The sequence below is a fragment of the Ranitomeya variabilis genome, chromosome 8, assembly GCF_051348905.1.
Source record: "Ranitomeya variabilis isolate aRanVar5 chromosome 8, aRanVar5.hap1, whole genome shotgun sequence".
Lineage (NCBI taxonomy): Eukaryota > Metazoa > Chordata > Amphibia > Anura > Dendrobatidae > Ranitomeya > Ranitomeya variabilis.
Window position 1 is genome coordinate 170,188,043 of NC_135239.1, and position 288,358 is coordinate 170,476,400.

A 288,358-nucleotide genomic window follows, 5' to 3' on the forward strand; every position below is an offset into this window, starting at 1 on the left:
AGCACTGTGTGATATACCGGTGAACTGCTAGTTTGGTCATACATAGTGCCAAACAAGCCAGAATATTAGCTCTTAAATTTTTTTTTTTTTTGTGTGTGTGTGTGTGTGTGTGTGTAGACCATTCACTACTTCCACCTATCCCCGACCCCCTAAAGATGGCTGGACCTTCATTGTAAATACACACCTGTACTTTGCATCTCTCCCACCTCATTTTAGATTGCACGCTCACAAGCAGGGTCGTCTTATTTTGCTTTAATCATTCTATTATTGTTAACGCTGTTACTTATGACTGTTGTGTTTGAAACTGTTAAACTGTAAAGCGCTGCGGAATATGTTGGAGCTATATCAATAAAGATCATTATTATTATTACTTTTTTATTTTGCTTGTTTCTTCTAATATCACATTTTCTGAGGTTGGAAAGCCACAGTCTATGGATACGCCAATGTCTGTACTGGGAACAATGCTTTGAGTGAAATATTCTTCTGAAAAAGATGGCTGTAATTTGACACATTTAAATGGGTTATCCAACATAAAAACATTAGGAAGTGATGAAATAAAGACACGGCTCCCTGCCTCTGTCCCAGCACTGCTGCTGCAGTGGTACTCTCAGTGTAGTGTGAATGAGCATCTAGTTCCTTTAGCTTTGTGCCCCCCGTGATCCCTGCAATGCACCCCTGTGATACTTGTGCTCCCAGGTGATCTCTGTCCCCTCCAGCTATGTGCCCCTCTGTGATCTCTGTGCCCCCCAGCTATGAGCCCCGAGATCTTCGTGCCACCCCAGCGATGCCTGTCCCCCCAGTGCTGTATATCTCCCCTCCCCAGCGCTGTATGTGCCCCCAAGTGATGTGTATATTCCCCAGTGCTGCATTTACCTCGAGTGCTGTATATCCCCCCCCTTCCCCGAGTACTGTATATCCCACCTGTGCTGTATATAGCCCCCAGTGATGTATGTGACCCCACCGGTGATGCATATTCCCCCCAGTGCTGTCTGTGCTTCCTAGTGATGTATATAGCCCCTCAGTGACGGTTATTCCTGTCCTCTGCCTCCTACTACAGATCCTCTCTTCCTTTGGGGTCAAAGACCTTGCCCTATCTTGGTTCTCCTCATACCTTACCAACCGCACATTTAGCGTTTCCTACTCCCATACTACCTCTTCATCTCGCCCCCTCTCTGTTGATGTCCCTCAAGGCTGTCCTTGGGCCCTTACTCTTCTCAATCTATACACTCGGCCTGGGACAACTCATAAGGTCCTATGGCTTCCAGTACTATCTATATGCTGATGACACTCAGATCTACCTCTGTGGCCCAGATGTCACCTCTCTGCTCTCCAGAATCCCAGAGAGCCTATCAGCCATATCCTCCTTCTCCTCTCGCTTCCTCAAGCTCAATGTGGACAAATCTGAACTAATTATCTTTTCTTCATCTCGCATATCTTCCCTACCTGATCTATCAAAATAAGTGAAATCACACTTCCCCCGTCCCCAAAATCCGCTGCCTCGGAGTAACCGTGGACTCTGCCCTGTCCTTCAAACCGCACATCCAAGCTCTCGCCACCTCCAGCTCAAAAATATTTCCAGAATCCGTCCTTTCTTCAACCCTCAATCTACTAAAATGCTTGTGCATGCCCTAATCATTTCCCACCTCGACTACTGCAACATCCTCCTCTGTGGCCTACCTTCTAACACTCTCGCACCTCTCCAGTCCATCCTTAACTCTGCTGCCCGACTAATTAATCTCTCTCCTCGCTACACTCCTGCTTCCCCTCTTTGCAAATCCCTTCACTGGCTCCCAATTTCCCAGCGTATCCAGTTTAAACTACGAACACTGACCTACAAAGCCATCCATAATCTTTCTCCTCCGTATATTTCCAAACAAATCTCTCAATATCTTCCCTCACATAATCTCCGGTCCTCCCAAGACTTCCTTCACTCCTCCATGCTTATTCGCTCCTCACCCAATCGCCTCCAAGACTTCTCCCGAATATCCCCCATCCTCTGGAATTCTGTGCCCCAACACGTCCAGTTATCCACCACATTTGGATCCTTCAAAAGAAACCGGAAAACACATCTCTTCAAAGAAGCTTACAGCCTGTAATGACCACACGGCCACCTCAACACCATTGGAGCTACCGCAACCCTTGACCTACTGTCTCCTTCCCCATAATCTTATAGAATGCAAGCCAGTAAGGGCAGGGTCCTCTTCCCTCTGTATCAGTCTGTAATTGTTAGTTTATTTACTGTGATATTTGTATTTTGATGTAACCCCTTCTCATGTACAGCACCATGGAATTAATGATGCTATATAAATAATAATTCCCCCCAGCCCCTCCTTAATTTATATGACCCCATGGTCTCCTGTGATGCATATACATCAGTCTCAATGTTTCCTATGTTATGCTTGTACAGCAGTCCCAGCGTCTCCTGTGTGATGTATATACAACAGTCCCGGTGTCTCCTATGTGATGTATATACAGGAGTCTCAATGTTTCCTGTTATGTATGTACAGCAATCCCAGTGTCTCCTATGCGATGTATATACAGCATCCTCTGTGATATAGATACAGCGGTCTCAGCTTCTCCTATGTGATGTATATACAGTAGTCCCAGCGTCTTCTATGTGATGTATATGATTTATAAAACTTATGACAAAAAGTTGCCTGCTCTCCTGGCCGACAAACCTGGAAAAGCAGCTGTGAAAAGCAACATGATCAGTATCACCTAACAAAGCAAATAGTTTTTCTATATTTACTATGTATTGCTTTGTCTGACTTGAACGCTCCGCACTTCACCATGCTGTGATTTTAATTACATCCAAACACAGTTGGTTCTAAGCTCCTCTATAAATGCAGGCTTTACCATGTTATTAGCCATAGGTAAGTGTTCACACTAGGCAGACAGGTTAGTTACCCATCCGTTTTGAGATTACCTTGACGTTTGGTGGATGGGCTCACAACTTTTGGCCAAATCTTGTGCTAAAAATCTCATGTGTTTTTTCATAAATTTCACAAGCCATTATGCTGTTCACATTTCATTTATTGCACATTTCCTTGCCTTAGCACAATAAAATTGAGTGCAGCCATTATCTATTTGCTATGTAAGACTTTTTGGTTATGCACCAGTTCAGACTAGATGGCTGTTTAGTCAGTATCACCTAACAGCACAGCTGCATCAAAAAGCATCTCCAGCCATCACATTAAGGGTGAGTTACCGTAATTAATGGTTTGACTAAAAATACCGGGGTCATTTTCAAGGTGACCATTTTTGTGTGGTCCCCAAATGATGGTAGAAATTTCCAAATGGCAACCTGCCGGAAAAAGGTTTCCCACCCCTGATCTAGTATGTGACCGCTACATGAAATCAATGGTCGCCGCACGAGCACCACAGCTCAGCATAATAATGGCGGTAGTACATGTGAACAATGTTCTTGATGAACCAGGGCCACAGAGTTTAGTCGCCTATTTGTGCATAACACGTTCTATGAAGCGGGACCAATAAAGAGAAAATAGACAAATTTTAAAAGTTTAGAAATCACAAAACACATGAGATATGAGGGTCGGCCTGTGTATAATGTTTATTGGTTTCTGAGAATAGATCTTATCAGACATCGGTGATGGATCTCGCAGTAACTTGAGGAACTCGGACACATCCAGGCACTTAGCCTTCTTCTTCTGTAATGAGAAAAGGAGGAGTTAGAGGGGTCTCTCTGCAAGCACCAATCATATATAGAAGGCAAACAAGGGGGGGTGGGTGTATGTTATTCGGATTGTTTCTATGCTGGAAGAACAACTGAGCTTTTACTTCCTTTGTTAAAAATAAATAAATAGCAAATCGCCCCAAAACAGCCCCACTCTTCTCCATGGTCGGTGTGTGGTACTGCTAGTCGGATACATTCATTTGTGACTTAGCGGACGTACCAGATCATGGACGAGAGTGGAACCGTTACTTGGGATGAACATGTGAATATACCTTCAACTTCTTCCTCCTCTTCTTCGTCTTCATCATCTTCATCCTCATCAGAGCTAAATGTGCCGTCGGGCAGGCTGTATATCCGAATCACTTGCTGTAAAAGAATACAGAACGCTTATAGGTCTGGTGTAGACAGCCTAGGAATCCTCAGGGTGACTGCACTGGGTGCAAACTTGTGTGCAGAAAGTCCACAGTGTAATACAGGAGCAAGCGATATCCTAACAATCTCCTCTACTCGTTGCAAAAATCTGCCATGCGTGAATCGACCTGCAGTGTGGATTTTAAAATCCACAGCATGTCAATTCTTTCATTGTGGATTTCATACTTTACTACAAAACCTGCGTGTAACACGAACATTGGTGCGGTCCCTTTAAATCGGCATCAAATCTGTTAGGTGTGAATTACCCTCAGGCTAGGGCCAAACTGCAGATTGTGTTGAGACTTAAGTATATACTTGATTCTGGGCGTTGTGCACATAGAGCATGGATCCTAAGTGGGTGCACGTGGAGACCCTATGGCTCCATACTGTCATGTTCTAGGCACTCTGTAACCCAATATGGTGGATTTGTACAGCATCATACTATAGAGCGTTCGATAAAGATGCCATGACTTCCTCTTGCTGTTGAGTCCCTTATGAAACATGCCTGCCTCCACAAGATATCGGAGGCTCAATAGGACCATATTTACTATGGGCGGACATTACAGCTCTGGAGAGTATGCACAGCTGATTTGTGAGTTTAATAATTATAAAAGGATTTGGTCTACTATGATGTATTCCATTCTCTGCCTGTGAGTCCTGCTGGATGTGCTCAACAAGCAGATGTAAAAACCCACCGTCATGTCTGGCCTGTTCATACCTTGTTAGGGTCCTTCAGAATCAGGTATTTGCCTTCATCCAGCTTCATACAAATGTCAATCACACAGCGCAAAATGCCCCAGGCATTCTCCATGCTCAAGTTAATTTGGTTAGCAAATTCACTGGGTTTGAACTGTTGCGTGCCGAGGATAACGTGACGAGAAGAATCCTTTACATGGTACCGGGACACGTACCTTCAAAAGAAGAAATGTGAATCAGATTCTAGAAGAGGGAACCAAAGTGCCAGCAAGTTACACAAGATGACTATTGCCCCAAAACTACAACCCCATACTTACCCCAGTTTAAGATACTCTGAGCCGGCCAGCAGAGCACAGCACGTCCACCTGGCCAGTTTATAGCTGTTATTCTTCAGCTCAGTGGCAATCACAGCGCCTCTCTGAGAGTCCAGCTTTTGTCTCCAGTCCACACCATTGCAGTGCTGAAAATGACCGAACACATAAAACATCAGCAAGGCCCCAGCCAGCGCCAGCAAGGCCCCAGCCAGCGCCAGCAAGGCCCCAGCCAGCGCCAGCAAGGCCCCAGCCAGCGCCAGCAAGGCCCCAGCCAGCGCCAGCAAGGCCCCAGCCAGCGCCAGCAAGGCCCCAGCCAGCGCCAGCAAGGCCCCAGCCAGCGCCAGCAAGGCCCCAGCCAGCGCCAGCAAGGCCCCAGCCAGCGCCAGCAAGGCCCCAGCCAGCGCCAGCAAGGCCCCAGCCAGCGCCAGCAAGGCCCCAGCCAGCGCCAGCAAGGCCCCAGCCAGCGCCAGCAAGGCCCCAGCCAGCGCCAGCAAGGCCCCAGCCAGCGCCAGCAAGGTCCCAGCCAGCGCCAGCAAGGTCCCAGCCAGCGCCAGCAAGGCCCCAGCGAGCCATACAATTCACCTACTTACATGTCTCATCACTTACCCGGGAATCCCACTCGTTCAGGGTTTTGACATTGATGAATGAAACCTCAGCATTTGCACCGGTCATTACTCCGTCATGTTCACAACGCACCACCAGGTCAATATCATCTCCCAACTTCCATCTTCGATACCTGGCAGCAAAAAGACAAGGTTTTTTCACAAGTTTTTTTTTTGTGTGTTAAACTGACAATCGAAAAAAAACTAAAACAAAGCCCACTCACCTGTATGCTACAGAGGCTACCTCATTTTTGTCCACATCGTCTTCCATGAAGGGGTTAGAATTTGGAAATTTGTACCTTTCTTTGCCCTAAGGACACATGCAGTTATGAGTAGACTTATTACATAATAACGGCCCCCACTTATTACATAAAGTTAGGGAACAACAGACTGAGATAGGTCAATTAAAAGCGTAACAGATACTGTCCATATAGCAGCATTCATCCTGAACTCCTTTCACCCCCCCCCCCCCCCTCCCCAAGTTTTCGCCTTCCTGACCAAGCCAAATGTTACAATTCTGCCCAGTGTCATTTTATCAGGCTATAACTCTGGAACGCTTCTATGGACACCACTGATTCTGAGATGGTTTTTTGTAACATATTGTATTTCATGATGGTGGTATAATTTCTTCGATATGGCTTTTGTTTATTTGTGAAAAACACGGAAATTTGGTGAAAAATTTGAAACTAATACCGATTGCGCGCGCACCAGGGCTTGGAAGGAGCGCCATTTGACTTTTTGAACGCAAAATTTGCTAGAAACATTAGCAGTGGCCATGTCATATTTGTAAAGCCCCTAATGTGCCTAATGAGGGGAAACACCCCACAAGTGACCCCATTTTGGAAATTAGACCCCTCAAGAAACTTATCTACATGTTTGGTGAGCACCTTGAACCCCCCCCCCCCCCCAGGTGCTTCACAAGTTTATAACGTCGAGCCATGAAAATAAAATAAATATATGAATATATATATATATATATATATATATATATATATATATATATATATATATATATATATATATATATATATATATATATAAACAAGACACATTTTTCCCACAAAATATGGTTTGAGCCCCAAATTTTTGTTATTTTCACAAAGGTAACAGAAGAAAATGGACCCCACAATCTGTTGTGCAATTTCTTTTGAGTTTGCGGATACCTCATATGTGGTCGAAGACTACTATTTGGGCGGACGGCAGGGCTCTAGGGAGGCAAGGAACAATAGTGTTTTTAAAGAGCCCTTGAACTAAAAGTAATATGAAAGCCTCCTACATTTCCGTTAACAGGTGACACACCTGAGAGGGGACTTGCTTTTTGGGGGGATTGGGTTGAAGTTTTTGTAGTGAACATTTTCCATAACGTTTAGGATCACATTTATCCAGAGCTCTACGCTGAGCACTTACTTTGGGGTTTCCAATCTCTGGGTGATGTGTTTCAGATCAAACCCTTGAGGGATCCATTCACTATAGTGAGGCAGAACATTTACTCCGGACTCTGTGTGGCCTCTGTTCAGCGATGTCCTTTTCAGATGTGCACAAAACAGTGGTGGACCGTGCTTTAGTGCATGCCTAAGACAGACACTGCCGGATCACAGGTCCTATGGCGTCCACAGTGCCTCCATCTATCTGCCTCATTATATATAAATTTTCCGCCAGGGGTTCTGTATGAATCACGTATTTCAGAAATTTACACAGAAACCCCAGTGTAAGCGCTCAGCGCAGAGCACAGGATAAATGTGCACTGAGCCTTACGGCGATCTTTGGGAGGCCGAGTGAAAAAAAAATTAAATCAATAGCATGTGAAGAATTGGTTTTATTTATTTTTTACGCCGTTCCTTGTGTGGTATGAGTGATTAGGTGACTTTATTCTTTTGGTTGGTGCCTTTATGTTTGGCTGCTGTCACAGCTATAATTTTTCCATATTTCTGCCAACAGTTATGTGAGGGCTGACGAAACCTGACACAGATTCCACTGTGGATCTGTCAGGTTGTATGTAGCGAAATCCACATTAAAAAAAAGTTAGGCAATGGAGGTTAAATCCACACAGCTACACAGTTTACGCTGTTGATTTTTACAAGGTTTTGTAAACTCTCACCAAGCAGACTGATGATATAACACGCAGACGATTTTGCATTTGTATAACCAGCTTCGTATACGACCCCAGTAAACACACTCTAAAAAAGGTCCATATAGAAAACTACACTTTTTTTCCCTTTCATTTTATGAAATAAAGCAGAGTGCAAATCTGCCAGTCATGATACAGCCATCACGCTGCTCACCATCTGCAGACACTGCTGGGAGAAGTTGTGGTTGATGTATGTTGCCTCCATGGCCAGGTTTCTAGGAGAGTTGAAGGAATTCACTTCATCCTGAGGAGGTTCGTTGGCCGTTTCACTGACAGTCAGCAAATCTACATTCATGAAGATGAAGATAACCAGGGTTAGTAGGTCACATTCAGTTTAGAAAAGGGCAAGCAGAGGTGTTATATATAAAGGACCACCCAAAAATGCAGTGAAAAATGATTTTCCAAAGATCTCGTGTAGAAAAAGGAGCAGGTTTCACACATCTGTCCTTCACAGTGCGATTATGGACTGATGGTCTGGACCAGATGCTTCACCCAAACTCAACTGCCTCTTATGCAAATTATGACGCGTTGGGGAGGTCAGGAGACCCGCAGTCAGTCCGGACGTCATGTGCCATACTCAGATCATCAATGTCGGACGTGTGAAAGTCATCTAAGTCTGCAAAGGAGCTGAACGGTAAGTTGTTTCTAGTTGAAGGCTTCCCCCGTGCACATTAAAGAAAAGTCACCCAAACCGACCATGAAATGTGTATGGGACCTCTCAACTCTCCCTGACTGATTGTGTTGGCTTGCTCCCCTCTTCCCCCTGAAAACTCACAAACGCTTACCCAAATCTACATGTGTACAGTGGAGTTAATCTGATTGAGAATTCGCCTCCAGCTATTTATGGCCACATTAAGACTTATTAACAAGGTTCTTTCATTGGTGCAATTAGTATGAAGGAAAAATTAAAGTCACAACTCCACCCATTCATTAATTGTGCTTAGTACCAAAACTAAGATTCATGTCTCGTGGTTCCTTTATTCTACCAAACTCAGTAGTTGGACCCCCATAAGAAAGACACTGCATCCCCTCCAGCCACACAGGAAACCACTACCTGCAAGCAAGTGAGAAACCTACAACTAAAACTTCACCAAGAACTTATGATCCTCACCAAAGTCTGAGTTGTCTCTCTTGTCAAAGAAGATTTTGGATCCCACTCGCTGAACCACAATGTCCCAAGAGTTGACAGATCGGGTACAGCACATGAGGGTGGCGAGAATGGCATCGGTGGCAAAAACATTTCCCTGAGTCTTTGCCAGCTGTGGACAGAAAAGTATCACAGGCATTTATATGGCTTCCGTACAAGAACAAAGCTCACCAGCAAAACCGGGGTTAGAAAATAATGGAGCACCTTTCTGATGACTGGATCGTCGGTGGTTGTCACAGTATGGAAGATCCTCTTGATGCTCTTCAAAGATCTTTCATTTCTTGTGGTGATTCGATCGAATGCTTTATCGTAATATTCCAGGGCACCGCAGTACTCTCTAGTGTATGAAGCAGAGGTAAATATATCTGGCACTGTAAACCCAACTACAGTCCTACTAAAGGGGTTCTCAAATCACCTAAATGTGTACAAAATGGTCAGACTGGTGTAAAATAATCAGTAATAGTCACCCAACTGATCCTTCACAGGTAATGTTTGACGCTTCACTCCCCCTCATACTTACTGCTTTACTCAGATGGACATGTGAACACTGCAGCCAATCACTGCCTGCAGTGGTAACAAGGTTGCTCCAGAGTAAGCAGTCAAATGCACTAAAACATTAGCAAGGAGAGCGTAGCTATTATACGATGCAGTGAAATGAGTTGAAATGAATGGAATTAAAGGGAACCTGTCACCACGTTTTTGGAAGATGGGATAAAAATAGCGTTAAATAGGGGCAGAGGTGGGCGTTACATTAGTGTGTTTGTTATGCGTTTATTACCCACCTAAGTTGCCGAAATACCTTTGCAAAGTCTCCGTTTTCGCCTGTCAATCAGGCTGGTCTGGTCAAAAGGGCGTTGTCTTCCCCCAGATTTTGCGTAGTTTTCCGTTGGTGGCGTAGTGGTGTGCGCATGCCCAAGGTCCCGAATCCTCTGCCAGGGGATTTAAAAGAGCGCGCTGTTCGTTTTCATTGGTGATCGGTGGGCGCGGCCATCTTCCTTTGGCCGCGCGTGCGCAGAAGCGGCGCTCTGCTGGCCGCGGCTTCAGGAAAATGGCCGCCGCGATATCCATCTGCGCACGCGTGGCATCCCGTGGCCATTTTCCTGAAGCCGCGGCCAGCAGAGCGCCGCTTCTGCGCACGCGCGGCCAAAGGAAGATGGCCGCGCCCACCGATCACCAATGAAAACGAACAGCGCGCTCTTTTAAATCCCCTGGCAGAGGATTCAGGACTTTGGGCATGCGCACACCACTACGCCACCAACGGAAAACTACGCAAAATCTGGGGGAAGACAAGACGCCCTTTTGACCAGACCAGCCTGATTGACAGGCGAAAACGGAGACTTTGCAAAGGTATTTCGGCAACTTAGGTGGGTAATAAACGCATAACAAACACACTAATGTAATGCCCACCTCTGCCCCTATTTAACGCTATTTTTATCCCATCTTCCAAAAACGTGGTGACAGGTTCCCTTTAAAGGGTTTGTCCGCTGCTAGACCTCCTCTTTTATTGGGTTCAGGGAGGTTACATAAAAAAAACCGAAAAAAACAAACAACAATAAAGAAAAAACCACAGAAGAGAGATCAGCCTCCCAGAGCAGCTGGTCTCCTGTACAAAAGGTGAAAACTGGTACGCCAACATAATACCTCTAACACAATATTGCAAATTCGGGTGTCTGATGGTTCTTTAGTATCCTCTACTGAGGGAATACTTCAGAGCTTCTATGACTATTATACCTTGTTATATAAATCTAGCAGTGGCTCTGATATTGATGAATGTTTAAATTATTTATCGGATATAACATTCCCCTCACTGAGTCCATCTCAGCAAGCCCTTATGGAGGCTGAATTCACCCTGGAGGAGGTAGAACATGCTATTACAGATATGGCAACCGGGAAGGCCCCGGGACCTGATGGATTTCCCATTGAGTTTTATAGGAAGTATCGTGACAAACTGGCACCTATACTGCTAAAAGTCCTCAGGGGAATATGGGAGGGGGAGTCTGTACCCGAAACATTTTATGATGCTAATATTGTTGTACTCAGGAAGGAGGGGAAAGATCCTTTGGATTGTGGGTCATATAGACCAATCTCCCTGGTGAACGTAGATTATAAAATTTTCACTAAAATCCTAGCCACTAGATTGAATAAGATCATATTAGACCTCATACACCCGGATCAAACCGGTTTTATGCCTGGGAAAAATACTTCTATCAATATTAGACGGGTACAATCGATCATACAATATAGCTCTTTGGAACCAGATAATAAGTGGGCATTGGCTTCACTGGATGCGGCCAAGGCTTTTGACTCCCTCGAATGGCCCTTCTTGATTGCATGTTTACGGAAGTATGGGTTTGGGAATAAATTTTTGAGGGGGATGGGTACGCTATATGCAAAACCTAGAGCACGAATGGTGGTGAATGGCTCAATGTCTGCATCGTTTTCTTTGCACAGAGGAACTCGACAGGGGTGTCCCCTCTCCCCAGCTCTATTCGCCTTGGCGATAGAGGCCTTGGCAATACGAATGAGATCTTCCATGGACATTAAGGGGATACACATCTCTGATAGGGTAGATGTCATCGGTTTGTATGCTGACGACATGGTGGTGTTTATGGATCAAACGGAGGAAACATTACCGAAAGTCATAACGATGATAGATAGATTCAGCAAATTTTCTGGCCTTTATATAAATTGGGAAAAGTCTGCCCTGATGCCTCTCTCTCATGCTCCAATGTCCGGCCTTGAGACCCTCTCACTGCTACCCATTGTCTCCAAGTTTAAATATCTAGGAATATATATGTCCCAGAGTAGCCACTTAGACTTGCACCTTAATATATTTCCGTTACTAGATGTGGTTAAATCCAAATTTGCCACCTGGGACAAACTGCCATTATCTGTGGCTGGACGTATTAATCTTATAAAGATGATTTTGCTCCCAAAGTTGAGCTACTGTTTTCAACATAGTGCAGTTATAATTCCTAAATCTTTCTTCACAACCCTAAATTCCCTTACTACATCTTTCATATGGGGAAGGGCTAGGCCTAAACTTAAGTTATCCACCTTGCAAAGACCCAAACAGGGGGGTGGGGCGGCTCTGCCAGACTACTACCTATATTACCTTGCTGGTCAGGCTAAAATGTTGAGTATGTGGATGCCTGGGAAAATTCCTCCTAACTCTGAAAACCATATTCTGCACTCAGCTAAAATTGATTGTCCATTGGGATTTTTAGAGATGGAGAGAACTATTGTCCCTCATTTATTACCTCTGCTTCGGTTGGCGCGATCAATATGGAGGCAAATTAAAAAGGTAATGGGTTTTGCTGACATAGCAGCTGAGATGCCATTGTGGAATAATGGTTATTTTTCGGTATTACTGGGCCATCCATCCACCGAATTCTGGATATCATATGGTGTTCTTACGGTAAGAGATCTGCATAATCAGGGGATTTTTGTATCCTTCGAACAGTTACAGAATACTCACAACATACCAAAATCTCAATTTTTTCGTTACTTGCAACTAAGGTCAGCCTTCCAGTCACATATGCGGAGTGTAGGATCGGGTCGAGCTATCTCAGATTTACCGTTAATAGGTATCCTTAATTCGCAGGGTCCCCAGGGGCTTATTTCCTCTTTGTACACTTATCTGTTATCCATGGGTGAGGGGTCTACCATAGATTCAATTAAAGGGAAGTGGGGACGGCTGCTCCCAGACACACTGGGAGAGGAATGGGATGAAATCTTGGAATCCCCAACCAGGGTCTCCCCGTCAGTCAATAATAGAATGACTCAACTATATATTATATATCAATCCTATTTGACACCGACCCGTCTTTTCAAAATGGGTCGCCTGCACTCATCAGACTGCTTGAGATGCCATTCTAGCAATGCAGATTTTATCCACATGATATGGCAGTGTCCTATTGTCTTCCAATATTGGAATGAGGTAACGACGCTATTGACATCACTGGTGTCGATCCCTGTCCCACTAGAACCCCTGGTATGCTTATTTGGAGTATGGGAGGCAGGGACTTGGGATCATCATACGGGAATTTTTCTGAGGGAAACGTTGTTTTTGGCACGAAAGGTATTGGCTTTGAGATGGATGGGGGGTTCTTGCCCAACTCTCAGGGCATGGATAGACTTGGTGAATTCCATTGTTCCATATGAGCGGACGCTATACCAAAATAGAGGTAATCCAGCTAAATTTGAGAAGATATGGGAGAAGTGGAATTCCTCCTGTCACACTGTTTAGGTTAAATAATTCAACGAATATATAGGAAAACGGTGTAAGATGGCGGACATTATCTATCCACAGGGCAGAGTTTATTTAGAATTTCCCTTTAAGCGGCAGCATGTTAGTTTTAGAGGTTCTGTTAAGCAGTTAGTGTTGTTAAAGTTTGAACAGAATATAAACAAATGATTGACATGCATTGCTTGTAACTTTTACAACATTCCAGACACGATTATATGTAGTAATTTTATGTATCTAATGGAAAATAATGAATATAAGCAAGTGTATGTATAGTTCTTGTTGTAATCAATAAACGAATTTAAAAAAAAAAAAGGTGAAAACTGGAGAAGATCATCAGTCACCAAGGACTGGCTGCAGCGCTCATGTGATGCCACCACTGGATGTTGATCCCAACAGACCAGAGGGCACAGCACTGGCTATGGAGGAGTGTTACCACCTTGAGGAGAGTATGGCTTTTTTTAAGCAGTAGAGGACCACCCTTTTCAAGAAGCACTTGCATCAAAATTTTTACTCTTAAGATAATCATACTTCCATTTAATTAAAGGGAACTTGTCACCCCCCCTTTCCCCCCCCCCCCGGGCGTTTTTAAGTATAAGAGCCACCTTCACCAGCACTAAGGCTACATTCTGTGAAGGTGGCTCTTATGTTTCTGATCCCTAGTAACACTGACTTTTATAAATTGCGCCCCATACCTGTGCTGAGTCCCAGAGGTATGGTGTCTCCCCCGTTTCAGCCGCCTCCCAGCTGTCAATCATCCAGCTCTTGCGTCTGTGCGCCGCCTCCTGTGTTGCTGTTACATGCCCGGCGCCTGCCCCCATGGGGCGCAATTTATAAAAGTCAGTATTTCAGTGTTACTAGGGATCAGAAACATCTTTTACTTAAAAACGCCCTGGGGGGGGGAAAGAAGACAAGTTCCCTTTAAGCTCATGTAGAAACAGGGAGTCTCTTGTCCCTGCATTTATCATTTCCCTCCAACTCCTGACCCAGCTTCTTCCCCCTGCCATAGACACTTGCAGTGACTCATGAGTCATACATGGAAAATTGACCTCCAGTTTCTACATGGAGCTTAAAAGGAATCAGCTAGTCAGTGGTTAATGACATGATGTCATCGACCTAAAAGCAAAAGAGAAGAACTATCTGGGTAGAAAGACAAAATGAGCAAATGTAAGTACACAGCGCTGTATAATATGATGACTGCAATAAATTAATAGGATAAAAATGTTGATGCGAGGAGTATTGCTGCTTTAAAGGTTTTTTTCCAACCATACTCTGGAACTGAGGGAGACACGGTCCTAGATACACGTTCTGGCATCTTTGAGGTTAGGCGTTCATGAACCTAGCCTGCAGTATATGTTAGGAGCTTTTTGCCCTCCGTCTGGCAGGTATGCGCCTGCAAATTGTTTATTTACCCATATAGAAAAGAGTAGCAGACTGTGCCTTCCTATACAGAGGGCCACATGTGGTATACTTACTGTCATATGAATGGATGCTTCGGCATCCATCCTGACTGTGGCCACTATTGCTCCCTATAAGTGTATGCGTCAGACAGGTTTACGCCATTAACTGAAATGTTCTAACCTTTCAAGTATCTCTATCCTTAGTACTATACAGGAGATATAAACAAAAAAAATAAATAAATAAAATTTGCAAATCAGGATGAATCATGGCATGAGCAGCAAGTTCTGGATAAAACCCAGCAGAACGTCAAAGAGGACAATGCTCCAAACTTTCAAAAGCGTCCACTCCAAAATGGCTTTAGGGACGGTTTAAAGTCAGAATTACTCACATGTCTACTGGGTCCGCCACCTCAAGGTAACGCATCTTCATCAGCCTGGGGAAATCCATTTCTTCCTTAACCTCCCAGTCACTACGGACTTCCACAGAGGAATCTCTTGGTTTCAACTGAGCCTATAAGACCAGGAAAAGTCACATCCTACTACTTGCATTTTTATGGCAAACACTTTTTTCTTCTTTAAAGCACCACTCCAGTAGGTGGTTTTTTTTCAGCGCTGGAGTGGCGCTTTAATTGAAAGTCCCCTGCCTGCGGCGCCATCTTATGCCCATAACTCCTGACTGGCTGGAAGTCAGAATTCTGTCACAAAAGCTCAATGAAAGTCTATGAGAACCAGAAAGAAATTCCCATAAACATGTATTGAAAAGTGACCTCCGGCGCACTCCATGAGACACTGGAACTGCAGGCAGGTCATCTTTCAATGAAGATAGGTGATGGAAAACAATTAACGTGGCAGCAAGTGAATATGAGACAGGGGCAGCGGAATTACAATTAAAGCACCACGCTAGTGGCGCAATAAACAAACAAAAAAGCTTGAGTGGAGCTTTAAAGAAAAATGTTTCGTAAAGAAAGATTTTTTTTTTTTACACAACCGTTTACCTGAGATTTTTGGTCCCACTTCTGGCGAACACCAAACTGCTTTTGGAATTTCTTCTGGAGTCTCAAACGATCCCTGGAACAATATCAAACAGATCTTTACTAGAGAAGTAGTGCCATTACCCTGCACTAACACGAGCGCTGCCACCACCGCGCTAGACCCGCACAGTCCCGTGCCCTCCTCCTACCTCTCCTTCTGCTTGGCGCTCTTCGGTAACGTCTGCATGTTAAACTGCAGCATGTTCCTTCTATCTTTATCACGACGAAGATTTCTCTGCAGGGAAAACATAGTGGGGAAAACCTTTATTAACCCTCCATGCGCCACCAACAAGATCACCCCTGTCAATAAGCTTCCTCCAAACGCCTCCTTTACCTGAGCAAAGCGCAGCCGATTCCTCTGGTACGCGGTTTTCTGCATCTTGGTGGTGTCCACGAGCTGGAAGCTGGTCTCGTCTTCCTCATGGAAGTAGGCGTACTGACTGCCACCGCCAAACTGGGAAGAATATTTGTCTAAAAGAAAAAAATATAAAATATTAAAATAAATAAAGTAAGTAAATCTCAACCTCTATGAGTAATTGTAACATTCAATAACAACAACTCTCCTAATGTGGAAAATATAATCAAGTATTTCAGTTTGGGACGATATGGTCCTCTTTTGTGGTGTTTATGGCATTCGTGTACAGTGCGATTTTAAGACTTCCTGCAGGCGCCCTACTGATATAAAGGCGCTTTCATACTTACTGGTGTATCTCTTGTCCTGATAGGTGGCTCCGGTCCAGTCTGCAACCTTATCAATGAAAACAGAGAGGACACACCCCGTCAGACAGTGGGATACATTACTATGGAGCTCAAGTAGAGTTAAAAGCATCCAGACATCCTTCAGAGACAACTTACCGTACATATTTAAAAAGGTTCTTACCAAAAATTGCAAATGATCAATTTCTGACAGCGGCATTAATAGCACGTCAGCATACGGGCATCAGTCTACGCGTCCATTGCTGCGCCTGTTACGCGATCGTGGTTTGTTGATGGGTAACTGACAGCCGGGGGTCTAGTGAAGACCTCCAGTCATGTGATTACAGAACTCCCTTGAAACCCTTCCTGTGGCCGCTTCAAAGGAGACCGTGATTTTTTACTATATGCAGCAATACTGTTGCATCGATTTATATAGCACAATCGATCAGACTATCAATAAGTTAAGAAAAAAACAGGATTTTTGGTTGCTTACCGTAAAATCTGTTTCTCGGAGCCTTCATTGGGGGACACAGGAACCATGGGGGGGTGTATGCTGCTGCCACTAGGAGGCTGACACTATGCAAATAAAAAAGTTAGCTCCTCCTCTGCAGTGTACACCCCACCGACATTAAGTAGGATATTCAGTTAGTGAGAAAGCAGTAGGCGAAGCAACGTGTAAACGAGAAAGAATAATAATATTATAATAATAATAACAATCTTCATTTATACAGCGCCAACAAACTTAAGCAGCGCTTTACAGTCTAAAAGTTTCAAACACTCAAAGAGTGTTCAAAGAACACAAACGTTGACGTTGACAGTATAACACAATAAACAGAGCTGTTCAACTTGGGAGGGTGCTGTGTCCCCCAATGAAGGCTCCGAGAAACAGATTTTACGGTAAGCAACCAAAAATCCTGTTTTCTCTATCGCCTCTCATTGGGGGACACAGGAACCATGGGACATCCCAAAGCAGTCCCTGGGGTGGGAACAGCAGAAAAACTACATCCAGGACGGAGGAATCACCACTGCCGCCTGCAAGATCCTTCCGCCTAGGCTGGTAACTGTCGAAGCGCAGGTATGGAGCTTATAACCTTTGGGAAAAGAGGTAACGGAACACCAGGTTACCGCCCAGCAAAGTTGTAGGGCGGATGCCCCATGGTGTACTGCCCAGGATGCGCCCATTGCCCGGGGCAGAGTGAGTCTTAATACCAGGAGGAAGCACTCTGTTCTTGACCCAGTGAGCCTCCAGAATGGCAGATCTGATCCAGAGAACAAACGTAACCTTGGAGGCCAGCAGGCCTCTTGGCGTATCGTCTGGAACGTCAAAAAGACAGTCCATCTTCCTAAAGAAGGCGGTCCTAGACAAATAGATCCTCACTGCCATGACCAGGTCTAGCCTGTTCAGCGAACGCCCCAGAGCAGGACAAAGGTGGTGGGAAGGACGATCTTATTTAAGTAAAAGGAGGACACCGCCCTGGGAAGAAAAGGCGACGAAGGCTGTAAAAACTACCTTATCCTGGTGAAGAACCAAGAAATGGGAAGACAGGAGAGAGCCACCAACTCAGAGGCGCGCCTAATGGAGGTGAAAGTCACCAGAAACGCCACCTTGCGGGACAGAACAGACAGTGAGGCCTCATGGGGAGGTTCAAGGGGGGGGGAAACCCCACTGAGCCTCCAGAACAAGATTGAGGTCCCGGGGATCCGCAGAAGTCTGGAACGGGAGAGCCGCATGCGCCACTCCTTGAAGAAAGATCAGAACCTTAGAACGGGACGTATATAAATCTTTGTACCGTGAAAGCCAGTAGCTAAGGACCTCTGAAAGGGACTTCAGAAAAGGGATGGAAAGGGTTGCTATCTGACCCTTCAGAGAACTAAGGGCAAGACCAGCATCAAGTTCTGCCTAGAGAGAATAGCCAAAATGGAAGGTTTCAACAGCAAAGCTGTTAACTTGAGCTACCAAGAACTCTGCGGCAGATGGGTCCCTGGTACAGAAGATCTGACCAGACTGGGAGCCTCCAGTGAGAGTCCGTGAGGAGATGGACGATCTCAGCGAACCAGAACCTTCTGGACCAAGGTGGTGCGGTCAGAATGACCGGCACTCCCTCCACATTTCTTCCCAGGCTGTTGGAGAGCAAGGGAAGTGAGGAACAGAAAGGGAAGTACAAATTGCGACCCAGGAATGGTCAAAGAATCGGTATCCACAACAAGAGGATCGCAGACTTGGAAACAAACGGTGGAACTTTCCTAAGCAGTGGGGCCGCCAGGAGATCCGTGTCCGGAGTTCCTCATCAAAGGCAAATTTGAAGGAAGACCTCTTGAAGCAGGAACACCTGTAATGCCGCAAGGCCGTCATGGCCGAGAAAACACTGCGGCCTAGTAATCCACACCGGGGATATGCACTGCTGATAGTGCAGAAACCGTCACCTCTGCCCAGAGGAGGATATTGGATACCTCCGCCATTGCCAAGAGACTGATTCCCTCCCTGGCGATTGACATAAGCCACAGTTGAGGCATTGGACATCTGGATTCTGACTGGCAGACCTCTGAGAAGCCTTTCCCAGAGACTCAGGGATAGAAGAAAGGCCCCTATCTCAAGGGTATCGATTGGCGGAGAGGACTCTTGCTCCGACCAACGCCCCCTTCAATGACGGATGGTGAGAAAACGCCCCCAGCCGGGAAGGCTGGTGACCGTCGTCACCACCTGCCTTGGGAGGACCGGACCTGGGGAATGAGAGGGGATGACAGCCACCAGTTGAGAGGCTATTAGAATCAGTCGGATTGGAGGATCCAGAGACAGTACAGACGTGTCCAAATGAGGAATGGGCTGCTGAATTGGTCTCAAGTGGAACAGCGCAAAAGAGAACGCTTACGGAGCTGTCACCATGCATCACAGGAACGTCGTAGCTGAACGGAAGGGAGGCAGCCGAGGGCCCTGCAGAGAGCGAACTCCGTATGGAGAATTGCCCACTTCTCAAGAAGAAAAACCCCCGGCGGTGTCGAACAACATGCCTAAGAGGACGAGACGCTGACTCGGAACAAGACAAGACTTTGATCTGTTGGCCAGCCACCAGAAACGGGACCGGGAGTCGAGGACAATGGACAGACTCTTCTGGGCCTGAGGCTTGATAAGGAGGACTTCAAGGTATGGAATGAACACTAGGCCCCTGATCCTCAAGGAAAATCAGGACATGGAGCAAAGCATCTTGGCTATCCATGGAGCACAGGAATTCCTGTAGATCCATGGAAGCCAGGACTGAACAGAGGAACTTCATCCTGAAATGCCGCAGGCGGAGCCTTCTGTTGACTAACTTCAGAGACAGACTGGGTCGAACAGCGCCGCTCTTCTTCGGCACTACAACCAGGTTTGAATAGAAACCTGTGAAGCGTACCTGCTGTGGAACGGAAACAATAACCTCCAAACAAAGAAAGAAGCAATTCCGGGCCGCGAAGCGAACCGTATCTTGAATCTGGAGGATACCACCTCCCTGATCTAAGCGTCCTCCACCGAAGCCAGCCAAACATCCCTGAAAAAAGCAGGAGATGCCCGCCCAAACTGGAAGAAACACTGGGCCGTTGGCACTAGTTATGCCGAGGAAGAGCTGCCAGGTCTAGGCCTGGTGGACCAACCATGGGAGTTGCGGGAACGCCGGGAAGGGATAGGCGTAAAGGAAGCCTTTAATCTAGCCAGACGAGATCGCACACTGTGATAGCTAGAGGAATCTTCCGAAGCCACAAAACAGCGAAAGGACAAAGGGAACTCGTGCCTCCCGTGGCATCATTAATAATTTGTTCCAGCGTGTAGCCAAAGAGACGCCCCCTGGAAGGGGAGGCCAGTAAGCGACTTCTTGAAGACAAGTCCGCCTGCTGCGTCAGATGGCCACCATATTGCTGGACGTGTGAGCTGCACAAGCCGCGCATCTAAGGAGGCGGATACCAAATATATCCCTGCGTAGGAAATTTGGTCCGTCCGGACAGCTAGCTCCCCGGGAGGAGCTCCAACCAGGGTGCTCTTACAAGGCTGTTTAGTCCATCTATCTATGGTCCCTGAAACCCAGGTAGAGGCAATGGCCGGGGCACAAAGTAGAAGCAGCCGTTTCAAAGGCTAATTTATCCAGCGGATCTATAATTGTATCCTTTGAACCCATGCCAAGTTGGTAGACAGTCTGGGAACTGACGAGTCCAGAATTGCAGAGGAATCAGTCCAGTTAGCGATGAGCTCAGGAGAGGAGGAATATAGGATGCCGAGATGCTTCCCTGTCTGAAAGCATCTGGTATGGTTCGCATTTCCCCTGGTAAGTACCACTACAAATTCAGTGTGTGGGGCAAAGACCTTGGAAGGTGGTTAGACCGTCTAAACGAAAACCGCCTATGCCGCGGGTTCCGTAGAGGTATCCATGATGTTTAGGGTCTGGTTGATCGCATCTGAAACTTCCTCTGCAAACATGACCAAGGAAGCCCGTTTCTCTCTCGAGAGAGAGGAGGATCAGGAAGAGGGATCTCACTGCTCCAGACCAGAGGGCAAGATGGAGCGGGAAAGAAAGTTGTCAGACGTCCATGGGGCTGATGGTGGACGTCCTCGTCTCCTCCAACCGACAGGCTCTGGAGGGCGAGTGGGTGGGGAATGGAGCTGGGACCGAACCTCTAAGCACGCTTGTGTGCTAGGATCATGGTCCTGCTGTCAGAACAATGAGGATACGGGGTGGCGGTGCATGCCGTACTCATAGTCCATAATGTGGGATTACAGGTGTGACTGATCACCCTGTATCCCTTCTTGTGGCCTGAGTTGAACAAGGCTGGACGGAGAATCCTGTGACCCACTAGCAATTGCGGTCAGTCACGGACACGAAGTCGTGACATCCTGGTGAGGTCCGCCCCAGATTGAGACAGAAGGAAAGCCCACCCAGGGTAATCATGGGTCTCGGTCTCACCCTTGGTAGGGACTCCTGGACAGGGAGTTGCTGCAGCTGACAAGAGGAAGCAGGAGGACGGGGACGCTCTCCTTATAGGATAGGCCTGGGAGCAGACCCACTAAATGATGCCCGAAGGTTAGGGGAACAGGAGAGGGGAGTAATAGACTGCATAGCAGCGTTACTCACAGTAATAGTAGAGTCCTGTAGGCTGCTCCCTGCTGTAGCTGCGACCGGCATCAGGGCACCAGCGATGAGACGGCAACCTAAGGAGGATGCAGGGGACCCCGCCTGTGCTGGGAGAAAAAGGACCCGGCTGCAGTCTGGATGAATGACCGCTGAAAGGGCACTGGAACGTGCGCCCTGCTGCGATGTGGCGCCAAGCAGCGGCGTAGAAGTCATGGGCCCGGGAGCACCAAGATGGCGGCGGTGGGCGGGGAGTAACGAAATTGTCGGGCGGGAGAAAGCCCGCCCGAAAAAAATGGAAGTGGAGGAGCGCGGTACCGGAAGTAGGCCCCGGCAGAAGCCGGGACCTAAAATTAGAGGCCGGCGCCGCCGGAAAAGAGACCGCGGCCCCGAAGCAGTGCGCCGCAGAGCAGCGCGGCCGCCTGCCAGTCGCCAGAGGGAAAGGGTCGCGGTGCCGAAGTAGGCCCCGGCCGAAGCCGGGGCCTAAATTAGAGGTCGGCGCCGCCGGATAGAGGAGGAGACGCCGCCTCGCAGCGCCGAAGCCCGTAGGAAGTAGCGCGGCAACCTGCCAAGGCCGCTGCGCAGGCACAGGACGGCCGCCTGCCATGCATTGCAGCCGCAGGGGGAAGAGGTGCCCCTGCAATGGGTGACATTGCGGCCGCAGGGATGAAGGGGATAGGTAAGGGGGAAGCGCGGCCCTCCACCGCGCGGGATAAGCTCGTCTAGGCCCCTGGGATCCCTATTAAAATAAGATCAGCGCCGCCATAGAGGGTCGTGCAGCGCGCCTTTAGGAACTTCTATTCCCCCACACTGTGAGGGTGGGCAGGGAAAGATCTGGGGAATATAGGGAAAATACTCACCTAAACATCCCACGTCGTCCACTACTAACCTGAGGGGAATGAGACGTCCAGGAGCTGTGATGGACGTCCTCGTCTCCTCCAACCGACAGGCTCTGGTGGGCGAGTGGGTGGGGGACGGAGCCAGGACCGGACTTCTAAGCACGCTTGTGTGCTAGGCTCTTGGTCCTGGAGAGGGATCTATGAGGATACGGGGTGGCAGTACACGCCGTACTCATAGTCCGCCTTGTGGGACTACAGGTGTGACTGTTCACCCTGTATCCCTCCGGAAAATCTGAAAAGAAACGACGCACATTGAGGTAGATAAGGGTCTAGTGAAAGACCTGTGTCCACCTCCTACTGACACTTAAGGTACCGTCACACTAAACGATATCGCTAGCGATCCGTGACGTTGCAGCGTCCTGGCTAGCGATATCGTTTAGTTTGACACGCAGCAGCGATCAGGATCCTGCTGTGATATCGCTGGTCGTTGAACAAAGTTCAGAACTTTATTTGGTCGTCAGACCGGCGTGTATCGTTGTGTTTGACACCAAAAGCAACGATACCAGCGATGTTTTACACTGGTAACCAGGGTAAACATCGGGTTACTAAGCGCAGGGCCGCGCTTAGTAACCCGATGTTTACCCTGGTTACCAGTGCAAAATGTAAAAAAAAACAAAAAACAGTACATACTTACATTCACGTCCCCTGCCGTCTGCTTCCTGCACTGACTGAGCGCTGTAAAGTGAAAGTGAAAGTACAGCACAGCGGTGACGTCACCGCTGTGCTGTTAGGGCCGGCGCTCAGTCAGTCCAGGAAGCGGACGGCAGGGGACGTGAATGTAAGTATGTAGTGTTTGTTTTTTTTACATTTTACGCTGGTAACCAGGGTAAACATCGGGTTACTAAGCGCGGCCCTGCGCTTAGCAACCCGATGTTTACCCTGGTTACCCGGGGACCTCGGCATCGTTGGTCGCTGGAGAGCGGTCTGTGTGACAGCTCTCCAGCGATCAAACAGCGACGCTGCAGCGATCGGCATCGTTGTCGCTATCGCTGCAGCGTCGCTTAATGTGACGGTACCTTAAGCTAAACTGAATATCCTACTTCCTGTCGGTGGGGTGTACACTGCAGAGGAGGAGCTAACTTTTTTATTTGCATAGTGTCAGCCTCCTAGTGGCAGCAGCATACACCCATGGTTCCTGTGTCCCCCAATGAGAGGCGATAGAGAAAAAAGTTTGAACCCCCACCACCCTTTTCCCCACTACAAATAAAAGATTAAAAAAAAAAAAAAAACAACCTGGGCTTTATTTTATATGGAGAATGCAGCTATGTAGAAGGACGCACCTTTCCCAGGCGATCTCCTTTGCTGAAGGGCTGGTAGGGCATGTCCTTGAACTGGTCCGGTACGGCACAGGGCCCCCAGCCCAGGGGATTGTCATTTATCACTGGCGCATGGAATTTCGCCATTTTGGGAGGCCTGAAAAAAAAAATACTCATATCAGCTACATAATTTATACAAAGAAGTTTGAATTATTAACCATTGTTCTTGAGAATTGTAAGATCGCTTCAAAATTCTGTCTGACTTTGCACCTTACACAAAAGTTTGGGATGAACTTTATCTCTTTCTTCTCAAGAGCCTCACTTTCAGATTAAGTGATACCGCCAAACTGTAGAAACGCTATTTCTGGGAATCCTACAGAACTCAATGTAGAAAGCTGCTGCACACAGCATTGACTTCGGCCATTGGGGACATTGAAGCCCTCATCTGGATCCCCTGATCAACCCTTTTATCGTTAAGAAGGGGAAACGCGTCGGGAAAAGACTCATGGCTGAGGAGTACTCCGATTCTCTTGGTTTTCTCTAGCATGGCATTGTTATGAATTTGTGTTTGCTATTATACCCACATGATTTCCTGATGGGAACTGGAGGGAATTATTAATGGATACTAGGTGCCTGATTTATATGGGAGTACTATATGGTGATTCTGTTTAGTATCATTGCTAATATATATATGTACGTTCCTCGTTCCTGTTTTTTTCATTTAGGTAGATATTCATCTACATTTCTGGGAAAAGGGATTTGTGGGGAGTGTCCACAATATACCGTGGCTATTTAACTTGTAAAATGTGAGCCCTCGCAGGCAGGGTCCTCTCTCCTCCTGTACCAGTCGTGACTTCTATTGATTGAGATTATTGAAGTTGTTTTTATTATGTATACCCCTCCTCACATGTAAAGCGCCATGGAATAAATCGCGCTATAATAATATTTAACCATCCATTTATCTGGTAGATAGTCTGTGCTTTTTTAGGCACATCATAGAGGACAAGGATTGGGGTTCCTGTTATGTTAGTGTGGACTCTGGCTCTACCCCACAATAGTCACATACAGCACCTTCACACTCCAAGAGAACTTAGATCTAGCTCCCATCATATATATATATATAGTGCAGGGAAAGGAAACAGCCCCCCCCACCATTATATATATATAGTGCAGGGAGAGGAAACAGCCCCCACCATCATATATATAGTGCAGGGAGAGATAACAGCCCCCCCCACCATCATATATATAGTGCAGGGAGAGGGAACAGCCCCCCACCATCATATATATAGTGCAGGGAGAGGGAACAGCCCCCCACCATCATATATATAGTGCAGGGAGAGGGAACAGCCCCCCACCATCATATATATATAGTGCAGGGAAAGGAAACAGCCCCCCACCATCATATATATATATAGTGCAGGGAGAGATAACAGCCCCCCCACCATCATATACAGGTCCTTCTCAAAAAATTAGCATATAGTGTTAAATTTTATTATTTACCATAATGTAATGATTACAATTAAACTTTCATATATTATAGATTCATTATCCACCAACTGAAATTTGTCAGGTCTTTTATTGTTTTAATACTGATGATTTTGGCCTACAACTCCTGATAACCCAAAAAACCTGTCTCAATAAATTAGCATATCAAGAAAAGGTTCTCTAAACGACCTATTACCCTAATCTTCTGAATCAACTAATTAACTCTAAACACATGCAAAAGATACCTGAGGCTTTTAAAAACTCCCTGCCTGGTTCATTACTCAAAACCCCCATCATGGGTAAGACTAGCGACCTGACAGATGTCAAGAAGGCCATCATTGACACCCTCAAGCAAGAGGGTAAGACCCAGAAAGAAATTTCTCAACAAATAGGCTGTTCCCAGAGTGCTGTATCAAGGCACCTCAATGGTAAGTCTGTTGGAAGGAAACAATGTGGCAGAAAACGCTGTACAACGAGAAGAGGTGACCGGACCCTGAGGAAGATTGTGGAGAAGGACCGATTCCAGACCTTGGGGAACCTGAGGAAGCAGTGGACTGAGTCTGGTGTGGAAACATCCAGAGCCACCGTGCACAGGCGTGTGCAGGAAATGGGCTACAGGTGCCGCATTCCCCAGGTAAAGCCACTTTTGAACCATAAACAGCGGCAGAAGCGCCTGACCTGGGCTACAGAGAAGCAGCACTGGACTGTTGCTAAGTGGTCCCAAGTACTTTTTTCTGATGAAAGCAAATTTTGCATGTCATTCGGAAATCAAGGTGCCAGAGTCTGGAGGAAGACTGGGGAGAAGGAAATGCCAAAATGCCTGAAGTCCAGTGTCAAGTACCCACAGTCAGTGATGGTGTGGGGTGCCATGTCAGCTGCTGGTGTTGGTCCACTGTGTTTCATCAAGGGCAGGGTCAATGCAGCTAGCTATCAGGAGATTTTGGAGCACTTCATGCTTCCATCGGCTGAAATGCTTTATGGAGATGAAGATTTCATTTTTCAGCACGACCTGGCACCTGCTCACAGTGCCAAAACCACTGGTAAATGGTTTACTGACCATGGTATTACTGTGCTCAATTGGCCTGCCAACTCTCCTGACCTGAACCCCATAGAGAATCTGTGGGATATTGTGAAGAGAAAGTTGAGAGACGCAAGACCCAACACTCTGGATGAGCTTAAGGCCGCTATTGAAGCATCCTGGGCCTCCATAACATCTCAGCAGTGTCACAGGCTGATTGCCTCCATGCCACGCCGCATTGAAGCAGTCATTTCTGCCAAAGGATTCCCGACCAAGTATTGAGTGCATAACTGAACATTATTATTTGATGGTTTTTTTGTTTGTTATTAAAAAACACTTTTATTTGATTGGACGGGTGAAATATGCTAATTTATTGAGACAGGTTTTTTGGGTTATCAGGAGTTGTAGGCCAAAATTATCAGTATTAAAACAATAAAAGACCTGACAAATTTCAGTTGGTGGATAATGAATCTATAATATATGAAAGTTTAATTGTAATCATTACATTATGGTAAATAATGAAATTTAACACTATATGCTAATTTTTTGAGAAGGACCTGTATATAGTGCAGGGAGAGCGAACAGCCCCCCACCATCATATATATAGTGCAGGGAGAGATAACAGCCCCCCACCATCATATATATAGTGCAGGGAGAGATAACAGCCCCCCACCATCATATATATAGTGCAGGGAGAGATAACAGCCCCCCACCATCATATATATAGTGCAGGGAGAGATAACAGCCCCCCACCATCATATATATAGTGCAGGGAGAGATAACAGACCCCCACCATCATATATATAGTGCAGGGAGAGGGAACAGCCCCCCACCATCATATATATAGTGCAGGGAGAGGGAACAGCCCCCCACCATCATATATATAGTGCAGGGAGAGGGAACAACCCCCCACCATAATATATATAGTGCAGGGAGAGGAAACAGCCCCCCACCATCATATATATAGTGCAGGGAGAGGGAACAGCCCCCCACCATCATATATATAGTGCAGGGAGAGATAACAGCCCCCCACCATCATATATATAGTGCAGGGAGAGATAACAGACCCCCACCATCATATATATAGTGCAGGGAGAGGGAACAGCCCCCCACCATCATATATATAGTGCAGGGAGAGATAACAGACCCCCACCATCATATATATAGTGCAGGGAGAGATAACAGACCCCCACCATCATATATATAGTGCAGGGAGAGATAACAGACGCCCACCATCATATATATAGTGCAGGGAGAGGGAACAGCCCCCCACCATCATATATATAGTGCAGGGAGAGATAACAGCCCCCCCACCATCATATATATAGTGCAGGGAGAGATAACAGACCCCCACCATCATATATATAGTGCAGGGAGAGATAACAGCCCCCCACCATCATATATATAGTGCAGGGAGAGGGAACAGCCCCCCACCATATATATAGTGCAGGGAGAGGGAACAGCCCCCCACCATCATATATATAGTGCAGGGAGAGGGAACAACCCCCCACCATCATATATATAGTGCAGGGAGAGATAACAGCCCCCCACCATCATATATATAGTGCAGGGAGAGATAACAGCCCCCCACCATCATATATATAGTGCAGGGAGAGATAACAGCCCCCCACCATCATATATATATAGTGCAGGGAGAGATAACAGCCCCCCACCATCATATATATAGTGCAGGGAAAGGAAACAGCCCCCCACCATCATATATATAGTGCAGGGAGAGGGAACAGCCCCCCACCATCATATATATAGTGCAGGGAGAGGGAACAGCCCCCCACCATCATATATATAGTGCAGGGAGAGGGAACAGCCCCCCACCATCATATATATAGTGCAGGGAGAGATAACAGACCCCCACCATCATATATATAGTGCAGGGAGAGGGAACAGCCCCCCACCATCATATATATAGTGCAGGGAGAGGAAACAGCCCCCACACCATCATATATATAGTGCAGGGAGAGGGAACAGCCCCCCACCATCATATATATAGTGCAGGGAGAGGGAACAGCCCCCCACCATCATATATATAGTGCAGGGAGAGATAACAGCCCCCCACCATCATATATATAGTGCAGGGAGAGATAACAGCCCCCCCCCACCATCATATATATAGTGCAGGGAGAGATAACAGACCCCCACCATCATATATATAGTGCAGGGAGAGATAACAGACCCCCACCATCATATATATAGTGCAGGGAGAGATAAAAGCCCCCCCCCACCATCATATATATAGTGCAGGGAGAGATAACAGACCCCCACCATCATATATATATAGTGCAGGGAGAGATAAAAGCCCCCCCCCCACCATCATATATATAGTGCAGGGAGAGATAACAGACCCCCACCATCATATATATAGTGCAGGGAGAGATAAAAGCCCCCCCCACCATCATATATATAGTGCAGGGAGAGATAACAGACCCCCACCATCATATATATAGTGCAGGGAGAGATAAAAGCCCCCCCCACCATCATATATATAGTGCAGGGAGAGGGAACAGCCCCCCACCATCATATATATAGTGCAGGGAGAGGGAACAGCCCCCCACCATCATATATATAGTGCAGGGAGAGATAACAGACCCCCACCATCATATATATAGTGCAGGGAGAGGGAACAGCCCCCCACCATCATATATATAGTGCAGGGAGAGATAACAGACCCCCCACCATCATATATATAGTGCAGGGAGAGGGAACAGCCCCCCCCATCATATATATAGTGCAGGGAGAGGGAACAGCCCCCCCCCCCATCATATATATAGTGCAGGGAGAGATAACAGCCCCCCACCATCATATATATAGTGCAGGGAGAGATAACAGACCCCCACCATCATATATATAGTGCAGGGAGAGATAACAGACCCCCACCATCATATATATAGTGCAGGGAGAGGGAACAGCCCCCCACCATCATATATATAGTGCAGGGAGAGATAACAGACCCCCACCATCATATATATAGTGCAGGGAGAGATAACAGACCCCCACCATCATATATATAGTGCAGGGAGAGATAACAGACCCCCACCATCATATATATAGTGCAGGGAGAGGGAACAGCCCCCCACCATCATATATATAGTGCAGGGAGAGATAACAGCCCCCCCACCATCATATATATAGTGCAGGGAGAGATAACAGACCCCCACCATCATATATATAGTGCAGGGAGAGATAACAGACCCCCACCATGATATATATAGTGCAGGGAGAGGGAACAGCCCCCCACCATCATATATATAGTGCAGGGAGAGATAACAGCCCCCCACCATCATATATATAGTGCAGGGAGAGATAACAGCCCCCCACCATCATATATATAGTGCAGGGAGACGGAACAGCCCCCCACCATCATATATATAGTGCAGGGAGAGATAACAGCCCCCCCACCATCATATATATAGTGCAGGGAGAGATAACAGCCCCCCACCATCATATATATAGTGCAGGGAGAGATAACAGCCCCCCACCATCATATATATATAGTGCAGGGAGAGGGAACAGCCCCCCACCATCATATATATAGTGCAGGGAGAGATAACAGCCCCCCCACCATCATATATATAGTGCAGGGAGAGATAACAGCCCCCCCACCATCATATATATAGTGCAGGGAGAGATAACAGACCCCACCATCATATATATAGTGCAGGGAGAGATAACAGACCCCTCCATCATATATATAGTGCAGGGAGAGATAACAGACCCCCACCATCATATATATGGTGCAGGGAGAGGGAACAGCCCCCCACCATCATATATATAGTGCAGGGAGAGATAACAGACCCCCACCATCATATATATAGTGCAGGGAGAGATAACAGACCCCCACCATCATATATATAGTGCAGGGAGAGGGAACAGCCCCCCACCATCATATATATAGTGCAGGGAGAGATAACAGCCCCCCCACCATCATATATATAGTGCAGGGAGAGATAACAGACCCCCACCATCATATATATAGTGCAGGGAGAGATAACAGCCCCCCCACCATCATATATATAGTGCAGGGAGAGGGAACAGCCCCCCACCATCATATATATAGTGCAGGGAGAGATAACAGCCCCCCCACCATCATATATATAGTGCAGGGAGAGATAACAGCCCCCCACCATCATATATATAGTGCAGGGAGAGATAACAGCCCCCCACCATCATATATATAGTGCAGGGAGAGATAACAGCCCCCCACCATCATATATATAGTGCAGGGAGAGATAACAGACCCCCACCATCATATATATAGTGCAGGGAGAGGGAACAGCCCCCCACCATCATATATATAGTGCAGGGAGAGGGAACAGCCCCCCACCATCATATATATAGTGCAGGGAGAGATAACAGCCCCCCCACCATCATATATATAGTGCAGGGAGAGGGAACAGCCCCCCACCATCATATATATAGTGCAGGGAGAGGGAACAGCCCCCCACCATCATATATATAGTGCAGGGAGAGATAACAGCCCCCCCACCATCATATATATAGTGCAGGGAGAGATAACAGCCCCCCACCATCATATATATAGTGCAGGGAGAGGGAACAGCCCCCCACCATCATATATATAGTGCAGGGAGAGATAACAGCCCCCCACCATCATATATATAGTGCAGGGAGAGATAACAGACCCCCACCATCATATATATAGTGCAGGGAGAGATAACAGCCCCCCACCATCATATATATAGTGCAGGGAGAGATAACAGCCCCCCCACCATCATATATATAGTGCAGGGAGAGGGAACAGCCCCCCACCATCATATATATAGTGCAGGGAGAGGGAACAGCCCCCCACCATCATATATATAGTGCAGGGAGAGATAACAGCCCCCCACCATCATATATATAGTGCAGGGAGAGATAACAGCCCCCCCACCATCATATATATAGTGCAGGGAGAGATAACAGCCCCCCACCATCATATATATAGTGCAGGGAGAGGGAACAGCCCCCCCCACCATCATATATATAGTGCAGGGAGAGGGAACAGCCCCCCACCATCATATATATAGTGCAGGGAGAGATAACAGCCCCCACCATCATATATATAGTGCAGGGAGAGATAACAGACCCCCCACCATCATATATATAGTGCAGGGAGAGATAACAGACCCCCACCATCATATATATAGTGCAGGGAGAGATAACAGCCCCCCACCATCATATATATAGTGCAGGGAGAGGGAACAGCCCCCCACCATCATATATATAGTGCAGGGAGAGATAACAGCCCCCCCACCATCATATATATAGTGCAGGGAGAGATAACAGCCCCCCACCATCATATATATAGTGCAGGGAGAGATAACAGCCCCCCACCATCATATATATAGTGCAGGGAGAGATAACAGCCCCCCACCCTAAGCCGATTCCTCAGGGTCTGACACTAATGATGGGGCACAGGACTGCTGGCAGCCATGTAACACCAGCCGGACCCGGGCACCATCCCCCTCCCATACATCACATTTGGGGGTCTCCTGCTGGGACACAGGGGGGATACGTGCCCAAGTTTTCAGGAGGTAAATGCAGAGCCCCAGGGGTCTCTACTCCCTGCCCCATAAAGGAGCAGCCAGGCAGGCTGTAATCCCCCCGCCGCCCCTGTGATGAGCCATTACTACACGGGTAGATACCCCGCACCTCCCGGAGCCGCTCCGTCCTATATACACCACAAATACCCCGCTCGTCCCCGTCCCCACTGCCGCCACATCCTCACACGCCGTCCTCTTACCTGTTTTCACCGCTCTCTCAACCGGATGGCGGCGGATTACTCCTAAGGCGCCACCCCAACCTCTCTCAGGAACCGGCTCTAGTCAGAGGAAAGCCGGAAAGGAGCGCATTACCATGATCCGCCAGCACTGTCGCAAAACCACATCATCAGAACGTGCCAGGAGTGCCGTAAACCAAAACGTGATGACGATTGCGTGCGCACCATAGAGAAGGCAACCATCTCCCAGCGCGCCGCCAGTACGTGTCAGTGTGCAGGAGGACCGCAGCGCTGTGCTGGCTGTAGGTGTCATTGGCTGATGTAACAGCACAGGGTGGAATACTGGGGTACAGCTGTAATACTGGGGTACAGCTGTAATACTGGGGTACAGCTGTAATACTGGGGTACAGCTGTAATACTGGGGTACAGCTGTTATCTGCTGCTTGCACATTAACCCCTTCACATTGGAACCAATTTCTATTTTATTTTTTTTCTTCTAAGATCCCTTTTTGTTGTTTGTTTTTTTGCTCCGTCCACGTATGACGACTTGTTTTCTGCATAAATTTGAACGACACCATTCATTTTACCACAGAAAGTGCTGAAAAAAAACAAAATTCCAATTGACAAAACAACAAAACTAATTCCGCCAGTGTGTGTTTTGTTTTTTTTCCGGCATTCATTGTGCGGTAACAATGTCCCTGGAATGTGATTCCCGGGGTCACTATGGTGACACCAAACTTGTGTTTTTTTTATTATTATTTTAGTGGTGAAAAAAATTCTGAAATTTGTAAAAAAAAAATGTAATAAATGTAGTTTGTGTCGCTATTATCTGAGACCCAGAACTTTTTTATTTTTTCAGTGGATAGAGCTGTTTTTTTGTGTATTGGGCAGAGGGTTTTAATAATAATAATAATTATTAATTATGTATTTATATATTTTGTATAATTATTAATATGGTGCCATCTTGGTAACCTACACTGGTTATGTTTGATCACCTTTTATTGTATTTGCAGAAGAAGTGCGACAACCAAAACATTGCAAAATTTCAAATTTTTTTTTTATGGTGTTTACCTTATGGGTTTGATAACTTTATATTTTGATAGATCTGACTTTTCCAGATACCTTTATTAATGTTTTTATTTTTGGACCGGGAAAAGGAGGAGGATTTGAACATTTGTTTATTTTTTTATATTCCGAAAACCATTAATTATTGCACATTTTCTCTTTATTTTTTAGTCCCAATTAGTGATGAGCACAAGTGCTTGTTCCTCGAGTTTGCCCAGGGTGCTCAGGTATGCACCCAGTATCATGGGTGCTCAATTGACGTGTTTGAGTCCCCGCGGCTGCATGTTTTCTGGGTGTCTAAGCCTACGTTCACATTAGCGCTGTGCGGCGCAGCGTCGGGCGCAGCCGCGGCGACGCATGCGTCATATGCCCCTATATTTAACATGGGGGGCGCATGGACATGCGTTGTCTTGCGTTTTGTGATGCATGCGTCATTTTGGCGCAACTGTCAGGGCGCAGAGGACGCTGCATGATGCAGTTTTTTCTGCGCAAAAAATCATGCAAAAAATGAACGCATGCGTCACAAAACGCTGCGTTGTGCGTTGCGTCGCCGACGCTGCGCCGCACAACGCAAATCTGAAGGTAGCCTAACAGCTGCGAAACATGCGGCCGCGGGGTCTCGAACATGTCACCCGAGCACCAGCAGTACTCAGTGTATACCCGAGTACCCTGGGCAAACTCGAGTAAGGAGCACTTGTTCTCATCACTAGTCCTAATACAATATACAGTGAAAATCAGCCTCCTATAAAGCCCACAAAGGTACCAAGATGGAAGCAATGGTAGCCTTCATAATGTCCTGACTGCCAGAGCAACCCATCGTCCCCCCTGTGATAATGTTATGGGGGCAATTGGCGCCTGAACACCAGGATTGTGCATTAATGTGTTGATTGAAAATTATTTGTTGCTTAAATCAGGTTTTTTAGTTGCATGTATATTTAAAAAAAAAAAAAAAAGTAATTTTTTTTTCTTATCTCAACCTTTTTATACAAAATTAGCAATCTTGCAATTTTCACACTGGCCACCGGGGCTTTTTTTAGTCTCTTCCAGTCCTTTCAGGAAGAGTTTACAGCAGTTTCATTATCATACCATACCAACCATTGGCTCCCTGAGATCACACAGCTGGGAGCCGATGAAGTTACAGGGAGCCATCTCTTTCTGTTAAACCTCTTATATTCAATGGTTGCTTTTGACTGTGGCAAGTAAGGAGTTAATTGAGCAAACACTGGCAGTGATCAATCCCCTTTGATTTGTCTCTATTAGCAGGGGGGATATGATCACTGCTACCCAGCAGGAACATCAAGATTATTATCCTGGAGTGAAGATTTAATAGATTTTTACTTCCCAATGCAAAGCAGCATTAGTGCTGTGATGGGAAGAGGTTAACTGATCTGCTACCAACTTAATAAAAATAAACTGCATACATTATTAAATTTGAAAATCCATGTCAGAAAGGCTGTGGAATCCTTTAAAACTTAAAACTCAATCTCTACCCAGCCTGCCTGATTGAGAGCTCCTCAGTGTCCTCCTCCCTGCTGAGATCTCACCCTGCTCAGTACAATCTGTGGCCAGTCAGTTGTTAGTCAAGCTTAGTGGGCAGAGACTAAATTCACCTGGAGTTATGAGGTCTCTCAATCTATAGCTTGGACTTATAATGCTCATTTTAATATCAGAATTATACAGCTATTTTCACATGATTTTTAAGTAATTACACCAGTCTTATCGGGTCTAAGAGATCTTTTCAATAATTTATACAGTTTATAGCAAGAAATCTGGTGATACTACTTTAAGGTTTTGTCTGAGATGGACACAGTCTCTTGAAAACCTACTTCCTGCTATATCTGTGAAAGAGTCCAGACATATCCTGCCTAGGAGTTGAGTTGTGGGGTTGCACCAGCTACTTCTATAGGATACCATAGTGGTGTATGCAGCTGATAAGCCCATTTCTAGAATACACTTCCATTGTAACAGTAATGGTCCCTTGTTAACGTAGTTCATGTCCATAGTCAGTCCTCTATGCAGGACACTGTCTTTTTTAAAGAACAATTTAGTTCCCAGTTCACAATATAACTTGTTATTTCGGTATTTATAGAAGCGGACACAGACGGACGAAGGGCACTGTGCAAGGTACATCCGACACAGAGGGAGAATGATGGGGGAGGGAGCGGACAGCCCCCTCTTCCATCATTGCTTTCAACCCTATCAGCCGGCGTTCAGGATGTCGATACAGTTGAACGTGGAGTTCCAGCATCATTGGCCCATGGGCTAGAGTTTGACATGTACGTCCTAGACCAGAGTTTCTCAACTCCTCTCCTCAAGGCCTACCAACAGGTCATGTTTTCAGGATTTCCTCAGTATGGCCCAGGTGGTAATTCCACCACATGTGCAATGTGAATGGAAATCCTGAAAACATGACCTGTTGGTGGGCCTTGAGGAGAGGAGATGATTCTAGTGACCTCTTCTAGCTGAAGTATGGTTTACAGGAAGGTTGTTAATATTGTCATTAACTAACTCAGGACTGGTTACACCTTTAACACATTGGTTGACCAACTTCTAATCTTTGGGATGCTATTAAGAATGATGAAAAATATTTTTGGGCTGCCACATTGGTAATCCATGGTGGCCAACCAGAGCCCCGCGAACTTCCTTCTACCTGCCAGAATGACCAGCTCCTCTTCTGATTAGTTTGATGTGTCAGACAGGGGGTAACATGTATCTGGGGATACACGGGAAAGGGATCCCCATCAATCAAGAGGATAAGACCCGCAACTCCTTGTAGTGCTGAAGAATCGTTAATAGTGCAATATAGAGAATTAACGTTTCCGTCCACATTAGACCTTCATCAGAAAGATGGCCATAGTAGTTGTTTAGGGGAATCCAGTCTAGTGCTCTAGGGGAATCCAGTCTAGTGCTCTATGGGAAAAGAAGTTCTAAGATGCTGATGAGGAAGGCGCTCCATAGGGTTATATTATCTGCATAGTTAGGACCTATAGTCAGGACTCCTTATGGACACTATGCTCAAGTGTGAATGTGTCCTGGTGTGAAGCCAGTTTATTAGGGTCAGTTGACCGGATTGGATCATCTAGAAAAGAGAATTTGTTTTGTTAAACTTTTTCCTGGTTCTGCAGGATGGATCCCATCCAAGTAATGGCACTAACTATATGGCACAACCTTATTGCCTTTTGAATGGAGTCATACCTCTGTCCTAAAGAGTCTGTATTAGGGGTCGGTCACATAACCATATTTTCGATTTTCATAGAAAACAATTGAACTCCCTTGGACAGCATTCAGACCAATGTTATTCAAATGACCATTTTGTTTTACAAGGATCGAAAGACCACATTGAAAAAAATCAACATGCTCAAGTTTCTTCCATATTTTGGATGAAATTCGCCTATTCAAGTCTATGGGTGCATGACAAAAAAAATTGGATCCCATACATATTACATCCAAATTTTACGGATACATTGCAATCTTTAACATAGGAAAAATGTTTTTGTAAATTATTTTCACTGCTAATGTAGACAAAAGGGTGCAATACGGATGACAATATTGATGAAAAATCGTTGTTTTTTTTTCTGGATGGAAATTGGGAAAAAGTTGTACTTAGATCTATGGTAATGACATAGAAAAGGGAATATCGCAATTTCCACCGGGGGACGGAGTGTGGATAAGAAGAAGAAGCCCTGTGCAATGTGTGACCGGAAGGTAGCCCGATGAATGAGCCCATTCCTGATGCATCCATCCTGAAGAGTTGGGGTTAATAGACGCGCTCCTGCTGGACTGACACATACCATGAAAGTGCACGCACTGCTTCATCTTGACTTCAATCTGTGCCATCAGCAGACATGTTTGCTGTTAGTCATTAATCTAACATTTGGTTGTTTTGCCATCAATTTTCCAGAGCTGTCTTATTTAAAGTGAAGATCAGCTGTTCTCGCTGCAGCCCACCACCCCGCCATCCTGTCTTATTCCACCTCTGTGAAATATGTCTTTCTGGAGAAATGACTTTCCAGGGCTTTTTAACTTTCGATACATTTATCACTGTTGTGCAGCTACAAAGTTACATTATTTCTTGTTGGAACTGTCAGCATTTCTTCCACAAATTACATTTCCTGAAACTTCATGGGTTAATAGAACTGACTTTGGTTGCACTACTGAAGTCAGACATGATTCATACAACTCAGACTTCTTTGCTATTAAGACCATTCCTATAGTAGAGGAGAGTGTTAAATGCTGGACATTCAGATGACCCACACACAATGAGTGCATGAGAAAAAGAAAAACAGTGAATCTGCTTTGAAATCTGTTTCCTGAAGGCCAAAGTATGCTGCATCCTTCAGGAGTTAACCTATTGTCGCACGTGTGTTAGACCCTAAGGAGGTTACGGGCATATAAAGATGACCTCAGGGCTGCCATCAAGAGCATTACTGTCCTTACTGTTGTATGGGGCTGGGTGAGCACAATGGGGGGTACGGACCCAGACTGGGTCCGGGCCCCCCCTCTTGTGCTTTTGCTTACCAGGCCCCAGGGTATAATAACGTAGTGTGCGCTGGCACACCGCCATCAGCAGCACACATCTTGGCGCAGGGAGCCTTTATTGGCGCTCCACGGGACCTCTGTGAAGCTCTAAGGGACTCCTCCCTGAGCCTTCTCTGTGACACGCCAGTTCTAATTTATATATTTATTGGTTGAAGAAAGTGGCTATTTTTAGTTGGTGGAGGCACATTGGTGGATTAAAATCTATATTTTAAATGGTGTGTCGTAAGATAACTAATTATATATTAATGGTGAGTGCATGTCTGTATTCAGCTGTGTAATGTAGTCGTTAGGGAAAAAGTGAGGAATGTGCTGTGGAAGCGGTGCTCTAGATAACTATGTGTTATTTTATGCAGAGATGAGTCTTGGCTGGAAGAAGTGATGGCTGTCTGTGCTGGATGAAGAAGAAAAGCGAAGATGAAGGATTTCAACTAGAGACGTCACCGGTGAGTCAGTGTGTTACCTGTACACTGACACTGTACACTGTATACTATGTACAGAGCTCCTGTGTATAGTGGCACCGGTGATCACTGTTTTAACTGTACACAATATACTATATACAGAGCTCCTGTGTATAATGTCACTGGTTATAACTGTATTACCTGTACACTGACACTATATACAGAGCTCCTGTGTATAATGTCACTTGTTATCTCTGTATTATCTGTACACAGACTATATACAGAGCTCCTCTGTATAATGTCACCGGTGATCCCTGTATTATCTGTATACTATACACTATATACAGAGGTCCTATGTATAATGGCACTTATGGTAATATTAGTATTGTTTTTTTTATTAATGATCAGTATTGTAGTATTCAGTCACTATGTAGTAATAGCAACTAGGATGGTGAGCAGTCTGCAAAACATGTCCTACGAAGAACAATTAAAGGATCTGGTAATGTTTAGCTTGCAAAAAAGAAGGCTAAGAGGAGACTTAATAGCAATCTATAACTATCTGAAGTGATGTTACAATGTGGAGGAATCATCCTTATTCTCTTTTGCGCATAGAAACACGAGAAGCAATGGAATGAAACTTAAAAGGAGAAGATATAGGTTAGATATTAGGAAAAACATATTGACAATGAGGGTGATCGATGAGTGAGACAGGCTGCCACTAGAGGTGGTGAGTTCTCCTTCAATGGAGGTTGTCAAACAGAGGCTGGACAGACATCTGTCTTCAGGAGAGGGTTTAGTGAATCCTTCATTGAGCAGGGGGTTGGACATGATGACCCTGGAGGTCCCTTCCAACTCTAACATTCTATGATTCTATGTGGTCTGGTCATAATGTGGTGGTGTTTGTTCCTTGTATGTGGTATTATTAAGTTACTATCTGGTGATAATATGTGGTCCGGCCATGGTGAGGCGGTATTTGTTCCTTGTATGTGGCATTATTAAGTTACTATCTGGTGATAATATGTGGTCCGGCCATGGTGAGGCGGTATTTGTTCCTTGTATGTGGTATTTTTCGGTCATTACCTGGTAATATGTGGTCCAGCCATGGTGTGGTGGTATTTCTTCCCAGTATGTGGTATTATTCGGTCACTATGTGGTGGTAATATGTTGTCCGGCAATGGTGTGGCAGTATTTGTTCCTTGTATGTGGTATTATTTTTTAACTATGTGGTGATAATATGTGGTCTAGTCATGGTGTGGCGGTATCATCAAGACCGGCGTGAAAATCGCTGGTCTTAATATATCAGGACCCATGACTACTGTGAGGAACTTGCAACTTTAGTGTCTCTGGACTATCCAAAATGACAACGATCTCAAGCATACATCAAAGTCCACCAAGGCTTGGTTTTAAAAGAAGTCATGGAAGATTCAGAGTGACCACAGACGCCTGACTTGAACTCCACAGAAAATCTTTTGTGGGAATTGAAGAAGGTTGTTGCAGCATACAAACTCAAGAATATTAGTAAGCTGGAGGTCATTGCCTATGTTATGTGGAATGGGCTAAGATTCCTCAGGAGCACAGCCAGAAGCTGGCGTCTGGCTATTTATCATGTTTGCAGCAGGTAATAACAGCCAGAGGTGCTCCACTAAGTAATAAACAAGCTTGTCATGAAGGGGGTCATGAGACTGCACTAATTAATAGTGGCGACTTGGCCCTGATTTGTCAAAGTGTTTATGCCAGAATGCTGGTGTAAAACACTTTTGAAATGACACAAAACTTGGACATTTTCATACCAGGCAGTTCGGCCAAAATGGGTGGAGTTGGGATGGAGCATGGCTACGCCGAACCATCAAATTCTTCAAAACTGGTGGTGTTTCTTACTCCAGTAATGTTTCTCTAGTGTTAGACTGGAGTAATATTTCTGGTGAGGCGCATACCACTGATAAGATACACCAAATTCATTAAGTGTTGTGCGCCTCTTACTGAATTCAGTCTGGTGCACAAAACACCAGTAGTATTTGGGGTCTTTGAATTTGAAAAAGCCACTTTGTTATATTAGTAGAGTTCGGGTATGTCAAATGTTCTTTGTCTATTGGTTTATTGCAGACAGCAGAAAGTTTTGAAATTTTGCTGACAAACCTGATTTGCAATGGGGACTGAACAATTTGGAGTGCAACTGTAAGTACTGAAGACCCATTCTTAATCTTGGAATTATTTTAAGGTGTATGTAATATAGATAGTGATGTTAAAAATTAAAAAAAAAACTTCAAAAGATTTAAACAATAGGCCAGTTTCCCTTTAAGCCAGTACATTTTCAACGAATATAGTTAACTTTATTTTTTTATTAACTATTTTAGAGAGAATGCGGAAAAAACTGTTTTTTTTTCAAATAGAGGATTCTCCATTTAGTTCTATTCTCTATCCTCCACCCTCCATATTCTACCTCATCTTCATCCCTTCATCTTCCCTGACATCTTCCCTCATCTTACCAAAGTACTGTGAATAAAATATATTAAACTTCATCACTGCATTGTCCGTCCTGGATGTACCATGTGCAGCTGGTCAAGCACAGAAGTAGAGGATAGCGAGTAACACTATCTGCTATTGCTTGTACAGAGATCTGTGCTCGCATCCCTCAGACACATCTCACCTACTTACATCAGTGGCAAAATAGGAAAAATAATGAGATATATGTGTTTTGAAGTTTTAGTCTTTTGTACTATAAAAACTTGTTTAATGGCATAAATGTGTCATTTTCTTGTCTGCATTTTCAGAGAGTCCCTCCGTAGATACCTTGGTTAACCCCTTACCAACATGTCGCAAATTGTGTGGCTCAGGAGCTGAGCCTAGTTCATACACAGCTGGTGTTGGTGCTTATTTATAATAGCAGCAACCAGAGATGGCTGTTTAAACACTTGTGTGCCATTATGGGTTCCCATTCGTGTTCAAATTGCTCTCCAAAATGCAATCGCCAGGGTGCCAGTGAGTTACCTTTAGAGTTGAACAAAAGAATTCAGAGAACCCTAGTCCAGTGGCCATGTTTGTGCTCTGTGGTGACCTATCCAGAGTGATGTAAATTTCCTGCTATCATCCTGACCACCTCTTTTGATTAGTAAGTCCCCTCAGTGTCTTGATCATAGGGCAGTAGCTGTGGACGAGGTCCCTTTTCTGTAGGATCTTACTATCCACTCAGTCGTCTCTCTCTCTCTTTTGCCACAGGACACCCACTGCATGCAGTTCTGCTTCTCAGTCAGACCCCAGGTCTGCTACTGCTGCCCTCACTTAGCTCCCCCCCCTGGGCTAGTCCCACTTGTTAACCCCGTCTCTCCTTGTAAGTTAGTGTAACGGGCTGGGTGGTGGAACCACTGCGCCAAAGCCCTGGAGGGTTGTGACTAGGAGCCTCACCCAATCTGACCACGGACATGCAGCAGCTAACGACGCCGAGGTCTGTGGAGAGACAAGGGAGGGGATCCAGGTGCTACTCCAGGACTGACCTTGGGTAGATGGCAGCGGAACCCTAGGAATGGGTAACTAGGATGGCCCTGAGGAATGTCCAACAGATGCAGGCAGGCAGAGAAGATGACAGGAACCGCAGGTGCAGACTGGACAGTCCGACAGAGAGATAAGCACTGGTGGGTGCAGCTGGCTCGGCTGCCGTTGAGGTGAGCACTGGCGGGTGCAGCTGGCTCAGCTGCCATTGAGGAAAGCACTGGCAGGGGCGGGTGCAGCTGGCTCGATTGCCATGGAGGAAAGTACTGGCAGGTGCAGCAGACTCGTCTTCCGTTGGAGAAAGCACTAGCGGGTGCAGCAGACTCGTCTGCCATTGGACAAAGCACTAGCGAGTGCAGCAGGCTAAGATACAAATACTGGGACCTGAGCACTGGCAAGCTTATTAGGAACAAACTCGCAACATTGCACAGGCTCCTCCATGTTGGAGGAGGCGCTTTAAATAGTAAGTGACCTTCGCCTATTGGCTGGGGACACTTTAGAGGAATGCACGCTGCCCCTTTAAGAAAGTGGAAGTGTGTATGTGCACGCCCTAAGCACAGTGGCTGGAGACCTGCTAGGAGTGTGTGCACCCCAGGCAGCAGCAGACCCGGAAGGAGCAGGACGGGAGCCTTGGCGGTGAGTATGCTGGTGTCTCTGCAGGGAGAGAGGGACTGCAGGTAGAGATGTGGGCGCTTCAATTAGCTAGTGCTGGGCAGAACACCACTCCATCACCACCAGTATTTAGAGTTGAATATTTCCAAAAACATTATTTTACATATCTTCAAGGAGGAACGTGGGCGACACTTCCACCTCCTTACACTAGTTACAATGGTAGCTGGGGTCGCCATCGTTGCATCTTGGTACTCCTTAGCAGCCCACCCTGGGCTCTTAAATTTCACTGTATACTGCAATGCGAATGTCATAGGTTCAAGTCCCCTATGGGCAAGGTCGGTCTGGGGTGTCTGTGGCCCACCAGGCGAATGGACTCTAGGGGCCCACCCTACAGCTATATGCAAATATCTGTCAGTCATTATCCCCATTATAGTGGAGCATCGGCTGTAAAACACAGGCAGCTCCTGCACATCTACTGTGTGCCCCCATAACTGGGATGTATAATTACGGTAGTTTACATTAATGGGGTTCTTTGGTTAAAGCAAGTTATCACCGATCCATAGGCTCCATAGGATAGGTGATCGCTTAGGTCCAACCATTAGAAACTGCACCGATCGGAAGAATGAAGAAGTTTTATCATTGATAGGACACTTATCCCCATTTTAAAATGGAGAGGCAGGTGGGATATCTGACCGCAGCTCCATTCATTCTCTTTGGGCTTCTGGAAAAAAACAAGTGCAGCCACTGAGGGAATGAATATGCCACTCCAGTCTAATGGGGATAAAAAGTTCCTCATTTTGCTGAATGGGTCCAAGTAGTCAGACCCCCACCAATCAATACGTTATCACTTATCCTGTGGATAGATGATTACTTTTTTCCACAAGAAACTCGTGTAAGTGCATCTCTGCCGCTGTGTTCCAAGTATTTAATCTCTAATGGAAATAAAGAATCTTCTAATTAATATCAGAGATAATAAATGACCGCCATATACAACACAATCCCCTATACTAAGACAAATACCACCACATACAGGAAGAAATACAACCACACCATGACCAGACCACATAGTGACCGAATAATACTACATACAAGATAAAAATACCGTCACCTCATGACCAGACCACATATTACCAGCACATAGTGACTGAATAATATGACATATTACCAGCATATAGGGACCAAATAATACCACATACAAGGAGAAATACTGCCAGACCGTGATCAGACCACAGATTACCACCACATAGTGACCGAATACTACAATACTGATTATGAATACAAACCACAATAATAACAACACTGTTATTACCACCAGTGACATTATGCACAGGAGATCTGTATATAGTGTCAGTGTACAGGTAATACAGGTATCACCAGTGACATTATGCACAAGAGATCTGTATATAGTGTCAGTGTACAGGTAATACAGGGATCACCAGTGACATTATACACAGGAGATCTGTATATAGTGTCAGTGTACAGGTAATACAGTGATCACCGGTGATATTATACACAGGAGCTCTGTACACAGTATATAGTGTGTGTGTACATGTAATACACTGACTCACCAGTGATGTCTGTAATTGAAGTCCTTCATCTTCGCTTTTCTTCTTCAACCAGTACAGACCGCCATCACTTCTTCCAGCCAAGACTAGGTCTCTGCAAAAAATAACACAGTCATCAATAGCTGATCGCTTCCAGAGCACTTTCCCCACTTTTTCCCTGACTTCTACACTACGTCAGATGAAGAAGAAAAGCGACATAGTAACAGGACCTCCCTTTTGTTCCCTCCATGGAGAACCGTTTCCTAAAAAGTAAATTATATTACAGTAGTAATAATGTCCCTAATTGGACCCTAAAGAAATTATGATCCCCACTTGTTACCATAAACTAATTAAGCATGTTCCTCATTCTGGCCCCCAAACAGTAATAAGTCCCTCATCCTGGCCCCCTTTATTTAATAATCTCACCCGGGATGGCCCCCTATATTTTATAATATGCCCCAGCCTGGCCCCCTATGTCCCTTGTCCAGCCTGTCCCCCAGATATCCATCCCGCTTCCCCTGCTATACATACTGGCCCTCATGTCCCTTGTCCTGCCCCACCATATATCTCTCCTGGACCCCCATATATCCTTCCTAGTTCTTAACTTGGCTACCCCATATATATGCAACCTGCCCGCCCATATATATGCTTCCTGGTTTCTTGTACTGCCCCCCCATATATCTATCCTGGCCCCACATATATGCAACCTGCCCCCCATATTTATCCATCCTGCCCTCCCATATATATGCATCCTGGTCCCTTGTCCTGCCCCCTCCCCCATAAATCCATCTTGGCCCCCATATATATCCATCCTGGCTGTACCATATATATGCATCCTGGCACCCCATATATCCATCTTGGTTCCTTGTCCTGCCGCCCCATATATCCATCCTGGTACCCCATATATATGTAGGATGCTAGCAGGTGCGTAGGATGCAGTGACACACAGGAGGCAGAGCAAGGGTTAACAGGTATTTTATGTAAAACAATAGTAAGTCAAGCAGGGAATACTATTATAAAGGTAACAACTGTTCAACTTATCAGTCTCTGGGTGCTGGTGGAAGGTGGCTGGAAGATCCTCCAGTGGCGCCACAGGCGGCGCGAGATGTCTCCGATCTGGTCCCGCAGAAAGGCGATGCACTGTCTCCTTGCGGTGGTGAATCCTCCGGGTCCTTCAGCACGTGGTCTCCTGGTACGGGCATGAGATGTTATAGAGGTGTTTGTCTGCGGCACAGCGGACGTAGCAAACAGTCCAGCAGACAAGGCCGCAGAAGAAGTACACAGTCCAGTGGTCACTGCCACAAGAGCAGGCCAGTTCTCAGTGGGCACCGCAGGGATATGACTGAGCGGTGCCTCCGCGATGGTCAGTGGAACGATGCTATGCAGTCCGTGCTGGTCACTATACGGTGCGGAGGTCTCTCTGGGCTGTGGGTCGTGAGTCAAGATGGTTTTGCTAACCGGGTATGATGGCACAGATAGATGGCGTGGGTAAGTCGAGAGGGAGTCAACCGTCTCTGTGTTCACACGCTGGTTCCCTACCAAAAGTCCCGTCTTCCCACGCACACCGCTATTTAAGTCGGACCCGCCCCTGCCAGTCAGGTGTCATGGCCGGCTCCGGTCAGAAATCTCTCCCCCCCCCACTGGAATAGTGGTGACAATCCCGACAGTTCTGGCCCAAACACGCAGGAGGGACCGTTAGCCTGGTCCACCCCCCTACATATACATCCCCCATATATCCATTCTGGCACTCCATATTTTCATCCTGGCCCCCCATATGTATCTATCCTGGTCCCTTGTCTTACCCCTCATATATCCATCCTGGCCCCCCATATGTATCCATCCGGCCCCTTGTCCTGCCCCCCATAATTCCAACCTGGCCCCCTATATGTATCCATCCGGTCCCTTGTCCTGACCTTCCATATGTATCCATCCTGCCCCTTGTCCTGCCCCCATATGTATCCATCATGGCCCCCCCATGTGTATTCATCCTGGCCCCCCTATATGTATCCATCCGTCCTCTTGTCCTGCCCCTGGCCCCCTGTATGTGTATCCATCCTGGCCCCCTGTATGTGTATCCATCCTGGACCCCCATATGTGTATCCTTCCTGGCCTCCCATATGTATCCATCCGGCCCCTTGTCCTGCCCTTCCATATGTATCCATCCTGGCCCCCCGTATGTATCCGTCCTGGCCCCCATGTGTATCCATCTGGGCCTCTTGTCCTGGCCCCCCATGTGTATCCATCTGGCCCTCTTGTCCTACCCCTGGCCCCCCATATCTGTATCCATCCTGCCACCCATATGTGTATCCATCCTGGCCCCCTGTATGTGTATCCATCCTGGCCCCCCATATGTGTATCCATCCTGGCCCCCTTCCCCCCATATGTATATCCATCCTGGCCCCCTTCCCCCCATATGTATATCCATCCTTGCCCCCTTCCCCCCCGTATGTATATCCATCCTGCCCCCTTCCCCCGTATGTATATCCATCCTGGTCCCCTTCCCCCTGTATATATATATCCATCCTAGCCCCCTTCCCTTCTGTATGTATATCAATCCTAGCCCCCTTCCCCCCGTATGAGAGAAAAAAACTATTCCTCTCACCTGCCTGGGCTCCCGGCGGCGTCCTCGTCCTCTGTGCTCATAGTAAAATGCCCGCAGACATAGCAGAGGCCGGCGGTGAATGTGTGCTTGACACTGACGTCATACGCCGGTGACGCCGGGCGCACACTTGCCAGTATCCATCGGGACGCACACCGCAGCAGTTCAGGTAATGCACAAAACTGCAGACTTTGTTTTTCCCATCTCCTCCGCCTCTCCTTCCCACAGCCAAGGACCCACCGGGGATTTTCCCGACACCCCGCCAGGCCAGACCGACCCTGCCTACGGGAACTAAAAATATGTAAAAGTAGTTAAAAAATGTACACAAACCCCCTAAGTTTAAAGTGTAACTGTTGTTGGAGGAGAACAGTTGAATGTCTGTATCTGCCTTTAGCTCCTCTCACCTTCTCTCCATAGAATATTACTGGCTAACACGGTACAAAGATATTTATCTTTTCTGTATTAGAATATTATGAACATTCTCAGTAAAGGAAAAATCTGTCTTCACTGAAAAAAGATTTTAGCTATCAATCAAGAGTTAATGATCCATCCAGGAGGTTGAAGAAGCAGATACTTCTGATAAGATATATTACAAATTTTCTTATTTTCATGTGCACTATTGATTTATGAAAATTGATTTATGAAATTAAAATTGAAATGACATTTACTTTTTAAATCGCCCCCTTTTATTTCCAATCTGAAATAAAGTAATGTAATTGTTGTCACTGTATCTGTAAAAGTCACATCTGTCAAAGTCTAAAATGATTTAGCCATTTACCAAACCTTGACACAGGTCCTTCAAGGGTAAAAATAAAAAAGCTACTCATAAAATGGTGACACAAACCATTTTAATGTTTTAACAAAGTTCTTAATTTTTTAAAATCAGTCAAATTTTACTACTTTAACACAAGTTTTGTATCTCAGTAGTTATACTGGCGTGCAGAATCTTGTCGCCAGGTCATTCTAGCTGCACATTAAACGCCCTAAAAAAACTTGTTTTGGGGGGATTTACATTTTCTGGTAAAGTAAATGGTTTCTTCAACTCACCCATCAAAAAGCAAACCCTAGTGCGGTGTTGAGAAAAAAAAGCTATGGCTTATGGAAGAAAAAAATAAAACTGCAAAAACGAAAAATGGCTCTTACAGGAAAAGGTTAAGGAAAACATTTACTTGTCCTTTGCTGCATTTATTCCCTTTATTCAGCTAAACAAAATGCATTGAAAGCTGCAAATCCTACATCAAAACTGTAATGACCTTGTAAATATGTCCTTGACTTGTCTTTCTCTGCAAATTGTTCAAAATCCTATTAAACGATCCTATCCATTTCCAGGAAAGCAGGGTACCAAGATGGACAATGGCAAAGTGTCATGCTTCGACATTACGCTACAATAAGGAGCTGCAGTGGGCACTAACATTGTGCACACAATGCAGTTTTTATGCTTTTTTTTCCCATCTAGTTCCAATAGTTTAGGATCTTTTCCTTGTATTGAAATGGCCCCATGATGTGAACCTGGCAACAGGAATAATTGAGGACCCAATGCCGGACGTCTCAAGGAAGTAACAATAAGGATATCCAAAATCGGGATAAAGGTCGGTCCTGAAGGTCGTACCCCGCTCTGCGCTGTGTGACCTTCGTGGTGAATGATTTATATTGACACAAGATTGGCGGATTTATGTGAGCACGGTCTCCGCTTCCATTGCGCTTTTGGTCACGTTGTAATCAGAGGGCTTTAGCGTCCGTGCACTGTGGGCTTGTGTGTCTTATTGGCAGTAAGGGATTGAAGCTAATTGTAACAGACTAATAGGATAAGGGATCTGGCTGCTAGGCAGAATTGTAGCTGCCTAGCTTGCAGTTTTCTTCTGCAACCACCAGAAGGCAGCCTTATTGTTACATCCTTCACATCAAATCCTTCAGCCTTGTAAAGTGATGTGTGTGCAATAGCGGCACTGCTCGGCTGTTAGGGCCGCACAGACACAGACGTACACATGTAAACGGTACATGGATTAGATATGCCTGTGTACGTTCAATCACATGCACACCCATCTGTCTATCTAATTAAATGCAGATGCACGCAAGCTTTTTTTTCCCCCCCGTCTGCATTAGTCATGTAATTTACAGGCTGTACCTAAGATATGTCTCCATCATAGGAGCAGTAAATGAAGTCATCTGTCTGACCGGCCACGGCAATCTAATGGCTCACATTGTGACTTGGCTTCCAATATTTAGATCTTGCTTGTACAGAGGAGATAGAGACATCGGTCTTTTATCACCAGATCGGATCAAAGACGTGTGATTGAACATTAACCATTTCATGATTGGAAGTTTTCTGGGTCTCAAAGGCCAGGGCAAAATGTAATGTTTTTGCAGAGTTACATTCTTAACAGGGTGCGCTGTCAGTGGAAGGATGGCCGCTCTTACGGACAGGCATTCTGCAAGCCACTCCATTTAGCAGATGGAGCCTTCATTTTTTGACTTAGACAGGGGCCATTGGGTTGGGTCCACGAAGTGGCTGCTGGCCGATGGATCAGACTGGCAGAGAGTGGTCAGAAAACAGCATCAGTACCAGGAGGTCAGGGATAGGAATTGAATCGTCTGGCAGAAGGATAGTTTAAACATGGGCTGAGGTCAGAAAAGGGATTCTAGCAAGAGCTGAATAACAGGTGTGAACCAGAGTAAGTATAAACTGTAACTGGTAACTCCCAGCAGTATGGACAGCACACACACCTATGCTGCAAGACTAGTATCTCTGGTTGGACAAAGCTTCTGCCGCTAAGAGCTTCTGGCCAATACTTTTCCTCCAGCGCTGCCCACAGAATGATTACAGCATAGCCTGGTGACAGAAGGAGATGTAGCAGGAGCAGGTACAGGTGGAGATGTGACAATTCTATTGACTTAGAATTGGACTATGAGGTTTGCATTTTTGTTAACAAAAAGATGGATTGGACTAAGGTTGTCAAAAACAAATGCAAATCAGACAGAACAGGAGGTAAGGGATAGGAATAGAATCGTCTGGCAGAAGGATAGTCTAAACATCGGCTGAGGTCAGAAAAGGGATTCTAACAAGAGCTGAATAACAGGTGTGAACCAGAGTAAGTATAAACTATAACTGGTAACTCCCAGCAGTATGAGCAGCACACACACCTATGCTGCAAGACTAGTATCTCTGGTTGGACAAAGCTTCTGCCGCTAAGAGCTTCTGGTAAAAAAGGTTTCCTCCAGCGCTGCCCACAGAATGATTACAGCATAGCCTGGTGACAGAAGGAGACATCACCAGAGCAGGTACAGGTGGAGATGTGACAATTCTATTGTCTTAAAATCGGACTATTGAGTTTTCCATTTTTGTTATCAAAAAGAAGATGGATTGGACTAATGTTGTCAAAAAGAAATGGAAGTAAGCAGAAAGGGTTGTCTCCTTCAGGAGCTCATCGCTCCTAGGCTTCCTGCTTGCTGGGTTTGGCGGTGCGCTCCTGCTTGATTGACAATTCAGACTAGCGGCATCGGCATTGTCCCATTGCTAGCTTGAACTGTGCTCTACAGATGCTGCTACATGAGGCATTTTTGCTTTTGTAGCATCAGATTAGCACAGTGGTGTTGAAACTGGCCAGGGTAGAAAGTAGCCTGTAGGCACTGGGCATGTTTGCCATCGCAAAACCACAGTGGTGGCCGGTCTCGCAGGCAACTTATTGCAAACAGTAGAGATGATTTTCAATTTGCAAAGTTGCAGGAATTTTGCCATTTTACCTAATAATTAACATGAGAATAACCCCTTAAAGGTATGAATATCACCTTAAAGGGATTGTCCTATAAACAATATTACCTATTCACAGGATAGATGATAAATGTATTAAAGCTGCTAATCTCTCGACCGATCCGAAGAACAAGAGTTCTTTATGAGAATGGAGCTGTAGTGGGCACTTGAGACCACCATTCCTATTGATAGTGAATGCCGTGGTACATGCCCACTTGTGCTTAATTCCCACAGGGTACCCGTACAGTAGGTGGCCATATATCCAATGTGTCCAATGTGCAGGTCCTTTCTAAAGTGGATCTCTGCAACATAGCAGCAATTATGTTTAATAAAGGCAGGAATCCACTTGCATTCTTATAACCCACCCAAACATTGTTTTTGGGGTAGTAAGAGCTGACAGATTCAGTTTAATATTTTTTTAATGGTAAGGGAACAGGCATTATAAGGTCCATTCTCCCTTCCTATGAATTTATCTGCATAAATTAAAGTGTTTTACATATTTTGAAAGCTAAAATAATAAAGTTATTTCCAAGTTATGATGTGATGACTTATTGCTAGGATAAGTCATCGCTTCATGATCTATGGGAGTCTGATCTTCGGGACTCCTACAGATTCCAGGAATGAAGAGGAGGAAGCCATATGCCATAAATGTCTACGATGGGGCTAGCCAGACTTGCCAACTCTCTTATACTGGCTCCCAGAAACAGGAAGAACCTCCCCAAATCACAGAAGAGTTGCTAAACCATCCGAGCACTACTTACATCTCCTTAAACCTCCTGGAAAGCAGGTTTCTACAGGCTTGGCAGTGCCTAAACGTACACTCAGAGGGCCCACAAGAGGCTTGGGCAGAGAATATGGCTGTAAGAAAACACTTTTAGAGAGGCACTTGACACAAGTATTTGGACTCATTTTTTACCTGATAAACAGAGTGCAAAGATAGCCATAATTTAAAACTTAGCGGATATTGTGCGACGTCGTGGTCCCAAATTTCTCTTTTTATTAACGTGCACATCCATAGGGAAACTATATGTGATATAGGGTATGTCATCTGAAAACTATTTTCCTATGTCATCCATATAGAACGTCCGGCATATACAACCAAGCTTAAAGGAGTTGTCCGATTGAGTTCTTTTTCCAAAAGACAGCTGTACTTACTCCATTTTTGACTCTCCACCTCTGCCTCCGGTCATTTTTGATATGTCTGCAGCAGTGACATCACTTGACCACTGCAGCCAATCACTGGGCGCAGCGGTGATGCCAATGTAGACAGTACCAGACCCTTGAGCCCAGTTATTGGCTGCATTAGTCATGTAATATTGATGTGATGTCACGGCTGCAAGCATGTTATCTATGTGTACAAGAAGACAATGAAAAAAAAGTTCAACCCATTAAAAGGGTTTGTCTGCAATATGTTCTGTGAAGGAGATACATTTTTTTAGCGCCCTGCACATCTGGCTATTAGAAATGTGGCTGAAGTTTCTGCATACAACTGAGGATTATCTAAGGGTCTGTTTACAAGGGCCGACCTGGGGCCCTAAAAGACCACCAATCAGCTGTTTGTTTGCTGATCGGCAGTTGCTTACTAACCTTACAGAAGCCGACCAACTTCAGATGTGATGTGCCCTGAATGATCTGAAATAGAACAGGTACCATTGTTCTCGGCAGTGCGAGTCCTGTTTACGCTGAGAGATGTGCTGCCGAGAACAATGATTTTTTGTACAGCATAAAAGATCATTTCACCCAACAAATAAGCATTTAGCTTGCTCGTCGGGTGATCCACAGTCTGTTTTAGTGAAGCAAGTGTTTCTAGGAACACACGTTCACGATAAAATGTAAACACAGTGGCATGTAAAAGTTTAGGCACCCCTGGTCACAATTACTGCTATTGTGAACATTTAAGCAAGTTGAATATGAAATGATCTCTAAAAGGCCTATAGTTAAAGATTACAAATTTACTTTGTATTTTAGACAAAAAAAAATGTCATTTTTTACATTTTAAAAATTACAAAAGGGAAAATGGGCCAATGCAAAAGTTTGGGCACCCTTGGAGATTTGTGCGCTCAGATAACTTTGACCAAGGTTTCAGACCTTAAGTAGCCCGTTAGGGTTATGGCTTGTTCACTATCAACATTAGGAAAGGGCAGGTGATGCAAATTTCCCAGTTTTATAAAAACCCAGCCTCTTCTAACCTCGTGCCAAAAAAAAGCAGCCACGGGTTCTTCTAAGCAGCTGCCTAGCATTCTGAAAATCAAAATAGTAGAGGCCCACAAAGCAGGAGAAGGCTATATGAAGATAGCAAGTTTCAAGTTGCCCTTTTCTCAGTTTAAAATAATAATTAAGAAATGGCAGTTACCAGGAACAGTGGAGGTCAAGATAAGGTCTGGAAGACCAAGTAAAATTTCAGTGAGAGCAGATCGAAGGATTGCTAGAGAGGCAAATCAGAACCACCACTTGACTGCAAAAAAACCTTTAGAAAGATTTAGCAGAGTTTGGAGTTGTGGTACCTTTTACTACTGTTCAAAGACACCTGCACAAATATGGCCTTCGTGGAAGAGTTATCAGAAGAAAACCTCTCCTGCATCCTCACCATAAAATTCTGCGTCAGAAGTATGCAAAAGAACAGCTAAACAAGCCTGATACATTTTGCAAACAAGTCCTGTAGACCAATGAGATTACCGTATTTTTCACTTTATAAGATGCTCCGGATTATAAGACGTACCCCGAATTTTGAGGAGAAAAAGCGGAAAAAAACTTTTTTTTTAAAATAAAATGGTGGTGCTTCTTACAATCCATGTGTCTTATTGCTTACCGGGGTGGTTGCTGCGGTTAAGCGGGGGTCCCAGGATCGCTGGTGGAGGAGGCAAGAGTAGAGCATTGCCGCAGGCTGGGATGAGTGGGTGTTCCAAAGTGCGTCAGGCTGCTGCGGGTGTCCCGGTGACGGTGCTGCTCTGTGTTCCCAGTGGCGGTGCTGCGCTGTGTCAACTGTCCACGGTAGAGGTGCTGTGCTGTGTCCCCTGTGCTGGGGGGGCTCTGCCGACATTTTGTAAAAGGCCAGATCCCCCCGCAAGTTATTCCATCATTTCCTGACTCCTGTGCGGCGGTGGACTCTGGGAAAATGGCCGCTGGGAGGCGGCGCATGCGCAGATCGAGATCTCGTTGCCGAGATCTCAGGAGATGAGATCTCGGCACTGACCTCTTCTCCCAAGATCTCCGCACCGAAATCTCGATCTGCGCATGTGCCGCCTCCCGGCGGCCATTTTCCCGGAGTCCACCGCCTCACAGGAAACCATGGAAGAACTTGCATGAGGCTCTGGCCTTTCACAAAATGTCAGCAGAGCCTCCTGCAGCACCAGGGACACAGCGCAGCAATGCACCTCCACCGTGGACACAGCACAGCACCGCCACCGGGACACGGCGCAGCACCATCACCGGGACACCATTATAAGACGCACCCCCATTTTCCCCCCAAATTTTTTTGGGAAAAAGTGCGTCTTATAATCCGAAAAGTACGGTAAAATAGAACTCTTTGGCCACAACGATCAAAGGTATGTGTAGAAAAAAAAGGGCACAGAATTTCAGGAAAAGAATATCTCGCCTAAAGAAGTGGGAGATGGGGATTAAGGGGAGGGATTCCAGAATAGGTAAAGTTTGGATAAGTTTATTGTTTTGACAATAATGTCACATTGATCAGAATGGAAAAGACAACTTGACATGGATTCTATGACATGTTACTGGTTTGATATGTACTTTTTAAACTAATAAAAATTGTTTGAAAAAAAAAAGAACATCTCGCCAACCATGGAGGTGGATCAATTATTCTTTGGGGTTGTGTTGCAGTCAATGGCACAGGGAACATTTCACGAGTAGGGAGAAGAATGGATTCAATGAAATTTCAACCAATTCTTGATGTAAACATAACACCATCTGTAAAAAAGCTGAAGTTGAAAAGAGGATGGCTTCTACAAATGGATAATGAACCTAAACACACATCAGAACCAACAATAGACGACCTTAAAAGGCACAAGCTGAAGATTTTACAATGACCCTCACAGTCCACTGATCGGAATATTATTGAAAATCTGTGGCTAGACCTCAAAATAGCAGTGCATGCAAGACTGCCCAGGAATCTCACCGAACTGGAAGATTCTTTCAAGGAAGACTGGATGAAAATCCGTCAAACAAGAATTTAGAAACTCTTGTCTGGCTACAAAAAGTTTTGACAAACTGTGATACTTTCAAAAGGGGGTGCTGTTAGGTACTAACTATGCAGGGTGCCCCAACTTTTGCATCTGCCCATTTTCCTTTTTGTAATTTTTAAAATGAAATGAAATATATATACAGCTCTGACAAAAATTAAGAGACCATTGCAAACTTTTCAGTTTGTCTGATTTTTCTCTTTATATGTATATTTTTGAGTAAAATGCAAATTGTTCTTTTATTCTAGAAACTTTTGACATGTTTCCGAATTTCCAAGCAATAAATTTGGTATTTATTTTATGAAAATGAGAAATGATCAAAATAACAAAAAAATGCATTGCTTGCAGACCTCAAATAATGAAAAACAACAAAACAAGTTCCTAATCATTTAGAAACAACAATACTAATGTTTTAACTTAGGATGAGTTCAGAATCAATATTTTGTGGAATAACCATGATTGTTAATCACAGCTTTCATGCGTCTTGGCATGCTTTCCACCCGTCTTTCACACTGCTTCTGGGTGACCTTATGCCACTCCATCTTCTTCTTGATTACATTCCAGAGGTTTTCAGTGGGGTTCAGGTCTGGAGATTGGGCTGGCCATGGCAGGGATTTGATGTGGTGGTCCTTCATCCACACCTTGATTGACCTAGCTGTGTGGTATGGTACATTGTACTGCTGGAAAAAACAGTCCTCAGAGTTGGGGAACATTGCCTGAGCAGAAGGAATCAACTGTTTTTCCAGCATAACCTTGTATGCTGCTTGATTCATATGTCCTTCGCAAAGAACAACCTGCCCAATTCCAGCCTTGCTGAAGCATCCCCAGATCATCCCCGATCCTCCACCAAATTTCACAGTGTGTGCAAGACACTGTGGCTTGTACGCCTCTCCAGGTCTCTGTCTAACCATTAGACGACCAGGTGTTGGGCAAAGCTGAAAATTAGACTCATCGGAGAAGATTCCCTACTCCAGTCCTCTATGGTCCACTCCTTATGGTCTTTGGCAAACTTCAGCCTGGCTGTCCTTTGCTTCTCATTGATGAAAGGCTTTTTTCTAGCTTTACATGACTTGAGTCCTGCCTCTAGGAGCCTGTTACGAGGTGTTCTTGCCGTGCACTTCACCCCAGCTGCCATTTGCCATTCCTTTTGTAGGTCACTTGATGTCATCCTGCGGTTGCTGAGTGACATTCGAATAAGATGACGGTCATGCCGGTCAGTGGAGATTCGTTTTCACCCTCTGCCGGTCTGTAGCTTTGTTGTCCCCAATGTTTGCTGCTTGACGTTGTTGTAATGGACTGCCGTCTTAGAAATTTTAAGGATGGAGGCAACATGACGCTCACTGTGTCCCTCTGCTAGTAAAGCCAGAATTGAACCCTTCTTTTCCTCACTCAAGACTTTTTCTTGTCAACTCCTTTGGCATGGTTAAAAGTTATTTCTTCATTCCTACTACTTTTGGGCTATTCCTAGCACTTGTTTTGCCATCCAGCTTGTCCTATTGCAAGAGGATTGTGAACACCACAGCAGTGGTTTTTATGCTTTACTTCTTTAAATAAGATTTGGTTCAGGTGATCACCTAACCAGAAGCACGTTAAGTAGAATGAGGTGTACTCTGGTTGGAATTCAACTGACACTGGAATGGAAGCTGATTTTTATAAAACTGTGCAGTGGTCTCTTACTTTTTGCCAGAGCTGTATATTGCCTAAAATACAAAGAAAATGTGTCATCTTTACCTTTAGGCCTTTTAGTGATCATTTAATCTTCTACTTGCTTACCTGTTCACAATTACACTAATTTAGACCAGAGCATTAGTAATACCTGCTGTGGATGCAATCGTCCTCCTCCAGTTTCCAGACAGCTCCGCCACTCTGTCGACACTGGGGGCAAAGCTAGTGCGCACTTGGGTGGTGGGACTAAACATGGTGGTGCCTCTTTGTGTGGAAGTGGTGAGTGATGTGGGAACATTGAACACCGTGCTTCCCACTAGTTCAGCGGCCCAGGAGACATGGGACGCTGTGTCTACCCCGGTTGCCAGGCACAGGACATTGCCTTGCCTGGTGTTAGCCAATGGTGGGAATGTGTTCACCCTTCTGTTCAGGTGAGCAGGGAGTGGCTCCCTGGACATGTCTGGAAGGAATGCATCACCTGATTGTTATCCTTGGATTTGGGCTGGCAATATAAGGCCTGCTTCTAATCCCGTTCAGTGCTGTTTATTCAGTTGCCGTGCGTAGTGGTATGGTGAGAGCTTCCTGGTTGGGCTCTGGTTGCTTCTCAGTAGTTGCTAATGGTCATTATTGGTTCTATTTTATTAGCTTTTGTCCGGGTTTCCCTTTGGTTTTCATTTGGGTTTTTGCTAGCTTTGGATTTACTGTTGTACCTAACACTCCACATCGTCCGCATCACCAAACAGCAGGTACCCTGCGACAGTATTCTGGGAAGGGCTCCATAAAGGCCACCTACCCTTCGGGTGTGGGTGAAGACTATTCCGGGGCTTAAGGACTTTCCTAGCAGTGGTGGCTTGCGCAAAGTGGGTCTGTGACTGCGCTTTTGCTGGTGCGATGCAAGTCGCTACAGAGTAGCTATTCCTGCACATAACAGAGGGGTGCCCAAACTTTTACATTCCACTGTAGACCTTAAAAGGGTTGCCTAGGCTTGATGCTCAATCTGCAGTCATTCTTCTGTGAGTCCTCACAGTTCGCGCTGTCAGGATTACCCATAAGCGGGCAGTCATGGACTGCAAAGACGCAGTTTTCTTTTTTCCAGCCACATTCCGACTAGAAATGTCAGACCTCGCTCAATTCTTTTGTATTGAGCAAGGCCACACATATCTAGTCGGCACGTGACCACATGTATGCAAATCGCATACTTGTGGTCACACGCTTGGCCGCTCCCAGAACCTGATGGAATCTGATGGAAAGATTTGCAACAAGTGTCCAGCAAGCCTGTAAAACCACGAGATGAAGCATTGCATAATTCTCAATGAGTGTTGTATGATGCATGACTGTGCAGGCTAAAAAGAAGATTTAGGGGCAATGTAATCACTATGTGTTAGGGCTTCATCAGCTTTTCACGTACGAGTTCTCTCCGTACTCTTCACAGCTAGGACCAAAACCCATTATAGTCTATGGGGCTGTTCCCTTGGCTGTTTATTTTGCAGACCGAATGGTCCTCACCAAAACATAGAAACAAGTTCAAATTTGACCAACCCTTGGATCAAACTTACCAAATGCAAATCTATGGGTCCTTGAAAAAATCTGACAGCATTCGATTGCCATCCTTGTGCTCTCTAATTTTCATGATCGTTTGATTGGAGGAGCTGGAGAAAAGTTCTTGTATGCAAAAAAAAATGGTGAGACTATGATGATAAAAACTGATGCACTGACCAAACACCGATAAAAATCTGATCCAACATCAAATTTTGTATGTTTGAATAAGGCCAAAGAGCACTGAGACAACGAAACGCTCTTCTGCACCATGTTTATGGGTAAGCTAAAGTTAGGACGCTTATCCAGGGATTTATTCTAATATATTTGATGCTGGGAAGACATTTTTTGGCTATTATGAATCAATTAACATCTGCCTCTTGGGGAAGGGGGGGGGGGGGGTTGCCTTTCTCTGGATCAATACAAATTATAGGTTGGACTTTAAGGGTTTGTCCAGGCTTGGGGCTGATAGAGACAATGCTCTTTCCTGTAAATGTGTCATCAACTACATCAGTTTGTCATAATGCTTAAAGGGGTTGTAGAGGTATTCGATAAAATAACTAACCTTGACCCAACTGCTTTGCCCAGCTACCGCCCCATATCACTGCTCCCGTTTGCTTCAAAACTCCTTGAGCAGCATGTCCATGCTCAAATTTCCTCCCACCTCTCATATAACTCTCTCCTTGACAACCTCCAATCTGGCTTCCGCCCCCACCACTCCACCGAAACTGCCCTTACAAAAATTACTAATGACTTACTTACAGCCAAAGCTAACAGACAGTTTTCCATCCTCCTCCTTCTTGACCTGTCCTCTGCTTTCGACACAGTCAATCACTGCCTACTGCTACAGATTCTTTCTTCCCTTGGCATCAAAGACCTTGCCCTGTCCTGGATTGCCTCATACCTTTCCGACCGCACATTTAGCGTTTCCCACTCCCACACTACCTCATCATCCCATCTTCTCTCTGTTGGAGTCCCTCAAGGCTCTGTCCTAGGGCCCCTACTTTTTTCCATCTATACCCTTGGCCTAGGGCAACACATAAAGTCCCATGGCTTCCAGTACCACCTGTATGCGGACGACACTCAGATCTACCTCTCTGGCTCAGATGTCACCTCTCTTCTGTCCAGAATTCCAGAGTGTCTGTCAGCCATATCCTGCTTCTTCACCTCTCGCTTCCTAAAACTCAATGTAGAAAAAAACAAACTCATCATCTTTCCCCCATCTCACTATCCCCCCTACCTGATCTATCTATTATTGTAAACGGCATCACGTTCTCTCCCACACCTGAAATCCGCTGCCTCGGGGTAACTCTCGACTCTGCCTTGTCCTTCAAACCGCACGTCCAAACTCTTGCCACCTCCTGTCGCCTCAAACTCAAAAATATTGCCAGAACCCGTCCCTTCCTCACCCCACAATCTACTAAGACTCTTGTGCATGCTCTCATCATCTCCCGCCTCGACTACTGCAACACCCTCCTCTGTGGCCTCCCCCCTAACTCTCTTGCACCATTCCAGTCTGTCCTCAACTCAGCTGCCCGGCTAATCCACCTCTCTCCTCGCGACTCCCCTGCTTCTCCCCTCTGCAAATCCCTCCACTGGCTCCCAATTCCCCAACGAATCCAGTTCAAACTAACACTGATCTACAAAGCCATCCACAACCTGTCCCCTCCCTATATCTCTGAACTAATCTCCCGATATCTTCCCTCACGTAATCTCCGATCCTCCCAAGACCTCCTACTCTCCTCCACACTTATTCGTTCCTCACACAACCGCCTCCAAGATTTCTCCCGAATATCCCCCATCCTCTGGAATTCAGTGCCTCAACACGTCCGACTATCCACCACCCTCGGATCCTTCAGACGGAACCTGAAAACCCATCTCTTCAAGAAAGCCTACAGCCTGCAATAACCATTCTGCCGCCTCGCCATCGCCAGAGCAGCCGCCTCACCACCGCCAGAGCTGCAGCACCTCTGACCTTCTGTCTCTTGCCCACTATCCCATAGAATGTAAGCCCGCAAGGACAGGGTCCTCTCCCCTCTGTACCAGTCTGTCACTGTAAACTTGTTTATTGTATACGATATTTATAACCCTGTATATAACCCCTTTCTCATGTACAGCACCATAGAATTAATGGTGCTATATAAGTAAATAATAATAATAATAATAATAATAAAAGTCTGAAGTCACTTTATGTCACAGTGTGCGGTGTCATGATTCGTTGGCGCCGCGAGTAGGCGATTTCCATATCTCTGGACTGGTCACATTCCTACTAGTCGTGTTCAGCCTTGCTAAATTCGATTCTTTTAGTCGGAAGGCGACCGCATGTATGGAAAGCGCCGGCTCACTCCTGGCATTGGCACCAAAGAATTCTGACAGTGCGCTGCAAGGATTCACAAGTCTACTGTCACATAGAGTTAAGGCAAACTTGAGCCCCAGTCGTGGACCACCCCTTTAAAGGTTTATTCCTAAAATATCAGTTATCATAGCAAAGATAAGGGCTAGCTGGGGGTCTGACCACTGGGACTCCATGTGATCCTGAGAATGAGGACTGGAAACTGAAGAACAAGACTCAGCAGATCCTCACCTTGAATTGAGCGGTTTTGCGTATGCTCAACATCTCCATTTATTTATTGTCTATGGAACTGCTGGTGAAAAGCGAGTACAATGCTGTTTCTGGGAGTCCCTTAGATATGGACAGTGTGCTAGATCAGATTTTCATCCATTTCTGGGATTTTTTTTTACCACCAGTGTTACTTTTTTGCAAAAAAAGAATCTCCTTTAGATTAAAGGTAAAAAAAAAAACTGACTGCACCCTTGTGTTTTCTGTTTTTGCTTTTTTTTTTTTACGCATGTATCAACTTGAATGGTTAAAATGTTGATATATATGTATCTTGGATCGAAATCAGACATGTCTCCATTTTATTTAATTTTTTTAGAATAATAGGTCTGCAAAAACATGGACAGCATGGGTACATCTTCTATGTGTGAAAAACACTGATGGAACATGTCCAAGAAAAACCGACCATAGGAAGAAATAGAAAAGTGGTATACTGAGGGTGTGTAATGCACATGGCCTCTGAGGTTGCTACACATTAATTGTGCTGCATTACTTTATTTAGACCCTAAAAAAAATGCTGAAATACTGCAACATAATCACAGTTTTGATAATACAAATATTAATAATATATAGTGTACAAAAGGCCTAAGGCTGCGTATTGAATACGCTGCAATTCTATGGCAAAATAATAGCCCCGATATTCACAATGTGCATGTTCCATTTTCTGAGAGTATTACAAGCTGCCAAAGGCATGGACTCAATCACGGAGATCCGAGTAGACGTGCAGCTAGCAGACTTATTTAATAAAGTCTTCTTAGTGCAAATATGGTGCAAAACTATAAATGGAGGCTTCATCTTGTCAGCACTTTGCATCCTTTATTAAATAAAGCTAACTGATGCAATGATGTATTTGCCCTTAAGACAGACAAAAAAAAAAAGAAAAATCCTTTGATGTATCTACTGGGGCTACTCTATGCTTCATGGTGTGTATTACAATAAATGAATAGTCGCTTTGTACCTATAAACCATTACTTGCAGGCTGGTGATACAGGAAAGGATGTTACATAGTAATAGTTTGTGTATTTACAAATAAAGTAGCATGTTGCAGACACATTGTATCTGTGCGGTGTCTGTAAATGCAGCTGGGCTTAAAGTGACGGTATGTAGGGTGCTGAAGGCGTAGGACTAATGGCAGTGAATGCTGCAGGTGGGTGGACGCTGAGTTGCCCCCACACAGATCCTACTGCAGCCTGACATGAGATGCTAGGTGCAGAACATTTCTCACTGTGATAGTGGACTGCAGGGGATAAACAGGCCTGCAGTGCGGGAGTGCGAGGCAGAGCACAAGGAGAGAGGGAGGAGGGAGAAAAAGCAAGAAGGAGGGGGAAAGAGACAGAAAGGGAGGGAGAAAGAGAGAAAGGAAGGATGGAAACAGTGAAGGAAGAGAAAGGAGAGAGAAAGGACAGACAGAGGGGGCGACATCTCACAGTGGGGGACATAAGATTTCGAGGGGGTTAACCTCTTGTCTACGGATCATGTCTTATACATTGACCGGTTTTACTTAATATCCTACATCGAGCCTTATACGCTGCAATCATTTCCCAAGATTCCCCGAAAACGCCTTGTTTTCCAGACTTCGACACTTCTGCAGACAATGTTAAACTCACGCCGTGAATTATTGCGATTTTGTGCAACCATTAATAATCTATTCATTTTAATGATCCCTTGAACCAACATCTGTCTCAAAACTTCAGATCCTTTTGTTTTTGATCCCCATAGATGGCTGGTATTCTTGTTTGACACACACAAAAAAAGTTCTTATGTAAAAGTGAATAGTCATTTCTCAGGGCTGAGCCCTCATCGGATATTCCGCAATATTGTGAAGTGTACGGCTGACATAAATAGGAGCTGTCACCTCCCCTGACATGTCAGTTTTGTCGAATACTTATATTTCCCATTGGAATTTTTTATTTTTTTTAACAGAGGTGCATTGTGTCGTTCCTCTGTTATTCCTCCTAGAAATGTATAAAGGAAAAAAATTACCAAATATGTGATACCATTCACTTTATCAATGAGGTTTGTCCCTAACAATCTGATGGTGGAATCACCATCACCATAGTGGCCGTGATGGTGGCATTATTGGGCAGTGTTATATTGTGTAGGGACGTCACTAAAATGGTGACACTAAGATGTTAATTTATAATTTATTTATTCTAGGAGGAATAACAGAAGAATGGCACAACGCAGAAATCTAAGAAAAGATGATACAATTGTTATAGTGTGAGGAATATATGAATGTACTAAGGCACACGTGTCAGGAGAGCAGTGTCGTCTTTGAATTGGTTTTCTTGGATCAAACCTTGATGGCCTATCCTTTTCCCTGCAGCAGAGTGCCATTCAACTGAGCACAGCCACTTCCCAAAGTACAGAGCTGTGCCTGACAAACCTGGTAAATCCCTTTAAATACCCTTTACAACAATAATAAAATGCAGCATGTCCAATTCAATGACTATAATCTTGGTAATGGACAGTAACAACGCTGCCATTCCACCTCTTTTATCACACGTACATCATAATTCCATTACTACCGAGACATTCATCAACACACAAACTTATACATATAGAGCCAAAGAAAACAGACACACAACATGGCAGTAATATGGAGCACACAGCTTGCAACAATCAAGTCTGTTCTGGATGAGGAGGCTCCTCAGACAGAAAGTAGGCCTCTTCTGAGCCCCAGATACCAGCGCGCACTCCTGCATTACGATGCACCGTTAACCGCTGCGCCATTTATTTGGTGCAGACTAAACACTGTCTCTCTTGTAGCAGGGTTTTGTATATATTCCCGAAAATATGGAGCTATTTGATACATTTAAAGGTATTTTCCAGTCTACGAAAAAAAGTCTGCCAGCACTCTATGTGAATACAGACTGCCGAATCGCGACAGTGGGCAATGTGCATGCTGACACTTTTCCCTTTGTATTTGCTGTGCTTGTGAATGCATGTATATGATTTGCATGAGTCAACTAGATTATGATTCACTTCTCAATACAACACTGAAAGTACCTGAGAAACTAGTTGGCACTTCACCGCAAGTATGCAAATCCTGTATATGTGGTCACATAGGGAATCGTGACAGTGTGCACATTCCACAGTGTGACGAGCAGGGAAGAGTCACATGGCCGTATAACTCGAACAAGGATTGCAACGCAATGCTCAGATTGACCGGACGACTCTTCTAACCTGAGTGTAACAACGTGATGTATTTCTATGCAGCTGTCACGCTCATACCCCACGCTAGGCCCTCACAAGATAAAGCTTACACTCACTTCCCGTGCTGGCGCTATTCCCGCGGTGTCAGCAGTCTCCCGAGGCTCTTGTGCGGTATTGTAACATGTGACGCCAGTGCCAAATCAGCGCTGGCATCACTGTCCCCGCCTCCTGTCGAATTGAGCAGGAAGAGGAAGCCCAGGATCAGCTCCAGCCCGGACGGCCTTTTAATGTTCAGTTCATATGAAGGCAGGGACGGTGATGCCAGTGCTGAATGGGGGCCAACATCACGTGTCATAACACCAGGGAGAATGAGTGCTGACACAGTGGGAACGGCTGGCATGGAAGGTGAGTGTAGGCTGTTTTTATTTTATAAGGGGGAACATAGCAATTGAGAAGGGTTGTGTCACGACTCTGTTGTCCGGTGACCCGGGACCAGGGGCTCCTTCCCTGTCCCTAATTCTAGGTGCACCCTAGCTTGCCCTGTTCCCCCGATTACTTCTGATGGTGAAGACGCCAGGGCCACATACCTTGCCTTAGCTCCTGAATCCATCTTCAGTCTGTACACCCTCAGTGGAGTAGTAGTGTACTGTAATATACCAACCAGACTAACAAGGTAATACAAACAAGGATAAAGGAAAATACCAATCATACAAATATACTCACACAAACAACAGAGGTAAGAGCGCACAGTTTGCTAGTCCAAACTGTCAATCATCAGGAGTATCCCTCTCCCCAACAATCAGGAAGCGGGGATCTCAGAACAGTGGGACATGCCTAAAAAATGAAGTTTAGACAACCCTTATAAAGCGGTGATCCTCTCTCCCTATTTTTAGCCCAAAGGGTCAATGATATGTAAAATTACAAACCCTACCCTGGTCCAGTGATGCCTCTGGTGACGATATTGATGTCATATAAGTGATGCAGCCAATCAACAGAGACTGGGGCAGAGGTGGAGTGGAAGCACTGGACCTAGGTAAGGTAAACTCAGTATATTTTACCCATCACTGAAGTTATGGACAAAAAATAGGTGAAAGAAGACAAGCCATTAAGCAATGCAGATTACAATGGCTCCGTATAGTGCTACCCCCATAATCTGAAAAACAATCCCTTTAAATAGAAATAGCTTATCTTTTACAATAAATTAGTACTTATACAGTTGATCCATGTCTGTATAGTTACAAGATATCGTAGGTATATTTGTGGTTGTTCAGTGAATACCCAATTATGTGGCTATGATGGAGCCTTGTCTTTCTGCACACAGAAGGCTTGATCCAAATGTAACAAGGTAGCCAAAAATTGTGGATTCTGACTACTACTATCCATATTGTACAGATTCTGGTGATGTCACAGCAAAGTTTTTGATAAAATGTACAAAGCATCCACTGTACCCAATTCCTGATGGACTTCTAATATCAATCCCTCTGTGAAGATATTTCACCCACATTCTTAAAAGCATTTTGCACGTCAACCAGAGACCTTGATGAAAATGTGACCAATCAAACAGCGCAAATGGTGGACTGTCTGACAGGTACAAGATTGTGGTTTAATAATTTGCAGCAGATGATCGACTGGTACATTATCTGTCCCATTATTGGAAGAATAAATGAATGAAACAGGCTACAATAGTTGTGTGCACATATTCAATAATGGTGTATAGGTAGAAGAAGAAAGTATAAGGTCAGGAGTAGAAATAATTGTAGGGGCACAAGACTGTATTGAAGGGTTAGATAGGAAGAGATCTGGATTGCCCTCATTATCCAGCACTGGTTATCCTGCCGTTGTCTGCCTATTAAAGGAAATCTATCACCAAGTCTTTGCTACCTTATCTGAGCATAATGTAGGGGCAGAGACCCTGATTCCAACGATGTATCACTTTACTGTGTGAAACAGTTGTGACACAACCAGAGTTTTTAGATGTAGCAGAGCTCAGAAAGCTGACCCCGCCCACATCAGGCTCTCTATGTGCATTGTCTATTGACAGTGAGCTGCTATTCAGAGGAGGAGGCGTGGTCAGACCAGGGCTCACATGAGCTGTAGTCCAGGCAGTGATATTTTCCTGGTAATAAAACCTTTATTGTATTGAAACTACAGCACACAGCCTAATAAGTGACACATCTATGAAATCTGTGTCTCAATCCCTACCTGATGCAGTAGTCAGATTACATAGGGAAAAAAACCTACTGACATATTCCCTTTAACATGAAGGAAAACTTTGAAAGGTAGTTAACAAAATAAAGCTTAATTATTGAAAAATGAAAATACAATTTTCTACTATAATTTCTGTATCAGTTTCTCGTAGTTTTCAAGATCTTCCAATCACTCCTTTCATCAAGAACTTTTCTAGTTTACTTTCAGGTTATAAAATCTGGTCATGTTATAGACACTCGTGTTCGGCTCATTAGGAGACATAATGAGGAATGGATCAGATATATCCATTTTTTTGGGAATATTTTATATGTTTTGCCTTTTCTGAAAAGTAGCAATAGACGTGGTTGGTATTAAAGGGGATTTTCAGGACTTTGAGAGTTTGGAAAAGTTGTACTTGTTTAGCTTAGAGAAGAGATCCTTCAGAAAATGACCTGCTGTTTAAAGAGGACCTTTCACCCGATTTAGCATGCTAAACTGGCCACATCATGGAATAGTGACTGCAGAGTGGCGTTACATAAAATGTAGTTTTTATTTTTTAGTTTCTCATTTCTGCTGCAGAGATATTAGATTATAAAGTTTAGATTCTAATTTCTCATTCATCCAAGGGAGTGTTATCAGACATTCTTCTCTGGATGCGTTTATGTTTTCCCCTGCATGATGTTGTCCAATCACAAGCAGGAGGTGTCAAGGAGAGGAAAAAAAAGAACACGCCCCCAGAAATGGTCAGAACAGGTTTTTTGATGTGAGACATGTAATGATACAGAGTTCTTCTGTCCTTTGTGATCTCTCCTCCTATATGTAGAGCAGAAGTATGTATCATTACAAACACTTCTTGCAGTTTTAATCTCACGGCAGTCAGTCTGAGACGAGTGGGAGAAAAGCAGAGCTCACAGTGCTGAGATGAAAGCCGCAAAAGGTGTTTGTAGCGAAATATAGCTCTGCTCTCCTCCACTTTCCCCACACTGACCGCTGTGAGATAAAAGCTGCAGGAAGTGTTTGTAATGACATATAGCTCTGCTGTACTATACATAGTAGATGCGGAGATCATGGAGCAGAGCAGTGCTGATGACCCACACAGAGAAAGCCTGTTCTGACCTTCTTTGAGGGCATGTTATTTTTTTTTCTCTGAATGATGCCACTTGCTTATGATTGGGCAACTTCATACAGAGAAAAACTAACAGCTCCTTGGTTAAAAAGGAAGTTAATATGTAAACTTTACAAGCTAATATCTCTGCAATGGAGATGAAAAATTAAAAAAATATTAACTATGTTTCATTCAGCTCTATAGCCACTATTACATGATGTGGCAGGTTAACATCTTCAAATTGATTAAAAATCCTATTTAAATGAAGATGTTTTTTATGTTAAGGCTATGTGCACACGTCAGGATTTTCTTGCAGAAATTTCCTGAACAAAACCGGACATTTTCTGCAAGAAATCCGCATGTGTTTGTTTTGCGTTTTTTTTTTGCGTATTTTTTGCATTTTTTTCCAGAGGTTCCCAATGGAATAATATAGTGGGAAATCCGCAAAAAATCTGCAAAATTAATGAACATGCTGCGTTTTTTACGTGCAACATATGCACAAAAAAATTTTGTAAGCGTTTTTATTGCGTTTTTATAGCGAAAAAAAACGTGAAAAATCCTGAACGTGTGCACATAGCCTAAATGTGTGGGGTTTTTAGTTTTGGTAATATCCTATTTTTTATACAACAATCTGTATTAAAAAAAATCTTTCATTGATCAAACTGGCCACTAGACTCATAATTCCAATTGTTTCAGTAAATCCACCTACACATTAGCAGCAATAAACTGACCTTGACCTTATCTTTTGCATTGAAGCATCTATTAAGTGTGAGCAAAGGTCATTGTAAAGGGAGTGGGAGCAGCGTCAGCTAAAACATCTATTGTGGATCCTGTGTTATCAGATGTGTATAGAGGTGTTAGACAAAAGACATAGGAGAATCCTCAGCACGACCATTCGTTGATAAAACCCTATTCTTTATTGCTAAGGTTAAAAATAAGGTGGATCCATCAATACATTTAAAAACTGACGCGTTTCTGGCAACAAATCCTTAGCTTGTTGCCAGAAACGCGTTAGTTTTTTAATGTACTGAAGGATTCACCTTGTTTTTAACCTTACCAATAAAGAATAATATTTAGAATTGAGAGTCCTCAGTGGTTGATACCTTTTAATGGCTAACTGAAAAGACGGTACCAAGATATATATCTTTCCTATATACAATAAAGAATAGGATTTTATCACCGGATGGTCGTGCTGAGAATTCTCCTATGTCTTTCGCCTAGCAAGCTGTGAGCACCAGCGGCTCTGACACCCACCGGCTACAGCTTTCTCAGTAATGTGATCCTGGAGACGAGGTGAGCTCAAAACTATTTATATTTTCCTAACCAGTATAGAGGCGTTACTTGACGTTGTAATCCTGCCTGTGATGACAATGAGACTTCTGAAAAAACTTTTGTAACAAGCAGGAAGCATAACTGTAAACTAGCCCTGGTGACCAGTGTGAAAATTACAAGATTTAATTTTTTTTCGAGACAGATCTAAAAAAAATTGCTACATAAAAAAAAACCACCTAATTTAAACAATAAGTCATTTTCTGATTAATATGTTAATGGAAAAATGTTTACCCAGGAAGGGACAAGGCAACCATCAGTCCAGCAGATTTATTAAAATTTATGGAACAAATTTTAGAGCAAAATTTTAATTTTTGTCTTTGGAACAGGCCAAGATGTAATGTCTCTGTAAGTGTTTGGCCAGTGTATCCACTTACCTTAACATGTTAGGGTTTGTTGCTTCTCTTTGTTATACTTCATGTACCTGACACAATACCATAAGGTTCCAACATGGCAACGATCCAAAACACAAGGCCAAGTTGACCTGTCATTGGCTATAGCACAACAAAGTGAAGGTTCTGGAGTGGCCATCTCAGTCTCTAGACCTCAATATCATTGAGCCACTCTGGGGAGATCTCAAGCGCGCAGTTCATGCTAGACAGCCCAGGAATTTACAGGAACTGGAGGCTTTTTGCCAAGAACAATGGCCAGCTTTACTATCTGAGAAAATAAAAAACTTCATCCACAACTACCACAAAAGACTTATAGCTGTCATTGATGTTAGAGGGGGCAACACTCGGCATTAAGAAATGGGGTATGTGAACTTTTGATCAGGGTCATTTGGATGTTTTGGGTTGTCATTATGATTTAAAAAGAGAAAACACAGTAGTTTGACAATAAATGGATTCACCCGACCACTAACCATGAGTGGAGAAAACGTTTTGGTGCTATCATTCAGATTCTCTGAAAAAAAGGCCAAGAAAGCAAAAATTCTGCCGGGGTATGTAAACTTTTGAGCACAACTGTATGTATATATACAGTGTATATACACTCACCGGCCACTTTATTAGGTACACCTGTCCAACTTCTTGTTAACACTTAATTTCTAATCAGCCAATCACATGGCGGCAACTCAGTGCATTTAGGCATGTAGACATGGTCAAGACAATCTCCTGCAGTTCAAACCGAGCATCAGTATGGGGAAGAAAGGTGATTTGAGTGCCTTTGAACGTGGCATGGTTGTTGGTGCCAGAAGGGCTGGTCTGAGTATTTCAGAAACTGCTGATCTACTGGGATTTTCACGCACAACCATCTCTAGGGTTTACAGAGAATGGTCCGAAAAAGAAAAAAAATCCAGTGAGCGGCAGTTCTGTGGGCGGAAATGCCTTGTTGATGCCAGAGGTCAGAGGAGAATGGGCAGACTGGTTCGAGCTGATAGAAAGGCAACAGTGACTCAAATCGCCACCCGTTACAACCAAGGTAGGCCTAAGAGCATCTCTGAACGCACAGTGCGTCGAACTTTGAGGCAGATGGGCTACAGCAGCAGAAGACCACACCGGGCACCACTCCTTTCAGCTAAGAACAGGAAACTGAGGCTACAATTTGTACAAGCTCATCGAAATTGGACAGTAGAAGATTGGAAAAACGTTGCTTGGTCTGATGAGTCTCGATTTCTGCTGCGACATTCGGATGGTAGGGTCAGAATTTGGCGTAAACAACATGAAAGCATGGATCCATCCTGCCTTGTATGGAGCATCTTTGGGATGTGCAGCCGACAAATCTGCGGCAACTGTGTGATGCCATCATGTCAATATGGACCAAAATCTCTGAGGAATGCTTCCAGCACCTTGTTGAATCTATGCCACGAAGAATTGAGGCAGTTCTGAAGGCAAAAGGGGGTCCAACCCGTTACTAGCATGGTGTACCTAATAAAGTGGCCGGTGAGTGTATATGTACATATATATATATATATATATATATATATATATATATATATATATATATATATATATTATATACACCTTATAGACATGAAAAGAGTCCGGGGTACAAAATCGGTTCTCACTTTGCATTGTCACAATGAATAAACACAATTCAAGTATCAGAAATCTCCTTCTGCTCCACTCTCTCGCTCTCTCAGTCTATCTCTTTCTTGCAGACTCTCTCGCTCGCATGTTCTCTCTCAAGGACATTGCTATACCATGACAGATATACACATCACAGGCAACTTTTAAACTCATCTCTTGTTTGGATGTCACAGTGTTTAGCGGAGACAAAAAATAAAGAAATAACAATCATGTTATATCCCAAGATCCCGTAATGAAATAATTCACCATATCAATCTTCTCGTCAGGACGTCAGTTACATATTTACATTTATTTATATCTGAGTTTTTTGTTATTTTTATTATTTTTTTTATTAAAAAAAGAACCAAAATAAAATAATAAAAAATGACCTTTTCTTTAATTAGAAATTAAATTGTAGTTGGAAAAAATCCCTATTTTCTCCCCCAGGTTTTGAGGTGGGACTGTTGCCGTTTTTTTTTTTTTTTCAACACTCCTCCAACTGAGGTTTGCAGTCACATCTTAAGATTTAGAACGATACATATTGGACAGACGCTGCCAGGCCAGGCTTTTAGGACCACCTTATTTCAGCATAGTTATTATATAAATAAGAAAGCAAATAAATACAATGAATAATAATTTCAGACAGTTATACACATTCTGACTCATTTTCAATAAGTCTAAAGAATTTAGAAGCCCCAATGGATAAAAAAACAAATATCTGAGGCGCCGTAATAATGAGGGAGGTTTTAGTAGAAATGAGAATACAAAATATAAATATATTAACAAAATTGCACGAAAACACCCAAATTGGTTTCTAACCAATTATAATCCATGCATGATGTTATATAATTCATCCTATTGTTTCATACTCTGCTCTTTATAACTTATTACTCAATTTAAACATCTCTCTATAATCCTCTTATTATGCTACATAATCCGCAAATATAATTCCTCTTACTACTGTGCATAAATGCTCCCTATAACTTCTCCGTAAATGTCATAATCCTACATCTATTTGCAAACAATATTTGCGTCTCTGGGTTTAACCCCTTGCATTGATCGTCCCCGGATCTTTGGAAAGACGCAGCTATCTCTCAGTCTAAGCTGACCATTAAGATTAGATAATTGTCGTCCGGTCCTGCCAACGTTAGATGTTGATGAGACCAGAAGTCCATGCAATGTGCATCGAGGCCACCCAACTCTTCCCTAATGGCAGACGTTTGGGGCAACTTCCTGATCCTTTTGTTCTCCGGGTCATAGGCTACCGCCAGATGTGTTTGGCGGTGGCTTTTTTTTCTGTTTTCCTACCGAGACCACATGTATTGTCATCAGAGCCCAGTGTGCATGTATATAATAGGATTGGGTGGAGAGTTGAGCAAAAAGATATGCAGGACACTGGTCCGGCTCCCAAGTCGGTACTCCATGGACCAAGACAGTGCTAACTTCCTCTGCCGGCATGCTGGGTGTCTCTTCTGATTACTAGGCCTCTGTAATGCCATGATGTCACCAAGTAGTATTCACTAGGCCTCACATGACATCCTGACTTTCTAAGGCATCAGGATCCCGGCATTCTAGTGCCGGCAGAGGAAGAAGGTCGCACCGCCCTGATACGGCTCCCAATGGACTACCAACGTGGAAGTCAGATCAGGGTCCTGTGAATCTTTTTGCTCAATTCTAGCTATCTTTAGACATGACAAGTTTTCTTCCATCCTTGGTTTTCCCTGTTCCTTTCTATATATATAGTCAGCAATTATTAGAAAAGGAGCATGGCTTCATTAATTTAGCCGGCACTGCTCGTTTCCACATTGGACAGGAGAGATACCAATGACGCTACCCACGCACTTACCAATCATGAACGTGTTTCTGCCAGTCTGTGGGGAAGTAACGTCATATGCACCGATCAGTCCCATGCAGAAGAGAGCAGCGCTGGAAAACTCCTATGAAGAAACACTCCAGGAACAACTGATACACTGCGTGACATGTCTAGGGATAAAGAGGTGTCCTTTCTACGAATGGCATCAATGGCCTTGGCAGCAGGTAGACTACCGGATAGCCTGCTCCACAATAACCACAGCAATCTAATGATATTTCACTGACCATGCTGCCTCCAAACCGCAGCAAAGACTTTAAAGAAAGGCAAAGACAGAAATCTACGAGCCACCAAATGAGAACTAAACATTTAACCTCTTACTGTAGGTCGAGTAGCACCACGATCAATAATAACTAATGCTATTTATTCTGGTATGCTCATGAATCTAGTTAAAAAGATGGCCGCCTGTCTGATCTGATGGAAAACTAGCTGTCAGAGTGAAAAAATGAACACTACTGTATCTCCCCTCATGGATATGAAGGTAAATGGAAAAGTTAATTGTGAATGGTTTGCACAGTGTAATCACGTGTCTTGTTGGCTGCATCCGGCAAGTAATAGGTCGGAGACGTAATTGGGTCACTTGGTTTTGAGAGACGTAGGCCTGTCTGCTACATAAGAGAACAGCATGGGTAAATGCATAATTGTACAACGAGCAGGCTCCGCCACTGTATATAAATGAATGCATCTGAATTTATAGGATGAGCAACTAATATGAGCCGTAATGTGTTTCATTCCATCACTTTCCTTGAATATGGAGCCTGATTTAGTTGATTATTCCTGGCATGCATGTGCCCTGCCGCTCCATTCCAGTCCATGACACTGAAGATACCGAAAGATTGTGTCATAGTGTTATAGACATGGACAGCATGGTGGCTCAGTGGTTAGCACTATAGCTCTGTGGCTCTGTGGCCCTGGGTTCTAATCCCACCAAGGACAACATCTGTGAGGAGTTTGTATGTTCTCCCCGTGTTTGCCTGGGTTTCCTCCAGGTTCTCCAGTTTTCTCACACACTTCAAAGACATACTGATGTGGAACTTAGATTGTGAGCCCCAATGGGGACAGTGATGATGTAAAGTTTTGTAGAATTGATGGCGCTATATCAGGCTAGGGTCACACCAGCGTACACTCCCTAATTCGAGGAATTGGGTCGATCATAGTGTTCTAAATTTCTCGAATGTAGAGAAGATGGAGCAAAACATTACTCCATCTTCTCCATTGTGTCAGCCCGTGGAAATCAGACTGCCCTCAGATGCCTTCCGAGTGCATTCCAATGTTTTCCACAGACTCGTTGACTTGCATGGCCGAGTGCAATCAGAATATCGGTTCAAACTCGGGATGCAGTGATTTTTTCTCCCCGACCGCCTCAGTCCAAGGACAAAAATTGGACATTGGCATGGCCTCAAGGACTAACATTGGTCTGAGTGCGATCTCATGTTTTTGTGAAAACACAGCCATATGCACGAGCCCTTAATGAGTAATATAAAATAAATATTTAGTGTCACAGACTTGAATAGTGCAGCAATCTTGCAGCCAGGGGAGAACAAGAGGTACAAGTTCACCATTCTGGCCATCGGTGGGTGTCTCAGTGATGATACATCAATATAACACTTATCCAGTGGGGAGGTAATAACATGTACAGGCTTTCTAAGCTTCTGGGATAAACCTTTTGCCAGTGTTGCAGCCTAACTGCAGGCCAAGAGCTGTGCCGTGCTGAAACTTGCAGCCACCATATAGTCATAGAAATGTGCATTTGTGGCCTAGTACTGTAACCTGCAGCCACAGACACTGGTCTGAGTGCTTCTCCACGTGGACCTTGGTGTATCGGTGTAAGACTGTGCAACTCACAACTTAATACTCGAAGTGAATGGTCGATGAACCTCAGTACTCTGCAGTGGCCACTACACAATGCACAGAGCTGAGCTTTTCCACTAGGTACATCACTTGCATCCAGCTGGAGCCAATATCAGCTAGGTGTTGGACCCCACCAGTCTTTCTTTAATGGCCTAGCCTATGGGATAGCTGATCAATGTGATATATGTGACCGTACAGCACCGCTCTGGTGAACGGACCCTTAGACTATTTGAGCTGGTGCACCGCTCTGTGTGCCCAACTTATGCAAGATCGGCACACTTCAGAGTGAGAATTTGAACAATCGGTGACCCACGATCAGGAGTCCTTTGCAGCCCCTATGATATATAATTTATTTTCCCAACTTATTGTTATCTTTTAATGAACCTCTCAATCTTACAACTATGTACCTTGCCTTTATTTTATAATCCATATCTCATGGTCTAAGAGGCCCACAAACTACTCCACAGATACAAGCCCTCTTCCTGGCTTCTCAAACCAGATGCCTCCTTTAAAGGGAATCTATCAGCAGGTTTTTGCTATGTAATCTGAGGACAGCATGAGATAGGGGTTAAAACACAGATTTCAATGATGTGCCACATGTCAGGCTGTGTGCTGTTGTTTACTTACAGTGAAGGTTTCATCACTAGGAGATTATCATTGTTGTGACAATCTGGCTGAGTGAGCACTAATCTCACCCCGCCCCTTTTGTGATAAGCAGCTCACTGTCAATATACAATGCGGGCGGGGTTAGCTGTCTCAGCTCTGCTGCATTGCTAAATCTAAGAACTTTGATTGTGTAACAACAGCTGCACCCAGTAAATTAAGTGATACGTCGTTGGATTCAGGGTCTCTTTGCCTACATCATGCTGCTCTCAAATGAGTTAGCAAAAACCTAGTGATAGATTCCCTTTAATTACTTTTTTTTAAATACTTTTTGACCCTCTATATTAATTCCTTGCAAGTCTTCCTAATAAATGTGCTCATGCACCAAGGAGATCTGACTCTATCTGATCCCTTAGATCAAATTTGAGAATCATTAACTGTTTGCATGAGATCTATCCACAGATAATCGCTGCAGTTCCACAGCCCTGTATCACCTGCTGCTTCCTATCACATCCAATGTAGTCATCTGCCATCAACAACTGAACTGCCAAGTATTATAATATAATCTTTAATATTGTATATTTTACCATCTGCGGAGCGCTGCAACTGAAGAACATTATCAGGCCCCAAATAAATGTCTAACTATATAGTGCACTGGGAAAAAAAAAATTGGGTTCTAAGAGACCCCCGAGTTCACCATCATCTGGCTTCTCAGTCAGCTTCTTCTACAGGATGATGACGAGGGCTCTTTAAACGCCTTCCCATTTACAACAAAAAAATATAAATAAATATGTTTTTTTGTTTTTTTAAATGCTCCTTATATTCAAAAGAGTAAAAGGCTAAAAAGATACAATCCCTTTAAATTAAATATATTAACACTATATGACCGACATAGAAAAATAAATATATCTTTTACTCTGTATACACATACATATATATAGAGCGCTATAAATATATACACTGATATATAGATATAGTCATACCTATATATTTATATGTATGAACCTCTCTACGTATGTGTTTCAATCTGCTAGTCCTTAGGATTGTTGGAGTCACCGACGCAACATTTCGAAGCAAAAAAAAAATATTTTTCAGTACTTTTTGGAATATTATTTGTTTTTTTCAAGTCTGTAATGTGGCACTGACTTTTACAACAGTGCAAATATTAAGAGATGTGGACTAAAAACCTGGCTTGGCACTTTCTGCATTCAGTCCTATATTGGCCCTGCTGAAATTGCGTATTAGAAAAGAAAAGAATTGAAAAAGAAAACAGAAAGAAAATAAGCAAATCATAGTTCCCACCCATTTCTTCCCACCCCGCAATCCCAACATTTGTGTTCTTGAAAATCTCATCCCATTTTTGTTTTTTTGTTTTTTTCTCATCCCCTCCCACATTTGTTTAAACCCCAATATTCTCGTCCTTTTGCTTCTTTTTTTTTTTTTTTCCTTTTAGTTATTTAAATGAATCAGTAAAATGAACGGGTACATAGAGGGATTCATGCATTTTTTTTTCGTTTGGTTCATTCTATCCTTTTTCGGGAATTTTTTTTTTTAAATGTGTTTTGACTTTTTTTTTGTCTTTTTTAAAAGAAATTCTTCACTTATTTCAGTACTTTGTTCTTGGTAAGCTTGCTTGTTCTTTTTTCCTGTTTGGGTCTCTAGCCCTTTCAGTCTTTTGCGTACCAACATTACTTATTTAACCCCACGGTTACAAAGTGAACTCAATAGAGGAGTTAAATGGAACATGTTGCTTGTACAGGAAAAAAAAAATTGCAGCAAAATAGTGAGTCTCCTAGTCTTTTATTTAAAAAAATATTTCTAATTGAGTAATAATAAGTATCCTGCAGTATGTATGTATATATATATATATATATATATATATATATATATATATATATTTACATGTATATATATATATATTTATTTACATGTATATATATATTAATGTGTGTGTATATATATATATATATATATATATATATATATATATATATATATAAATATATACATTTAATATATTAATGTGTACATATATATATATACAGTAATATATAAATATGCATATATATATTTATATATATATATATATATATTTTACATGTATACATATACATATACATATATATATATATATATATATATATATTAGCTACATTGGATTATATGTGCTGATGTACATATTGTATGGTACTATGAGATGGTGAAATCGCTATACACTGGGAAATACGCTGTACATTTATGCAAAGTCGTTATATGTACATTTAATATAATATATTGTACACTATTATGTACAATTAATACAGTATGTCATTTAATGTGCCATGTATCATTACGTTTTATTTTTCCCCCCCAATTTTTAATATGCTATATTATATACCGTAATGTGTTTTAAATGGTTATTGTTGCAGGATACCCACTATTATTCATTAGTACAATATATTCTTATTTTATTTGATTTATTTTTTATTTTTTTTATTTCTACTTTGTTCTTCTCCTATACAAGCAACGCTGTTTTCAGCTTAGTCTGCATCCTCAATAAAATATCACCCCAAAATGAGATCTACTTACTGGAGGAGCCCCAAAACCATGATGCCATTTCACAGTGTTTAGAGGGTTAGGTAAATTGCAATGTGGTTCTAGACCATGAATGTCAGATTTAGCAGCCGGTTTAAGATTTCAGACAAACCATACAGGCCAGATAGAACAGATTTACATACTACTCATAACTAAAAATAAAAAATAAATTAAAAAAACAAAAACAAAGAAAACCCCAGTAAACCACTCTGGGGATATTTTCTCAAGGATGAAGACTTTTTTTTTTTTTTTTTTTTTTTTTACACATACAGATCTGTGTATCAGACTCAGGCGTCTGGTGTTTTGTTGTACAAATCCCATCATTTTGGCACCATGGCTATTTTCAGAATTTTTGAAAAAAATAAAAAAAAATAAAAATTTGTTCTGCAGTTTTCGTCATTTGCAATGCAGCATTTGGGCTCTGTACACGCGGACAAGTTTGTTCTGAGCTCATTTTTTTTCATGATTGTTCCATTTTCAGTTCTTTTTTTGTTGTTGTTGAATCATGAAAGCTATTAGATAACTTGAAATTTCTGCATTTAACATTTGTTGCCTTAATTCAGACAAAGAAAAAGAGTTTTGGAACTTATTTTTGAACCGAAATAGGCCATGTCCAAAGCTTGATACACAGATCCCTTTATCTAGACCAATTTCCTTTCTGACCCTCATTAATCTATCTGTCTGTGTCTTTCTTCTGTTCCTCCGTCTTGTTTCATACTGGGGTGGTCCTGCGATTGGCTGTGTTGGTGTGCGCAGAGTCCTTGTTATCTTTGGGTATACAGTTATGAACTTGGAGGAAGCTGTTATCCGAGTTATAAGTGGCTGTGGGGGTCCCGGCCGATTTGAGAGGGTCGCGGCTCAGCGTGTACATGGAGATTTCAGTGGAGGGGAGGGTGTTGAAGCCCTTGAGGCCCACAGGAGAGGCATCACGGGAGTGGGATGGCTCCGTGGACCGGGAGCTGGAGCGGCTGCGCCTCTGATAACGGTAGCGATAACTTGGAATGCGAGTGATTGCAGAGGACTGGAGGTAGTCCGTTGCCCGTGCTGTGGCTCTCAGCTGTTTGTGGCGGTCAATGAACATGTGAACAGCAAGCACCCCCACCATTTCAGCAATAATGAAGGAAAGGGCCCCAAAGTAAAAGGACCAGCCATATGAGTAGCTGTTTTTCTTTGAGTCGCTTTTTGAAGGATCACCAGCATTGGCAGATATGTACACAATGATCCCAATGATGTTGCTCAGGCCTGTGGATGGTAGAAAGAAAGAAAAAATAAAAACAGGAAAATGCCAATAAACTTCATACGGAATGTCTGGATTAAAAAAACAGTATATTCATATCTGACAAATTTATTAGTGACCTGAAATAGGCTCCTCTAGGGTGGGAACTATTTGCAACAAATACACCCTAGCGGTCCACATACATTGCATATCGAGTGTATTACACATTTAAGGGACTTACTGGTGAGTAAGACTTAGGTGAGGATCACACCATCTGAGAGAATCGGGCCGATTATGCTAATCACACTTTGATCAGACTTGGATCAGGGTATGATCATAGTGTGATCCCAATTTTTCGGATGATGAGAAGATAGAGAAAAAAATCCCCATCTTCTTCAGTCTATCGAGGCATGAAAACAGGACTTCAATCAGATGTCGTTGGAGTGTCTTCCGATGTTTTCCGCGGACTCGTTGACTTGCATGGTCGAGTGTGATCCGAATATTGGATGCAAATCTAGCAAACTGCAATTTTTTTTCCTCGGACAGAGTCACGACCCCATAGAATAACATTGGCCCAAATGCAATCCATTGTTTTGTCAATTTGTGGCTCTTACCCAACAATGTGAATTTGTCTTGTGGATTGGACTAGATGAAGGGCTATTTGGCACCCTAAGATTAAGTTCCCACGATGACTTTTTGACACTATATTTTTGCTGCACAAAAAGCCTCAGTTGTCTTAAAGTTCCAGTGAGAGTAGCCTGCAAGCATCTCAATAAATGAACATGTGTTGGATTAATCCACCCTCCTCCATTTTGTATAGCACCATAGGTGCCTTGCATGCTCACCCTATGCCCTTGGCCTTGGGTTACTAGTTTTAGAGGTCTGTCCCTGTAATTTTTTTTGCCCCAGGCATTATTACTGTTTGCCGGTATTAACCAGCTTTCTCCTTCATAATTATGTTCCTCATTTCCTGCACGTTAGATGATAATGACTCATCCCTCCTGCGGTCAGAGCAGTGGATCAATGGGCATTGCCTGGATGGAGTTGTATCAGAAGAGCAAAATGCATTCTCTCATTCCTACTACAACTCCACTAATATTGCTAATGATAGGGGTCGGATTACACCTAGTGAGGTTGGAGAATAAATATACAATGGAGACCAGAGTAATTCAGTATTGAACGCAGTGCGTTTTTCTCATATTCTGTGTATTTCAGTGTCAGTGTGCATTTTGTGGCACAAAATAGCAGAAAAATCTCCATACTTCAGTGGTACCAGTGAATTAAACAGTTTGTCCACTACTACTTTTACAGTGATGGGCTATCCTTAGGATAAGACATCAATGTTTGATCGGCTTGGGTCTGACACCCGGCACCCTGCCAATCAGCTGTCACCGGTGGTGGTGGCCGCCGGCCAAAAGTACTCATTTGCAGAGCTGGCTGTCTCCTTGTGGTGGCCGCAGCCAAGTACTGCACATTTGCCTCCTATTCAAATCAATATGGGGTAAATTGTGCAGAACCCTGTGGCGGCCACTGCAAGTAGACGGCCAGCTCCGCAAGTGAGTACTTACGGCCGTCGACACTGATAACAGCTGATTGGCGGGGGGTGCCGGGTGTTGGACACTGGCTGATAAGACATTGATGACCTATCCTTAGGATAGGCCATCAATGTAAAAGTAGTGGACAACCTGTTTAAGGATAAAAATCAGTATTTGGTCAATTTTTTACCTCAAAATTTGTCAGCCAAAATCAGGAGTGGGACAATCAGAGGAAAACGTATAATAGAAACATGTCACCACTTCTGTCTTTATCACCCTCTCCTGGTTTTGGCTTACAAATACTGAGGTAAAAACTCACCAAATACTGAATGTGTGAACGTTGCCTAAGGATGAGTATATGGTGAATTTTTGATGTTGCAGATTTTCTACACTTAGTTAAATCAGGTTATTTGCGTTTTTGTGTACTTTTTTCTTTATTTACTTGCATTTTTATCTCATTGTTTCAGCTATTATTTTTCTCTCGTGTTGGAATGTCATGTTTTAAATAAAGCTGCTTTGTTTTTGATATTTCCAAGTATTTGGCTTCGATAAACCTTAATTTTCAGTCATGCGTGGCTAACATATGTTTTTAGTCCATTTCTGCTGCAGCAGCACATTAAAAATGCATATGTGACTTTTACCAGCAGATTTTCCTCATCTCGTCCGTAAAATAAATGTGTTTTTACCGCAAAAGAAATTGACATGTTGCAAATTTGAAATACGCACCGCAGGTCGGTTTAGACTGAGTAAAAAAAAATACACAGTGGGCATGAGGTTTCTATAAATCCCATCCACTTTGCAGGAACTGTAATACGCTGTGTTTTTATTGTGTAACGAAAATACGCAGCATCAAAAACTCGCCAAGAACTCATCGTGGGCACTTGGCCTAAGAGCCACAATAAGGCCACGTTCACATGTTCAGTATTTGGTCAGTATTTTACCTCAGTATTTGTAAGAAAAAAACAGGAGTGCGTGATAAATACAGAAGTGGTGACATGTTTCTATTATACTTTTCCTCTGATTGACCCACTCCTGGCTTTGGTTTACAAATGCTGAGGTAAAATACTGAAAATGTGAATGTGGCCCAAATGTAAGCACTTTTCCCGATCATGAAGGACTTGTTCACATGGAGTATTTGTTACATGGATTTTACAGGAGATTTTGCTCCAAAATCCACATGAAAAAAAGCGCTTTTTCGAATAAGTGTCCTATCATTTTAAATAGGAAAATACGTCACGTACATTGAGCTTTTTCTTTCGACGTGGAAAAAGAATTAATTCAAGCAATAAATTCTTTGTGAACATATCCTACATTTAGATTTACTTTCATTTTTTTTAAGTAGTTTTTCGAGGAGTTTTTTTTAGAGATGATTTGCTCCAAAAAAACACCTAAAAAATCATTGAATACTATTCCTATTCATTCCTATTCGAAATCCAAATTTCTATTCATATCAGTAGTTTTTGGGGCATTTTGAAAACCGCCTGGTAGAAAAAAAAAAGAAATGTCAGGTCACTTTTCTGAAGTGGATTCTTCCTGGAATCCACTCCAAACCTGCCACATTTAGAAGAAATGGCTGCAAAAAAAACTTCTTAGGAAAGGTACAGTTCAAAAACCTCCTAAGACCATGTTCTCACAATGCGTTCACACTGCCCTTTTTGCCAGTACAAAATGCCATGTTTTCAGAAAACTGTGGCACAAAAAAACACATCGTGTGGCTACATATGAACATTTCAGGAAAAAAAAAAAAATCAAAAACTCCCCCAAAAAAGGAGCTTTTCCAGAAGTAATTTCCATTAGAAAAACCCTTCAGTTTTGTCCACCTTCACAAAACTATATCTGATCGTACGCTAAGACATGAGGAGTGGAGAAACACAGGTAACATATTGTGTGGCATAGGTGCAAAAGCAACAGCACAACTAAGGCCTCACCCACATGTGACTTTTAGCGTGTTCATGCCATTGTCACACCAGCTCCAACAAAGTGGGCAGAGCTGGGGCGGACACCTCCTCATAAAACCCATCGACCTCAATATTGTCTTTTAAATAGCTCCAAATGCTTCTCCTCTGATAATAGAGCTACATGATATAATGGCTGCTTGCAGCTACCACTAGGCAGAGTTTACTGTATGCAGATGTCCTTTGCAATGCAGTGTCTCTGTGGCATCCTGCAAGCATAGTTGTGCTCTGGGATGTGTCTAAAGCTGAGCTGGTCATAAATGTGAATGATGATGTCATGATAAGGGACGGATCCTCCCCCATTACAGTGCAGAGAGCTGATTCCAGAAAGCAGCAGTGTGCATGTATTCAGGTAACCAAGAAGAGAGATGTACTTCAGGATAGGGTTGTGTATAGAGTGACTGAGAGGAGAAATATGGTGCTTGATGGGTCTGAAAAGGGTGGTTTATTGAAAAATTATTCTGTGTAAAACGGGTGAAACGAGTGATATATTGCAGGGCAGGGCTGAAAGGAGTGATATACAGCAGGATGTAGGTCTGTATTGAGGGTCTGAAATGATCGATATACTGCATCATGGGGCTGTGTGCAGAGGAGCTCAGAGGAGAGATATACTGCAGGATGGGGCTGTGAATACAAGGGCTACAATTTGTTGCGCTGTGTTTGCCTGCTGCTGTGAAACCAGTGATGTAAAACTGCTCTGTTGATGCATATGATATAGGATTATCTTCTGCCATATGCATCAATAGAGCATTTGCAGTTTCACTAAACTGATTTTTCAGCAGCAGGAAACAAACACAACTCGCACTGCCAATGTGGAGGATTGCAAGAGAGTTTAGCCCTGAGGAAAAAAAACAGCAAACAATGTAAAATCTGACAGAAAGCTTTACTGATGTAGATGGCAGAATATAAAATTGGCCTTGCAGTGTACTGTTCATGTGCAGAGCATGTTTATAAGTATCAGATGAATTCTACACTTAGAATAGCTTGATGATAACTCAGAGAGGTGGGGCTATTCATGGGCACAGCGGAGAGGGGAGAGGGGCCTGCAGCACTGAGGAGAAGAAGATAGGACTAGGACTATCCATTCAGTCATGTAAAGCTCACATGCACAGATGGGTTGATTGTAATGAAAAAACGATGCAAAAGTTCAAAAAAGAAACATTATGCTGGGCTTAGTCTGTTTATGCCATAACTATGCATTTACTGTGCTTTGTGAAAAATAATGCGATTCTGGGAATAACCCTTTGACTCTTTGGCAAGACAGAGAATTTGGAGATCTGTATCGAGAAAAATGAGTACTGACCCTTGCACAGATAAATTATACAAATTAATCACATTTTCAGCTTCGAGAACAATGTCGGCTCAAAAGAATTATGTAAGTTGTTATTTAAACGAGCTCTATTCTTGTATAACACATTTTTCACGTTGAAGATTAACTTATTTTACCTGCAGACACAAAGAATATGCCAGCACTTAATATGATATTGTGTCGAGTTTTGTAGAACTCGCTGGCAGCAATGCACAGTCCTCCCATGAAGAGTAGGATCACACTGAGGATAGGGAATATACTGGAAGCCCTCACAGCCCCTGTAGAAAGAAAGTGACAGGATCACATAGAGAATAAATCTGTGTAAGCTTTAGACATCAGAAAGACATTGTGGCTATCTACTATCATGTCTTGAAGGGATATACTGTCACCCCCCAAATCTGAAATGAAACCAGCGCTGCCTGTATTGAATCCTCCGCAATCTACTGACATTGTAGGAGCTGAGAGCTCACAGAGAGTCAGTCCTTCTAAACGTCCGGTCCTGTCTGAAGCGGCCACTCGCTGCACACAGGATGGCACAGCAGCAGGTGGCCGATGATGACAGGAGAGGAGTGCGTGCGCACATGCTCATGCTCATGCAGTGTCAGAACGCACTCTCATCCCCCTCTCCTATGAGCATCTGCCACCCACTCCTGTGCGGTCCTGTGTGCAGCGAGCGGCCACTGCAGACAGGACAGGGATCAGAGAGAACGCTGCACACACTGATGTTGTGTGAGCCCTCGGCTCCTGCTATATTAGTACATGCATGGGCTGAGGATTTAATATAGAGAGCGCTCCTTGGGGCACGGTCAATCATCATAAGGGGAGGAGCGGAGGATGGCAATTGAGGCGGAAGAACAGTGCACCAAGCACTGGGCCACGCCAAGGGTGCGCCAAAGTTTTATTTATGTAATGAAGCTGTTTTTACAGAAAACAAAATAGGTCAAATCTGTACCATAAGTATGATTTTTATAGGGGCTAAGTCTCCTATCAGAATATATAAAGGGTTTAATTTCAGTTTTGGGGTGACATATTCTCTTTAAATAAAATATACATGTATAGTTTGTAGATTTGAGCCACATTTTCCTGTTTTTTCTTATTACTCTTTTGTAATGAATACTCAGGACATTTTAGAGCATGGATCGACTTTATGTACTTTTAATGCCTCAACAGTATCCTCTTATGTCATTCTCCACAAAAAGCATTATCTGTGCAATAAGTCTGTATACAGCTATTATAAAGATTCCTACTATCAACAGATGAAAAAGTCAAAGGTTTCATATTAAAATTTACTGTATCTGTTTATTTTCCAACAGCAAAAAGAAACATTAGTAATGATCACTGATCAGATCACGGTTTGTATCCAATTTATTCTTGAAATTCAATATCCATTTGATATTCATGTTTCAACTTAATTCAGTTTATTTAAAAATAATTATGGAGTAACAAGATGGATTACATTGTTTATGAAATCAATTCTAGGTGGCGTTACCTGAAACACAGAACAATTGGTTTGGACAAGAATCAATAGTTTAATTCCCATCTAAATGTTGGAGTGGCATCGCTAAGCCTCTCAGCACTTTTATAGCTTTTAGATTCTGCATATTCCTATACTACTGCATAGACATCCAACCATCGATGGTCCCTGCTCCTGATGGCACCATGCACAATAAATAACAGCGCCACTGTATTGACCTTGTGAAGGCACAATTATTGTGGACACCAAAACAAATAATTCCGGTGCCCATTGAATATGGCTGTAGAATTTGTTGGGGTGAGTTTCTTTACATAATTAATAAAAGTTTTAAAAGTGGGCATTTAAGGGAATGCTTCTACTGTGCCACCTTTTTATGTCAGCGATTGAGAAGATTGCAGCACTATGTGCTGTACAGTCCCAATGTTCAGGCTGTTTCTAACTTATCAGAGACCATTAATGTTGGTTTCCAATTAGTAACCCCTTAGATGCCGCGGTCAGTAGTGACCGCAACATCTAAAGTGTTTGACAGTTAAATAGCTCCCTCTCTCAGTCCATCGGCTCCCCACAATGCAGTAATGGAGAGCACATGATTTCCTATGGTCATGGCGGACCTGACAAAATACATGCTACGGCTCTTGAAATAAGAGTTGTAGTCACAGTCAGCAATTTTTTTTAGTGTAACAGGCCAAATCACATGTCTGTGAATGGCAAAAATATGTGACCCTTTAGGATTAAGAGATAATTTGAAGAGGAAACTAGAGTTTTGTGTTTTCAATCAATAGGATGACAATCAGGTATGAGTGGGCGACCTGTTTTATTTTAAGAACTGGGATCTATTATAGTATGATCTTCACAATACAGGTTTGTGGAAGTGTTTCATGGCATGATCAAAGGATATTTTTGAAGAATTGTTGATGCTCATTAGGCTGGAAAAAAGTTATAAAACCATCTCTAAAGAGTTTGGACAGCAAACACAGTCAGCCAGATTGTGTACAAATGGAAACAATTCAAGACCAGGTATTACTCTCTCTAGCAGTGATCGACCAGCTAAGATCTCTCCAAGAGCAAGGTGTATAATAGTTTGTGGGGTCACAATGGAACCCAGGATAAATTCTAAGCAACTAAAGGCCTCTCTCATTAGCTAATGTTAATATTCAGGAGGACACTGGACAACAATGGTGTGCATGATGGTAAGATTGCCATTGCTTTCCAAAAACAATATTGCTGCCTGTCTGCAGTTTGCAAACAATCACCTGAACAAGCCAGAAGACTGTTGGAAGAATGTTTGAGGAGGATTAAGCCGAAATGAAACTTTTTGGTTTAATCGAAAAGCGTTATGTTTGGAGAAAGGAAAACTGCATTACAGATAAACAGGGAGAGAGTGAGATCACATAAACATTCACATAATGCACATTACACTTTATCAAAGAAAACGCACCCGACGCATGTTTCGCATCAAGCTTTGTCAGGGTGGTAACACACTGGTAACTCCTTCCTTCATTTAAAATAATCTCTGAAGGCAGATTCTTAGGGAAATCTATGTCCGCCCAAGAATTAACAGCTCATTTACATATTAAGGAAAATATGGATTTTTCTGGAATAAGATATTGAATTACAGATATTAGGGTATCATTTTATTCAGCTTTCTATGACGTACGTGCATATACAGACGGTTTAAAAGGTTAGATTGTACTGACCGATTCCTTGTAAATGGAACCCGACATCTGATTCATGCTGCCCAATCTTCTTGCAGCATGTATCAGACACTGACTATGATTTCAGCCATGTATGCTTGAGAAAAACATACTTTAAAAGCCGCCGGGGACCAAGCTGCACGAAGGACTAGTTGAAAAGCTGGATCCTAGGCAGGTTCTCCCTCTTTGCTCCCCTAGAGTGACAGGTCTCTCCTGCCTGTCCGTCTAGTCTCCTGTGCGGTTTAGTCCCCAGCGGCTTTTAAAGTATGTTTTTCTCTGAAGTGCAGCAGTGTTTCAGCGACACAATCATGCAGCCAGTGCCTGATACATGCTGCTTGTGGATCGGGCAGCATGTATCGGCTGTCAGGTTCCCTTTAAACTGCCATAATCTGCGCTAGCATTGGTCACTGCAGATAGAGGAGGACGTCTGCACCTATAACTCAGCTGGCTGCCAAACTGAACGTGCGTTGGTTTTGTTGCGATGGAAGGGGAAGATGGCCTTAGGAATCTGTTCCTCTGGTGGGTCTGATGATGACTACGTAGAAGTCCTCTAATGATAACCTCCTGATGGTAAAACAGTGATTTTATCAAAACTGCAGCAAGTAGCCCAGTGATATATCTCTAGTATCAAGGTCTCTGTCCCTACATCATACGCCTCTCAGACGAAGTAGGAAAAATCTAATGATAGTCTCGTTAATAACAGTTATCCAAGACATATCATCGCTCTTTCGAAAATTATTGCAAAAATATTGATACTCTGCACAATCCAGGTGTGAGGATAAACATACGAACCCGGTTGTCATATTTGTTAAACGCCATTATGTGCCAGGGTGTGTAATGTACTGCTTGTACTCGGTCTGCTGTCAGAAGTGTGGGTTGTGTAACATTTAACAAATGGATTTGCACAGGTTTATATCACCTTGGAAAAACGTGCAATATTTCTATGTGTTGGTGAGATTTTTACTTTAACGTGACACCACTAAACTTGGTTGTCAGATTAGTGCCCTAAAAATGGAGAACTCGCACTAAATCCAGCAGGCTGCGTGCAAATATGATGCAAAGTCTTCTGATCACAGGACCTTATAGTAACGTACGGGTGTACCTAAACCCCAATCCCTTCACCCTTTCCATCTCTCGGCTGAACTTGATGGACATGTATCTTTTTTCATCCGTACTATGCAACTATGTAACGTGATCAGCAACATGCCCCAGGCTTTTTACATAACCATCTTATTGATTTTGGAGTGATTTTTTTGGTACCCAGAAGCTGCGCTATCAGTTCACAGCGATGATGGTGACATACATTTTTAATTACAGTCTTCCACTATATAGTCAGGTAGCATGTCACAAAATCACAATATGTGAAAGGTCCAGGTCAAAGCCAGAAGGGTTTATAGAAAAATCACCCCAGAAGGGTCATACAGAAATAGTCACTCATCCCGGCTGTTTTCAAGTACAATGAGTATTTTCTGCTGCATTTTTTTTTGCAAAATAGGCAATAGCAATCTGCTCTGATTATTGCTTTCTCCTACAATTTTTTTTATATATGTTTTGACCTTTCTTGATGCACGTTTGGTGCAGATTTAATATAACATTTTTTATGCAGTTTTAGTGCAGAAATGGAAGGATTCTGAATTTAGAAATGAAATAGCATTTATTACATGCTTTTTTTAACCCCTTGCCTCCCATAGAAGCCTATAACTGGCTCTAATTGATAAGATATGGCAGAAATTCGGGACCAAAAAAATGCAGCAAAACAAACAGGGTTGCAAATATGGTTAAAATATTTTTTCACTTAAAAGAGGTTCTCCGGTCTAAAGATGCAAGTCTGCAGTCAATGTATCTGCACACTGAGAATTCTCCTATGCTGGCACTAGGAACGATGGTCATGAGACCACAAATATGCAATATCCATACTCCCGGCCACATCCCGACTATATGCATCCTCCGAGCCACATCCCGACTATATGCATCCTCTGAGCCTCATCCCGACTATATGCATCCTCCAAGCCACATCCTGACTATATGCATCCTCCAAGCCACATCCTGACTATATGCATACTCCCAGACACATCCTGACTATATGCATACTCCCAGCTACATCCTGACTTTATGCATCCTCCGAGCCACATCCCGACTATATGCATACTCCCAGCCACATCCTGACTATATGCATCCTCCCAGCCACATCCCGACTGTATGCATCCTCCGAGGCCACATCCCGACTATATGCATCCTCCGAGCCACATCCCGACTATATGCATACTCCCAGCTACATCCTGACTGTATGCATCCTCCGAGCCACATCCCGACTATATACATACTCCCAGCCACATCCCGACTATATGCATACTCCCAGCCACATCCCGACTATATCCATACTCCAAGCTACATCCCAACTATATGCATACTCCCAGCCACATCCCGACTATATGCATACTCCCAGCCACATCCCGACTATATGCATCCTCCGAGCCATATCCCGACTATATGCATACTCCCAGCCACATCCCGACTATATGCATACTCCCAGCTACATCCCGACTGTATGCATACTCCAAGCTACATCCCAACTATTTGCATACTCCAAGCTACATCCCAACTATATGCATACTCCCACCCACATCCCGACTATGTGCATACTCCCAGCCACATCCCGACTATATACATACTCCCACCCACATCACAACTATATGCATACTCCCAGCCACATCCCGACTATATCCATACTCCAAGCTACATCCCAACTATATGCATACTCCCAGCCACATCCCGACTATATGCATACTCCCAGCCACATCCCGACTATATGCATCCTCCGAGCCATATCCCGACTATATGCATACTCCCAGCCACATCCTGACTATATGCATACTCCCAGCCACATCCCGACTATATGCATACTCCCAGCTACATCCTGACTGTATGCATACTCCAAGCTACATCCCAACTATATGCATACTCCAAGCTACATCCCAACTATATGCATACTCCCACCCACATCCCGACTATATGCATACTCCCAGTCACATCCCGACTATATACATACTCCCACCCACATCCCGACTATATGCATACTCCCAGCCACATCCCGACTATATACATACTCCCAGCTACACCCTGACTATATGCATACTCCCAGCCACATCCCGACTATATGCATCCTCCCAGCCACATCCCGACTATATACATACTCCCAGCCACATCCTGACTATATGCATACTCCCAGCCACATCCTGACTATATGCATACTCCCAGCCACATCCTGACTATATGCATACTCCCAGCCACATCCTGACTATATGCATACTGCCAGCCACATCCTGACTATATGCATACTGCCAGCCACATCCTGACTATATGCATACTCCCAGCCACATCCCGACTATATGCATACTCCCAGCCACATCCCGACTATATGCATACTCCCGGCCACATCCCGATTATATACATACTCCCAGCCACATCCCGACAATATGCATACTCCCGGCCACATCCCGACTATATACATACTCCCAGCCACATCCCGACTATATGCATACTGCCAGCCACATCCTGACTATATGCATACTCCCAGCCACATCCCGACTATATGCATACTGCCAGCCACATCCCAACTATATGCATATTCCCAGCCACATCCCGACTATATGCATACTGCCAGCCACATCCCGACTATATGCATACTCCCAGCCACATCCCTACTATATGCATACTCCCAGCTACATCCTGACTATATGCATTTTCCCAGCCACATCCTGACTATATGCATACTCCCAGCCACATCCTGACTATATGCATACTCCCAGCCACATCCCGACTATATGCATGCTCCGGGCCACATCCCGACTATATCCATACTCCCAGCTACATCCCGACTATATGCATACTCCCAGCTACATCCTGACTATATGCATATTCCCAGCCACATCCTGACTTTTTGCATGGTCCTAGCCACATCCCGATTATATGCATGGTCCCAGCCAGATCCCGAGTACACTATTTCCAGCATCAGTCAATACATCGGCATTGAGCAAGACGGCACCCGTCTAGTCGGAATGTGGCCGGGAATGAGAATAATACTTCTCTACACTGCAGATATAATGTGTACAACAACTCATTGATAGAACTGTTAGCACCATTTTCTTGCATATTGCATATCCAATGTCAGCATCAAAAGTTCTTTGATCTGGATGGTCAGACTGTGTCTTTAATTGGGGGAGAACAGATAACTATATCAACCAGGGATTTTAAAGACCCGAGCATGTTTCAGAAAGGGGGCATTCGAAGGGGGGACCATGCATTCAAATAGAACCATACCAAAGAAAGATACCTGATGGAACTATCTGAAGAACAAGGCGCCGTGTGGAGATAAAGACCTAAGAGTGTGAAGGGTTCTGGTTAAAGATGAGCTTTCACTACATTTTATATTTTAAACTATATAGCCAAATAAAAATGGCTGAAGGGCTAATTTTTTTTTCTTTTTGTCACTGCGTTGTGGACCTATAGCTTCCTGAAGTTCAAGGTTCTCAATATATAAAATTCCCATTCAACCAAGAGGGCGGTAACAGATCTAATTCTCTGAGTTTGTTTATTTTTTCTCCTCTATGCTGCTGCCCAATCATAACAAGGCAGTAACTTAGAGGGGATAAAAAAGCATACCCCCCAGGAAACATCAAAACAACCATTGTCAGCATGCTCTCTCCCTGTTATTGCTCCCCTCAGAGAGGAGAAGAGCTTCAGTTTAGGAGCATCTGGGGCAGTGAAGATCATTGTGGGATCAGCATTTGTCAGACACACTGATGGATGGTATGACCCGATACTTGCAGGAGGCCTAGCTGCTCCCGTGATAATTTTCAGTGTATTCTCATTATGGTAAGGCCTGTGGGACCTCAAAGATTCCTCACTACCCCTCAGGCCCTGCAAAGGTCCAAGATCTTACTCCTTTGGTAACAATGCAGTTCTTCAGGAGGGGGCTAGTCCAGCACAGGTTCCTACCACCCAAAAATCCATAAAATCACCTTGTTTGATTTGGCAAAATTTATTTTGCAAATTATGGTGAACTTTCAGCTCCCTCCAAAGGTTTTCTATGGGGTTGAGATCTGGAGACTGGCTAGGCCACTCCAGGACCTTCATATGCTTCTTATGAAGCCACTCCTTTGTTGCCCTTGCGGTATGCTTGGAATCATTATCATGCTGAAAGACCCATCTACATTTCATCTTCAATGCCCTTGCTGATGGAAGGAGGTTTGCACTTAAAATCTCACGATACATGGCCTCATTCATTCTTTTATGTACACGGGTCAGTCTTCCTGGTCCCTTTGCAGAGAAACAGCCCCAAAGCATGATGTTGCCACCCCCATGCTTCACAGTAGGTATGGTGTTCTTTGGATGCACCTCAGCATTCTGTCTCCTGCAATCACGACAAGTTTTGTTTGTACCAAACAGTTCTACTTTGGTTTCATCAGATCATATGACATTCTCCCAGTATTCTTCTGGATAATCTAAATGCTCTCTAGCAAACTTCGGACAGGCCCGGACATGTACTGGCTTAAGCAGGGGGACACGTCTGGCACTGCAGGATCTGAGTCCCTGGCGGCGTAATGTGTCACTAATGGTAGCCTTTGTTACGGTGGTCACAGCTCTATGCAGGTCATTCACTAGGTCCCCCCGTATGGTTCTGGGATTCTTGCTCACCATTCTTGTGATCATTTTGATCCCAAGAGGTAAGATCTTGCGTGGAGCCCCAGATCGAGGGAGATTATCAGTGGTCTTGTATGTCTTCCATTTTCTTATTATTGCTTCCACAGTTGATATCACACCAAACTGCTTGCCTACTGCAGATTCAGTCTTCCCAGCCTGGTGCAGGGCTACAATTTTGTTTCTTATGTCCTTGACAGCTCTTTGGCCTTCACCGTAGTGGAGTTTGGAGCATGACTGAGGTTGTGGACAGGTGTCTTTTATACTGATAACAAGTTCAAACAGGTGCCTTTACTACAGTTAATGAGTGGAGGACAGAGGAGCCTCTTAAAGAAGAAGTTACAGGTCTGTGAGCGCCAGAAATCTTGCATGCTTTTAGGTGACCAAATACTTACTTTCCACCATAATTTGCAAAATAAATCTTGCCAAATCAGACAAGGTGATTTCTGGATTTGTTTTCTCATTTTGACTCTCATAGTTGTGGTCTACCCATGATGTCAATTACAGGCCTCTCTCATCTTTTTAAGTGGGAGAACTTGCACAATACTTTTTTCCCCACTGTGTATGTATATATATATATATATATATATATATATATATATATATATATATATATATATATATATATATATATATATATACATACACTCACTGGCCACTTTATTAGGTACACCTGTCCAACTTCTTGTTAACACTTAATTTCTAATCAGCCAATCACATGGCGGCAACTCAGTGCATTTAGGCATGTAGACATGGTCAAGACAATCTCCTGCAGTTCAAACCGAGCATCAGTATGGGGAAGAAAGGTGATTTGAGTGCCTTTGAACGTGGCATGGTTGTTGGTGCCAGAAGGGCTGGTCTGAGTATTTCAGAAACTGCTGATCTACTGGGATTTTCACGCACAACCATCTCTAGGGTTTACAGAGAATGGTCCGAAAAAGAAAAAAAATCCAGTGAGCGGCAGTTCTGAGGGCGGAAATGCCTTGTTGATGCCAGAGGTCAGAGGAGAATGGGCAGACTGGTTCGAGCTGATTGAAAGGCAACAGTGACTCAAATCGCCACCCGTTACAACCAAGGTAGGCCTAAGAGCATCTCTGAATGCACAGTGCGTCGAACTTTGAGGCAGATGGGCTACAGCAGCAGAAGACCACACCGGGTACCACTCCTTTCAGCTAAGAACAGGAAACTGAGGCTACAATTTGTACAAGCTCATCGAAATTGGACAGTAGAAGATTGGAAAAACGTTGCTTGGTCTGATGAGTCTCGATTTCTGCTGCGACATTCGGATGGTAGGGTCAGAATTTGGCGTAAACAACATGAAAGCATGGATCCATCCTGCCTTGTATGGAGCATCTTTGGGATGTGCAGCCGACAAATCTGCGGCAACTGTGTGATGCCATCATGTCAATATGGACCAAAATCTCTGAGGAATGCTTCCAGCACCTTGTTGAATCTATGCCACGAAGAATTGAGGCAGTTCTGAAGGCAAAAGGGGTCCAACCCGTTACTAGCATGGTGTACCTAATAAAGTGGCCGGTGAGTGTATATACAGTATATATATATATATATATATATATATATATATATATATATATATATATATATATATATATATATGTATATATATATATATATATATGTATATATATAGTCTGATCAGCCTCTATGATATATATATATATATATATATATATATATATATATATATATATATTCTTGCATAATATGTATTTAGTATTGTATTCCTATAATGCAATACAACAATCAGGAGCTAATGTGAAGCCCTGCCTTTGATTAACATTGTCCCTATAATACATCTTCATTAACTTTTGTGCTGTTTTGTCTTATTTTTCAGTTTGTTTTTCCTCTTTGCAGGAAAAAAAAAGTGCTTCTATGTGGAAAACATCAACAAGCAAGCTAGCGGCTGCCGATGGATCTTATTGTGGCTGTATTCTATTCTAATTGTGACTTATGCGAATACTTAGGAAAGCTCAGCTCATTAACAGATGAATACAAGATGCTCATTAACACGTAAATATCCAAACTGTCTAATTAGCGTGTAAATATCTAATATTGGTGTTCAGTATACATTTGTTAAAGGGGTAATCCAGCACAAACATTTATTAACTATTTACTTAACAAGGGAAAGCTGGAGATTGGTCTGGAGACTACGTGGGCAGTGCCATGAAGAAGTCTTCACAAGGGAATATTACTCTGGTCCTACTCCTGGGATAATGTACTGTAGACGGACCCCTCTAATCTTCATTTTTGGTACACTAACATCTCGGCGTTTGGCAATGCCATTTTTCCAAAGTGTCCCAGGAGCAGTTTTTCAAGATGACAATCCAAGGCTACATGTTGCTCGTGCTACTATGAGCAGCCTGCATGGCCTTACCATGCTACCATGGCTAGCCTCATCTCCCGACTTGTCTCCCATCTTACACATCTGGGACGTCACTGATCGGCAACTACGCAGGGAGCTGCCTCCGTTGGGTTTTGATAATTTGCAAGAGCATTCATCATGGTAGAACATTCCTCAGAAAACCATTACTAACCTTATCTATAGCAGTCAAGACGTGTAAATGCGGGGGTTTCTGCGCATGGCGCTAATACTCCATACTGAATAAACCAAGGTGTTCTGAACATTTTGTTTCCATTTTTTCACGATTTGCATATCATTAACATGTCTATCCATCCTGTGGTATCTATCATTCAATGAGTTTTCCATCTTGGAGTTACAGTAAGTGATCCCAAACCTCCAACCTCCATACTATGCTCTTGTGAGTTTGCTGTAGTGCTCATCTAGGAGTCACTATAGTCACTGGTAATGCCCAGAGAACTCTTCTGAGAGATGCAAATGCCGGATTGTAACTTTACTTTCTCATTTATGCTGCTGCTACAACACTATTCAAAGGTAACATTAAACACCTCCATATGTCTCTTATTTAGAACTGTTAGCAGTATTTGCAGGGTGAAAAAAGCAATCTGTCAGCAGGTTTTTGTCAACAAATCTGAGAGCAGGATGATATAAAGACAGGAACCCTGATTCCAGCAATTGTGTCGCTTACTGAGCTGCTTGCTACAGTTTTTTCTTTTTCAGCAGTGGGAAATCACTAGAGGACTAGTAAACCTGCTGGCATGTAGTCCTCCATATTCATGAGCTCTGTATAACCCCGCCCACACCACTGATTGGCAGCTTTCTGTTCTGCATAATCACATTGTAAACAGAACGCTGCCAATCAGTGGTGTGGGCGGGGTTATACAAAGCTCAACATTCAGAGCACTGCTAGATCAAGGGATTTTATAAAAACTGCATCAAGCAGCCTAGTAAGAGACACAATACTGGAATTAGAGTCTCTGCTCCTACCCTACTTGATGCTGCTCTTAGATGGGGTAGAAAAAACTGGTGAAAGATTCCCTTTAAATGCTCAGGCTGTGCGCAGAGAACTGCAAGAATCAGTGGTTACAATGGACAATAGCTGTTGTGTTTGACGGGCTGGGGCTAGCTCAGCCATGTATGAGTGTCCAGGGCCTGTTCTGTTTAGTTATCGCCTGGACAAGGCTAGGGATTTATGTTTATGAGTTTGTTTTGGTGCTGTAATGGTGCAATTTGTGGAAAGTAATAAAAACTGCACGTGTTTGGATCAAAACTGCATTGTCTGTGTGAATGCTACCTAACGCTTAATGCCTACAGGAGAGAGGGACCCTTACAATCTATATAGTCATGGCTGAAAGTGTTGGCACCCTTGAAAATGTTTCAGAAAATGAAGTTTTTCTCACAGAAAATACACGTTTATTTCCTTTGTGTGCATTGGAACAACACAAAAAAATAAAATAAAAAAGACAAATTGGACGTAATTTCACACAAAGTGCCAAAAATGGTCTGAACAAAATTGCTGACACCCTCAACTTTTTATGTGGTTGGACACCCTTTGAAATACATAACTGCAATCAACTGTTTCCTATAACCATCAACAATCTTCTTAAACCACCCAACTGGAATGTTGGACCATTCTTCTTTGCAAAATTGATCCAGGTCTCTCATATGTGAAGGCGCCTTCTATCAACAGAAATTTTAAGATCTTTTCACAGGTGTTCAATGGGATTTAGATCCAGACTCATTGCTGCCACTTCAGAACTCTCCAGCAATGCAAAGATTGAGTCAACTTCTCCCCTTTTTATCTGGTTTCAGATGTGATTTTCACATGTGATTTTCTTCCAACTGTACCTTTAACCCAATCCCACCTCTACCCTCCCTTATCCTCCCCTCTTTTGAAGTCCACTCTGTCCGCATCTACTCCCCCTACAACCTACAAATGGCCGTCATATACCGACCTTCAGGCCCGACCACTGCCTTTATTGACCAATTCTCCACCTGGCTCCTTCACCTTCTGTCTGTTGACATTCCCACCATCATCATGGGTGACTTCAACATCCCCATTGACACCCACCAGTCAGCAGCCTCCAAACTCCTGTCCCTTACTTCATCCTTTGGACTTACTCAGTGGTCCTCCTCAGCCACCCACACAGATGGACACACATTAGACCTGGTCTTCACTCGTTTATGCTCCCTATCTAACTTCACAACCTCCCCTCTCCCTCTATCTGACCACCATCTACTCACTTTCTCATCCCTGTCCTCCTCACCTGTCACCCATGTCCAGCACCATGCGCACCCACGCAGGAACCTCACACACCTAGACACCCACACACTCTCTGACTCTATCTACCACTGTCCTCTATATTCTCACTCCACGACACAGACACTGCCACTGCTTTCTACAATGCCACTCTTGCATCAGCTATTGACACGGTCGCCCCTGTCATGCATAGCAGAGTGCGACGAACCAATAGACAACCCTGGCACAATAACATCACTAAAAAGCTTCGGCAAGTATCGAGATTTGCAGAACGGCATTGAAAGAAAACACATTCGCAAGATGATTTCACTGCACTCAAACAAGCAACACTGGCATTCAAATCAGCTCTCACCTCTGCTAAACAGGCGTACTTCACAACGCTCGTATCTTCCTTATCCCACAACCCCAAACAGTTGTTCAACACTTTTAACTCCCTCCTCCGCCCACCACTGCCCCCTCCGAGTTCCCCAATCGTTGCCGAGGACTTTGCCACACACTTCAAAAATAAGATAGACCAAACAAGGCAAGTCTTTGTTGTCCAACCACCACAACCCCTTTGTATGAGAGACCAATTCCCAAACCCCATAACTTCACTCTCCAAAATCTCTGAAGGGGAGCTTGCTCATCTCTCCAAATCACACCTCACCACTTGTGCACTTGACCCCATCCCATCCCACCTTCTTCCCAAACTTCACCACCACACTAATCCCATCCCTAACCCAACTCTTCAACCTTTCACTAACTTCTGGTACCTTCCCCTCTGCCTTCAAACATGCCACAATCACACCTATCCTCAAAAAGCCATCCTTTGACCCAAGCGGTATGTCCAGCTATCGCCCCATATCTTTGCTCCCATTTGCTTCCAAACTCCTTGAGCAGCACGTCCATGCTGAACTTTCCTCTCACTTTGCATCTAACTCTCTCTTTGACAACCTACAATCTGGCTTCCGTCCCCACCATTCCACTGAGACTGCCCTGACCAAAATTACTAACGACTTACTTACAGCCAAAGCTAACAGACAGTTCTCTATACTCCTCCTCCTAGACCTGTCCTCTGTCTTCGACACAGTTGACCACTGCCTCCTACTACAGATCCTCTCTTCCTTTGGGGTCAAAGACCTTGCCCTATCTTGGATCTCCTCATACCTTGCCAACCGCACATTTAGCGTTTCCTACTCCCATACTACCTCTTCATCTCGCCCCCTCTCTGTTGGAGTCCCCCAAGGCTCTGTCCTAGGACCCTTACTCTTCTCAATCTATACACTCGGCCTGGGACAACTCATAAGGTCCTATGGCTTCCAGTACCATCTATATGCCGATGACACTCAGATCTACCTCTCTGGCCCAGATGTCACCTCTCTGCTCTCCAGAATCCCAGAGTGTTTATCAGCCATATCCTCCTTCTTCTCCTCTCGCTTCCTCAAGCTCAATGTGGACAAATCTGAACTCATTATCTTTCCTCCATCACACATATCTTCCCTACCTGATCTATCTATCAAAATAAATGAAATCACACTTTCCCCTGTCCCCAAAATCCGCTGCCTCTGAGTAACCCGTGACTCTGCCCTGTCCTTCAAACCGCACATCCAAGCTCTCGCCACCTCCTATCGCCTCCAGCACAAAAATATTTCCAGAATCCGTCCTTTCCTCAACCCACACTCTACCAAAATGTTCGTGCATGCCCTAATCATTTCCCGCCTCGACTACTGCAACATACTCCTCTGTGGCCTACCTTCTAACACTCTCGCACCCCTCCAATCTATCCTTAACTCTGCTGCCCGACTAATTAATCTCTCTCCTCGCTACACTCCTGCTTCCCCTCTTTGCAAATCCCTTCACTGGCTCCCAATTTCCCAGCGTATCCAGTTTAAACTACTAACACTGACCTACAAAGCCATCCATAACCTTTCTCCTCTGTATATTTCCACACTAATCTCTCAATATCTTCCCTCACGTAATCTCCGGTCCTCTCAAGACCTCCTCCTCTCCTCCACCACCACGCTTATTCGCTCCTCACCCAATCGCCTCCAAGACTTCTCCCAAATATCCCCCATCCTCTGGAATTCTGTGCCCCAACACATCCGGTTATCCACTACTTTTGGATCCTTCAAAAGAAACCTGAAAACCCACCTCTTCAAAGAAGCTTACAGCCTGTAAAGACCACACGGCCACCTCAACACCATTGGAGCTACCGCAACCCTTGACCTACTGTGTCCTTCCCCATAATCCTGTAGAATGTAAGCCCGTAAAGGCAGGGTCCTCTTCCCTCCGTACCAGTCTGTCATTGTTAGTTTTGTTTACTGTAAGTGATATTTGTATTTTGATGTAACCCCTTCTCATGTACAGCACCATGGAATTAATGGTGCTATATAAATAAATAATAATAATAATATTACCCATACCTGTTACTTGCCACAGGTAAGTCTGAACGAGCATCACATGCTTGAGACAAAATTGATTACCCACAATTTTGGAAAGATGACAATTTTGTCCTGCCCATTTTTGTTTTTTATGTGTGAAATGATGTCCAATTTGCTTTTTTTCTCATTTTTTTTTGTGTTTTTCCAATACACACAAAGGAAATAAATGTGTCTATAACAAAACATGTGTAATTGCAATAATTTTCTAGGAGAAATATTTCATTTTCTATAATAATTACAAAGGTGCCAACACTTTTGGCCATGACTGTATACACTTCAGTTTCCAGAACATTAAGATTTTGATATCAGGGTTTAAATGGAACCTTACAGTTGATTAATGCCACCAAAACCACAGGCAGCATGAGTCAGTGATTGGCTCCTTTATTGCATCCATACATTACAGGAAAAATTATTTTGAATAGTGGCCGGGAAAAAGGTGATTAGAGCGACTAATCCTAAAGACAGGTCCCCGGCTGCTTCTCCCTGCTCCGATGCCCTAGACTTACTACCTATACACAGACATTGGGTTAAGGGAGCAGGTTGGGGAGAACCTAACAGGGACAGACCTCTGTGACTAGTCGTCCTAGTCACTTTATCCTCAGCCGGCTTTTATAGAAGTAGGTGTTCTCTGAAATGCTGCAGAGTGAAACGTACATGGATGCAATAATGGAGCCGGTCTCTGATTCATGCTGCCCATGGTTTCCGTCAGCGTGCATCAGCTGTCAAGTGCTATTTAACTAGTAAAAGGAAAACTAAAAGATGATAGTGTTATACTAGTGAGTAACTGTATCCACTGTGCCATTGTATTCACTCATTTATGCTGCTGCTACAACACTACATAAAAGCAACTTTAAACACCGCTATATGTCTCCTGTGTAGGACTGTTGGTAGTTTTGCAGGGTCAACACTGCCGTCAGACTCCCTTAAAAGTCATCTGTCACCAGGATTTTAACACCTAATCTGAGAGCAGCATAACAAGGAGCCAAACAAGAAAGTATCTGCTGGTTCTGTGGAGACAAGGGGTAAGGAGGAAGTCAGCATCTTGTAATCATGTAACACACATCACATCTTACCAAGCGGCATCCTGAGATGCATCACATCATCCTTTTCTGAGCTTTTTCAAGTGCGTAAAAAAAATGGATGTCTGAATGAGAGCTGAATGTATGTCCATATGGCGTCACTTAGACGCCAGAGCAGCCGCCAAGTTTTCAAAGCTGGAGTAACTTTAGGAAAATGCCGATGGGGGTTTTCCTTTCAAACCAATATGTGAAAAAAGGTTTGTAGTTCCAGCTCCTTTAAAATTTCCAATTCTTTATTTTTCCATTTAAAATGCAAAGTCCTTGTACAAAGTGGATATAGTTACAGTGGATACGGAAGAAAAAGCAACGCGTTTCGATCTGGTTGACGATGCGGCGACCAGCGTAGGACGCAGCTTGTAGCAATTTGTTTTTTTCTACGGATCGTCAAAACGACGCATGCGGAAGTATCCGCATACAGCGGCACGACCTGCGTACCTAATGTTAAAGATAGGTACGCAGGCCGCTTGCAGAAGTAGGCGGAGCTAGCGGCGGAGGTGCAGCCGAGGGCGGGGCTTCACGGAGGAAGTCCGCAGCCCTCCGCAGCTCCTCAAAACGCTAGTGTGAAACTAGCCTTAGATTTGGTGCAAAATCAATACAGACCTCAGATATACAGTAGCCATGTGAAAGCTGTCAGTGTGTGAAATCAAAAATGGGCTTATTTGGGTGAAAGCCTGAAATTGCTCAAAATGAAGATGTTTCGGTCATTCTGGTTGAATTTTTCGATAATAGCTAGTGAGATGAATTACAGTACTAATTAACAAGAAAAGGCAGCCAGACAAACACAGATGTAAAGACTTACGTAGGAAATATTCGGCAGTGTCTGCTTCATAGTCTGCATCTTCTGGAAAGTGGTCAATCTGTTTGCACACACCCTTAAAATTACCTAGGGAAAAATAAAAGACCGTCTCAGACTTGTCATTTCAGACTAATTACTCAATAAATGTTCCAGCGACATCTTGATCATTATTGTTCACGTGCAATAAGATTTCAACTGTATCAAATCCATTGGTTCATTTACAAAATTGAGTTTATTTCCTTTTTGTACATAGCCAGTACAGTATCTGAGGATCAATACTGGGTCCAGGCTCACAAATAATTATGGTTCCCAATGATTCAGGAGTAGTCAACATTCTTTGCAGTCACTTGTCACTAGGTTCTAATTCTTATCGGCTGATTCACAAAAATTTTGATCTTATTAATGTTAAACCCATTTCCGATTCTGCATATGGCATCTATGTGTAACATAACTTTGTGTGTGTGTGTGTGTGGGGGGGGGGAGGGATTGTCTGCTTAGTTCAGCAATCTGGATGCATCCTTTACCTAGGAGAAAGTGTACTGCGTCAATCTGTAATATGGAAAGGTTATTACAATTAATGGGAAAATGCAGTCACATGCCGACTAGACGTGCACAGTCTCTCTCAATGCAGATGTATTGAGCGAGGCCAGACACGTCTAGTTAGAAGTGGCTGACAGTATGCAAATTGCATACTTGTGGTCACATGACCGACAGCACCAGAGAATCCAGGCAGGGTGCACTTTGCAAGCTGTATGGCTTCACAAGTCTGCAGTTACAGACTTGATCCCAAGACTGAATAACCCCTTCAAGGGGCACGTAAAAGGAACCTGTCACCCCCAAAATCGAAGGTGAGCTAAGCCCACCAGCATCAGGGGCTTATCTACAGCATTCTGTAATGCTGTAGATAAGCCCCCGATGTATCCTGAAAGATGAGAAAAAGAGGTTAGATTATACTCACCCAGGGGCGGTCCCAGTACGATGGGCGTTGCGGTCCGGGGCCTCCCATCTTCTTACGATGACATCCTCTTTTTGTATTCACGCTCCGGCTCTGGCTGTTGAGGGCAGAGCAAAGTACTGCAGTGCGCCGGCGCTGGGCCTCTCTGACCTTTCCCGGTGCCTCAACAGGGCAGACAAAGTACGCCTGCGCCGGAGCTGCAGCGTGACTACAAGAAGAGCACGTCATCGTAAGAAGATGGGAGGCCCCGGATCATGACGCCTATTGGACCAGACCGCAGCGGGACCCCCCCGGGTGAGTATAATCTAACCTCTTTTTCTCATCTTTCAGGATACATCGGGGGCTTATCTACAGCATTACAGGACAGGGGACATTATTACGGGATGGGGACATTAATCCGGTAAGGGGCCATGGTGGGGAGCTTTATTACAGGATAGGGGCCAGGACTAAAGAAATTATTACATGGTGGGAACCAGGACAGAGGGCAATATTACAGGATAGGGCCAGGGTTGGGGACACTATTACAGAACGTAGCCAGGATGGGGGACATTATTAATAGATGGGAGCATTATTATAGAACTGGGGACATTATGACAAAAATAAGAACATTGTCACAGGATAGGGGTCAGGATGGGGGACATTATTACATGCATGATGGGGATATTGTTACAGGAGGGGTCCAAGACGGGGGACATTATTATAGGATGGGGGACATTATTACATGATAGGGGTCCAACATCATGGTTTCAAGGAACTTGCAATATAAGCCTACTTGATGTAGAATTGCACAATAAACAATGGTGAAGTGAGGAAATTACGTATAGCTGGGAAGTAACAAATCAAATTAAAATTACTTTTGAAGCCCAGACTCTCTGCAGTATCCAGGTTACTGAAAAAGGATATATAATATTTGTGGGGAAACAGCCATAGAGTCTAAGATTTGAAAGGAAGGGATGCGAATATCTAACACCTTTGGAAGTAACTATTGTTATCTCAGAGGAAACCTTACATCTGCAGCCAGTCGATTCAGTACCAATGGGAAGTTATGAATATTGGGGTTTGTATAGGTCTGATATTGATGGGACATATATTTTCAACCTCAGGAAAACTTGAGGAAGAACATGCATATTTTCTCATAACTGTGACATCTGCCTGTAAGTCCTAAATCAATAATTTGAATACTTTGAAGAACCTAGAATGTAAGACATAATTTCAGTTGTTTCACACTTTTTTGTTAAGTATATAATTCCACATGTGTTAATTCATAGTTTTGATGCCTTCAGTGTGAATGTACAATTTTCATAGTCATGAAAATACAGAACAATCTTTAAATGAGAAGGTGTGTCCAAACTCTTGGTCTGTACTGTATGATCAGATGATGTTCCTGCACGGTCAGATACAGCCATTACACAGTACACAGCAGGGGCACATTTATATGATTATCTCAGCACAGGAACATTTTATTTAAACACATCCAATTGTGGAAATTATTATTATTCCAAGATCTAGTGATTAAAATCAACTTTAAAATTAACTTTGTTTGTGGGAAAACCCCTTTAAGTTTTAAAAACAGATGAGAAAAAAAAGAAAAGAGATGCAACAAAATGGATGACACATGGGAGAATAATGATTAGTTTTTGACAGTCAAAAAATTGGAAACAGATGTGTGAAAGTGACCTAATGCTGCAGACCATATAAATAAATCGGCACAAAGTAATGGCAGTAACAGAATTGTGCCGACCGCAGTTGATCGCTCATTTAATAGTTCCGACCACTTAGCTATCCCAATCAATTTACATTATCAATAACATAGTGCAGATCCTGTCGGCAGCCACGTATGAGTGACCATACAAATTTACCACCTATATGTCACTGCCAGTGCAGGATTGGCAGACGTAACACTGCCAATACAAGATGAGCCATCCACATATACCCGTACACATATAATAGTACCGGTCATTCTACTTCCAAAGACATACTGATAGGGAATTTAAATTGTGAGTCTCAATGGAGACAGTGATGACAATATCTGTAAAGCAATGTGAAATTAATGGCGCTATATAAGAAAGCATAATAAATACTAATAATAATATCTATAATAATAAATACTACTCAAATGCACAATCCACATATTGTTAGCTATAAAATATCAGTGTGAATTGATTCACAGGACCCGATCCATTGACCACACGTGTAACGTGCTGTTGCTGTATGGGAGCATTATGAATCTCCTCCTACATGATGGCATCTGCGGTTCTTTCTTCGATTAGCCGCCTGGTGCGATTTCACACTTTTGTCAAGTAACAATGATGATGTTGCAACAGGCCAGCTAATCAAAAGAAGAGCTGTTGATGCCGTGAGATAGGAGGCAGTTCTCTGGGCTACGTCAGAAGGCCAATGGAGCAGGTACTGCAAATCGATTTGATCCCTCTGTACTTATTTGTCAATTGTCATTTATAAAATGAAAAAAATCCAGTTCACCATTTGATGCTTAGATGCAGTCTGGAGCACGGAGATTGTCACTGCCAGGACACCAGTAATGTAAAAGTAACAAAGGGAAATCTAGCTGCACGATCATAAAATCTTATTTAGGCTGGTTTTACACTTGCTGTGTTTTTTTGTATTTCTATGGGCCGCAAAAACGGCCTTCAAAAATTTGTAGGAGCGCCGTACGTCGTAAGGCCGTGAGGGCCGTATTTACGGCCCTGAAAAAATATCGAGCTTGTTCGATATATTTCAAGGCTTACGGACACGGGCCCCATTAAAAATCAATGTGGCCGCAACAACAACGGAAGCTTGTTTTTGCAGCGCACCGTTAATTCCGTTTCTGCAGATCGACGTTTTTTTTTTTACCCTACTTTTTCCCTACCATTGTAATCCAGAAAAACTTTGATCTGCAAGATTTTTGTGGCCTGTTTTTGAGGCAGACCAGGAAAATTACGACGATACGGCCCGCAAAAAAGGCCTGCAAAGATGGGCCGCAAAAAATGCGGCAAGTGTAAAAGAAGCCTTATTGAAGCATATTGAAAATCCTGATAACACCCAGAATAGGTTGGGAATTTCTGAAACCCCAAAGTGTTTCTGCTGCATCAAGCACCTTTAATCATGGCATCTAAAATGGCACTGTAAGAGTGGTGGACTGTACTGTCACGTTTCTAACCCTGAAACCACCAATCACGTTGTAAGACAGTGTGAATAAAGTTATTCGTCTTTTATATATATTGTGATATGGTAATGTGTAATGTATAGAGTGTGATAAGCAATGAAAGTGTAATATGCATAGTGTATAGTATTATAAAATGTGATAGAGTAAGGTATAGTATAAGTACTGTTAGTATAGCATTTTAATAGGGAAGCTCTGCCCAGCAACAGACAGTAGGGTAAGCAATATGTAAGAGTTAGGACTAGCCTACAATGGGAGGGGATACTGCCAGGGAAAGCGGACTGCTTCCTGATAGTTAGTGAGATAAGAGTTAGAGTTTGGAGAGTAACAAGCGTGCAGTGCTGCCAAGAGGCGATCCACAGCTAAGAAGAGACTGGAGCAAGGAATAGGGAGATCCTAAAGATAGAGTTACTGAAGAGACAGTGTGGCCTTCCACCTTTAAGTGGTCCTTGGATAGGATGACGTGTCATGAGAAACCCTGAGCCTGCTAAACACCGAAGGTAGCGGACCTAAACAGTACTGAGTGCATGGTACTAGTGGGGTTCCCGAGTGGTAGATTCAGGGCGTCCATAGTGAGAGGACGCAGAACCGCCGAGCAGGTAGAAAGACCTGCTGATAAGGACTGTGGAGACAAGGTAAATGTTTCTTACTGTATGTAGGAAACGTACTTAAGACTATGTACACCGGATACCGTTCTCTCCTGGTTCACCTCCTATCTCCTGACCGCTCCTTCACTGTATCTTTTGCTGGCTCTTCTTCCTCTTTCTGTTGGGGGCTCTTCAAGTATCAGTCCTAGGCCCCCTCCTCATCCTATTGGACAAATAATCAGTAGATTTGGTTTTCAGTACCATCTCTAAGCTGATGACACCCAATTATGCACCTCTACTCCTGACATCATGCCTGCATTGTTACAAAACACCAGTGATTATCTTTCTGCTGTCTCTAACATCATTTCTAACATAATTTCCTAACTGTATTTGAAACTTAACCTGTCAAAAACTGAACTTTTTGTGTTTCCTCCCTCCACTAACTTACCTATTCCAAATATTGCAATCTCCGTGTGTGGTTTCACCATTACTCCCCAGCAACAAGCCCGCTGTCTTGGGGTCATACTTGAATAAGATCTCGCCTTCACTTCCCACATCCGATCACTCACCCACTCCTGTTGTCTACACCTCAAAAACATCTCTAGAATTAGCCCCTTTCTTACCTTTGACTCTGCAAAAACTCTTACTGTTGCTCTTATTCATTCTCTTCTGGACTATTGCAACTCTTTACTAATCGGTCTCCCTCTTACTAAAACCTCCCCTTTCCAATCAATCCTGAATGCTGCGACCAGGATCATATTCCTCGCCAGCCGCTACACTGATGCCTCCACCCTGTGCCAGTCATTGCACTGGTTGCCCATCCGCTACAGAGTTCAATATAAACTCATCTCTCTCACCCACAAATCGCTCCGTGCTTCAGCACCATCATACATCTTCTCTCTCATCTCAGTCTACCACCCTAACCATGCCCTGTGTTCTGCTAATGATCTAAGACTAACATCCTCGATAATCCGGACCTCCCATTTCCATCTCCAAGACTTTTAGCAAGCAGCGCCAGTTCGCTGAAGTGCACTATCCAGGACACTTCAATTCCTTCCCAATACCCACAGTTTTAAGGAAGGCCTAAAAACACATTTCTTTAGACTAGCTTGTCGCCTCAACATACTTATCTAACTGTCCATGTTTTGTCCATAATATAATTTCTTCAAAGCCAAGTCCCTTGTATCATCTGTTCATACACACTACATGCATTTAATAGCCATCTGTGTCCGTACATATACTAGTTGGTGACCGGTTTATGCAGCATTACGTGAACACCCTACTTAATATTGATGGCTGGACCGTACAATACAAATAAGTGTTACCACCCACCTTTTGAGTCTCCCTTATTTCCTCCATAGATTGTAAGCTTGCTTCTCAGACCTTTTGGTATCTGTTTATGTGATTATTGTTATTCTGTAATGTCATTTATTGTCTGTACAAGCCCCCTCTAAAATGGAAAGTGCAGCGGAATATATTGGCGCTATAGAAATAAAATTATCATTATTACTTGCTATCCCTTCCACATAACCACTATCAAGTTCAGTAAAGTCTCCATGTATGAACGGAGGTCTCCTTTGTTAATCTGTGGGATTCTTGGACCTGGCCTGCCAACACTATCGGCTGAAGATAGCCTGCACGGGCATAAAGCCCTCATATTACCAACACCCCACCACGACCTATCGTTGTCCTCATATCACCAACACCACGCCAAGACCCATCGTTGCCCTCATATCTCCAACACCACACCAAGACCCATCATTGTCCTCATATTACCAACACCACACCAAGACCCATCGTTGTCCTCTTATCTCCCCAGCACCACGCCAAGACCCATCGTTGTCCTCATATCACCAACACCCCTCCAAGACCCATCGTTGTCCTCATATCACCAACACCACGCCAAGACCCATTGTTGTCCTCATATCACCAACACCGCTCTGAGACCCATCGTTGTCCTCATATCACCAACACCACGCCAAGACCCATCGTTGTCCTCATATCACCAACACCACGCCAAGACCCATATTTGTCCTCATATCACCAACACCACGCCAAGACCCATTGTTGTCCTCATATCACCAACACCACGCCAAGACCCATTGTTGTCCTCATATCACCAACACCCCTCCAAGACCCATCGTTGCCCTCATATCACCAACACCACGCCAAGACCCATCGTTGCCCTCATATCACCAACACCACGCCAAGACCCATCGTTGCCCTCATATCACCAACACCACGCCAAGACCCATCGTTGCCCTCATATCACCAACACCACGCCAAGACCCATCGTTGCCCTCATATCACCAACACCCCTCCAAGACCCATCATTGTCCTCATATCACCAACACCCCTCCAAGACCCATCGTTGCCCTCATATCACCAACACCACGCCAAGACCCATCGTTGCCCTCATATCACCAACACCACGCCAAGACCCGTCGTTGCCCTCATATCACCAACACCACGCCAAGACCCATCGTTGCCCTCATATCACCAACACCACGCCAAGACCCATCGTTGTCCTCATATCACCAACACCACACCAAGACCCATCGTTGTCCTCATATCACCAACACCACGCCAAGACCCATCATTTCCTGTAAAGTGACAGTATCACATGGTATCAGATATATCTGACACCATTTTAAATGCCATAATTAAAGGTGCTCAAAAAAAAAACTTTGATGTTTCAGAAATTCCCAGCCAATTTATCAGGATTTTAAATATGCTTCAATTAAGAAGATCAATTGTCACCTAAGACTCTGTCAATATAGTATTAGCAGTGCCAATGATTAATAACTGTGATGTTTTTGGCACATGCATTGACTATAACAGCCATACTCTGCTGGAGATGAGGTATACTAGTTACTACTTACTGATTTGTGTCTACATATTGTATGTGATACAAATTAATTCAGAAAATGGAAGGTAAATAACTAGGAGCTCTTATATTCTCCAAGTGTAGCATTGCTTTCATGCTTTGGTCTAAATAAAAGACATAATACACTGAAAACAGTGGTAGGATTGGATTCCCGTTGAGTGCCAGGTGCAATGTTGAAGCCAGCTCTTTACGGAAGTCAAATGAACAGTAAGAGCAAAAAGAATTAAGTAAAAAAGTGAATATATTCCCATGTATTTTATAGATTACATTGGTCTAAGTCATTGAAGTCAGATTCTACCGTGCACTGATTCTACCTTCCTGCATTAATTTAGCAAGACAAGAACTGATAACAGTAGCTTTGCTTGCTGGAAGATGTGTTATATTCCAAGTCAGTTGAGAATGGCATAGATCCAACATATAAGGCTGTATTGTAGGAACACTAACAAAACAAAAATGATGCCAGCAATTTTTTTTCCCTTAAAAGGGCCATCCAGGTTTAGTCACACTACATGCTGTGAGGATTCTCCAGTACCAGAACTAAGATGAGCAGTCCTGTGACCACAAGTATGTGATTTGTATTCTTCCAGCCACATTCCGACTAGACATGTCCAGCCACTTGTGATAAGCGAGACAGCACACGTCTAGTTGGAATGTGGTTGGGAGCTTTCATATCGCTTATTTGTAGAAACATGACTGCTTGGTCTCTGTTCGGAGAATCCAAACAACGTGCTATGTGAAGATGAATAAGTCTGCAGTGATGGAGGGAAACTGCAGACTTTTGTTAAAGATCTGGGTAACCCTTTTACTGTAATTGCCGTTTTTTATTTGATACATTGTCTCGTATTACAGTTAAAACTGAGAAATGTATAAAGAAATCTTCTCTGTGTATCTCAAGAGATCATTTATGTCTTCTTTGCCTTTTCCTCACTGTTCCGTGTATGGCTGTATAACTGGCTGCAGCAGAAGCCTCTCCCCTTTGCTCTATTTGAGATAGATCAAAAAATAGCTATGCTCAACCTCCTTGTCACCACTCAAAATAGAACTGATCAAATGGATATTAAACCCCTATGTTTTCTGCTTGATTTCTACAAGGCTGTCTATTCCAGGAAAATGCTACAGGCTAGCAAACAGTGAGGACAACTATATTTACTAAATATTAATTTCTAGCTTTAGTGATCCTTTAAGGATTAATATGGTACTATTAGGTTTTGCTATGGGTACTGTTCCAGATCTCCACCAAAGCTCAGGAGCTCAAGATATTAGAACTTGGGGCTACTGCAGACCTGGCCATTCCTCTATTTGATCATGCAAACAGGAAAATGCTTACAAAAAGTCTGGTTGATGTGGAGGTCAAAAGTAAGGCCTGAATTCATGAAGATTGGCTTTCTGTATGCAAGTCTTATAGAGTAAGTATTTACTGCAGTTTTAATTGCAAGAAGATTTTTGAGGGTCCCGATCCTACAGTTGCTATTAACTCCATACTCAGCTATATATGCATGCTCACAAAGGAGCTGGGAGCTCCTGTCTGCTGAGCTGCACATCTCTCTGTGTGGTTTTTGAACAATTTTTGGGGGTCTCAAGAACTGGAATTAAAATAGCAAGTGTCACAACACAGGTGTTGGGTGACCCGGGACCAGGGGCTCCTTCCCTGTTCCTGACACTAGCGGGCGCCTTAGCACGCCCTATTCCCCAGGATACGTCTGAAGGTGAAGATGCCGGGGCCTTCACCCTTGCCTTATTTCCTGAGTCAGCCCTCTGTCTGTTCTCTTCCTTCACCCAGGGAAGAGGGACGCTACTGTGCACCATAGTACACCAAACTGACAAACAAGGCAACACAGACAAGGGTTAACAGAAAACTCCAGGAATTCAAAATATCACTCACATATAACAGAGGAATGCATCGGGGTGTGGAGGTACGGGAATAAACCAAAATAGAGAAGGATAGGGAATTACCAAACATACTAACCAAGCAACAGTCACAGATAACTCCTCCAACTCTCCTCATATGAACACCTCTCCCTCCGTTTGCTATGCAACAAATGCTAGCTCTGACAAGCTTTTGCAACAGAGCCCAGATTATAAAGGGGAAAGGAGTGGCTAACTGAGCTCAGCTGTGAGCAAAGAGATTTCCAACATGGCCATTTAACCCCTGTTCTGCCAGAAATATTAAACACCATTAAAATGAAGTATAAATGCTTCTTCTCAGCACTGGAGTAGGAGCAATCAGACTCTGTAATCTTTTGGCTCCACACTGTCGCGGTAACCCATGACAGCATGCGTGTAAAATGTACAAAAAAGTTACAGTATAAAGGTTTACTTACTCTTTAAGGGAATCTGTTACCAAGTTTTTGATACCTAATCTGAGAGCAGTATAACGTAGAGACAAATACAGTGATTCCAGTGATGTGTCACTTACTAGAATACTTAGTGTATTATTTTACTTTTCATATAATAACTCTCTTATTAGCAGAAGATTACCCCTAGGGAACTACTTGGTAATCTAACCCCGCCCCCACCCCTGATTGGCTGTTTTCTGCCTATGCACAGTGTACACATAAAGCTGCCAATCAGTGATGTGGGTGTGGTTATACAGTGCTCAGCATTCAGAGAACTGCTAGATCTGCGTCAGAGAAAAGTTTTTAATCAAAACCGCAACAAGCAGTAAAGTAAGTGACGCATTCCTAGAATCAGAGTTTCTGCCCTACATCATGCTGCTCTCATATAGGGTAGGAAAAACCTGGTGACAGATGATCAGAGTGCTGGAGTAAGATGTGACAAATTAATTAAGATAGATGTGCCTCTTAAATAATTTGGTTCTTCTTACATCTGCTGTGCATCTCCACCAGAAATGTTACTCCAGTCAGGGGCTGGTGTAATTTATGCAAGTTTTGTGGCGTAAGTTATGATTAATTTGTCCAACTTGGTCATGTTGGAGATGTAGTCAGAGTGCAACTTGCCAAGGGTTAAAAGAATGCCTCGTTACATAGGCCTCTGGGATCATTGTGATTAGTATTGGTACTTATACAAACCTGTCTTTAATCTAAATGGAATATAATTATTTATTCATGAGCACGCAATTCATTTTGGCAAAGATTGATGTAATCGTTCAAAATAAAAGCTGTGACCAACCTTCACAAACCTCAATATGGATTGTCTTTATTACTAATGGGTTAAAAGCAATTAACCAGGAGCAGTGGAGACATAAATGAATAGGAAAAGATTGTGATATCCCCTCAAAGCTTCAGTGAAAGCTTTGTGCTGGCTTTCTAAGGTAGGCCTCATTCATGCGTCAGTGATTTTACTTTTGAGTCAGATCAAAATTGGACATGTCTCCGTGATTTTTTGTGGACCACTCAGTCCACAAAAATACGCAGACATAACAACAACCCCATAGACTATAATAGGTACAAGTTCACAGACAGAACACGCATGAAAAAAACTGACGTGTGAATGAGCCCATTTGATCCATGAATAAGTAGATTATTGGTAACCTAAATCGAAGAAATCAAAGAAACCTCCAGCTCCCAGGATTCATTAAAACCCAAAATGTCTTTGTTAAGAATTCCATAAAAATATGAGCAAGACATAAGTGATCCGAAACGCGTTGCTACACCAGTGTCTTGTTCATATGGTTATGGAACACTTGCTAAAGCCATCTTGATTTTATGAAGGATCAAAAGTGATGCAAAACACATTGTATCTCTACACCAGTGTCTTGTTCATATCTTTGTGGAACAAAAGTCATCTTGATTTTATGAAGAAGGATCATAGGTGATCTGAGACGCGTTGCATCTCTACACCAGTGTCTTGTTCATATCTTTGTGGAACAAAAAGCCATCTTGATTTTATGAAGAAGGATCATAGGTGATCTGAGATGCGTTGCATCTCTACACCAGTGTCTTGTTCATATCTTTGTGGAACAAAAGTCATCTTGATTTTATGAAGAAGGATCATAGGTGATCTGAGAAGCGTTGCATCTCTACACCAGTGTCTTGTTCATATCTTTGTGGAACAAAAGTCATCTTGATTTTATGAAGAAGGATCATAGGTGATCTGAAACGCATTGCATCTCTACACCAGTGTCTTGTTCATATCTTTGTGGAACAAAAGTCATCTTGATTTTATGAAGAAGGATCATAGGTGATCTGAAACGCGTTGCATCTCTACACCAGTGTCTTGTTCATATCTTTGTGGAACAAAAAGCCATCTTGATTTTATGAAGAAGGATCATAGGTGATCTGAAACGCGTTGCATCTTTACACCAGTGTCTTGTTCATATCTTTGTGGAACAAAAGCATCTTGATTTTATGAAGAAGGATCATAGGTGATCTGAAACGCGTTGCTTCTCTAAACCAGTGTCTTGTTCATATCTTTTTGGAATACTTAATAATGCCATCTCAATTTTAATGGATTCTGGGAGCTGGAAGTTTCTTCGATTTTCTTCCTACTACACACAGACCGTGTTATCCGTGCACATGGTGGTAAGTCAGCTGGACCTTTTATTTATTTATTTTTATTATTGGCAACCTACACCAAATTTTAAGATCAAATATAAATATGTATATATAGTACTTAGTACAAAGTAGTTTATGAGACCATACAAATCACATATTTTCATTTTACGAAGCAAATCCAGCCTAATCTATGCCAAACTTACAAAACCTGTAGAGGAATATTAGGAGTTTTTTGATGAAGTCCCGCAAGAAGGATCCAGGTCACACGAGAATTGAAATACTGGGGTTTTATTATCAAAGGGGTTCCTGGTTATATCCTGAAGGAGAAGTTTGATAACTTCGAAACGCGTCGATAATAAAACCTCAGCACTTTAATCCTTGTGTGTCATAGATCCTTCTTGCTGGAAAAACCACCTAATATTCCTCTACAGTTATCTCGTGGTTTTGCGACCCTTGGTTCTGCAGGAGCTGGTCTACTAATACTTTGATATTGTTGTGGGCCTCACAAGCTCATCAGGTGAACAAGCACTCCCTACGAACATATCTGTTGCTATAGATTAAGACCCTATTGCGCTTTCTTGCTCCTCAGCTCCTGTTGATAAGCTTACAAAAAGTGTCAGAAATAATTCTACAGTGCTGCAAGTATTAGGCCCTGTTCACACTGAGTTTCTGCAGTGTGTTCGGGGGTTCTGATTGAATCACACTAAAAACAGGATTCAGACTAATCTGTGACCTAGCCATAGAATGCAACAATGCAGACGGGGTTCAAGTGAACTCAGCACATGTTTTTTTAAAGTGTCCCTCTATACAGACGGGCACAAAAACATTTTCTGAAATGACGGACAATTAAAAAAAAAGAAAAAGAATTGAAGTTCACTTGAACTCCCTTTGTGTCTATAGCCTTGTATGGAGTTTGTATAAATCCCATTTTAGGAGGATTCAGGCAGAACTCCTGAATGCAGTGTGAACAGCACATTATCTTTCTAGAGCAAGGGTGGGCAATTAATTTTTACGGAGGGGCCACATGAGAGATCTTGACTGTTATGGAGGGCCGAACCAATAGGCTGAAATTAATTCTGCTCAACATTATTATTAACATATTATACTTATTTATATTAATATTAATTGTATAACTTAATATTAAAAATAATTAAGTATGCTGACATCCCCCTACATATCGTTTGAGCCCAGACACAGCCCCCTATATACCATAAGAGCCCCCACATAGTTTACTATGTATAGTAAAAGCCCCCAAGTAGCCTCCTATACATAGTATGATCCACCACATAGCCTCCAATATACAGTATGAGCCCCCACATAGCCTCCATATATAGTGTGAGCTTCACATAGCCTCTATATATACAGTATGAGTCCCCACATAGCCTCCAATATACAGTATGAGCCCAAACATAGCCTCCAATATACAGCATGAGCCCCCACATAGCCTCCATATACAGTGTGAGCTTCACATAGCCTCTATATATACAGTATGAGTCCCCACATAGCCTCCAATATACAGTATGAGCCCAAACATAGCCTCCAATATACAGCATGAGCCCCCACATAGCCTCCATATATAGTGTGAGCTCCACATAGCCTCCTATATACAGTGTGAGCCCCACATAGCCTCCTATATGCATACAAATATCCCATATACATGAAAACAACCAGCAACACATACCTCACTCCCATTCCCCCGGTGCTCTGCTCAGTGCAATGAAATGACGTAATTGCGCCTGTTATCTCACACTCTGATTGATGGAAGATGGAGCCAGCTGCCCCTCCCTCCACAAATGTATTCACCACTGTTTTTATCCAGAGAATGCAGACAGCAGTGACGGCGGGTGGACGGCAGGCGAGGAGGGGACGTTGTGGTCCGTGGGCCACTGTTTCAGCTCTTCAGCTGTCTCAGTCTGCAGTCCGGACTGGAACAGCCAGTCTCTTCAGATGAAAATGTAAGATTTAAAATTGACATATAATATTGTACATTAGGTAGATGGGTAGAAGATAGCCAGAGAGACCTGACAACACTCATGCACTACATTTTATAGTAATACTGTAATTTTCGGGACCTACACTATAATGGTTTTCCAATGTTTCCTCTGAATAATGCCTTTTTCATTAAGCAGAGTTGTATGCACTGAGCTTATACACCATAACATGGAGTCTCTTCTGTTTTGTACTATGGAGTCGTGTGTCTCTGTATTTGCAGTATGTTAAAGGGGTTCTTCAAGAATAGAAAAATAAATAACTAAATGTTCTTCCCCCTCCCTTTGTGTGTAAGAAAAAGTGCTCCCAATGGATATTGTAATCTAATACTGGAAAAACCAGGGGTTCTGAGGTAAGAAGAGGCTGCTCACACTGCTGTCCACCCTGTCTATCTGATCTAATACTGGAGATTGCAGGGTTCTGAGGTAAGAAGAGACTGCTCACACTGCTGTCCCCCTGGCTATCTGATCTAGTACTGGAGATTGCAGGGTTCTGAGGTAAGAAGAGACTGCTCACACTGCTGTCACCCTGTTTGTCTGATCTAATACTGGAGATAGCAGGGTTCTGAAGTAAGAAGAGGTTGCTCACACTGCTGCCCCCTGTCTATCTTATCTAACACTGAAGATACTGGGTTGCTGAGGTAAGAGCAGGCTGCTCCCACTGCTGTCCACCATGTCTATCTGATCTAATTGGATACCAAGGTAAGAAGAAGCTGCTCACACTGATGTCTACGCTACCTATCTGATATAATACTGGAGATACCAGGGGTGCTGAGGTAAGAAGAAGCTTCACACTGGTGTCCACCCTATCTATCTGATCTAATGCTGGAGATACCAAGGATGCTGATGTAAGAAGAAGCCGATCCTACTGCTGTCTACCTTGTCTGCCTAATGTAATACCGAAGATACCAAGAGTGTTGACATAAGTAGAGGTTGCTCACATGCTGTCCACAGTGTCATTTTATGTCCAGATCCCTGTATAGTGGTTAAAGGGTGAAGGCCAGAGCTACTCCTGCGACCTGGTAAACAGCTAAGTCTGTCCATGGAAGCAATTTTAACACTGCCAGACGACCACCAACAGACCCATGTTACAATTCACTGCTGATGTATAAAGCAGATTGCATACAGATGGCATACTTACAACAATAGAGATGAAAAATCATCACTTTTTTGGATGAAAACTGGACAAGTTATTTTCATATGGTCATGTGAACTTAGCCCTTAAAGTGTAGCTAAACTTTTTTTTTATTCAGTCATCCTCCAGCTACTGCAAAGTTATTTTTGTTTTAATGCTCAATTCATGTCCCTTTAGAAGCTCCTTTCAATTGTTGCTTGGCAAAATCCATACATTATTTTCTGGTAATGGGACTTTAGCTATCTGAGAAGGAGAATGCAGAGATGCTTCGACATGGAAAGTCCCATACTCTTGAGCATTTGAATACAACGTACAGATCTTGCGGAGCAACAATCGAAAGCATCTTCTAAAGGAGCATGGAATGGGCATTGAAATGGCAGAGTGTTTAGAAAAGAAGAAAGCAAAATAAGGTAATGAACTATATAGCCAAAATTTGCAATATCTAGAAGATAATTCAAAAAAGATTAATTAAACTTTTTTTTAAAGAAAAAAGCATATGGTCAACTTAAGTTAATTTTTTTTACTGGATGTCTGTCTCTAATGAATGCCATCCATCACCTATCATCATAGGCCCTCCATGAAAAAAAAAAAAAATAATACTAAAAAAAAAGTATTTTTTTTAACTGAATGGGATAAGATCATATTGAATTGGCATCAAGACAAATCGCAGACTGGACACATTTGTAGGTAGCAATGATATGGCAGTGTGAGACCCAAGAGTATGGGTTTGTTCATACATGGCAGATTTGTTACAGAAATTTCTGACTGTCCCTTATGGTTGAATGCAGATGTCGAATGCATTTCTTTTTCCATATGAAAGCTAATTGCATCTGTAATTAGGCACTTTTTTGGGTGCTTGTCTTGACTATTTCGACACCCTGTCCTCAAATGGGTGCTGTGCACCCATAATTACATTATACTGACTTAATTTGTTAATTAATGTTGCTCATCACTTACACATATCGTAAATGCCACAGATTAAAGGATTTAATCATAGGGTAAATAGACTAATACGATAATAAGGATCTGATTGGTTGACTCAGCCGCAGCACGAGTTGTGGTTCACTAACAGTGATTCACATTGATGTCCTGCTCATGATGCATCTGAAGGCGTTCGAGCCTGCTGGGAAAAGCTTCTTATTCTGGTGACATCAGGGAATGTCTAGTACGTTGTAAAGAAAGATGAAAGGGGGTAGTATATAGAATCGGGCTGATGTGCAGCATAAAAATACCATGTTTTCTAATTTGGTATACAGCCTTCAGAAACTGATGACCTCGCAAGTGATGCTCCCCTTGAAATGTTCCTATTTGGAGTATTTAAGGCCTCTGCATTACAGATCGACACTATACAATACCTATCGCCTTCTATGAATCCGAATTATACCTTCAACCATATACTGAGACATATAGATTTTCCCTTAGAAAAATGCAAAGCCTCGCAAAGTGAATGCGTGTGCCGTTATACAGAGGCTCCATAACGTGACAGAGGCCTTAGGGGGAGTGATAGAGAGGATGCTCTCTTCTGTGAATATGTCATTAATTAGATGAACTGACTGAATCCAGATGACTTCTGAATCCTCACAGCGAGCTCCCTGCACACTGTCAGGACTCTACGATGTTGCGGTTGAGAGTGGGGGATCACGTGAACCACAAGTATGTGATTTGCATGTATGTGGTCACGTCCCAACTAGATGTGTTTGGCTTCACCCAATACACTTGCATTGAGTGACGCCACTCACGTCTAGTTGGAATGTGGCAGGAGGTATGCAGATCGCATATTTGTGGCCACGTGATCACCCCACTCTCGCTGACAGTACTTGAGAATCCTGACAGTGTGTGATGCGCGAACAGTGAGGATTCAGAAGTCTTCAGTCAAAAACAGTGATTGGAGACTTTCATTCCAAACCTGGACAAACTTAAGGTAGTCAATTAATGTGCATCCATTGCCATCCTTTTTTTCACTACTTGCAGGTTGGTTGGAAACTGAGTTCTGAGACCTCCAAAGATTGCTCAAAAAATGTGCTCTGTAGAGTGTTGAGCTCCGGCATGAGCGCGCACAGAGCGTTACATGGGATGAATAGTAAGCCTTTGTGTTGTACAAACAGTAAAGAACGGACTCATAGATTCTCCATTGCGCTTGTACAATGCTCTGTGCATACGCTCATGTAGGAGCTTAGCGCTTCTTCCTCTAAAGCTGCGCTCTGCAGAGAAGAATCTTGACCAATCAGTGAGAGTCTCAGGACTCGGATCTTAAGGGATCCTGAGGGATGGACATATTAATGAGAAAAAAAATACATAGATACAACTTACACTTTCAAGAAGGATTATACAACCACTCTGACATAGATTATCAAAGAAACTACACCTGCTTAATCAGGTCTAAAGGATCTATTTAATAATGTTAGCAGTTTGTATTGTCAAATCTTGTGACAGATCTACTATAATAGGGTCACTTCTATCAAACTTCAGATCCAGTCAAATCTGTAATATGATCTCATGCCATTATCCATTCTCTACTGTTCAAAATACTGTTTCACCAAGACAGCCTCTTCCCATTATGTGGAGCTGGTCTAATGGTAACATGCTATGTATTAGCACTTTATTTTATTGGTTGCATTATTGTCCAGTTGGGAAAACATAAACATAAACTATACGAGAATTTTAAGTTAACATTGAGGGTCTTCAGTTTACGTCTGTATCGCTTGGCCAGAGAGGTGAGCAGATATGAAGGGCATCTCTCTCTCTGGAGAGCCTGTTCTTCACAATAGAGATAACCTATTATATAGGGCTCAATATACTGTAAGGAGCAATATATGGGGCCTATTATATATTGTACGGAGCAATATATAAGGTCCATTATTCTGTATGGCGCAATATATGGGGTCCATTATTCTGTATGGAGCAATATATGGGGCCACTATTCCATATGGAGCATTATATGGGCCTATTATTCTGTATGAAGCAAAATATAGGGCTCATTATACTGTATGGAGCAATATATTGGGCCTATTATATATTGTACGGAGCAATATATGGGGCTCATTATTCTGTATGAAGCATTATATGGGGCCTATTATTCTGTATGGAGCAATATATGTGGCTACTTATACTGTATGGAACATTATATGTGGCTCATTATACTGTATGGAGCATTATACGGGTTCATTATTCTGTATAGAGCAATATATGAGGCTCATTATTTTGTAGCAAATGGATCAATGGCTGCACTCAAAATTTACTGTGCTAAGGCAAGGAAATGTGCGATTTTGTATGCAGAACTATGTGGTGCCCATAATGCTGTATGGAGTAATATATGGGGCTCGTTATTTTGTATGGAGCACTATGTGGTGCCCATAATACTGTATGGAGCAATATATGGGGCTCATTATTCTGTATGGAGCATTATATGGGGTCCATTATACTGTAGGGAGCAATATATGGGGCTCATTATTCTGTGTAGAGCAATATATGAGGTTCATTATTCTGTATGGAGCAATATGTGATGCCCATAATATTGTATGGAGGTCTATACTGTCTGGTTTCTGAGCTATAGATATCACTCATGTAATGTAAGAAGTGAAATATTTGGCATTGTACTATACCTATATTTCTCTGCCGTATCTGTGCATCATGAATTGTAGTATGTGTTAAAGGGGCCACTGAGACTCTTTCACCCGGGGCCCTCAAAAACCTGGACAGCAAATGATAATGAATTGAAGGTGTGGGTGGGGGAGAGACAATAGACAAAAAGTGATTTTATGGACACCTTAAACTGTGGTGCAATTTTTGCAATATTTTAGTGGAAAATGGGACTTTTTGCTTTGTAAAAGGTCAGAAAACAGATTAAAAGACGGAAATCAAGAACATTTATTATTTTGAGCAAAATTCATGAAGATATTGGCACAAAAATGATCAGCAAATACCACAAGATCAAACTCATATGAACTCTAGTGTGGGAATCTTTCTGAATATTTTCCCACGCTAGAGTTCATATGAATTTATGCCACCAGAGGGGGCGCATCACCGCAAGTCTACGAAGCTACGTTCCCTTACATTCCATTCATTCCCCAGTTTTTACAGCCAGGGGCGGCTGCATTAGCAGCGCTCCTGGTTGTAAAATTATTTAACCCCTTCAGATGGATTTACATCGTGGGACATGACTGTACGGCGGACAGATATGGGATATTGTTGCTTTTTTATTTTCCCTTTTTTTCAGAAGACAAGGGTCGACAGTTGCATTGAGAGTACAATAAAGATGTTAAAACCCCATGCGTATTTATTTCATTAAAATACTTTATTGATAATGTATGTGTTTTTTTAACCATTTACTACTATTGGATTAATAATGGATAGGTGTCTTATTGACATCTCTCCATTATTAACCAGGCTTAATGTCACCTTACATTAGCAAGGTGATATTAACCCCTTATTACCCCATATCCCAACGCTACTCGGGAGCGGGAAGAGAGTGGCCAAGTGCCAGAATAGGCGCATCTTACAGTGTTTGGTGCGTGCGGCATATACAGTGTGTGTTTGCGTGTGTGTGGGGGCGTACAGCATATACAGTGTGTGTGTGTGTGTGTGGTACATATGGCGTATACAGTGTGTGTTTGTGTGTGTGGTGCGTACGGCGTATATAGTGTGTGTGTGTGTGTGTGGTGCGATGGTGTTCCGCTGGTGGTAGTGCACAAGAGGCTGGTACCACCAGCAGTTTCCATATTGAGACACCCATCACTTCGGTGTCCCAATATGGAGGTCAGTGAACTTCCGCCGCTTGGAATTCTGGGATCCGGACACATCTGGACGGAACAGGATGTGAAGACATTACAAGGTAAGGAAAGGCCGTACTGGGCCCCTGGCCCTCAAGGGAGGCCAGCATGATGGGGTCACGGGGAATGGCAGAGCCTCAGGGTAGGCAAGGGCAAGTCGGGGTTAAATAGTTTTCTTGGACTGTGTATTTTTGAATTGGACACAGGGGGGGGGCAGGGTTTGGATGAGGCAGGAAGGAGCAAGCAGGGGGAGCTTTCTGAGGGGGTGATCTGGAGAAAAAACTGCAAATTTCACCTCAGCAACTGTCACGTTCACCTACTGGTCCGGCGGTTGCTGAAATCCCCACCCACCCTCCCTTCTCTTTTTCGATTTTGTTTAATCGCGTTTATTTTTAAGGTTATGTTTTTGTTTAAGGGGAAGGAGTAATTTTTGTCATAGCAGTTAGGCGGGGGAGGGAGGTCCTCGAAGTTGGTGGAAAGAGGGGAATGGCGGATTGTAGGGGGGGGACCTCGAGTGGTCCTGGACTCCCCCGGAGTGGATTGCGAGTGGTTGTGGTAGATCAGCCCGTGGAGGGGCTGATTAAAGGATTTGGTAATCGGTTGGTTTGGCCGGGTTGGTCATTACCTGCCTCCGAGCTGGTGCTTAGCGGCTGGAGGCAAGACTAAGCCTGGAGGCCAAGGTACACAATTTGAATTTCTGCAAGGTTATTTTTTAGGCTTCGAGGACCACCACTCCCTGGGGGGGATATTGTTTACATGTTGTATTGTATGTTTAATAAAAGGCTGCTGTGGCCATTTAATCCAAATCTGGTGTAATGTCATTATTCAGGAGGGGACCTTATGATAAGGCAGTTTACGAGAGATCTGATGCAGTAAGTACCGTATTTTTCGGACTACAAGACGCACTTTTTGCCCCCCAAAAAAGGGGGGAAAATGGGGGGTGCGTCTAATAGTCGAAATGCAGGCTTACCCGTGGCGGCAGAGGTGCGGTGGCAGAGGTGCGGCGGCAGACGTGCGGAGATGAGGAGGCGCAGTGAGCGGGGTCCCTTTCCCTGGTGAGGTGATGCAGCAGCCCGGTAAGGAGCAGAGCCGGGTGAATCCTGTTGTCATCGGTGGTGGCGGCCATCTTACGGGGGCCGCGCGTGCGCAGATGAAGCGCTCTGCTTCCCGGGGCTTCAGGAAAATGGCCGCGGGATGCCGCGCGTGCGCAGATGGGGATCGCGGCGGCCATTTTTCTGAAGTTCTTAGCTTCAGAAAAATGGCCGCGCGATCTCCATCTGCGCACGCGCGGTGTCATGAATCCCCAATGGCTAGGGATAGCACAGGACAAGCAAAGTATAACAAATATCGGACGAGCTCTAGGGTGATGGAACCTGGGCTGACCGCTGCCCTACGCCTGACAAACGCAACTAGAGATAGCCAGGGAGCGTTCCTACGTTGGTTCTAGATGCCACGCACCAGCCTAAGAGCTAACTAGTACTGCAGAGAAAACAAGACCTCACTTGCCTCCAGAGGAATTAACCCCAAAGGTATAGTTGCCCCCCACATGTATTGACTGTGAAATGAGAGGAAGGCACACACATAGAGATGATGTATATAGCTTTAGCAAATAGAGGCCCGCTGAAAACTAGAAAGCAGAATGATACAAAAGGGGACTGAGCGGTCAGCAAAAAACCCTAATCAAAAAAACCATCCTGAGATTACAAGAACCCATGTGCCAACTCATGGCACATGGGGAGAACCTCAGTCCACTAGAGCAACCAGCTAGCATAGAGACATTCTAAGCAAGCTGGACCAAAAACCAAACAACTGAAAATCAGCACTTAGCTTATCCTGAAAGATCTGGGAGCAGGTAGGCAGGAACCAAACAGAGCACATCTGAACACATTGATAGCCGGCAAGGGAAATGACAGAAAGGCCAGGTAAAATAGGAAACACCCAGCCTCTGATGGACAGGTGGAAACCAAAGGCCGCAACCCACCAAAGTCACCCAGTACCAGCAGTAACCACCAGAGGGAGCCCACCAACAGAATCCACAACAGTACCCCCCCCTTGAGGAGGGGTCACCGAACCCTCACGAGAACCCCCAGGGCGATCAGGGTGAGCTCTATGGAAGGCGCGGACCAAATCAGTCGCGTGAACATCGGAGGCGACCACCCAGGAATTATCCTCCTGACCATAACCCTTCCACTTAACCAAATACTGGAGTTTGCGTCTGGAAACACGAGAATCCAAGATCTTTTCAACAACATACTCCAATTCTCCCTCCACCAGTACCGGAGCAGGAGGCTCGACTGAAGGAACAACGGGCACCTCATACCTCCGCAACAACGACCGATGGAACACATTATGAATAGCAAACGATGCTGGGAGATCCAAACGAAAAGATACAGGGTTAAGAATCTCCGAGATCCTATAAGGACCGATGAACCGAGGCTTGAACTTAGGAGAAGAGACCTTCATAGGGACAAAACGAGAAGACAACCACACCAAGTCCCCAACAAGAAGTCGGGGACCCACGCGGCGACGGCGATTAGCAAACTGCTGAGTCTTCTCCTGAGATAACTTCAAATTGTCCACCACCTGATTCCAAATCTGATGTAACCTGTCCACCACCACGTCCACTCCAGGACAATCCGAAGATTCCCCCTGACCAGAGGAAAAACGAGGATGAAACCCCGAATTACAAAAAAAAGGAGAGACCAACGTGGCAGAACTAGCCCGATTATTAAGAGCAAATTCGGCCAGTGGCAAAAAAGCAACCCAGTCATCCTGATCAGCAGAAACAAAACACCTCAAATAAGTTTCCAAGGTCTGATTAGTTCGCTCCGTCTGGCCATTCGTCTGAGGATGGAATGCAGACGAGAAAGACAAATCAATGCCCATCTTGGCACAAAACGTCCGCCAAAATCTAGACACAAACTGGGATCCCCTGTCAGAAACGATATTCTCCGGAATCCCATGCAAACGAACCACGTTCTGAAAAAACAAAGGAACCAACTCAGAGGAGGAGGGTAACTTAGGCAAGGGCACCAAATGAACCATCTTAGAAAAGCGGTCACACACAACCCAGATAACGGACATTTTCTGTGAAACCGGGAGATCAGAAATAAAATCCATGGAAATGTGCGTCCAAGGCCTCTTCGGGATGGGCAAAGATAACAACAACCCACTAACCCGTGAACAGCAAGGCTTAGCTCGAGCACACACTTCACAAGACTGCACAAAGGTACGCACATCCCTAGACAAGGAAGGCCACCAAAAAGACCTGGCCACCAAATCTCTTGTACCAAATATTCCAGGATGACCAGCCAACACAGAAGAATGGACCTCGGAGATGACTCTACTGGTCCAATCATCCGGAACAAACAGTCTTTCTGGTGGACATCGATCCGGTTTATCCACCTGAAACTCCTGCAATGCGCGTCGCAAGTCTGGGGATACGGCGGACAATATTACCCCATCCCTAAGGATACCAGCAGGCCCAGTGTCTCCAGGAGAATCAGGCACAAAACTCCTGGAAAGAGCATCTGCCTTCACATTCTTTGAACCTGGCAGGTATGAAACCACGAAATTGAAACGAGAAAAAAATAATGACCAACGAGCCTGTCTAGGATTCAAACGCCTGGCAGACTCAAGGTAAATGAGATTCTTGTGATCAGTCAAGACCACCACGCGATGTTTAGCACCCTCAAGCCAATGACGCCACTCCTCAAATGCCCACTTCATGGCCAAAAGCTCCCGATTACCCACATCATAATTGCGCTCGGCGGGCGAGAATTTTCTAGAGAAGAAAGCACATGGCTTCGTCACCGAGACATTAGAACTTCTCTGTGACAAAACCGCCCCCGCTCCAATCTCGGAAGCATCAACCTCCACCTGAAAAGGAAGTGAAACATCTGGTTGACACAACACAGGAGCAGAAGAAAACCGGCGCTTAAGTTCCCGAAAGGCCTCCACGGCCGCAGGAGACCAATCAGCAACATCAGCACCCTTTTTAGTCAAATCAGTCAAAGGTTTAACAATACTGGAAAAATTAGCAATGAACCGACGATAAAAATTAGCAAACCCCAAGAACTTCTGAAGGCTCTTAACAGATGTAGGTTGTGTCCAGTCACAAATAGCCTGAACCTTAACGGGATCCATCTCAATAGTAGAAGGAGAAAAAATGTACCCCAAAAAAGAAATCTTCTGGACTCCGAAGAGACACTTTGAGCCCTTCACAAACAGAGAATTGGCCCGCAAAACCTGAAACACCTTCCTGACCTGTAGAACATGAGACTCCCAGTCATCAGAAAACACCAAGATATCATCCAAATACACAATCATAAACTTATCCAGATATTCACGGAAAATATTGTGCATAAAGGACTGAAAGACTGACGGAGCATTGGAGAGTCCAAAAGGCATTACCAAATACTCAAAATGGCCCTCAGGCGTATTAAATGCGGTTTTCCACTCATCACCCTGTTTTATCCGCACCAGATTATACGCACCACGAAGATCTATTTTAGTGAACCACCTAGCCCCCTTAATGCGAGCAAACAAATCAGTAAATAATGGCAATGGATACTGGTATTTGACTGTAATCTTATTCAGAAGGCGATAATCTATACAAGGCCTCAGGGAACCATCTTTTTTTGCCACGAAAAAAAAACCTGCTCCCAGAGGGGACGAAGATGGACGAATATGTCCCTTTTCCAAGGACTCCTTAATATAATTCCGCATAGCAGTATGCTCTGGCAGTGACAGATTAAATAAACGACCCTTAGGGAACTTACTGCCAGGAATCAATTCTATAGCACAGTCACACTCTCTATGAGGAGGGAACGAATTGAGCTTAGGCTCCTCAAAAACATCCTTATAATCTGACAAAAACGCAGGGATCTCCGAAGGAGTCGATGAAGCGATAGAAATCGGAGGTGCATCATCATGAACCCCCTGACATCCCCAGCTTAGCACAGACATTGTTTTCCAGTCCAGGACAGGATTATGAGTTTGTAACCATGGCAGACCAAGCACTAGTACATCATGTAAATTATACAGTACAAGGAAGCGAATCACCTCCTGATGAACGGGAGTCATGCGCATGGTCACTTGTGTCCAATACTGCGGTTTATTCATAGCCAATGGTGTAGAATCAATTCCCTTCAGAGGAATAGGAACTTCCAGAGGCTCTAGACTAAAACCGCAGCGTTTAGCAAATGACCAATCCATAAGACTCAGGGCAGCGCCTGAATCCACATAGGCATCGACGGAAATGGAAGACAGTGAAAAAATCAGAGTCACAGACAAAATGAACTTAGACTGCAGAGTATCAATGGCAAAAGATTTATCAACCCTTTTTGTGCGTTTAGAGCATGCTGATATAACATGAGCTGAATCACCACAATAAAAACACAAACCATTTTTCCGCCTATAATTTTGCCGTTCACTTCTGGACTGAATTCTATCACATTGCATAGTCTCAGGTGCCTGTTCAGAAGACACCGCCAACTGGTGCACGGGTTTGCGCTCCCGTAAACGCCGATCAATCTGAATGGCCATAGCCATAGACTCATTCAGACCTGTAGGCGCAGGGAACCCCACCATAACATCCTTAATGGCCTCAGAAAGACCATTTCTGAAGTTTGCAGCCAGGGCGCACTCATTCCACTGAGTAAGCACCGACCATTTCCGAAATTTCTGACAATATATTTCCGCTTCATCATGCCCCTGAGAGAGGGCTAATAAAGCCTTTTCAGCCTGAATCTCTAGGTTAGGTTCCTCATAGAGCAATCCCAATGCCAGAAAAAACGCATCCACACTGAGCAACGCAGGATCCCCTGGTGCCAATGCAAATGCCCAATTCTGAGGGTCGCCCCGTAGGAACGATATAACAATCTTGACCTGTTGAGCAGGGTCTCCAGAGGAGCGAGATTTCAAAGAGAGAAACAATTTACAATTGTTCCTGAAATTCAGGAAGGTAGATCTATCTCCAGAAAAAAACTCTGGAATAGGAATTCTAGGTTCAGACATGAGAGTGTGAACAACGAAATCCTGTATGTTTTGAACCTTTGCCGCGAGATTACTCAGGCTGGAAGCCAAACTCTGGACATCCATGATAAACAGCTAAGATCAGAGCCATTCAAGGGTTAAGAGGAGGTAAGAAGCAGCTAGACAGCAATTAAGGGCTAGGCAGCAAAACTCTGAAGGAAAAAAAAAAAAAAATTTCCTTGAACACTTCTTTTCCTCCTGCTTCAGCCCAAACAATTAACACTTTGTGGGCCGGCTATACTGTCATGAATCCCCAATGGCTAGGGATAGCACAGGACAAGCAAAGTATAACAAATATCGGACGAGCTCTAGGGTGATGGAACCTGGGCTGACCGCTGCCCTACGCCTGACAAACGCAACTAGAGATAGCCAGGGAGCGTTCCTACGTTGGTTCTAGACGCCACGCACCAGCCTAAGAGCTAACTAGTACTGCAGAGAAAACAAGACCTCACTTGCCTCCAGAGGAATTAACCCCAAAGGTATAGTTGCCCCCCACATGTATTGACGGTGAAATGAGAGGAAGGCACACACATAGAGATGATGTATATAGCTTTAGCAAATAGAGGCCCGCTGAAAACTAGAAAGCAGAATGATACAAAAGGGGACTGAGCGGTCAGCAAAAAACCCTAATCAAAAAAACCATCCTGAGATTACAAGAACCCATGTGCCAACTCATGGCACATGGGGAGAACCTCAGTCCACTAGAGCAACCAGCTAGCATAGAGACATTCTAAGCAAGCTGGACCAAAAACCAAACAACTGAAAATCAGCACTTAGCTTATCCTGAAAGATCTGGGAGCAGGTAGGCAGGAACCAAACAGAGCACATCTGAACACATTGATAGCCGGCAAGGGAAATGACAGAAAGGCCAGGTAAAATAGGAAACACCCAGCCTCTGATGGACAGGTGGAAACCAAAGGCCGCAACCCACCAAAGTCACCCAGTACCAGCAGTAACCACCAGAGGGAGCCCACCAACAGAATCCACAACAGCGCGGCCTCCCGCGGCCATTTTCCTGAAGCCCAGGGAAGCAGAGCGCTTCATCTGCGCTCGCGCGGCCCCCGGAAGATGGCCGCCACCACCGATAACAACAGCATTCACCCGGCTCTGCTCCTTACCGGGCTGCTGCATCACCTCACCGGGGAAAGGGACCCTCTCACACCATACCTGTCACTGCGCCTCCTGATCCCAGCACCTCCTGATCCCTGCACCTCCTGATCCCAGCACCTCCTGATCGCAGCACCTCCTGATCGCAGCACCTCCTGATCACAGCACCTCCTGATCCCAGCACCTCCTGATCCCAGCACCTCCTGATCCCTGCACCTCCTGATCCCTGCACCTCCTCATCCCAGCACCTCCTCATCCCAGCACCTCCTCATCCCAGCACCTCTGCCGGTAACCAGTGCTGCAACCCTCCCATGGACACCAGGCCGTGGCGTCGCCCACCTAAGCAGGAAGGGACCCTGCTCAGGTGCACGCCGTACCGCATCACCCCACCTCTGCCGACACCATGCCTCCTGTGACCCTGCTCTGCCACCGCCAGCCTTCAGGTAAGATACTGTAAATTCGGACAATAAGACGGACCCCCATCTTATAAAAAATCTTTTTTTCTGCAATTTTCACCCCAAATTTGGGGTGTGCCTTATGGTCCGGTGCGTCTTATAGTCCACAAAATATAAGGTTAGGCAATTTAAGTCAGTAAAGGCGGTCATGAGTCACGTGTACCCCTTACGTCAAGTATATATTAAGATGAGGTTTAAAAATAGTTCCACACATTTCAGCAAAGTGGACCCCAAATGCCAGCAAGTATGTAAAAGGATAAAGCCAAGAGTTTGCTGGTTGTCAGCCTCCCCCATTCCCACGCCAGCTGTCTTTATGTTTTTGTTGCAGCTGTGACATCAAATCGACAGCATACATCATCGATGCCAACAATTCCTGCTCTCAATGGCCCGTGCCGTGTACATCGGCAAAGCCACTGAGCTCAGTGATTGGTTGCAGCGGTGATGTGCACTGTTGACGTAATGTCACTGCTGCAGTCAAAACACAGAGTCAAGAGTCTGAGTTGAAGCAGGGGAGGATTTGTATCAATTGGCTTTATCATTTTATATTCCTGCCAACATTTAGGGTCCACTTTTCCTGAAAGTGGAAAACCCCTTTAATTTTAAATGTTTCATGTGTATATTTATAATAAAAACATAATATTGTGATATGAAGAGCACGGTTGCATATAAACTGGTCAACAAAAATATAAGTGACAAATGCTATAACGGAAATAGCAGACTGAAACTGGGAAATGAGTAATAAAACCTGCAGATAACAAGGATAAGCAACCACTGAAATCATACAGCCAGTGCCTGATGCATGCTGCCCGTGGATCAGGCCACATGTATCCGCTGTCAGGTTCCCTTTAAGTGCCCAACTCATTATTGCATTTGCCCCCTTTTTTTTCCAGCCTTTGTTGATTTTAGCCTATTTTTGATTGGTCTCAAATTCTTTTAATTTGCACCTTTTTTTAAAGTCTACTTTATGTGTTCCTTTTTTTATGTTCGTCAATGTTGGTGTGATTTTTATTTCCCAGACGTTTATGTACGATTCATCAATTGAGACTTTTTTTTAATTTTGCGCAAAATTTATAAACCATTTTTGGTGTAAAATAAAATAATCAACCTATACCACAAAATTATATTTCACTTTTTTTATGGGTGTCGCATAAATTTTACCTTCCGTGGGAAACGGACCATTTTTTCTCATGTTTTTGTTTCAATAATTTTTATTGATTATTTATAGCTTTTAAGGGAAAGGAAAATAAGGAGGAAAGAAAAGATAGGAAAATTGGAAGGGAATATTTTCAGGAAGAAGGGGAAAACCAAGACAATAGGGTACAAAAACATAGGAGAACTTAAATTATATAGTCATGTTTGTTACATCTTTTAAAGCAAAAAATACAAATAAAGAAGAACAGATACAAATGAAAACAGTATTACATATAATACGGTAACGTAGAGCACAATAATAAGTGTGAGGCAGTGACCGGTGTCACATGTGAGGGTCGCTGTGTGTTCCCCCCAGGATGCGCACAGAGGCCTATTGAGGCCATGGGAGTGAATTGCAGTTACATGCGTAGCTGTGATTGCAATGCAGAATAAAAGTGAGTATAGGTCTTGGACAAGCTATTTGTCCAGGGCAGATTTAAGAAAACCTCCTGGGCTTTTATTTTTTAAATGGACTACAGGATGGTAGTGGGGCAGTCCGTTCCCTCTCCCGGCCTGGGTTTTCCATGTGGCCCAAGGCCACAGATTCCATTTAAAAAACCCTGCAGTAAAGGGTTTAGGTGTGTCAGGGTCAGTGTCTGTTGTTTGCGGGAGTGCAGATCAAAAGGCTCTGCAGAGCTCCACCTGTGTGAGGCAACACAGACAAGTGGAGCCAAACAGCCAAGGGAGCTGAAAGGCCTAGCACCCACAGCGTACACGGCGGTGCAGTCGCCCACAGCAACAGGTCTCAGAGGTGGACTGAGGTGTATATATATATATATATATATATATATATATATACACTAAGGGACTGTGCTATACATAACTGAGTACACTTTATACTAAGGGACTGTGTTAGACATAATAATCCATAAAGTCTTCCTCCACCCCCTGTTCCTAAATCCATTATAAATCCTCCATCCTCCCCTCCCAATCCCCCACACCCCTTATTGTCCTCCTCCCCCGCATCCCATTATTGCCATCTCCCCCACCCCTATGATTGCCCTCTTCACCACCTCCATTATTGCTTTCTCCCCATCACCCCATTATTGCCCATTCCACCACCTCCATCATTTCTTTCTCCCCGCCACCCCATCATTGTCCTTTCCACTGCCATCCTCATTTTCTTCTCCCCCTCCACCCCCATCATTACCTATTCCACGACCTCCATCATTTCCTCCTCCCCACCACCCCCATCATTACCCATTACACGACCTCCATCATTTCTTCCTCCCCCACCATCCCGATCATTGCCCTTTCAACCACCACCATCATTGTCTTTTCCCCCACCACCCCCATCATTGCCCATTACACCACCTCCATCATTTCCTCCTCCCCATTACCCCCATCATTGCCCTCTCTGTCAACTCAATCATTGCCTTCTGCCCCATCACCCCCATCATTGCCCTCTCCGTCAACCCAATCATTGCCTTCTGCCCCATCACCCCCTTCATTGCCCTCTCTGTCAACCCAATCATTGCCTTGTCAGAGGTGGGCTGGTGTTTAGTGACTGCAATCCAGAGGATATGTCCCGGCTGAAAAGCGGAGGTGGACTGTCCTGTTTGTTATTAGTTGAACATTAAAGAGACCTTTTGCTTTGAACTTTGCTGGGTCACTGCCTCATCATTGCACAGTGTGGATCCCGCTGCACTACATAAGGTAACAACATGAAAAATATAACTTATGGGAATACTTGAGTCCAGAGATACCATTTTTTATAAAATGTATTCACAATACCATATTTATATTCCTATGTTTGAGTAACAAAATGTCTCTATTATATCTAAGAATTTAGGAGGTGCAGGTGTTTTTCCAATGGGCTGCATTTTAATTTTTCACCACAAGGAATATATGAATTAGAAAGGATCTTAATGGAGGGACCAGATGTTCCATCTCGAGGGAAAGGAGAGCCATTTGGGGTGATAAAAGCAATTTTCCATTGGGCAGTTGGTTGATTAACAAAGATACCTGATTCCAGAGATTTTTTTATTTTTGAGCACTTCCAATAGATATGCAATGAGTCACTATCTTTTCCACATTCCCTTCAACATTTACGAGAGTAATTTGGTATTATTTTAGATAATCTAATTGGTGTGTAATACCATTTAGTTAAGATTTTATACTAAGCTTGTTGGAGAGACATGCAGATATTAGATGCATAGGTTACTTTTAAACCTTTCTCCCATTGATATGTTGAAAACATTTTTCTTCTAATTCTGATTCTCATTTTATCATATGGGAGTTTTTAACAAATGAGGTGTCCTTATTGAAGTAATCACATAAATTCCTAGTATTCCAAGTTAATTTATTGTTTGGGTTTCCCAATACTAGGTCAATTATTTCCAAAAGTGGAAATCTGCATCAGAAAGGTTTTGAATTGTTTCTGTAACAAGTGAATTTTTCTAATGTTTTATCCTTATTACCTATGTGTGGCATCCATTCTTTTAGCACCAATTTTTTTTCTCTGGAGGAATGTCAAGACCTGTAGAAAGCAACATGTAGAAAGTAACAAGTAACTCTACGCAAAAGCTCCTTGAGACACAGATTCAAAATGGAGGCAAATCGGAAGTCTTCCGTTTTGCATCTGTGTTTCAAGGATCTTTATAGACATGATTCAGAATAGGATCTGCTCAGAGTCTCCCACTCGGATCGCTGTTTTTCACACTCGGGTCTGTGTGTATAGATCCATGAAACTTTATGGTTCTTTGTGCTAAAAACGGACAGCACACGATCGTGCCAAGCGGCAATGTCTCAGCACTTAAGTGATTTGTATACTTCCGGCCACATTCCCACTAGCCGTGTTCGGCTTTAGCTTCTGGCCACATTCCAACTAGCTGTGTCCAGCTTAGCTCAATACACTTGCATTCAGTGAGACCTCGCACATCTAGTTAGCACATGATCACATGTATGCAAATGACATACTTGTGGTCATGTGCCTCCTGCTGCAGGCGCTAGAGTATCTTCACAGTGTGCAGTGTGCGCAATGAGAGGATCCAGAAGTCTGCAGTCACACAGAGTGACTTCTGACTTGAAGCCTAAAGCCGGACAATCCTTTTAAATATATGAAACACATAGACAATGCCAGAGTAAAGGTCCTATTAGTACCACAACACATGTGAAGTAAGTGGTAGACTAAGCCTGTTAGAGATCAGGTAATATATAACACAGGGAAGTCGTGCACATCTCTTCTTTCACCAAACACAGATATGTATTTCTCACCTTTAGAAAATACAGTGCTATCAGGAGAGAAACATTTCTCACACTTCTCAATAAACCGTGATAAATGAGACAAACTGATCACCTCCTAGTACACAAACCCAGATAAGTGTCAGTGTGAGCGGAGCCGCAAGAAAATTCACCGGTTATTGTACGAAGATAAGAAAGTATCAGTCTCATATGCCCCATTAGGTAGAAAGCTCATAATTCTTACTAACGAGATGTCCAAGAACATACCCCTCCACAAGGACCGAGCTATAGGGGGTGCAGCGGTCATGTCCAGCCCTGAAGGCCAGAGAAGACCCTAAGAGCCCTCTATCACATAGAAGGAGACCAGTACGACACACGATAGTTAGGGGGCCATGTTACCGATTTGTCATCGGGACCCAATAGCTTAAAGTTACACATCAGCCTCACTTCGCTTACAGAGCTGTAAATGGGGAGTAAATGGAGTGAAAAGAAGTTTACCCCCAACTATTTCATTTTCTAATAGCAAACTTATTATCTCAGACTCAGATCTCTGACTCAATTCTGCATGTGTCAGCAGGTCATGTGTGGTGCCCCAGGGTCCTGGTCGTCACAGTAGCATTGCTTTCCTCACGGGGAGATGATGTTACCTTTGGAAACGATGAAGGATATCTTTTATCAGGTAATCACCATACACACAACATGTTCACACTTCAGGCCACAAGGGGGAGCATTTGATGCTATTTCTGGGTGACTCCCGATATATATTGTGGTTTGGAGGGAAAGTTAGTGAGAAAGTGCCAGGAAGCAGACTGGAGCAGTCTGAGGCAGGAAGAACGTACGAAGGGGCCGTGTAGTCTGAAGTACTACAGCTCCTAAAGAAAGGGACATACAGAAAGCCGAACATTGTTCAGTGAGCGTGCAGGAGAGCAAAGCACAGGAGAGTGACACCAGGGGGAGGACAGCAGCGAACAGACTATCTCCCTGGCAAAGCGCAGATAACCGGTAGCTGGCAAACCGAGGTTGTAAGGGACTCTAAGACTTACATCAGAGACCGGCAGGACAGCTGAATTGCAAGTTACCTGTCCGCCAAACACACCTGAAGACACAGTAACACATAGAGCCCGGAGCGTGCTAGAGTTCCTGTAAAAAGGCTCGAGTTACCTGTCATACAGGTATTGTCCTATCCAGGGGACAGAAAGAAGAACTGTGAACTGAAGCCATAGGCAGTAAGGGACTACAACACCACTGCAATAGAGGAAGGCTTTTAACTCCACCTGGTAAAGGGGTCTCTGGATTCACTTCCAAGCCGGCCGGACCCTGCCTGCCCTGTGATCTGGTACCCTGGACTCTGGCTGCCTGAAGTCTTCAGTAAAGCAGGTAAAGAGACTGCAAACCTGTGTCCTCGTTCTTTACTGCGCCATTCACCATCTTGCATCTACACACCGGGAGCCCTGGGGATATACTTCACCTGTGGGAAGTTATACCATCTAGCTGCCGTAACATCACCCCAGAGGACCCCTTAAAGCAGCGTCGGTTCCCACTGACCGAATACCACAGGTGGCGTAACGAACATAAACTTTATTCAAAACCTCCCTTTTACATGGGCGCCCAGAGCCACGGACCAGGTCGCCACCGTGACATCCCCCTGTGAACACCGGACCCAGTACCGGGTACCCCACGGCCCTGGCGGGCAACTCACATGCACCATGCTTGAAAGGTTGTCTTGTTTTCTGGCAATTTTAATAATTGAAGGGCATCTAATTCACAGATGGACAGTGAATTCAGGCAGTTCTCCAGGGGCCAGGAATTGAGGACATGTGCATGATTATAAGGGGTGCTGTTACACCTGAAACCTGGAATCTAGAGGGGCCCAGAAGTTCTCGTTGGCCAATATGAGAAGACCAATACTATTAAAAGCCATATAATAGTTGGGGGCCCTGTTTGAGATTCTGCATTGGGTCCTACAAGTTTTGAGTCACGCGACCAATTGAGGTGAACCATAGGACTTTTCCATCGGGCAAAAATTTCAGAGCACATCTATAGACCCTAAAAGGTGTCACCTGAGTCTGCAACTAAATGTGCTATTAACAGTTTTTAAACAGGACTGATGGTATATTTCTAGGACATGTCATTAAGATCGGTGAAGGCCTGGACTCTGGAACCCACCATTGCACCTGGAGAGAAAGAGGCCAAGTGCTACTTTAGAGCTGCACCTCTACGACTCACCAGTAGGGTTGAGCGAAACGGATCGTTCATTTTCAAAAGTCGCCGACTTTTGGCAAAGTCGGGTTTCGTGAAACCCGACCCGACTCCAGCGTGGGATCGGCCACGAGGTCGGCGATCTTGGCGCCAAAGTCGCGTTTTGTATGACGCCTTCCCCGCCATTTTTTCAGCCAATTAAGGAGTGTGGGCAGCGTGATGACATAGGTTCCGGCCAGCGTCATAGAGCCATATTACCGTTTGGGCTGCAGTGATTTCCGCAGTCAAACACAACACATGCTTTGCACGGAGGGGAGAGAGAGAGAGAGCGAGAGAGAGAGCGAGCAAGAGAGAGAGAGAGAGAATAAAATACACATTGACTTGCATTGGATTGGGTTTCGTGTTCCGGTCCGGAACCCGACTTTACAGTAGAATCGGCCGATTTCACGCGATCCGACTTTCGAGAAGGTCGGGTTTCACAAAACCCAACTCGACCCTAAAAAAGCAAAAGTCGCTCAACCCTACTCACCAGTAGTGAATCTCCAGCAAGATCCCACGTGCCAGAACTGTGCTGGTAATCATCCTGTGGAAATATTAGAGCCTTATAGATGTCAGAAGCTCGAAAGCCTTTGCTACTTTTGCCCTCACTATAAACCAATCATAAAAAATCCAACCATAGAGAAGAACAATGTGCTGGCAAAATGTAACTCCCTCAAAGCTTCAAAGGTGGATGTGCTGCCAAATATATGGAACACAATAACGTAGACTTTCCCTACACTAGATGATCTTCCGCCTATGCCTTATCCTCTAAGTACAGAGGAGACCAATAACAGTCCTGGCCGACAACTTGATTAAACTCATATCGGTCACACTTCATCCTAGACGCTTCCTTGAAACTCCGCAATGGCAGCAACTTCCTTCCCAAGTGAGCCCCAATACTGCGCCCTCCAAGGAGGACGGGGTTCTGTATAAAATTTAAATAAACTATGAAATGGGTCCTGCTGACAAATGCATAAAAAAAAGTTACTTGTCACAATCTGCCCTAAAACTGAAAAAAACCCTCTTTCCTGACCCCTAATAGTGATTAGATTTGGTCAATAATCAAATGTGTATTAATGAATTCACATAACCCATTTCTGTTATTTTGTTATTAGAAGGCATTTAAAGAGAATCTGTTGCCAGGTTTTTTTGGCACCTACTCAGGGAGCAGCATAATGAACAAACAGAGACCCTGATTCCAGTGATGTGTCACTTAATGGGCTGCTTGCTGCATTTATAAAATCACAGTTTTATCAGCAGGAGATGGACATTAGAGGACTACTAAACCTGCCCCACACTATGATTAGCAGTTTTCTGCCTATGCACAGTATACACAGAAAGCTGCAGATCGGTGGTGTGGGCGGGGTTATACAGAGCTCAGCATTCCGAGAACTGGTAGTTCTGCAGCAGATAAAACAGGGATTCCATAAAATTGATAGCAAGGAGCACAGTGAGGGATAAATTGCTGGAATCAGGTCTCAGCCGCTATATCGTGCTGCTCTCAGAGGAGTAAAAAACAGCTGAGAGATTCCATTTTAATAAAACCTTATTTATGCTGCGAATCATTAGTGGAGCTTTTTCCTTCACCCCAGAGGCCCCTACTTGATGGTAACATGAAATAACCAATGAGTGCTTTACTCTGTACGTATTGTTTACTGATTACACAGACCCCCATCATGCAGACGGGAGGGAGCCTGCAGATTATCACTAGAGGACTAGTAACGCTGCTGTCTTGTAGTCCACCATATTCATGAACTCTGCATTACCCCGCCCACACCACTGATTGGCAGCTTTCTGCCTATGCACAGTGTACACAGAAAGCTGTCAATCAGTGGTGTGGGCGGGGTTATACAGAGCTAAGCATTCAGAGAACTGCTAGATCTGCAGCAGATAAAACTGTGATTTTACCAAAACTGTAACTAACAGACCATTAAGGCTAGTTTCACACTAGCGTTTGGCAGGGCTGTGGAGGAAAGCCTTCTTCCTCCGTGAAGCCTCACCCACTGCCGCACCTCTTTCTTCAGCTCCACGGAGGAACAAGGCTTTCGTCCGCAACCCTACCGAACGCTAGTGTGAAGCTAGCCTAAGTTATATATCGCTGGAATCAGGGCCTCTGCCCCTACATCATGCTGCTATCAGATGGGGTAGCAAAAACCTGGTGACAAATTCCCTTTAAGCTTTTCATAGGTTGAATATGTCACAGTTTCACAGCTCTTACAGTAAAGAATCCCTTTTCCTATTATAAATGAAGCAATAATTCCTCCAGTCAGAGGGGGTGCCTCATTGATCACAAACGTCTCCAAACTTGTTCAAACTAATTTGTTATTTCCTTATAAGTAACAATTTCCATGTCCTTTATTAGCTCTGCTGCTATTTTTTTTGCCCCCAACTATCATGGTTCTGTAATAGTATTGGTCTTCTAATATGGGCCCCTTAGGCAACCCAGGCCCAGGTGCCCCTGCAACCACTGCACCTATTATAGTTATGCCCCTGGTATATAAGGACTCTGAGACGTAGGGAGCATATAGGGGTGCAGGCTGACATGTTTTTGAGGACTATATATTGGCGTAGGGCTATGTGGGGTTTAGAGAGTCACAGGATGTCACCAGTCTATTGGTGGTATATAGGCACATACAGCCTCTGTTCTGGGTTCTCCATGTCGTCGTGTTAACATTACAATAATAATAATGCTGTTTCAACATATTTCGTAGCATTTTACATTTCAATAAATTCTGTAAATTGCAGCAGGAGTGAGGATCTGAAGATTTGTCAGCTGCAGTCACCAGAAGTCACCATGAAGGTCTGGGTTGGATGAAGAAGAAAAGTGAGTTATCAAAATTAAAAGGACTCTAGTAGGTAATCAGGTACTTCAAGATGGGGAAGTGTAAAACATTTTCAGTGACATCTGTTTCGCCTTTAGCTGGTGCTCCCTTGCTCTGAAATTTGTCTTTTATTCATATACAAATTAGTTTTGCAAGTGCACTAGTGGGCAGACCACGTCTTCTCTCCTCCTCATCTGACAATTGAGAAGTGTCAGGGGAGAAAGCATAGAAAAACTACAAACATGTCCAGCGAATTTCAGAGAAAGAGGGCACCAAAAAGCGGCGAAACAGGTACCCCTGGTAATGTTCTATACTGCCCTATCCTGCAGTAATTTGGATTGAAGTGAGACTGACAGATTCCCTGTGAAAAAAACAAAAAGCAAGTACCAATGGAATCCTAGACTACAAAAACAAACCAAACCACAAGGATTCCTAAAATATAACTTTTAATAAACAAAGTTAAAATACAAAGTTCTAAAATTGAGGACAATACAATGAAAATAAGTAACCAACAAGGGAACTAACTGACCCCTGTCAAATACCCTACTCCTGTCCACTACCTATTTGCGGGGGTAGGCACCCTAGATTTCTGCGGTTGGTGCCCCCGCTCCACGAAGACTGGCCCTGTTGGCCCTACAAATACTTTATAGTCCCTAAAAGGTAATGTCACAAATACCAATAAACCCAAAAACCAAAAATATTATAAAAAATTAGCAAAAATAGTATAAATAAATGAGAAAAAATTAGAAAAAACAAACTAAGCAAAAAAACTCAGAAAATAGTTTTATAGCCCAAGCTGAAGACCCTAAATAGGGTATTCACATATCATACATTTTTTCTTCTTTTATGGGGTATATAACAAGAGAGATATTAATATCGCCTTACACAGAACAACTCAAAAAAAGAGAGCCCCTCAGATCACAATGATACCATCATATCCCACTAACTACATAGAGTAGAAAACCCCAACCGCCACATCTGTAGTTACAATGGCCTGTTAGTTTAAGCAAAAGTATTATAAAAAATTAGCAAAAAACTGTATGAAAAACATAATAGAAAAAATAATCAAAAACAAACTAAACAAAAAAACTGAAAAGTAGTTTTGTAACCAACAGCTTGGATGCCCTAATAAGGTATATAAACAAAATATAGCTTTTTTTGGGCCGATAGAGAGGGAAAATATTAATGTCCCATTTATGCACAAAACTCAGTTATGGGAAACCACTCAAATGACAATAATGCCCATACGTGGTTCTCACACAATGGTGAAGTCAGCAAAAGCTAGATACAAAAAAGCCTCCTTAATACATCGGCTAGTTCCAAAAAGAGTCATTTCAAAGAGTGGAGACACCAGAGTATGATGCAGTAGTCCTATCCCAAAGAGATGTATATATAGTGTATCAAAAAAGTCATTCTGATGGCCATATCATATGCAGTTTGAACCAAATAAAGCGTTTTCACACAGAGAAGAAATGAGGATATGGCCCGTCCAATACATCGAGGTCCTTCAATCCCGTTGTAAATATGGGTCCAACAGTCATATAAATAGCCACATCTCATGCAGCAAAAAATAGTCATTAAGCCATATCAAGCACTGTGGATATCGGTGCAGAAATAGTTTAGATGGCCATATCATATGCAGCAAAAATAGTCATTAAGCCATATTAGGAGCTTTACTCATCTGATTCACAGGAATCCTTTCACCAGTGCTGCGGATATCGGTCCAGCCACCGACAGACATCTCCATAGAGTAGTCATAAGGCCATATCAAGCACTTTACTCATCTGATACAAAAGAGTCCTTCAGCAGCGCTGCAGATATCAGTCCAGCCATCGAAACATCTCCATACAGGATAACATCCCTTACAATACCCAACGCGTTTCCCCCCCGTGGGAATACCGGGGGTTCATCAGGGGGTAATAACCGTCCAAACGATGCAGAGATGGTAACACACCGCTCATTCACACTTCATATAAATAGCCTCTTACCGGCTACATTTCCACGTGGGACCAATCTCCACCCACCGGTATTGTGCGCCGCCGTCCATCTCTCTAGAACGCACGCTGCAGCCCACATAGATGACGTAAAAGCTGCCAGCGTTCATGTGGGACTAAACTCCACCCACCATTCTAAGCGCCGCCGTACCTCTAGCTGGAACGCAAATGCGCTCCAGCCCACAAAGATGACGTAAACGATCAATACTGTGCGAGGATACACCGGATAGCGCATGCGTGCGGGGGGAAACGCGTTGGGTATTGTAAGGGATGTTATCCTGTATGGAGATGTTTCGATGGCTGGACTGATATCTGCAGCGCTGCTGAAGGACTCTTTTGTATCAGATGAGTAAAGTGCTTGATATGGCCTTATGACTACTCTATGGAGATGTCTGTCGGTGGCTGGACCGATATCCGCAGCACTGGTGAAAGGATTCCTGTGAATCAGATGAGTAAAGCGCCTAATATGGCTTAATGACTATTTTTGCTGCATATTATATGGCCATCTAAACTATTTCTGCACCGATATCCACAGTGCTTGATATGGCTTAATGACTATTTTTTGCTGCATGAGATGTGGCTATTTATATGACTGTTGGACCCATATTTACAACGGGATTGAAGGACCTCGATGTATTGGACGGGCCATATCCTCATTTCTTCTCTGTGTGAAAACGCTTTATTTGGTTCAAACTGCATATGATATGGCCATCAGAATGACTTTTTTGATACACTATATATACATCTCTTTGGGATAGGACTACTGCATCATACTCTGGTGTCTCCACTCTTTGAAATGACTCTTTTTGGAACTAGCCGATGTATTAAAGAGGCTTTTTTGTATCTAGCTTTTGCTGACTTCACCATTGTGTGAGAACCACGTATGGGCATTATTGTCATTTGAGTGGTTTCCCATAACTGAGTTTTGTGCATAAATGGGACATTAATATTTTCCCTCTCTATCGGCCCCAAAAAAGCTATATTTTGTTTATATACCTTATTAGGGCATCCAAGCTGTTGGTTACAAAACTACTTTTCAGTTTTTTTGTTTAGTTTGTTTTTGATTATTTTTTCTATTATGTTTTTCATACAGTTTTTTGCTAATTTTTTATAATACTTTTGCTTAAACTAACAGGCCATTGTAACTACAGATGTGGCGGTTGGGGTTTTCTACTCTATGTAGTTAGTGGGATATGATGGTATCATTGTGATCTGAGGGGCTCTCTTTTTTTGAGTTGTTCTGTGTAAGGCGATATTAATATCTCTCTTGTTATATACCCCATAAAAGAAGAAAAAATGTATGATATGTGAATACCCTATTTAGGGTCTTCAGCTTGGGCTATAAAACTATTTTCTGAGTTTTTTTGCTTAGTTTGTTTTTTCTAATTTTTTCTCATTTATTTATACTATTTTTGCTAATTTTTTATAATATTTTTGGTTTTTGGGTTTATTGGTATTTGTGACATTACCTTTTAGGGACTATAGGGTATTTGTAGGGCCAACAGGGCCAGTCTTCGTGGAGCGGGGGCACCAACCGCAGAAATCTAGGGTGCCTACCCCCGCAAATAGGTAGTGGACAGGAGTAGGGTATTTGACAGGGGTCAGTTAGTTCCCTTGTTGGTTACTTATTTTCATTGTATTGTCCTCAATTTTAGAACTTTGTATTTTAACTTTGTTTATTAAAAGTTATATTTTAGGAATCCTTGTGGTTTGGTCAGATTCCCTGTGAGCAGATCTACTACAGGTGATTCTCACAACATTAGAATATCATCAAAAAGTTAATTTATATCAGTTCTTCAATACAAAAAGTGAAACTCATATATTATATAGAGTGATTACAGAGTGATCTATTTCAAGTGTTTATTTCTGTCAATGTTGATGATTATGGCTTATAGCCAATGAAAACCCAAAAGTCATTATGTCAGTAATTTAGAATACTTTATAACACCAGCTTGCAAAATTATTTTAAAATCCGAAATGTTGGCCTACTGAAATGTATGTTCAGTAAATGTACTCAATACTTGGTCGGGGCTCCTTTTGCATCAATTACTGTATCAATGTGGCGTGGCATGGAGGCGATCAGCCTGTGACACTGCTGAGGGGTTATGGAAGCCCAGGTTGCTTTGATAGCAGCCTTCAGCTCGTCTGCATTGTCGGGTCTGGTGTCTCATCTTCCTCTTTACAATATCCTATAGATTCTCTATGGGGTTAAGGTCAGGTGAGTTTGCTGCCAATCAAGCACAGTGATACTGTTGTTTGAAACCAGGTATTGGCACTTTTTGCAGTGTGGACAGGTGCCAAGTCCTGCTGGAGATTGAAATTTCCATCTCCAAATAGCTTGTCGGCAGAGGGAAGCATGAAGTGCTCTAAAATTTCCTGGTAGACGGCTGCGCTGACTTTGGTCTTGATAAAACACAGTGGGCCTACACCAGCAGATGACATGGCTCCTCAAACCATCACTGATTGTGGAAACTTCACACTAGACCTCCAGCAGCTTGGATTGTGGCCTCTCCACTCTTCCTCCAGACTCTGGGACCTTGATTTCTAAATGAAATGCAAAATTTACTTTCATCTGAAAACACCTTGGACCTCTGATCAACAGTCCAGTTCTTTTTCTTCTTGGCCCAGGTATAAAGCTTCTGGCGTTGTCTATTGGTCATGAGTGGCTGACACAAGGAATGCGACACTTGTAGCCCATGTCTTGGATACGTGTGTGTGGTGGCTCTTGAAGCAATGACTCCAGCAGCAGTACACTCCTTGTAAATCTCCCCCAAATTTTTGAATGGCCTTTTCATAACAATCCTTTCAAGGCTGCAGTTATCCTAGTTGCTTGTGCACCTTTTTCTACCACACTGTTTCCTTCCACTCAACTTCCCATTAATATGTTTGGATACAGCACGCTGTGAACAACCATCTTCTTTAGCAATGACCTTTTGTGGCTTACCCTCCTTGTGGAGCGTGTCAATGACTGCCTTCTGGACATCTGTCAAGTCTGCAGTCCTCCCCATGATTGTGGAGCCTACTGAAACAGACTAAGGGGCCTTTTTAAACACTTAGGAAGCCTTTACAGGTGTGTTTTTGTTAATTATTCTAATTTACTGAGATAATGACTTTTGGGTTTTCATTGGCTGTAAGCCATAATCATCAACGTAAACAGAAATAAACATTTGAAATAGATCACTCTGTAATGACTCTATAGAATATATGAGTTTCCCTTTTTGTATTGAAGAACTGAAATAAATTTACTTTTTGATGATATTCTAATTTTTTGAGAAGCACCTGTATATGGTCACTGAATAATGGGATCATACAATACCTTACCGCAGCCACCATTTATTTATCCACACCCTTTACAGACATATGTAACAGCTACTAGCTGATTTTTACACCCTCCAGGACACATGCTGCGTGCAGAATAAAATTACCAAGATGCATAACTTTACATTTATCCGCATTAAATCTCTTTCGCTAAGTGGATGCAGAAGCGCTTAGTTCGCCTTTCATTTTGGAACATCTTCCATGGACTGTATTACTTTTAGCTTTTCACATAGGAAGCTAATGAGTTAATCCACAGTGATGGATCCACAGATCCGCACACAGTCTTTTCATCATGTCAGTGCATGGACCAGTCAGTGACCAAAATTTGGATTTAAATCCCCGTAAAAAGCCCTCAGTTCCCAGATCTCATCCCCTTGTAATGCACATTAGAACATGACCCTCTCTAATTTGAAACAAACCATCATGCCTTTCACCACTTCCCCCTGCACAGCCATCCAAATATAGGTCACTAGGATGGCTTGAACACTGTCTATCATATTTGTAATCACAAAGAACATGAATACTTGTCTGCGTCATTTCCCATAATCATACAGACGGTGCTGTGTACAACTGGCAGGTATGGCGTGTATTACCTTACACTCCAGAATTACACTTAGTTTTTTGGGTTGCAATATACAGCAAAGTGTTTTTTTATGCTGTATGCATCTTATCTATCTGTGCAGTGGATTTGAGAAATTATATTTTAGGCTTGAATTTTTATTAACGGAAGGCAGCACTGCAGGCATTGAATAACCTTAATTCTTCCCGTTCTTCTGGCATCCTAGAAAGGCCAGTTAGTGTGTTTGATCTCAAGACCCACATATGAATAGATAGCAGCCTGAGCTTTCAAATCAATAATTACAATAAATGTAGCTGCTATTATAATAATTCCAGAGGGTGGTGATTAATTGCTCAGCGGTTCAGAGTCTCAGTCACAGTTCCCTGGTATCCCACTGGGGTCAGCAGCAGGAAAGGCTGGTAATACATAGAATTTAGCAGCAGGCTGATTGGGGGTTCTTCCAAAGTCATGGCGGAGGGAGAGAGAGAGAAAGATATCAAGGAAAGGAGCAACTACAGTAGATTATATATGTATATATATATATATATATATATATACTAGCTGTACTACCCGGCTTCGCCCGGGTTAATGACTGCTGTTAGCAAAATAGAATGTGTTAACAAAAATTTATTCTGCACACAAAAACCACAAAACAAATAGATAGAAATGTAATTATTAAAAGGCAAAAACTAAGCAAATAGAAGCATTTCACAACATATATTAGCTTTGTTATACTGAGAATGTCTTTGTTGCCTATATTAACCAATCAGAGCTCAGGTTAATTAACTGTAGCAAAATAGAAGCTGAGCTGTGATTGGTTGCTATTGGCAGCCTGATAAATCCCCAGCCAACAGGAAGCCCTCCCCCCTGGCAGTATATATTAGCTCACACATACACATAATAGACAGGTCATGTGACTGACAGCTGCCGTATTTCCTATATGGTACATTTGTTGCTCTTGTAGTTTGCTTATTAATCAGATTTTTATTTTTGAAGGACAATACCAGACTTGTGTGTGTTTTAGGGCGAGTTTTATGTGTCAAGTTGTGTGTGTTGAGTTGCGTGTGGCGACATGCATGTAGCGACTTTTGTGAGATGAGTTTTGTGTGGCGACATGCGTGTAGCAACATTTTGTGTGTTGAGTTGCATGTGACAGGTTAGTGTAGCAAGTTGTGTGCAGCAAGATTTGTGCATGGCGAGTTTTGCGCGTGGCGAGTTTTATGTGTGGTGCATTTTGAGTATGTGCAAGTTTTGTGTGAGGCAACTTTTGCATGTGGTGCAACTTTTGTACATGTGGCAATTTTTCTGTGTGTGCAAGTTTTGCATGAGGTGAGTTTTCCATGAGGTGAGTTTTGCACGTGTGGCGAGTTTTGCGTGAGCCTAGTTTTGCATATGGCGAGTTTTGCATGTAGCGAGTTTTGAGTGGTGACTTTTGTGTTTCGACTTTTATGTGGCGAGGTTGGTGTGTGTGTGTGGTGAAATGTGTGCTGAGGGTGGTATATGTGTTCAAGCACGTGGTAGTGTGTGGCGCATTTTGTGTTTGTGTTCATATCCCCGTGTGTGGTGAGTATCCCATGTCGGGGCCCCACCTTAGCAACTGTACGGTATATACTCTTTGTCGCCATCGCTCTCATTCTTTAAGTCCTCATTGTTCACATCTGGCAGCTGTCAATTTTCCTCCAACACTTTTCCCTTCACTTTTTCCCCATTATGTAGATAGGAGCAAAATTGTTTGGTGAATTGGAACGCGCGGGGTTAAAATTTCACCTCACAACATAGCCTATGACGCTCTCGGGGTCCAGACGTGTGACTGTGCAAAATTTTGTGGCTGTAGCTGCGACGGTACAGATGCCAATCCCGGACATACACACATACATACATACACACATTCAGCTTTATATATTAGATATACCTGTATGTAATCTCCTGTATATAGTATATACCTGTGTGTCATCTCACCTATATATAGTATATATCTGTGTGTCATCTCCTGTATATAGTATATACCTGTATGTCATCTCCTCCTATACATAGCATATACCTGTGTCATCTCCTCCTGTATATACTATATACCTGTAGGTAATCTGCTCCTGTATATAGTATATACCTGTGTGTCATCTCCTCCTGTATATAGTATATACCTGTATGTCATCTCCTCCTGTATGTAGTATGTACCTGTATGTCATCTCCTCCTCTATATAGTATATACCTGTGTGTCATCTCTCCTGTATATAGTATATATCTGTGTGTCATCTCCTCCTGTATATAGTATATACCTGTGTGTCATCTCCCCTGTAAATAGTATATACCTGTGTGTCATCTCCTGTATATAGTATATAGCTGTATGCCATCTCCTCCTGTATTAGCCCTCGTTCACACGTTATTTGGTCAGTATTTTTACCTCAGTATTTGTAAGCTAAAATGGCAGCCTGATAAATCCCCAGCCAACAGTAAGCCCACCCCCTGGCAGTATATATTAGCTCACACATACACATAATAGACTGGTCATGTGACTGACAGCTGCCGGATTCCTATATGGTACATTTGTTGCTCTTGTAGTTTGTCTGCTTATTAATCAGATTTTTATTTTTGAAGGATACCAGACTTGTGTGTGTTTTAGGGCGAGTTTCGTGTGTCAAGTTGTGTGTGTTGAGTTGCGTGTGGCGACATGCATGTAGGGACTTTTGTGAGATGAGTTTTGTGTGGCGACATGCGTGTAGCAACTTTTTGTGTGTCGAGTTGCATGTGACAGGTTAGTGTAGCAAGTTGTGTGCAGCAAGTTTTGCGCATGGCGAGTTTTGCGCGTGGCGAGTTTTATGTGTGGTGCCTTTTGAGTATGTGCAAGTTTTGTGTGAGGCAACTTTTGCATGTGTTGCAACTTTTGTGCATGTGGCAATTTTTCTGCGTGTGGCAATTTTTCTGCGTGTGCAAGTTTTGCGTGTGGCGAGTTTTGCACGTGTGGCGAGTTTTGCATGTGGAGAGTTTTGCGCGTGGCGAGTTTTGAGCGGCGACTTTTGTGTTTCTACTTTTATGTGGCGAGGTTGGTGTATGTGTGGTGAAATGTGCACTGAGGGTGGTATATGTGTTCGAGCACGTGGTAGTGTGTGGCGCATTTTGTGTGTGTGTTCATATCCCCGTGGTGGTGTGATTATCCCATGTTGGGGCCCCACCTTAGCAACTGTACAGTATATACTCTTTGGTGCCATCGCTGTCATTCTTTAAGTCCCCCTTGTTCACATCTGGCAGCTGTTAATTTGCCTCCAACACTTTTCCTTTCATTTTTTCCCCATTATGTAGATAGGGGCAAAATTGTTTGGTGACTTGGAAAGCGCGGGGTTAAAATTTCACCTCACAATATAGCTTTGACGCTCTCAGGGTCCAGACGTGTGACTGTGCAAAATTTTGTGCCTGTAGCTGCGACGCCTCCAACACTTTTCCTTTCACTTTTTCCCCATTATGTAGATAGGGGCAAAATTGTTTGGTGAATTGGAAAGCGCGGGGTTAAAATTTCACCTCACAACATAGCCTATGACGCTCTCGGGGTCCAGACGTGTGACTGTGCAAAATTTTGTGGCTGTAGCTGCTACGGTTCAGATGCCAATCCCGGACATACATACATACATACATACATACACACACACACACATTCAGCTTTATATATTAGATATATACATATATACACAGTATGTGTGTGTGTATATATATATATATATATATATATATATACATATATATCTATAATATAATGCTGGGAGCGTCACTCTGTCCGAAGCCTCTATAGACTGCGCAAGCGCAAGCGCCGGCGCAGTCTGGACCCCACAGAGTGACGCTCCCAGGAGATCGCGGTATGCGTAAGCGCTGAACGCACACCGCGATCTCCAACGGAGAAGCAGGGACGAGCCAGGAGGCGGAGGGTGAGTATATTTACCTGTCCCGTTCCACTGCTGCGCGCTGCTCCATCCTCCACCTGCGACGTTCAGTTCAGAGGGCGCGATGACGCGCTTAATGCGCGCCGCCCACTGACTGAACAGTCACAGCCAGAGGACCCGGAAGACAGAGAGGCGCATGGCGGTGGAACAGGGACAGGTGAATATCGCAAGTGCCGGGGGCCTGAGCTAGCAGCGACTCCGGCACCTGACCTCCACAGCGCGCCGGTGTCCCCGCCTGCTCAGGCCCCCAGCACTCGGCGCCTAGCACAGCCGCCCGCACTCTCAGCACCACCCCGCACAGCCACCCGCACTCACCACCGCCAGGCACAGCCGCCCGCACTCTCAGCACCACCACGCACAGCCGCCCGAACTCACCACCGCCACGCACAGCCGCCCGCACTCTCAGCACCGCCACGCACAGCCACCCGCACTCACCACCGCCACGCACAGCCGCCCGCACTCACCACCGCCACGCACAGCCGCCCGCACTCACCACCGCCACGCACAGCCGCCCGCACTCTCAGCACCACCCCGCACAGCCGCCTGCACTCACCACCGCCACGCACAGCCGCCCGCACTCTCAGCACCACCCCGCACAGCTGCCCGCACTCACCACCGCCAGGCACAGCCGCCCGCACTCTCAGCATCACCATGCACAGCCGTCCGAACTCACCACCGCCACGCACAGCCGCCCGCACTCACCACCGCCACGCACAGCCGCCCGCACTCTCAGCACCGCCACGCACAGCCGCCCGCACTCACCACCGCCACGCACAGCCGCCCGCACTCACCACCGCCACGCTCAGCCGCCCGCACTCACCACCGCCACGCACAGCCGCCCGCACACAGCACAGCCGCCCACACTCAGCACAGCCACGCACAGCCTCCCGCACTCAGCACAGCCACGCACAGCCGCCGGCACTCAGCGCAGCCGCCGGCACTCAGCACAGCCGCCAGCACTCACCACTGCCACGCACAGCCGCCCGCACTCTGACCACCACCACGCACAGCCGCCCGCACTCACCACCTTCCACGCAGAGCCGCCCGCACTCAGCACCGCCACGTACAGCCGCCTGCACTCAGCACCGCCACGCACAGCCGCCCGCACTCAGCACCGCCACGCACAGCCGCCCGCACTCAGCACCGCCCGCAGTCAGCACCGCCACGCACAGCCGCCCGCACTCAGCACCGCCACGCACAGCCGCCCGCACTCAGCACAGCCTCCCGCACTCAGCACAGCCGCCGGCACTCAGCACAGCCGCCGGCACTCAGCACAGCCGCCGGCACTCAGCACAGCCGCCTGCACTCAGCACAGCCGCCTGCACTCAGCACAGCTGCCTGCACTCAGCACCGCCACGCACAGCCGCCCGCACTCAGCACAGCCGCCCGCACTCAGCACAGCCACGCACAGCCGCCCGCACTCAGCACAGCCGCCCGCACTCAGCACCGCCACGCACAGCCGCCCGCACTCAGCACCGCCACGCACAGCCGCCCGCACTCAGCACAGCCACGCACAGCCTCCCGCACTCAGCACAGCCACGTACAGCCGCCGGCACTCAGCACAGCCACGCACAGCCGCCGGCACTCAGCACAGCCGCCGGCACTCAGCACAGCCGCCGGCACTCAGCACAGCCACGCACAGCCGCCCGCACTCAGCACAGCCACACACAGCCGCCCGCACTCAGCACCGCCACGCACAGCCGCCCGCACTCAGCACAGCCGCCCGCACTCAGCACAGCCACCCGCACTCAGCACAGCCACCCGCACTCAGCACAGCCGCACTCGGGCAGTAGAGCCGGAGAGAGAAAGATGAGAGCAACATATGGCAGAATGGAAACAGGAACAGGCAGAATGGGTGCAGCACATTACAACAGAATGGGGGCACAGGATGGGAGCAGCACATGACAGAATGGGGGCGCAGGATGGGAGCACCACATGACAGAATGGGGGCGCAGGATGGGAGCAGCACATGACAGAATGATTGCGCACGATGGCAGCAGCACATGACAGAATAGGGGAGCACACATGACAGGATGGGGGTGCAGGATGGGAGCACATGACAGAATGGGAGCAGCACATGACAGGATGGGGGCACAGGATGGGAGCAGCACATGACAGAATGGGGGCGCACACACATGACAGGATGGGGGTGTAGGATGGAGCAGCATATCACAGGATGGGGGCGCAGGATGGGAGCACATGACAGGATGGAGACGCAGGATGGAGCAGCACATAATAGGATGGGGGCGCAGGATGGGAGCACATGACAGGATGGGGATGCAGGATGGAGCACCACATGACAGGATGGGGGCGCAGGATGGGAGCAGCACATACCAGGATGGAGACCATATACCAATACAAATGCTCGCCACCCGGGCGTAGAACGGGTTCAATAGCTAGTATATATATACATACACAGTACATGCATGCACACACCCATATATATATATATATATATATATATATATATATATATATATATATATATATATATATATATATATACTGTATATATACACACACACATACAGTACACACATATACTGTATATACACACACACATAAATAAATTTATATATATTGTGGTAGATCGGCTCACTCAGCTGCTCAAAGAGGTAGTCACAGATTCCATTTCAATTTTCAACAGGTTTATTAAAAACACAAACTGCATAAACCAGGGCAAAATTTGGTAAACAAACACGGCTCTTCTGCCATAATGGGAAAAGCAAAATGGCATACAGTATAATCTGTGTGGCTGCGGAGATCTGCCCACTCAGGGGAACAAAAACAAGGTTCAGTTCTCTTTAACATGAGCACAACTCTGGAGATCTCATCTCCAGACACACTGAACACTGAAGTGGAGATATGGTGAACAGCCTACCACCCACTCACAAAAACTGAGTCCTTAATATGGGCGATTAACCCCTCTCAGCAATTAGTATGCTGGAGCATTTTTCCAGGTTCATATTACTGAGGCTAACATTCCGAGTGACACATATCTCCTCTCCAGTATTTTACCAGTGACATTCTCACATGTCCCCCCTCTGCCCAAAGCCAGTGGTTTTGGAACCTTCAGTCACTAAACAGGGAAGTCTAAACAAATCTGCATTATCGTGTAGTTTCCTGGGCCTATGCTCCACATGCAAGCTGAAGTCCTGGAGCGCTAGAAACCACCCATTCTCCCCTTTCCTTTTGCTCATCAATCTCAGGGAAGCATGGTCTGACACTAGCCTGAACTTTTGGCTTAGCAGATAACACCTCAGAGTGTCAATGGCCCACTTGATAGCCAAGTGTTCTTTCTCCATTATAGCATAATAATTTTCACAGGAGGAAAGTTTCCTACTTAGGAATAGGATTGGATGTTCCTCACCATATATTTCCCGGGACAACATGGCTCCCAGCCTGACCTCTGAAGCATCTGTCTTGACCACGAACTCCTTACTGAAGTCAGGTGGGACCATGACAGGCTGTTTATACAGGACAAGATTCAAGTCTTGGAACTCTCCGCTTCTGAAGACCACTTGACCATCGATGTCTTTGTGCCTTTAAGGAGGTTAGTTAGGGGTGTGGCTATGATGGCGAAATTTGGGATAAATCACCAACAGTATCCCACAATACCCATAAAAACCCTAACCTGTTTCTTGGAGATTGGTTGCGGCCAATCTTGGATTGCCTCTACTTTCTTCATTTGTAGCTTTATTTTGCCGCTTCCAAAATTATATCCTAAATATTTTGCTTCATCCTTCCCACACTTCTTTAGGTTTATGATAAACCCCTCCTTCCTCAGCGCATTCAGTATTGCCTATACCTTCTACAGATGACTTTCCCAATTTGAGCTGAAGATCACAATATCGTCCAGGTAAGCTGCGGAGTACTTCTTGTGAGGGGCTAGGATCCGGCTCATGGCCCTCTGGAAGGTGGCTGTGGCTCCTTTCAACCTGAAAGGCATTTTGGTGTATTGGAAGCAACTGTCAGGTGTAGAGAAGGCCATCCTCTTCTTGGCACTTTGGGACATGGGAATTTGCCAGTATCTTTTTGTTAAGTCAAAGGTGGTGATGTATCTGGCTGTTCCTAGCCTCTGAATGAGTTTATCAACATAGTTACATAGTTATTAAGGTTGAAGGAAGACTTTAAGTCCATCTAGTTCAACCCATAGCCTAACCTAACATGCCCTAACATGTTGATCCAGGGGAAGGCAAAAAAAACCCATGTGGTAAGAGTAAGACTATGTGATACATGCTCCTATGTCTGAACCCAAGATTCCTATACCTGAGTTCTTTTCTGGAGATAGATCTCGCTTTTTGAATTTTAAGCACAATTGTAAATTGTATCTTTCTCTGAGATCTCGTTCCGCTGGAGACCCCGCTCAGCAGGTTAAAATTGTTATTGCCTTGTTGCGGGGTGACCCCCAGAATTGGGCATTTGCATTGGCACCAGGGGATCCTGCGCTGCTCAATGTGGATGCGTTTTTTCTGGCACTGGGGTTGCTCTATGAGGAACCTAATTTGGAGATTCAGGCTGAAAAGGCCTTGCTAGCCCTCTCTCAAGGGCATGATGAAGCTGAAGTATATTGTCAAAAATTTCGAAAATGGTCTGTGCTTACTCAGTGGAATGAGTGCGCCCTGGCGGCGAATTTCAGAGAAGGTCTCTCTGACGCCATTAAAGATGTCATGGTGGGGTTTCCTACGCCCACAGGTCTGAATGAATCCATGCCTATGGCTATTCAGATTGATCGGCGTTTGCGAGAGCGCAAACCTGTGCACCATTTGGCGGTGTCTTTTGAGCAGGCACCGGAGATTATGCAATGTGATAGAATTCTGTCCAGAAGTGAACGGCAGAATTATAGGCGTAAAAATGGGTTGTGCTTCTACTGTGGTGATTCTGCTCATGTTATATCAGCATGCTCTAAACGCACAAAAAAGGTTGATAAGTCTTTTGCAATTGGCACCTTACAGTCTAAGTTTATTTTGTCTGTAACTTTGATCTGTTCATTATCAACTATTACTGTGGATGCCTATGTGGATTCTGGCGCTTCCTTGAGTCTTATGGATTGGTCCTTTGCCAGACGTTGTGGGTTTAGCCTAGAGCCTTTGGAAGTTCCTATCCCTCTGAAGGGTATCGACTCCACACCTTTGGCTAGGAATAAACCACAGTTCTGGACACAAGTGACTATGTGTATGACTCCTGACCATCGGGAGGTGATTCGCTTCCTTGTGTTGCATAACTTGCATGATGTCTTAGTGCTTGGATTGCCATGGTTGCAAACTCATAATCCAGTCCTTGACTGGAAAACAATGTCTGTGTTAAGCTGGGGATGTCAGGGGGCTCATGGGGAAGTACCTTTGGTTTCCATTGCTTCATCTACTCCCTCTGAAATTCCGGCATTTTTGTCTGATTATGGTGATGTTTTTGAGGAGCCTAAACTTAGTTCTCTCCCCCCTCACCGGGATTGCGATTGTGCTATAGACTTGATTCCGGGCAGCAAGTTTCCCAAGGGTCGTTTGTTCAATCTATCTGTGCCTGAGCATGCTGCTATGCGAGAGTATATTAAGGAGTCCTTGAAAAAGGGACATATCCGTCCATCCTCATCCCCTTTAGGAGCAGGTTTTTTTTTCGTGGGTAAAAAAGATGGCTCCCTGAGGCCCTGTATTGATTATCGCCTGTTGAATAAGATTACAGTCAAATACCAGTATCCTTTGCCACTACTGACTGATTTATTTGCTCGTATTAAAGGGGCAAAGTGGTTCTCTAAGGTTGATCTTCGGGGTGCATATAATTTGGTGCGGATCAAGCAGGGAGATGAGTGGAAAACTGCATTTAATACGCCCGAGGGCCATTTTGAGTATTTAGTAATGCCTTTTGGTCTTTCTAATGCTCCTTCAGTCTTTCAGTCCTTTATGCACGATATTTTCCGTAAATACCTGGATAAATTTATGATTGTGTATTTGGATGATATTTTGATTTTTTCGGATGACTGGGAGTCGCATGTTCAACAGGTTAGGAAGGTTTTTCAGGTTTTGCGGTCCAATTCTCTGTTTGTAAAGGGTTCAAAGTGTATCTTTGGGGTTCAGAAGATCTCCTTTTTGGGGTATATTTTTTCCCCTTCTTCTGTTGAGATGGATCCTGTCAAGGTTCGGGCTATTTGTGATTGGACGCAGCCTACTTCCCTGAAGAGTCTTCAGAAGTTCTTGGGCTTTGCTAATTTCTATCGTCGATTTATAACTGGGTTTTCAAGTGTTGCTAAACCTCTGACTGATTTGACTAAGAAGGGTGCTGATGTTGCCAATTTGTCCTCTGCGGCTGTGGAGGCCTTTCGGGAGCTTAAGCGCCGCTTTTCTTCTGCCCCTGTGTTGCGCCAGCCTGATGTTTCGCTCCCTTTTCAGGTTGAGGTTGATGCTTCCGAGATTGGAGCGGGGGCGGTTTTGTCGCAGAAAAGTCCCGATTGCTCAGTGATGAGACCATGTGCATTTTTCTCTCAAAAGTTTTCGCCCGCCGAGCGAAATTATGATGTCGGTAATCGGGAGCTCTTGGCTATGAAGTGGGCATTTGAGGAGTGGCGTCATTGGCTTGAGGGTGCTAGACATCAGGTGGTGGTCTTGACTGATCACAAGAATCTGATTTACCTTGAGTCCGCCAGGCGTCTGAATCCTAGACAGGCGCGCTGGTCATTGTTTTTCTCTCGGTTTAATTTTGTGGTTTCATACTTGCCGGGCTCGAAAAATGTGAAGGCAGATGCTCTTTCTAGGAGTTTTGAGCCTGACTCCTCTGGTGATTCTGAGCCTACGGGTATCCTTAAGGATGGAGTGATTTTGTCTGCTGTCTCCCCAGACTTGCGACGTGCTTTGCAGGAGTTTCAGACTGATAGGCCTGATCGTTGTCCGTCTGGGAGATTGTTTGTTCCAGATGAGTGGACCAGTAGAGTCATCTCAGAGGTTCATTCTTCTGTGTTGGCGGGCCACCCTGGAATTTTTGGTACCAGAGATTTGGTGGCCAGGTCCTTCTGGTGGCCTTCCCTGTCTCGGGATGTGCGTACCTTTGTACAGTCTTGTGATGTTTGTGCTCGGGCCAAGCCTTGCTGTTCTCGGGCTAGTGGATTGTTGTTGTCCTTGCCTATTCCGAAGAGGCCGTGGACGCACATCTCTATGGACTTTATCTCGGATCTCCCGGTTTCTCAGAAAATGTCCGTCATTTGGGTGGTGTGTGACCGTTTTTCTAAGATGGTTCATTTGGTACCCTTGCCCAAATTGCCTTCTTCATCCGAGTTGGTTCCTTTATTTTTTCAGAATGTGGTTCGCTTACATGGTATCCCGGAAAACATTGTGTCTGACAGAGGATCTCAATTTGTGTCTAGGTTCTGGCGAGCGTTCTGTGCCAGGATGGGCATTGATTTGTCTTTTTCATCTGCATTCCATCCTCAGACTAATGGCCAGACGGAGCGAACTAATCAGACCTTGGAGACGTATTTGAGGTGTTTTGTGTCTGCTGATCAGGATGATTGGGTCGCCTTTTTGCCGTTGGCAGAGTTTGCCCTCAATAATCGGGCCAGTTCTGCTACTCTGGTTTCTCCTTTCTTTTGCAATTCAGGGTTTCACCCTCGTTTTTCGTCTGGTCAGGTGGAGTCTTCGGATTGTCCTGGAGTGGATTCTGTGGTGGATAGACTGCACCGGATTTGGAGTCATGTGGTGGACAATTTGAAGTTGTCTCAGGAGAAGACTCAGCAGTTTGCTAATCGTCATCGTCGTGTGGGTCATCATCTCCGTGTTGGAGACTTGGTGTGGTTGTCTTCTCGTTTTGTCCCTATGAAGGTCTCTTCTTCTAAGTTCAAACCTCGGTTCATAGGTCCTTATAGGATTTTGGAGATTCTTAATCCTGTATCTTTTCGTTTGGACCTTCCAGCATCTTTCACCATTCATAATGTTTTCCATAGGTCGTTGTTGCGGAGGTACGAGGTACCGGTTGTTCCTTCTGTTGAGCCTCCTGCTCCTGTGCTGGTGGAGGGTGAATTGGAGTATGTTGTGGAGAAGATTTTGGACTCTCGTATTTCCAGACGGAGACTTCAATATCTGGTCAAGTGGAAGGGATACGGTCAGGAGGATAATTCTTGGGTGACTGCCTCTGATGTTCATGCCTCTGATTTGGTTCGCGCCTTTCATAGGGCGCATCCAGATCGCCCTGGTGGTTCTCATGAGGGTTCGGTGCCCCCTCCTTAAGGGGGGGTACTGTTGTGAATTCTGTTTTTGGCTCCCTCTGGTGGCTACTGGTGGTACTGGTTGACTTTGGTCTTGTGTTTCCAGTGCACCTGTTTTCATCAGGAAATTGGGAGTTTCCTATTTAGTCTGGCTTCTCAGTTATTCTAGTGCCGGCAATCAATGTTACCAGAGCATCTCTGTTGCTTGCTACCTGCTCCAAGTCTGCAATTCAGCTAAGTTGAAATCTTTGGCTTTTTGTGTTTGTTTTGTCCAGCATGCATTTATATTTCTCGTGCTGCTGGAAGCTCTAGTGATCTGAAATTACTACTCCGGTGTCATGAGTTGATAACGGAGTTAAGGTAGTTTCAGGATGGCTGCTTAGGGTTTTGAGGTAACCGCGAAGTCCTCTTTTGTATTTTCATCTATCTAGTCAGAGGGCCTCACTTTGCTGAATCTATATTCATACTGCGTTTGTGTTTTCCTCTTACCTAACCGTTATTACATGTGGGGGGCTACTATAACTTTTGGGGTTTCCCTGGAGGCAAGCCAGGTCTGTGTATTCCTCTTATAGGGGTAGTTAGCTCTCCGGCTGGCGCGAGGTGTCTAGGGATACAACGTAGGCACACCCCCTGGCTATTTTTATTTGCGTGTTAGGTTCAGCATCGCGGTTACCTGAGATACCATCTTCCTAGAGCTAGTCCGTTTTTTGCCCATGTCCCTGCCATTGGGAATCATGACAGTGTGGATAAACCTGTCCATAACAACAGGCTTGACCATCTGGACTGGGGTGGAGGATTCTGGCTTCAACCACTTCTGTACAAGATGTAGTAGGTTGAACATTTCGGAGTGCGGGGGTTTATCACTGCAATACGCCCAATGGTGGACCCTTTGTGCTCTTATGGACATAGTCACTCCTCAGCGTGCCAATATTTCAGTTTTTAATTTGGCACTCCTGTGCGTCCTGTAAGGTGAGGTCATAAGCCTTTTGGGGCTCGCAAGTTAGATAGGGGGCCAACACCTCCGCCCACTGCTCCAGCGGCAGCTCTCCCGCTCTGCTACTTTTTCAAATATGGTTAAAATGCCATGACATCATCACCAGGGATCATCTTTTGCATGGCAAGTCTTAACGCCTTCCGGACGTATGAGTCATCACCTGGACTTGGTGGTCACCCTGCCACGGACTTCATCTGCGTGGAGTTTCATCTGCCGCATAGCCACCTCCTGTTGCTGGAGCTGATGCACCAACAGTTTATTTGTTTATTGTTGTAGTAACTGTGCTTGCTGCTGCTGCTGGCCTTGGACCAGGTGCTTGATCAGCTCCTCCATGTTGTCTACTTTTAATCCTGCAACCACCTTCACCTAAGACATGCAGTCTATCCACAGCCATCAAACGAGCTTCCTGGGGAAGTTGCCTACACTTCTAGCACCAAATGTGGTACATCGGCTCACTCACATACCTTTGATCATTGTGGCCAAAGAGTTCTATTTTAACCTCATTCGTTTACTGGACTTGTTTCCAAAATGCAACAGGCTTGTTTAGATGTTCTTTTTCATACTTCTGATGCTGAATTTTATTATGAGAACGCAGGAGAGGTCTTCTTCTGATGACTCTTCCATGAAGGCCATGTTTGTGCAGATGTCTCTGAACAGTAGAACATTGTACCACAACTCCAGAGTCTGCTAAATCTTTCTGAAGGTCTGTTGTAGTCAAGCAGGAGTTCTGGTTTGGTTTAATAGCAATCCTAGAGCAGCTCTCACTAAAATTTTGCTTGGTCTTTTACATGCCACTGCGCAAGCATACACACACACACACACACACACACACACACACACACACACACACACACATCTCATTGAGTATTTAAATGGGATACAAAGGTTAATTTATAAGTATATTAGAACTCAATATCATATACCCTTTAAATGACACAGCAATGATAAAGAAAAAGGATCAACTATCAAAAGATCAACTATAAAAATCACTACCTGTTCCACGCCAATGAAAAAAAGGCTTACACTTCATCAGTATTTTTGTTTTGTCTGATTTTAATCACTGTTTTACTTTTTACCATCAGTCTTACGTCAGTGATTTTCATCTATGAAAAATGTTTTTGCAAAGCTTCTCCCATCCACTGCAATGGTTAAAACAGACAATGCACAGGTTGAATATGGATGGCAATGTGTGCTAACAGTACTTTTTCACAAAACCATAAACTTGCATAAGTAATTTTGATCCATGACTGGGGTCATAAACGGATATGTCTCCATGTTTTGTTTTTTTTTTATAGACACTCCTTCTACAAGAAAACACAAGCACCATAGATATGGGTATGTATTCTATCCATAAAAAAACACTGCAAGAACATGTATGTGATTCAATCACCTCTACAAGTAACACCTCGATACACAGTGGATAACACAGGATCATTAGATGCTTTAATACAAAAGATAAGGCCAGAGTCAAACCATTGTGATGTACATGTGTTGTTTCCTGAAACATCAGGAAGCTGTAGTGTAATAAAGCTGCAATTTGAAAATTGCTAGATTTTATTTCAATATAAATTGGTACATATAAAAAAACAACCTTACAAAAAAAATACAATTAACGTAAAAACCTGATTTAAACAATAGGTCATTTTCTGATGATATGTATCTTCCCTTTATTAATCAAATAACATGTACTTTTTTTAGTAGGATTGTAAGAATTGTGTTCCAACGTGGGTCATAATGCCCATACCCTTGAGGATATAATAACCTCAAAGACTTGTACCAAGATGAATTTCAGACACCCGAAAATCCTGCTCAGAATATGAAAGTTTTTTGCCAGAAAGTCAACTAATATATTTTATAACTAATTGTAGAATTGAAACCGTAAACCATCATACGATGTTATTAAATATTGCTGGATCTTTTTTTTTTTTGCATTTCTCCTGCATATAAAACTCCTGGCTTGTATTGTGCACATGTAAGGAATGGAGCTGTGGAGTTTAAGGAAGTATTCTTATTTTCTACATTTATATTACATCTGAAGGATATACCATAAATACTGTAGGTGTGAGTCCCACCGCTGGGACCCATCATTTTTTGCCATCCAAGAATGGAGAGATGACCATACTCAGCTCCCTCCATTCCTTTGTAAGGGAGTTCCAAAAATTGCTGGATCAGCAATTTTCTGAATTCCTATACAAATAAACAGAGATAACCTCATATGTTTGGCAACCGGTGCACAACAGGGCTAACTTTCTCAATATAGATGGGACCAACGTTGATCGCACATTTATGGCATGTTTTATTGGTTCAAGTATATTTCCTAGTTTATTGCTTGGATACTATCATTTAGTGAATGGCTGTGTTATTTTTGCAAAGTATTATCTATTTTTTTGTATGGGCATCATATGGCACAGCATAAGAGGAGGTATCAGGAGAAGACAGAGCACAAAGCTCCAATAAACCTAAAGTTGGCCCTGGTCACCTTAATTCATGTTTTTTTCTTCCCTCAAGGGCAGGGATAGGTTTCCTAATGGTGCACAGATGACCCATATAGAGCATTTGTTTAGAGAATTGGCAAGCCTATGTGTGATTGCCAAAGACACCATAGAAACCAATGGTCTCATAATCCATTATGCTTTTTAAAGTAGTTTATAGGGGTATAGTTAAATAGGTTCCTAAAATATATGTTGTTTGATTAATAAAGGGAAGGTATCATCAGAAAATGACCTATTGTTTAAATCAGGTTTTTACGTTAATTGTATTTTTTTGGGGGGTAAGGTTGCTGTTTTATATGTACTAATTTGTGTTAAAAAAAATCTTGCAATTTTCAAATTGCAGCTTTTTTACACTATAACTCCCTGATGTTTCAGGAAACAACACATGTACATCACAATGGTTTGACTACTGATCCTGTGTTATCAGCCGTGTATCGAGGTGTTACTTGTAGATGTGATCGAATCACACATGTGTTCTTTCAGTGCTTTTTATAGATAGAATACATACCCATATCTATGGTACTGTACACATGCTTTTTTCTACAAACCTATATCTATGGTGAAAAAAAAGGAGGAAACAATGCGTCCCAGTCGCAGCGCCAGAACCGGGAGACCATTGCTGTTTTATTTTTATTTTTTATTTATTTATTTTTATTCCAGCTCTCATTTTGCCAGACTTAAAGCTTTGTCACAATGTACTGATCATTCAAGAGAAAATGGAAAGAAATGAATTTAATAAAACTGCATAACAGATTAATTGCTGCCTTCTTTGTGATTTAATATTGCACTTATTTGCTTCACTGTCATAAATGAATTTTACTGGCAAAATAGTCATTAGGCAGTCAATATAAATGGGCAGAAAATAAAGTCAGTCGTTTCAAGTAATAAGACAACAGGCAGCTTCCTCTAATGTGCAGCGAAAAGACGCTCATATATCTTACTAATACATTCATTATTTCTGTTTCTACATTCATATTATTTAATATTTAAGAGAGATATATATGCACTTAAAGACATATTTAAAGAAGCCAAATAATATTTTATATGCAGGAGCCGCAAAAAATGTAGTGCGAGGTATCGCTTATGGTGACAGGGTATTTTTTTTATTGGTTACTATTGATATGGCACGATCATGGTCTGCACAGATGGCACTTATATTCACCCTTGTTCCTAGGGGCTTACAATCTAATTATATGATTTTAGACACAATAGAGCCAATTAATTTTAATGATCACTGTACTTTCAGACATATTGAGCCCATCTGATAATGTGATAGACAATCTGCAAATCAATATATTTAATAATTATGTTGTCTAGCCCCCATAAAATCACTGTAAACTGCCAGCCATTAGGCATCTACCTTCCGTGTAACATGCTGTCTGTACCTCTTGTCCTGTGTAATCCATTGTAGCAGAGATGCTGAGAATTCTGAGAAGGGGCGAGTTTATGTCTGTCTGCTCTGGCTCTCCTGCCTGTCACACTGGGTACAAGCATAACAGAGAGGCAGGTTTTCAGTTTTAGACTGGCAAGCCATTAAATAATGGTAAGCGCAATGAGAAAGAAGTAGTTCCAGCACTGATAGTGCTGGCAGAATGCTGCGAAAGGAAGTTTCAGCACCTATCATATTGGCTGAGTGCTGAGAGGACGTTCCAGCACCAATAGTTATGTCAGAATACTGATAAAGAAGAACTAAACATTTTAAAATGAGTGGATGACATGTTTCAAGGTATAAGAATCAGGACAGTTCCAGGACATATTAGACTGATATGTGTATCCAAAGAAATTCAATGAAAATTGCCTCTTGAGAGGACTTGAACTCTAGCGCCACCTATTGGAGGTAGCAATCCAAGTCCTCTTCCTCTCTGAAGAGACAATTTGCATATTTAATATCCCAGGGGAGCATGCATGGCTTGTGACTCTCCACAAGGAGAAACCTTACGCCTTAGATCCCAATCTATTTGGGGGGAAGATGACTGCAAGACCATGCTTTTCTAGAGAACTTGTTTCACAAAAATGATACTTTAGTCAGCACTCTTGCCTATCACACTGCGTACAAGCACAACAAAGAGTCAAGTGCTCACTTTTAGACCGGCAAGCCATTAAATAACGGTAGGAGCAATGAGCAAAGAGGAATTCCGAGCAGTGATATTGATGGCAAAATGCTAAGAACGCTCTAGCACCTATCATGTTGGCAGAATGCTAAGAGAAGAGGTTTCAGCACCTATAGTGACGGCAGAACACTGATAAAGAAGAACTAACCATTTTAAAATGAGGAGATGGTATGTTTCGGGGTATTAGAATCAGGACAGTTCCTGAACATATTAGACTTTATATGTGTAGCAAAAGTAATTTTAATCTTTTGGAGGAAGATGATAGTAAGACCATGCTTTCCTATAGATTTTGTGTTAAGACAGGTGTGATAGATATCTTGTTTGCAAAGTATGTAAATAAGCTACTGAGACAAATTCTAAGGAAAAATAAGGAGTAATGTAGAGTAAATGCAGATTTTGCCTTGCTTAGCTCTCAATGCCGGACCCCACAGGCGAGTCAGAACAGCGTTACCCTCTGAGATACTCATACAGCTTTATTAGTAACTGCACTAACGTTGATGGCAAAAAGTGTAACAACCAATTCTGGGCTTCCCAATGATGTCCAGAATAAAAGTTCATGGCCATTTTGGCTTTTCTCCTATATAGTGACGCTCCCGATCAAGCTCTGTAACCAGTATTGCATCCCAGCTCCATTTATTTTACTGAATAGGTCTATACTGGTTATTATACTCAGTAGAAGATCTGAATGAGCAGTTGGTTTATTAAAGGGAATCTGTCACAAGCTACATATGTAATATGAGAGCAGCATAATATAGAGCAAGAGACCCTGATTCCAGCGATGTGTCACTTACTGAGCTGCTTGCTGCAGTTTTGATAGAATCTCTGTTTTATGTGCTGTAAACGTAGCAGTGCTCACTCAGAATGCTGAGCTGTGTATAGCCCCACCCACACCACAGCTTTATGTGCACAATGTACAATGTCAGCAAGCTACCAATCAGTGGTGGGGGTGCGTTAAACACATATTAGCTCAGATTAGCTGGACTGACACTCATGTGAGACCTAGTCAGGCAGTGATAATCTCCTGCTAATAAAACACTGATTGTATTGAAACTACAAAACACATCCTAACACGTGATACATCCCTGGAAACAGGTTTCCTGCCCTATATTATACCGCTTTAGGATTAAATATTAAAAACCTGCTGACAGATTCCGTGGAAGAAATGTTGTCTTTTTTAATTATTGGTAAAATGTTCCCTCGTTTTGACTAGATATTGATGACCTTTTTCACAATCCATCAATATTACTGATCAAAAATTCAGAATGCATCTTTAAAGAGGATCTTTGACCATCTTTTACTATACAAACTGTTTACTTTATTATATGGATCTCTTAGACCCGATGAGGCCAGTGTACTTACTTTGAACATCAGTCAGAATGGCTGTATAATCCTTTTTTGAAAATTTTATCAGCTGAATTTAAAATAAATCAACAATTAAGAGCTGAACTCAGAAAAGAAAAATCTGAATTACACGGGTATTCTGATATGGATTTTCAAAGTAAGTACACTGTGATCATCAAGTCTTAGAGATCTATTTAATAATGTATGCAGTTTGTACTATGGAATCTGGTGAAAGATCCTCTTTAAAGAATCACTCCCATCAAAATGTTTATGCTCTTAATATATTGCAGTCATCATATTATACAGCACTGTGTGCTCACAATTGCTCATTTTGCCTTTCTACCCCGTTAATTCTTCTCTTTTCCATTAGGTCTATGACATCACCTGATTGCAAACAGACTAGCTGAATCCTTCTAAGCTCTATGTAGAAACTGGAGGTCAATTTTCCCTGCATGAGTCATCACTGCAAAAATCCCTGGCAGGGGGGAAGAGGAAGCAGGTTGGTCAGGAGTTAAAGAGGGGGATGACTCATGCAGGGAAAAGAGACTTCCTGTTTCTGCATAGAGCAAAGAGAAGAATTAGCTGGTAGAAAGGAAAAATGAGCAATTGTAAGCACACAGTGCTGTATAATATGATGATAATAACTTTGATGGGAGCGCTTCTTTGAAGGCTGTCTGTGTAATTTGGGGAACTCATGGCCTAGTCAATGCCGCCTTGCCTAGCGATGTGACCCCCATACATTTTACCGTTTCGTGGTGTAACAATAGGATTGCATATGACTGTGGTTAGCTGTAGTACGCTGCCTTCTCTTCAGCTGGGGCTCCCTGGCATAGCTGGTGGGTTATATCCGAGTAGCACATTTGTATATGAGTGCCTCCCTTTACAGCTGTGACTTCCACATTGGTAGAAAATCTGAACTGTCAGCATGAATCACCATTTGCAGAGGCACTTTGCATGCTACAAATGATGAGGCAGAGAGGGTCGGCTTAAGCGCACAGCGGGAGCAGGACTCACACTGGCAGCACCAATCCCTTGATGTTAGGGATGATGTGTCGGGGGAGGCAGTGCCACTAGGTTCCTATCTCCACATGTAATTTAATAAGACAAAAAGGTAGGAGGTGGGAATCTATTAAAAGCAGCTCAGGAAATAGCAGAATGTTACCCATCTTACGTTATTATTGGAAATGCTTTTTTTTATTAACCCGATACATTTGTATGTGTCATAAAATGTATCGCATCAATATAAACATACAGTATTTATAAATAATGTAATTGTGAGAGGACCAGAGATGCAGGAGGACAGGGGTCCGAACCATGATGAATGGTGTGCAGGACAATCACTATCTTGCTCCTGGTTGGAATGTGCTGACGATGGGAATCCTGCACCCGGGAGAGCCTAATCAGAGCAAAATGTGTTATTGGAGGACAGGTGTTATACAGGAAGACATCAAGCTCTTGGGAAAGCCTTTGTCTCATTTTCTTAGAAGAATATAACGTTTACCCGAGGCACAAAGACTACGGAAAACCAGGATTCTTTACCTATTTATTACTGGTAGGTATGTGAAATACAGCCGGCTGGCTTTACTACTGGCTGACACCATGTAAGACCTCATTCAGATGAGCGTGTTGTATACAACAAGTACCCATTATAATCTAATGTGATATTCACCTGACCCTGTTTTTCACAGAACGTGTGTCCATGCAAAAGACGCGGATACATGTCCATATTTTTTTTTCAGCAGCATGGATGAAATGGGACAATATATGTTCATGAGTCCATGACAAACACATCCGTGTGCCGTCCGTGTGCCTTCAGTGTGCCGTCCGTGTGCTGTCCGTGTTCAACATTGAAAGGCCAGTCTCACACGTCCAGATAATTCCGGTACTGGAGAAATCGGTACCGGAGTTATCCGTGTCCGTGTGTTCGTGTGCTCATGTGGCACATCAGTGTGGCACACGTGTGGCAGCCGTGTGCCGCCCGTGTGCCGACTGAGGACCACACGGACCGTGCAGGAGACAGCGCTACAGTTAAGCGCTGTCCCCAGCATGTGGTGCTGAAGCCGGCATTAATTCCTTCTCCCCAGCAGCGTTCGCTGGAGAGAAGAAATGAAAAATCAAGGTTTTTTAAAAATTTTTTTGTTAAAAATAAAGTTCGGGGTCACCTCCCGCCTCCCACCCCCTTTGCGCCCGCCCGCTTGCATTGAAATACTCACCCAGCTCCCGCGATGCTTCCTCTCAGCGATGAATATGCTGCTCCACCTCCCATAGGGGGTGACCGCTCACACAGGACAAGCTGCCGGCGCTGAGAGGAGGCATCGCGGGAGCTGGGTGAGTATTTTAATGCAAGTGGGCGGGCGCACAGGGGGTGGGAGGCGGGAGGTGACCCCAAACTTTATTTTTAACAAAAAAAATTTAAAAAAACCTTGATTTTTCATTCCTTCTCTCCAGCGAACGCTGCTGGGGAGAAGGAATGAATGCTGGCTTCAGCACCAAAAGCAGGGGACAGCGCTTAACTGTAGCGCTGTTTCTCCTGTGGTGGTACGTGCAAACGGAGGAGAGTGCACACTGTTCTCCGTGTGCACGTGTGTGGGACACTTTGCGGACCGTGCTGCCGGAGAAACGTGGACATGTCTCCGTGTTTTGCACACGGACACACGGTCCGCGAAAAATCACTGACATCTGCAGAGACACATTGATTTTAATGTGTCTACGTGTGTCAGTGTCTCCGGTACGTGAGGAAACTGTCACCACACGTACTGGAGCCACTGATGTGTGAAACCGGCCTAAAGTATAGAAGAAGCTTTGTCATTTCTTTCTTTATCCATCTGTGAAAAACATTGGTGACACACTGATGGTAAAAACGGATACATGGATGACACATGGATGACACACTGATGGTGAAAACGGACACATGGATGACACATGGATGACACACTGATGGTGAAAACGGACACACGGATGACACACTGATGGTAAAAATGGACACATAGCTGACACACTGATGGTACAAACGGACACATGGATGACACACTGATGGTGAAAACGGACACATGGATGACACACTGATGGTGAAAACGGACACATGGATGACACATGGATGACACACTGATGGTACAAACGGACACACGGATGACACACTGATGGTAAACACGGACACACGGATGACACACTGATGGTAAACACGGACACATAGATGACACACTGATGGTACAAACGACACATAGATGACACACTGATGGTAAAAATGGACACACAGATGACACACTGATGGTAAAAATGGACACATAGATGACACACTGATGGTACAAACGGACACATGGATGACACACTGATGGTACAAACGGGCACATGGATGACACACAGATGGAAAACACGGACACACGGATGACACACTGATGGTAAACACGGACACACGGATGACACACTGATGGTAAACACTGACATATAGATGACACACTGATGGTACAAACGACACAGAGATGACACACTGATGGTACAAACGACACATAGATGACACACTGATGGTACAAACGACACATAGATGACACACTGATGGTACAAACGACACAGAGATGACACACTGATGGTACAAACGACACATAGATGACACACTGATGGTACAAACGGACACATGGATGACACACTGATGGTAAACACGGACACATGGATGACACACTGATGGTACAAACGACACATAGATGACACACTGATGGTAAACACGGACACATGGACCATATACTGATGACACCGGTGCCATTTTATCACATATGTGTTTAAACACGGCTGTTTGAATGAGACCTTAATCATGGCATTCCTGACAACCACACCGTGCCAAACCCGACAAGGTACAGAACAGAGTAAGAATTCAAATGTGAGATTAAAGGGAACCTGTCACCCCCCCCCCCCCAGGCGTTTTTAACTAAAAGAGCCATCTTGTACTGCACTAATGCTGCATTCTGTCAAGGTGGCTCTTTTAGTTCGGGTCCCTGCAAACGCTGCAATATTCGCTTTTATAATGTGCCCCCTCATACCTTGAATTAGACCTGGGGGCAGGTCTATCTCCCCTAACACAGACGCACCACAGCCGTCACTCAGGGACTCTGCGCGCCAGGCGCCGCCTCCTCTTCCTTCATTAGCATCCCCGGCGCCTGCGCTGTAAGTTCGAAGGGCAGCGCAACTGCTCATGCCCGAAAAAAACCTTACAGCGCAGGTGCCGGGGACGCTAATGAAGGAAGAGGAGGCGGCACCCGGCGTGCAGAGGCCCTGAGTGACGGCTGTGGTGCGTCTGTGTAAGGCCGGCGTCACACTAGAGAGTTTTATGGACGTATGAGACGCAAAAACGACGCATTGCACACGGACCAATGATTCTCTATGGGGCAGCTCCTATCTGCCGTATATTTCTCGTCCGTATTTTACGGGCGTAGAAAATCGCAGCATGCTGCGTTTGTCAGCGTATTGCACAAAAAATCCGCCAATGAAAGTCTATGGGGGCGAGAAAAATACGGATTACACACGGACCATCAGTGTGACTTGCGAGAAATACGCAGCAGTGTTCTATAGAAAAGCCGGCAATTCAGCGCGGTGTACAGTAAAATCACACTGACAGGTTAGAATAGAACAGATAGAATAAATGTCTACACATAGCATATATATATATATATATATATATATATACTGTATATATTTATATTTAATACAGCTCTAGATAGCAGAAAAGCCGGTAATTCAATTGCCGGCTTTTGCTATCTCCTTATCAAACCCGACAGGATATGAGACCTGGTGTACATACAGTAAACCATTTCATATTCCTTCTTTTTTTACATATTCCTCACTACTAATGTTAGAAGTGTTTGTGTGTAAAATTTTGTGGCTCTAGCTGTTAAAATAAAGGGTTAAATAACGGAAAAAATTGGTGTGGGCTCCCAAGCAATTTTGTCCGCTAGAGTGGGAAAGCCAGCGACTGAGGGCAGATATTAATAGCCTAGAGAGGTACCATGGATATTGGCCCCACCTGGCTAAAAACATCTGCCCCCAGCCACCCCAGAAAAGGCACATGTGTAAGATGCGCCTATTCTGGCACTTGGCCACTCTCTTCCCACTCCCGTGTAGCGGTGGAATATGGGGTAATGAAGGGTTAATGTAACCTTGCTATTGTAAGGTGACATTAAGCCTGGTTAATAATGGCAAGGTGTCAATAAGACACCTATCCATTATTAATCCGATACTAATAAAGGGTTAAAAAACACACACACATTTGGAAAAAAGTATTTTAATGAAATAAATACACATGGTGTTGTAATATCTTTATTATACGCTCAATCCAATTGAAGACCCTTGTCACCTAAAACAAAGTTAAAATAAGAAAACAACAATATCCCATACCTTTCCGGCGACAAGTTATGTCCCACGCTGTAAATCCATCTGAAGGGGTTAAATAATTTTACAAGCAGGAGCCTGCTAATGCAGCTGTTGCCCCTGCCTGTAAAAACTGGGAAATTAATCGAATGCAGGGGAACATAGCATCGTAGACTTGCGGTGCTGCACCCCCTGCTGGCATAAACTCATATGAACTCTAGCGTGGGAATTTTTCTGAATATTTTCTCACGCTAGAGTTCATATGAGGTTATGCCAGCAGGGGGCGCAGCACCGCAAGTCTAGGTAGCTACGTTCCCCTGCATTCCATTCATTCACCAGTTTTTACAGGCAGGGGCAACAGCTGCATTAGGAGGCTCCTGCTTGCAAAATTATTTAACCCCTTCAGATGGATTTACATCGTGGGACTTGACTGTAACGCCGGAGAAGTATGGGATATTGTTGTTTTTTTATTTTAACTTTGTTTCAGGTGACAAGGGTCTTCAATTGGATTGAGCGTATAATAAAGATATTACAACACCATGTGTATTTATTTCATTAAAATACTTTTTTCCAAATGTGTGTTTTTTAACCCTTTATTAATATTGGATTAATAATGGATAGGTGTCTTATTACCATAGCAAGGCGACATTAACCCTTTATTACCCCATATCCCACCACTACAGGTGAGTGGTAAGAGAGAGGCCAAGTGCCAGAATAGGCGCATCTTACAGATGTGCCTTTTCTGGGGTGGCTGGGGGCAGATGTTTGTAGCCAGGGGGGCCAATATCCATGGTCCCTCTCAAGGCTATTAATATCTGCCCTCAGTCACTGGCTTTCCCACTCTGGGGGAGAAAATTGCGCGGGAGCCCACACCAATTTTTTCCGTGATTTAACCCTTTATTTTAACAGCTAGAGCCACAAAATTTTACACAGAGACACTTCTAAAATTAGTAGTGAGGAATATGTAAAAAAGAAAGGGATATGAAATGGTTTACGGTATGTAAACCAAGTCTCATATCCTGTCAGGTTTGGGAAGGAGATAGCACAAAAGCCGGCAATTGAATTACCGGCTTTTCTGCTATCTAGCGCTGTATTAAATATAAATATATATATGTGTGTCACTGACATATATATATATATATATATATATATATATATATATATATATATATATATATAGACTGCATATATGTTTTCACGAATAGTTGAGCCCATGGATCCATTCTAATCTCACCGTACGGATGCCATACGGATGCCATGCGGATGACACACAGATAATTTTTGGAGAAAAAATCGCATCCTCGCATTGAATACGGATCAATGTTCAGGAAATTTTCTGCGTATTACGGCTGTAAAAAACGGACGGTATTTCCCTACGCTAAGTGTGACGCCGGTCTCATGGGGGAAAGACCTGCCCCCAGGTCTAATTCGAGGTATGAGGGGGCACATTATAAAAGCGATTATTGCAGCGTTTGCAGGGACCCAAACTAAAAGAGCCACCTTGAGAGAATGCAGCATTAGTGCTGCACAAGATGTCTCTTTTAGTTAAAAATGCCTGGGGGGGGGGGAGTGACAGGTTCCCTTTAAAGACATGAAGCTAAACACAGCCTCTTATACAACGTCCCATCCTAACACAAATTTGTAGAATTATGATCCATTATATATCGGCCAACATTGTTCCTTTATGTTTTATTCATGCACAGCAGCAGACAAAGGCGTCTTGGGGGATGAAATAATATAATAAGTCACCACCCGTTTTTCTGCTATCCCAGCACTTTAGTCACAGGCTCTTCTTGGCATGAAAAATGGATGTAATTGGAAATATTAGTGGATGTCTCATCTCCTTATCGTCTTGTTACTCCCCTCGTTCAATCACAGTTGTTCCAATAAATTGATTATAGAAAGATTTACTCCAGTTATTCCAGGGTTGGGGCACTGTTGTATCCTTAGACGCTGTAGGATACAATCTGCTTCACAAGTCATGAGTACTAGATTACTAAAGATGGGTCGATGGACATTTTTTTCCACCATAAGTTTTTAGGATTCTGCCTCATAGGGGGTCATTTTTATCTGGAGCAAAAATAGGCTGAAAAGGATGATTTTTTTTTCTAGTCTTAGAGATGATGTTACTGTGTTACTAATTCCCAAAAAATGACACTAACCCATTTCAAACCAATTATATAAGCCAGCTAATAAGCTAAATTACTCATCTAAGAGCAATTTTCACATTTGTAAGTGCAGTGGAGTTGCAGAGCCATCAAATTCCAATTATGAGGTTACTTTTTGCTTTAAAGAGAACCTGTCAGCAGGCTTTTACACCCCAAAGTAATGTCATCTATATAAAGTCGCTGAAATGTTGATTAAATCCATAAATTTGTTTTAGAAATCCTCAATTCCATTTTTGAGAACTCCGTTGGCAAATTTGAATGCAGAGGAGCCACAAGTGCATTAGGGTGGGCTCTGCGCTTACAGCCCTCCGGCCTCGCTGCCCATTTCCCCACCGCCTTGTCTCTTCCGCTTGAGATCTCACACAGGCGCTGCTATTTTTTGGGTATGCACTGTGAGGTCCTGATGGTGTGGACACAGCCAAGCATGGGTCGCCCCAGGGAATGACGGCGACTGTGCAAAATCTGGGGTGTGGGTGATACAGAAAGCGACCTGTCAGTCACTGAGCTGTAAGTGTAGTGCTTACCCTGCTGCACTTGCAGGGTTGGATTGGTCCACCAGAGAACCGGTGAATCCTCCGGTGGGCCCTGACTTCTCTTTCAGTTGCTATGGGGCTCTTGAGTGGGGGAGAAAGATGGGCTCTCAGAATCAAGTACTCCGGTGTGCCCAATGTTCTTCAGTCTCACACTGTGCACTTGCGTCTCAGTTGCATAAAAATTTGCTGAGGGATTTCTCAAAAACAGAAACAAGGATTTCTAAAACAAAAGGTATGGATTTAATCAACATTTCAGCGACTTTATATAGATGACAGTTTGGGGTGTAAAAACCTGCTGACAGGTTTCCTTTAAATGCTTATCTATAAAATATGTTATATCATTCCTTAAAGGGGTTTTGAGATCTGTAAAAAAACATTTATTGCACAATCTAAAAATTATAGGCATGCCTTATGAATGTTCCACCATACCCATGGTGCAAGTCACCGGGGTTAATGCTGCTTTTTTCTGCCATTGTGTTGTCTGGCACCAGGTGATTAGTGCTGCACAGGACAATGTGCCCAAATTGTCTTTAAGGTTAGGACCCCATTTACTTGGAGTGTCAGAACAGGGTAAATATATTACATTTTTTTTAACATTTGGGACAACTTAGTGTTTTTTAATCACCCTTTGATGTATTTTTTCACGGGTGATGGTAAATCTTACAATTGGAAATAATGGGGCCTAGAATGTAATTTTGCATTCAATATGTCAGCTATATTTCGGCTATTAAACTAATCTGTGCATTTAAAGAGATGGTCATTTTGTATCTTTTGTAATATTGAATTATACTAATTTCATATTAATTTCCTCCTTTACTATAATAGAGATATAGAATAACTCCTTGTACTCCTTGAATATAAATTTCTTTTAGTAAGAGGCAACCTGCCATATTCCGTAGCAAGCAAAACAGATGAACCTCCTCCTTTTTCATGGGTTTAACAAAATCTCTTGGGTCCCAGCAGTACGAATGCGATTCAGCTTACTTTATCAGTAGTGACCTAGGAGTCAGTGGCAGAGAAGAGACTCTATGGAAGTGCAGCAGGTAGATGTTGCCCACACCGCTACTCTTCTTCATCAATGACCCATACGTGGTTCTTATTTATTGGTTTTAGGTTTCCAATCTTGAGCTCAACGACACTGTGATCTTTTTCTATGAAGAATTCTATGCATCACAGTCAAAGTCACAAATAATAGGAAAGAGCACGTTCACACTCTGGCTTATTTCTTTGGTGTTGCTGTAGTTTCTTGTACTTTCCACAAACAGTGCCATGACCCCCCTTTCTGAGCTAGGCATTTAATCTACATAGCCTCCCATGGGAAGAACTCTTAATAGTTGGAGCCCCTGTCCTGCTCTGCAGTTATCTTGATTGAGGTCGGCTGACACAAGGTAAGGTTTAATACTAGAGACAGGTTAGGACTTTTCCAATTTTGTACACCTTGTCGTGGTGGGATGGGTTTTACTCTTTTTTTGATCAAAACAGTGTTAACTAAGAACCCCATGCTATTTGCATGTATTGTTACTACATGTATTTACTTATTTATTTACTTACTATAGGGTATATGCTCATAAAGATAATGGGGTAGACATACTATTAAAAATGGGCTAGAATTTTTTTGCACATGCTGTAAGTCACATTTATTAAAGGGATGTAGAGTAGCTGTGGAGACACCATCACGTGTTTCTCAACGCAAGCAGTGAATAGCCAGGCCTTTCCCCAGGAAGGAACAACCACGGGAAGGGCAGCATCCAATAAAGGAAAACATCCAATACAGGAAAACCACCTATGCCAAGCATGGTATCCATCCACAGACAGCTGTTTCGGGGTTTTTGCCCCTCATCAGTGTGGAGTAGGAAACTGGCTATTAGGAGCAGTGCCTGGTAAAAAGGCTGTATAGGCACGGATGATTGACCTTGGGGAGACCAAAACACCCAACACCGCGGAGACACCATCACGTGTTTCTCAACGCAGTGATCCAGAACACTGCCCCCATCCCTTATGGGAAATATGCAAATGCATGTAGAGTAGCTGCGGAGACACCATCACGTGTTTTTCAACGCAAGCAGTGAATAGCCAGGCCTTTCCCCGGGAAGGAACAACCACAGGAAGGGCAGCATCCAATAAAGGAAAACATCCAATAAAGGAAAACCACCTATGCCAAGCATGGTATCCATCCACAGACAGCTGTTTCGGGGTTTTTGCCCCTCATCAGTGTTCCTTTATTGGATGCTGCCCTTCCCGTGGTTGTTCTGGATCACTGCATTGAGAAACACGTGATGGTGTCTCCGCGGTGTTGGGTGTTTTGGTCTCCCCAAGGTCAATCATCCGTGCCTATACATTTATTAAAGGGAACCTGTCACCCCCAAAATCGAAGGTGAGCTAAGCCCACCAGCATCAGGGGCTTATCTACAGCATTCTGGAAAAAAACCTCTTAGGCCAAGTACATACGAGTATTTCGGCAATATTTTACCACAGTATTTGTAAGCCAAAACCAGGAGTGCACCACTTCTGCATTTTTCACCTTTCCCCCACGCCTGGTTTTGGCTTACAAAAACTGAGGTAAAAAAAATCACCAAATACTGAATGTGTGAACATGGCCTAAAAAATTGCTGCATGAAGGAAAATAATATCCTTTTTTTTTATTAGAAACGGAGCCACTCTGTGTCTACAAGCCTAGACCCATACACTTGCCTTGGAAGAAGAGTGGAGCTGTTTATAAAAATAAGCAAACCCTTATGCCCTAATCTCAGACAGACCCATTGAATGGGGACCAAGAAGTCTGATAATTTGATAGCAAATTCTCATTATTTATACACAGTAAATGCCCATATGTTGTAACTGTGGAATTATTAAACCCGGCCTAATGATCCTTGTTTAATTTCTGCTGCTTGTTACTGAGTTGCAGATTTACTTTATTATTGTTATCATTTTAATTAAACTGAAACGTTTTGCTTGCGATGACAGTATTTTTTTTCTTGTCTTGTTAACAACTCTTTGCTATGTCCATATCCTCTATGTGGGGCCTATAAAGAGAATGGCGCCTCCACCACTGCTCGATTCTCATAGATGCTGAAGTCCCCAATATGTCCTACACGCAGGAACATTCATGCTGATCTGTAAGGCTACAGGCACACGTTCAGTATTTGGTGATTTTTTTACCTCAGTATTTGGTCAGTATTTGAAGAGTTTTTTTTGCCTCAGTATTTGTAAGCCTAAACCAGGAGTGGGTGATAAATACAGAAGTGGTGCAGATGTTTCTATTATACTTTTCCTCTGATTGTTCCACTCCTGCTTTTGGCTTCCAAATACTGAGGTAAAAAACTCACCAAATACTCAATGTTTGCACATGGCCTTACCCTCCTTGGCCCCGCGTACAGCATAGGTTATGGACTAGACAAGGGGGGGATCAATCTTTTATTGTGGAGAGGCAGCTGTTGTAGACATCTCATAGGCAAAGACTAATGCATTTTCCTAGTGACAGAAATCAGTCGTAGACTTCTATCCGCTGATTAAAACAAGGCGATTGACATTTCTAGAAGATTCTGGATCCTAAAGTTATTGTATTTCATGTCACCATAGTAACTTTTTTTATCATTTGCAAAGTGGTTTCATGCAGCAGACGGGTAAAATATTACATTATTTTGCACGTTAAGTAATAAGATCTCAACACTGTCAAGATGTCGGCTTATCAGAACAACCCACATCCATAGACGATATTAGACACAATGTTCACAGGTTTAGTTTTTGTAGTGTTTTTTTTAAACCTGCTCTCTTGGCAGTAAAGAATCTGCTTTGTTTTAATGCATTTTGCTGCTTTTTTGGTGCATTTTTGCTGTGGATTACATGTTTCATTTGTCTAAATTTACTTTTAATCCTCAAAACCGCAGCAAAAAGCAGCAAAAATCACATTGCAGTTTTGCAGCGTTTATTCATTTTCTCATTGCTTCTAATGAGTGAAAAAATGGTGAAAAAAACCTGAAAAAATTGACATACTACAGAATGGTGATGGGGAATAACAATAGTGGAACGACCGCCAGGGCCGTGGGATACTCGGTACCGGATCCGGTCTTAAAGGGGATGTCACGGTGGCTGTGACCCGGTCCGTGACCCTGGGCACCCAATTAAAGGGAAAGGTCTTTAAGGGGATTAGTGAATAAAGCCTATTGTTCGTGACGCCAGCTGTGGTGTTCGGTCAGTGAGAACCGACGCTGCTTAAAGGGGTCCTCTGGGGTGATGGTATGCAGCAAGATGGTGATGCTTCCCTCAGGTGAAGCAGGGTCCCCAGGGCTTCCCAAGTGTAGGGCACCGATAGTGTGGTGGATGGTATCGTAAAGAACGAGGACCAAGGTTTGCAGTCTTTACCTGGTTTACTGATGGTAGTAGTAGTCCTCAGACCAGGGTATCAAGTGCAGGGTAGCTGTGGTCCGGCCGGCTTGGAGGCAATAGGAGATCCTCTCCCAGGTGAGGTCCGTAAGCCTTTCCTACTTGCGCGATTTAGTTGATTAGGTCCCTGCCGCTTGAAGCTTATTGCAAGTCCCCTCTCTCCTGTCCTAAGACAGATGTCTGTACGATAGGCAGTTCGAGCCTGTTTATAGGGTCTCTATCATGATCTGGGCTCTAAGGTTACTGCTTCACCTCAGACTTGATGCAGGCAATTGACATACAGTCCTATGCCCTCAGGTTCTGCCGTGTGTCCTGAAGAACAACACGACCTCGGGCTCCCGGTACCCGGCTTCTGCGCTCTGGCTCTTAGGGTGTCCTTCCGCTGTTCCCCTCGTGAGCCTCTTCCTCCTCTGTGCTTCTTCCCTCTAAGCTCCTGCACTATTCAGCTCTCCTTCAGATTCTCCCTCTTTCCAGGGATAGCAGCTCCCTCGTGACGTCCTTCTACTCTCCTCACTCTGCAACTCCCCAAGACTGACTGGCTCCTCCTCCAGACCAGGATACATAAAGTGTAAGGAAGCTCCCCTGAATCCGGGTCCTGAGCTCCCCCTCCTGGCCTAGATTCAGATGTGTTGAATGTGAGTGCCTTACCTGATAGAGAGAATCTCCCTTGCCTCCAAGCGTGACATCACCCTCTTGGAAAGGAAGGCAACAACCGGTTACCTGGGGTGTTGCAATAGCAAACTGCATATCTTTTTTTTATTAGGTCAACGCTATCCTGCCTGACACTGTGTTTGCAAAGGATGACTGCTTAAATTCTCCTTCACTCGTTATTTTCCAGCCTGCTTAAATCCTTGTAAAATCACCATAAATTCAAGTGGTTTAGTGGAATTTCTTTCCTTTCATCACATTGTACAGGCCCAGGACATGCTGCTTTATGAACAAAAAAAATAGCAATGACCATAACAATCGAACACAAGTGGCAAAAAACAACTATTGGGCACACCATTGGATCAAAGGACCCAAGACTGAAAAATGATGCAAAAAGAAGCACACCTCTGTATGTGAATCCTGTCTGAGTAAAGAACAGCTGCAGGCTTATGCTGCGGGACTCTGTAGAGCAGATAGTGCTATGGTAATATTGTACAGTATGACCTTTGTTGTTTCTTGTGGTTTATGTCAGTGCTTTCTGACCTTTGTTGTTTCTTGTGGTTTAAGTCAGTGCTTTCTTGTAATCCTCAATGTACTGTTGATTCCGCTGAAAGCTGCAGCAAATCTACTCTAATAACAATAGATTTTTATAGACCATTACATAGGTTTGAGAAACAAAGCAGAATTGCTATGGACCTAAACTCATAGAAACGACCTGTCAGCTCCATATTTCCACAAATCTGCAGCAGCTTCTCTGAAATCATTGTGTTGTTCCTCTACAACCCTTAGACTATGTTCACATGATTCTTTTTTCGCTGCGGAATTTTCAGGTCCTGATTTGGGAAAACCGCAGTGCAAAACCTGCGGTGGTTTTCACTGCGGTTTTCAGTCCTTTTTCTACTGCGGATTCCACTGCGGGTTTCCAGCTGCATTTTCCTATTGGTGCAGGTGGAAACCCGCAGCGGAATCCGCAGAAAGAATTGACATGGTACTTCTTTTTTTCTGCAGAAAATCAGCACGGATTTTCCAGCGGAAAAAAGGAACGTGGGAACAGTGGTTTTCCTTTTCCATAGGGTAACATTGTACTGTACCCTGCATGGAAAAAGGATGCGGATCCGCAGCTGCAAATCCGCTGCGGATCCGCAGCGAAAACCGCATCGTGTGAACAAGCCCTAAGGACTCGTGCACATAATCATATTTTCGGTCCGAGTGCGATCCAACAAAACATCAGATCAAACCAGGACCAATATTAGTCTATGGGGCTCTGCACACATCTGATATATGAAATGCAGCATGAATGAGATCGATCCCATAATTGGATCACACTCAGCCATACATGTCAATGAGTACATAGAAAACATCGGACTGCACTCAGATGACATATGAGTGCAGTCTGATTTCCAAGGACTGACAGAATGGAGAATATTTTTTTCTCCATCTTCTCCTCATCCGAGAGAATCGGATCGAACTGTGTGGATTTTCTCGGATGACAAAACAATACGCTTGTGTGTACCTAGCCTTAAATTGAGAGACATGGAGGACATTCTTCTTGTCAGTATGGTGTGTTCTTCAGCAAAAACTGGACATCGGGGCATGTAGGCATATACCCCTTACAAGCGAGAATGCTAAAGTCCAGTTGTCAATTTTTTAAACATATTTCCCAGAGGAACAACAGAGCAATGGCACTATGCAATGTTCTAAGGAAAATCGGTTCCAGAGTTGTTATTTTATGGGTAATTTTGATGCTTAGTAAAATCGACATGTCAGGAGAGAAGATGTAACTCAAAAAAATGGCTGAGGATGAGGAGAACAGGTAAACTGTGACAAGCGGAGGGGAGCTGTACTGAGAGAGTGACTTGGCACTAAGAAAGTGGCAATGAGAAAAAAAAGAAGTGAGAGGCGGAATACTAAAACAGCCTTATGCATTTATAATAAGCCTTGACATAACCAGTGTAAAATCTCTCCACGCTAAAATGCCACGTATACAAGAATAAAGCCTCCAGTGCTCACACACAGCCCTGTGTAATCTTGGATGGTCGCTGCAGATTTTGCTGGTTTCATTCGTTACGAGCAACTTCACTTAAATCAGATTAACTTTTTTTGTATTGATTTATAAACGACATAATCTAGATTAAAATGCTCAATTTTATATTTTTTTCTATAAAATACAATCTTATGTATGAAATCTTGAAATCTGTTGACATAGCCCAGTACCGACAATGCAGCCATTAAAGGGAGCCTGTAATTAGATTTCTGCTGCCTGAATCACGAGCAGAATGAATCAGTCTGGCTATGTGGTTGCAGCCCGGTATGTTTTACTGCAGCGTTTCAGAGAAAACAGTTTGAAGAGTCAGTTTGGGACCATAGGGAGAGACCGGACTAGTCCAGTGCGGCCACCAGATAGCTCCTCCCTTTGCTCCAGTTGATTAACTGGTCTCTCTCTATATATATACATAGGGAGAGACTTATCAGTCTAGGGAAGATGGGTGGAGAAGAGGCTCGGATTCATGCTGTCGTGGTTCAGGCAGCATAAATTTAATGAAAGGTTCCTTTTAAGATCTATCACCTATTAACATTATAGGTGATCAATGTTCGACTGGTGGGAATCTCTATACTGATGGCTTTGTGGGGAGGAGGATTTATAATATATTATTAGGTAAGTGTGCTCTATTATCCTACTCTATGGAAGTTACAGAAACAGATGATGCACTTACTAGACATTTTTCTTCTGTGCATAAATTAGACATTTTAATGGCTGTAATTCCCTGTCAAAGCTTAAAGGGGTGGTCCAAAACTAACATTTATATTAATCCTAAATGTATGTCTATTTAATGTCACAATCTAATTTATTTTCTAATACACTTTAACTAAATAGTCCCTATCGTCCCTTGACTACACTAACTGCTTTTTTTAAGTCCTTCATCCTGTTTGATTACGCTTTGTTTGAGAATCCCAGTGCATGCTGGGTTGCTCAAACGCATCATCATCAGGAGGCAGAGGCTGCCATCACAGCCTCTGCTCCCACCCTGACACAAAGCATCATCAGTGATTTCACTTGAGGGGTGGACTGGTCTCTGCTCGCCATTTTCTCTCCTTACAATGCACACTGACACTGGCAGTGCACTCTCTTGCTGGCTCCTCACTTCTGATCAGAGCCGACAAGGGAGCGCACTGTCACTGTGCATTAAAGTGAATATTGCACAGTGACAAGATCCTACTAAACATATGTTGGAATTGACAGCTGAGGCATGCTCAGTAGAACAAGGGCTAGACCAGGCCCTGAAAGAGATGTCACTGATGATGCTTTGTTCCAAGGTGGAAACAGAGGTTGCAACAGTGACCGCAGCCTCTGCCCCCTGATGATGTCTTGTTGGAATATCCCAGCATGCACTGAGAGTCTCAAACAAAGTGTCAGTTAGATAATGTAGTGAGGTAACGATAGGGAATTTTTAATTAATGTATATTAGAAAAGAAATTAGATTCTGACATTAAATAGGCAGATATTTAGGATTAAAATAACTGTTAATTTCAGACCATCCCTATGAACAGATTGAAGCTATATATGAAGTTTAAAATCACTAGAAGAAAATTATGTTTGTAGCTGAAGAAAAGGACAGATACCACCAACTACACAGATCCGATGGGCAGAAATGGACACACCATTAACTAGGCAGCAACCAAGATAACACATTTGGGAAAATGAACAAAGAACAAAATTTGCATTATACAAAATAGCAAAAAGAATATTAGATAGTAAAGTATGAAGGTGCAACGGTGAAAAAAATATGCTGTTTTCCAGAAAGGGTGCCACTCCTTTCCTTGGATGTGCATGGCATTGCATTGGGTGTGCCGGATACTAGACACAGACCATAGCATTCAATCAAACATCTGATATATTTGTGTAGCGAGAAGGATTTCTAGAAATGCATATATTTAATAAATAAAACTAGGTGGACTCTCCCTTTGAATTAGTAAGTTTCGCCAGGTCATCCGCAGCTATTGCTGATGGTTTCATAAAGTGTCCCTATGCGGACAGTGGCAATATGTTAGTCCACCTGTCTTTGGTGGAATCGGCAGAGAAGCCTACAGCGATCCTTCTTATTAGGGCATAAACCAGAAGTTACATCATCATAAACACTCTCGAGGGACTCGAAGAAGTGAAGGAGTGAGGTTTATCTGAGATCACCAGGAATCATACCCGCAGGAATCAAACCCACACATTTCAGTAATAAACATTAACACCTTAACCACTATATCGCAACACCTCCTCTCTCCTACACTCCCGAGATCCTTGACTTGTTAAATTGAGCTTTTTCTCTTTGGATCAAACCTCTCTCTTGACAGCGTTACTGAAATGATGGCTGCTTTGGAGTTTTCTCCAGGAATTAAGTAGTTAACAAACGACTTTGGGATTTACACCAACACACTTAGTGTAGACTGTTGATGGGAACATGTTACGAGTGGGTTGCAGATAGCTAATGCCTAAGGGTGTTCAAGTCTCTCCGTTTTACAGTTTTCCTACGCCGGCGACCAGCAACAGCCGAGTTTCCAAACCGTTATGACCATAAGATGGAAATTTACACCACCGTAACTAATGTACAGCACGTAGTACAGAGCAACCGTGCCAAAAAACAGCACCATCATGTATGATATGAGCATCTTCATCAGCAATAACATCCTGAATCCTTGGAATAGTTTGGGTTATGATAACCGCTATGAATACGCGCATATGTGTTACCTGCCACCCCCATGAAATATTGCTTAGCTGATGCCTACTAGAGGTGCCATAAAGCAGAGGTGTCAAACTGCATTCCTCGAGGGCCGCCAACAGGTCATGTTTTCAGGATTTTACTTGTATTGCACAGGTGATAATTTAATCACCTGCACAGAATGATTCCAGCACCTTGTGGAATGCTAAGGAAATCCTGAAAACATGACCTGTTGGCGGCCCTCGAGGAATGCAGTTTGACACCTCTGCCATAAAGGATCCAATCATCGGAAGAGAGTATTTCTTTCAGTGGCGGGCACAGACAGGAGAGACCCCGGTGCAAGAACAACACCAGGTCCCTTTCCAGTCCAACGGCTCATCATAATGCCCAATTCCACCTTCATTGGAGGCGGTAGTGGCTCCTTACTTCTTGGGTTCCTGTGGCACCAATGGTATGTCCGCCCCTGATTTCTTTATCTAGAGGACCAGATTTTTATTATTTCATGACATCACTATTAATGCTGGTGTTATAAACACTGGAAGCAGAGCCTAAAAGTACAGTAAAAATGATATGTGTCCATCTTCTGTGACAATTTTATTTTTTTACTTAATTGCACTTATTTTGGGCTAAAAATAATTTTTTGCATTTGGCTTTCATTAAAATGTTTGCACCATTTGCCTTTTATAGCGTCCGTGTTGCATTGTGTATTGCTGGGTGCAGAATGAGTTATCCGAGAATCCATCATTCAGCCGACTATGGGCAGGGGCAGACGGCCGCAGATTATGTCATTTGAGAGAGTCGGAAGGATAATACAAATGACACCCTGATCAGAGTGTGATCACAGTGTGATGCGATTCTCTCGGATGAGGAGAAGATGGAGAAAAAAAATCTCCATCTTCCCATTTTGTCGGTGCTTGTAAATTGGACTGCACTCAGATGTCATCGAAGATTCCAACGCACTCATTGACTTGCATGGCGGAGTGTGATCTGAATATTGGATCAAACTCAGGCACGCAGCGATTTTTATCTCGGACTGCCTCTGTCAGAAGAAAATAGCAGACATCGGCATGGCCCGGAGGCTAACATTGGTACGAGAGCAATCCGATGTGACTGTCTGATGGTCACTTTTTAACTGTTTTTTCTGAGCTCTATGACCAGAGACCACATCAAAGTTGAATGTGCCAGAAAAAGAAAAGAGCCGGTAAAAGCAATTTGGGGCAACATTTCAAATCAAACCCAATTTTAAAAATGATTTTTAGCCCCAAATACATGCATTTAAGGAAAAAAAGGTCCTCAAAGATGGACAACCCCTTTAAGCAGTACCAATTTTAATCTAAATTGTACCATTTAGGGCACGAGTTCTACATTTCTATCTGTAAAAGTGTCAATTTTTTCTTGGTGGTCTTGGTATGATTACTTGATCTTCACGACACATTTGACCATGTGAAAACATACCATTGATGCCACCTGTGCATCCACACAGTGACTCAGTAGGTAAGAGCGCCCTGTCACATTGCAAGCAGATTTCTAATATCTTTTAATTTGCAGGCAAAATGTCTGACTTATTAGCAAGAACAAAGGGGCCCATATACTGTTCCTTCAGCTGTCTGTGTCCACCTCTGCATCCATCTGTATTGATCAGACAGCTATGGAAAGTGGACATTTTCATCCCCTCATGTATTACGATTCTGATTTTATAGCATTCTGTTGACAGAGGACCACTAGCTGACTACATGCTGTTGTAAAGGCTTGTGCAAACATATAAACATGGTGGCTGCCCAGCAGCGCACAGAGTTTTGAAAGTAATGCCACTTTTTTTTATAAAATGAATTGTACGTTGTTTTTTTTTTTGTATGGAGAATGATTAGAGATGAGTGAATCAATATGATACAAATTAAATTCGCTTTTAGGAATTCGCTAAACCCAGGAAATTTTAACAACTTGCAATTTCCTTTGTGCAGATTGATTAAAATGGCCATTGCCATTTTACATATTGCAAAAGACTGCATCAGCAAGACAAGGTTTACATGCCCTCTGGCTGAGCTGCACAGGATTCTCCATAATTCCTTGCATTTATCAGATCACATGGTGTAGCACAGCCAATTAGGCTATTACAGCCTGTATAAAAGCAAAAGAGGGGAATGAAGCAGTAATTTTGTGGTGAATCTGGATAGTAAGAGGACGTCACAGCTCACTTCTTAGCCATAGAGATAGGTAAAAAAAAGCTGTGAAGAAACTGTACTAATGGCGTGTGACAAAAGTGAAAACGCTTAGGAGCAGGCTGCTAGTTACCATTGATTACCAGCTGGTTCCCCATAGCTATATATGTTAACGCCAATTTAACATTACTGAGGCTTTGTTTGTGTTATATAGAGCTTGAAAGGGGTATAATACAGTCCTAGGAGACCTCAGAGTGTTACATCATTTCAGGGCAGTTGGAGATTTTGTAGGGCTTTTGATTTGCAGCAAATCAATTCATGGATGATCAAATTTGCGGGTACAATTTAGCGAATTCGAACTTGAAAAGATTCACTCATCCCTAGAAATTATCTATAGATAAGGAACATTTTGGCAAGATTTGTCTAAGAAAGGGGATAAACCTGGAAAAAAATTAAGAAAAAAGTATTTGTAGTTCATTAAAAACTAATTTACCTAGTTAGGACAATCCCCCTCCCTAATGTTGGGCTAATATTGTATCTTGGACCCTTGCTCAGACCGGAGTTTCTTGAACAAACTACACAAAATTATTATCAAGAACTCTTTACATAGAGTAGACACACAGGGTATATCATCGGGATCGAGATCTTATAGGTTATCATCAAGATTTAATAGCAGCTGCTAATGTTTGCAAGCCCATCAGCTAGAGGAGGGTCTGGTGTCAAAAGGTATTGCCCCCTGTTTGACATCTGCCCACTTCTCCTGACATATGAGGTTTTGTATGGAGTGGGGCTCTTGGGCTAAGCCTGCTCCATACCCATACGACAGACACCCGCCGGTAATTGTTGCGAGAAAAACAAGCTATGATCGCAACAGTTTATCCCCTTGGATGCCATATTGAACAGAGTCCATGGCATCTAAGTGGTTAGATGGGCAGGGTCCTCTATCATCCTGATTGGGCCCCTTATGGGTTGTTTAATGACAGTCGGGAAGCAGATAGGAGAGCCCCAATTCAGACTTTTACTATTGGGCCCCTGAATTTCTATGTATGCCCCTGACTATTAGGTTGTATGTAAATAAATTCATGGGAAATAGTTGACTCCAAAGTCTTCTCCAAATAGGGTTCATCATTGTGGCATATGGATGTGAAAACCTGGACATTAAAGAAACGAGACAGAAGAAAAATAGGCGCCTTCAAAATGTGGTGCTGGAGAAGGATGCTATCAATACCATGGATGGCAAGAAGAACAAACAAATCAATTTGGGAACAAATCAAGTCAGACATGTCACTGGAAAGAAGAATCACCAAGCTACGACTTGTTTTTGGACACATGATATGAAAAGAGCAATCACTGGAGAAGGACATCATGGTCGGAAGAATAGCAGCAACATGGCGTAACGGAAGACTATCAGGATAACGGCAGAGAAGACTATGTTGGACCTATCTGGGCTTGCTCAAGATCGATCTTCCTACAGACTGTTCATCCATCAAGTCGCGATGGCTTGAGACTGAGCTGAAGGCCATTAAAATAATTTAAAAAATTGTGTCAAAGCTGGGGCCCACCCGGGCATCATATGGCACTTTGATCTACAAGGGACATATAGTATTACTATTAGTATAGGGACCATACGTGGACACGGAGGAGAGGAAGAGACCAAACCAATATTCCGATAGATTCCCATCCGATAACTGAGCAGCCTATAATTCCTGTCCCTGATTATATGGTTGCTCCAAGTACAATACAGCAGATTCATTTTCCTGCTTTTGTCTCAACAAGCATAACGCAGAAAGATTCTGATAAATCTCGCCTCATTTCTTACATGCTCTTATGCCCCGTGGCATTGAATTCACATTTACATGCAAAGAAAAAAAAATTAAAATTTTACTGTATCCAGCCTATATACGCTTGGTGACCAGTGATCATCTTAATTATGTCAGTATGAATGTGACAGGTGGTTATGAAAAGGAAGGCATCGCGAGTCTGTGAAGGACACAGGGGGTCAGTTTAGTAAAAGACTCTGTTAATATTTTACAGCAGGGAGCATTTGTTTTTTTAATAAAGTATCCATCCCTTAGTCCCCAGCTCAATTCATCTCCAGTCTGAAACCAAAGGCAGAGAGAGAGGAGAGGATCTGGAAGGAGAAGCAGAGAGCTAATCTAGGAAGAGGGGATGAATATGCTATGAAATGAGATCAAGACGAAGAGAACGTGGACACGGAGGAGAGGAAGAGACCAAACCAATATTCCGATAGATTCCCATCCTATAACTGAGCTGCCTATAATTCCTGTCCCACTTTACAGCCCGTCCTTACAGCTCCATGCATCATATAACCTCTTCGAGTGTGACATGTTTCCCGCCTAATCATGTCCTAAAACTCCAAGTAACCGCTTATAAATTTCACTGCTTTTCCATAAAGATCATTCTATATGACATTTCCTATACGTCAATAACCATAATCGTTTCTTATAAATCTTCCCAATACATAGATGCCGAGTGTGCATTATTTTCGAAGATACGCTTTACAGTTGGTTGGGATAAAACCGCAATAAAATATTATGATCATGTCTGGAAGTAAGTACGAGGATGTTAGCGTTTGGCGGGAGAGGACCAGAGAGGGTCTTCAGATTAATAATACTATGTAAGGCGGCATTATCAATCAGCTTTCCATTGGACTAAGCCTGGCTCAATCAATCAATTAATATTTCTTCAATATGGATGTCTACCATGGAATCCTTCAAAAAGAACCTGAAGACCTACCTCTTCCGACAAGCCTACAACCTGCAGTAACCACTGATGGACCAAACCGCTGCACGACCAGCTCTATCCTCGCCTACTGTATTCTCACCCATCCCTTGTAGATTGTGAGCCCTCGCGGGCAGGGTCCTCTCTCCTCCTGTACCAGTCGTGGCTTGTATTGTTTAAAATTATTATACTTGTTTTTATTATGTATACCCCTCCTCACATGTAAAGCGCCATGGAATAAATGGCGCTATAATAATAAATAATAATAATTATAATAGGTATGAGTACATTAAGGTGTGAATATATCATGTTTCATGTATCATCCAAGGGTGCAAAAGGAACCTAGTCCCATCACACCAGGCATAAGTGCTGGACCGGGCCCAAAAGCTGTGTTGCCACATAAGAAGAAGACCACATCATAAATGACAAAAAGAAAATAAATCTGTCAGTTCACTATAGCTCGTGCACGCCACTTTCCTTAGTAGAATTTCATTATACATCCACAAATGCCAGCACATTGTTCCAAATAAAAATAGAATCTTTTATGTCTTCACCAATACGCTAAAAACAATGGTATAATTAGAGAAAAAAAAAACATAACAGGGACTGACATGTTTCTGACCATGTGGTCAGTGGCGCACCACCAATGGCAGCAGGCCATACCAATTATTATGTTTTGGGCCATTATACTGTATGCAAGAAATTATACAGTGTGAAGGTTTGTGTGGGGTCCATCATACTTTGTGGAGGTCAATATACTATTTGGAGGGCTAGTGCGGGCCATTATACAGTGTGGGGCTATTATACTATGTTGGCCCGTTATACTGCATGGAGGGCTGTGTGGGGGTCACAATTGGGTGATCATACTGTGTTGGGGGTCACCATACTTTGCCTTGGGAGTTGAGATGGCGTACACTAGGGTCATTATACTGTGCATGTAGAAGCTAATGTGGAGGACTTCACCATGGGGGTATCATACTTTATGGGGACAATGAAAGAGGAATCTAGGACTTCAGCAGGAGGAAAATTACTATGTAAAGGCTGGAAAGCTGTGAGATATGCTCTTCGGTGACCCCAACAAATATTTTATTTTATTTTTTTTTGGGGGAAGGGGCAATTAGAAATTCTGCTATGGGGCCCCACGATTTCTATGTACACCCCTGCATATGGTCCTTATTCATAGTGGACTGATGCATTTATGACTATATGGTCCTTATCCATAGTTGACTGACGTGTTTCTGACCATACAATTCTTATGCACAGAGAATAAGGACCATATGGTCAGAAATGCGTCAGTCCACCATGAATAAGCAGCAAATGGTAAGAAACACATCAGTACCTTTAATGTTTTTTTTTCCAAACCGATGATGCCATTGTTTTTAATGTGTTGGTGAAGAAATGAAATATCCTATTTCTATTTGGAACATTGTGCTGGCATTTGTGGACTCACGATGGAATGCTATAAATTATACATGGTCAATGGAGGTTGTGTTAAAGATTCTATATTAGCGTATATGAACTTCAACTTTTACCTCTATATCAAACATAGGACATGTTTGTGCAGTATTTGTACAATATATATATATATATATATATATATATATATATATATATATATATATATATATAATGTGCAAAAGCAATGCTGCAGAGAATGAAGAAATAAATGAATAAAGAAATAAAGGTGTTAATAATTTATTTTTATCAACTAACAAAATGCAAAGTGAATGAACAAAAGAGTAATCTGTATCAAATCAATATCTTCAAAACAGCATCAATTCTTCTAGTTACAGTGGCAAAAAAACTAGGGATTTTGTAGGATTATATTCAGGTGTAAAAGTAACCAATTATACCAAACAGGTCATAATAGTTATAATTTTCATATATAGATTGAAACACATTAACTGAGAGCTAAACTGTGAAGGAGGCTTAAACCTGGGCGAGGAACAGACAAACTGCTTCAAAGGTGAGGTTGTGGAAGACAGTTTGATGTCATAGGTCATACAGCATGGCAAGACTGAACACAGGAGGATTTGCGCAAGCCTACCTCTATGGAAGATCTGTGGTTAGTTTTCTAAGATGTCAGTTCCTTCAAAAACTATGTGCAAGTGTACCTAAAAGAATTGATGCTTTGAATTCAAAGGGCGGTCAAACTAAATAGTGATTTGATTTAATTTTTCTTTTGTTCGTTCACTTTGCATTTTATTAATTGATACGCAAATTAGCAGCATCCCCCCTCCAACTTAAGATTTTGTACACTGTAAATAAGTAGATACTGATAGATGAGGCAGCACAAGCCCAGTAACCTAGTAATAACATAAATGCAAAAAAGCAGGCAGCACACTGTAGGAATATCAAAAAAGTGAAAGAAATGTAATTTTCCATCTGTGCAAAAATACCTTTATATATATATATATATAGTATATATATATATATATATATATATATATATATATATATATATATATAACATTATACTATGTGGAAGATTATAGGGTGAGGTATATTATATGGAGTGCTATGGTGCCCTTTATATGAAATGGAGGGCTATGTTGGGGCTAATATCCTATATGATGGTCTTTGTGGTGTCCATTATACTATTTGGAGGGCTATGTGGTGGCCATTACAAAATTTGAAGGGCTATGTGGGAATCTTCATACCTGATAACGGGCTAAGGTGGGGCGGTTATAATATTTGGAGGGCAATGTAGGAGCCTTTATACTTTATGGAGGTTGGAGGCAATTATACTCTAAGCAAGCAATTACACAGTATGAAGGTTTGTGTGGTGTCCATCATACTGTGTGGAGGGCGCTTCATGGGGGCCATTATACTGTCTGGAAGGCGGAGTGCTAGTGGGGGCTATCATACAGTATGGAGAAGTATGGGGTCATTATACTGTATGTAGGCCCATAATACTGCACAGAGGATTGTGTGGGCACACAGTTGGGGGATAATACTGTGTTGGGGTCACCATACTTTCCCGGGTCAGTTGAGGTGAGGTACAGTAGTCATCATTCTGTGCATGTGTAGGTTACTGGGCAGAATTTCACTGTAGGGGTATCATACATATATATATATATCATATGCTCTTCTGTGACCCCCCCCCCCCCCCCGAATATGAATTACTTTTAGGCTATGTGCACATGTTGCGGATTTGACGCTGCGGATCTGCAGCAGTTTTCCATGCGGTGTACAGTACCATGTAAACGTACGGAAAACAAAATCCGCTGTACACATGCTGCGAAAAAACAGCACGGAAACGTAGCGTTGTTTATTCTGCAGCATGTCAATTCTTTGTGCAGATTCCGCAGCGGTTTACACCTGATCCTCAATAGGAATCCGCAGGTGTTAAAAGGCAGTTGGAATCCGCACAAAAAACGCACGAAATCTGCACTAAATCCGCGGGTAATCCGCAGTGCGGTGTACATGTGCATTTTGAAAAAACAGTGCGGAAAAATCCGCACACCAATCCGTAACGTGTGCACATAGCCTTATTTGTTGGAGGGTGATGCCCAATTAAACCTTCTGCTATGAAACCCCATGATTTGTATGTATGCCCCTGGATACATAGATAAACATGTTATGTAGATAAATACATAGATAATAAATAGATGATAGATCGATAGGTGAATACAAGATCTCAGTTCTGGAGGTGTATTAGGGTGGAACTTTGGCCTATCTAGTAGCTATTACTTATTAGTTTTAATTCCCTTTTAATTGCCCTTTAGAAGCAGCACTCCAGCATTTTTGTTCAGCGCTGGAGTGGTGCAACTACTGTAATGTAAGTTCCCTGCCCCTAGGATTATACTTACCAGCGGCCATCCTCAGCTGTTCCCGATGCCGCTTTGATCCCGTGCCGTCATCTTGTTACCGCAACTTCTGACTGAACGGAAGTCAAACAAGATGGTCACAAGTTTTCAATGTCAGTCTATGAGGTCCTCCTTCTGGTCTTGTTCTGGCTCCCATAGACTTACATTGAGTTCTGTCTTCCGGCTCACCCAGCAAACACCGGAGCGATCCGGCGGGTCACAACCTGCAGAAGACGACTGGTGCGGTGCTGATAACAGAAGAAGGCTAATAAGTATAATACTAGGGGCAGAGAGCTTAGATTGTGCAGTAGTGGAATGGATACCTTGTTATTCAACAGAGAATAAAACAAAATGTTTACACCATTTATAAAGTTTAAAAGTCTAATTGTTCTTAAATAGTTCTAACTATCCAGCATATAGTTGTTAATAAAAAAAGATATTTAGCTCGTCATCTATTTAAAACGTGGCGTGAGCTGAACGCTCAGTGCTTGGGTACACGGATCATTGTTTCCAATGCTCGCATTTGTCCCAGTGGTCTTTATGATGATGCAGGGGAAATATTACAATAGAATACAGGTACTTGGTTTGGTTCCTGCAGAGGTTAAGCAAAATGAACCAGGGGTGGACATATTATTGGTGCAAGTAATGGGGCCACTTCTACCTCCAAGCATTTGGAATTGTGCAGTATGGTGAACTACTGGGCTGAAAAGGGGCCTTATATTGTGCTTGCTAAGGGACCCTCTTCGGTCTTTGACCATCAGTGGTATGAACACATTTGTAGCCATTTATCCAATTTTTACAACGCTAAAGCAGATCAATGTACCTCCATGGTGGCAGCCTTCAAACCAACCTTTTGTGTGCTCTGCTCCTGCAATCAGTTTAGTTTGCTCCCTTTCCTACTCTCTGTATAGTAGTCACTTTTTAGGGGAATTTGTCATCAGGTTTTGAGACAGAGACTGATTCCAGTTTTATATCACTTACTTTAGTGGGTGCACAGTCGCAATAAAATCACAGTTTTCTCTGCTGCAGATCTAGAAGAGCTCAGAATGCTGAGCTGTGTATAACCCCGCCCACACCACTGATTGGCTGCTCTCTGTGTACACTGCGTATTGACAAAAAGCCGCCAATCAGTGATGTGGGCGGGGTTACACAAAGCAGGAAGGCTAGGAGGCACGAGACACATGGTCCGGTAGTGATAATCTCCTGCTGAAAAAACACTGATTTTATTGAAACAACAGCACACAGCCCAGTAAGTGACACATAGCTGGAATCAGGGTCTCAGTCACTGCATTATTGTGCTCTCGGATAATATAGCAAAAACTTTATTACAGATTCCCTTTAAAAGATACCCTCCATAAAACCTCATGCTCATGGTCGGGATCATTAATGCTTCTTTGTGTATACCAGTGATTTCAACCTTGACATCACTCCGAGGGGTCCTGTACTGCAGCTGACATCGTTTTTATAGTAGTCGTGTGGCTCCACATTTTTAATGATAGGCTAGGCAGCTTGTAAAAGTCTATTTCACTGCATTTCAGGGACATTTTTATTGTAATCCTAGTTATTCCTGAATCCTGATATAGTCAGCCATTGCATAAAAATGAAGAATGAACTTATGTTTTACATGGTTTCATTATGTTTGCACTAAAGTGAATACACCAGAAGGCAGCACTGACATTTCTAGACTGCAGCTGGCACGGGTTTATATTCTTCAGATGATACAGAATTTACAGGCGTAAATGGTTTACATACAGTATTGTTTGCATGATGCTGTCTGTGTACAGTAGTTTTATATCCGGATATACAGAAAAATAGAAAAGATGAAAACACAGAATCACGTGGGTCTTAGTAGATGGTAGACAAATGTATATGACATAAAGGGGTTTTCTGGGTTCACAAAATCCATGTCCTGCCCAGCTACATCTTGTTTAAAAAAAACAAACAGGTCTTTACTCACCCTCCCCAGGTCCAGTGTTGAGTCCCCACCGATGCTTCCATTGTTTGCTATTGTCTGCAGTGCCGATGTCATATCGATAACACTGCAGCCAAAAACAAAGCAAAGCGGCTCTGCCCAAGTTGATGGCATAAACTGCCTAGCTCACTGATTGATTGCAGCGTTGTCAAAGTGATGTCAGCACTGCAGACAATAACAATGGGAGCTGTTGGTGAGGCTCAGCACTGAACCTGGGGTTTTCCAAAACAAGGAAAAGCTACTTAAATAAAAGATTAAACATGTTCAATATCACATATCCGGGTAAGTAAAGTTATGTACGATAGACAGACAGACAGATAGATATATGATCGATAGATCGTAGATAAATAGATAAATACATAATAGATACTGTAGATAGATGATACATATATCGATAGGTGATTGTTAGATAATGATTGATGATAGATAAAAAAAAAAAAGTAAGAGCAGCACTAAAAAAAAATCACAAGTTGGGTGCAAAGCCCCCCCCCCCAAGGCAAAAACCAAACCAAACCTTATGTAGAGATTCAAAAATTGGAGGCAGCACACCATTCAGAGTGAAAAAGAGCTTCTGTTTAACAGCCCATCATGGCGACGTTTCGGTTCAAGAGTGAGATGATACATAAATAGAGTCAAAATGAGAAAACAAATCCAGAAAATCACCTTGTCTGATTTGGCAAGATTTATTTAGCAAAATATGGTGGAAAATAAGTATTTGGTCACCTAAACATGCAAGATTTCTGGCTCTCACAGACCTGTAACTTCTTCTTTAAGAGGCTCCTCTGTCCTCCACTCATTACCTGTAGTAATGACACCCATGTGAACTTGATATCAGTATAAAAGACACCTGTCCACAACCTCAAACAGTCACACTCCAAACTCCACTATGGTGAAGACCAAAGAGCTGTTGAAGGACACCAGAAACAAAATTATAGCCCTGCACCAGGGTGGGAAAACTGAATCTGCAATAGGCAAGCAGCTTGGTGTGATGAAATCAACTGTTGGAGCAATAAAAAGAAAATGGAAGACATACAAGACCACTGATAATCTCCCTCGATCTGGGGCTCCACGCAAGATCTCACCCCATGGGGTCAAAATGATCACAAGAACGGTGAGCAAAAATCCCAGAACCACATGGGGACCTAGTGAATGACCTGCATAGAGCTGGGATCACCATAACAAAGGCTACCATCAGTAACACACTATACCGCCAGGGACTCAGATCCTGCAGTGCCAGAAATGTCTCCCTGCTTAAGCCAGTACATGTCCGGGCCTGTCTGAACTTTGCTAGAGAGCATTTGGATTATCCAGAAGAGTATTGGGAGAATGTCATATGGTCTGATGAAACCAAAGTAGAACTGTTTGGTAGAAGCAAAACTCATCGTGTTTGGAGGAGACAGAATGCTGAGTTGCATCCAAAGAACACCAAACCTACTGTGAAGCATGGGGGTGGCAACATCATGCTTTGGGGCTGTTTCACTGCAAAGGGACCAGGACGACTGACCCGTGTACATGAAAGAATGAATGGGGCCATGTATCATGAGATTTTGAGTGCAAACCTCCTTCCATCAGTAAGGGCATTGAAGACGAAACGTGGATGGGTCTTTCAGCATGATAATGATCCCAAGCACACCGCCAGGGCAACAAAGGAGTGGCTTCGTAAGAAGCATATGAAGGTCCTGGAGTGGCCTAGCCAGTCTCCAGATCTCAACCTCATAGAAAACCTTTGGAGGGAGTTGAAAGTCCGTATTGCCCAGCGACAGGCCCAAAACATCACTGCTCTAGAGGAGATCTGCATGGAGGAATGGGCCAACATACCACCAGCAGTGTGTGCCAACCTTGTGAAGACTTACAGAAAATGTTTGACCTCTGTCATTGCCAACAAAGGATATATTACAAAGTATTGAGATGAAATTTTGTTGATGACCAAATACTGTACTTATTTTCTGCTATAATTTGCAAAATAAATGTTGCCAAATCAGACAAGGTGATTTCTGGATTTGTTTTCTCAGTTTTGACTCTCATAGTTGTGGTCTACCTATAATGTCAGTTACAGGCCTCTCTCATCTTTTTAAGTGGGAGAACTTGCATAATTGGTCACTGACTAAATCCTTTTTTTCCCCACTGTAGGAGATAGATAGATAAATAGATAAATGATAATAGATAGATAGATAAATGATGATCGATAAGCAGATAGATACCATAGATAGATGATTCATAGATAATGATAGATGATAGACAGATGATAGATAGATTATAGATAGATAATATATAGATGAATGATAATAGATATTTATGAATCTTCATACGTTTCTTTGCTCATGCAAGAGAACTATTTAACATATGCATTACATTATGTCAGGAAAAAGTCTCTCAGAGTCTGCATTCACACATCTGTATGAAGTGTCGGTGTGCTGCTCAGTTTTTTCTCGGACAGCACACAGACACATGAGTATGTTCTGTGCTGATACCCAGAACTGGATCAGAATAGGACCGGCTCTGAGGTTCACGGATCTCATTCTTGGATCTGTCATTGTAACGTATGTGTGAATACGTCCGGTCTACTTAATGGCTCTGTTGATATATCACACGTATGTGTGCATGCTTCCTTAATAGACAGCACTGGCCTATTTAACTTAATGCTAAATTTCGTCTCATTAATTAATGCTCATTGTGACTGATTTAGTAAAGTTACCTGTGGCAGAAATTTGGCTTAATTTGCGCCATCAACTGTCTTTCCTGTATTGTTCACATTTATCATTTTAGACATGTTCTAGACACTTTTTTGACATTACCTACAGGAAAACGGATGGAGAAAGGGTGTGACCTACATCACCACAATCCCGTGTGCCAAAACTGTGCCAAAAATTGTCACAACTTTATGGCCCCAGGTAAGAAAGCTACAAATAGCATAAACACACTATGTCGTCTAAAGATGTGCCAAATTTATCAACAAGCAATACCCCCTTTGATACATTGAGCACATTTTAAGACTCTTTAGTCTACGTTTGTGCTGCCTAAAAGTTAAACAGTAAATCAGTTTAGTAAATCAGTCCCTCAGGTTTTCGTGACTTCATTTATCCATTTAACCCTTAAATCTCCAATCTTCTATAACACAAATCCGTCCAGCCTATGGCCTCACTGAACCCATTGATTTGTTTTGAACCCCATAGATCTCGGCCAACATCACAGACTTAGAGACACTCTTGTGGGCTCTATCTGCTATGGTGGCACTGATCTATAATGGATTTGTCATGGGTGTATTTTTGCAGGCAAGTTCTGTAATGCATGTTCCGTGGCTTTGTGATGGAGGCAATGTAACTGGTTCTGTTTTTGGAGCAAGGTGTTTGCCCCTTTCATGGGAGCACTGCTGCTAATTAAGTATGGCACCCCTCCTAGAATGAGCAGTGAGAAGACATGCACCATCATAACCCCAAAGATTGCAGATAAATCAACCAGAGCTGAGCGGATCGATTTGCGGGTCTCTGATCCAGCATCCAGGTCAGTGGTATCTGGCCACTAAACGGGAAGCCTGAGAGCCTCTCACCTTCTGGTGTCTCCATTTGATTTGGTGGGGCTGGCACGACGTCATCAATGCAACGTGACACCCAGATGCCATTGCGCCAGTCCCTGCTAGTCAAGGTAAGATCTTCGCGAGCCTCCTGTCTAGCAGTCAGGCACCACTGACCTGGACTTGGACCGGTGTCCCGCAAATCAATACGTTCAGCTCTAAAATCAAAGCATTGGTATCGGTTAGAGAAGCAGCTCCAAACTAATGGCTGCCGAATATGTTGACTAATTCAATTCCTGTTGATCCGACCATTGGGAGGACTTGATTGAAATATCTTTGACTGAGGGCAACTCAGCCTGAAACATTGAGGTACGATTAACTGTTATCTATTTTTTTCTCCTGCAGTACATATGAATGAAGGACACCTTTGAAAATTTCATAGGGGGAAGTTGTCTCCTTTTTTGTGCCTTCAGGATGCCTGTAAATGTTCACAAACCTCCTAAGTAATGATAGCAAGTAAAAGACAGGGAGGAGGGAGATGCAGCTGCAGATTCCTATTCAAAGATTCAGTGAAACTTCAGGAAGGGATAGGGAAGCCCCAGAGGGGACATCTTAGCTGAGAGAACAGAGCCCCCTTTACATCATAGATTTGCACAACATCTGATACATTTCTATCTTTCTAAGGAGCATTGGTTTTTTTGGAACTACATACACTTTACAGATTGCTGACATGTTCCTTATGGTGAGGTATGAGTCTACTGTCACATGATTACAGGTGTAACAACCTAAATGATTATTTGGTTAGCATAAATTATTCCTTAATAATTCAATTATTGGAGTGCAAGGCCGCATTTACACGGAATTATTGCGGATGCTGTTAATCCTCCACTGATTGGTTAAATGTAAGCTGATCGGGGGTTGTTTCATATCTAGTTTAGACGGGTGAACTGTCATACCATGTGCACAGAATGGGATCGTTCTGTGTGCAGAGAATGTTATCGTGCTTGGCAGCACATGTCATGTTTACAGCGGACGATGTGCTACTGAGAACAATGATTTTTAAGCAAGCTTAAAATCATTTCAGCTAACGAACAAGCATTTTGATCATTCATTGGCTGATTAGTAGACTGTTTGGACAGCCCCCCGAGGAAGCCCACGCGAAACGCGCGTCGGGGCTGCACTGGACTTCACATCACACAGGCAACATTATGGGTAAGCTGAAAAACCTACAAAGTGGTCACCGTAGCTACTTGGGACCATACCCCTAAAGCTAGATACATGAAACCGAAAAAAGCTCCCGATTGGGTCTGGGCAAAGTCATAAATATCATACGAAGAAAATATATAAAAATTATATATAACTACCCAAAAATACCAATGAGGAGAAAAGACGGGGTATAATTGAACATATATAATTTTATTGCATAAATAGCAAGTGAAATTTACAGACAAACAGGTAGTACGGTACATAGAAAGCTAAAGAGAGTCGGCAATATAGGAATAAATAAATGCCGATCAGAGAAAAATGAAAAACTGCATGGCCACCGGCATCACAGCAAAAGGTGCAAGAAAAACCAATGTATGCACCTAAAGCACTGCACTTGTACACGTCTGCCGTCAGGAGTAAATGGGTATCAATAGGGAAACATGGTCCTCGTATGATAAGAGTAACCAACAATAGTAAATACCCAGTCGCGACAACCCACTAGCCTATCTAGCATAATGAAACCAAAAAGCAACTAGATAAAGTGCTCTAAAGGCGACCTGTAATGAACGTGCAGTGGAATAAACACTAAGTGAAATGATTGCACAGATCATTTACCTTCAGACATGGTGCAGGCTGTATGCTGGGATGCCGGTGAGCCACGCAGAAGCCTCGACGCGCGTTTCACCGTCCTCGGCTTCGTCAGGAGGTCATTATGGGTAAGCTGGCCTGCGCTGGTTTACTGCTGTATTTATGACTGTGCCCGTATTTGAATCATACATATGCATGCTCACAAAGATCAGGAAGCCGGTATTATCTGGTGTGAGCAAGATATATACAGTATATATGAGCTTTGGGTGGAAATAATGATTCCTTTTGGTAGCATTCCTGGGCAACCATATTGCACACTTGTGGCATTATAAGCACTTTAGTGACATTCATTCAGGTCGGTTTTTACCCAAACCCTGAATACATCTTTGATGTGTATACGTCCTTCACACCTGAGCCTTTTTTCTGTATTATGACTTTCCCTACATATATTGTGTGCAAAAATTCTTTTATGCTTTTTTGATTAATAAAATTAATTTGCGTTATACGTTTTGGACTTAAACTCTTTGTTTGTTGTAGGACCTAGGTATCAGGAAACGCTCATTCCCAATTTTGGCTATATAAGTCTGTAAATACCATTTTTGGCCTTGTAAGATCCTAAAGGTTCAACATTAAACATGCTTGGATAAAGTGTTATTTGAGCATGCTCGTGTCCTAACCAAGTGCCTTCGGCCTGCTTGAAAAAAAAAAGTTGAAATCCCCGCGGCTGCATGTCTCACGGCTGTTAGACATCACATGCCGGGATTGCCTAACAAACAGACAGACCTTGCATGTGTTGCAGCTGTCTAATAGCAGTGAGACATAAAGTCGCAGGGACTCGGACATATTATTTGAGCACGCCAAAGACCCTCGGTTAGTACTGGAGCATCCTCAGATAACACCTTATCCCAGCATGTTCGCTCATCATCACTATTCAACACATCAGTTATGAACACTCAATATATCACATAATTCTTGTCCTATGAATAAATATTTCCTTTGCTAAATTTTAGATAACCCAAAAGATGGGTAATTATTTCTTCAGGTGATGGAGAGGACACAGATCCTTTGCTTCAAGCATAAACTTAGGGTTAAAGATGTACTTTACTCAATCAATAGCCACCTGAATCCTCACCAGGCAAACTTTATGGCATATTTTTAAAAAATGTCAAACGTTTCTGAAGATACAGAAAACATAACGGTGACATAAATTTTCAGAACGTTTATTGTTTTTTGGATGTTTCTATTTACTAAACATAATTTTTATAATATTTGCTGCCTACTCAGTGATCAGTGAATACAACCTCTAACCAGTGACATAACCAGTGACATTACTAATGCTACCAAAAAGACAAAATAGTCATAGCAAATCATAGGCATAATATCATGGTATGATCATGGTATGAGATAATGTACACCAGCAGCAAGACTAAAGATCATCTGATCATTGGCTCATCGGATGTGGAGATGACAACATATAACCTCTGAAGACCTAGGCATGATCATTTTACTAAGATATTGACTGGCACCGAAAAAAAGAAATCTAGCTCATCAGCCAGAAAATAATGGCACAATCCCATACAGTGGAGGATTTAAAGTTTTTAAAAATCTTGTGGAAGCGATCTAACTCTGTAGTATAGTATACATTAAAGTAGAGCCATAATTGATAATTGTATTAAAGGGGATATCTGGGACTTTACACAAAAGCAAAAAATGTATCTAAGCACTAACAGGCAGGTATTTGCAACGTACCTGCCAGTTGTGCCCTGCGCCGTTCTTCCTTGGCACAGATCGGTCACAGACCGCTCCTGCCGGAGATTCAGCTGCCTCCCTTGATGCGACGGGGAAGGACTTCCGAGGTCATTCTGATTGACAGCCGGCTCTCCCAGTTAGGCAGCAGAGATCTGGCTGTCAATCAGAATGACCGCGGAAATCCTTCTCCGTCAACAAAGCAGACCAGAAAACAAGCCTCCGCTCTGTAAACATGACGTCAGCAGAGGCTGCTGAATCCCCGGCAGGAGCGTCTGTGACCGCTCTGTCAGGGAAGAATGTCGCCTGCCACAACAGGCAGGTAGGTTGCAATTACCTGCCTGTTAGTGCTTAGGCTTTTTTTTCTGTAAAGACCCGGATACCCCCTTTAAAGGGTTTGGATTTCTTGGCATGCACGCATTCTACAGTTAGTGTCACCTTTACCCTTATGCCATACAATCACTACGTGAAGACCACATTATAAAGCACCGAAGACTACACCGAAGAATGTCAGTTCATGTGCACTATTATGTATAAATCTATGGGAGGTTTTTTTTTTAATATGCGTTTCATCAATCATTCAAATAGGCTGGACATTTTTGGAAAAATCTTCATATTCCAATGATGTAATAATGCAATTTGAGGACGTGGATCTGTCAGTGCTTAGACATTTATTAAAGGGGTTGTCTGACTTGGAAAGCCCCAACTCAACAACAGGTCTACAAATGGTGATCAGATTGGGGCAGTGTTCCACTGATGGGAACTCAAGTGTTATCAGTAGGGGAATTGCCACCTTTATAGGTCACCCCATAGAAATCAATGGCTTGTCCAAGTATTGAGTAGACAAGCTGGGTCATCCAGAATGGGAGCTGTTTTTAAAGAAGTACTGCTCCCATCAAAGTTTTTATCCTCTTAGTATATTGCAGTCATCATATTATTTAGCACTGTGTACTTATAATTGCTCATTTTGCCTTTCTGCACAGTTAATTCTTCTGTTTTCCATTAGGTTGATGATATTACGTGATTAATCATCGACTAACTGAATCCTTCTAAGCTCTAAGTAGAAACAGGAGGTCAATTTTGTCTGCATAAGTCATGAGTCAGTGCAAAAATCCCTGGCAGGGGGAGAATCTGGGTCAGTAGTTGTAGAGGGGAATGATAAATGCAGGGACAAGAGACTTCCTGTTTCATATACAACAGAGAAAAGAGAAGAACTATCTGGGTAGAAAAGCAAAATGAGCAATTGTAAGTACACAGTGGTATATAATATAGTGGGGTAATATATTAAGAGGATAACTTTGATGGGAGGAGGAGCGCTTCTTTAAGTGATTTCCCACTCACAGTAATAGATTGGAATCCTTCTATACACCCAAATTTCCTAACAGAGTTTATAGATAGGGGTTGTCTAACCTGAACAAACCCTTCAAGTGCACAGTGGCCCAAATAGGTACTTCAGAATCTCTATAGTAACAATGATAGCTCACATAACTTCTTAATGCAATCAGTTGACTTTTTTGTTTCCATCAAACTTCAGAACTATTATAATGTAATAATCTTAATTTATATGGTTTCCAAACTTGGCAGCAACATTAGTTTTAAAGGCTTTTACTAGAATCAACACATATAGATCATGTGGCTTATGAAGAAAAATGTTGTACATCTAAATGGTGTCCATAAGGGCAGGTGCAGACGTCGGTATTCTCGATTGGAGTGCGACTCATCAAAACATCGGAAAGCTATCAGACCAATGTTAGTCTATGAGGCACTAGTTTGATTTTTTTCCTTGGTCAAAGTCTACCCTAGGAAAAAATCGCAGCATGCTCCATTTGCATCTGATATTGGGATCGCACTCGGCCAGGCAAGTCAATGAGTCCATGGAAATCATCGGCCTGAACTTGGATGACATGAAAGAATGAAGAACTTGGAGACATTATTTTTTCCATCTTTTCCTCATCTGAGAGAATCAGATCATAATCTGATCAGAGTGTGATTAACGTAATCAGCCCGATTTTCTCGGAAGAGAGAATTTACGGTGGTTGATCCTAACCTAAGATTTCTTCATGCTCAGTATTCAGGCTGTGGATGCAAGAAAACTTTGATATAAGAGGCCAGTGCTGGTCACACTTGGATATATGTAAAGGACCTATAATTCTATAATTCTGGGCTAAAGCGATACACATTAGAGTAATTTTGGCCGAACATGCTAATTTTGTCAAAAGTGGCTTCCCATCTAATATTTATAGGAGTTTACCGACGCCCCCAGCATGCCTGATCCTTTTGTTCTGTGATTTGCTGTCCTTTTACGCTGGCCATATGTGAGAGATAGCTGTTGGCCAAACAATTATTCTGCAGACGCCAATATCTCACAACTCCTGATACACATGAGAAATCGGCACCTATGTTTTCCATGGGGAGAGAGGAGAAAACCGCTACCAGACACCTCTGGCAATAATTTATCTCCCCTAATTGTTGAAATTCCAATCTTTACCCAGAAATTATCTGCAGGGGAAGAGTTGGGAGACCACTACAAAGATCAGATGATTATCCAGTCCTGGCAGGTTCAGCTGATTTTCATCATGTGTTTCAATACTAAAAACAGCCACTCGGCTGAGCCAAGCATCTACGTGTACGGGAGCGATAGCAGGTGGATGAACGACTGTCTGGTCAACAGGTATCTAATGCATATTGCCAGCCTAATGATAATTTTTGTATCCATGTAATAAATATTTCGATTTTTCGTAAATAAGATCCAATTTTATCTGATGCTCAACTATTCATCTTATAGATACAGGAGGCAAAAGGGAATGACATCTATGTAAAATTATTATAGTAGAAAGTGGCTGTAAAAAATTAGGTTAAGAAGGATAAAATGCAAATCTGCTTATGTCAGTTCCATTTCTGGTCCCTTTGGTGCAAAGAAGATAAGATCAATGAAGCATCTCTCTCCACAGTGTCTTATCCCTGTGTCGAGTTTATGAGCGTTAAACCACAAACAATGAACAACCTGAGGATATTCTCTCTTTATTCTGTCCACGTTTCAAGACCAATGCCTAGAGGTGACCTTTCCATATTTAATGATCACCTTTAGTCTTCAGATTCCCGCTGTTGGGTTCTTGTGCAATTTGTCTGTTGTACGTATAAAACTAAATTAACATTTTAATCCACTCATCGTATCCTCCCTTGATTGCTCGTACAATTGATTATCCCCATTGCAATTAATCTAAAACACCGTCAGTCGGCTCATTTAGACAACTGCTCCTAAAATGATGCAAATATCCATAACTGGATATCTTATCTATTCAAGAATTAGATACAAAGCTCCGTCTTTGACCTTCAAAGCCCTCAATGAAACTTCTCCGCCTTACATCTCGGCATCTGTAAATAATTGCTAATGTGCTCTACTTTGTCAGTGATCTAAATCTCTCATAATCACCTCTTATTCTTATCCTGTTACTGTGGGACTGTGCTTATGGCGCTACCAATATCGCATTTATTAAACTTGTTCCATATGCAGGATTAAAGAGCTTCCTTATAAAAAAAAAATACAGTAAATCGTATACTGGTATCACATAACCAAATAGGAAGCCTTCTCGCTGCTGACATATATTTCTAAATCTTCTCATTTCATGCTTTTGTCTATGACCACTATGGAGGCATATTTGTTTGGGGGGGCCTTTAGTTTAGGAAATACAATTTTAACCCTTGATTTTAGGTGGCCATTTGACTTACTTGGTGACCATCTTGGCTTGAACATTTTCTGGGGTCTACAGAAATTGCCTATCGGTACCTAGAAGCCTCTGGAAATTGGAAGTGGAACTAATTACACTACATTGTGATCCTAAGAGCAATGACCTTACTTTTCACATGAAGGTCTAAGACCAGTGATGACTTTTAATTCTGTGACGACGAGAGTAAAGATCCTAGAAGAGTAAGGTGATGTAGATGGATGACATAAAATTGGGGACCCTGTTCAGTCTTTCGTCTTTCTTCCTCCCTGTTTCTCCTGCAATGGTCCTCCCACTTTCCAAAGGTCTTCTTCATCTCCTGTTTTCCCTCTTCTTTTTCCTCCCCTTGTCTCACACCCACCCTTTCTCCTTCCCCCTCCCCCCATTTCGTTCACCCTCCTCTATCCTCGCGTTCTCTCTCACACACCCTGTGCAGTCTTTGAAAATTAGACAATCCCCTATTAACCAGCCAGTTAAACTGAATTTTGCGCATGGCTCCTCTCCCCTCCACTACTCATCTCCTCCTAAAATGTAGACACCTGCACTCTGTTAACCATGTATTACCCAAAATCCACCTTGCATCCAATTCCCAAATACACAGGAAAACCCAAACCTGAACAGCCTATCCCACCATTCCATCTGTCTTCTTCGCTCCACCAACACCCTTCCAAAAAAAAAAAAAGATGCCACCAGAAAATTACTCCAAGGGAACGCCGGCTGCTCAAAGGTTAACAAAAGGGATGGCCAGCTGGCTTAAACAAAATTCCTACAAGCTTCTTATAAATGTTTAATTGTAACCACTAGCCACTTCGGGGACACATAATAAATAGGAGCATCAATTGAAAAGGTTTCCTGGAAGGAGGGGAGGTGGGAATGAGGTGTTGTGGATGGTGGCGGCGGTGGAGTGAGGGGAAGGGAGGGGGGCTGAGATCTATCAGGGTGAATTCATAGCTATTGATTTTCTCCTGGCTGGGGAGGGACGGCATATTCTATTCAGTGCAATGTTCCTCTGCAGATTATGTTAAGAGGCAGGCTTGGCTGAGGAGAGGCTCAGCGGATGCGCTATGCGTGTTTAATGCGTCAAACTGTTCTCATCGCTCAATGGAGACACTTAGCAATTCAGAGCATGTCCCATCACAGCCCAGCTCCAGAGGAGGAAGGGCCAAAATGTCCCACAGGCTGACAGCCTGGGCTGGAGCCTATGTGAGCCTGCCTGGTAGAGGTGAAATGACACTAGAAAACAAGTGTGCAATAGAGAAGAACCCCATCGTCATGCGATGAACCGACGCTTAGGCCTACGACTATCCTTTCATGTACGTGGAGTAAATCATTTCTGATATATATATATATATATATTATATATATATATATATATATATATATGTATTTTTTTTTAGCTACTTTTCTTATAGCATTTTGTTAACAATTATTCATTTTGGTGCAAAGTACATTTATTTCAAAGAATTAATAATCTAAGCCATAAATGACATTATATGGGTAATCTGTGCATCAAACCCTAGAAACGGGTCCACAAATATGTGCATATATAATACCGTATATACTACACAATATTGTCTGCACTAAGTGTACACTATATGGGTGCATTAAATGGTTGCTCTTGCATTGGCCATATATTTTTGGTACATACTGTGTGTATTCCGTATGTCATCCCTGTTTGATTGATTCCAAAACTGTTATAATAAAACTTTTGTGTCCGGTGCCCCCATGAGTAGTGGCTGAAGCTGAGCGTTGGGCCAATGACTTCCGTGTCTAGAGTCTATCCTATGAAGGTTATGATTATATGATTTTTTTCTAAGGGGATTTCATTCCATGTCGATATGCTCCGAATTATTGGGAGATTGGGCCCTGGTGCCTTATTAAGTTTTGGTCAAGATGATAATTGGACTCTCTGGCTTGTGATATGACTTGTTCGTGTGGGAGGTGGAAGGGGTATGTTGTTTTGAAAGCCTGGCAGAACCATATGCGCCTACATTTTGTGTATGCAACTACACAAGGTCTGGCCTCTGCATATGGTGTGTACGCGCTTGGCATAGTCTTTGTAGTGTGTGTGTCTCAGTATATGTGCGTGGACATGTGTGGTGGCAATCTGTTCAGAAAGCAGCAGGATATATATATACTGACATTCACACTAGTGCACACACACAATCACACAGAAATGGCCCCAGCGGTGCGCTGAAAGCTCTAATTATCCAATTATACAATTGTACGTATTCAGTGCAGACACCCAGTGTGTGTGTGTACTGTATATAATAGGTTGCATTGCAACACTGCATGGACTATATATCGAATTATCACACACACACACACACACACACACACTCTGCGGTGCCGGAGGCGGACTGAGTGTGTGACTGTGCCTCAGTGTCTGTACATATGTGAATAATGTGTGTGGCTATGGCTGGATTGCTGACCTGCAGTGATTGAAGGGGGGATTGTGGGGGAGGGGGGTGGGTGGTCTGTGTACCACCATACTAATCATAGTTACCTCGCTCCGCCTGACACACACACACAGTCCTCTTCCCCCCCTTTTTTTCATGTGGGTTGTGTTTAACCCTTTCGTTGGCGCAACAATGTACTGCAGGGCTTTTTTGGCATGGCACATGGTAAAAGGAGGGGCAGCTGTGGGATGCAGTCTGCCAGTGATGACCCAGGCGTCAGTAACACACATATTAGTCAAAGAGGGGCACAAGATGGGAATAAGGAATAGTCACAGGCCTGTTGAAAACTTGGTTACATAAATACCAAAGATTTGACACAATGTGCAGATAGACATCATGTTTCCAACATGTAAATGAACCATCTGTGGAATAGAAGAATAAATGACACAAACAGGTAAACCCTATAGCACTGAGTATATACAAATAATTGCATAAATAAATGAATGATTAAAAAATATATATAAATAAATCAATAAATAAAGTCATAAATAAATGAATAAAGAAATAAATACATAAATGAATGTAAAAAATAATTAAATATATGAACAAAGAAATAAATAATGAATGAATAAATACACCAATAAATACATAAATGAATGAATAAAGAAATAAATATATGAATAAATAATGAATGAATAAAGAAATTAATAAATATATGAATAATAAATAAATGAATATATGAATAAATAAAGAAATACATAAATAAATGAATGGATAATTAAATAAATAAATAAATAATTATACAACGGTTGTGCAGAAAAGTCCTAGAAGTATTGCAGCTATATGTCATGTCACGGGCTCTGCGATATGCAGCATTGCATTTACCTGAGGATATGTGTAGTGTGTTTAGGCCTCAACAGCATTTAATCTGTACCTATTGATTTTTTTTTTCATCAGCAATGCATGCCATCCATTTTCCATGTGTGGCTTTCGCCTATACAGGTACATGGCTTGAGTCTCCAAATTCTAGCTCAATAGCCAAGCGTGCACTTGTCTCGTCATGGAGCAGAAGGACACAATGCCCCTCGGAGTACTGCCATTCATGCCCCTGTACCACACTCTGCGTCCCACTGCTTCCATCTTAACAAAATCTATCCTTCACATCATCACAATGAATACTTGGATCAGTCTCTCCCCAATCACCCTCCTCCCTCCATCCCCCCACCTCGGGTTTATTAGCTCAGTCTAGCCGCCCCTTGTTTAAAAAATGAAATGATAAGATGGAGGAATATGTAGTTTTCTGATTCAGGAGAGAGGGAGGGGAACAGGAGAGCAGAAAGAGGAGGGTGAAAATGTAAGAGAGGAAAAGGGTCTCATCCAGTCACCAAAATACCTTCAAGGCAACATGTTCTCCACAATCCAGAATGGGTCATGACTTCTTCATTCTTTTTGCTGGTTTCATTTTCACTTATAGATTTGCTCTTGCAGACCCCTCTAGAGTATAACCAGTAGTCTGTGCCCACAGCAATTGTCATTAAACTGAATGCAGCAAATGCTCCCACAGTGGTTAGGAGCATCTGAACACCTCTATCAAACAGACCCATAATTCTTCATTCTATAGACATCCAACAGTCTTCTGGTTTAGGGGGTGAGAGGAGACAAAGATGGGAGATGATGGAAGGATTTTGTTGTTTTTTTTTCTTTCTTTTTATCTTTTTTTTTAGCTTAGCAGTAATGCTGGACCTTGCCCAAAAAGATGAGGTATCCTAATAGAAAAAATAGCAAAAGTAAAGCTGCTGGAAGGCTTGTGGATGGAGAGCTCGTTGTCCATCAGATCATGTCCAAATGCAGGTTAATAGGAAGAAATAGTGCAGACAGACACAAACAAGCAGCAGAGCTAGCACACAGAGAGGCTCTAATCTCTCTAATCCCTTTTCCTAAAATTCTGATCTTCAGTTTCCATAAGTGATGGCTAATTGTGAAGCTGTAATCAGCAGGAATAAAGATGCAGTATCTTCATCACCAACCTTCAGCATCAGGACCAGGGCAGGGGGGGATTATAGGGTTAGGAATGCAGGGTCCGCTTTCCTTATGTTGTTCTGCAGCCTGCGCCATGTAAAAGGGAGAAAAAAAAAATAACAGATTTTTTTTCTTCTTCTTGTTCTTCTTTTCGCTCTCTCCCTTTGCTCTTCACAGATTATTTCTTGTGTCGTCCCCTCTTCTGGTGTCTGCTGAGTGTGTGTCTGCTGGAGTGTGGGATCTCTCTCTCCCCTGCTGTTGATTACACCACAAGTCTCCTCTGGATGCTGTAAGGTTTGGCTTGAGAAGGACTGCGGCTTTTGCAATCCATGGTTGTACAGCTGAAGATCACTGTGAGGCCCCCACTTAGATGTCCTGGGAGGGAGGCAGGCTTGCTGTGTAGGGTGGGCTGGTGAATGGGCTTCCTCTGCTGCTGCATGGAAGTGATGCTACAGCTGTTCTCTCTGGATCTCCTTTGCCTCTGCTGAGGACCTGGTGCTGAAATGGACAGCTCCTAGACACCAGAGCTGCTGCTGGAGAGCACTTTCATGTAGGACCTCCTGTCCTGGAACAGCCAGCTGGTGGAAAGCTTCATGTCCCTCCTCTCTTTGCTGTCCTAAGTCACCACCCCTGTTCAGCTTCCAGGAGGAGGGGGATACCAATTCCTGCAGCCCCCTGATCCTTTTTCCTTCTCCCCAAACAAGTTCATCAGCACAAATCTCCTAAATGCACCCCAAGTCTTGGTCTTTCTGCAGACTATGCTCCTCCATTTATTTGTTTATTTATTGACTTATCTACTTATTTATTATGTCTCGTTTTATGACAATTTTATCCTGGCACTATATGGCGAAAAAAGGGGGAAACACCTATTTAAAATATTCCCTTTCATCTGTCTCTAACCATAGAGGGGATTTCTTTCCCACCTCTTCTCTTTTTCTCTTTGCTCACTTCTTTTACTTAATGGAAATCAGCCTTGTATTTATCACAGTGGGATATATTTAGGATTGAAGAACCATTTCATTGTCCCTCAACACTACCCCCTCCCCAAAAAAACCCCTTGAAGATTAAGTCATCTATTTAATGATTATGTAATTCTCCCCGTTTTCCCTCCTCCAAAAAAAAAGTAATCTATCCAGGTTGTGAGTAACCCATTCTCTCATACCTAAAGGGGTTATGAAATGAGGATTATCGGGTTGCCATCTCAGAAGAGCACTATCTCACTGTCCTACATTGGTAGTTAAGATATTACCGGATCGCATAAGCCAGCCGCTTAATTATTTCCAAGTTAATTGGGATAATCATGCTATGCTGCTGACAACCCAGTTCTTGCATGGTGAATGCTTCATAAGGATTGGAAGGAGTCATACAAACATGATGGAGGAGGAAAAGACATGGTCTTGTTATAGTTGTAGTTATAAAATAAGAAAGCCTTGTTTTATTACTCACTATACCTTAATTCTCACCCTAATTTACATACAGATAAATATCCAACGGATCTGTATAAATAATGTCTTCACATATGTTGCCAGTAAAGCCCATAGTGTATTTTTGGACAGTTAAACTAAGAAAGTCTTTTCAATGTGAAAATATACCAGGGTACCTGGATAAAACCCATATACTGCTAGTAAAGAGCCACAGTGTTGCCATCTACTAATACGTCTCGCTTGTGCCCTTGACTACTATTGAGCTACATGTTGTGTACTGTTCCGACATCTGAGCCTCAGTCCTGCTTACAGATCACTATAAAATTCTGGCATAATGTGCATTAAATAAAGCAAGATGGAGACATAGGATATTGTTCCTCCGAAACTTGGTGTAGCCAAAGCATTGCATTCCCTAAATCAGGGGCAGGCATATCATTTGTGCAGCCGCGCAGGGGCCTAAGAGGTAACGGGCCACTGTTACCACCAAAAAAGGTGGAATTGTGCATTATGATGAGCTGCTGGCCTGCAAAGAGCACATATACTGTTCTTACACAGGGACCCTTTTCTGTCTGTGGCCCCCATCTTACATCAGATCAATGGAGTGTGGTTATAATGCAAGGCGTCTATATTAATGCAAACAATATGTAGTGCTTTCTGAGTAGCTGCAGGCAACAAGTCACCATCTAGCCTAAATTCTGTTTCTGTGAGCTGTTGAAACCCAGGCTGTCACTACACCTTTTTTAGTGGACTACAAAGTGCGCATTACACCAATCAGTAAGGGTATGCTGATACATCACTATTTGGCCTCTGTGAAATCTAAAGTGTATGGCTGAAATCTGACGCTGATGCTCAGTTTCCACCACGTTTCGCCTTTGATATGTTGCAGATTTGCACAAGGAGTATCCCAATGGTCAATCTATGGCTTAATTAGTGGCTTATCTGTGGCACCCCAGGAGTTCGGGTACCACAGTAATGCTGCCTTCCTCTCGGGGAGGGTAGTGCTATGCCTGGAAACAAGAGAGATCTCTTTGGCAGGTAACCTGACCCACACAACACCTTCTGAATCCAGGCCAGGAGGTGGAGCTCAAAACCCGGTTTTAGGGCTGCTTCCCTGAATAAAGATCCTGGTCTGGGGGAGGAGTCAGACAGTTGGTCCCAAGAGAGCAATTCAGTCTGGAGAGCAGATATGAAAGGAGCGGAGAAGAGATTTGAGGGCTCAAGGAGGCTGCCATGGGGCCTCTGAGGAGCCAGAGCGCAGAGACCGGGTACCGGAAGCCCGAGGCTGTAGTAAGCTGCAAGTCCCATAGCAGAATCGGAGGGCACATAACTACACGTATATTACCCAAATTAAGCCTGTGGTATAGCAGCGTTGTGGAGCCTGGAGTTACTGTGCAGAGACCCCAGAAGGAACGGCTCAAGCTGCCTACCTTACAGGTACATGTCCCAGGACAGGGGAAAGAACCTGGACCTTGTTAGGACACTTCAGGCAGCAAGGGACTTATAGCGAGTGCAAAGTGGAAGGCTCCCAACCTGACTTGCCAAGGGGATTTCACTTGCTTCCGGGCTGCCTGGACACCTAATGTACCTGTTGCTGTTACCCTGGACTGAGGCCTGATACATCTTCAGTAAAAGAGGTAAAGACTGCAACGCCGTGTCTGTCATGATTCCCAATGGCAGGGACTTAGGCAAAAAACGGACAAGCTCTAGGAAGGATGGTATCTTAGGTAACCGCGATACTGAACCTAACACGCAACTAAAAATAGCCAGGGGGTGTGCCTACGTTGTCTCTAGACACCTCGCGCCAGCCGGAGAACTAACTACCCCTAATAGAGGAATACACAGACCTGACTTGCCTCCAGGGAAACCCCAAAGGTTATAGTAGCCCCCCACATATAATAACGGTTAGGTAAGAGGAAAACACAAACGCAGTATGAATATAGATTCAGCAAAGCGAGGCCCTCTGACTAGATAGCGGAATATACCAAAGAGGACTTCGCGGTCACCTCAAAACCCTGAACAGCCATCCTGGAATTACCTTAACTCCGTTGTCAACTCATGACACCGGAGTAGCAATTCCAGATCACTAGAGCTTCCAGCCGCACGAGATATGAAAATGCATGCTGGACAAAACAAACACAAAAGCCAAAGATTCAACTTAGCTGACTTGCAGACTTGGAGCAGGAAGCAAGCAACAAGGTGCTCTGATAACATTGATTGCCGGCACTGCAATGACTGGGAAGCCAGACTAAATAGGAGACTCCCAATTTCCTAATGGAAACAGGTGCACTGGAAAAAACAAGACACCAGTCAACCAGTACCACCAGTAACCACCAGAGGGAGCCCAAAAACAGAATTCACAACAGTACCCCCCCCTTAAGGAGGGGGCACCGAACCCTCATGAGAACCACCAGGGCGATCTGGATGCGCCCTATGAAAGGCGCGAACCAAATCCGAAGCATGAACATCAGAGGCAGTCACCCAAGAATTATCCTCCTGACCGTATCCCTTCCATTTAACCAAATACTGAAGTCTCCGTCTGGAAATGCGAGAGTCCAAAATCTTCTCCACAACATACTCCAATTCACCCTCCACCAGCACAGGAGCAGGAGGCTCAACAGAAGGAACAACCGGTACCTCGTACCTCCGCAACAACGACCGATGGAAGACATTATGAATGGTGAAAGATGCTGGTAGATCCAAACGAAAAGATACAGGATTAAGAATCTCCAAAATCTTATAAGGACCTATAAACCGAGGCTTAAACTTAGGAGAGGAGACCTTCATAGGGACAAAACGAGAAGACAACCACACCAAGTCCCCAACACGGAGATGATGACCCACACGACGATGACGATTAGCAAACTGCTGAGTCTTCTCCTGAGACAGCTTCAAACTGTCCACCACATGACTCCAAATCTGGTGCAGTCTATCCACCACAGTGTCCACTCCAGGACAATCCGAAGATTCCACCTGGCCAGATGAAAAACGAGGGTGAAACCCTGAATTGCAAAAGAAAGGAGAAACCAGAGTGGCAGAACTGGCCCGATTATTGAGGGCAAACTCTGCCAACGGCAAAAAGGCGACCCAATCATCCTGATCAGCAGACACCAAACACCTCAAATAAGTCTCCAAGGTCTGATTAGTTCGCTCCGTCTGGCCATTATTCTGGGGATGGAACGCAGACGAAAAAGACAAATCAATGCCCATCCTGGCACAGAACGCTCGCCAGAACCTGGACACAAATTGAGATCCCCTGTCAGAAACGATGTTTTCCGGGATACCATGTAAACGAACCACATTCTGAAAAAACAAAGGAACCAACTCCGATGAAGACGGCAATTTGGGCAAGGGTACCAAATGAACCATCTTAGAAAAACGGTCACACACCACCCAAATGACAGACATTTTCTGAGAAACCGGGAGATCCGAGATAAAGTCCATAGAGATGTGCGTCCACGGCCTCTTCGGAATAGGCAAGGACAACAACAATCCACTAGCCCGAGAACAGCAAGGCTTGGCCCGAGCACAAACATCACAAGACTGCACAAAGGTATGCACATCCTGAGACAAGGAAGGCCACCAGAAGGATCTGACCACCAAATCTCTGGTACCAAAAATTCCAGGGTGGCCTGCCAACACAGAAGAATGAACCTCTGAGATGACTCTACTGGTCCACTCATCTGGAACGAACAATCTCCCAGGCGGACAACGATCAGGCCTATCAGTCTGAAACTCCTGCAAAGCACGCCGCAAGTCTGGGGAGACAGCAGACAAAATCACTCCATCCTTAAGGATACCCGTAGGCTCAGAATCACCAGAGGAGTCAGGCTCAAAACTCCTAGAAAGAGCATCTGCCTTCACATTTTTCGAGCCCGGCAAGTATGAAACCACAAAATTAAACCGGGAGAAAAACAAAGACCAGCGCGCCTGTCTAGGATTCAGACGCCTGGCAGACTCAAGGTAAATCAGATTCTTGTGATCAGTCAAGACCACCACCTGATGTCTAGCACCCTCAAGCCAATGACGCCACTCCTCAAATGCCCACTTCATAGCCAAGAGCTCCCGATTACCGACATCATAATTTCGCTCGGCGGGCGAAAATTTTCGAGAGAAGAATGCACATGGTCTCATCACTGAGCAATCGGGACCTTTCTGCGACAAAACCGCCCCTGCTCCAATCTCGGAAGCATCAACCTCAACCTGAAAAGGGAGCGAAACATCAGGCTGACGCAACACAGGGGCAGAAGAAAAGCGGCGCTTAAGCTCCCGAAAGGCCTCCACAGCCGCAGAGGACCAATTGGCAACATCAGCACCCTTCTTAGTCAAATCAGTCAGAGGTCTAACCACACTTGAAAACCCAGTTATAAATCGACGATAGAAATTAGCAAAGCCCAAGAACTTCTGAAGACTCTTCAGGGAAGTAGGCTGCGTCCAATCACAAATAGCCCGAACCTTGACAGGATCCATCTCAACAGAAGAAGGGGAAAAAATATACCCCAAAAAGGAGATCTTCTGAACCCCAAAAATGCACTTTGAACCCTTTACAAACAAAGAATTGGACCGCAAAACCTGAAAAACCTTCCTAACCTGTTGAACATGCGACTCCCAGTCATCCGAAAAAATCAAAATATCATCCAAATACACAATCATAAATTTATCCAGGTATTTATGGAAAATATCGTGCATAAAGGACTGAAAGACTGAAGGAGCATTAGAAAGACCAAAAGGCATTACCAAATACTCAAAATGGCCCTCGGGCGTATTAAATGCAGTTTTCCACTCATCTCCCTGCTTAATCCGCACCAAATTATACGCACCCCGAAGATCAACCTTAGAGAGCCACTTTGCCCCTTTAATACGAGCAAATAAATCAGTCAATAGTGGCAAAGGATACTTATATTTGACTGTAATCTTATTCAACAAGCGATAATCAATACAGGGCCTCAGGGAGCCATCTTTTTTACCCACGAAAAAAAAACCTGCTCCTAAAGGGGATGAGGATGGACGGATATGTCCCTTTTCCAAGGACTCCTTAATATACTCTCACATAGCAGCATGCTCAGGCACAGACAGATTGAACAAACGACCCTTGGGAAACTTGCTGCCAGGAATCAATTCTATAGCGCAATCACAATCCCGGTGAGGGGGAAGAGAACCAAGTTTAGGCTCCTCAAAAACATCACAAAAATCAGACAAAAATGCCGGAATTTCAGAGGGAGTAGATGAAGCAATGGAAACCAAAGGTACTTCCCCATGAGCCCCCCAACATCCCCAGCTTAACACAGACATTGTTTTCCAGTCAAGGACTGGATTATGAGTTTGCAACCATGGCAATCCAAGCACTAAGACATCATGCAAGTTATGCAACACAAGGAAGCGAATCACCTCCCGATGGTCAGGAGTCATACACATAGTCACTTGTGTCCAGAATTGTGGTTTATTCCTAGCCAAAGGTGTGGAGTCGATACCCTTCAGAGGGATAGGAACTTCCAAAGGCTCTAGGCTAAACCCACAATGTCTGGCAAAGGACCAATCCATAAGACTCAAGGAAGCGCCAGAATCCACATAGGCATCCACTGTGATAGATGACAATGAACAAATCAAAGTTACAGACAAAATAAACTTAGATTGTAAGGTGCCAATTGAAAAAGACTTATCAACCTTTTTTGTGCGTTTAGAGCATGCTGATATAACATGAGCAGAATCACCACAGTAGAAGCACAACCCATTTTTGCGCCTATAATTCTGCCGTTCACCTCTGGACAGAATTCTATCACATTGCATAATCTCTGGTGCCTGCTCAGAAGACACCGCCAAATGGTGCACAGGTTTGCGCTCCCGTAAACGCCGATCAATCTGAATAGCCATAGTCATGGATTCATTCAGACCTGTGGGCATAGGAAACCCCACCATGACATCTTTAACGGCGTCAGAGAGACCTTCTCTGAAATTCGCCGCCAGGGCGCACTCATTCCACTGAGTAAGCACAGACCATTTTCGAAATTTTTGACAATATATTTCAGCTTCATCATGCCCTTGAGAGAGGGCTATTAAGGCCTTTTCAGCCTGAATCTCCAAATTAGGTTCCTCATAGAGCAACCCCAGTGCCAGAAAAAACGCATCCACACTGAGCAGCGCAGGATCCCCTGGTGCCAATGCAAATGCCCAATTCTGGGGGTCACCCCGCAACAAGGAAATAATAATTTTAACCTGCTGAGCGGAATCTCCAGCGGAGCGAGATCTCAGAGAAAGATACAATTTACAATTGTGCTTAAAATTCAAAAAACGAGATCTATCTCCAGAAAAGAACTCGGGTATAGGGATCTTGGGTTCAGACACAGGAGCATGCATAACATAGTCTTGGATATTTTGAACCTTAGAAGCGAGAGCATTTAGGTTTGAAGCTAAACTCTGGATATCCATTTTTCAACAGCAGAGATCTGAGCCATTCAGGGGTTAAGAGGAGAGGAAAAAAAAAACAAAACAGCAGACTGCAATTATGGCTAGGAGAACTTCTGAGCAAAAAAAAAAAAAGTGTCAGAAACTTCTTTTTACTCTCTTTCTTCAGCCAATACTCTTAATACATTAGGCCGGCAATACTGTCATGATTCCCAATGGCAGGGACTTAGGCAAAAAACGGACAAGCTCTAGGAAGGATGGTATCTTAGGTAACCGCGATACTGAACCTAACACGCAACTAAAAATAGCCAGGGGGTGTGCCTATGTTGTCTCTAGACACCTCGCGCCAGCCGGAGAACTAACTACCCCTAATAGAGGAATACACAGACCTGACTTGCCTCCAGGGAAACCCCAAAGGTTATAGTAGCCCCCCACATATAATAACGGTTAGGTAAGCGGAAAACACAAACGCAGTATGAATATAGATTCAGCAAAGCGAGGCCCTCTGACTAGATAGCGGAATATACCAAAGAGGACTTCGCGGTCACCTCAAAACCCTGAACAGCCATCCTGGAATTACCTTAACTCCGTTGTCAACTCATGACACCGGAGTAGCAATTCCAGATCACTAGAGCTTCCAGCCGCACGAGATATGAAAATGCATGCTGGACAAAACAAACACAAAAGCCAAAGATTCAATTTAGCTGACTTGCAGACTTGGAGCAGGAAGCAAGCAACAAGGTGCTCTGATAACATTGATTGCCGGCACTGCAATGACTGGGAAGCCAGACTAAATAGGAGACTCCCAATTTCCTAATGGAAACAGGTGCACTGGAAAAAACAAGACACCAGTCAACCAGTACCACCAGTAACCACCAGAGGGAGCCCAAAAACAGAATTCACAACACGTGTCCTTTACTCATTGACTGGCATACACCATCATTGCCATACACCTTGGGAGTCCTGGGGACCCCGCTTCACCTGTGGGAAGCGTCACCATCCTTGCTGCAACAACATCCCCCAGAGGACCCTTTTAAAGCAGCGTCAATCCCCCTATTGACCGAACACCACAGGTGGCGTCACGACAGACTTTATCACAATTCCCCTTTAAAGACCGTTCCCCTTTTACAGTGAGTCCCAGGGCCATGGACCGGGTCCCAGCCACCGTGACATCCCCTTTAATAGCGACCGGACCCAGTGCCGTGTACCCTGCCGCCCTGGTGGGTGACTCATATCCATACCCACAGGAACTCACAAGCATTTGACCCTAGTTTTCCCAGAGTATGTGAAACGGGTTTAAAAAATACCACTGAAAAACATTCAATGAAGAGGATTTAGGGGCAGAATCGAAGGCTAAATTCTCATCAAATCCCAAACATTGCAATAAAATTTAAGTGAGTTATCCAGAACTAAATTATTATTTTATTTTGAGGCAAAAAAACTAAGAGGCAGGTAGTTGCTAACTAGTTAGCAACTGTTTGTTCCATCTGTTGCCAGCTCAGAGCGATCACTGACCGCCCTGCCGGTGATTCTATTGCTCGAAGTCAACAGAGCAGCTCTTTTTCTTATAGATTGCTCTGTCGACTGGGCTCAACTTCCAACGTAAAAATTGACAGCCGGCTTCCTGAAGTTCTGCAGCGCCAAGCTGTCCATCAGCCCGTCAGCAGAGAAGAGTGGAAGAGAAGCTTCTGCTCTGTCAATGTGATGTCAGCGGTCAGTGACTGCTCTGTGCTGGCAGAGATCTGCGCTGGGAACAACAGGGAGGTAAAGAGCAACTACCTGCCTGTTAGTTCTTAGGCCCACAGTAAAAACTTAATATAGTCCTGGATACCCCCTTTAAGGCAGACTCTCAATTCGCAACCATCCCTACTGGGTTCCCCTTCATCTGTCCTTCTGTATCTGAATTTCCAGTTAGTCCTACTCCCCACAATTCCATGTGTCCTCTGGAAGCTGCACCTACGCCTGAGGTCCATGTGCCCAGAGGCTTAGCGGATCCATCTCACCTGATGAGCCCATACAATAATATAGACCAGAATGGTGACCTCACCACTTGACACACTATTTGCTGTTCCTTCTTTGCTTTTGCTTGCCATGGAGAAGGAACAGCAAAATTCACATCAAAGAGTTCAATGGCAGAAATTTAAATTACTATTTTCTTTTGTATTCCATTTTTTGGTAAATATTTAAAGAACAGAAGGTGGAAGAGAGCTGAAACCCAAAATATAGTAGCTTTTGCAAATATGTTGAGAACTAGAGATAATCATTAGATGAAACTTTGTGTACAATTTTCCAAAGCATCTGATTTACTTATGTTTCAAAATTGTAACAGATTGGTCCAGTGGTTTGGCCATAAATTTATATTTCCTTTTGCATTCTATTTTTTGTGACTATGTCACGAAAAGTAGGTCCCTGAAACAGTGTAAAACTTTCCAAAGCACCTGATTTACTTATGTGCCAAATTTGGTGAAGATCGTCCAGTCGTCTGGCAGTAAATCAATATTTGCTTTAAACTAATGTTTAGCTAACATCTCAAACACTTTTGTATTCCATTTTTTATTAAATATCTTGAGAACAGTAGGTGCTAAAGAGCTGAAAACTGGTGTAAAATGTTCTGACGTGCCTGATTTACCTATGTGGCAAATTCGGTGCAGCATGGTCCTGTCAGGACTCTGAACATTTTTTACCTTTTGTGCATTACTGCCCTTTTGCAAGATGGTGTCTTTGGTCTCATGTGCACTGTGTCTTCCTGCTATAAAACTCCACCCCAGCCTTCAGTCTGTGCTAGAGTATTCTGCCTTGCATCCAGCTCCTGACTCTGTTGACTCCCTGGCTATATACCTGCTCCTGTGAACCTGTGTGGAGATCCTGCTACTCTGTTCTGAGTTCCTGCTGCATACACCAGTTCCAGTAATCCTCCTTCATCTGCAGCTTGTGTTTACTTCCATCTGCATTTGCTGGACATGTAAGCTGTTGCTGCTCTGCAATAACCTGAGACTATTACCTGTTATGATCCTGGTGGTTAGAACACATGAACTGACCTGATAAGTAAACCCAAAAATAAGGACAAGCTCTGGGAATGTGGGAACTTTACTGACCGCAATTCTGATCCTATCAAACCACACTATAGGCAGCCGTGGAGCGTTCCTAACTCGGCCTAGATGCCTCGTTCACAGCCTGAGAAACTAGCTACCCCTAGAGAGAAACAAAGCCTCACTTGCCTCAGAGAAATTTTCCCCAAAGTGTAAGCAGCCCCCCACAAATAATAACGGTGAGTTTAAGGGGAAAACACAAACATAGAAATGAAAATAGGTTTTAGCAAATGAGGCCCGCTAATAACTAAATAGTCAGAAGATAGCAAGGAATCTGTGCGGTCAGTATAAAATACTACAAAAGTATCCACGCAGAGAATACAAAAAGACCCCCACACCGACTCACGATGTGAGGGGCGCAACTCCGCACCCCAGAGCTTCCAGCTAGCAATCAAATAGCATATAAGCAAGCTGGACTGAACTCATAACATACTGAGAAACATTTTCAAATAGAAATGAGCAAAAATGGACTAGCATGAACTTAGCTTCTCCACGATGAGACAGGTCACAAGGGAAGTCCCAGAGAGATCTGAACCAGTACTGAATACAACGACAGCAGGCAACAAGTAAAGGTCCAGATGGAGTTAAATAGGCAGCAGGCCTAGCAGGAAACGAGGCAGCTGGAGTCCAGCTACAGACCAGCCGTAACACTAAAAGCCACCAGAGGGAGCCCATGAACAGAACTCACAAAGTACCACTCATGACCACAGGAGGGAGCCCGAGAACGGAATTCACAACAATTACCCAGGCCTCCCTGGTTGAGCTCAGATATTATTTGAACTGCCTTATAAGCATATCTATCTGTGTTGGGACTAAAACAAGGACTTATTTGTGTCAAGTATCCTCAAGAAAAATTGTACTTCATAGACTTTCTGCGTAATTGCATTTTCCTCTGAAGTTTCCTATAGATTGCTAAGCTACGTTTTATATTTACACCAAGTGTTGTGGACTTGAGTTTCTCTCTGCACCTGTTTGAATCACCTTGTGATAATATAGACTTTACCACTTATAAAACTGTGTCCTGTAGTTGTATTGTTCCACGCAAAGAGTCTCCTGAGTTATCCCCTATAATTATTACAGGTCCAGTCGTTTACTTGTAAATTAGTATTTGCTTTGGTGTTCTGTTTTTTGCTGAGTATCTTGAGGACAGTAGGTCCTAAAGAGCTAAAACCCAGTCTAAATCCTTTGGAATAATCTGATTTACCTACAGTCATGGCCGAAAGTGTTGGCACTCTTGAAATTCTTCTAGAAAATGAAGCATTTTTCCCATATATACTTGCATATATACCAGGGGGAGTGGCCAACACAGAAGAGCTGTGACAAATCCCAGAAGGAGAGTTCTACAAGATCAACTGAACTGATTAACCCTTACAATGATAGAGCAAGGGAAATCTGTGCTGTTTAATGGGATGGTGAAGCTGTTCTAATCAGTGCAGGGGTTTGTGTAACCAGACACCTTGATCTTCTTGCCTTTCTCTGTCGCAGAATCCCTGTGAGTTCTGAAGTGGCAGCATTGAGTCCAGACTTAAATCTCATTGAACACCTATGGAGAGATCTTAAAATTGCTGTTGGGAGAAGGCGACTTCCCATATGAGAGGCCTGGAGCAGTTTGCAAAAGAAGAGTCATCTAAAATTCCAGTAGAGAGGTGTAAGAAGCTTGTTGATGGTTATAGGAAGCGATTGATTGCAATTATGTATGCCAAAGGGTGGACAACCAAATATTAAGTTCAGGGTGCCAATGATTTTGTCCGGACCTTTTTGGGGGTCTTGTGTGCAATTATGTCTAATTTGCGTTTTTTTCCTGTTTTTTTTCTGTGCTGTTCCAATACACACAAAGGAAATAAGCATGTGTATAACAAAACATGTGTAAGTGCAATAATTCTCTGGGAGAATACTTCGTTTTCTGGAACAATATCAAGGGTGCCAACACTTTTGGTCCTGACTGCATGTGCCAAATTCAGTGCAGATTGATCCAACAGTTAAGCCGTAAATTAATATTTGCGTTTGTGTGGTTTTTTGGTGAATGTCTTGAGATTGGTTTTGTATTTAGTTTTTTGGTTAATATGCTGATACAACGGTAGGTCCTAGAGAGCCGACACCTTCCAAAATGCTATTTTTACCTACAGTGTCTTGAGAAAATTTTCATACTCCTTGAACTTTTCCACATTATTTCACGTTATACCCACAAATTTAAATGTATTTCATTTGGATTTTATGTGATATATCAACACAAAGTAGCAAGTACTTCTGATATGTAAAGGAAATGATAAATGGTTTTCTAAATACTTTAAAAATGTAAATCTGAAAATTGTAATGTGCTCTTACATTCAGCCCCCCCACCCCGAGTCAGTACTTTGTAGGACCTCCTTTTGCTGCAATTCTTTTGGGGTATGTCTCTACCAGCTTCTTCTTTGCACACTGGCTCTTGCCAAGTGAGATTGGATGGAGGCGGCTGTGAACATCAATTTTCAAGTCACAGATTCTCAATTCGATTTAGATCTAGACTTTAACGGGGCCATTCACAGAATTGGAAATGATTTGATCTAGACCGTCCATTCCCGGATTTCGTGGGCCCTGGGCGAAAAAGTCTCAGTGGCCCCTTTAACACGTATCACAACTCAAGTTGCACAGATACGGCAGAGAAATATAGGTATAGTAAAATGACAAAGATTTCACTTACTTCTTACATTACATGAGTGATATCAATAGCTCAGAAACCGGACAGTATAGTCCTCCATACAGTATTATGAGCACCACATATTGCTCCATACAGAATAATGACCACATATAATGCTCCAAACAGTATTATGAGCCCCATATAGTGCTCAATACAGTATAATTGACCACATATAATGCTGCTCCATACAGAATAATGGATCCCATATATTGCTCCATACATAATGAGCCCCATATGATGCTAAAGTATATGATGGGCCCCATATAATGCTCCAGTATATGATGGGCCTCATATGATGTTCCAGTATATAATGGGCCCCATATAATGCTCCAGTATATGATGTATATAATTTCCTCCGAAATTGTCCTGTATTTAGCTCCATATGATGTTTCATAGATATGATGTATATATGATGATAATATATATATATATATTGTATATATACTGTATATATATGATGATAACATATGATAATGATAATATATGATATGTGATATATCATATATGATATGATAATGATAAAATATATATAATATATATGATGATAATATGATGTATATAATAATCCAATATATAATGAGCCCCATATAATGCTCCAGTATATGATGATATAATTTCTTCCAGAATTGTCCTGTGTTTAACTTCATATGATGTTTCATATATAATGGGCCCCATACGATGCTACAGTATATAAAAGGCCCCATATAATGCTCTAGTATATGATGGGCCCCAATAATGCTCCAAACACTAAAAAAAAATGAGATACTCACCTTTCCTTGCTGGCCACTGCTCTGCTCAGGACTCTTCAGTGTCACCATTTTCTGGCTCTCTGCACTGACTGTTCAGGCAGAGGGTGCACAGACGTGATGTCCTAACGCCTTCTGACCTGAAAAGTCAGAGTCAGAAGAAGCGGAAGATGCCACGGCGCAGGAACAAGGAGAGGTAAGTACCGGAGCCCTGAGCAAGCGACGTGGTGACCACTCGCTGGCACTGGCACCAGGCTCCCATAGCGGTTTGCCCGACGGCCCTGCTCTGGGCCCCGACACTTGCCTGGGTGCTGACACCGGTCCTGCATCCATTGTAGCTGTCGCAGTATGTTTATGGTCTTTGTCCTTCTGGAAGGTGAACCTACGCCCCAGTCTCAAGTCTTTTGTAGCCTCTAACAGATTTTCCTCCAGAATTGTCCTGTATTTAGCTGCATCCATCTTCCCATGAACTCTGACCAGCTTTCATGTCCCTGCTTATGAAAAGCATCCCCACAAATGATGCTGCCATCACGTTTGACGGTGGGGATGGTGTTTTCAGGGTGATGTGCAGTGTTAGATTTCCGTCACACATATCATTTTGCATTTAGCCAAAAAAGTTCTACTTTGGCCTCATCTGACCAGAGCACCTTCTTCCACATGCTAGCTCTGTCCTCTACATGGATTATTGCGAACTGCTAATGGGACATCGTATTTCTTGCTTTCAAAAATGGCTTTCATCTTGCTACTCTTCCGTAAAGGCCAGATTTGTGGAGGATGCACCTAATAGATTCTCCCACATGAGCTGTGGATCTCTGCAGCTCCTCCAGAATGACCATGGGCCCCTTGGCTGCTTCTCTAACTAATGACCTCTTTGCTGGGGATGTCAGTTTAGGTGGACGGCCTTGTTTTGGTAGGTTTTCAGTTGTGCCATACTCCTTCCATTTTCAGACGAATTGACTCAGGGCAGCTGAATACAAATGCACGTCACAATTTTCAGATTTATATTTTTAAAATCATTAGAAAACCATATATCATTTCCTTTACACTTCACAAATACTTGCTACTTTGTGTTGGTATATGATGTAAAATATCAATAAAATACATTTAAGTTTGTGGGTGTAATGTGAAAAAATATGGAAAAGTTCACTGAGTATGAATACTTTTTTCATGGCACTATATATGGTAAATTTGAGGCAGATTGTTCCAGTCATTTGGCCATAAATTAATATTTACTTTTATGTTCAATTTGTTTTTCCCATTATCTCGATAATGGTAGAGAGCTGAAACCTGGTCTACAACTTTCGGAAGCGTCTGATTTACATATGTGCTAAATTTGGTGCAGATTGGACCAGTCACTTGGCTGTGCTTAAAGAACATACAACATAAATTCATTTTATATATATAAAGATATGTGTGGGGCACTTGGTTATTTGCATACCCTGGTTAAAATATTTGGCAGAATCGTCTATGGCTTGTTATGGGTTTAGCTCCGGCATGACAATGCATCACATGTACAATCAATAAGCTTATATTTTTGGTTCACAAATTGGAAACTATGGTGACTATTCCCCATATCTACTGTATGTTATATACCTGATGCAGATTTATAAAGAATGTGGAAGCATTTTCAAGATGTGGTGATTTGAAGGTTCTCAGTGACAGGCTTCTGGTTGTGGTCACCTTAGAGGCCATATGCGTGTTCTAAATATTCCTTTGCTTTCGGGTGTCCTTTCTGCTCACAGGTGACTTTCACGTGTGCTGATGAAGAGATAAAAATGCAAGTCACGGCATAGAAATAATTTACACTGTGCTGTCTTCCCTCTAAGTCAATGGACTGTACATCTGTAGCTGTGCGTCTGAGCAGCTGACCCACTATAAACCAGATCTCTAATGTGTTCACGTTTAGTTACATAAATGGGAATACGTTTCTGGCTAATTTTTTTGGATGTTGTTCAGCTTGATAAAATGTACATTTTTTATGACTTAAATACAGGATTTGCCATTGTATGGAGATAGCAAATGGAGGAATAAGCTCAGAAACATGGACTGTCATAGGCCTGTATATGATTGGGGGGTGATAACTTACTGAGAATATGCTCTGGGTGATGTCAGAAAGGACCCTACAACCAGGTACGGACTGGGACTGAAATTCAGCCCTGGCATTTGAAATCACACAGGCCCATGTTGTCCCCGTCCCCAAGCACTAGATGGGATATAATACTAATATTACCCTGGATGGAGGAAAACAAGATTTACTACACGACCAATATTTCTAATGATTCTCATGGCCTGCTAGGGTAAGTGATGGAAACACAGAATTTGTGCTGCTTCACAACTCTTAACAGTATGGGTGTCTTGAGAACACAGATTCTGTTAACAATGTAACAGACAAGGCGTCCCATGACCAGACAGGCCCTACTGGCATTTGCCAGAATTGCCAGATGGCCAGTCTGGCCCTGCCCACAACCCAATCTGCCTTTGCAAAGGTATTTAGATACAGGTCTAAAGCTGAATTTGTGATGTGGGTGAAATAAAACCTCAGATCTTCACTCTTTAGTCATTTGCATGCAGAGATCATTGGTCACTCAAAGAAAGGATCTGAGGAAGGGGACTCACCATTGATCTCATCATATGGAATCTTGGTATGGGAAGACAGCAAATGGTCCATTAAAGGACACCAATGAAGTCTGGCCATACCACAGACTTTGTAATATTACTGATTCTAACTTTTTTCAGAGGTACCTGCCTTTGGAGCTTTCCTGTATGGAATACAATGAATTAAGTCTTCTATAGGTCAGTTTCCATGTGAGTCCAGTTTAAAATTGAGTGACTTTGAAAGAGCCATGGTCATGGTCATTGGTGCTAAACTAGCTTGCGATTTTCTCATGCAACGGCATTGAGAATATGCCGACAATACACCATTTAGTTGAGGAAAAACATCCAATAAAAAGGGACCTTGTAGACCTAAACAGCTTGATGACTAAATAGGTTCACAGGAGGTTGTCACATATTTTTCTGAAGAACATCTGGTGCTCAATCGAGCAAATCACAGCCAAATACAACCTTGGTGCTCCAGCTAACCTACCATATGCACAACTCCTTCTTCCTTATCAAGGATGGTCTACAACACTAGACCAGTTTGATTGTCTCTGATGTTTAAAGGAAACAGAAAAGCAAAACCTCCAGTAGGCAAATCAAGCAAAAAATGTAATAGTTGAGGAGTGAAAATACGTTGACTGGTCACATGAATCCAGATTTCTGTTGCACCATGCTGATAGGAAGATCAGACTTATTCAAAAGTAGTGTGAATCGATGAACACCTCCTGCCAGGTGTCAACATTTCAGGCTAGTAGAGGTTGAGTAATGGTGTGGAGGATGATTTCTTGGTACATCCTCGGCTCTTTGATACCTATGGATAGAGATCTCAACATTAAGACTTACCTACGCATAGTGGCTGAGCAAGTTGATCACTATATGGCAGTTGCTTATCTGTTATGATCCGGTGACCTTGGAGCCGCATGAGAGACTTTCTCAGGAGTAAGTGGTATCTCTACTGACCGCAAACCCTAAACTGACACCGCAACTAGAAGTAGCCGTGGGGTGTTCCTAACACGTCCTAGACACCTCGACACAGCCGGAGGAGTAAATACCCCTATAGGTGGAAATGGGAATTCTATCTTGCCTCAGAGCAGAACCCCAAAGGATAGGCAGCCCCCCACAAATATTGACTGTGAGTATAAGAGGAAAGACACACGCAGGCAGAAAAACAGAATTTAGCAAAAGAGGCACTTCTAGCTAAATAGAAAAGGATAGGACAGAATTCTAAGCGGTCAGTATTAAAATCCTAAAAATATCCACAGCAGAAAATACAAATATTCTACATCTAACTAAAGACATAGCAAGTATATCTGCAACTCCTGAGAATCCAGTATGACTGAAAAATCCAAACAAAGTCTAAGCTGGACAAAAACACAAAGAATTGCACTGAATTGCAAAGCACACTGCATGTGTGCACAGAGACAAAAAAACAGACACTTATCTTAGCTGAATTGGCAGCAGAGCATGAGGAACCAGAGAGAGATGCAATCCCTCCAAGAACAATGGACAACTGGCCAGGAGTAATGGATCCTGCACACCTAAATACCTAGTAGAGCTGCAATCAGCAGAAACACCTGCCCTGGATTACAACCCCAAGACAACTGCACTACCACTAACAACCACCGGAGGGAGCCCAGGAGCAGAATTCACAACAGTACCCCCCTCTTGAAGAGGGGTCACCGAACCCTCACCAGAGCCCCCAGGCCGATCAGGACGAGCCAGATGAAAGGCACCGACCAAATCAGCAGCATGGACATCAGAGGCAAAAACCCAAGAATTATCCTCCTGGCCATAACCCTTCCATTTGACAAGGTACTGAAGCCTCCGCCTCGAAAGGCGAGAATCCAAAATCTTCTCAACCACATACTCCAACTCCCCATCAACCAACACAGGAGCAGGAGGATCAACATAGGGAACAACGGGCACCACATATTTCCGCAATAAAGATCTATGGAAAACATTATGGATGGCAAAAGAGGCCGGAAGGGCCAAACGAAAAGACACCGGATTGATAATCTCAGAAATCCTATAAGGACCAATAAACCGAGGCTTAAACTTAGGGGAAGAAACCTTCATAGGAACACGACGGGAAGACAACCAGACCAAATCCCCAACCCGAAGCCGGGAACCAACACACCGACGACGATTAGCAAAACGCTGAGCCTCCTCCTGAGACAACACCAAATTGTCCACCACATGAGCCCAAATCTGCTGCAACCTGTCAACCACAGAATCCACACCAGGACAATCAGAAGGCTCAACCTGCCCCGAAGAAAAACGAGGATGAAAACCAAAATTACAAAAGAAGGGCGAAACAAAGGTAGCCGAACTAGCCCGATTATTAAGGGCGAACTCGGCCAATGGCAAGAAAGCCACACAATCATCCTGATCAGCAGACACAAAGCATCTCAAATAAGTTTCCAAAGACTGATTAGTTCGCTCGGTCTGGCCATTTGTCTGCGGATGAAATGCGGAAGAAAAAGACAAATCAATGCCCAGCCTAGCACAAAAGGCCCGCCAAAACCTAGAAACAAACTGGGAATCTCTGTCGGACACAATATTCTCCGGAATACCATGCAAACGAACCACATGCTGAAAAAACAACGGAACCGAATCAGAATAGGAAGGCAATTTAGGCAAAGGCACCAAATGAACCATCTTAGAGAACCGGTCACAAACCACCCAGATAACCGACATCCTCTGGGCAACCGGAAGATCTGAAATAAAATCCATAGAAATATGCGTCCAGGGCCTGTCAGGGACCGGCAAAGGCAAAAGCAACCCGCTAGCACAGGAACAACAAGGCTTGGCCCACGCACAAGTCCCACAGGACTGCACAAAAGAATGCACATCACGTGATAAAGAAGGCCACCAAAAGGACCTACCAACCAAATCTCTGGTACCAAAAATACCAGGATGGCCTGCCAACACAGAACAATGCACCTCCGAAATCACTCTACTAGTCCATCTGTCAGGAACAAACAGTTTGCCCACTGGACAGCGGTCAGGTTTGTCAGCCTGAAATTCCTGCAGAACCCGTCGCAAATCAGGGGAAATGGCCGAAAGGACCACCCCTTCCTTCAGAATGCCGACCGGTTCCAGTACCTCAGGAGAATCAGGCAAAAAACTCCTAGAAAGGGCATCAGCCTTAATATTCTTAGAACCTGGAAGATACGAGACCACGAAATCAAAATGGGAGAAAAACAAGGACCATCGAGCCTGTCTAGGATTCAGCCGTTTGGCAGACTCGAGGTAAATCAGATTTTTATGATCGGTCAAGACCACATACGGTGCTTGGCTCCCTCAAGCCAATGTCGCCATTCCTCAAACGCCCACTTCATAGCCAACAACTCCCGATTGCCGACATCATAATTGCGTTCAGCAGGCAAAAAACTTACGGGAAAAGAAGGCACACGGTTTCATCAAGGAACCAACAGAATTCCTCTGAGACAAAACGGCCCCTGCCCCAATCTCAGAAGCGTCAACCTCAACCTGAAACGGAAGAGAAACATCCGGCTGATGCAACACCGGGGCAGAAGTAAATCGGCGTTTAAGCTCCTGAAAGGCAGAGACAGCCGCAGAGGACCAATTCGTTACATCAGCACCTTTCTTCGTCAAAGAGGTCAGGGGTTTAACCACACTGAAGAAGTTAGCAATGAAACGGCGATAAAAATTAGCAAAGCCCAAAAATTTCTGAAGGCTCTTCACGGATGTGGGCTGAATCCAATCATGAATGGCCTGAACCTTAACCGGATCCATCTCTATAGATGAGGGAGAAAAAATGAAGCCCAAAAAAGAAACCTTGTTGTGAATTCTGCTCTTGGGCTCCCTCCGGTGGTTATAAGTGGTAGCGCTGCTGTCTCTGGATCGCAGCATTCATCAGGTGTGTCCACTTTTTGCAATTCTGACTGGGCTATTTAGTCTTGCTTGACCCTTTAGTCAGTGCCAGTTGTCCATTGTTCCTGGAGAATTCACATCCCTGCCTGGTCTCTCCTGCTTTGCTGTTCATTTCAACAAAGATAAGTTCTGGCCTTGATTTTTGCTGTCCACATGCTGTGGGCCTTATTGTTCAGTTCTTTTCCATGTTTTTGTCTTGTCCAGCTTGGTCTGTATAAGGATTTGTTTAGCCAAGCTGGTATCTCTGGAGATGCAGATATACCCTCCATATCTTTAGTTAGATGTGGAGATTTTGTATTTTCTGTGGTGGATATTTTCTAGTGTTTTAATACTGACCGCATAGTACTCTGTCCTATCCTTTCTATTTAGCTAGAAGTGGCCTCCTTTGCTAAATTCTGATTTCAGTCTGTGTAGGTTTTTTCCCTCTCCTCTCACAGTCAATATTTGTGGGGGGCTGTCTATCCTTTGGGGATTTTCTCTGAGGCAAGATAGTTTTCCCTTTTCTATATCTAGGGGTAATTAGTCCTCCAGCTGTGTCGAGATGTCTAGGGAGTGAAAGGTACATTCCACGGCTACTTCTAGTTGCGGTGTTAAGTTCAGGGTCTGCGGTCAGTACAGGTACCACCTTTTCCAGAGTACGTCTCATGCTGCTCTTAGGCCACCAGATCATAACAGTACAACTGGCCAACAATGAGTTAACCGCATCTCAGAAGAAGGGAAGGAAAGTGCTGAGCCATTTTTTTTTTTCTGTAGTCTGTTGTGTTTTTTCTTCCCTCTTTACCTCTGGGTGGCTCAGGAGTTTGGCGCTGGCATGGATGTTCAGGGATTGGCTTCTCGTGTGGATCAACTTGCTGCTAGAGTACAGGGTATTTCCGATTATATCGTTCAGACTCTGGTTTTAGAGCCTAGAATTCCAACTCCTGATTTGTTTTTTTGGGGACAGATCCAAATTTTTGAGCTTTAAAAATAACTGTAAACTGTTTTTTGCTCTTAAACCCCGTTCCTCTGGTGATCCCATCCAGCAGGTTAAAATTGTTATATCTCTGCTGCGTGGTGACCCCCAGGATTGGGCATTTGCCCTGGAACCTGGGAATCCGGCTTTGCTTAATGTAGACACCTTTTTCCAGGCACTTGGGTTATTGTATGATGAACCTAATTCAGTGGATCATGCTGAGAAGACCTTGTTGGCCCTGTGTCAGGGTCAAGAAGCGGCAGAATTATATTGCCAGAAATTTAGAAAATGGTCTGTGCTGACTAAATGGAATGAGGATGCCTTGGCGGCAATTTTCAGAAAGGGTCTTTCTGAATCCGTTAAAGATGTTATGGTGGGGTTCCTCACGCCTGCTGGTCTGAGTGATTCTATGTCTCTGGCCATTCAGATTGATCGGCGCTTGCGCGAGCGCAGAGTTGTGCACACTATGGCATTGTCTTCCGAGCGGAGTCCTGAGCCTATGCAGTGTGATAGGATTGTGTCTAGAGCTCAACGACAAGGATTCAGACGTCAGAATAGGTTGTGTTTTTACTGCGGCAATTCTGCTCATGTTATTTCTGATTGCCCTAAGCGTACCAAGAGAATCGCTAGTTCTGTTACCATCAGTACTGTACAACCTAAATTTCTGTTATCTGTGACCCTGATCTGCTCATTATCGTCATTTTCTGTCATGGCATTTGTGGATTCAGGCGCCGCTCTAAACTTAATGGACTTAGAATTTGCCAGACGTTGTGGTTTCCGCTTGCAGCCTTTGCAGAGTCCTATTCCTTTGAGAGGCATTGATGCTACACGGTTGGCTAAAAATAAACCTCAGTTTTGGACACAACTGACCATGTGCATGGCGCCAGCCCATCAGGAGGATTGTCGTTTTCTGGTGTTGCATAATTTGCATGATGCTATTGTGCTGGGTTTCCCATGGTCACAGGTGCATAATCCGGTATTGGATTGGAAATCTATGTCTGTGACTAGTTGGGGTTGTCAGGGGGTTCATGGTGACGTTCCTTTGATGTCAATTGCCTCCTCCCCCGCTTCTGAAATTCCTGAGTTTTTGTCAGATTTCCAGGATGTATTCAATGAGCCCAAGTCCAGTTCCCTTCCACCGCATAGGGACTGTGATTGTGCTATTGACTTGATTCCAGGCTGTAAGTTCCCTAAGGGCCGACTTTTCAACCTGTCTGTGCCAGAACATACCGCCATGCGGAGCTATGTTAAGGAGTCTTTGGAGAAGGGGCATATTCGGCCATCTTCTTCACCATTGGGAGCAGGTTTTTTTTTTGTTGCCAAGAAGGATGGCTCCTTGAGACCCTGTATTGATTATCGCCTCTTGAATAAGATCACGGTCAAATTCCAATACCCTTTGCCTTTGCTTTCTGATCTGTTTGCTAGGATTAAGGGGGCTAGTTGGTTTACTAAGATTGACCTTCGAGGGGCATATAATCTTGTTTGTATTAAGCAGGGTGACGAATGGAAAACTGCGTTTAATACGCCCGAAGGCCATTTTGAATACCTTGTGATGCCATTCGGACTCTCTAATGCTCCATCTGTGTTTCAGTCCTTCATGCATGATATATTTCGGAATTATCTTGATAAATTCATGATTGTATATTTGGATGATATTTTGATTTTTTCAGATGATTGGGAGTCTCATGTGAAACAAGTCAGGATGGTATTTCAGACCCTTCGTGATAATGCCTTGTTTGTGAAGGGGTCTAAGTGCCTCTTTGGAGTACAGAAGATTTCTTTTTTGGGCTTCATTTTTTCTCCCTCATCTATAGAAATGGATCCGGTTAAGGTTCAGGCCATTCATGATTGGATCCAGCCCACATCCATGAAGAGCCTTCAGAAATGTTTGGGCTTTGCTAATTTTTATCGCCGTTTTATTGCCAACTTCTCCAGTGTGGTTAAACCCCTGACCGATTTGACGAAGAAAGGCGCTAATGTGACCAATTGGTCCTCTGCAGCTGTTTCTGCCTTTCAGGAGCTTAAACGCCGATTTACTTCTGCCCCTGTGTTGCGTCAGCTGGATGTTTCTCTTCCTTTTCAGGTTGAGGTTGACGCTTCTGAGATTGGGGCAGGGGCCGTTTTGTCTCAGAGGAATTCTGATGGTTCCTTGATGAAACCGTGTGCCTTCTTTTCTCGAAAGTTTTCACCTGCGGAACGCAATTATGATGTCGGCAATCGTGAGTTGTTGGCTATAAAGTGGGCATTTGAGGAGTGGCGACATTGGCTTGAGGGGGCCAGCACCGTATTGTGGTCTTGACCGATCATAAGAATCTGATTTACCTCGAGACTGCCAAACGGCTGAATCCTAGACAGGCCCGGTGGTCCCTGTTTTTCTCCCGTTTTGATTTTGTGGTCTCGTATCTTCCGGGTTCTAAGAATGTTAAGGCTGATGCCCTCTCTAGGAGCTTTTTGCCTGATTCTCCTGGGGTCCTTGAGCCGGTCGGCATTCTGAAGGAAGGGGTGATTCTTTCTGCCATCTCCCCTGATTTACGACGGGTTCTTCAGAAATTTCAGGCTGATAAACCTGACCGCTGTCCAGTGGGGAAACTGTTTGTTCCTGACAGATGGACTAGTAAAATGATTTCTGAGGTTCATTGTTCTGTGTTGGCTGGTCATCCTGGGATTTTTGGTACCAGAGATTTGGTTGGTAGGTCCTTTTGGTGGCCTTCTTTATCACGTGATGTGCATTCTTTTGTGCAGTCCTGTGGGACTTGTGCGCGGGCCAAGCCTTGCTGTTCCCGCGCTAGTGGGTTGCTTTTGCCTTTGCCGGTCCCTGAGAGGCCTTGGACGCATATTTCTATGGATTTTATTTCGGATCTTCTGGTTTCCCAGAGGATGTTGGTTATCTGGGTGGTTTGTGACCGGTTTTCTAAGATGGTTCATTTGGTACCTTTGCCTAAATTGCCTTCCTCTTCTGATTTGGTTCCATTGTTTTTTCAGCATGTGGTTGGTTTGCATGGCATTCCGGAGAATATTGTGTCCGATAGAGGTTCCCAGTTTGTTTCTAGGTTTTGGCGGGCCTTTTGTGCTAGGCTGGGCATTGATTTGTCTTTTTCTTCCGCATTTCATCCTCAGACAAATGGCCAAACCGAGCGAACTAATCAGACTTTGGAAACTTATTTGAGATGCTTTGTGTCTGCTGATCAGGATGATTGGGTGGCTTTCTTGCCATTGGCCGAGTTTGCCCTTAATAATCGGGCTAGTTCTGCTACCTTGGTTTCACCCTTCTTTTGTAACTCTGGTTTTCATCCTCGTTTTTCTTCAGGGCAGGTTGAGCCTTCTGATTGTCCTGGGGTGGACTCTGTGGTTGACAGGTTGCAGCAAATTTGGGCTCATGTTGTTGACAATTTGGTGTTGTCTCAGGAGGGGGCTCAGCGTTTTGCTAACCGTCGTCGGTGTGTTGGTTCCCGGCTTCGGGTTGGGGATTTGGTCTGGTTGTCTTCCCGTCATGTTCCTATGAAGGTTTCTGCCCCTAAGTTTAAGCCTCGGTTTATTGGCCCTTATAGGATTTCTGAGATTATCAATCCAGTATCTTTTCGTTTGGCCCTTCCAGCCTCTTTTTCCATCCATAATGTTTTTCATAGATCTTTGTTGCGGAAATATGTGGTGCCCGTTGTTCCCTCTGTTGATCCTCCTGCCCCGGTGTTGATTGATGGGGAGTTGGAGTATGTAGTTGAGAAGATTTTGGATTCTCATTTTTCGAGGCGGAAGCTTCAGTATCTTGTCAAATGGAAGGGTTATGGCCAGGAGGATAATTCTTGGGTTGTTACCTCCAATGTTCATGCTGAGGATTTGGTTCGTGCCTTTCATTTGGCTCGTCCGGATCGGCCTGGGGGCTCTGGTGAGGGTTCGGTGACCCCTCCTCAAGGGGGGGGGGTACTGTTGTGAATTCTGCTCTTGGGCTCCCTCCGGTGGTTATAAGTGGTAGCGCTGCTGTCTCTGGATCGCAGCATTCATCAGGTGTGTCCACTTTTTGCAATTCTGACTGGGCTATTTAGTCTTGCTTGACCCTTTAGTCAGTGCCAGTTGTCCATTATTCCTGGAAGATTTACATCCCTGACTGGTCTCTCCTGCTTTGCTGTTCATTTCAACAAAGATAAGTTCTGGCCTTGATTTTTGCTGTCCACATGCTGTGGGCCTTATTGTTCAGTTCTTTTCCATGTTTTTGTCTTGTCCAGCTTGGTCTGTATAAGGATTTGTTTAGCCAAGCTGGTATCTCTGGAGATGCAGATATACCCTCCATATCTTTAGTTAGATGTGGAGATTTTGTATTTTCTGTGGTGGATATTTTCTAGTGTTTTATGTTGTGAATTCCGTTCTTGAACTCCCTCCTGTGGTCATGAATGATACTTCGGCGAGTTCTGTCCATGGACTCCCTCTGGTGGCTGTGAGTGGAACTGCTGGTTCTGAGGTTGCTCCCTCAGCTGCCCTCGTTTGCGGCTAGGCTGCTTCTCTATTTAACTCCACTCAGATCGTTACTTCATGCCAGCTGTCAATGTATTAGCACTGGTTCAGATCTCTCTCGGATCTTTCTGATGACCTGTCTACTCCAGCGAAGCTAAGTCCCTGCTAGTTCATTTTGTTGTTCATTTTGTACTGAATATATTTCTTAGTACTTGCTAAGTTCTAGTCCAGCTTGCTAACATGATATTGCCTTGCTAGCTGGAAGCTCTGGGTTTCAGACTGGCACCTCCGCACCGTGAGTCGGTGCGGGGGTCTTTTTGCACACTCTGCGTGGCTTTTTGTAGCTTTTTGTGCTGACCTCATAGATCCCTTTCCTATCCTCAGTCTATCTAGTAAGTCTGGCCTCCTTTGCTGAAACCTGTTTCATCCCTGTGTTTGTGACTTTCCTCTTAACTCACAGTTAATATATGTGGGGGGCTACCTTTATCTTTTGGGGAATTTCTCTGAGGCAAGGTAAGGCTTATTTTCCTATCTTTAGGGGTAGTTAGCTCTTAGGCTGTGAAGAGGCATCTAGGGAGAGTTAGGTACGCTCCACAGCTATTTCTAGTGTGTGTGTTATAGGATTAGGATTTGCGGTCAGCAGAGTTCCCACTTCCCAGAGCTCGTCCTGTCTTCTAGTTTAACCATCAGGTCATTCCAGGTGCACCTAACCACCAGGTCCTTAACAGTACAGCTGGCCCACAAAGTGTTAATGCATCTCAATAGGGGGATAAGAGAAGTTCTGAGACCATTTTTTTTTCTCTGCAGTGTGTTTTGTCTTTCTTTTCCCCTTAACCTCTGGGTGGTTCAGGACTCAGGGGTAGATATGGACATTCAAGGTCTGTCCTCTTGTGTTGATCACCTCACTACGAGGGTACAAAGCATTCAAGATTATGTGGTTCAGAATCCTATGTTAGAGCCTAGAATTCCAATTCCTGATTTGTTTTTTGGAGATAGATCTAAATTTCTGAATTTCAAAAATAATTGTAAACTGCTTCTTGCTTTGAAACCCCGTTCCTCTGGTGACCCCATTCAGCAAGTAAAAATCATTATTTCTTTGTTACGTGGCGACCCACAAGACTGGGCATTCTCCCTTGCGCCAGGAGATCCTGCATTGCTTAATGTAGATGCGTTTTTTCTGGCGCTTGGATTGCTTTATGACGAACCTAACTCTGTGGATCAGGCAGAGAAAATCTTGCTAGCTTTGTGTCAAGGTCAGGATGAAGCGGAGGTATATTGCCAGAAGTTTAGAAAGTGGTCTGTGCTTACTCAATGGAATGAGTGTGCCCTTGCAGCAATTTTCAGAAAAGGTCTTTCTGAAGCCCTTAAGGATGTTATGGTGGGATTTCCCACGCCTGCTGGTCTGAATGAATCAATGTCCTTGGCCATTCAGATCGATCGGCGCTTGCGTGAACGCAAGGTTGTGCGCCATTTGGCGGTGTCCTCTGAGCAAAGGCCTGAGCCTATGCAATGTGATAGGACTTTGACCAGAGCTGAACGGCAAGAACACAGACGTCAGAATGGGCTGTGTTTTTACTGTGGTGACCCCACTCATGTTATCTCTGATTGTCCTAAGCGCACTAAGCGGTTCGCTAGGTCTGTCACCATTGGTACTGTACAGCCTAAATTTCTTTTGTCCGTTACTCTGATTTGCTCTTTGTCGTCCTACTCTGTTATGGCATTTGTGGACTCAGGCGCTGCCCTGAATTTGATGGACTTGGAGTTTGCCAGGCGCTGTGGTTTTTTCTTGGAGCCCTTGCAGTATCCTATTCCATTAAGGGGAATTGATGCTACACCTTTGACCAAGAATAAGCCTCAGTATTGGACTCAGTTGACCATGTGCATGGCTCCTGCACATCAGGAAAATGTTCGCTTTTTGGTGTTGCATAATTTGCATGATGTGGTCGTGTTGGATTTGCCATGGCTACAGGTCTATAATCTAGTATTGGATTGGAAATCAATGTCTGTGTCCGGTTGGGGTTGTCAGGGGGTACATGGTGACGTTCCGTTGTTGTCAATTTCCCCTTCTACTCCTTCTGAAGTCCCTGAGTTTTTGTCGGAATACCGAGATGTATTCGATGAGCCCAAATCCAGTGCCCTACCTCCTCATAGGGATTGTGATTGTGCTATTAATTTGATTCCTGGTAGTAAATTTCCTAAGGGACGACTTTTCAATTTATCTGTGCCGGAACACGCCGCTATGCGGAGTTATATAAAGGAGTCCTTGGAGAAAGGGCATATTCGCCCGTCGTCGTCACCGTTGGGAACAGGGTTATTTTTTGTGGCCAAGAAGGATGGTTCTCTGAGACCTTGTATAGATTACCGCCTTCTCAATAAAATTACGGTCAAATTTCAGTACCCTTTGCCTATACTGTCTGATTTGTTTGCTCGGATTAAGGGGGCTAGTTGGTTCACCAAGATAGATCTTCAAGGGGCGTATAATCTTGTGCGTATTAAACAGGGTGATGAATGGAAAACAGCATTTAATACGCCCGAGGGCCATTTTGAGTACCTGGTGATGCCATTCGGGCTTTCTAATGCTCCATCTGTGTTTCAGTCCTTTATGCATGACATCTTCCGAAAGTATTTGGATAGATTCATTATTGTATATTTGGATGATATTTTGGTCTTTTCGGATGATTGGGAGTCTCATGTGAAGCGGGTCAGAATGGTGTTCCAGGTTCTTCGTGCTAATTCTTTGTTTGTGAAGGGGTCTAAATGTCTCTTCGGAGTTCAGAAGATTTCCTTTTTGGGTTTCATTTTTTCCCCTTCTACTATCGAGATGGATCCTGTTAAAGTTCAGGCCATTTATGATTGGACTCAGCCTACATCTGTGAAGAGCCTTCAGAAATTCTTGGGCTTTGCTAATTTTTACCGTCGCTTCATCGCTAATTTTTCTAGTGTTGTTAAACCGTTGACTGATTTGACCAAGAAAGGTGCTGATGTGGTGAATTGGTCCTCTGCGGCCGTTGAGGCTTTTCGGGAGTTGAAACGTCATTTCTCTTCGGCCCCTGTGTTGTGTCAGCCAGATGTTTCGCTCCCTTTTCAGGTCGAGGTTGATGCTTCTGAGATTGGAGCAGGGGCTGTTTTGTCTCAAAGATCTTCTGATGGCTCTGTGATAAAGCCATGTGCTTTCTTTTCTAGAAAGTTTTCGCCTGCTGAGCGTAATTATGATGTTGGCAATCGGGAGTTGTTGGCTATGAAGTGGGCGTTCGAGGAGTGGCGACATTGGCTTGAGGGAGCCAAGCATCGCGTAGTGGTCTTAACGGATCACAAAAATCTGACTTATCTCGAGTCTGCTAAGCGGTTGAATCCTAGACAGGCTCGATGGTCGCTGTTTTTCTCCCGTTTCAATTTTGTGGTTTCATACCTTCCGGGTTCTAAGAATGTGAAGGCCGATGCCCTTTCAAGGAGTTTTGTGCCTGATTCCCCGGGAGATCCTGAGCCGGCTGGTATTCTCCAAGAGGGGGTAATTCTGTCTGCCATCTCACCTGATTTGTGGCGGGCGCTGCAGGAGTTTCAGGCTGATAGACCTGACCGTTGTCCAGCAGAAAAACTGTTTGTCCCTGATAGATGGACTAGTAGAGTTATCTCTGAGGTTCATTGTTTGGTGTTCGCTGGTCATCCTGGGATTTTTGGTACCAAAGATTTGGTGGCTAGGTCCTTTTGGTGGCCTTCCTTGTCACGGGATGTGCGTTCTTTTGTGCAGTCTTGTGGGACTTGTGCTCGGGCCAAGCCCTGCTGTTCTCGTGCCAGTGGGTTGCTTTTGCCCTTGCCAGTCCCGAAAAGGCCTTGGACGCATGTTTCCATGGATTTTATTTCAGATCTCCCTGTCTCTCAAAGGATGTCGGTCATCTGGGTGGTTTGTGATCGCTTCTCTAAGATGGTCCATTTGGTACCCTTGCCTAAGTTACCTTCCTCCGCTGATTTGGTTCCACTATTTTTCCAGCATGTGGTTCGTTTGCATGGCATTCTGGAGAACATCGTGTCGGACAGAGGTTCCCAGTTTGTTTCAAGGTTTTGGCGGTCCTTTTGTGCTAAGATGGGCATTGATTTGTCTTTCTCTTCGGCTTTCCATCCTCAGACAAATGGCCAAACCGAACGAACTAATCAGACTTTGGAGACCTATCTGAGATGCTTTGTTTCTGCTGATCAGGATGATTGGGTGACCTTCTTGCCATTGGCTGAGTTCGCCCTTAATAATCGGGCCAGTTCGGCTACTTTGGTTTCGCCTTTTTTTTGTAATTCTGGTTTTCATCCTCGTTTTTCTTCTGGGCAGGTTGAGCCTTCGGACTGTCCTGGTGTGGATTCTGTGGTGAACAGGTTGCAGCAAATTTGGACTCATGTAGTGGACAATTTGACATTGTCCCAGGAGAAGGCTCAACGTTTCGCCAACCGCCGTCGCTGTGTTGGTCCCCGACTTCGTGTTGGGGATTTGGTTTGGTTGTCGTCTCGTCATGTCCCTATGAAGGTTTCTTCTCCTAAGTTTAAGCCTCGTTTCATTGGTCCTTATAAGATTTCCGAAATTCTCAATCCTGTGTCGTTTCGTTTGGCCCTTCCAGCTTCTTTTGCCATCCATAATGTGTTCCATAGGTCGTTGTTGCGGAGATATGTGGCGCCTATGGTTCCCTCCGTTGACCCTCCTGCTCCGGTGTTGGTCGAGGGGGAGTTGGAGTATGTGGTGGAGAAGATTTTAGATTCTCGTATTTCGAGACGGAAACTTCAGTACCTGGTCAAATGGAAGGGCTATGGTCAGGAGGATAATTCCTGGTTTTTGCCTCCGATGTCCATGCGGCCGAGTTGGTTCATGCCTTTCATTTTGCTCGTCCTGATCGGCCTGGGGGCTCTGGTGAGGGTTCGGTGACCCCTCCTCAAGGGGGGGTACTGTTGTGAATTCCGTTCTTGAACTCCCTCCTGTGGTCATGAATGATACTTCGGCGAGTTCTGTCCATGGACTCCCTCTGGTGGCTGTGAGTGGAACTGCTGGTTCTGAGGTTGCTCCCTCAGCTGCCCTCGTTTGCGGCTAGGCTGCTTCTCTATTTAACTCCACTCAGATCGTTACTCCATGCCAGCTGTCAATGTATTAGCACTGGTTCAGATCTCTCTCGGATCTTTCTGATGACCTGTCTACTCCAGCGAAGCTAAGTCCCTGCTAGTTCATTTTGTTGTTCATTTTGTACTGAATATATTTCTTAGTACTTGCTAAGTTCTAGTCCAGCTTGCTAACATGATATTGCCTTGCTAGCTGGAAGCTCTGGGTTGCAGAGTGGCACCTCCGCACCGTGAGTCGGTGCGGGGGTCTTTTTGCACACTCTGTGTGGCTTTTTGTAGCTTTTTGTGCTGACCGCATAGATCCCTTTCCTATCCTCAGTCTATCTAGTAAGTCTGGCCTTCTTTGCTGAAACCTGTTTCATCCCTGTGTTTGTGACTTTCCTCTTAACTCACAGTTAATATATGTGGGGGGCTGCCTTTATCTTTTGGGGAATTTCTCTGAGGCAAGGTAAGGCTTATTTTCCTATCTTTAGGGGTAGTTAGCTCTTAGGCTGTGAAGAGGCGTCTAGGGAGAGTTAGGTACGCTCCACAGCTATTTCTAGTGTGTGTGTTATAGGATTAGGATTTGCGGTCAGCAGAGTTCCCACTTCCCAGAGCTCGTCCTGTCTTCTAGTTTAACCATCAGGTCATTCCAGGTGCACCTAACCACCAGGTCCATAACAGTTTTAATACTGACCGCATAGTACTCTGTCCTATCCTTTCTATTTAGCTAGAAGTGGCCTCCTTTGCTAAATTCTGATTTCAGTCTGTGTATGTTTTTTCCCTCTCCTCTCACAGTCAATATTTGTGGGGGGCTGTCTATCCTTTGGGGATTTTCTCTGAGGCAAGATAGTTTTCCCTTTTCTATCTCTAGGGGTAATTAGTCCTCTGGCTGTGTCGAGATGTCTAGGGAGTGAAAGGTACATTCCACGGCTACTTCTAGTTGCGGTGTTAAGTTCAGGGTCTGCGGTCAGTACAGGTACCACCTTCTCCAGAGTACGTCTCATGCTGCTCTTAGGCCACCAGATCATAACAAGTCCCTATGCGGTGGAAGGGAACTTGACTTGGGCTCATCGAATACATCCTGAAAATCAGACAAAAACTCTGGAACCTCAGAAGAGGTGGAAGAGGAGGACGTTCAAAGGAACGTCATTATGAACCCCGTGACAACCCCAACTAGTCACATAGACTTCCAATCCAACACAGCATTATGTATCTGCAACCATGGAAAACCCAGCACAATAGCATCATGCAAATTATGCAACACCAGAAAACGACAATCTTCCTGATGGGCTGGCGCCATGCACATGGTCACCTGTGTCCAAAACTGGGGTTTATTTTTAGCCAAAGGTGTAGCATCAATGCCCCTTAAAGGAATAGGGTTCTGCAAAGACTGCAAGGGGAAACCACAACGCCTGGCAAATTCAAAGTCCATTAAGTTCAAAGCGGCGCCTGAATCCACAAACGCCATGACAGAAAATGACGACAATGAGCAAATCAAGGTCACAGATAACAGAAATTTAGGTTGTACAGTACTGATGGTAACAGAACTAGCGATTCTCTTTGTACGCTTAGGGCAGACTGAAATGACATGAGAAGCATCGCCACAATAAAAACACAACCTATTCTGACGTCTGAATCCTTGTTATTCCGTTCTAGACAGAATCCTATCACACTGCATAGGCTCAGGCATCTGCTCTGAGGACAATGCCACAGCGCGCACAGTTCTGCGCTCCCGCAAGCGCCGATCAATCTGAATGGCCAGAGACATAGAATCATTCAGACCAACAGGCGTGGGAAACCCCACCATAATATCTTTAAGGCTACGTTCACATTTGCATTGTGCGCCGCAGCGTCGGCGCCGCAACGCACAACGCAAACAAAAACGCAGCAAAACGCATGCACAACGCTGCGTTTTGCGCCACATGTGTCCTTTTTTTGATTGATTTTGGACACAGCAAAAATGCAACTTGCTGCGTCCTCTGCGCCCGGACGCGTGCGCCGCAGTGACGCATGCGGGGCAAAACGCAAGTGCGACGCATGTCCATGCGCCCCCATGTTAAATATAGGGGCGCATGACGCATGCGGCGACGCTGCGGCGCCCGATGCTGCGGCGCAGACTGCAAATGTGAACGTAGACTAACAGATTCAGAAAGACCCTTTCTGAAAATTGCAGCTAAAGCATCATCATTCCATTTAGTCAGCACAGACCATTTTCTAAATTTCTGACAATACAATTCTGCCGCTTCTCGACCCTGAGACAGGGCCAACAAGGTCTTCTCCGCTTGATCCACAGAATTTGGTTCATCATATAATAATCCTAGAGCCTGAAAAAAGGCGTCTACATTAAGCAAGGCCGGATTCCCAGATTCCAGTGAAAATGCCCAATCCTGAGGGTCGCCACGCAACAGGGAGATGACAATTTTAACCTGCTGAATGGGATCACCAGAGGAACGAGGTTTCAGAGCAAAAAACAGTTTACAGTTGTTTTTAAAACTCAAAAATTTGGACCTGTCCCCAAAAAACAAATCAGGAGTAGGAATCCTAGGCTCTAAAAGCGGAGTCTGAACAATATAATCAGAAATACCCTGTACCCTAGCTGCAAGCTGGTCTACATGAGAAACTAATCCCTGAACATCCATGCTAGCACAAGTCTCCTCAGTCACCCAGAGGAAAAGAGGGAAGGAAAGAAAAAACAGGCTACAGAAAAAAAAAGGCTCAACACCTTTCTTCCCTTCTTCTCAGATGCATTTAACTCATTGTTGGTCCAGTTGTACTGTTATGATCCGGTGACCTTGGAGCCGCATGAGAGACTTTCTCAGGAGTAAGTGGTATCTGTACTGACCGCAAACCCTAAACTGACACCGCAACTAGAAGTAGCCGTGGGGTGTGCCTAACACGTCCTAGACACCTCGACACAGCCGGAGGACTAAATACCCCTATAAGTGGAAATGGGAATTCTATCTTGCCTCAGAGCAGAACCCCAAAGGATAGGCAGCCCCCCACAAATATTGACTGTGAGTATAAGAGGAAAGACACACGCAGGCAGAAAAACAGAATTTAGCAAAAGAGGCACTTCTAGCTAAATAGAAAAGGATAGGACAGAATTCTAAGCGGTCAGTATTAAAATCCTAAAAATATCCACAGCAGAAATATACAAATATTCTACATCTAACTAAAGACATAGCAAGTATATCTGCAACTCCTGAGAATCCAGCATGACTGAAAAATCCAAACAAAGTCTAAGCTGGACAAAAACACAAAGAATTGCACTGAATTGCAAAGCACACTGCATGTGTGCACAGAGACAAAAAAACAGACACTTATCTTAGCTGAATTGGCAGCAGAGCATGAGGAACCAGAGAGAGATGCAATCCCTCCAAGAACAATGGACAACTGGCCAGGAGTAATGGATCCTGCACACCTAAATACCTAGTAGAGCTGCAGTCAGCAGAAACACCTGCTCTGGATTACAACCCCAAGACAACTGCACTACCACTAACAACCACCGGAGGGAGCCCAAGAGCAGAATTCACAACACTTATCCTAAGGCAAAAAAGTCACTCTCAAGATGACAATGTAACATGTCAGAGTGGTTGTGTAGTCAAGAATTGGGTTCAAAAACATGACTGCGAGGTTTTCTTGCTTCCATGGTCTTCATAGGGCCCAGATCTTAATCCTATAAAGCATCTCTTGGAAGAAGAAGACTGGGATGCTCAGAGCATGTCAGTACCTCTATTTATTTTGTTTTAACTGTGGGGGGCTACCCTGTCTGCATGAACAAATATTTCTGCAAAACAATTTTAAAAATTAGCAGGACCTAAACTGTGATTATTTGCTTTCCCCGACTTCCTTTTTGTGATCTGAGGGAACCACTTCTGAAGGCTAAAGAAGGTCCATCGAGCTTTTAGATGGGTGTCACTAGTAAAATAGCCATTCAATGTACATGGAAAGTAAAAATGTTTTAATATGTGATTGAAAAGTTAATGAATAAATACGACCATCACTGTTCACACTTTTGAAATTTAAAGGGGTTGCCCACTACTTGGAATATATTCTCAATTACTTAATTCCTACATGTAAAATAAAAGCAGCCGGTACTCTCCTACATGTAAAATAAAAGCAGCCTTTACCCTCCTCTGCCGCAGGTGCCGCTGCAAAATTGGTGTTGGGTCCTTCCAGGGCTTGTATGGTATTATGTTATGTGAGCCCTGCAGCCAATCATAGGCTGCTAATGGGCTGCTTCACTCTCACCTTCAGACGAAGCTGTGAGAGTGAAGTGGTCCATTAGCAGATGATGACTGGCTGCAGGGCTCACGTGACATAACAATGTCACGCAAGCCCCGCGGTCAACGTCGCTTGAGCGGTGCCATTACTGGAGGTAAGTACAAGCTATTTTTATTTTACATGGGGAAATATATTAATTAAGAAGGGGTTGTCAGAGTAGTGGAAAACCGTTTTAAGATGACCAAGGTTTGTGCCAAAGATGAATTATACGAGGGACCCTCCATTATACTTCCCCAAATAAATGAGTATTTAATACATCTTATATGGGGGGACAGAAGTGTATGAATTGTATATTTGTTACAAGGTAAAATGTGACAGGAATGCTGACCTAAATAACACCTTGATAGGCCAATTAAAATTATTGTATTTAACTATAATCAAGTTTTACCTCTAGATTTCACCCAATCCATTATCTATCCCTATTCATCCTAAATCAGCCTCTTAAAATATCCTACAATTGCCTTAGCAGCTGAGATCAGAGGGCCACAGTGATACTTTTAGAAAATAAATTGATACTTTTTTTCTTACTTAGTCTCATGTGATAAGAGCTCAAATTGTGAATTTTTAAAACCTTTACAGAAAGTAATGAAAATATTTTTTTGGGGCATAGAATATTTTAAAGAGAAGCAGTTTTGTTATATACCTGTTGTCTGAGCCTTTGAACAGAGCATGCTGATCAATATGAATCCTACAACTGGATGAGCATACAGTATACCTCCTGTCAACTGAACAAGGTGCTTCTGTCTAAATGGGACCAGGGCCGGGACAAGGTATTTTGGCACCCAAGGCAGATGAAGCTGATGGCGCCACCCCCACACACACGTGTAAACTCCCATGTAAAAGAATGGGTCAGAGACTAAGGTAACAGGACCCCTAAGTCACCCACCTCCCCCACCGATGGGTTGGTAACAAGCTCTGAAGACTACTTTCACTAAAATTGTTACCCGTTTCACCAAAAAATACCAGCAAAAGTAAAAACAGTGGTGCACTTTAGAAGTACAGGGAGTGAGTTTTCATAGTTAGATATAGAATTATTCATTTCTTGCACACCATTTATATGAAACCAGAGAAAAATAGTGACTTTCATACCAGACATCCTATATTTTAAATGTCAAACCCAAGCACAGTTATGGAAACTAAAATAGCTTAACTATAATGGGGGCCATTTGGTTTCAATTAAAGTGTGTAGCATTTGGGGTATACCCCAATGGAAGCGAAAAAAAATATATTATAAAGGGATACGTATGATGTTTTTTATATTCTTCATGCAACAAATATAGTTTGCAACAAAACTGATGATGGTTCTAGTGCCATATTCCTGTATGGATAGTGGTTCTGGTGATGTATTCATTTACTGATGCTGTTTCTGGTCTCACATTCCTGTACTGATAGTGGTTATGGTGACATCTTCATGTAATGATGGTTGTTCTATTACTGTATTCATGTATTATGGATGGCTCTGGTGATGTTTTCATGTAGTCATGATGATTCTGGTGCTTTATTTATCACCAGAACCATCATCAGTACATGAATATGAAACCAAAATCATCATTCGTACATGGTTAAATCACCAAAGCCATCAACAGTACATAAAAAGGGCAACAGAACCATCAACAGTAAATTAAAAGGTCACTAAAGCCACCATCAGTACATAAAAATATCACCAGAACCAATATCAGTACATTAATACATCACCAAAACCTCCATTAGTACATGAATACATCACAAGAACCACTGTCAGTAAATAAAAACAACACCAGTACCAAAATCAGTACGTGAATACATCTCCAGAACCATGTTCAGTTCATGAATACATCACCATAATGCGCCCCCTGACGAAGGGTTTCCGAAACGCGCGTTGGGGCGGACACCGGGACTCTGCATCTGCTAAGCACCATACTTCAGGGTGATGTATCAATTAATTATTTGTTTCGCCTAGTACTACCTCTCTCTGTATCTTATATTATGGCACATTAGATTTTATAACTAACAGCGATACCTCTCTTTATGGGACTTGGTGGTTTCTAGGCTGGTCACTTTAACAATGGCTATTTAACCCTGTTGGTTCTGCGTTATTTGACCCGATATGCTGATTACTATAATGACATTTGTTTAGTATGGGTCAGCATCTGTGCTCTCTCGGTGCCTTGTGTGTGCTATTTGTTTTTATATATTTGTTGGGTGACTTTGTTGTCACCATTGTTTCCTTGCCTTGCACTTCAATAAAGCAATTTTATTTAACATTAAGGTTATCTTTTTGGATTCATTTCCTCTCCCTCTGTTCGTATGTTGTTTAGGATAACTGGTCTGATCCAATATTTGGCAAAAATAATTCCAACTGGGAGTTACCATTATTTAATACACTGTATTAATATAATTTCCCCAGATGTCATATTATAAATACTGTTTGCCGTTGGTTACCCCTTTTTTTCTTCACCATCAGTACATGAATACATAACCAAGCTTAGTACAGCAATTAATTGTGATGTCAAGTCAGGCCATATGCATTGGTATCTCATGAACCTACAACTACTAATAATAGCAAGGAGATGCTGGTAGTTTTAGTCATTATTAGACTGTGGACCATGCAGAAACCACAGTACTAATGAGACGTAGTTAGAATCAACCAGAAAAACATTTACATCCAGGTACCTTATAGGTGACATCTTTTCTGAGTAGTTTCTTTCTTTTCTTCTCCATATTGTGCAGATGCCATGGTGATTTTCACATCCACAGGTCTTCTTTGCAAACTTCCCTCTTCTCTGGTCTTATGCAGCACATCCCGACATGGTGCCATTAAAAATAAGAATGTTATTAAGTAGCCCTCTGCATAAAAATATCCGTCTATATTATCATCTAAATAAGCTTCCTATGGTATATGGCCTTCACACTGTCTGCCATTATGAGCTACACCTTCCACACTGTCTACCATTATCAACTATATCTGCCATACTGTCTGCCCCTATGAACCATGGCCTATACCATGGCTGTCCCCTCTCCACTGTCTTCCCTTACACTCTCCATAGCTCTACACTGTCCCCCCACCATGCTAACCTCTCCCCATAGTGTGCCCCTATTTCACACTGCCCCCTCTCCATATTCATACTACGCCACCTTTTCACACTATGTCCTCATCTTGCCCACCACTTTGTCACTGTACCCCCTCCTCACACTGTCCTCCTACACAGCATGATGGTCACAACAGCCGCCCATACAGTATAATATCCACAACAGCCCCCAGTATATACTGTGATGTCCATGACAGCCCCCCATGCAGTATGATGTCCACCACAGCACCCCATTATATAGTATATTAGCCCCCGTAGCACCCCATACAGTATTATGACCCCCACAGTCACCCCATTATATAGTATATTGGCCCCCATAGCACCCCATACAGTATTATGACCCCCACAGTCACCTATACAGTATAATGGCCTCACAGTCCCTTCCTTATATACAGTATAATGTCGACCACAGCCCCCCATGCAGTATGATGTCCACCACAGCACCCCATTATATAGTATATTGGCCCCCATAGCACCCCATACAGTATTATGACCCCCACAGTCACCTATACAGTATAATGGCTTCACAGTCCCTACCTTATATACAGTGTAATGTCGACCACAGCCCCCAATATACAGTATACTGTTCGCACAGCCCCCTATACAGTATGATCATCATAGCCACAATATATGGTCCTCAACAAAACCCCATACAGTATGGTCACCCTGTTGTTATGTCCCCACAGCCAGTCCCTCTTGTAATGTCTCCATAGGCTGCCCCTTATGACCCCATACCAAGCCCCTCTTAGAATGTCCCCATTTCCAGCTCCTTATGCTGATTACAGCTCCTCTGCTCCTGTGCCGGGTGGCACCGACATCAATTGTATTCACGTCTTACAAACATGAATAAAATTGAGTGCATGGAAGGAGCAGAGAGCGGTGCAGGCTGAGAGAAAGGTGAACAGTGTTGGGGGCTGAAACTGTTCCACTGTGTTCCCGCTCCCCGGCGACCACTGTGCTGAATGCCTGCGGCTAGAGGAAGGCATTTTTTTTCTTTAAAATGCGTCCCCCTCATGTCGGCAGGAGATAGTTCTCTAGGCAGGTGCCTACCCTGCCTACCCCTCGTTACCGCTCTGAATGGGACCTTGGAGATTGGGAAGACCACCTGCTCTTCATATTTACCTATTCATCCTCATATAGATGTTTGGACTTTCCTGGTTAATTTTGTAGACAGTGTTATAATGGTGATAATTATGCCAACAAGTGACCAGGAGACAGAAAAGCAATGTGATAGTTTATTTATTTTCCTATGTAATCTAAGAGCAGGATGATGTAGGGACTGAGAACCTGATTTCAGTGATATGTCACTTACTGGGATGTGTGCTATTGTTTCAATAAATCAATGTTTTATCAGCAGAAGATCATTGCAAGAGGACAAGCTACTTGGTTCCTCCTGGTCCAGCCATGCCTTACGTCCACAGTGAAAACAGACAATCAGTGCTGTGGGTGTAGTTATACAGGGCTCGGCATTTCCATCTCTGCTAGATCTGCAGCAGAGAAAACTGTGATTCTATCACAAACGCTGCCAGGGTCGGACAGGGTGTCTGGGGCCCACCAGGGAAATGGACTCTAGGGGCCCACCCTACAGCTATATGCAAATATCTGTCAGTCGTTATCCTCATTGTAAAACACAGGCAGCTCCTGCACATCTACTGTGCGCCCCCATAACTGGGATGTATAATTACGGTAGTTTACATTAATGGGGTTCTTTAGTTAAAACAAGTTATCACCGATCCATGGGCTCCATAGGATAGGTGATCGTTTAGGTCTGACCATTAGAAACTACACCAAATGGAAGAATGAGGAAGTTTTATCGTTGATAGGACACTTATCCCCATTTTAAAATGGAGCAGTAGGTGGGATATCTGACTGCAGCTCCATTCATTCTCTTTGGGGCTCTGTAACAAAACACTCCGGGATCGCCTTTGCTGGGGTCAAAGGTCACGTGGTTTGTGCATTGAATTCTGAGGCGACAGCAGGTTTCCGAGTTGGCTGACCTCAGGTCAGGTTTATTAAAGTGAAAGCAACATAGAAAAAACAAAACATAAAAATAAATCCTAGCCTGTCCGGCACTAACTAAACCAACACGTTGCTATCTTAACAACTGGGGGGGCTTCTCCCACCCAGCTAACAACACACAGTACTTGAGCCCAGCTCTCACTTATGTTTGTCTCACACAGACAGGCAATCTGTGTGCCCCAGGCTGACGACGGAAACCCCCAGCTGGTCATCCTTTATTCCTGCGCTTATTAACCCCTCAGCATCCTGAAGATACTGAGCGGCCTAACTCACATAGGACAAGTACCTGGGTGAGATATATCTGCCCCCGACTACCAGACCGACATGACTCTTACATATCCCCCCCCTTTGCTCAGACCGCTCCGGTCGAGCAAGAGCACTCCTGAAACAGTGCACTCGGGACAGGGCATCAGCGTTCCCCATCTGCATCCCGGGGCGGTGCTCCACCATAAAAGAGTACGCCTGCAGAGCAAGGAACCACCGGGTTACCCGACTATTACGGTCGTTGTGGAGGTGCATCCACTTGAGAGGGGCATGGTCCGTAACCAGCCTAAACTTCCTACCCGCCAGGTAATACTTGAGGGAGTAAAGAGCCCATTTAATGGCTAGGCACTCTTTTTCAACTACGGCATACCTCTGCTCATGTACATTCAGTTTCCGGCTGAGGTAGAGGACCGGGTGTTCCACTCCGTCCCTCACCTGTGAAAGTACAGCTCCGACACCAGTATCAGAGGCATCAGTTTGCACCACAAACTCGCTGCTGAAATCAGGAGCCACTAGCACTGGCTGAGAGCACAAAGCCTGTTTCAGGCTGTGGAAGGCCTCTTCAGCAGTCGAGGTCCATTTTACCATGACGGAACCCTTCCCTTTGGTAAGGTCCGTCAAAGGGGTAGCCATGGCTGCAAAATTGGGTATGAACCGGCGATAATAGCCGGCAATCCCCAGGAAAGCTTGCACTTGTTTCTTGTTCACTGGTTGCGGCCAGCCCTGAATTGCCTGTATTTTGTCGATCTGTGGTTTAACCACTCCTCTGCCAATCACGTAGCCCAAGCAGCGGGCTTCTTCAAGTCCGATGTGGCATTTCTTGGGGTTCGTCGTTAAGCCCGCACCTCGTAGGTTATCAATCACTGCCTGTACCTTCCGGAGGTCAGTTTCCCAGTCCATGCTGTAAATTACGATGTCATCCAGGTAGGCCGAAGCATACTGCCTGTGGGGCCTCAAGACTCGATCCATCAATCTCTGGAACGTTGCTGGAGCTCCGTGAAGTCCAAACGGCATGTAGACATACTGGAACAGACCTTCCGGTGTAGCAAATGCCGTCTTCTCTCTGGCCGCCTCCGCCAGAGGGATCTGCCAGTACTCCTTTGTTAGATCCAGGGTCGTAATGTATCGGGCTTTACCAAGCCGGTCGATTAACTCATCGACCCGGGGCATAGGGTACGCATCAAATTTAGAAACCGCATTCAGTTTCCTAAAGTCATTACAAAACCGGATGGAGCCATCCGGCTTAGGTACCAACACGATTGGACTGGACCAGGCGCTGTGCGACTCCTCAATGACTCCTAAGTCCACCATTGCCATTACTTCCCAGGAGACGGCTTCACGGCGCGCTTCCGGGATCCGGTATGGCTTCGCATGAACTGTGACTCCAGGTTCTGTGACAATCTCATGTTTCACCAGCTTAGTCCGGCCAGGTTTTTCCGAGAAAAACTGTCGGTTCTGTAACAAAAACTGCTTAACCTCAGATTTTTGTCGTTCCGAGAGAGTCTCGGCAATCTGCACCTCTGGTACGGTAGGTGAGCAAACCGGATGGGGCAGATCCGCCATTAGGGCAGAGCGGTCTTTCCAGGGCTTTATCAGATTCACATGATAAATCTGTTCTGGTTTTCTCTTACCAGGCTGGTACACTTTATAGTTCACTTCACCAACTCTACCTATGATCTCGAAGGGACCCTGCCATTTCGCCAGAAATTTACTATCTACCGTAGGGATCAGGATCAACACCCTATCCCCAGACGCAAATGTACGGACCTTAGCGCCTCTATCATAACTTTGCCTCTGGGCTCCCTGGGCCTGTAGCATATGGTCCTTAACAATGGGCATCACAGCGGCAATACGGTCCTGCATTTGTGTTACATGGTCGATCACCGTTTTAAAGGGAGTGACTTGTCCTTCCCAGGTCTCTTTTGCGACGTCCAACAGTCCACGGGGACGACGGGCGTACAACAGCTCGAAAGGCGAAAAGCCTGTGGAAGACTGGGGAACTTCCCTAATGGCAAACAGCAAATAGGGTAACAAGTAATCCCAGTTCTTCCCATCTTTGTCTATCGCCTTCCGGAGCATCTGTTTTAAGGTTTTGTTGAACTGCTCAACCAGGCCATCTGTTTGGGGGTGATAGACAGATGTACGCAACGGGTCTATTTGTAAGAGTCGGTAGAGCTCCTTCATTACCCTCGACATAAAGGGAGTCCCCTGGTCGGTGAGTATCTGTTTTGGAATTCCCACCCGACTAAACACTTGTACCAATTCCTTGGCAATCGTCTTGGTAGCTGTGTTACGCAAAGGGATGGCTTCCGGGTAACGAGTGGCATAGTCCACGATGACGAGAATATGTTGGTGCCCACGTGCGGACCGGGGAAGGGGCCCAACCAAATCCATCCCAATCCTCTCAAATGGGACTTCTATGATAGGGAGGGGTACCAAAGGGCTACAGAACCGAGGTTTAGGCGCAGAGATTTGGCACTCTGGACAGGACTCACAATAGTTACGCACATCATTATGTATACCGGGCCACACAAAACAATGTGATATCCTTTCTGTGGTTTTCTGTACTCCCAGATGTCCCCTTATTATATGCCCGTGGGCCAGGTCGAGTACCTTCCACCGATAAGGTTTTGGTACCACTAACCGTTGTACAGTGTCTTCCCCTTTTTTTTCTACCTGGTAGAGCAAATCATTCTCAAGTACCATGTACGGGTATGCCAGCCTAGTGTCAGGTTCTACGGGTACCCCATCTATCATTTTTACATTTTTCCTAGCCGGAGACAGGGTAGGATCTTTCATTTGCTCGCTGTGGAAGTCATCCGACTGGACTTCCAAATCTGGCAGGCAGGGTGCTGGATGGCTGTCTGCCTCCGCCTCTCGCTGAGTTTCCTCAGTTTCCCCCGCCATAACTGAGAAGGGGAACTGAAAGTTAGATTTAATAACCTCCCCAGCAACGTCTTCCTGTGGGGCCTCCTCTAGGGGCTCGGGACCTCCTGAGGGCACGGGAGAAGATTCACGGGCACAGCTACCGTGAAGGAGCAACTGATTCTCCCACAACTGCCAGAAATGGGGAAAATCCCTGCCCAGGATTATATCCTGTAACAATGCGGGAACGAGTCCCACTTTGTGTTGCACAGACCCATAGGGAGTGGAAATCCATATGACTGCTGTTAGGTACGAGCAAGTGTCCCCATGCACACACGTTACAGAAAACTTGTCAGACGGACCAGATGGAAGTGCCACCAGACTGGCTTTCACCAGAGTCACCACACTTCCAGAATCTAGTAATGCCACAACATTCTTCCCATCAACAGATAATTCACACAGGTGCTTCGCTGTATCATTTTGACCCGCATTCACACTCACTAGCCCTGTAACCAAAGACATGCGTTTTTTAGAGTCTGTAACGTCGCACTGTATGGGTTCAGTGGTAACAGGACAGTTTGCAGAAACATGGCCCTTCTCATGGCAGCGGAAACACTTAACAGGCCCCCTACTGAGTCCACCGTCCAACACTCTCGGTCTTGGAGTGCGAGCAGTCCCGTGTTCCTCCCCCACAGTTTTAGGCGATTTTCCTTCACCCGTAGTCCCTGGAACAGTCTTACCGGTTCCACGAGGAGGAGGCACGGACCGGGTGCTAGCGGTTTCGTTGGGAAGTCCTTCTGCCACGGAATAACGCTCGACCAACTCCACAAGTTGATCCGCGGTCGTGGGATTTCCTTGGCTTACCCACCTTCTCAGTGCTGGTGGTAGTACCCTCAGGTATTTGTCCAGGACAATCCGCTGGATTATTTCTGGTGTTGTCAGTATCTCGGGTTGCAACCATTTCTTTGTTAAGTAGATCAGGTCGAACATCTGAGACCACGGCGGTTTATCTAGCTGGTATGTCCACTGGTGTACCCTCTGTGCACGGACAGCCGTCGTCACCCCCAGCCGGGCCAGGACCTCAGCTTTCAGCTTCTCAAAGTCCTGAGCGTCTTCTGGGTCCAAGTCATGGTAAGCTTTTTGGGCCTCGCCGGAGAGAAACGGGGCAATCAAATCGGCCCAACGTGCCTTCGGCCACTTCTCCCTCAAGGCCGTCCGCTCAAACGTTGTCAGGTAGGCCTCGACGTCATCTTCTGCAGTCAGCTTTTGCCAGTATCGACTCACATGGATCCTTCTGGACTCTGCTTCCGGGTCCATCTCAGGCATGCTCACCAGGCGCTGTGCCACCTGTTGGAGAAGCTGGCAGTCTGCACCCGTCATGTCCACTAACTCCTTCAGCTGTGCGGCCATCAAGCGATTAGCTTCATGCTGTGCGGCAGTGGCCTGCTGCTGTACGGCAGTGGACTGTACTAGGGCTTTCACCACGTCTTCCATACTGTCGCCTGTGCCACGTTAGTGCCCGCGTTCTCCACCACAATGTAACAAAACACTCCGGGATCGCCTTTGCTGGGGTCAAAGGTCACGTGGTTTGTGCATTGAATTCTGAGGCGACAGCAGGTTTCCGAGTTGGCTGACCTCAGGTCAGGTTTATTAAAGTGAAAGCAACATAGAAAAAACAAAACATAAAAATAAATCCTAGCCTGTCTGGCACTAACTAAACCAACACGTTGCTATCTTAACAACTGGGGGGGCTTCTCCCACCCAGCTAACAACACACAGTACTTGAGCACAGCTCTCACTCACGTTTGTCTCACACAGACAGGCAATCTGTGTGCCCCAGGCTGACGATGGAAACCCCCAGCTGGTCATCCTTTATTCCTGCACTTATTAACCCCTCAGCATCCTGAAGATACTGAGCGGCCTAACTCACATAGGACAAGTACCTGGGCGAGATATATCTGCCCCCGACTACCAGACCGACATGACTCTTACAGGCTCCCAGAAAAAAACAAGTGCAGCCACTGAGGGAATGAATAGATCAGTGGTCAAATCGGACATGCCACTCCAGTCTAATGGGGATAAAAAGTTCCACATTTTGCTGAATGGGTCCAAGCAGTCAGACCCCCACCAATCAATACATTATCACTTATCCTGTGGATAGGTGATTACTTTTTTCCACAAGAAACCCCTGTAAGTGCATCTATGCCACAGTGTTCCAAGTATCTAACCTCTAATGGAAATAAAGAATCTTCTCCTAATTAATATCAGAGAGAACAAATGACCGCCATACACAACACAATCCCCTATACTAAGACAAATACCACCACATACAGGAAGACATACAACCACACCATGACCAGACCACACCATGACCAGACCACATAGTGATCAAATAATACTTCATACAAGGGACAAATACCACCACACCATGACCAGACCACATATTACAACCACATAGTGACTGAATAATATGACATATTACCATCATATAGGGACCAAATAATTCCACATACAAGGAGAAATACTGCCACACCGTGACCAGACCACAAATTACCACCACAAAGTGACTAAATACTACAATTCTGATTATGAATACAAACCACAATACTAACAACACTGTTATTACCACCAGACCAGTGACATTATACACAGGCGCTCTGTATATAGTGTCAGTGTAGAGGTAATACAGTGATCACCAGTAACATTATACACAGGAGCTCTGTATATAGTGTCACTGTACAGATAATACAGTGATCACCAGTGACATTATACACAGGATCTCTGTATATAGTGTCAGTGTACAAATAATACAGTGATCACTAGTGACATTATACACAGGAGCTCTGTTTATAGTGTCAGTGTACAGATAATACAGTGATCACTAGTGACATTATACACAGGAGCTGTTTATAGTGGCAGTGTACAGATAATACAGTGATCACTAGTGACATTATACACAGGAGCTCTGTTTATAGTGTCAGTGTACAGATAATACAGTGATCACTAGTGACATTACACACAGGAGCTCTGTTTATAGTGTCAGTGTACAGATAATACAGTGATCACTAGTGACATTATACACAGGAGCTCTGTATATAGTGTCAGTGTACAGGTAATACAGTGATCACTAGTGACATTATACACAGGAACTCGGTATATAGTGTCAGTGTACAGGTAATTCCAGGGTCACCAGTAACATTATACACAGGAGATCTGTATATAGTGTCAGTGTACAGGTAATACAGTGATCACCAGTGATATTATACACAGGAGCTCTGTATATAGTGTCAGTGTATGGATAATTCAGTGATCACTAGTGACATTATACACAGGAGCTCTCTATATATTGTCAGTGTACAGGTAATGCAGCGATCACTAGTGACATTATTCACAGGAGCTCTGTTTATAGTGTCAGAGTACAGGTAATACAGGGATCACCAGTGATATTATACACAGGAGCTCTGTATATAGTGTCAGTCTATAGGTAATACAGTGATCACTAGTGACATTATACACAGGAGATCTGCATGTAGTGTCAGTGCACAGGTAATATAGTGATCACCAGTAACATTATACACAGGAGATCTGTATATAGCGTCAGTGTACAGGTAGCACAGTGAACACCGGTGATATTATACACAGGAGCTCTCTATATAGTGTCAGTGTATAGGTAATACAGTGATCACCAGTGACATTATACACAGGAGCTCTGTATATAGTGCCAGTGTAGAGGTAATTCAGTGATCACCAGTGACATTATACACAGGAGATCTGTATATAATGCCAGTGTAGAGGTAATTCAGTGATCACCAGTGACATTATACACAGGAGATCTGTATATAGTGTCAGTGTACAGGTAACACAGTGATCACCAGTGATATTTTACACAGGAGCTCTCTATATATTGTCAGTGTATAGGTAATACAGTGATCACTAGTGACATTATACACAGGAGATCTGTATATAGTGTCAATGTACAGGTAATACAGTGATCACCAGTGACATTACACACAGGAGCTCTATACACAGTGTATAGTGTGCGTGTACATGTAATACACTGACTCACCAGTCACGTCTGTAATTGAAATCCTTCATCGTCGCTTTTCTTCTTCAACCAGCACAGACTGCCATCACTTCTTCCAGCCAGGACTCGGTCTCTGCAAAAAATAACATTGTCATCAATAGCTGATTGCTTCCAGAGCACTTTCCCCACTTTTCCCCTGACTTTTACACTGCGTCAGATGAAGAAGAAAAGCGACATAGTACCATCCTGCAAATTAACAGGACCTCCCTTTTGTTCCCTCCATGGAAAACCATATCCTAAAAAGTAAATTATATTACAGTAGTAATAATGTCCCTAATTGGACCCTAAAAAATTATGTTCCCCTCTTGTTACCATAAACTAATATAGCATGTTCCTCATTCTGGCCCCCAAACATAAATTAAGTCCCTCATCCTGGCCCCCTTTATTTAATAATCTCACCCAGGCTGGCCCCCTATATTTTATAAAATGCCCCAGATATCCATCCCGCTTCCCCAGCTATACATACTGGCCCTCATATGTCCCTTGTCCTGCCCCACCATATATCTCTCCTGGACCCCCATATATCCTTCCTGGTCCCTTGTCCTGGCTCCCCCATATATATGCTTCCTGGTCTCTTGTACTGCCTATGCTCCGTATATATCCATCTAGGCACCCCATATATCCTTCCTGGTCCCTTGTCCTGCCCCCCATATCTCCATCCTGGCACCCCATATCTCCATCCTGGCCCCCCATATGTATCCATCCTGGTCCTTTGTCCTTTCCCCGATATATCCATTCTGGCCCCCCATATTTATCCATCCAGCCCCTTTTCCTGCCCCCCATATCTCCATCTTGGCCCCCCATATGTATCCATCCGGCCCCTTGTCCTGCCCTTCCATATGTATCCATCCGGCCCCTTGTCCTGCACCCTATATGTATCCATCCTGGCACCCCATGTGTATCCATCCTGGCCCCGTATGTGTATTCATCCTGGCCCCCGTATGTATATCCATCCTGGCCCCCTTCCCCCGTATGTGTATACATCCTGGCCCCCCATATGTATCCATCCTGGTCCCTTGTCCTGCCCCCCATATATCCATTCTGGCCCCCCCATATGTATCCATCCTGGCCCCCCATGTGTATCCATCCAGGCCTCTTGTCCTGCCCCTGGCCCCCCATATGTGTATCTATCCTGGCCCCCCATATGTGTATCCATCCTGGCCCCCCATATGTGTATCCATCCTGCCCCCCATATGTGTATCCATCCTGGCCCCCTTATATGTGTATCCATCCTGGCCCCCTTCTCCCCATGTGTGTATCCATCCTGGCCCCCTTTCCCGTATGTATATCCATTCTGGCCCCTTCCCCCATATGTATATCCATCCTGGCCCCCTTCCCCCCATATGTGTATACATCCTGGCCTCCTTCCCCCGTATGTATGTCCATTCTGTCCCCCTTCCCCCCGTATGTGTATCCATCCTTGCCCCCCCTCCCCCAGTATGTGTATCCATCCTTGCCCCCCCTCCCCCAGTATGTGTATCCATTCTGGCACCCTTCCCCCCATATGTATATCCATTCTGGCCCCCTTCCCCTGTATGTATATCCATCCTGGCTCCCTTCCCCCCATATGTATATCCATCCTGGCCCCCTTCCCCCCGTATGTGTATCCATCCTGGCCCTCTTCCCCCCGTATGTATATCCATCCTGGTCCCCTTCCCCCAATATGAGTATCCAACCTGGCCCCCTTTCCCCGTATGTATATCCATCCTGACCCCTTCCCCCGTATGTGTATACATCCTGGCCCCCTTCCCCCCGTATGTATATCCATCCTGGCCCCCTTCCCCCCGTATGTGTATCCATCCTGGCCCCCTTCCCCCCGTATGTGTATCCATCCTGGCCCCCTTCCCCCCGTATGTATATCCATCCTGGCCCCCTTCCCCCTGTATGAGAGAGAGAGAGCGCAGGTTGGTGTGCTCATAGTAAAATAGCCACCGACATAGCAGAGGCCGGCGGTGAATGTGTGCGCCCATTTCATGCGTGACGACAGGTGCACACTTGCCAGTATCCATCGGGATGCACATGCAGCGCCCCAGAGTCCTGGTCGTTGCAGTACTGATGCTCCGCCGCTAAGGGGGGCTATGGTACGTCTGATGGCACTGAAGGAGTTCTTCTGACCAGGTATCACAGTCACCAATACACTTCACAGTCTGGCCTCCAGGGGGAGCTAAGGGTTCTATGTATTAGGCCACTCCTCACAATCTGGTAAAACTGGGGGTTAGGCAGAAAGTTAGATCAGAAGCTGACTGGGTTGGAACCAGGCAACACCTTGTGGCAGAGGGTGTTGTAGGGGGAAGATTCAGAGGGGTCCCTGTCAGGGGTGGGATCCTGGCAGAGGCCTAGCAAACAGAGAAGAACGTTACGGGACTGCGCCTGCACGAAATAGCGGAGGTACCCCAAGAAAGGATAAGAAGCGAGGTTCATTGTGCTGAGTGAGAAACGAGATCAACGCAACAAGGAGAATACCAGTAGGAGTCGTGCTGTAAGACGAGGCAACATCCTATTGAGGCGCATAACCGGTGGCCGGAACGCCGAGGAAGTATAGAGCTCCAGGCCAAACTTCAAACCTACGGCAGGACAGTCAGTTATAGGCGGGCTGTCTCATCCAATTGACCCAGAAAGACACAGGGGGGGGGTAACAACAGGAGTGGGGCGACGCTAGAGTCCCGGAAGAGCTCCGAGCCTCCCCGTCATACGGGTGCGTCCTAACCATAAGATCTGGGGGACGTGGAAGAACATCAGAATCGAGTTGTGAGGGAACACGAGAAACAGACACAACAGTTGTGGGGACTATCCCGTGAGCACAGCAGGGGAGGACCACAACACACAAGCGCTAGAAGGTAGGCACAGATTTCCACCTGCAAAGGGAACTCTGGAGGTGCCATCGGACCGGCCAGGCTTGCGCAGCCCGGTTAACCGTATTCCGGATTGAGGATCCTAAAGTCTTCAGTAAAGAGACTGCAACCTGGTGTCCTCGTTATTTACTGCGACCTGCACCGCACCACCATAACATCATCACCATTCCCTCCACCTTTATTGTACGCCCCTCAGCAGGGTCACGGACCGGGTCTAGCCACTGTGACAACCCCAGAACAGAGACTCAGAGGCCCGGTACCGGGTACCCCTCGGCCCTGCGACAGTGGGGGCACTACACACGCCGCAGCTGTTCAGGTAATGAATGCTGCAGGCGCGCGCCCTACACACACACGGCCTGCGCATTAAAAAGGGCCTGTGCCCCTAAAAACCGCAGACTTTTTTTTTTCCCACTCCTCTCCTTCCTACAGCAAGGGCCCACCGGGGATTTCCCCGGTACCCCACCAGGCCAGACCGACCATGACTGCTGCACCCAGTAAACTAAGTGACATAAATCTGGAATCAGGGTTTTTGTCCCTACATCATACAGCTGACAGATTCCGTTTTCGTGACTTTCATTGGCCTTACTTTTATCTGTTCTGTTATCTGGAAAATGGTATGTTAATCAAGTTTAAACATAGAAAAAAGAAGGGTGTAAAAGGAAAAACACAAAGGCACAAAAAACAAGACGAATATACTAAAGTACTTTCTTTGCAATTTTTAATAGACTTTCAAGACTAAATTGACACCTAGGCGTTACCAGTTGGAGGTGTGGCCTCGACGCATTCTTGTACTATCCAATCAATGGTGTCAGACTATGTAGAAACTCTGCCCCTTTTTACAATAGGAAATGGTAACACCCAAGAGGAGTAACAAAGGACCAGTAAGAGCCACACAAATACCTAAAACAGATTTTCCAGAACTGATATTTCATGGAGAATGCAAGTATTTACTAAACTAGTGACATCTCCGCTAGGAGAAGAAAGTTCCATTAATTACATTTCACTGTGTGGAATTAAATGTGTATTTAATGCTTTGTTATGTAGTTATTGTTTCAAAGTTCCGCATTTTTCCAGCATTGTGTTTATAGCTAGTGCAGACGTCTGTGTTTAGTTTATGACAACTGTAATGAATAGATTTTAATGGGGTTATCTGGGTGCCTAATTACAAATTTACCTGCAAATAAAATCATTTACATAGCTCTTCGCTTTCCCACCAAATGCTCTTTGTTTACTGAATGTGTCAAAAATTTTAGCTTTTAGAAACTACATTCGCCAGCCTGCCTTGCTCTTCTCTGGTTTCTCCTAAGTCACCTAGCCCCCCACCTCCTTGTTGTGATCTCCGTGAACCTCTTAGTGAAGAAAATGTAGTGCAATCACCGGCGCCCCTGCATGGTGTAACCTTCCTCCTCCGTGCAGGGACTCCGGCTTACTCGTCGCTCCGGCCCTCAACGTCAGAGGTGTCAAACTGCATTCCTCGAGGGCCGCCAACAGGTCATGTTTTCAGGATTTCCTTGTATTGCACAGGTGATAATTTCATCACCTGCACAGAATGATTCCAGCACCTTGTGGAATGCTAAGGAAATCCTGAAAACATGACCTGTTGGCAGCCCTCGAGGAATGCAGTTTGACACCTCTGCTCAACGTGGTCCCAGGTGTGCTTTCTGCTATTGTGCACGTCGCAACTCCTGGCAGTGCTTCTAGTGATCATGCACTCACGCTCCTCTGCTCTTAAAAAGGCAGTGCACACATATTGCTAAATGCCCTCAGTCTGTTGCTGAGAGGAATTTAGCATAATTAGTACACCTGCAACATGGCTTCCAGCCAATAGCTGGGAAGCATCTTGCATAAAAGACTCCCTCTCACTTAGGGAGTCGCCAAGCATTGAGTTGAGTCCTTAAGTAGTTGGTGTTCTACCAGTGCAGTTTTGAGGTCCCCTGGTCCTGGTGCGGCCAGGGTCCTGAAGCCGAATCCTTGGTCCTAGTGAAGCCAGTGTACTGAACCTGACTCCTGGTCCTGGTGAAGCCAGTGTCCTGGACCCGAACTCCTGGTCCTGGTGAAGCCAGTGTCCTGAACCTAAACACCTTATCCTGGTGAAGCTAGTGTCCTGAACCGAAATTCCTGGTTCTGGTGAGGCCAGTGTCCTGAACCCGAATCTCCACAAGTAAGGATGAGTGAACCCATGGATGTTCGTCTCTATCTCTGTTCTCCTGGAACTCTGAACACTAAATTGGACTTCTGGGAGAAATCCATGTTCAGAGTTCAGTACTGGACTGTCACGGGAAGCCACGACAGAGAGGAGCCAGAAAACTGCACCATCTGATTTCTCTTGCTCCTACGCTGACTAGAAGCACTTCACCTTCATTTTAAATGGTGCAGGTTTCTTCTAGCAGTGCAGGAGTTAATCTACTCAGTTGAGATCTCCTGGAAACTTACCTACCTTAAAGCTCTCAGCTCTCTCCACTCCCCTCTCCTATATAAACTGTACTCTGGCAACTAAGCATTGTGAGAGTTAGCTTCATGCTGCATGGTTCAGGAGTTGGTGGTATGTTTGTGAAGGTATTTGGTAGATTTCTCTAAAACTGTTGCTAGGTTCTGGTTGTGTACGAATCCTTTCCTTCTCCTGCTTTGGTTTCTCCCATCCTTCAGTCCCCTGTGCTCCGCTCTGTTTTTGGTGTGTGCATTTTTGTATGATTGATATTTTCCTTTATCCCTGTTTGTATTACATTGTTAGTTTGATTGGTATATAGCCATACACTACAACTCCCTTCTTCCCTAAGTGGAGAAGGGAACTGACCGATGGCGGATTCAGGAGCTCAGCAAGGTGGGTGGCCCCAGCGTCTTCACCATTAGAAGTAATCCGGGAAACAGGGATAACTAGGCCGCTCCTAGTATTAGGGATAGAAGGAGCCCCTGGCCCCGAGATACCCTACAACAGAGTCGTGACATGGACACTAAGTGTCCGGTACAGACCGAAACTTTTCAGTTCGGGTTTGCTCATCTCTAACCACAGGTATGCGATTTGCATACTTCTGGCCACAATCCGACTAGACATGTCCAGCCTCACTCAATTCACTTGCACTGAGCAAGGCCGCACATGTCTAGTTGGCACATCACTGCATATATGCAACTCACATACTTGTGGTCATTTGCCCAACCGCTCCCGGCGCAGGTTCTGGAGAATTCTGACAGTGTGAGCACTGCACACTGTGAGGATTCACAAATTTACAGTGACATTGAGTGACTGCAGACCTGCGCCCCCAGCCTGAACAACCCCTTTAAGGCCCTTGTACACATTAAATAAATTTAATCCAAACCCGACGATTTCAAGAGAGAAGGATTGGCATGTTGGAATTTCAACACCTGATCCTTCCATTTTCAGGGGAGATAAGAAATTGATAAAGATGTCTTGAAACGACTTTCTCCTTGCATGGGGGAGTCTGGGAAGATAGCAGTCTGCTGAACAAATTATCGGCTGAGAGCTATCCCATATGGATGAACAGTTCAATGTACTGTAGTCTCCGAGAAAATATGGCATACAGCTTCAGCCAGGCAGTAGATACAGAACATTATCTGTGCATGTAATTCTACTACCCTGCCTTAGCTGGGCCATCAGCAAGACAATAGATCTCTATTAAATTCCTCACCCATTAGATGACTGTGCTAAATCCTACCCAGTCTACACAGCTAAGCTGCAAACTTGGCTGCAAAAAAAAATGTTTTTAGTGAAAAACCTGATTTAAATGTTGTCTCTCTGTGCATTTGCCTCCTGATCTCATAACACACTGTTCACAGATGCCATCCAGTTTCCATGAAGTTCAGTTTGAACCCCCTATCATGCCTTACACCATTAACTATCAATACATGCTCAGTTCAAACTGTAACTCCGGCTCATGAATATGGCATTATTGGGGACTTTCGAGCTGGTGCAAAGTATCAAGGGTGATTAGAACAAATGTCATCAGAAGTGGGTGACATCTGAGATCAGGAAGTCACATTCCAAGAGTACGGTAATAATTACAGTAGGCTACGTTTTTCCTGAAGCGTTCTTTCTGTGCTTTTTTGGTCATTTCCTGAGCGTTTTTTGACTGTTTTGGCTGATGGCGTTTTTTTAGAGGTTTTTCCGGTGTTTTTTAAATGTCTTTTTACACTCTTTTTAACAGTGAAGAAACCACTAGCGGTTGTTTTTTTTTTAAGCAAAAGCAATTGCAAAATGCAGCCAGTACAGTTGTGATGCTGTGCCTGTGGGGTAGTATGGCCTAGAGTCATGGGGGCTTTGTCTTGCACCGCGGAGGGGTTCACAGTGATGTCACAGTGGACTTCATACAGTTTTATCAGAATGTTAAATTTAGAACCTCCTGGTCAGTTTTGTACACTTTTGCTTACCTGCAATGGATCAATGTGTAATTTTTGCGCTCCATGTCTCTTACTCTATAGTTACAACAGATGGTAAAACGCTCATTTTCTGGGTGTCCTTTGACCTTTCCCATTGACTTGTATTATATAGTGGAAAATGCCAGAAGAATGGTCATTCCTTTTTCCCCCCCTTGGAATTTTTAGAAACGTGGTTTGGGTAAGAGACGTTCAAAAACCTGAACACATGAACAGCAAGTTGTTTTTACATAATAATGCATATGTTAATTTTTGGGGCTTATTTTCTGATAGGATTTTCAGACAGTTTACGCCTGAAAAAGACGTTGTGTGTGCATACCCTAAAGGCTATGTGCACACTGATTATTTTTTTACAAGTTTTTGAAGCTGAAAATGAGTGGAAACTCCAAATCCTCCTCAAGAACTTGGGGTTTCTGCTCCGAACACCCATCAAAAACACTCAGCGTGCACATACCCTTAGAACAGCAGACTGTTATTTCAGATTTCAAAAGACATACCTGGATACAGTATATATCTATATTGTATAAGATATTTATTTGCATAAGATATTTCTCTACTACATGGTGATCAGTTGCTGGGAAAGTGAAAGCTTTCACTTCCAGATAAAGAACCTATATTTACATAGTATTTTTACATTATTGCTTCAAAAATTGCCAATAATTCATATAATATGATCCCATGTCGTCGTGTCCAATGTCATACAGGGGTCAATTCATTATGATACCGGAGCAATTTGAACCGACATTAACCCCTTGTTGCACAGCAAGTGCATTCCTCTGATTCCAAGCAGTTCAGTGAAGAATCAATAGGAACGCTATTAAAGATAATTACACATTAAATAGCTATATACAATATACCTGTGCAGATACTGTGTATTTATGTTCACTTGAATGAATATAAAAAGCTTCATTATTAGCGCATTATTTGCTTCAATTCAGGACCTGTTATTAGTGGGCCTATTAGAGAATATTAAACAATTACATTTAATATTGCATATTCTTAATAATATGGTGAACTCATTCATATCTATTCCTATATTTACAGAAATCCATATTTTACAGCTCCTTGTGATATTTCGGGGAGAAATGCACCATTTTTGGATGAACATTTTTAATAACATAACACACTGTACCAGTAAAATATAATCTATGGTCCGGAGAATGATCCATTTATGTTATCGGATTGGTGGGCACTTTTATAGCCTCCTGATGTTGGAGGATCTGGAGGGGGTTTCTGCAATGGGAGAAATAAAGGCCGGCTTTAGGGGTGTGTGATCTATGTGATCTCCTGCTAAAAGAGGCACTACTGATGGCAGAGTGCCAAGGGCGGACACAGACAGAAGAGGACCCCTGTGCTAGAACAGTATCTGGACACCTTTAAGTCTAATAGAACATCTTAATACACTCCTTTTATGTCCTGGTTTGGAGCTGGAAGTGGCCCCCTTACCTCTTGGACCCAGGGTCGCACCAATGGTATGTCCTCCCTTGCTTTATGCTGAAAAACAGCCCCACCCCATGATGTTTCCACCTTTAAACTTCACTGTTGGTATGGTGTTTTTGGAGAGATATGCAGTACCTTTTGGCTTCCAAACATGGTGTGTATTATGGCATCCAAAAAGTTCAATATTGGCCTCATCTGACCAGTATTTCACAGTCTAAATGTTGTTGAGCAAACTTTAAATGCACTTGAACATGCTTTTTGTTCAGCAGTGGATTCTTTTGTGGTGAGCGTGCATGCAGGCCGTGGAGGTTGAGTGCATTACTCATAATTTTCTTTGATACAATTGTACCTGCTAATTCCGGGTCTTTCTCTAGCTCTCCACAGGTAGTCCCTGCCTCCTTGACAACTCTTCTGATAATTATTTTCTCTCATCTGTCTGAAATACTTTTTCCCTGTCATTTCTCATTATTACACCTAACTTAACTTATGGACATCTATGGTATGATTTCTTTGCCTGTGTGGATTGGATGGATTGTTACCGTCATCTAGTGTGAAATTAATAGAATGGTAGAGTTGGAAGGGACCTCAAGGGTCATTGTGTCCAACCTCCTCATCAATACAACGCAGGATTCACTAAACCATCTCTGAGCGATGTCTCCTCCAGCCTATGTTTGAAGACTTCCATCCAAGGAGAACTCGTCACCACCTCTCGTGGCATCCTATTCCACTCATTGATCACCCTCACTGTCAAAAAGTGTTTTCTAATTTCTAATCTGTATCTTCTCTCTTTAGTTTCATACCATTGCTTCTCATGATTCCCTGAGCAAATGAGAATAAGGATGATCCCTCTGCATTGTCAGGTCCCATCAGATATTTGTAGATAGCTATTAAGTCTCCTCTTAGCCTTCTTTTTGCAAGCTAAACATTCACAGATCCTTTAACTGTTCCTCGTAGGACATTCTTTGCAGTCCGCTCAGTATCCTGGTAGCTTTTCTCTTAACTTGAAAACTCCAGTTTTTCAATCTCTTTTTTAAAAATGTGGTGCCCAGAACTGGACACAGCATTCAAGATGAGACCTGACCAAGGAGGAATAGAGGGGGATCTAGACTTCTCTTAATACATCCTAGAACGGTGTTTGCCATTTTTGTTGCTGCATCACACTGTTGATTCATGTGCAGTCTGTGATCTATTAGTATACCCAAGTCTTTTTCACATGTGCTGTTGCTTAGTTCTATTCCTCCTCCTGTTAAATACCATTCTATTAATCGCTGACCATTGTTCAAGCTTATTTAGATCCTTCTGTATCCTATATCTGTCTTCCCTAGTGTTAGCTATCCCTCCTAGTTTTGCATTGTCTGCAAATTTGATTAGTTTACCCTCAGTTCCCTTATCTAGATCATTTATAAAAATATTGAGCATCACTGGGGCCAGGACAGAGCCTGATAGTACCTCACTTGCAATACTCTTAATTGGATGTGCAACCATTTATTACCACTCTTAGAGTATGATTGCCGAACCAGTTATGAATCCACCTAACAGTAGTCTTGTCAATCCCACACTTGGTCATTTTTTTCAATAAGGATAGCATGAGATGCTTTATCAAATGCTTTGTTGAAGTCGAGATATACTATATCTACCGCATTTCACTGATCCACTCAGTCAGTGATTCCTTCATAGAAGGAAATTAGATTAGTCTGGCATGACTTGCTTGCTACAAACCCATGCTGGCTCTGGTTAATTTCTGTATTCTTATCCAAGTACTTACATACATGCTTTTTTATAGTTTGTTCAAAGCTCTTTCCTGGTACAGAAGTAAGGCTCACTGGCCTGTAATTTCCTGGCTCCATCTTCTTTCCTTTTTTGAAGATAGGGACAACATTTGCCCTTCTCCAATCTTCTGGGACTTCTCTTCTCCAGGATTTGTCAAAGATTCTGGCTAGTGGTTCTGCAATTTCCACTGCTAACCCTTTCAGTACCCTAAGATGTAATTCATCTGGACCAGGAGTTTTAAATTAATTTAATTTACCTAAGTGTTCCCTAACCATCTCTCTATTTATAGATAGTGTGGACTCTTTTATTCCTTCAATGGCACCGTGAAGATCAGTTGATGTTACAATTGCTTCATTAGACAACACAGATGCAAAATAGGAATTTAAAAGTTTGGCTTACTCAACATAATTTTTGACCACTTCACCCTTTTCATCCTGAAAAAATTCCTATAGCATCTTTGACTTTTCTTTTGCTTTTCACATACCCACAAAATCTTTTTTTACTGCTTTTGGTCTCCCTTGCAAGCCTCACTTCACTACTGGCTTAACACTTCTAAAGCTTGCACTGCATTCCCTGCAAACTGCATGATATTTTTCTTTAGATGTGCCCCTCATGTCAATAGCACCTTTCGAAATATATTTAATGAGAAAATTGGTGACATATTCAATACGTATTTCACCCGTTGTCCATAGAAGTTACTGGACAGGCAGCATCAGATTGGCCCAGTCCATAGGTCAAAAAGATGGATTAAGAAAGTGGTAAATCTAGTGCTGCCAATATGTACAGACAGATATTGAGCAATGTGGTGGTAATGTAATGATTTTCACATTGGAAAATGTTATTTGAAAGTTAGACATTTATTGTAGGTAAGTTATCAGAATACACAAATGCAGTAAAGTGTGAGAGCACCATGTGTCCTCACCCAGATGAACTTTATGAGATCTTTTAGGGCTGCATAGAGATTGTGGATTTGGGATGTTGATAACACCAGTAAAGGGATTACACACCACTGGTGACATTTTATTTTCCATAAATACATGTATTTTGGGCTAAAATAATTATTGCATTTTGGTTTCTTTAAAAAATTGGCACCTTTTTACTTTTACAGGCTATTTCTTTCCCTATATATTTAATCTTGATATGGTCTGTTGTTTTAAATCAGCTGAGAAGTGCTAAAAGAGACAAATAAAAGAGTTAGAACCTTTCCCAATGGAATTAGCTCACTGATGGATTCCCAGAAGGCAAATGGTGGAAAATTTTTTATCACACCTAACTGCCATAATGATTTTTAGCCACAAATTAATGCAGTTAAGAAAAAAAAGATGTCCCCAAAGGTGGACCACCCCATTACCTGACTTATTTGCCATTTAATCCCACCAGTATGTGTTGAGATGCTTGGACAGGTGGCTCCTTGCCCCCATATGGCCAGTAGCCACCTGGTTAGGTGGAACACAGTTCAGAGGTGCGACCCGCATTCATCAAAAAACTAGTTTTGAAGCCATGACTAGACGTGCACCGGGGGCGAGTTAAGTGCGCTAAGACTGTACTGACATACCTCCAGTGCAATTCAAGCCAGATTTACTTATGATTTCCACATTAGACTTCCACATCCGATCTATGTAAAACAAGGTTTTTCTAAGGGGTATGTTCACATGTGCAACTTTTGCATTATGAAAGCTCTGTCCTCAAGCTTCATTTTGGGCATATTGTGGTTCTGTGTGCCCAATGTGTTGCATTTTTATGCATTTTGGGAGGAAAGTTTTAATTTATTTGTAACACTATTGAATGAGACATCGGATGTCTACAAGAAAGGTATCCTACAGCCATACCACTATTAGATCCATATCTAAAAACTTGCCGATTGCTTCCTTTTAAGTTTTGTGCTCATATACAACCTTGATTTCTAAAACGTTGATACGCTGTTAAAAATTTTTAAAAATAGAATGCAATAATTTGGAAATATGTTATGGACATACTTTATTCGCAACAGAACATAGATCACAGAACAGGTGAACACTGGACATAGACATTGACGTCAGCAAGAAATCTCAAAAAAGTTAGGACATTGCCGTGTCTATTATTGTGTATGACTTCCTCTTCTGGGAACTTCTGGGACAATTGCTGGAGCTTTGGGAGAAGAATGTTGTCCCGTTCTTGTTTGTTGTAGGATTCTCGCTGCCCAACAGTCCAGGGGTCTTTGGCAGATTTTTAATTTCACAATGTCTCCTCGGACCTACATCCAGATGAAATAGGTGCTGGCGTCGGCGGCCCCCATCTTGCCGTTGCACCCTCCATGATCACGATCATTATGCTTATGGTTTTCAGGTGTCTCAATATTGTCACTAGCAGGACAACAATGACAGGTAGAACTTCTATACACAGCTGGTAACATAGTTTTACCAATCACAACCAGTGATATTACAGCTTCACAATGACCTTTGCACATGCTCAATAGATGCTTTAATACACAAAAGCTTCACTTTACCATTGCCTGGTACTGCATGATATATAGCATACACATTTTCATACAAAAAAGACTGTAGTGTTAATTCCGAGACTAAATTTCATTATTAATTTTCACACTAATAGTAGGTGAGAATTCTGATGTGAAGAATTTTATTCCTTGTGAACTGAACACATTTATGAATCTGCCATATTCTACAGGAATGTTCTGGCTTTGCCCGCGCCCCTCCAAGCAAAGACTTTACATCTCATTATCAGAACACAGAAAACAAGAATGGACCCTAACAATAAAATAGGAAGCAAGACAAAAATTATATGTTATAGCAACTACACTGGACGTCCTGTGTTGGTATGTAGTCGTGTAATGCTGCTTGCAATTTCTGTACAAGAACCAGGGCTCCGATGCTGTCTATGGCGTTAAAGGGGATCTTTCACTAGACTTTTCTAATCTAAAGAGAGTACCTCCTCCAAGTGTCACGGCCCGACTAATTCTGGAACTATTTTTCTTTTTCTTCTGCGCCCCTCTATTCCAAAGTTATGGTCCTTGGTAATAAAGGTGCAAATTTTCTTCCAACCAATAGGTCATATGCCACACAACGTCTGCGGGCGTGGGCATGTTTTGATTGGTCAGCATCATAAATGAAAAAGTGAAGTTCTGTTGGTATACATGCAATTGGTTGTAAAGAAAATTTTCCTCTTGATTTCCAGGGGGCATTATAACGCTGTTGCCGACACCCCTGCATGGTGGCCTCCTCCCCTTTCATGCAGGGACCCCGGCTTAATCACCGCCCCAGTCAAGCGGTGTGGCCCCCCGGCATTCTCAAGCTTCCCTGCCACTTCCTGGTCTGTGTGTTGCACCTATTGCTGAGAGACATTTAGCATAAGTAGTACACCTGCAAGATGGCTCCTAGCCAATGGGAGGCATCTTGTATAAAAGACTCCCTCTTCCCTAGAGGAAGCTGCTAGTGAGTTGTGAGGTTCCCTGGTCCCAGTGTTGCCAAAGCCTGAACGTTATCCCATGGTCCTGATGTGGTCAGTCCTGTGTCCTCATCCCGGAGTGGCCAGTGCCTGAACCTAGTCCCCTGGTCCCAAATCAGCTAGTGCCTGAACCTAGTCCCCTGGTTCTGGAGCGGCCAAGTGCTTGAACCTCATCCCCTGGTCCTGGAGTGGCCGATGCTTCAACCTCGTCCCCTCGTCCAAGAGTGGCCAGTACCTGAACTTCATCCTCTTGTCCCAGAGCGGCCATTGCTTGATCCTTGTTCCCTGGTCCCAGAGAGGCAAGTGCCTGAACCTTGTCCCCTGGTCATGGAGCGGCCAGTGCCTGAACCTCATCCCCTGGTCCCAGTGCGGCCATACCTAAAACTCATCCCCTGGTCCCGGAGCGGCTAGTGCCTGAACCCTGTCCCCTGAGCGACTAGTGCATAAACATTGTCCCTTGGTCCCGGAGCAGCCAGTCCTTTTTCCAAAGTTCCCTGGTCCTAGCATAGCCAGTGAATGAACACTATGTCCCGAACACTATTCCCTGGTCCTCGAGTGGCCTAACCCTGAATCCTAGATCGGCATGTCTGAACTAAGCCCTAAATCAGTGTCAGTGTACCTCACCCCCGGGGTCAGCAGCTGCAGTACCGGGCTATGCCCAGGAGTGGTACCTTGCGGCACAAGCCTGACCCCCACCACTAGAGGCTCCAGTGAACACCAAGGTAGCCGCTTAGTTATGCCCCTTCCTGGGTATGTTGGGCCCTGTGGCACAGTGGTTCCACAAATGCAAGTGCTCCATGGCTGGGCATAACAGTCTGCTGGGCATAAGTCTGCTCAGCCCAGCCATTGAGCGTAGCAGGCATACTTTAGAACTGAGGGGCCCAGAAGAAAAATAAAATTGTTTAAATTAAAGAAAAAACAGAGAAAGGATCTCTTTTTAGGGGATCTCAGAGAAATTGGGCTTTTTCACATTACGTCTACATATATTCGGAAGGGCCAGACTGACCGGTTGTGGAAAACACAAATATCCTGAGCCAAGAAGATAAAAAGCACAATAATAGTAAAAAGATTCCTGATTCAAATGATCCTCAAGGCAAAAAAGTGTCTGGAGCCCTGAAGGCTCTAATGAGACTTGGACACAGCCATTGACTGTGCCTGGGGCGATCAGAGCAGTGGAATGTAATTCAATAGGCACTATTTCCTCACTGGTCCTAATGTGGTCCCCAAAGACACGTTTCTGAGACTTATTGGTTTATGAAGTGGGAGACTCACAATAATTATAACATTGGATGGCAGAAAGTCACTGATAGATACAACCTTTATAGCATCCATAACTTTTTTTATGCTTGAGTTCAGCTTTGTAGTATAGTAGTTGTCTGTGATTTTTACATTGATGACCTTTACTTAGGATAGGTCTGATCGGTAGAGGAGCGACACCTGGCGCACTTGCTGATGAGCCGGTCTCAGTGCTTAGTTGGGGAACTGCACAGCTCCATCAACTGTATAGTGGTTGTGATTGGGTACTACACAAGCACCCCTAATTAATTCGAAAATGCCCTGGGAAAAGATCATTGGTTGGGGTACCAAGTAGTGATGAGCGAACCTGCTCGGATAAGGTGTTATCAGGTGCTAACCAAGAGTCTTCGGCGTGCTCGAATACGATGTTTGAGTCCCCGCGGCTGCATGTCTCGAGGCTGTTCGACAACAAACAGGCAATCCCTGCATGTGTTGCTGCTGTCGAATAAACATGCTCAAACATATTTTTGAGCACGCCGAAAACACTCGGTTAGCACCTGAGAATGCTTGGATTACACCATATCTCAGCACGTTCGCTCATCATTAGTACCAAGTGTTGCACCCTCACTGATCAAATATTGATGATCTATCCTAACAATAGGCCATCAATGTAAAAGTCCCAGACAGCCCCTGTAAGTTTTCTTTTGTAATTTTTTATATAAATGTTGTTAGCTATGGGCACCCATAAGATATCCTACATATGAAAGTTTCCCTGTACGGTATAAATCAGATACCAATCAGTCATCAATGATCTCTTTCGTTCCTCCCAGCTAGATGACATTTTTTCAAACAATCTGGGACTGGGGTTTTGTGTAATCCTCGAATCAATCAAGACAAAAGGACACAAAAAAAAATCTAGAACTGTAACAAATATATGCAACAAAATGATGCGTCATATAGAAAGAGTCGTTGCAGATTTGTAATGAAATCCATAGAAGAAATTTTCCATGCAGTGTGAACATAACCATAATGAAGTTAAAATTTAGTTTTTTGTTCTTTTTTTTTCCTTCCCTTTTTGCTAAGAGCCATAACTTTTTTTCATAGCTTTCCTTTTTACGTCCGGATTGATGCAGGATGAGTTGTAGTTTCAAATGACACCATAACATTTACTAAAAAACTGCAAAGAAAAAAAAAAAAAAAAGTGGAGGAAAACAAAAACACAATTCTGTCTTTGCTTTTTGTTACATGAGAGCTAAAATAGACTAGGCAACATTATTTTTCAGGTCAGTATTACTACAGTGATTCGAAGATTGTTTAGATTATTATTTTATATTTTTGTGGTAAAAAAATAAAATGTAGAACTTTGCAAAAATAAAAAATTTGTTTGTGTCACCATTTTCTGAGATTTGTAACTTTTGTATTTTTCCATCGATGGAGCCGTATGACTGATGGGTACCATTTGGGGTATTTGCTTATGATGTTTTTATTGTCTTTTATTGCAGTTTTGGCAGAGGTGAAGTGACCACAAAATGGCAATTTTGACATTTTTCTTTAAGATATTTACCATATTGGTAAAAGGGAATCTGTCATCAGGTTTCCCATTATTACGTTGCTGCCAGCACATCATTTGGCTCCTAACTGGTGCCCCAACAGCCCATCATACTGCAAAAAATGATCTTTGTACACCGCTCTCCCTGTGTAGTTGTCAGCGACGAGTCGAATGGGCATGTATGGCTGGACCTCGGTGCTGCTGCGACCTCGTTGACCTGGCTCCATCACTCAAAGGGCTCACAGTAGGCACCAAGGTTGGTCCGCACAAACTCACTGGACTACTTGGCACTGAACGTCAGGCGGAAAGAGTGGAGCATAACTTTTAGCTGTACAGCACATCGGGCTGTAGGGGCACATATAACGGATCGTTAGGATCCTAAGTGGAGGCACATAACGTGCTGGCAGCACTTGACAGGTTCCTTTGATTTAGCCCCTTAGTGACAGAGCCAATTTGGTACTTAATGACCGAGCCAATTTTTACAATTCTGACCAGTGTCACTTTATGAGGTTATAACTCTGGAACGCTTTATCGGATCCCGCTGATTCTGAGATTGTTTTTTCGTGACATGTTGTACTTCAAGTTAGTGGTAACATTTCTTCGATATTACTTGCGATTATTTATGAAAAAAATGGAAATATGGCGAAAATTTTTAAAATTTTGCAATTTTCAAACTTTGTATTTTTATGCCCTTAAATCAGAGAGATATGTCACAAAAAATAGTTAATAAATAACATTTCTCACATGTCTACTTTACATCAGCACAATTTTGGAAACAATTTTTTTTTTTGTTAGGGAGTTATAAGGGTTAAAAGTTGACCAGCAATTTCTCATTTTTACAACACCATGTTTTTTTTAGGGACCACATCACCTTTGAAGTGATTTTGAGGGGTCTATATGATAGAAAATAACCAAGTGTGACACCATTCTAAAAACTGCACCCCTCAAGCTGCTCAAAACCACATTCAAGAAGTTTATTAACCCTTTACGTACTTCACAGGAACTAAAACAATGTGGAAGAAAAAAATTAACATTTTACTTTTTTTTGCAAACATTTTACTTCAGAACCATTTTTTTTAATTTTCACAAGTGTAAAAACAGAAATTTAACCACAAATTTTGTTGTGCAATTTTTCCTGAGTACGCCGATACCCCATATGTGGAGGTAAACCACTGTTTGGGCGCACCGCAGAGCTTGGAAGTGAAGGAGCACCGTTTGACTGTTTCAATGCAGAATTGGCTGGAATTGAGATCGGACGCCATGTCGCGTTTGGAGAGCCCCTAATGTGCCTAAACAGTGGAAACCCCCCACAAGTGACACCATTTTGGAAACTAGACCCCCCAAGGAACTTATCTAGATGTGTGGTGAGCACTTTGAACCCCCAAGTGCTTCACAGAAGTTTATAACGTAGAGCCGTGAAAATAAAAAATCTCATTTTTTCTACAAAAATGATCTTTTTGCCCCCAAATTTTTATTTTCACAAGGGTAACAGGAGAAATTAGACCACAAAAGTTGTTGTGCAATTTCTCCTGAGTACGTCGATACCCCATATATGGGGGTAAACCACTGTTTGGGCGCACCGCAGAGCTTGGAAGAGAAGGAGTGTCGTTTTACTTTTTCAATGTAGAATTGGCTGGAATTGAGATCGGACGCCATGTCACGTTTGGAGAGCCGCTGATGTGCCTAAACAGTAGAGACCCCCCACATATGACACCATTTTGGAAACTAGACCCCTTAAGGAACTTATCTAGATGTGTGGTGAGCACTTTAAACCCCCAGGTGCTTCACAGAAGTTTATAACGTAGAGCCGTGAAAATAAAAAATCGCATTTGTTTTCACAAAAATGATTTTTTCGCCCACAAATTCTTATTTTCACAAGGGTAACAGGAGAAATTAGACCACAAAAGTTGTTGTGCAATTTCTCCTGAGTACGTCGATACCCCATATGTGGAGGTAAACCACTGTTTGGGCGCACCGCAGAGCTTGGAAGTGAAGGAGCACCGTTTGACTTTTTCAATGCAGAATTGGCTGGAATTGAGATCGGATGCCATGTCGCGTTTGGAGAGTCCCTGATGTGCCTAAACAGTGGAAACCCCCCACAAGGGATACCATTTTGGAAACTAGACCCCCCAAGGAACTTATCTAGATGTGTGGTGAGCACTTTGAACCCCCAAGTGCTTCACAGAAGTTTATAACGTAAAGCCGTGAAAATAAAAAATCTCATTTTTTCTACAAAAATGATCTTTTTGCCCCAAAATTTTTATTTTCACAAGGGTAACAGGAGAAATTAGACCACAAAAGTTGTTGTGCAATTTCTCCGGAGTACGTCGATACCCCATATGTGGAGGTAAACCACTGTTTGGGCGCACCGCAGAGCTTGGAAGTGAAGGAGCACCGTTTGACTTTTTCAATGCAGAATTGGCTGGAATTGAGATCGGATGCCATGTCGCGTTTGGAGAGTCCCTGATGTGCCTAAACAGTGGAAACCCCCCACAAGTGATACCATTTTGGAAACTAGACCCCCCAAGGAACTTATCTAGATGTGTGGTGAGCACTTTGAACCCCCAAGTGCTTCACAGAAGTTTATAACGTAGAGCCGTGAAAATAAAAAATCTCATTTTTTCTACAAAAATGATCTTTTTGCCCCCAAATTTTTATTTTCACAAGGGTAACAGGAGAAATTAGACCACAAAAGTTGTTGTGCAATTTCTCCTGAGTACGTCGATACCCCATATGTGGAGGTAAACCACTGTTTGGGCGCACCGCAGAGCTTGGAAGTGAAGGAGCACCGTTTGACTTTTTCAATGCAGAATTGGCTGGAATTGAGATCGGATGCCATGTCGCGTTTGGAGAGTCCCTGATGTGCCTAAACAGTGGAAACCCCCCACAAGTGATACCATTTTGGAAACTAGACCCCCCAAGGAACTTATCTAGATGTGTGGTGAGCACTTTGAACCCCCAAGTGCTTCACAGAAGTTTATAACGTAGAGCCGTGAAAATAAAAAATCTCATTTTTTCTACAAAAATGATCTTTTTGCCCCCAAATTTTTATTTTCACAAGGGTAACAGGAGAAATTAGACCACAAAAGTTGTTGTGCAATTTCTCCTGAGTACGTCGATACCCCATATATGGGGGTAAACCACTGTTTGGGCGCACCGCAGAGCTTGGAAGAGAAGGAGTGTCGTTTTACTTTTTCAATGTAGAATTGGCTGGAATTGAGATCGGACGCCATGTCACGTTTGGAGAGCCGCTGATGTGCCTAAACAGTAGAGACCCCCCACATATGACACCATTTTGGAAACTAGACCCCTTAAGGAACTTATCTAGATGTGTGGTGAGCACTTTAAACCCCCAGGTGCTTCACAGAAGTTTATAACGTAGAGCCGTGAAAATAAAAAAATCGCATTTTTTCTACAAAAATGATCTTTTTGCCTCCAAATTTTTATTTTACCAAGGGTAACAGGAGAAAATGGACCCCAGAAGCTGTTGTACAATTTGTCTTGAGTACGCCGACACCCCATATGTGGGGGTAAACCACTGTTTGGGCGCATGGCTGAGCTCGGAAGCAAAGGAGCGCCATTTGACTTTTCAATGCAAAATTGACTGGAATTGAGATCGGACGCCATGTTGCGTTTGGAGAGCCCCTGATGTGCCTAAACAGCAGAAACCCCCCAAAAGTGACCCCATTTTGGAAACTAGACCCCCCATGGAACTTATCTAGATGTGTAGTGAGAACTTTGAATGCCCAAGTGCATCACAGAAGTTTATAATGCAGAGTCGTGAAAATAAAAAATATATATTTTTTAACAATAAAGATTTTTTAGCCCCCAAGTTTTTATTTTCACAAGGGTAACAAGAGAAATTGGACCCCAAAAGTTGTTGTCCAATTTGTCCTGAGTATGCTGGTACCCCATATGTGGGGGTAAACCACTGTTTGGGCGCATGGCAGAGCTCGGAAGGGAAGGAGTGCCATTTTGGAATGCAGACTTTGATAGAATTGTCTGCGGGCGTTATGTTGCGTTTGCAGACCCCTAATGTACCTAAACAGTAGAAACCCCCAACAAGTGACCCCATTTTGGAAAATAGACCCCCCAAGGAACTTATCTAGATATGTGGTGAGAACTTTGAATGCCCAAGTGCTTCACAGAAGTTTATAATGCAGAGTAGTGAAAATAAAAAATATTTTTTTTCCCACAAAAAAGATTTTTTTAGCCCCCAAATTTTTATTTTCACAAGGGTAACAAGAGAAATTGGACCCCAAAAGTTGTTGTCCAATTTGTCCTGAGTATGCTGGTACCCCATATGTGGGGGTAAACCACTGTTTGGGCGCACGGCAGAGCTCGGAAGGGAAGGAGCGCCATTTTGCAATGCAGACTTTGATAGAATTGTCTGCGGGCGTTATGTTGCGTTTGCAGACCCCTAATGTACCTAAACAGTAGAAACCCCCACAAGTGACCAAATTTTGGAAACTAGACCCCCTAAGGAACTTATCTAGATATGTGGTGAGAACTTTGAAAGCTCAAGTGCTTCACAGAAATTTATAATGCAGAGTAGTGAAAATAAAAAAATATATTTTTTTCCAACAAAAAAGATTTTTAGCCCCCAAGTTTTTATTTTCACAAGGGTAACAGGAGAAATTGGACCCCAAAAGTTGTTGTCCAATTTATCCCGAGTACGCTGATGCCCCATATGTGGGGGTAAACCACTGTTTGGGCGCACGGCAGAGCTCAGAAGGGAGGGAGTACCATTTGACTTTTTTAGCGCAAAATTGGCTGTCGTGTTTGGAGACCCCCTGATGTACCTAAACAGTGGAAACCCCCCAATTCTAACTCCAACCCTAACCCCAACACAGCCCTAACCCTAATCTCAACCCGATCCATAATCCTAATCACAACCCTAACGATAATCACAACACTAACCCCAAAACAGCCCTAATCTCAACCCTAACCATAACCCTAATCAAAACCCTAAATCCAACACACCCCTAACCCTAATCCCAACCCTAACCCTAATCCCAACCCTAATCCCAAACGTAACACTAATCCCAACCCTAATCCAAACCCTAACCCTAATCCCAACTCTAACCCTAACTTTAGCCCCAACCCTAACTTTAGCCCCAACCCTAACCATAACTTTAGCCCCCGTCGTCACAAAAAAAGTTCAATGTAACCTTTTTTTTGTACGTCGCGTCCGCCATTTCCGCGGATGCGTGGCCGCAACTCTGCCCCCTCCTCCCCAGGACATAGACTGGGCAGCGGATGCGTTGAAAAACTGCATCCGCTGCCCACGTTGTGCACAATTTTCACAACGTGCGTCGGTACATCGGGCCGACGCATTGCGACCGCCCCGTACCGACGCAAGTGTGAAAGAAGCCTTAGGCTACTTTCAGACATAGCGCATTTTTGAGCGCTATTTTGCGGGCGCTTTTCAAAAATGCGCAATGTCATTTTCGTCTGCCGGCAAAGTGAATGAGAAATTCACTTTGCCGTTCAGACACACCGCAAAAAAACGCGGCGCTTTTGTCTGCAAACACGCCGGCGTAAAAAGAATTGACATGTCAATTCTTTACGCAGCGGCGTGTCTGCGTATCCCCCTAGGGCCCCATATTACCTTCCACACACAGCGCCTTTGTCCTGGGTGTCGGCGTCTTTGTACGGAGGGGTTGACACCCAGGACCGGACGTGACGTCGGACAGGAAGAGGGAAGCCCCCGCCCCCCAGTGAAGCAGCATGGAGTCCTTCTGTGTGTGTGTGTGTGCGTGTGTGTGCGTGTGTGTGTCCCCATGCGACGCTAGTGCCACCATTGTGCTAAGTCGCCGTATGGGACTACTACTCCCATCCGGTATTAGGATGGGAGAGTTGTCCCTGTGTCCGGCGACTTAGCACAATTGTAAAGTTACACAAAACACCTACACACAATACACATACATGACACACAGTACATACAACATATAACACAGAGTATATACTCACCAACAGCACACTTGTAGGCGAAGCCCTCGATCCTCCAGGAAAAAATCCAAAAATAATAAACCAAATTCATACTCCCTGTCCGCAGAATCCATAAAACGAGTGTCCCACGCCGATCGGCTGCTCTCCGGCGATACACTGCCAGGAGCGAAGCTCCTAGCAGTGTATCGCGTACTGTTCCGGAGTTCAATGACTCCGGCGTCTCGGTTAACAGCAGTACAGCTGCGTTGAACTTTCCCACGCAGCACTGCCGTTAAGCGAGAGTGCCGGGGTCAATGACCGCCGGTAAACTCGCTCGCGCATGCGCAGTGACACACCGACAGGAACTATGGCTCCTGTCAGTGTGTTGCTGCAGCCGTGGAGAGCAAACATATCTCTGGATGTGTCTGTTCTCCATGGAAAATCTTGATACGTGGCACTTAAATATGTGGCAATTAAATACGTGACACGTGGCACTTATACGTGATACGTGTCACTTAAATACGTGGCACTGAAATACGTGATACGTGGCACTTTGATACGTGGCACGTGTCACTTAAATACGTGGCACGTGGCACTGAAAGATGTGGCACGTGGCACTTTGATATGTGGCACGTGGCACTTTGATACGTGGCACTGAAATATGTGGCACGTGGCACTTTGATACGTGGCACGTGGCACTTTGATACGTGGCACGTGGCACTTTGATACGTGGCACGTGGCACTTTGATACGTGGCACTGAAATATGTGGCACGTGGCACTTTGATACGTGGCACGTGTCACTTAAATACGTGGCACGTGGCACTGAAATATGTGGCACGTGGCACTTTGATACGTGGCACGTGTCTCTTAAATACGTGGCACGTGGCACTGAAAGATGTGGCACGTGGCACTTTGATACGTGGCACGTGGCACTTTGATACGTGGCACGTGGCACTGAAATATGTGGCACGTGGCACTTTGATACGTGGCACGTGGCACTTTGATACGTGGCACGTGGCACTTTGATACGTGGCACGTGGCACTTTGATACGTGGCACGTGGCACTTTGATACGTGGCACGTGGCACTTTGATACGTGGCACTGAAATATGTGGCACGTGGCACTTTGATACGTGGCACGTGTCACTTAAATACGTGGCACGTGGCACTGAAATATGTGGGACACGTCGCACAAAAAAGTTACATGTAGTTTTTTTTGTGTCGACGGTCCGCCGAAGCACGACGCATCCGTCGCACGACGGATGCGACATGTGGCAATCCGTCGCAATGCGTCGCTAATGCAAGCCAATGGAGAAAAAACGCATCCTGCAAGCACTTTTGCAGGATGCGTTTTTTCTCCAACGACGCATTGCGACGGAAGCCAAAAAACGCTAGTGTGAAAGTAGCCTAACCCTAACCCTAGCCCTAACCCTAAATTTAGCCCCAACCCTAACCCTAACTCTAACCCTAACCCTAACCCTAACTCTAACCCTAACCCTAATTTTAGCCCCAACTTGTCTTCTCCTGCCGGCCGGCAGATGGCAGCAGATGGCGGGCGCACTGCGCATGCGCCCGCCATGATGAAAAAGCCGGCTGGCAGGAGAAGACAGAAGAGGACCCAGGGACACCGGGTGAGTATGTTAGGGTCCCCGAATCCCCCTATTTCTCTGTCCTCTGATGTGCGATCACATCAGAGGACAGAGAAATAACTGATCGCTTTTTTTTTTTTTTTTTTTGCGGTCGCCGGTAAACTGTTAATTACCGGCGATCGCAAAGCAGGGGTCGGTGCAAATCGACCCCGATCATGTTCTTTGGGGTCTCGGCTACCCCCGGCAGCCGAGACCCCAAAGAACATCCGGGTGCCGGGCGGCGGGCGCACTGCGCGTGCGCCCGCCATTTTTTCCCGGAAAAAAGATGGCGGCGCCCATGGGGAGACACGAGGAGCACCGGGGGAGGTAGGTAAGTATTGGGGGGCTATTGGGGGCCATCGGGGACCACATTTCTCTGTCCTCCGATGTGCGATCACATCGGAGGACAGAGAAATTAAACGGCAAATCGCGTTTTTTTTTTTTTTGTTGCGACCGCCGGTAAACGGTTAATTACCGGCGATCGCAACTCGGGGGTCGGTAAAAAACCCCCGAATCATGTTCTCTGGGGTCTCGGCTACCCTCGGCAACCGAGACCCCAGAGAAAATCCGACTCTGGGGGGCGCTATTCACTTTTTCCACAGCGCCGTTAATTAACGGCGCTGTGGTTTAAGTACCCTTAGCGGCCGCCGTTAAAAGGCGTATCGGCGGTCGTTAAGGGGTTAATACACTCGTAGATCAGACTTTTGCAGCTACAGTGATGTCAAATGTTTCTATTTTTGGATTGGGAAACTGGGCGATTCAAACTTTTATGCTTCTTTTATTTTTAGCAATATGGTGGACCGGTTCACTCGCCTGTACACGTAGGTAGACACTGGAACACTGTCTCTTTAAATCTTCCACTTTTTTATTGTATACATGCGGCATAAATCAATGCAAAGAAAAAATAAATATGATCCTTCTGGCAAAACAGGAAACGCAAAACCAAATGGTATACAGTCTGTGGGGACCAGAATTACCAAAAAACTCATGGTTTAGTGTAGCAAAAACACGAGCACCACTCTGGAGTTAGACTCCCGAAGCATAATTAACAACAAATAAGTCAGAGGGCTGTGTATTTACCTTCTAGACCCCACCCTGGCGTAGAGATATGGTGGACAGCCTACCACTAGAGATGAGCCACCTCCCTAGTGTTCGGGTTCGGTTCGTCGAACAGGGAGGTGTTCAACGAACTGTTCGTCGAACATTCGACGAACACCGTCGAACCCCATTGAAACAAAAGGCAGGCAAACACAAACACATACAAAAACATGGAAAACACATAGAAAACACCTTAAAAAGGTGTCCAAAAGCTGAAAAAACTGCTCAGAAGACACAACAAACACATGGAAAAGTCACAACTACATATAGTCATGCGAAAAGAAAAGAGGTGGAGGAGTAAAAGGAGGAGGAGACACAGATATAGGCATGTCATGCCCTTCTAAAATCAAGAAAGGCTGGAGTAAAAATCTAAACTCACTCTACCAACACCCAGACGTCTTGACAAAAAAAATAAAAAAATAAATATCTTTAGGTAGAATGGCGGCGGGTCCATTCAGAACACTTTCCTTAGAAGACGTAGTGGTATCCCCGTTGGGAGTTGTGCCAAAAAATGAACCCAATACATTCAGACTAATCCACCATTTGTCATATCCAAGGGGCAGGTCAGTAAACGACAACATCGACACGGAACAAAGTACAGTACTATGTACTGTACCTCCTGTGACGAGGCAATCAGGCGGGTCAAGAAGTTGGGAAGGGGCACCCTAATGGCCAAAGCAGACATTGAGGGGGCGTTCCGGTTACTACCTGTGCCTCCTATTGGGCTGCTTCTGTGAAGGAGCATACTACATAGATCGCTGTTTGCCCATGGGGTGCTCCATATCTTGCTCACTATTTGAGGCGCTTAGTTGCTTCCTCGAATGTGTCGTCATGGACGTTTGTAAAGCGGCACATATTATCCATTACCTCGACGACTTCTTATGCCTGGGCCCAAAAGATACGCCACAGTGTGAAAACACGCGGTAGTCCACCTGTGAGAAGGAGAGAGCTGGAGGGAGAGTGGACACCCCAGAGCCGAGGGGTTAGATTGAGAAAGAAAGAAGGCGGTGTAGCTTGCTTCATGGGTGGGGTACTCTGCTGAGTAGCAGAAATTGCTACTAGGCCCAAAAGGATTTCCGGGGCCAGATGCCGTTACAAAATAGTAGTTAGGTAAACAGGCGGTGTAGCTTGCTTCATGGGTGGGGTACGCTGCTGAGTAGCACTAAATTCTACTAGGCCCAAAAGGATTTCCCGGGCTAGATGCCGTTACAAAATAGTAGTTAGGTAAACAGGCGGTGTAGCTTGCTTCATGGGTGGGGTACGCTGCTGAGTAGCACCAAATTCTACTAGGCCCAAAAGGATTTCCTGGGCCAGATGCCGTTACAAAATAGTAGTTAGGTAAACAGGCGGTGTAGCTGGCTTCATGGGTGGGGTACGCTGCTGAGTAGCACTAAATTCTACTAGGCCCAAAAGGATTTCCCGGGATAGATGCTGTTACAAAATAGTAGTTAGGTAAACAGGCGGTGTAGCTTGCTTCATGGGTGGGGTACGCTGCTGAGTAGCACTAAATTCTACTAGGCCCAAAAGGATTTCCCGGGCTAGATGCCATTACAAAATAGTAGGTAGGTAAACAGGCGGTGTAGCTTGCTTCATGGGTGGGGTACGCTGCTGAGTAGCACTAAATTCTACTAGGCCCAAAAGGATTTCCTGGGCTAGATGCCGTTACAAAATAGTAGTTAGGTAAACAGGCGGTGTAGCTTGCTTCATTGGTGGGGTACGCTGCAGAGTAGTATTAAATTCTACTAGGCCCAAAAGGATTTCCTGGGCCGATGCCGTTAAAAATAGTACTTAGGTAAACAGGCGGTGGGTGGCTGGGCTACTCTGCTGACTAGCAGACACTGAAGCTTTGGAGCAGACCTCTGAATCCCAGGCCATAGTATGAGTAAACAACTCTGCAGAGGACCCCACCCACCTGGAATTGACGATGGCAACGTCGTGTAAAACTCAGCAAGGGGACTAAATAAGAGTCTCCATTTTTTCAAAAAATTCGGCCACAGACACCACTTAAGTGGCATCAATTTTGCCAGAGTTTTTTTAAAATGGTTGGTGAGGTGATTTTCAAAAATCATCAAGCTTTTAGGGTACCGTCTCACAGTGGCACTTTGGTCGCTACGACGGCACGATCCGTGACGTTGCAGCGATATACATACGATATCGCTGTGTCTGACACGCTACTGTGATCAGGGACCCCGCTGAGAATCGTACGTCGTAGCAGATCGTTTGAAACTTTTTTTCGTCGCTGGATCACCCGCTGTCATCGCTGGATCGGTGTGTGTGACACTGATCCAGCGATGCGTTCGCTTGTAACCAGGGTAAACATCGGGTTGTGTTGTGAATTTGGATTCTGGGCTCCCCCGGTGGCCGCTTGTGGAATTGGACTTGTCATCCTCTTTCCTTTTTCACCTGGTTCCATCAGTAGTGGGTGTCGCTATTTAAGCTCATTTCTCTGGTGGTTTCTTGCCGGTCAACAATGTTATCTGATGCCTCTCAGTGCTTGTTCCTGCTTCTAGACTACTACTAGATTAGTTGGACTTTTGTCCATGTTTTGTTTTGCCTATTTGTTCCAGTTCACAGCTGAAGTTTTGTTACTGTGTCTGGAAAGCTCTCGTTGATCAGGGATTGCTACTCTGGCGTTATGAGTTAATGCCAGAGTTTAAGGTAATCTCTGGATGGTGTTTTGTTAGTGTTTTTCTGCTGACCATGAAAGTATACTATCTGTCTTCTGCTATCTAGTAAGCGGACCTCAAATTTGCTAAGACTATTTTCCTGCTGCGTTTGTTGTTTCATCTGAACTCACCGTCATTATATGTGGGGGGCTACTGTCTTCTTTGGGATATTTCTCTAGAGGTGAGCCAGGTCTTATATTTCCCTCTGCTAGCTATTTAGGTCTTAGGCCAGAGCTGGGCATCTAGCGATAAATAGGAAATGCTACCTGGCTATTTCTAGTTGCGCGGCAGGCTTAGTTCATGGTCAGTATAGTTACATCTTCCGAGAGCTTGTCCCTCTATAGGCTTGCTATGATCTCTGCCTGCAGAGATCATGACAGTTTGACCGGCCAATAAAGTGTTAAAGACCCAGGTTGAGAAAGGAGAGTTATAAGAAGTCTGCTGGAATTTTTTTTTTTTTTTTTTTCCTCCAGTCTGCCTTGCTGCAGTCTTTTTTCTCTCTCTCCTCCTAATCTCTGTATGGCTCTGTGTGCACCTGACAATAATGGATCTCCAGAGTGTAACTGCGGGTTTGAATAATCTCATCACGAAAGTACAAAATTTACAAGATTTTGTGGTACATGCTCCGGTATCTGAGCCGAGAATTCCTTTGCCGGAGTTCTTCACAGGGAATAGAGCTAGCTTCCAGAATTTCCGAAATAATTGTAAGCTTTATTTGTCCCTGAAGTCTCGTTCAGCTGGAGACCCTGCTCAGCAGGTTAGGATTGTGATTTCCTTGCTCAGGGGTGACCCTCAAGATTGGGCCTTCTCATTGCCAGCAGGGGATCCTGCGTTACGCGATGTGGATGCGTTTTTTCTGGCCTTGGGCTTGCTTTATGAGGAACCTCATTTGGAACTTCAGGCAGAAAAAACTTTGATGGCACTATCTCAGGGGCAAGACGAAGCTGAAGTTTTCTGCCAAAAATTCCGTAAATGGTCTGTGCTTACTCAGTGGAATGAGTGCGCCTTGGCGGCAACTTTCAGAGAAGGTCTCTCTGATGCCGTTAAGGATGTTATGGTGGGGTTCCCTGTGCCTGCAGGTCTGAATGAGTCCATGACAATGGCTATTCAGATTGATAGGCGTCTGCGGGAGCGCAAACCGGTGCACCATCTGGCGGTGTCTATGGAAAAGACGCCAGAAAGTATGCAGTGTGATAGAATTCTGTCCAGGAGCGAGCGACAGAATTTTAGACGGAAGAATGGATTGTGTTTCTATTGTGGGGATTCTACTCATGTTATATCAGCATGCTCTAGGCGTACAAAGAAGCTTGATAAGTCTGTTTCCATTGGCACCATTCAGTCTAAGTTTATTTTGTCTGTAACCCTGATTTGCTCTTTGTCATCCATTGCCACGGACGCCTATGTTGACTCTGGCGCCGCTCTGAGTCTTATGGATTGGTCCTTTGCCAATCGTTGTGGTTTTGATTTAGAGCCTTTGGAGACTCTTATTCCTCTGAAGGGGATTGACTCCACCCCATTGGCTAATAATAAACCACAATACTGGACACAAGTAACCATGCGTATCAATCCGGATCACCAGGAGATTATTCGTTTCCTGGTGCTGTATAATTTACATGACGATTTGGTACTGGGATTGCCATGGTTGCAGTCTCACAACCCAGTCTTGGACTGGAGAGCAATGTCTGTGTTGAGCTGGGGATGTAAGGGTATTCATGGGGACTTACCTTTGGTTTCTATTTCGTCGTCCATTCCCTCTGAAGTCCCTGAGTTCCTCTCTGATTATCAAGATGTCTTTGACGAACCCAAGCTTGGGTCGTTACCTCCGCACCGTGAGTGCGATTGTGCCATAGATTTGATACCGGGTTGTAAATATCCCAAGGGTCGTTTGTTTAATCTGTCTGTGCCGGAACATGCTGCTATGCGGGAATATATAAAGGAGTCTTTGGAAAAGGGACATATTCGTCCATCTTCTTCTCCCTTGGGAGCTGGGTTTTTCTTTGTCTCAAAAAAAGACGGCTCTTTGAGACCATGTATTGATTATCGGCTTCTGAATAAGATCACTGTTAAGTATCAATACCCATTGCCATTGCTTACTGATTTGTTTGCTCGTATAGAGGGTGCTAAGTGGTTCTCTAAAATTGATCTTCGTGGGGCGTATAATTTGGTGCGGATCAGGCAGGGGGATGAGTGGAAGACCGCATTTAATACGCCCGAGGGCCACTTTGAGTATTTGGTCATGCCTTTTGGTCTTTCTAATGCCCCTTCAGTTTTCCAGTCTTTTATGCATGATATTTTCCGCGATTTTCTGGATAAATTTATGATAATATATCTGGATGATATTCTGATTTTTTCTGATGACTGGGACTCTCATGTCCAGCAGGTCAGGAGAGTTTTTCAGGTTCTGCGGTCTAATTCTTTATGTGTGAAGGGGTCTAAGTGCGTTTTTGGGGTCCAGAAAATTTCCTTTTTGGGGTATATTTTTTCTCCCTCTTCCATTGAGATGGATCCCGTCAAGGTGCAAGCTATTTGTGACTGGACTCAGCCCTCCTCTCTTAAGGGTCTTCAGAGATTTTTGGGCTTTGCCAACTTTTACCGCCGATTTATTGCTGGTTTTTCGGATGTCGTTAAACCACTGACTGATTTGACCAGACAAGGCGCTGATGTTGCTAATTGGTCCCCTCATGCTGTAGAGGCCTTTCAGGAGCTTAAGCGCCGTTTTGCCTCTGCCCCTGTGTTGCGTCAGCCTGATGTGAATCTGCCTTTTCAGGTTGAGGTTGACGCTTCGGAGATCGGAGCTGGGGCAGTGTTGTCGCAGAAAGGTTCCGACTGCTCCGTCATTAGGCCTTGTGCCTTCTTTTCTCGCAAATTTTCGCCCGCAGAGCGGAATTATGATGTTGGGAATCGGGAGCTTTTGGCCATGAAGTGGGCGTTTGAGGAGTGGCGCCATTGGCTCGAGGGGGCTAGGCATCAGGTGGTGGTATTGACTGACCACAAAAATTTGATTTATCTTGAGACTGCCAGACGCCTGAATCCTAGACAGGCGCGCTGGTCTTTATTTTTTTCTCGCTTTAATTTTGTGGTGTCATACCTACCGGGTTCTAAGAATGTTAAGGCAGATGCCCTTTCTAGGAGTTTTGACCCGGACTCTCCTGGTAATTCTGAACCCACAGGTATCCTTAGGGAGGGAGTAATTTTGTCGGCCGTTTCTCCTGATCTGCGGCGGTCCTTGCAAGAGTTTCAGGCGGATAGACCGGATCGTTGTCCGCCTGATAGACTGTTTGTTCCGGATGATTGGACCAGCAGAGTCATCTCTGAGGTACATTCTTCTGCATTGGCAGGTCATCCCGGAATTTTTGGTACCAGGGATTTGGTGGCAAGATCCTTCTGGTGGCCTTCCCTGTCACGAGATGTGCGAGTCTTTGTGCAGTCATGTGACGTTTGTGCTCGGGCCAAGTCTTGTAGTTCTCGGGCTAGCGGACTGCTGTTGCCCTTGCCTATTCCTAAGAGGCCTTGGACACACATCTCGATGGATTTTATTTCAGATCTGCCTGTTTCCCAGAAGATGTCTGTCATCTGGGTGGTCTGTGACCGTTTCTCTAAAATGGTCCATTTGGTTCCTCTGCCCAAGTTGCCTTCTTCTTCTGAGTTGGTTCCTCTGTTTTTTCAGAATGTTGTCCGATTGCACGGTATTCCTGAGAATATTGTTTCTGACAGAGGTACCCAATTTGTGTCTAGATTTTGGCGGGCATTCTGTGCTAGGATGGGCATAGATTTGTCTTTTTCATCTGCTTTTCACCCTCAGACTAATGGCCAGACCGAGCGGACTAATCAGACCCTGGAGACATATCTGAGGTGTTTTGTCTCTGCTGACCAGGATGATTGGGTTGCTTTTTTGCCATTGGCAGAGTTCGCCCTCAATAATCGGGCCAGCTCTTCCACCTTGGTGTCCCCGTTTTTCTGTAATTCGGGGTTTCACCCTCGATTTTCCTCCGGTCAGGTGGAATCCTCGGATTGTCCTGGAGTGGATGCGGTGGTGGAGAGATTGCATCACATCTGGGGGCAGGTTATGGACAATTTGAAGTTGTCCCAGGAGAAGACTCAGCGTTTTACCAACCGTCATCGTCGTGTTGGTTCTCGGCTTTGTGTTGGAGATTTGGTGTGGTTGTCTTCTCGTTTTGTCCCTATGAGGGTCTCTTCTCCTAAGTTTAAACCTCGGTTCATCGGCCCTTATAGAATATTGGAGATTCTTAATCCTGTTTCTTTCCGTTTGGACCTCCCTGCGTCCTTTTCCATTCATAACGTTTTTCATCGGTCGTTATTGCGCAGGTATGAGGTACCTGTGGTACCTTCAGTTGAGCCTCCTGCTCCGGTGTTGGTTGAGGGTGAGTTGGAGTACGTTGTGGAGAAAATTTTGGACTCTCGTGTTTCCAGACGGAGACTCCAGTATCTGGTCAACTGGAAGGGTTACGGCCAGGAGGATAATTCTTGGGTCAATGCATCTGATGTTCATGCTTCTGATCTTGTTCGTGCCTTCCATAGGGCTCATCCTGGTCGCCCTGGTGGATCTGGTGAGGGTTCGGTGCCCCCTCCTTGAGGGGGGGGTACTGTTGTGAATTTGGATTCTGGGCTCCCCCGGTGGCCGCTTGTGGAATTGGACTTGTCATCCTCTTTCCTTTTTCACCTGGTTCCATCAGTAGTGGGTGTCGCTATTTAAGCTCATTTCTCTGGTGGTTTCTTGCCGGTCAACAATGTTATCTGATGCCTCTCAGTGCTTGTTCCTGCTTCTAGACTACTACTAGATTAGTTGGACTTTTGTCCATGTTTTGTTTTGCCTATTTGTTCCAGTTCACAGCTGAAGTTTTGTTACTGTGTCTGGAAAGCTCTCGTTGATCAGGGATTGCTACTCTGGCGTTATGAGTTAATGCCAGAGTTTAAGGTAATCTCTGGATGGTGTTTTGTTAGTGTTTTTCTGCTGACCATGAAAGTATACTATCTGTCTTCTGCTATCTAGTAAGCGGACCTCAAATTTGCTAAGACTATTTTCCTGCTGCGTTTGTTGTTTCATCTGAACTCACCGTCATTATATGTGGGGGGCTACTGTCTTCTTTGGGATATTTCTCTAGAGGTGAGCCAGGTCTTATATTTCCCTCTGCTAGCTATTTAGGTCTTAGGCCAGAGCTGGGCATCTAGCGATAAATAGGAAATGCTACCTGGCTATTTCTAGTTGCGCGGCAGGCTTAGTTCATGGTCAGTATAGTTACATCTTCCGAGAGCTTGTCCCTCTATAGGCTTGCTATGATCTCTGCCTGCAGAGATCATGACAGGGTTGCTAAGCGCAGGGCCGCGCTTAGTAACCCGATGTTTACCCTGGTTACCATTGTAAATGTAAAAAAAAAAAAACAATACATACTTACATTCCGGTGCCTGTCATGTCCCTCGCCGGCAGCTTCCCGCACTGACTGTGAGCGCCGGCCGTAAAGTAAAAGCAGAGCACAGCGGTGACGTCACCGCTGTGCTTTACGGCCGGCACTGACACAGTCAGTGCGGGAAGCAGACGGCGAGGGACGTGACGGACATCAGAAGGTGAGTATGTAGTGTTTTTTTTTTTTTACATTTACAATGGTAACCAGGGTAAACATCGGGTTACTAAGCGCGGCCCTGTGCTTAGTAACCCGATGTTTACCCTGGTTACCCGGGGACTTCGGCATCGTTGGTCGCTGGAGAGCTGTCTGTGTGACAGCTCTCCAGCGACCACACGACTTACCAACGATCACGGCCAGGTCGTATCGCTGGTCGTGATCGTTGGTAAATCGTTTAGTGTAACGGTACCCTTAGTCTCCCCAAGATGACACAGGGGTAGAAAAGTCCTTGCGGATCCAGGATTTGTTCATCTTGATGAACGTTAGTCTGTCTACATTGTCACTGGACAGCCGCGTGCGCTTATCTGTCAGCACACCACCAGCAGCACTGAACACACGTTCAGAGAGAACTCTGGCTGCGGGGCACGACAAGATCTCCAAGGCGTGAGTGGCGAGCTCAGGCCATTTTTCAAGATTGGAAGCCCAAAATGAGCAAGGGTCCAGTTCCACAGTCATGGCATCGATGTTAACTTGGAGATACTCTTGTACCATCCTCTCTAGGCGTTGGCTGTGCGTTAGACTTCTTGTCTTCTGTGGCCTTGCAAAGGATGGTCTAAAAGAAATCTTGAAACGATTGGAAAAAATTGCTGCTACCACCAGATACGATGTTACTGTTACGGTTACAGTGATGACTCGATAGTCCCACGGTTGGCAAGTTAGAACTCAGAGATTGACTACCTGCACCACTGGTGTTTTGTGGAAAAGCAGAGGTTAGATTCTGTAACAGTCTCTGCTGATACTCCTGCATGTGTGAATCCCTTTCTATGGCAGGAATTATTTCGCTAAATTTGCTTTTGTACTGGGGATCTAAGAGTGTGGCAACCCAGTAGTCGGCATTACTTCGGATTCTGACAATCCGAGGGTCATGTTGCAGGTAGTGCAGCAAGAAGGCACTCATGTGTCTTGCGCATCCAG

The 288,358-nt window shown here is 43.9% G+C and overlaps 2 protein-coding genes and 1 long non-coding RNA gene across 3 annotated transcripts; 1 reads left to right on the forward strand and 2 right to left on the reverse strand.

Annotated features, from left to right (window-relative positions):
• Positions 1 to 3,547: 3,547 nt before the first annotated feature.
• On the reverse strand, positions 3,548 to 32,109 carry EIF3D (eukaryotic translation initiation factor 3 subunit D). The gene is made up of 16 exons (XM_077277243.1): positions 31,872 to 32,109; positions 23,638 to 23,770; positions 16,372 to 16,417; positions 16,004 to 16,140; positions 15,819 to 15,904; positions 15,634 to 15,706; positions 15,028 to 15,149; positions 9,197 to 9,329; positions 8,957 to 9,104; positions 8,000 to 8,130; positions 5,942 to 6,027; positions 5,722 to 5,851; positions 5,119 to 5,261; positions 4,824 to 5,016; positions 3,967 to 4,060; positions 3,548 to 3,668 (listed from the first exon to the last, which is right to left on the reverse strand). The coding sequence occupies exons 2-16, from the start codon at positions 23,758 to 23,760 to the stop codon at positions 3,655 to 3,657; spliced, it is 1,659 nt and encodes a 552-aa protein (XP_077133358.1). The 5' UTR covers positions 23,761 to 23,770; positions 31,872 to 32,109; the 3' UTR covers positions 3,548 to 3,654.
• A 2-nt stretch (positions 32,110 to 32,111) lies between these two features.
• Positions 32,112 to 40,042, forward strand: LOC143787972 (uncharacterized). Its single transcript, XR_013218519.1, has 3 exons — positions 32,112 to 32,149; positions 37,805 to 37,894; positions 39,953 to 40,042. It is a non-coding gene; the product is annotated as an uncharacterized LOC143787972 (long non-coding RNA).
• A 36,071-nt stretch (positions 40,043 to 76,113) lies between these two features.
• CACNG2 (calcium voltage-gated channel auxiliary subunit gamma 2) lies at positions 76,114 to 206,733 on the reverse strand. Its single transcript, XM_077278803.1, has 4 exons — positions 205,294 to 206,733; positions 100,355 to 100,438; positions 82,686 to 82,826; positions 76,114 to 77,775 (listed from the first exon to the last, which is right to left on the reverse strand). The coding sequence occupies exons 1-4, from the start codon at positions 205,502 to 205,504 to the stop codon at positions 77,246 to 77,248; spliced, it is 966 nt and encodes a 321-aa protein (XP_077134918.1). The 5' UTR covers positions 205,505 to 206,733; the 3' UTR covers positions 76,114 to 77,245.
• Positions 206,734 to 288,358: the final 81,625 nt, after the last annotated feature.

What these genes read in the sequence shown, in the direction of transcription:
- EIF3D (XM_077277243.1), bottom strand. Translation starts at nt 23,760, where the DNA reads ATGGCGAAATTCCATGCGCCAGTGATAAATGACAATCCCCTGGGCTGG. An exon ending in AAGGAGATCGCCTGGGAAAG is followed by an intron (nt 16,418 to 23,637) that starts GTGCGTCCTTCT and finishes TTCATTGATAAG; the next exon opens with GTTGCAGACTGGACCGGAGC. An exon ending in TTCTGAAGGACCCTAACAAG is followed by an intron (nt 4,061 to 4,823) that starts GTATGAACAGGC and finishes ATTCTTTTACAG; the next exon opens with CAAGTGATTCGGATATACAG.
- CACNG2 (XM_077278803.1), bottom strand. Translation starts at nt 205,504, where the DNA reads ATGGGTCTGTTTGATAGAGGTGTTCAGATGCTCCTAACCACTGTGGGA. An exon ending in GAGAACATGTTGCCTTGAAG is followed by an intron (nt 100,439 to 205,293) that starts GTATTTTGGTGA and finishes ATTTTTCCCTAG; the next exon opens with GTAATTTTAAGGGTGTGTGC. An exon ending in CATATTCTTTGTGTCTGCAG is followed by an intron (nt 77,776 to 82,685) that starts GTAAAATAAGTT and finishes TACCATCCACAG; the next exon opens with GCCTGAGCAACATCATTGGG.